This window comes from Vicugna pacos, chromosome 34 (assembly GCF_048564905.1).
Source record: "Vicugna pacos chromosome 34, VicPac4, whole genome shotgun sequence".
Classification (NCBI taxonomy): domain Eukaryota; kingdom Metazoa; phylum Chordata; class Mammalia; order Artiodactyla; family Camelidae; genus Vicugna; species Vicugna pacos.
In genome coordinates this window covers 8969931-9231167 of record NC_133020.1, presented here as the reverse complement: position 1 = coordinate 9231167, position 261237 = coordinate 8969931, and the positions used below count along the sequence as shown (strand labels likewise).

General features: G+C 38.8%; 8 protein-coding genes, 1 long non-coding RNA gene, 1 other non-coding gene and 1 pseudogene across 13 annotated transcripts in view; 5 read left to right on the top strand and 6 right to left on the bottom strand.

The window, feature by feature from the left end:
* The first annotated feature begins 13340 nt into the window (after nucleotides 1-13340).
* LOC102527889 (small nuclear ribonucleoprotein-associated protein B' pseudogene) lies at nucleotides 13341-13915 on the top strand (annotated as a pseudogene).
* Nucleotides 13916-17821: 3906 nt separating this feature from the next.
* On the top strand, nucleotides 17822-22789 carry IAPP (islet amyloid polypeptide). Its single transcript, XM_031670621.2, is given in 3 exon segments — nucleotides 17822-17864; nucleotides 17867-17897; nucleotides 22445-22789. Coding segments are annotated over 3 exon segments (360 nt in total). The 3' UTR covers nucleotides 22731-22789.
* Nucleotides 22790-44370: 21581 nt separating this feature from the next.
* Nucleotides 44371-64854, top strand: PYROXD1 (pyridine nucleotide-disulphide oxidoreductase domain 1). Of its 2 annotated transcripts, XM_072954739.1 has the most exons (12): nucleotides 44371-44554; nucleotides 47323-47403; nucleotides 49824-49943; nucleotides 52392-52520; nucleotides 54461-54534; nucleotides 57526-57686; nucleotides 58463-58563; nucleotides 59536-59671; nucleotides 60578-60690; nucleotides 61478-61600; nucleotides 63529-63666; nucleotides 64450-64854. In XM_072954739.1, the coding sequence occupies exons 1-12, from the start codon at nucleotides 44471-44473 to the stop codon at nucleotides 64696-64698; spliced, it is 1509 nt and encodes a 502-aa protein (XP_072810840.1). In that variant the 5' UTR covers nucleotides 44371-44470; the 3' UTR covers nucleotides 64699-64854. The 2 variants fall into 2 exon arrangements, with proteins under 2 accessions (XP_072810840.1, XP_072810841.1); XM_072954740.1 differs by lacking the exon at nucleotides 61478-61600.
* On the bottom strand, nucleotides 64855-89689 carry RECQL (RecQ like helicase). Of its 2 annotated transcripts, none has more exons than XM_006199921.4 (15): nucleotides 89590-89689; nucleotides 87133-87180; nucleotides 82640-82837; nucleotides 81461-81640; nucleotides 79067-79173; nucleotides 75262-75460; nucleotides 72042-72208; nucleotides 71210-71291; nucleotides 70024-70172; nucleotides 69819-69936; nucleotides 69177-69315; nucleotides 68218-68309; nucleotides 66773-66992; nucleotides 66321-66450; nucleotides 64855-65736 (listed from the first exon to the last, which is right to left on the bottom strand). In XM_006199921.4, the coding sequence occupies exons 2-15, from the start codon at nucleotides 87146-87148 to the stop codon at nucleotides 65584-65586; spliced, it is 1950 nt and encodes a 649-aa protein (XP_006199983.1). In that variant the 5' UTR covers nucleotides 87149-87180; nucleotides 89590-89689; the 3' UTR covers nucleotides 64855-65583. The 2 variants fall into 2 exon arrangements, 1 of the variants encoding a protein (XP_006199983.1); XR_004186373.2 differs by having other exon boundaries at nucleotides 65545-65736; nucleotides 66321-66502.
* A 128-nt stretch (nucleotides 89690-89817) lies between these two features.
* On the top strand, nucleotides 89818-99083 carry GOLT1B (golgi transport 1B). The gene is made up of 5 exons (XM_031670617.2): nucleotides 89818-89973; nucleotides 93866-93957; nucleotides 95369-95547; nucleotides 96583-96664; nucleotides 98557-99083. Exons 1-5 carry the CDS (start codon nucleotides 89949-89951, stop codon nucleotides 98593-98595), a joined length of 417 nt encoding a protein of 138 aa, XP_031526477.1. The 5' UTR covers nucleotides 89818-89948; the 3' UTR covers nucleotides 98596-99083.
* Nucleotides 90581-108045, bottom strand: LOC140691345 (uncharacterized). 2 transcript variants are annotated; one of them, XR_012066967.1, is made up of 3 exons: nucleotides 107960-108045; nucleotides 107505-107601; nucleotides 90581-90915 (listed from the first exon to the last, which is right to left on the bottom strand). It is a non-coding gene; the product is annotated as an uncharacterized lncRNA (long non-coding RNA). The 2 variants fall into 2 exon arrangements; XR_012066966.1 differs by lacking the exon at nucleotides 90581-90915 and adding an exon at nucleotides 105375-105431.
* Nucleotides 107670-114375, top strand: SPX (spexin hormone). Its single transcript, XM_072954741.1, has 3 exons — nucleotides 107670-108030; nucleotides 109304-109387; nucleotides 113155-114375. Exons 1-3 carry the CDS (start codon nucleotides 107799-107801, stop codon nucleotides 113208-113210), a joined length of 372 nt encoding a protein of 123 aa, XP_072810842.1. The 5' UTR covers nucleotides 107670-107798; the 3' UTR covers nucleotides 113211-114375.
* Nucleotides 114376-115493: 1118 nt separating this feature from the next.
* GYS2 (glycogen synthase 2) lies at nucleotides 115494-155001 on the bottom strand. Its single transcript, XM_006199922.4, has 16 exons — nucleotides 154682-155001; nucleotides 146592-146773; nucleotides 146121-146312; nucleotides 143085-143267; nucleotides 139527-139671; nucleotides 137234-137351; nucleotides 136933-137053; nucleotides 134417-134523; nucleotides 133695-133754; nucleotides 132701-132779; nucleotides 131813-131926; nucleotides 124357-124483; nucleotides 121145-121240; nucleotides 119845-120008; nucleotides 118506-118586; nucleotides 115494-116450 (listed from the first exon to the last, which is right to left on the bottom strand). Exons 1-16 carry the CDS (start codon nucleotides 154797-154799, stop codon nucleotides 116229-116231), a joined length of 2109 nt encoding a protein of 702 aa, XP_006199984.1. The 5' UTR covers nucleotides 154800-155001; the 3' UTR covers nucleotides 115494-116228.
* A 15332-nt stretch (nucleotides 155002-170333) lies between these two features.
* On the bottom strand, nucleotides 170334-188041 carry LDHB (lactate dehydrogenase B). Its single transcript, XM_006199923.3, has 8 exons — nucleotides 187905-188041; nucleotides 184893-185027; nucleotides 178569-178686; nucleotides 177179-177352; nucleotides 175081-175254; nucleotides 173772-173889; nucleotides 171991-172114; nucleotides 170334-170708 (listed from the first exon to the last, which is right to left on the bottom strand). Exons 2-8 carry the CDS (start codon nucleotides 185019-185021, stop codon nucleotides 170541-170543), a joined length of 1005 nt encoding a protein of 334 aa, XP_006199985.1. The 5' UTR covers nucleotides 185022-185027; nucleotides 187905-188041; the 3' UTR covers nucleotides 170334-170540.
* A 55627-nt stretch (nucleotides 188042-243668) lies between these two features.
* On the bottom strand, nucleotides 243669-243740 carry TRNAD-AUC (transfer RNA aspartic acid (anticodon AUC)). The gene has a single exon. It is a non-coding gene; the product is annotated as a tRNA-Asp (tRNA).
* Nucleotides 243741-256502: 12762 nt separating this feature from the next.
* The window catches only part of KCNJ8 (potassium inwardly rectifying channel subfamily J member 8), a 6965-nt gene continuing 2230 nt past the window's right edge, over nucleotides 256503-261237 (bottom strand). The window contains exon 3 of the mRNA XM_006199924.4: nucleotides 256503-257565. Within this exon, the coding sequence (XP_006199986.1) occupies nucleotides 256665-257565 (901 nt within the window). The 3' untranslated portion in view covers nucleotides 256503-256664. The remainder of the gene's footprint in view (nucleotides 257566-261237) is intronic.

The following is a 261237-nucleotide window of genomic DNA, read 5'->3' as shown; positions in this document are numbered from 1 at the left end:
GGCTCTGTTGTTCGGCTGTGGGGCAGACACAGACTGAACTGAGTGGAGCCAGGCTGGTTATGAGGCTTCTATGATGCTTCAGTTCTGTCCCACGCATTTTCATTTAGGGACACAGGTTACCTGATGCATAGCCTTCTCATATCAGATCACAGGAGGGCTAGTGAAGTGAGGAGAACCGTGCAATTGCAATGAATGCTCCTTGATGCCTTGTGCTGGAACTTATGCAACATCTTTCTGATGCATTCCCCTGATCAAAGCATGCCATTTGGTCATGCCAGTGTCAGCGGGGCAGAGACGGATATTCGCCCACAATCAGAGGTTCTGGAAAGTCATCAGAGCCATAATCATTTCTGTATTCACCCTTTGTTTCAGCTCCGCATAGTTGCTAGTTACTTTTTCAAACTCACTGCTACTTGTATCTCCCCAAATGATGTTCCAGCTCACTAGAATATGTAACTGCTTTCTCTGCTAATCCCCTTGTTTTTCAAGGCCAAACCCCAAAAGGACCACTCTTTGCAGTCTTCCCATCCCAACTCCACCTGCCTTTATATAATGTGTTGTTTTTCATTGTATTATAAATATATGGATGTCTGTAACAAATTATAATCTTTCTGAAGGAAGATAGGATATTTTACTCATCATCCTCCCCTACAACAGAGCTTCTCAGACTGCAGGGCTCTTATTTAGTGAGGTGTGGTGAAATATTAACAGTTTAGCTGAAGGATGGCCAGTCTGGAGTGGCCTGAGTCAGTGGGCTGCTCATCTCCAGGTGTTTACCTTGATATGAAACACAAGTATCTTTTCTATGTGTGCACAGAAAGAGCTCTAAAACACCTAGAAAAGTGTTGTTCTGTTAATAGTAATAAATAAATAAATAAGCTGTAAAATCTTTTTCTATTAATTAATTAATTATTTAATAAATAAATAAATATCAAACCATTTAAAACCATTCATTGCTAAGCAAATAAATAAATAAATATCAAACCATTTAAAATCGTTCATTGCTAAGCAAATAAACAAAAGTTCAAAATATTCCTACAGGTCACTGTGAATCACACATTTTTCTTGGAGTTCGGGATGCAGAAATCAAATAAGCTGTCACAGAATTTCTTAGTTATGACATTAATACTCAGAAAAATATGATTGTGGAAATCACACAAGAGCTACATGCTTGAATAACACATAAAAAGACACTCTTAGCTAACTATCTTCTCTCTTGAATAAAGTCCAACCAATATGAACACGTCAGATGATAATAAACAGAAGTTTGCCTCAGAAAAATTCTTCAGCACATTTCTTCTGGTCAGAAGAAAATTATATTTCCTTGGGGCTAGTGAACACATGCCAAGTTGAGTTATGATACAAACTAGTTTCTATGTGTCCACTTTTATCTCCCTCTGAATCTTGGGTGATCTGATTCTGCCTCTGACAAAGCTAGAAATCAGAAGGTAGGGTGAAAGCTAAGGAAGGGGCTATGGCTTATCTCTTCGATTTGGTGGTAGGCAGCTGTCTCTGCGTCTTACTTTGCCTTCATGACATTCATCACAGTGCAGATGAGGTAGATAAAGATATCAGGCACATCCCTTAGTTTACAGATCTGCCACCCGGAGTGGGGAGAGGAAGTCATTAAAAAGCTTCATAAGCCATCTTGTTTATTTCATCTTTCTCTTCTCCCTCCTAAGTAGTCCTTGGATCCATTTTGTTTTGTTTTTTTTTCCCCATCTCTTTGCCACTACCCTAGTTCAATTTGCCACCTGGTCTCATGTGGTTTCATTGTTAGCACTTTTATTTAATAAGGCAAAATAATTCTTTTTCCTTTATTTGATTGCATATGTCTCTCTATCCTTCTAGGTCTCAGATTTGTTCAATAAACATATATTATGTACTTAATACATACAGAACTGTCTTCCAGGTGCTTGGAGGATAGGTAGCTTTAGAAGATGTGGTTTCCATCTATATGAGACCTATCACAAGATAAGGTACCTACAGCAGAAACTATCATTCAACGTTATGTTATGCCAATGCCCAGGTTAAGGAATAAGGGTGTAGGTTGGGAGCCAGACCATCTTGATTCCAATTTTGATGCATAAATTTTTCACGGTGTGGCCTTGAAAAAAAATTATCAGACCTCAGATTCCTTTTCAATAAAATCTACTCGATAGGAAGACTTACCTCTGAGCTTTCTTGTGAGAATCATTAGAGTTAATATGTGCAGAGATCTTAACATCATGCCTGGGGCATAGAAAGTGCTCAGAAAATGTTAGTTACTACTATTCAGGGAGAAAAAGATCAATTTCAACTTTGAGAATCAGAAAAGCTTTCATAAATTAGGTGGCTCTCAAGTAGAACTTGAAAGGTAGAGGTTAGACAGATAAAGTGAGGGAAGAAGGCATTCCAGGCAGATGAGTAAGAGAGCAAAGGTCTAGCATGACAGAAGCTCCTTTAAGAAGCTCTGCATTTCCACCACGGACACACAGCAGAGAGGAGCCAAGATTTAAGGCGGGCAATTGGTAATGCCTAGGACCAAATGTCTGATGGTCGCTCCTGCTCTGGTCCTTGTCTACTCTCCTCTCCTGCTGTTTCCACCCTGATGTTTCCCCCCTGTGTGTGAACAGACAGGGACAGATTAGATAATTACATCATTTTCCAGGCGGGGCAACTGAAACCAAAATCATTAAGAGATTAGTTCAAGGTAACATCTTAGGTATTTGGAGGAGCTGATCTGATTCCCAAAGCAGCCCTTTCCTTCAGTCTCTACCCAATTCTGTCCTCCTAAACCCCCAACACACACACACACACAGACACACTCCTCCCTTCTTTTTCATCTGTTTAAAACTAGACAAATATGCACTCTAATGCAAACACCTAGAGATCATGACCCCAGTTTTCTCTTTATTAACCCAAATGAGTGGTTGGTTTCAAGCCAGACAGAAGAAATAAAGGGCCCTGTAGCCTGCTGTTAGGGGCATTTTTTTTTTTTTGAGTAGGCAGGACCGCAAAGAATTCCTTCCTGTAACCCAGTTGTAGCTAATGCTATTGTGCGTAAAGGATAAAATGGAGCTGATAAAAGTCTGGTCTGCACCCCAAAATGATGTGAATAAGTCAGGCACAAAAACCATTGTTCAACACTAGAGAGAGCTGAGTTTAAAAAATTAATTTCTTCTGAAATATTCAACCTAGCGCTCTGCGTCTTAAGTTAGTAGATATTTGCCCATTTAGCCTTTACTTGGGACAGCATAGAATTGACATCAGTATCCCAAGTAGGCAAAGTATTATTTTAAGTTAGCCATGCAATTTTGTCAGCATCTCCCTTATGATATTATCGTTTAGAATAGATGACATGTGTTAAAATATGAACCAAAACGCTTTTGAGTTTATCTGATCATCTGAGTTGCTTACAGATTAGCTGTGTCACACAAAGGGCTTTGACTGATACAACTTAAAGAAAGAAATGTGATGTAGGTTGGCTACAGCGCAGATTTCATTTTTCTCAAGTTTTTCATAAAAGGTCGTTCATTATGATTCATCAACCCCAGGCTGATGGCAGTAGATAGCGTTTTACTTTCATTACTCACCAGGCCATAATTCTGAGTTTGTGGATATGTGCCTCTTTTCAAATTCAGCATACAGTGACCGAAAAGGTTTTGGGTTAGCAGCAAAACAGCTAATAGATGTAGTTTACTAATGTGCTTTTTGTTTAAAATATCATTGGCCTTACCAATAGAGAGAGAATTAATTAAACGTCTCTTGGTAGTCCATTAACTCTTTCCTTTCAACTGGGACAGAATAAATGGTTGCCTATCTGGTGGGATTTTAAGTTAACTAATTCCAAAATGTCACTCTCAAAAGGTTAAAATTTCCTACGCTCCTTCATAATGAAGTACTGAAAAATTCCTGTTAAAAATTTACTTGCATAGGTCGAAGAGGCCCAGTAATATATGCAAATTGGCTAATACATCAGCTACAATTAGACGGCCTTATGCATAGTGAACTACTTGGTCAATAGATACAGTTGATAAGCTTTTAAGCTGCACCACGTGCCTCCACTCAGGCTCACACACCCATGACACTGAGAAGCCCAAACGCACGTGAGCACCCGCGTGTCCTGCACCTGTCATCTTGGAAGTCAAATTGTCTGTCATTTATTGTTCTCCCTCCTGAATCCAGATGAGAGATGACAGGCTAAATCAAAGACTAACTTCCATGAAAACATAATTTTCAGCCCCTTTTTCTCTTCTCCTTTCCCTCTAACTCTTAAGATATTTTCCGCGGGGCCTAATTTTGCTACTCTCCAATGTAACATCAGCTAACCTAATTCATCATTCTGATTAGGGGCAATTAGCCTTTTATCCTTCCCAGCAAAAAAATGCGTATGTTTGTAAAATACAGGATAAAGTTTTCACTTTGGTTATCTCATGCAAGGGAGAAATTTTGATGACAGACATTTCTATCGGCAGGGACACAGGACAGAAGAGGACAACATTTTGCAATACCTTTCAAATCATATCCATCACATAGCCACTTACTCTGTCTACACATAAACCAATTCTTTCACACAAGGCACGAGTGTTGATAGAAAAAAAAAAAGCAAAGGAATCAGATAGGTCAAACTTTTTTTTCTTTTGCCTGCTGGATAAATCTGATGAACCTAATAAAAGTACTACTGAGCAGTGAAAGCTGGAACTTCTGAAACTGAATTTATGTATCTTCAAAAATCAGATCAGTGTCGCTTATTGGGCAACTATTTGCATCTTGCATTAGTGTTAGGGGTTAAACAGTTCTATGTGCCGCCTTCCAAAACTTCTAGAATGAGAGAGCTGCAATATTTTAGCATCATAGGAAGCCCGAGAGAGGACAGAATCAAAGGACAGCGCCCTTCCCTTATCTACCGTACCATAAACTCACCATATACTCCACACTTGACCTCAAGGAAGTATAAATTATAGCAATTCACTTGACTCACTTTCCACAGTAGTTTATGCCCTGCTTCTACTCTTTTCTAGTTGCTATGAAACTAATCTAGTTAATAAATTCAAACTGATACATTACCACCTGTTAATTTTGAATTTAATATGCTCCTCCCAGGCAGATACACATTTTTAATAGGGGCCTTTTGTTAAAGATTTTTAATTAAAAGGACTAGCTCACATGTTAGGAATTTTAGCACAAAAGAAGCCAAAGAGGCAAATACATTTGGTTTGGAAAATCTTTTAAGACCCTTCACATTATACAGTAACTTATCTGAATGAGTGTAGCAGAAAATTACATGCATAAGAGAAAGACAAGAGGAAATGAATGCGTTAATCAAAGTCCTACTTTAAAATTAACAACACATTTGACTCGGGTTATATATAAACAAGGTTTTCTTTTTAAAGGAAAGGAAACAGTTTGAGCTTTTAGATTTAGAGTGAGTCTTCCTGTTAACTGAATTCAGATGTTAGTAAACCTACTCCTTATTTCTTTAATAGTAACGGGACTATTTGTTTCTCCTTTTTCTTAGTTAAATCAGTGTTGAGAATAAAGATTCTTTCTTCAAAATCCCTGGCTCATACGTGCAAAACAATTTTCCTATCCCATATTTATATAAATACAAAATAATGACTCCGTAGGAGACAGTGAGTAAATGCTATTTCTCATGAAGACAAAAACATAGAAACCATAAAAACACATTCAGAGAAGCAGGTTAATTTTTAATCTTCAGTTATTTGAAGCAGTTTTGATTTTGATCTGTTTTTGTTTTGGGTTTGGTTTGGTTAAGTATAATTGTAGAATTTTCTAGGACCATGACTTCTCATAGTCCAAATGCAGCTCATTCTTCACCTAAATCTCAAAAAAAATCGAAGCTAAATATACATGAAAGTAGCATTTTCATGTGGAATCTACCTCCTCCTTGCAGCAGGAAAATTAGGTTATGATTCTGTGGACCAACTGGTGTAACTGATGTAAACATAGCAGCCTAGAGATGAGAAAAATTCAGCCTATTCTAAAGTTCTGGAACCAGAAAAATAGTAACAGATTTACTTGCAAGCAAGACTGCAACATCTTTTTTTTTTTCCCTTTGGGCACAGACAATAAATAATTCTGTTCATTCATTTTAAGTAAATAGCCAATCCTGAAAAATTCAGGATCATTATCAATTTGTGAGGATGGATTCACAATATCATGTTAAAAATTAAAATTGATTTTAAGTTAGCTTTTGGTATATCATCATAGAAACTGAGTAAGCAAGACTGAACGCAAAATATAAAACTAAAATGTATTTTTCCATTCCAAGTCATGAAAGACAATCACAAATTATGCTTTCTTAAGCAAATGGACTGACAATAGAATTAAACTTGAAATCAGTTACAATGTCAACTTTTCAAACATCAAACTTGCTAAATTTAATAAAAACTTTTTATAAGGTGTATTTTTTTAATTGTACATTAAATACATCTTAGGAAATGCTCAATTGGTTGAAAGCTGGGTCTTAGACTTATTTGGTCTTTTAATGGCTATTTTCTAATAAATTTTCTAATAAATATTAATATAAATATATTAATAAAGAACAAGTTCTAGTGACATAGTATTATAAACATAATAAAGATGAATAAATTCATTGAAAATGTTCATATTTGTGAAAGATATATTCATGAAGAATATAATTAGGAAGAATGTATTTATGAAGAATATATTTATATGAAGTATGCTTTTCAATAGGTTCATGAATATATTCAAGAAGAAAATATTAATATTTACTTAATACAGTCAATAAATTACATTTATAAGAAACCATATACAGAACTATTTCATATGCCCATGCAGATTAATCTTTAAAACATTGTTTCTGGTAAGCTAGTAAATTTAGAAAAAGACTATCTTGATCTCTGAAGAATCCACCTGCTTCCATGACATGGTGGTGAAAGCATAGTATGTACTGAAGAGAAATCGAACAGATAACGTTTCTTCTGAGCACAGAATGTAGAGCTAGGGTGAATTATTGTGTTAATTTATATTGGTAATATATACAGTCAAATCAAACCGTAACTGCCAACTATAGGACTTTGTATTGAAAAGATACATCCCAAAAAGAAAATATATGTGAAATACATATAACTATCTTTTATCCCACCTTCAGCAAAAACTACTGGTACAGCCATCTTCCCAGCAGCGTTAAACACCTAGTTATTTAAGCTGCAGTTTGGTGCAGCCACTGTGGAAAACAGTTTGGAGATTCCTCAAAAGACTAGGCACAGACTTACCGTATGACCCAGGAATCCCGCTCCTGGGCATATATCCAGAAGGAACCCTACTTCAGCATGACACCTGCACCCCAATGTTCATAGCAGCACTATTTACAATAGCCAAGACATGGAAACAGCCTAAATGTCCATCAATAGGTGACTGGATAAAGAAGATGTGGTATATTTATACAATGGAATACTACTCAGCCATAAAAACCAACAACATAATGCCATTTGCAACAACATGGGTGCTCCTGGAGAATATCATTCTAAGTGAAGTAAGCCAGAAAGAGAAAGAAAAATACCATATAAGATCGCTCATATGTGGAATCTAAACAAACAAGCAAATAAACAAACAAAGCATAAATACAAAACAGAAATAGACTCATAGACATAGAATATAAACTTGTGGTTGCCAAGGGACAGGGGGTGGGAAGAGATAGACTGGGATTTCAAAGTTGTAGAATAGATAAACAAGATTATACTGTATAGCACAGGGAAATATATACAAGATCTTATGGTATCTCACAGAGAAAAAAATGTGACAATGAATATATACATGTTCGTGTATAACTGAAAAATTGTGCTCTACACTGGAATTTGACACAACATTGTAAAAAGATTACAAATCAATAAAAAAGTTAAAAAAAAACCTAGTTATTTAAAAAACAAAAACAAAAAACTAGTTTTGGATTCTAAAGCAATTTCCTTTAGACTGAAATTCGGCCTGTTGTGTGACCCAGGCTCCAACATCATCAGATACTATATATTCTGAACTTGCAAAGGCATAGCCAAGGCCATCTGCTCTACTCCACGGTGAAAGAAACACCCAATGCACTTCATTTGGAAACAAGATGAGCTAACAAGCCATACATGTGCCATTAATAATGGTAGGGTCATTGTATTTTATGGTAATTGCCAACCTAAATCCACCTACTTAAGATAAAACACTTCTTCCTTCACTCCTTGTGCGAAGCTCTTGCCAACAGGACTAATCCCAAGTTCAGACCACAGAGAAAACAGCCCCTATTTGTAGACTGTCTGTTAAGATTGTATCTTTTTGAAAGATCAAGAGTGTTTTAAAACACAGAGGCACTGACATTCTTTTGGTGACTTGAATTGGAAAGAAACTGAGTATTGAAAGTGGAACAACTTTGAAGAAAACCTGCTTAAAACGTCATTGTGGGTGGTCACTGAACTTCCTGCGGTAATTTCTATGATGTATGTAAGTCAAGTCATTATGCTGTACACTTAAACTTACACAGTGCTGTATGTCAATTATAGCTCAATAAAGCTAGAAGAAAAAAAATCAGTATTAGGAGGCTATTCATCAAAATGTTGTTTTATTAGGGGGAGGGTATAGCTCAGTGGAAGAGCACATGCTTAGCATGTACGAAATTCTGGGTTCAATCCCCATTACCTCCATTTACAAAAAAGAAGTTGTTTTCTTATCTCTGGGAGGTGAGATTAGGTTGGTTTATACCTCAACATTTTTCTTATCTATATTTTCTATGTTTCTTTAATGAGCATTTACTGGGTGATTTAAAATTTTTCCTCATAAAATTGCTACTGTATCTGGAGAGCTTTTGATGCTCCAGGCACTGTATAAAAAGCTTTATCTGTAATATCATTTAATTAGCACATAAACATACAAGATAGTGGTTGTTATCCAGTATCATAAATGAGGCAACAGAGATTTAGAGATATTAATTTGCTTAAAGCCGCACAACCTGGATTCCTGCCCAAATCTGTTAGCCACCAGAGCCCTGGCTCTTAATCATCACATTACAATAACAAGGTGCCTACAAGTGCCCAAACCATTCTACTGAGAGATACCGAGTAACCAGAAGTTAGCGATTAGTAGCCCTCACTTGGAAGCCAGTAGATAAGACAGGTAGACAACATGTGGCAAACTGTTCGTTAACATGAGACGTGCAAGCTTGGGAGTCACCAAGTTCAGGGTGTGCTGAGAACAAAAAGCAAGTTGTCTTGTTTCGTTATCACAGTTTCTCAAAATGGGGTCTCTAGTCCACCTATAACATATTCCTGGGCCCACCTCAGACCCGCCAGAGAAATCTCTCGCCCACCTCAGATGAGTTCAAAGTATCTCCACGAGCATCCCACATTCGGTGTCTTGCACTTTTTAAAACACCTTCCAATGCTTATAAGCATTAGTAGAAAAAATGTTAAAAGCTTGGGAAAGGCCACTGATCAAGGACATACATGAAGTGTATCAACGCCAGGCTTTGTTATGCCCCCAAATAACTGAGATCAGACAAACACCACGTAAGGCTACCCGTACCCCACGGGCCTTTGGGTCTTGGTTTGTACTGACTTGAAATTGGTCTTAGGAAGTTTTCTCCTGGGTTTGGAAGAAGGCTTGACAGTTTGTGACTTCAACAAAATCTTGGGACAAAATCTGAAGGACGGATTGAGAGCAATTTAAGATACCTCCAGATGCCCATATTGTTCTGAAAAATTGCAGGCCTCCACTGCACCACACTTCTAACCTATATTTTGAAAGGTCTTGCTGGGGTGTTTGTCTTGGTTTGGTTTGGTCTTTGTTTAGCAGTCCACATTATTTTATTTTCTTTCTTTGTGGTTGTGTTTTGTTTTTATTGTGGTAAGAACACTTAACATGAGATCTACCTTCTTAAATGTCTAAGGGGACAATACAGTATTGTATAAGCATAATGCCCTACCTCAGTTCTCCAGAACTTATTTATCTTGTGTAACTGAAACTTTATACCTGTTGAACAGTACCTCTCCAGTTTCCCCTGCTCCCAGCCCCAGGAAACCACCATTCTGCTCTGTTTCCAGGAGTTTAACTATTTTAGGTACCTCGCATAATGGGAATCTCACAGTATTTGTCCTTCTGTGCGTGGCTGATTTCACGGACTGTGGTGCCCTCCGGCTTCATCAATGTCATGGCACGTGGAGCCACCAGACAAAGGCTCCTTAGGGCTTTAGTGACTCAGATCTCTTAGTATTTTGTCCAATTGCTACCATGCACCCCTCCTGGTCTTTCTTCCCTTTGCATTTAGGAAGGTTTGCTGTTTTATTTAAGGATAGCCTTTCAAAGGAAGGCTTGCTATTTTATTTCAAAGATTGACAGCTTAGAATTGTACTTCACTAAGCACTTTGGTCCAGACCTACAGCCCCCAAACTGCATTTATTTCTGGAAATGCAAAAAAGGGGCAAAGTTAGGAGAGGTGCATGGTAGCAATTTGATAAAATTCTAAGCCCTGAGGGCTCCAATTCTAGAGTGTCAGGGAATCTCAACTAATCTTACTCTGTTTTCCCAGTAATTGGATCATTATTCTATTTCTCCCCCTTCATCTGATTTCACATCTGATTTCAATAGGGTCACCTGATTTAGAAAATCTCTAAACTAAACATTTTGAGTCTTCTTACGAAGGGTACTATTCTAGTGGTGTGTGAGTGTGTCCAAAAACATCAGTCATTGTCAACGAGTCAGTCCATCATGGCTGTCCACATGTAAACACTCCTTTTTGCCTGTCATCTGTTGTTTACAGATAAAACTTTGTTGTTGTGGGTCTCTGAAACTCAACGTGTGTCTTCCGAATACAGAGGTGTTGGCTCTTCCATCCTCAGCCAAAAGTATCATGCAACAAATACCTTCAATCCAGGGCTGCTGAAACACATTAAAAGAAGAATCCTCTTTCTCTGTTCCTCTACGTTTGGGTGGTTCATAGGTTGTGTGACTGTTTCTGTGGGAGTGGAGATGGGAGGAGTATGGGTGGATGTAGGCAAAAATACCTCAGTGAGATTGGCAGTTTCATCAACCAATCAGCTTACACTTACAGTGAAACCACTAATCTTCAAAGGAATTTTCGGCATAAAGTATTAAACTTTTTTTTTAACGGTGAATATAAAATAGCTAGATTTCAACCTTAATTATATGTTAGTTCTCTGAGCAGTGCTACAATTTAGTCACAGGGTATCACTCTTAATTTATTATAGGAGCTACTTAAATAATCAAATCCAAATCAGAGTTCTTTGGTCTATTCACATTATCATTTAAAACTCACCTCTCAAATTACATCCAACCACAACATTCACAACCACAACAGAAAATGACTATTTGGAACCAGTTATTTTTGTTTGTTTTTAGAGCGGGGGAGGTAATTAGGTTTGTTTATTTATTTATTTACTGATTTACTCAATGGAGGTACTGGGGACTGAACCCAGGACCTTGTGCATGTTAAGCACGCACTCCACCACCGAGTTATACCCTCCCCACTGGAACCAGTTAATGTTATCACATATCTACTTAGCTTGGAAGTTACTGAGCATTAGATTGAATTAACGTAAAACTCGAGTGCAAACAACATAAAGTAATGCTATTTATGAAGGGTTCTTAAGTATAAAACAAAACAAAAAATTTAAATCAGGTTTCCAAGAGCTAATAATCTTCTGAACCAAGATGGACAGTAACATTGTACAAAGGGGACAAAGGTTTGTCCTAAGGCTTCTCCAACAGGGAAGACTTCGCAGCCTCTTTCTACACTTTCTGCCTGTGTTGTTTAACCCACTTTGTGGTACTTTTCTCCAGCAGGTTGGCAATATCATTGCTGTTTTCTATTTAGTTGCCCAAATTCCCAACTAGACTACACTTGAGGGTTTAGTACCCAATGGATGCTCCAAATATTACTGAATGAATAGTTCAAGCATTAAAGGAGAGTAAATTAAACTCTCCTTACAGTCTCTTCTAACTCAGAGGTTGCTGTTCACAGTAAGACATACTGGAGAGCTGTAGGACACTGAGACTCCCCTCCTGAAGACTTTGTGCACAAACTTGCCTGCTCTCAGTCCCAGCAGAGACAGCAGATCGAAAACTGCCTGGGGCTCCGGCCATCCTGCCAGAGCTGCCTCAGGGTGCACCCTAGCCCACACCACACTCCTGCTCCAGCTTCTCTTGCTCCGGCACTCTTCCCCACTGAGGCACGGACCGCCATTGCAGATGCGTGTGCATGCACTGGGGAAGAAGAGCCAACGCAGAGCCAGCCCTCCCTGCAGCCAGGGCAGAGACCTGGAGCCAGCCCAAAAGTGTGGCTCAAATCCCCTGGGCCCTGACCCCGCCTCTGATCAAGGCAGAGACTCAGAACCAGCTAAGAAACACAGCTCCAGCCCTCCAGGGTCCCAGCCCCATCCTCACTGGGGCGGCGACCACCCCTGAAATTGGGAGAAGCCCTGGCTCACACCTGGCTCCAGCTCTAGCCCTTCCAGCCCCACCCCTGCTTCCCACCAAGGGGTGGCTGCCAGCACAGCCCAGAAGTCACAGCCCATGTTTTCTTCAGTTCCAGCTCTCCCACCAAAGCCACTGGGCACAGGCAGACTGCCCTGGGACTCACCCACACAAGGACACACCTTCAAGTCTGGGATAGGCAACTGTTGCACGTAATTTCACAGAGACAGAGAAAGTTAAAATGAGAAGACAGATGAATATCTTTCAAATAAAAGAACAAGAAAAAAGCCTGAACAAAATAAGATCCCTAATGAAATGGAGATAAATAATTTACCAGATAAAGAGTTCAAAGCGATAGTAATAAAAACACTAACTGAACTTGGCAAAAGAATAGAGGAACACAATGAAGATGTCAACAAAGAACTAGAAAATATAGAAAAGAACCAGGCAGAGCTGAAGTTACAATTACTGAAGTGAAAACTACGCTGGAAGAAATTAACAGCAGATTAGGTGATACAAAAGAATGCATAAGTGACCTGGAAGATAGAAGAGTGGAAATCACCAACAGAGCAGCAAAAAGAAAAGGCAACCTAGAGTGTCAACCCTACATGAGTTGACTGCAGCAGCAGCAAATGCCTGTGGTGGATATCAAGGGGGAACTGACACAGGCATTCTTAGCCGAGACACCAAGAGGTGGTTAAAGCAATATTGGAGCAGTCACATGGTTCATTCCAAGCGAAGAAAACCAGGCTCCATCATAAGCTTCTGACTCAACTTGTGTTATTTGTAGGAGAACCCTCGTCATACCTGTAACTGTAGCCTTTTCTTTGTCTTATGGATCCTGGAACTTCCCTGTGGACCTTGGATTTAGGGGAAGAGCAGCTGTGACTGTGGGAAAGAGCAGTAGGATGCTGTAGCACGCTGACTACAGAATGAGATGTACCTTGCAAGTTGGCCAGATCTTCACTGGCATCTTTAAAGCTTCTGACCAGCCTTTGAGCTCGAACTCCTGTGACTGTGATGAGTTCAGGCAGATCAAGCCAAAGAATGTAAAGCAGACAGAGCATGAAGAAAAACGGGTTTTGGGTCTGGTGTTGCTGCCTGGGGAGAACTTGGTTTCCATGATGGTGGAGGGATCACCCCCGGTACCGCTTGCTGGAGCTCTGCCCTGGGGTTGGCAGAGCAGCTGGCAAAGGCATACCAGCTGGTGTGCCGATCCCCCAAACTCCTGCTGGGTTAGCAGGCTCTGTCTGAGCATTGGGAGGCCATCCCAACAGGCAATGACTCCACAGGGAAGAGGCACTGTCATAGCTGCTCCACTTGCTGCTACTGCCGGCACTGCTGGAGCCCCAGCTCGGCATACAGCTGGACAGGGGCCTCCGTCCACACCTGCTGGCCGTGAATCTCACCTCCAGGCACTACAATTCCTCCCCCTGGTATGAGACCACCCAGGGACTGGCCAATTGGGTTTCCCCCTGCTTGAGCTTTTTAAATTGTGAACACACGCACACACACACACACACACACACACAAATTTGGTCAAAGTAGAAATTATCTTTGAAGACATTTAAAAATCCTTTTACTCTTTAAAAATCGTATAAGAAGCTCATTAATTCATATGATGCTCATTTTCGTCCTCAATTTCTTCTCATTTTCCCCCCTGCACCTAATCCTTTCCAAATCACGTTATGATCCTGAATATGATTAGAAGTCATTTACTCTCTGACTCCTCTGTCCTCACCCCAGTCTGAGGCTTCATCATCTCTCATCTGGAATACTGCCTAGTCTCCTAGCAGGTGTCTGGTTGTCTCTCCTCAACGCTCTGATCCACTCCATGCACAGAAGTGAGACTGATGTTGAAACAAGAGGTGCAAAACAAAACACGTTACTCCCCTGCTTGGACCCTTTTGATCGCTTTGGACTGCCCTCCTTAACTCAGCCTCTGAGCCCTGCACCTGTGGGCTCCTGCTTCCGTCTTCAGCATCATCTTTCCACCACTTTCTCCTTCCCTCACTAGCATTTGCCAGTGCTGCTTCTCTGATCTTAAACATGTCCCCAGCACTCTTTCCTTGGTTACCGCTCATGTTTTACGATTCAACCTCAGTGCTGCCATTTTTTGGTTTCTCTAACCACCATATTAACTCTCTCCACAGACTTACCAATTGTAATTACATATTTACTTACTCATTTGCTTGTCTTTGTTCCCCCAAAGGCTCTAAGCTGCACAAGACCAGGAACTTGGCTTTGTTCCCTCCTGTATTTCTAGTACCGACAACATTCCCTGTTCCAGAGTAGGTCCTTAATCAATACTTACTGAATCGATGAATAAACAAAATGTACAACAGGACAGTTTTTCTCAAAAGTAGGCATATGACCACTGAGGAGATCTGTTTTTAAACACGCCTGCTGATTCAGTAGATCTGGGATGGGTCATGAGATTTGGCATTTCTGATAAGCCCCTGGGTGATATCAGAGCCGCAAGCCGCCGACATCTCACTCACTCTTTTGACTAGCATGGCTAGAGGGAGAACAGAGATGGCGGACAGCAAAGTTTGTCCTGAATGAAGGAGCTTATGATCTGGTAATGGAATTGCCCCATAAAGATCACCACAGCCACATCCCGTTCATTGGTATAGGAAACATGTAAGACCTAAAATTAGTTGAGATTGCAATAGCTGTTGACCTTACCAAACATTATACAAGACCAACAAAAAGCCATGTGTAGCTATAACAAAATCATTCACAGCGTTATAATAAAATACAAAATTGACAGAAAGCAATTGGTAAGTCAGTCTATGGGCAGAGACTCTTATTTTTTAAATTTTTTAAGGTCACCAGTCACCTGCTCCCTTACTGCTAATCCAAGGTCATTTCTTAGTCCTCATTTTACTTGACTTACCAGGCGTTGATCACTTCGTCTTTTTTTTTTTTTTGCCTCATTTTAAAATTTATTTTTCTTTATTTAATTCTTACTGAAGTATAGTTGATTTCAGAGAGACTCTTTTAAACAAAGAGTAAATACATATCATGGGACAAACAGATGAGTGTTGGAATTTCATTTTGCCCCTGAGTAGCTGTGTAACCTTAAGCAAGTGACTTATCTTCCCTCAACCTCAGTTTCATCATTCATCAATTGGGGCAAATGATAACCACCTTAGAGGTGTGCAGATGGAGTGAGGTTTCATATATCAATTAAATATATGTGCCCGATACAAGGTAGTCCTTGAAAAATGTCAGGTTCTCCTGTTCCTTTCTTAGGCAGAACATTTTTCTTATAATCTTAATTTCTCAGGGGTGAGAGTCCATTTTTGAATGTATGTTCGACACCTTTAACATGTCAGAGGGGAAAAAAAAGGAAAATAATTATGTAGGTTAAAAGCAGACATTTTGGTCTAAATGAACACTCATCTGTGAATCAGAAAAAGCTCTGGTCCAAGATTCAACACAAACTAACTGTGTGATATTGGACACAATGTTGAACATCTCTGGGCTTCTGTATTACTTCTAAATCTTTGTATGCACTTTGTTGAGTACATTTAGTTATCTTCTTACAGGAAATCATTATTCTTCTAAATGGTTTGAGTTTATATTTCCTTTTGGAATATCAGTAATTTTCACAGAAATACTAAAATTTCAGAATCGTTGATAATTAGAACAAGGATTGGAAAGCAATTTCTTTCCTCCTAAAGTCTCTACTAAACACCTCCAAACTATGTAACTCAGCTTTAAAGAAATGCATGGAATCAGGGAACTCAACTTTTTTACTTAAAGAAGTGTCATCTTTTTTTTAGATTATACAGACATGCACATGTTCACTGTCTTAGTTGCTATATATGATATCAAGGTCCCATAACTTAGAATATTAACTTACACAGGTCTTAAAAATACAAGAGAAAGGAACAATTTGGGGAAAATAAAAAATAAATTCAATCTGTTCCTTCAAAATAATTGTGATGTGTCTATGTAACAATGGAAAAAGTCAGTGAAAAACTGCTCGACTATGGTTGTAAGGTTATGGGTCTCTATTTAAATGCTGACAAGTGAATTTTTATTTTCTGTGTCCTTTTGTTTAAATTAAAGTATGGTTGATTTACTATGTTGTGTTAGTTTCAGATGTACAGCAAAGCGATTCATATATATATATATACATATGAATATATATATATATATTCTTGTTCAGTCTTTTAAATTATAGGCTATTACAAGATACTGAAGATAGTTCCCTGTGCTGTAGAGTAGGTCCTGGTTGTTATTTATTTTATATATAGTAGTGTGTATCTGTTAATCCCAAACTCCTAATTTATCCCTCCCCATCCCTTTCACCTTTGGACCTAGAAATGATCAAACCAAGTAAAATAAGTCAGAGAGAAAAAGGCAAATATCATATGATATCACTTACATGTGAAATCTTAAAAAATGACACAAATGAACTTACTTGCCATAGAGAAATAGACTCTTCTGTGTCCTTTTTTTTACACCTTGCCCTTATATCTCAATCTACTTCTGAATGTTCATGGAATTAAGCCCCAGGGGTTATTGGAATTTAGGCAGACTCCTCACTGTCCCTGACTTCACTCTGCATATAAGCACATTTGTTTTGTTCTTGATCACTTCTTTTTAATCAATTCCTCAGTAGAAACTTCTGTTGAATCCTTGTAAATCCACTCTGGTATTTTGCAGATGGCAAATTCAAACTTCTGCTGTATGTGACCCACCATTAATTCTACCAAGATGCTCTGTCTCTGCCATGTTAATATTTTTGATGTGTTCATGTAATAATGACCCATCTGCTTCTGATGTCTCTGAGGCATTTTCTAGCTATAGGGATAGAGATTAATGACAGAGTCTCTCTGAGCTGCCTGATGTCAGAGCTGGGAAAGGTGTGAAGGGTATATAAGAGGTGGATGAGTGGTTAGCAAGACCAGAGTAAATACCCCAAAGGAGGCAAGCTTAGGATTTTTCATGAAGCTTCCTTGCTTTTAAAGGCATTTTCTGATATTGCTGACGCTAAGACATTAGAAGGTAAGGAATTTTCTGTTCCTGGGAAAATACTATTTACTCAGCACTAGAACAAATTTGAGATGAAATATATGGCTTATTTCATAGTGATAAAGCCTTTCAAAGAAAGGCTAAAAGGATCATGTGCTATAATATTAGTTTTCCAGATTGTTTCAAGAAGGAAATGGGGTAAGTGAAAATTTTGAAAATGTTTGAAAATTGTTTGAACAGTATTAAGGGATTATATTAATAAAATTGTGGTCCTTGGATATTACGTTTTTAAAAAAATTTTCTTAAAAGTAGGCTCTAGTTTAATGTTCCATGTATCAGAGCTATAGTAAATCGCTTGATTTCAGGGCTGAATTATTCATTTCAGAAAATTTGAGAAGCAATGGACATCATGAAGCTGCCAGTAGTTCTCATTGTTCTCTCTGTTGATTAAACCACTTGGAAGCTACCATTGAAAGGTTAGTAACTAAAATTCTGTTTGTTTTTTTTTTCCCCCGCAAGTATGAGAAAATTAGAATTAAATACTGCTATATAATTAATAGCCCTTTTGCCACTAGATTTTGACTAAGAATATGAAGCCGTTCAACTGTTCCTTAAATTCCATGCTTTTCAAAGAATATCTGTCTAGTCAATCTCTCTGACGAAACTTCCAACCGACAGGAATGGGTAGTTTCAGTTTTGTCAAGAAATATGCTGCTGGAACCCAGAGGGACAAAGCCAGAGCCTGAAGCATCAAAACCCAAAAGGTAATCATTTCAACTATACCATTTCAACTACTATACCTGGTTCTCAGACAAAATGGAGAAACTTAATTAAAGCATATATTTTATATGAGGTGGAATTTTACTGTATGTTTACCCAGATTTTTTTCTCAGATGGCTCTGGCAACATCCAAAACATTTACACTTTCTTCTGGAAATTGAAATACATAGAAGTAATCAGGCTGCAAATTAAAGTTGCTAAGAAATTAAATTGAAAAGATCTAGTTAAAAAGCCATGCATTCTTTGTGCATTGTCAATCATTCTGTTAATGAAACAAAATTATAATTAAAAAATGATTCTCCATGAGGGTACTTCTGAGCTGCTCAAAATGTAAAATATTATCTCTTAAAAATGTTTTCAGTGGGTAGCATTAGCATCAAGATTAAAAAAAAAAGCTTATTTTGAAAGGTGTCATTTCATTCGAACGGTAATTTTAAAGCAGTCTGAATGTCAGGTGAAAATGTTAACGGTAATTACAACTTTCAAGTGAAAAGCCTTTAAAACTGTAATTCTCCATTTACTTAAAGATTCTCTAGTTCGAATTCATGCATACATCATAAATAATACAATAAGGATTTGTTTGTGCCTAAATCGGTTTTGACTCCATGTAGCTTTGTAGAACTGAATTTATACTCTCTTAAAAACCAAGGAGAGTAAGTTTATGAAAAGACTTTGCTTTAAGTCATAGTAGAACTCCTTTCATAGAATTATCAGCATCTTATCTATTTGTCCTTCTGGGTGCTTTTTGTTGAGATGGTGTTCTTTGGTGATATGTAAAAATATGTAGAATGCCTGAACATACTAAACAACAGGAATCATCAGAAGATTTTCCTTTTCATTTCAGGGCTTATCCAGTTTATGGGACATTCTTCTCAGAACCGACTGTAATTTTCAGTTGGTTTTCTCCTGGATAAAAATATCTTTAAAACTGACATGAAGTCTCTGCTAAACTAGCAGAACAATTGAATGACGACAGGAAAATTAGCGATATTACTTAGTATTTCCTTCTATATCTTGATCTTTTCTTTCACTAGATACATTCATTTGCTTAATATCTTTACCCAATATGTTTTTAAGGACATTAGTTTATTACGAAGTGAAACTCACTCATAAATAGAATACTACATAACATTATTTATTACCAAATTATATTTTCATGCTAGTATCACAGTCTCTTACTTTGTATTATTAGAAATACTTATAAAACATTCATCAGTTTTTTTTTCAGGGAATTGAATTTCCTGAAAACAGTATGTTTGGTCATCTTTTTAAGAGGGAGGAAGAATTTAATAATCTGAGCTCTTCAACCATGTAATATTCTATAAATCTCATAAGAAGCTGAGAAAGCCTATGTGGAAAATGTCTTACATTTTAAACACCTCAAAAAAAAAGGCTGATATAGATTTATTATTCAACGTCAGTTTTTTTTTTTTTTTAACAGAATTCAATCATCTCATTTGGGATCTTTTTCAAGTTTTATACATGTATGAGCTGGGATTAAAATATAACAAACTGACTTTAAAAGCCATACCAAAGAATAGTTTTGTGACGTAATACTCATGACTGAGGCAAAAGGAACCCACACTTACCCACCAACTTTTAAACTCTCAACAGTAACCATCCGCCTGACAGATAATCAAAGGGCAACCAAAAGTCTAATGACACGGGTTTCAAGCTAGAGTCACTGGGAATTTCCTGTAGGAACTCACACACCTCCACAGATAAATAGTAAGCACTGGGATGAGGGATCCATTTTAAAACTGTTTTAAAAACCCTTGATGGGGGTAAGGCATAGCTCAAGTGGTAGAGCGCATGCTTAGCATGCACAGCATGCACGAGGTCCCCAGTACCTCCTCTAAAAATAAACAGCTCTAATTATTGCTCTCCCCCTGGAAAAAAATTAAAAAAAAAAAACCCTTGAAACAGAGATTTTTTTAGAGAGACAATTTAAGAGTTATAGTTTGGCCTATATCGTCACTATCCAAACTCTCTCAAAGCCAAGACTTTCCGTGTGTGAGCGCTCACACACAAGCGCGCACATAAGCGCATGCGTGTAAGGGGTCAGTAGCTTTAAACTGGTGTTACGTTACGAGCTGGCAGGGCAGCTGGCAGGCCGTGTCTGCCTGGTAGGCAGCGAGTAAAGACATCTGAAAGTAGAGCTGTGCTGCCTTTTATTAACCCTTCCAGCCCTCTTCTTCCATCTTCATGATAGACTGGGGTAGAACCCTGACTGCCGTATTTCCACGAAAAGGCCCGTTTTGGGAAAAGTTTCACAATTACGAAACCAGCAAACATAAAAGCGCGTAGTCTTTGCTTCAAGTAGAATGATGGCCCTCCTAGCTAACTTCAATAAGGTAACATTTTGGTTAGAATAATTTTAAATCCTACGATAGAGCTTGAGACCGATTATCAAACATTTATCAATTATCAATTATCAGACATTTAGCCCACAGAGTATTTCACAGTCTGCTCCAGGCATTTGTCAAATATGTCCTGGAACAGAAATCCCTTTGAACCTTCTCAAATTGACCCATTATTTCCTTCATTGTTTTATTTATTTTTTTTAATTTTTTATTGATTTATAATCATTTTACAATGTTGTGTCAAATTCCAGTGTTCAGCACAATTTTTCAGTCATTCATGGACATATACACACTCATTGTCTCCTTCATTGTTTTAAATTTATTAGTTTGAAGTATTTTGGTCAAATTCCAATTCCTGCTGTCTTACAGGGAAAGTTTATAATCTTTTAGAATTTAGTGTTCAGTGTATGAATTATTGGTACAGTCCTTAAAAGCACTCCTTGGACGTGCACAAGGGTCATGCTTACTACACATGCAAAAAGAAATAACTTAACAGGTAATATGAATAAGAATGATATATAGGCCAGGTAATAAGGCCTTAAAGTGGGTTTCCTTTTCCTGAATAATTAGTTTTGTCAGCATACACTCACACGCAACAGATAAATCAGTTCACTTAATGCTAAAATAATTTTCTGTATTGGGGAGAAAATGTGAGAGTAAAAACCGTAAAGTTTCACATGAAATTTTAAAATATTTGCCCTTAGGCTATCTCTCTACAAAGATACAGGTACTGAAGTACTCCCCACACAAAATTAACACACTGAAATAAAATCCATTCCATTTGGCCTCAAATTTTATATACCCACTGGTTTCTGGGCATTGAGGTTTTAACCTCATACCTGTATCTCTTTCCTACTTTACACTTAACCTAAGTTTAATCAACATTTTGGTTTCTGTGGAGCGGAAAGCTAAAACGTTTTCCCAGCATTTCTAACAATCAAAACAGAGCAACGTTAGAGTTCTGTGTCTATTTCCAGTACTCCTGTGAGAGCACGTTGAAACAAAAGGTGGTACCAAAATATGGAGCTGATGTAAGTAAATTCTGTAATTACGTTAAAATTCAAATGAATGATTTAATCCTGGTTATCAATTCTGACTTATCCATAATATTATTATGTGATTGTTCCAGGTGGCTGAAGGAATATGGTGAATGTCAATACCACTGACGTAATAAGCCTTTCGGTTTTAACATTTAACGTAATCCTGTCATTGAAATTATTGAAAGCCTAGGAACATAGTAGGTGACAGGGACATGGTAACCATGTGTTTGTGCTAAGAGTCCTAGAGCTCTCGTGCTGCAGTAGTCAGAGTGCCTGAACAGGTGATGAATTTTATTCCCTTGAGACTTTATAATATCTGACATTTCTCTTAACACTCCGGATTCAGTGATCTCAGGGAACTTAGCAAGAATAAGTTAACACTGCTTAATTCTTGTTGGAAGGATGTAGGAAATGAACATATATAGATATATATATGTATTTTTTTAATTCCACACACTCCAGGTTACATATATATTTTACATTCTAAATCCTTTTTATTGGGAAATAGATTAATCAGTATTTAGAGGAATATAAGACAAAGACACTTTAATTATTATCTGGACTACATTCTGAATTTCCATAAAAAAGAGAGGGGGAATCATACTGGGAAATTCAACACTGATTGTAATAGAAGGTTTCTGTATGATTTCCAAGCTACATCTTCAAGTTGTCCAAAAATCCGTCAACCATCCAGATATTTGCAAATCAAAACACTGATTTACTGATGATGTGAAGTTGTTTCCTTTCGTTTTCATCAATGTGAGATATTTGGTGTCACGTAGATGTATCCAATCCTGAGTCTTAGGCCTCTAACTTTTCATATTTGTTCCATGTTACCAGCCATCAGATGGAAAAACTGACATGCAACACTGCCACTTGTACGACTCAACGCCTGGCAAACTTTTTAGTTCATTCCAGTGACAAGCTTGACGCCATTTTCTCACCTACCAATGTAGGATCCAATACACGTGGCAAGAGGAATACACTTGAGATTTTAAAGAGAGAACCACTGAATTACTTACCCCAAATGCACCTCTACAGTTCTTCTTGTTTTATGCATAAATACTCTAGTGATTTCCTGTATAATTTAACAGTATCTTTTTTCATTTCTAGAGTGAATCTATGAATCTGCGTGTTCCATATTTGTTGCCAGTACATATAAATTGTCATGCTAAGAAATGTTTTAAAGTTAATACTAATTAAGATCATATAATAAAATGGCAATGTCCTTAAAAATGAAGTGTTCTTGCTGTAGATTTTTATTTTAAAAACACTTTAAGAAGTCATTTCTTTCGCCTGTAACTTTATGACCTGAGTCTGAGAACAAAGGAGCAAACGGTTGTTGGCAACTTGGTAAACTATAAACATCTAATAAATTTATGTTGCTGAAGATTAGGAAACCAGCAATTGTAAGTACTCTTGTTAAGTAATCCCTTTTGCAATGGGTTTTTGAAATGAGATAAAATGCTCTTTAAAAAAACAAAGCCTGCTTCTGATTCAATCAAATTTTTTAAAAAAATTCTAGGTTTTTTGTTGTACTTGCTGGTAGTAAGAGTTTACTTAAAAATATTTAAAAAGCAATTTGTGTCCCTGAGGGTTTCATTGTGTTATCATCAAAGAGCGTTTATTGACTGTATGTGCCCTTTATTCTGTTTAAGATGCTTCAGCAAATCTTCTTATGCACAGTACTGCAAAAGCAATTTGTATTCCTATTAATTTTGTCTTCATATAAAAGACCATAGACTTCTGGAAATTATGTACTGTTGGCAACTTATTTTCATTGTTCAATTGATTGGACATTTCTGGGAGAGGTTCCCGTGTCTGATGCCCCCCCCCTTTTTTTAAGAAAATGCAGTATTGACAGGAAATGAAAAGTTTCACTTTAAGTCAGATTCTTACACGGTATCTGCTTTTCCCTGACTGTTTTTACCTTTGGAAGTAGCATTAACTCATATAAACTGCTATCATGCTGTATTATGCATTTTAAAAGGTGACAATGACAGTGTAGAAATGTGTATGAATTTTAAAAAAAGCTACAGTATGGACCAGAGATTTGAATTTTGATGTAGCATTATTAATCTGAAGTCTTTCTCATGTCTTAGAAAAGATCAAAAATCTGCATTTCTCCTGGAATGAAGGTTGAAAATCCTCTTTCTCAGCGGAGGGAACCACATTTTGCTGCTGGTCATCCTGCAGCTGAAGATGGGAGATTTGCATTTGGTCCACAGCAAGGCCCCTCGGGGGGACAAGGGGACAGCTGATGAGCGTGTATGTTCATTTGTGCTATACGGTAGGGAGGCTGAGCAGCCTCGAGTCACAGAAACTTGGGTGACTACAATCAAGTTACTCTGAACCTCTGTCTCCTCATGTGTGACATGGAAAGGATAACTCAGAGAGGGGCAGGGAGGATGAAATGAGGTCATGCCAGTGATGAAAATAACCAGGATTTCGGCTCCAGAACTGCCCTGCAATTAATACTGGTTCCTTTATTTCCCCTTAGAAGCTTCCTCTTTCTCCCTACAAAGTGTTTCCCACAAGGGTTACCCTGCCACAGCAGCATGGCACTGGACCACGCTTTGTAATGAGGGTTGGGGGGGGCGTTACCTGCCCCCTGCAGAGCTCAGGAAGGTGCTTGCGGGAGCATTTAATGTTTTTTTAATGACAGAGACTCCACTCTACATCTCAACTTCCCTATCGGTTTATCTATCCCAGCTTGTACTTGGGAGAATTTAATTGGTACCCATTAATTGCTAAGCCCTGTTGCCTTCCCACTTAGAGCTTAGTTTATGGTGGGCTCACTGTGTGCCAGGTGCTATTTTAAACTCACTCTCATGTATTATTTGACTTAATCTTCATAAAACTCTGTGAAATAAATACTATTATTTCCAATTATAAAATAAGTTGTGGGGATGTAACGAACAGCATGGTGACTATAGTTAATAATAATGTATTGTATACTTGAAAGTTGATAAGAGAGTAGTTTTAAAAGTTCTCATCACAAGAAAATAATCTGCAACCATGTATGGTGATGGATATTAACTAAATTATTGTGGCCATCTTTTCTTAATATATACGTGCATCAAATCATTATGCTGTACACTTGAAACCAATTTAATGTTACATGCCAATTATAGCTCAATAGAAAAGACTATTATTAGCCCTGCCTTACAGATGAAGACACTGAGGCTGTTTGACCTTGGGCAAATCACTTCACCTTCTGCCTCAGTTGGTACCAAGTACAAACCAAGTGCCATGGTGGAGCCAAATCATTAACCCAAATAGTCATCATTCCGTATGTTTGCTTAGCACCTATTATATGCCAGACACTCTTTAAAATGCTTGAGATGCTTCAGGAAACCAGGCTAGGAGTGAAATATGCAAAGTACGTGGCACATCTTGGGTTTCAGTCACAGATAGCTGTTATAGCCATGATGAATGTACACCAGCAGAAGAATGATATGGTATTACAGTGGGTCCTTTTGTTACTGATTAACAAACCAGAAGGATTTAAAAAGAGGGGCAGGAGAGATAAAAGTAGGTAACAAAAGTGGGCACAAAACAACGTGGGGAAAGGTTTGAAGAAACAAAAGAGGAATAGAATAATGACAATAATCTACCCAAATCCTAAATAGGATTTGTATCACTAGATACCTTTCCTGCTCCAATAACCAATGATGCAAAGCCCCTTATCCTGCACAATTACATCTAGAATTACAAAAATTTGACAGACCCATACAAGATGCAGGCTCTGAAAATCCACCCCTCTTTCTTCCCTGTGGGAACATTCCTTTTGTTATTTAGAACAACAGTTAGGATCAGTGAGAAGTGGTAGGCAAATCCTAAAAGGGAATAACGGACAATATAGAAATGGTACATCTGGTAGAGTTTACCTGGGTTGTAAGTAGATTAGAAGAGCGAGAGCAAATTCTAAAATTTCTGAAAGGATAGAATTTAAGTCGCTGGAGATGTTACCACATATATAACAAACCATGTATTTAAGAAAGCCAGTATTTTAAAAATTGAAATCATGGGCAAGTATTATAAAAAAGAAAATTAATTTTATCAAAAAATTGTAGACTTAAATAAAAATATCTTCTTAAGCAACAAGGATTTCCTGTTTATTACAGGGAACTATATTTGATATCCTGTAGTCAACTGTAATGAAAAAGTAATCTGAAATATTTATATATATGTATAACTGAATCACTTTGCTGTGCACTTGAAACTAACACAATATTGTAAATGAACTATACATCCATTAAAGAAACTATCATGACTGTTTTAATTAAAATTTGGAGATTTTTGGATACAAAAATCTCTTCTTCATCTTCATAGCCTATGTTTATCCTATAAGCATGTGAATGGTGGCCTATGCAACTGAAATGATGAAATAATTAGTGGGAGCTTACGTGGAGGCTGGGAGGCTGCGGTCCTGGTCACAGCTATAACTGTGATAAAACTGTATTCTAGTTTGTGATAATTCACTTCCTTTATTGAATATGTGCCTTGACTTTCGAAATATGAATTATCTGAACAAGCAACAGGTCTTAAGCAGAACCTCTGTGCCAAATTAACCTTCCCCTCCAAACTTTGTATAATTTGAAATTCATTCTTTTGCATTTTGAAAACCTTTTAGTTTGAGACCCTCATTAAAAGACAAATACAGGGAAATCCTTTTCACTATCAGCGAACACCCTCGTTGAAGTTACTTAACAGCTAGCTGAGAACAAAGGCCTAAAAGAATGTGCTAAGCACTGGGAGACAGGAAAAAAAAAAATGGTGAGGGAAAAGGGTGAGGTGTAAGGAAAAGTAAAAGGAAAAGGGGAGGAGGTGGGGGGGATGGAAAGGCATAATGGAATCCCAGCTACCTTACAATTTCTGTGTCCGGGCTTTGGGGCCTACCTACATTTGCAACCATTTTCCTGCAAATGAACAGGATTTAAAGCATCAATTCTACTCTGGTTATAAAGATTCTAAATGTTCACTTGGGTCGACAAAGTAGTGTAAGCTAGCAGGGAAAAGAACAAGACAGTGGAAACCATGTGTTTCTCTGAAAGTTCGCCAGGCTGCCCCAGACAGTATTGGATCCTTGGGAACCCTCTTGCTCCAGAACCCCTCCTGCAGAAATGCCACTGGAAAAATAAAAGAGGCAATGAAACAGAACCAAACCCTTTGAGCGCCAGGAAATTCAAACTCAATTTCTGGAGCTTTATTTGAATTTAAGTTTGTGATCAGTATCTGTACCAGGAAAGATGGTTTAAATGTCTTCAAATGTCACAATGCTAAAGCAAAGTTAAGCATTTAAAAAATTCCCCATTGTGATGTTGAAGAGCAAAAAAATCAATAGGACAGTGAAAGCAACTAGAGTAAGACCCCAGGGTACAGTAGGAAGGGCTGGGTTTTTGGAATTAGGCTGACTGATCTTTGTTAGGATTCTGGCTCTTTTTAAACTTTGTATACATTTCTTAACTTCTTTTAGTCTAAATTCATATATATATATAATCTCTTCTTGGCAGAGATATGAGGATAGATAGAATGCATGAAAAGCACTCAGTATGTAATCATACTGTCTTTACCACATTTAGCAAATATTAACTGTGGTTATTATTAACCAAATTCTAGGATATGGCACTGACCAAAGCCTGAGGTGTTAAAAAAAATTATACAACTTTCACTCCTTTCCCGTTCAGCCCTACCCTGATTCTAAGACTTCTGAGGAAAAAATAAGAAAAAAGTAAACCCAGGTCAAGGTGTGTAGGAGAGTCTGGTAGCTACAGCTGGTAAAATCTGCAAGTGGAGGATTCGTCTTCTAGAGCGTGTTCGAATGTAGAAAAGACCTTTGTGCATTTCATCGTTGTAAACAGCATAACACAACAACCTAGCAAACGTTTAAATGTAGCTATCTTAAGATATGGTGTGCTTAGGCTCTTTAATAACTTTTAAATCTCACACATCTCTAGTACATGCTGTTCTTTCGGCATTTTTGAGTTTAGGAGCGAAATCACCTAAAATGGATAAGGCACGGCTTTACCACCAAAGATGAGCTTGGTCAGGGTGACCAGGTAAACGGTTTTTCCCTCTATAACACAGGAAGGCATTTGGGTATACTGTTTGCCTGTCCATAAAATAGGTCTAGTCAGTAGACTTACATTTTACTATATGATTTTATCTAAAATTTTGCCCCAGGAAAACTTAGGTATTACCGCCACCTGCACACATTTCTTTCTAGTCCTTTCTAGGAATGTATGTTTAAAATTTAATTTAACCTTAGAAACACCCCCATATGTGACCATAATTTCCAGATACAGTGAGACATTAACAAGCAAAGATCCAATTTAGCAAAAGATCAGTGTCCCAACTGGGAAACAGAAACTTCAAATATAGCATACCCTCTGCCTTCTTCCTTGCATACATAAACAATTTGTTCTCCTGTGTAAATATACCAAAAGATAGAACAGAAAATTCAAAAATATGCTCACTACTCAAGTGTGTATTTCTGACATTTCTGAATTTATTTCCTCTGAATGAGTATTGAAATTCATACTGGTAGTTTGATGAGTTTGACTAGCCTCGTTTAGTGTGGTTTTAACACCAAGATTTAAGGCATAAAGAAAAGGAGCTCATGAACCACAAATGACATAAGAGGCACTAGTGCATGAAGGAAAAAAAATCACACCTGCACAGAGATTTTAAAAAAAAGGAACTGGAGAGGAAAAGAAACCAGGACTTCTTCAAAATGAGGTGTCTCCTGTGGGCTATTCTCAGTCCTATATTATAGGCTGTTTGTTCATTTTAGAATGCAAATAAAATTTCTATCTTTTCACTGAATCACTATATTATATTCTCATAAAAGTAGATGAAATCAACTTTGATAACTATGTAAGTTTAAAAAGCTAAAGCTCTCTAATCTGTTCTTAGAAATGACGATCAGATCATATATGTAAACAAAAAAGTGCAATATATTGTAAGTATATATTTACATGAAATATAATGTATATGCACAGTCATACTGTAATAATTCTACCTAATAAACCTGAAAAGGAAAAAAGAAAAGAAAAGAAAAATAAGTAGATGAAATCAGATTGTCACTATCAAAAAATTTCTAATTTGTAAGACAAAAATATTGATGAACCAAGCCAAGGTAGAATCCAGTCTGCACTGCCCCCTCTTTTCCTGCATCACCATTTACATCATATATTTGGATGCACCACCCAAGCTTTTGCTGCCGCATCTGAATTAATTCTAACGTTGAAACCCAAATAACCTAAATATCTCTGAAGCTTCAGAAATTGCCAGGGGACCATCTAGGTAAACCTCATTAGGCTTCCTAGTCTTGACTCAATAGGAGATACCTAAGTCTTCTCTTGCTGGATCCTAAAAAGATTAGACTAACACGTGGCATACAATTAAAAATGAGATAATTGATATAAAGTGCCAGTCTGAGGGCCTGACCTAGTGTAAGTTTCAACAGTTGGTAGCTGCCAATTCCTGCTGCCTCTGTTGCTAGACAAAGTCACTGAGAAGTTGTCAAGCCTGAGTTTCAGCTTGTCCCCATCCTGCCTTGAAGTAGCTGCATTAAGTGACTCCTAAGACATTTTCTACTTTCTGCCCTCATTTCAAATCTGGGGCATGTAATCCTATTGATTTTGTGTCTAATAAGAAAGAAATGGCTAGTTTGAAGATTTAAAATTTCTGAAATTTTTATCATCATTTTAAAAATTTCTGAAATTTTACACATTTCTGGAATTATTATCATCATTATTGTAAATAATAAATTCCACTTAAAGAATCTCCCTTTAGAGAGTGGCCCACATTTGACTCCCATGCTTTGACGGTCCTCACTGTCCATGGAATTGATGACATGCCTCTAAAGCTGAATCTCTTAGGTTAAATGGCAAAATGTGATGTATCTGTAGAAAACATTTAAGTAGAAAAACAACCAACAGTAGACAGAAGTGATACGAAGATGAAAGGTAAAAGATAATCCTGGGATCTTTCTGAGAAAGCCATTGCTCCCTGAAAGGGAAGTGTTATTGAAAAAAGCCTGTAAAATTAAAATAATCCACTCTTGTGCTCCCAAGCAATATTTACATTAGAAACAGGTTGTAAGTTCCTTGCACAAATGGCATTTATGATTTCTGTGGTAATAGCAGAAAACAGCCTCAGTCTCTGCCCCTCCAGTGCCCATCAGATCCATTTCAGGGCCAGTTCCTTTCCTGACGCTAAGCAGAATCTCAGACAGGTCATTCTACTTTCTGCTGCCTTTCAAAAGAAAAAAAATTTAAAGCCCTCTGGTCATGTTTCGTCCCACAGAAAGGCTCAGTTCTGGAGTACTCTGCCTAGTTCACTTTGAACTTCATTTAAACTAAAGCTTCTTTCCTCTCACACTAACATGTCCAAACCCTAAGGTTGGGAAAAGGGGTCCAGGTTGTTTCTGTTTTCTGTCGCCAGCTTCTCCCGGCCTCTCCCCACCCCCCCACACCCACCTCTTTCCCTCGCAGTGGAACAGCCTGCTTCTGTCTCCTCCAGGGTTGAAACTTGTAGGACAGGAGTTAATGAGCCGGGAAATGTCTTGCCTCTTTTGGCTGAGAGGTATTTAAAACTGATTCTCTTCCATGGCCACGTTCCAGGGTCTTGGGAGATCCCACCTTTCATTCACCATCCCTCACCTGTAGTGTCCTTGGCAGGATAAATGCACCTCCTCTTTCAAATTTAGAGGCACCACATACATTTTTAGCCTCTTTCTACTGAGGTCGCATCATCTCTCCATAAAATTCAATCAGTTCAGATCTAAGACAGCCCCAAACCAGCTCTGGTGGACCCACCATTGACTAGGACCGCTCTTTTTTAAAGGTAACTCTCTCTCCTTTCCACCTCCTGGCATGCGGATACACCCACAGACTTTTGACTTGTAAGTTTCTTAAGCACACCTCTCCCCTGTGTCCTCCAAACTGTAGAGGACAAATATAAAGCACTGTGAGCAGACTTCTTAAAGTCTTGCTCACTAGGCTTGAGGTCAGGAGAAAGACTGCCCCACCCTGCCCTAAAACTGAAAAAGGTGGTAGGCACCTGCTACAGGAGATGCTAAAAACTTCTGTAACACTAGCGGGGTTAAAACAACACATCGTAAGCAAAAGCAAAAAACAAACAAACAAACAAACAAGCAAAACGGGCAAACAGGTCACTGATACAAAACGGAGTCCACTAGAGGATCCAGTAAAAATGAAAATGTAATATATGGTAAATATTTGAATAATAGTTCACCAGGAAAAATAGAGCTTATTTAATAAATGATATTAACATTATAATTAAATCTCCACCTGGGAAGGAAACTAGCTCTGCCTAATATCATGTTTTATAGAAAAAGAGCAATGGTTTAAAGAGTTTAATGTAAAATATGTCTATATATTTGAAAAATGTTAGGGTCAGGAAAAACTTCTTCAAAAAGACAAACAAACAAACAAAACCAACAAGAAACTGTACTAAAAAAATTTGCAGAGTTGATGTCATCATAAATCACACAAAGGCAAAAAAAAAAAAATACCATAAATAGATTTTAAAAAAAAGGAGAGTGAAAGATGGAAAAAATGTTTGAAATATATATGAGGCAGGGGTTTATATCTCTATATAGCCCTGTAAAAAAAAAAAAGAGTTCCTACAAATTGATAAGAGAAAAACAAACATGAGTATGTACTAGGGTCTGCAAAAGAAGAAATGCAAATAGACAAAAAAGTTTACAAAAGCTTTTTACGAAAGAGGCTAAGTCTCACTAGTAGCCAAGGAAATGGAATTCAAAACAGCACAATACCCTCATTTTTGTTCATATAGCAAATTAATAGGAATTGAAAGATTCATAGCATTCAATGGAATGGGGTAGAGAACTAGTAGGGTTGTGAACTGCAGTACACATCGTTTCTGTATTTTCACTTTTGGAAATCTATTCTAAAGAAATAGACATACTTCTTTCTACAAAAACAATAGACTATGAGTGATCGTGATATATGTGCTGACCTAGAGGAATATCCACAGGGCACAGTTAAATGAATACAACAAGTCAAGTCGTGCCTATGATGATGACCCCATTCATGTGAATCAAAGTAAGGGGAGCACATGCATCCATATGGGTGTAACTGTACATGTTCTCTATATTTTTTACATGAGCACAGAAAGACGCAGAAACGATATGCGTCAAGTTGACTTTGTCTTTGTGTTATTTGGCTTTAAAAAAAATAACTTTCTTATTTTTGAATTTTGAAAGAAAACTCCAATGAAGTGTGTGTGTATATAGACAGCTAACCCTCTAGGATTTGGGGGGGAGGGAGAGAAGGATGTGGAGAACATGGGGCTTGATGAGAACCAGAAGGATGGACTTGGAGGAACTGGATAAACCAGGAGGGGCTTTTCAGGCCAGGGACGAAGCAGGAGGAAAAAATTATCTGGATCATTTAGACTCACTTCAAATATTCCAAACCACTGGTAACTACATTTGTGGGGAAAAAAATCAAAGTATATAACCATATATTTGTCAGTGAACAAGCAATAGTATTACAATTACATGATCCTGTAGCTAATAGAATTGTTATCCTTATCAGGAAATTATAGACAAGGAAATTACAAAACCCAAGGAGTCTTCTTTCTCAGAGTATTAAATCTACCTAAATTTTTTTCCAGACAGAAGTGACTGAATTGCAACCCACAGCGACCCGAATAAATGAACTCCTGTTACCTTAGCATTCGCCATCAACTTCATTCATTGCTGCTTCTACAAGGTAAGATCATCAGATTTTTTAAAAAACCAGTATGAATAAAGCTCTGCACACGTGTGAGCTGGACCTTCTTGCTCCTCAGAGAATCTAAGTTGTAAATAAAGGGACCTTTGTTTACATAAGTTTTAATCCTGTGATAAAGTTTCTTGGGCTCTGAGGGTTGCATAAAACAGGTTACAGAAAAGATCAGTCACTTAGAACCAGAGGCTCCTCCTTACTGCTTTGTTTTGTTTCCTCTTAACAGTTAACCCTTATGTGGCCACGGCTCTGAGTCTAACATTGTGTTCAGTGACTACAGAAAAACTCAGTTAATGAACTAATGTGACAACTTGCTGATCCTCAGTTTTCTCAGTTTTTCCTTTTGTGCTTTAACAAGTCTTTTGCAAATCAAAGACTCACTGATATACTCATTCAGTAAGCGAAGATGCCTATATACTGAGCTTGAGTTCAGTTTCCTGTGTGGCTGCATAACATGAGAAGAGATGATACTAATACAGTAAAACTGAGGCGTGGGAGGTTGGCCATGTCCCAGGTCTGGGACGAGCCCCGTGGACGTACCCATCAAGTGAGTGTCCTTGGCTTTGCTTAGGAAAGAATTCAAGAGCGAGCCACAGGAGAGTAAAGGTAGATTTATTCAGAAGATACATATTCCATAGACAGAGTGCAGGCCATCTCGGAAGGAAAGAGAAAAGGCCACGAGGTGCGGGGTTAGTTTTTATGGACTAGGTAATTTCATATGCTAACAAGTGGGAGGAGCATTCCAAGTACTTTGGGGAAGGGACTGGGATTCCCAGGAATTGGGCCATCACCCACTTTCTGACCTTTTATGGTCAGCCTCAGAACCTTCATGGTACCTGTGAGAGTACCATTTCGCATGCTATTGTATTTCAATGAGGTCTTGAAACTGAGGGTCTACTAGGAGTTGAATCTTCTGCCATCTTGGTGCTAAATGCTGTGTCATTCTTTTAATGGCTGTGCCCTGCCTCCTTCCCTCCCATCTCAATACCAAAATAGAAGTTAACTTGGAAGCACAGAGTTGCTGGAGACAGGAACATTCATTTCTATAGGGTGCCACCAACAGTTTCAAACAGTAGACTGGTGTGAGAAAACCAACGTTTACCAGTTATTCTATCCGTGACTTGCTAGCTGGATTAGACGAGTGAAATATTAGGCACTGTGAGGTGGTCATATCCAGGTGGAATTTGGGATGAAGAGCAAAGCATAGTCTGGATTGATCCATTAAAGAGGGAAATGTAATATGAATGCTTCGGAATGCTTAAAAGCACCAGCCGGACCCAGCTCTGGCACTGATGAGTTGTGATCTTGGATGCAACTGACCGTTAGCTTCAGTTTTTCCATCTATGCCATGGGATAATTACAGCACCTACCCCAAAGAATTGCTGTGATGAGAGTTATTTCATTCAACAAACATTTGTTGAGTGCCTATGCTATGCCAAATACTATTCTAGATTCTGAGGATATAATAATAAACAAAGTAGTTTAGATTTCTACTTCACTGACTTTGTTAGTTCTGATTAAAGGAAGGAAGAAAATAAACAAGTTATTCTCAGTGAAGTAAGCCAGAAAGAGGAAGAAAAATACCATATGATATCACTTATACGTGGAATCTTGAAAAAAAAAAGACAAAAAACTTACTTACAAAACAGAAATGGACTTAAAGACCTAGAAAACAAACTTATGGTTACGGGATAGTGGTGGGGAATGGGGTGGGAAGGGATAAATTGGGAGTTTGAGATTCGCAGATACTAATATATATAGAATAGATAAACAACAGATTTATACTGTATAGCACAGGGAACCATATTCAATATCTTTTAGTAAGTTATGGTGAAAAAGAATATGAAAAGAAATATATGTATGTTCCTCTGTGACTGAAGCACTGTGCTGTACACCAGAAATTGACACAACATTGTAAACTGACTATACTTCCATAAAAATTTATTTTAAAAAAAGAAACTCTTTTCCCTTCACTCAGCCTATTTAATAAATAAATTTCAAAAGGTGTAAAGTGTGTGTGTGTGTTTGTGTGTGTACTTAATGATCAAATAAATTAGAACATTTTTTTCTACCCAAATAATATTTAGTAATTCTCAGATATAACTTGTCCTGCTCCTCAGCCTCTGGGGGTGAGATTTCGGTCTTTGCTTTCAACTGTTTAAATAATTTGAGGAAGGTGGGACAGAAAAGAATGTCTGCCCTCCTGCAGCTCTGTGGACAAAATCTGGGAACTGCTTCAAAAGTAGGGGGTGGAGGGTTTCCGGGTCGGGGGCAGGGCAGGGGTGGGACGTGTTCTGATCTCACCTATCACTTCCTGCAGGGTGGAAATGGAAATTTCAACTTTCATTTCTCTTAAGAAGCCCCAAGAGGCAGGGTTGTTTTCTGTTCTCTGGTAATAATGAGAGTCAATGTTTGTTGATTGTTCCTTATGCTACGGGTCATTCTCAGAAGTGTATTAAGTCCTTTGATCTTCTCAACAAATTCACCAGGACACGGGGCACAGGCAGGTCTCAATGCCCTCAGATCGCCCAGCTGGTGAACAGAAGGGGAGGAGTTTAAACCCTAGCAGCTCAACTTCATAACAGTGCCCTGCACTGCCTCTCCACAGTTGAAATTAAGTTAGCAAATAGGTGGGAAAGAGCATTCAAATAACTCTGTGGAGAATTGCAGGTTCTTTTCCCTCTTTATGTTGCAATAGGTGTGTGTTATCTCTTGGAATGTTCAACGCCTTGGAGAACCATACTTCTGAAAATATATGATAGTTTAAATATCTTAACTTCGTTTAAGAGAAAACGTAATGACATTGCCAACATCCCAAAACACCCCTACCCCTGCCTGAGCCACCACCCACCCCCATTCCCAGCCCACCTCCCACCCCAACTTCTCCATCTTCCGGCAGGATCATTCAAAGTTTCATGAAACCATGTAACAAGGTAATTTCTGGAAGCTGGAAGAGCTGAGAAGAGAAATAAACAGGGGTGGGATAGAGAGTGCCGGGGGCTGGGGGAGGCGGTCTGTGTTTGGGGAGATTGTCTGGGAAGGCCCCTGAAGGGCTAATACTTGAGTTTAAATTCAGAGGACCAGACAGCAACTGTGTGAAGACAGAGCCGTCCAGGCCCACGAGAAGGGCAATACAGAAGCCCTAGGCTGGAAGACAACAAGCCTGGGGTACTTGAAGGCTGACGAGGAGTTTGGTGTCCAGGCTGAGCTACAAGCACTGCAGAGCGAAGTGGGCCGGGTGGGGCTGGGGCGCTGAGGGCCTGCGGGCCGAGGCGTTGGGATTGTACTCTGTCGGAAATGGGAAACCACTGGGGCAGTGACATGACTGGATCAAAGGTGTGTTTTTAAAAAATCAATCTGACTGCTGCGTAGAGAAATGGCTGGGCACAGGGAGCAAGAGGAGAGCCGGGAAGCTATTGCCACCGTGGGTAAGGGTGGGGGCCCTGGAGGGACCTGCACATGTTCGGGATGTTTGGGAGATGACCTGAAGGACACACTGAGGGAGGCGTTCTAGGAGCCTTTCCAAGAAAGGAAATGTTTAGAAAATTCTATGGCCAGTCCCTCACAAGGACTCCCAGTAGCTAAGCCATGAGATTATTTCCTCTAGGATCTTAGCTAGTCTGATAAATTTTTAAACGGAGTAATTATCCCCTAACTTAGATGCTCCTGCTCAACATATACAAAAATAATTTATTGTACAACAAATGGACTTAATAACCATAGGGAGAGGGGTTTTAAAACACTAATCATTACCCCTTGGTTATAAACAACACACTCTTCTTTTGCTTATCTCTATCAGCCACCTTTTTGTATTCAAAAGCAGTGTCTCTTCTTTGAAAAAATATCTCCCCAAGGTCATTATCCCTCCATCAGCCACAGGGAAACACAGAGTCCTCTGTGCTGTTGCCGTCACCCTGGCTCTGCTCCCAATATTTAATGTGATTTCTTAACTTCCTGTATGATCTTTCCGCATGACATGTTGTACCCAAAGACCTGTGCGCGGTCTCCTCTGCACTGGGCTGGGGAGTCCACCAGAGACCCTAACTTGTTCACTAAGCAAGTTGCCAGTTCCCTTCTCTGCAGATGAAAGGCCAGTGTTGTCTGTATCATCTTGAAGACACTGGTCCTGTAAGTTGCCAAATGAAATCTCTAAGCAGGCACAGGAGGCAGGAAAGCAGGCAATGAAGATGTTTGGCTACCTTTTCATTGTGGGCTTTGTTTTTCTTTTTTATAGACAAGATAGAGCTCTGTCATTGCAAAAAGTGAGCTTGTTACCCACTCTGAAAAATAGGGTGGAAAAAAAAAAAAACACATCCAAAGATTTTCAAAGATCCCCAAAGTTCTCCTACAACCGTTTCTGCATGACTGGCAGAATAAAGCTTACTTTTATTGTCAAACAGCTTCACACTGATAAACACACAGGTGGTGGCAGTGTAGCTCAGCCCAAGAAAGGCAATGATCAGTCTCAGCCCCTAAAGAAAACTGAGAAGGCTCCTTTAAACTCTATAAAGTAGAGCTTACTTTCTTTCAAATCCTCATTTCAAATTCGCAACTCTGGAGAGAGTGTTATTTGATAATAATTGTAGTGCAAAGATTTCTGTAGTGTGGATCATAGAGCTCTGTTTCTTCTCACATTGGAAGATGGGGCAGCTGGTGGGAGATAACTCATTAGACCCTAAGCTCTGGCCTAAAGACCATCTTACCACGCAGGCGAGCATGCTGTGTTGATGATCGCCAACCGTAAGATAAAGAGGCTAATCAATGGATGCATAGGATAGAACAAAGGTTGGCCTCTTTTACACTGTTCGTGGGAATTGGTGTAGCCACTGTGGAAAACAGTATGGAGGTGTCCCAAAAAACTAAAAATAGAACTACCACATGACCCAGCAATTCCACTCCTGGGTAAAAATCCAAAAAAAAAAAAGAAAAAAAAGAAAAAAAAAAAGAAAAAGCCCTAATTCAAAAAGATACATGCACCTCAGTGTTCATAGCAGTATTATTTACAATTGCCAAGCTATGGAAGCAACCTAAGTGTCCATCAATAGATGAATGGAATACCCAGCCATCAAAAAGGATACAATTGTGACATTTGCAACAGCATGGATGGACTTGGAGGGCTTTAGGCTACGTGAAATTATGGACATGTGGTTTAGTCCCACTTTGAGGGTATCATAAATACCCCCAAACTAGATAAATAAGGGGGATTGTATAGCTCAGTGGCAGAGTGCATGCTTAGCATGCTTGAGGTCCTAGGTTCAATCCCTAGTACCTCCATTAAAAATTATAATAATAAATAGATAAATAAATGAACCTAAATACCACCCCCTCCCAGACAAACAAGAAAAAAAAGAGATAATTTTTAATTTTCACTGTGGCTTTTTTAACCCATGACTTATTTAGTAACTTTTAAAAATCTTCCAAATATGTGAGGAATTTTGTATTTATGTTTTTGTTAACTTCTAACTTAATTATTAACTTAAGATTGTGTTTTTGATGTTAACTTTTAATATAATTGATTTATTTGCTAACTTAAGATTGCTTGACTTCTAATTTAAGATTGTTGTCTTATAGCTTTGAAATTTACTACTTCATGGCTAGGTTTTTAATCCATTGTTTTCAAGATTTCACATTTTCTTCAGAAAAACATACCTTCTCTAATTGTTAGATGCAGAATTCTATGTATGTCTATTGCATTAAGTTTGTTAAAAATATGGTTCAGAAAATTTCAGTCTTTCTAACCTTCTGAGTATTTAACCTATCAGCAATCAAAAGAATGTACTGATATTTCAATTCTGATCAAGTTAATTTGTATTTCTGGACCCACAAAATGGAGACCGCCCCAGCGGCCCAGGCCATATCGTAAAACTAAACGTCAGTCAGCCTGCACTTACGGGAAATGCTTGTTGAGGAAACCTGACATACACCAATCATAATCCTCTAACTCAGCTTTCACTAGCTTATCTTACTCTAGTAAAGAGAACCTGCTAGCCTTCGGAAATCTCCGACCTACTAGCTAATCAAGCCCTGTTTCTGCATTGCTGCTTCTAACGTTTTATAAAACTCTTTTTTTTTTGCCCCAACTCCCTTGGGAACCACAAAAAACTGAATAACTCACCAAATTGGCCAAAGTCCTCATCTTAAACACTATCTTCAGCTAAAGACAAAAGAGAACATTGGGAGTCAGTAGTGGTTTGGGACTTCAAAGAGGAGGAAGTCAATTCACATGAGATGGAAAAGCAAATATCTGGCAAACAAAAGTCTGCTGGGTCCTACAGAGACAATGGGACAGAGAATGACTCTCATATCTAGGCCCTGCTGGTCTCTCCCACTATACACAGCCCGTATTTTTTATTTTTAACATCTCTCTGATGATAGCTTTGTTCCAGGAACAGGTTCTTTATCTAAATTTTTGGGGCAGCTAAGGGGGAAGTAGAGAGAAAGACTTCTGAGTCTTCTGTTCCTTAAAAATAATCAACCTAAAATAATCCTCACGCCAAAGAGACACATTTTGCAGAGCCAAATTTGCTGCCGTACGTAGGAAATTCTAAGAAGGAAGACCAGACCTCATTTTCTATCTGCCACCGTTAAATTAGAGTGAGAAATAGTGTATCCCTGGATATAGAATCCAACACACAGAAAAGAACAAATGATAAATGCTGGAGGGAGTGTGGAGAAAAGGGAACCCTCCTACACTGTTGGAGGGAATGTAGTTTGGTGCAGCCACTATGGAGATTCCTTAAAAAATTAAAAACAGACTTACCTTATGATCCAGCAATCCCACTTCTGGGCATATATCTAGAGGAAACTTCAATTCAAAAAGATACAACCACTTCAATGTTCATAGCAGTACTATATACAATAGTCAAGACAGGGAAACAACCTAAATGTCCATTGACAGATGATCTGATAAAGAAGTTGTGGTATATATATATATAATGGAATACTACTCAGTCATAAAAAAGAATAAAATAATGCCATTTGTAGCAACATGAACTAAGTGAAGTAAGTTAGAAAGAGAAAGAAAAATACCATATGATATTACTTATATGTGGAATCTAAAAGAATGAGACAAATGAACTTATTTACAAAAAAGAAACAGACTCACAGACATAGAAAACAAAATTATGGTTACCAGGGGGGTTACCACTGGTGGCAGGATAAATTGGGAGTTCTGGATTTGCAGGTACTAACTACTATACATTAAACAGTTAACCAACAAGGTTCTACTGTGTAGCACAGGGAACAATATTTAATATCTTGTAAAAAAAATAAAAATATAATAAAATGAAGTAAGAGATGTACATTTAGATTTTGCAAATACATGTCAGTAGGACCATTCCAATGTCATTTGAAAATCTTTAAATTGTTACATTTTCACACATAAACTCATTCAACAAATATTTACTGAGCACCTGCTGTGTGTCAGACATTGGTCAGAGCACTTGAGAGATATCAGTGAAGAAAACAAACAAAACTTTCTGTCCCACCAGTGCTTTTCTTTAGAAATGTCCCTCCTCCAGCCATTTGTCTTCCTGATCCAGCTGAGTGGTTGCCCCCATCCTTGTTCCACGAGACCTTCATTGCCATCACAGAAATTTCATTCACTTAAGTTGGAGTCCTTGTTTCCTAAGTCTAATGACTTATTCTTTTCCTGTCTTAGTCTGTCATTTGTGATGAGTATGCCCAGTGTGAAATGAAAAGTTGAGGCCTCTGGTTCAAATTCCAGAAGGATCAGCAGACCATTAAACCAAGTAGGGGGCCCCCCTGAGCACGAGGCCCTGTGTGACTACACAGATCACACACACGTGAAGCTGGCTCTGCTCTCAGGCTTAGGGAATTGCGATGAAAAAGAAGTGTCTTCTTGACGCTTCTGCTACCCGGGGAACAGGTAATAAAAACCTGACCTGAAGAATTATTTTGGAGGAAGGGTTAGTTAATTGCACCGGTGAAGGAAGATCTTTACTCCCCTTGCACTTTGCCCACCTTCCAATTTTAATGCAGCTCAAGACATCAGACACTAGGTAGGAGAAGCCCTGGGACAAGAAAGCAAAAAGAAACCAACCTTGACTGTAGTTTGCTGAAACTTTAATTGGATGAGAGTCTGGAGTTTTGATGATAACCTGCACTGGACTTTTTATCACCCAAAAATGACCAGAAAAGCTCTGAGGCCAAACAAAGAGTTAATTTAGAGGATGAGAAAAATATGTCCATGGGAAAATTGGTGAGAAAGAAGACTTTTCCTTTATTCATTCTCTACAAAGTCCAGCTTGTTCAATAAAACAAAGACAAGAGATTCTGGGAGGAAGATGAATCCAGTTGCGATTCATGCTGTGTTTGTGGAGACTGGGGTAATCTTGAGAAGATATCCAGGAAGATTTAGAAATTTCAGGTTTGAAGATTCAGAGTAATGACATGAGAGACGGACATTTGAGAGTTAAAAGCATTGTAAGCTCATTGAAGTAAAGACTGTCAATTACATCTTCTGATCAGAGATAGAGACGGTTCACCTCCCTCAGGTGGACTCCTTAACCAGTGATTGTACTGGGAGGCACTCACTGTTAGTTTAAGTATATTATCCTCATCTATACCTCAAAACAACTCACAAAGTAGATCTTATACCCGCTTTGCCAACAAGGAAACAAAAGCTCAGATGGGACAGTGACTCACTGAAAGATCACATCACTGAGGAAATACTAGAACCATATTTGATCCCAGGTCATCTGACTCAGAAGTCATTAATTATTAGCTACTCCAAGAAACTTCATTGTTCTTTCCCAACGTTCAACCAGTCAGCTCAATAAATTAATCTAAATCCTCTTATTTTAGACATTTCTGGAATCGGCTTGGTGAAGAATAGGTGGCTAAGTTTTCACCTAATAGTTTAAAAGTTAGAGGTGACCTTCAAGAAAAGTGAAGGAAGGAAGCAGAAGTAATAAGATAAAGAGTTTTATTTCCTTCAGTGTGTCCAAAGAAATCCTGAACTCCCCAACTAATTTTTTTTTCCCTTTCCTTTTACCATCTCCTGTATTTCCCATGCTCACTTTGGCCACAAAACCTTTGGTCCTTGAGATATTTCCTACTTGGGTTGCCAGATCGTGCTTTTCAACCTATCCAAATGCTTCTGAGCCTTTGAGGATCAGGATAAATTCTACGTCTTCTATGAAGCTGTCCTTGTCTGCTCCAGACCCCACTATTCTTTCCTATCTCTAAGCACATACCATAATTTCTAGCGACACACTGGTCTTTCTTTTACTCCTCCAAAATAGCCACCAAGTGGGTGTGCCCTTCACTCCTAAGCTTACCGACCACAGTTAGAAGGGAGCTGATGTTGTATTTTCTCCAGTCTTCTTCTACCCCTTGGCATTAAAGCCTCCCTCTTGTGGAGCCAGCTGATGCTCTCTGAAGTCTCTTTGAAGTCTCTCTAGAGCCATAAAACCCCCATTGCAGGGCTCTCTGTGTGGCTGGAGCCGAATGATACCTTTAACCTCCACTCCCCCACTTCAGGACCCTCCATATGCCTGCATTTCTTCAAGATGAACAGCATCTTCCCTTGATATGCGTTTACCCTAGCAGAACTGACCGCCCCCAGGAAATGGCTAATCTCACAATGCCCTATCAGGACAGGCATGGCTACAGAAACTGCCCTCATCAGAGTCCTAAATCCTATTACTCGGAGTAGCCCCTGACAAGCCTCACCTCACTTACACCCAAACAGGTACCCCTACACGAATTAATCATGCAGCCCCTACTCTTTGTGTTCACAGCCCCTGCCCCCCAATAAAAGACCCGGCACGTTCACCCTCAGTGCCCACACAGCACCCCTCATCTGTGTGGCCTGCTGTTGCCTAGAGCAGTGTACCTATTAAACTTTTCATTTCTTAAACTTTCCTTTGTCTTTGGTAAATTATTTTACCGCCCATGACAAAGGCCTGCCATGTCCCCAACACCTCATTTCTAGACTAGTTCCTCTGCAGTCACCTCGTCTCTTAACCTTTACCAGTTGCTGCCCTCCCTGAGGAATTCATGATTCCAACCTGACTGCATCTTACTTTTAACCCATTCTTGCTCAGAATGCATTTTATTTAAATCAGTTAACACTAAGGTGGCATATATCGCTAACTCTTTTTTAGTGCTCTTCCCCAAAGTTTCCTTAATGCTTAGCAATCTCTAGAAGTTACATGTTCAGACCAGTGAAGGAGGTAGCTAGATCTTTTCACCGTCTTTCACAGGCCAGTCTTCAAAAGGAGAAGGAAAAGAGAGAATGCAGGGTCAGCATTCCTTCTCATTTGAGAGAGGAGTCTCCCCCTGTTTGCCTCCTTCCCCAGGCCCACCCATCCTCCCATCCAAATCTGGTCTCTTTCCGTTTCATCTAGGAGCTTGATTCTAGTTTGTCCTTCTCTTTGCCTTCCATGGAGGGGAAATAGCTGTTATAATATACCAGACGATCTTGACCCTGGACAATAAATCTAATAAGTCTTTAGGGGACTTCAGGGCAGTCTCATGCTGCACCCATTTACTAATTCAATCAGTGTTTTTACATTGGACTCTCTCTGCAAACGGAAGATTGGAGACACAAAGAGAGACAAATAATAATCCCTGATATTAAGGAGTTTATTGTCAGTGGGTAGGCTGTAGGGGGGATTAAGATGGTTAACAGGTAATTAAAATAAAGTGCTATGAGTCTAAATTCAGAGGATGACAAAGTGCTATTGGAACACAGAGAGGACACCTAGCTCAGTCTTGTGGACATTAGATAAAGCTTCTTAGGGTAAGTGATAACTGGTTGAGCCAAAGGTCAGTGAGGATTGGTGAGGGGAAATTAATTGGGGAAGAGCATTACAGAAAGAGTCATGTGCAAATGCTCAGAAAAGAAAGAACATGCCATATCCTGGGAGGTGCAAGCGTGAGATTATGTGGAAATAAAGGAGAGAAGTAAACAAGACTAGATCTGTACTGGCTTAAAGCACAATTTCCTTCTCCTAGAAATGCTTTGGTTGTCTACCTTAGTAATAGGAGTTAGAATCACGGTAGAATCACTAGAATCATTGAATAGTATTGCCTACTATTTATCTCATTAAAGCAAAGCATAATAATTATTAGGGATATCAGTAAGTATCTGTAATTAGATATGTTAGGTTTTCCTGTTTATATAGACTGGTTATTTCCATAGTGTAAAGAATGAAAGAGGGATTAGTAATTGTCAGTTTTGGAGTGAGCCATTTAGAGAAATAGTACCTTGATGTTCTAATACAACGTCCCGGGGAAAGTATTATATGAGACAGCAAAGGTAGTAATGAATAGTAAAAAAAAAAAAAAAAAAGTGGATCGTGAATAATGTGATAATGTGAATATGAAAATTAGATTGGGACTATTTAAATCAGCCTTCACACATGCTGCTATTTACTAGAAACTTGGGCGGAGGAACGTTCATTTATTTTGACAAAAACGGCTAGCAATTCTATTTACCACGGGAAATTATCGCTGAGGTCAAAATTATAAATGCGAATGACAACTTTTTAGAGAACAGTTCAGTTGTATTGCTTTGGCTTGATTCATACACCCACGGAGAATGTGCTTCCAAAATATAAAATCTGGGATCGCTAGCTGAAGGGTTGGGAAGGGTGATGTTCCTTCTTCCAAGAGCGGAGCCTCCTTCTTCCAAGAGCGGAGCCTCCTTCTAACCTCCCGCAGGAAGGAAGAGTGAGAATTTCAGGGCAGTTCATTTATTCTAAGATGACTACCTCGTGAGAACACTGGTCTGTCTTTAGACAGTCTGCTGGCGACCCACCTACTTTACTTTGGTTTGAGTTTCCGTCTTATCTTTATCAAACCTACGTGGGAAAACTACACTCAGCTGCGGCGATCACAACGCAAAGCCGTGAAGCCGACAAGCCGCCTCCGCGCTGGGGAAAGGCAGGCCGTCCGCCACGCGGAGGGACTAAGTGTGGGCGCGCGGGCACCCGTAGCTCGGGTTCTCCGGGGCGGGCGCCGGAAGTGGCCGCTCGGCGCCGCGCTCCCTCCGGCTGTGCGGACTTTCCCCGCTTCTCCGCCGTCGTCAGCAAACTGCCGGGCGCCCCAGAGCATGGAGGCGGAGCACCCGCCTCCGGCGGCGGGGCAGCTCGTGGTGGTCGGCGGTGGCATCGCGGGCGTCACCTGTGCGGAGCAGGTAAGGCGGGCGCGCTGGCGGCTCCCCCTCTCCTGGACCCCGGAGGCCGGGGCGCCCCAGGCTCCCTGACGCCCCCTTTCCTAGTCTTTCCTCCAGGTCGCTGTTCAGCCGCTTCCTTTCCCCTTCCGCACTTCTTCTGGTTCCCAGATATTAGAGGCCGTGTCGTGGCTTTCAGATGATGCCCTTAATTCCTCTCAAGCTTCGCCTCAGGCACAGGGAGGAGGGATGGAGAGCAAACTCTTGACGGGGATGGGGGACCCAAACAGTTGGAGGAGGGACCCAGAGCCAGGCTCTAGTCCTAGTAGTGCCAGAGCAGATGGGGCTTATAACTAGGAACTACTTGGTCAGACAATTCCTCGAAAATCCAGTCCCCTTTCTTAATTAGCTGATTGAATTCCTCTTTCACATAGGTGCTAAGTCCTTAGTGCTTGGTAAATAAATGATAGAGAAACTCTTACGTAAGTTTTCTATGCTTTGGACTCCCAACATAGAAGAGATGTCATTTCAAAAGGGACGTACATGTGAAATTGAATAACTATGCTGTACACGAGAAACTAACACAACATTGTAAATCGACTATACTTCAGTTAAGAAATAAAAAAAATTTTTTAATTAAAAAAAGATGTCATCTCTACTAATGTTTTGTGAAACAGCCAGCAAGGGATTAAATGCAGCGAGGGAATGCTTTTCTGATTATAGTGAATAATCAGACCACATGTATACATTTACATATATTCCAAAAAGGACTAGAATATTTTGTTAATAAAAGTAAACATAAGCAATCACTGATGTAAGAAATTCAAGAAGTTTTTTTCCCCCTTAACGTTTAGTCTTTGGATGTGTATTCTTCACTTATTCACCAAGTAAACATCTATAATCCAGGCACTGTACTGAGGGCTGATCGGACAAATACAGAGCATGGTACCTCCTTTTTAGGGACTCAAGGCCCAAGGGAAGAGATATGTAAATAAATCATTTCATCTGTGTGTTCGCTGTCTTAGGGGTGCCTGTAGAGTTGGTAAGGAGCCACTTAGGGAAGGAGTAACCTTTCTCAAAGGAGGTGTATTTTTGACTTCGTATAGGCATACTTCATTTTATTGCACTTTGATTTATTGTACTTAGCAGATAATGCGTTGTTTACAGATCGAAGGTTTGCGGAAACCGTGTGTTTTTGACACCATTTTTCCAATGGCATTTGCTCATTTTGTGTCTCTGGGTCATATTTTGGTAATTCTCACAGTATTTCAAGCTTTTTAATTATTACTCTATTTGTTATGGTGATCTATGATCTTTTAATGTTACTATTGCAAAAAGATCATAACTCGCTGAAGGCTCAGATGATGGTTAGTAATTTTTGAAAGTTTTAATTAAAGTATGTACTTTTTTTTAATAGAAATAATGCTATCACACACTTAATATTGACAACAGCATAGTGTAAACATAACTATTATATGCCCTGGGAACTTTTGGGAAGCCAAAAGTTTCATGTCATGCTCTTTATTGCAGTATTCACTTGCAGTGGTCTGGAACTGAACCCTCAATGTCTCTGAGGTATTTCTGTATAGAAGAGTGTGTAAAAGTTTACTAGGTAAACAGGAAAAGACAGACATGCCAACAGCAGGCAACAGTATAATCTTAGGTGGACAACCATGGCACCATCCAGAGGTAGCAAAGCTTAAAGCAGGTGGTGCTGGGGGAGGAGTGACCAGAGGTGAAGCCGGGAAGGCTGGCAGAGACCTGCTGGTAAAGGATCTTATAAGTCATGCTGCGAATTTAACGAGAACTTAGAAATAGTCAAACAGTTTTGAGCAGTGGAATAATACGATCAAAGGAAAATTTTTGGAAGATGATTAATTAGGATGGTTTTGGGGCCTGGGTAGCTGATTAATATGAGACTGGAAGGCCAACTTAAAGGTGATTTTAGTAGTATGAAGGATATTGAGGGCCTGGTCTAGCAGTGGAAACAGAAAGTGGGGAAATAACTACAGAACATACAAAGGAAGGAAAGACAGAAAGAGTGAAAATATTGTGAAATATTATAGAAAGTTTAAATAAGGTGGCACTAAAAAGATTTCGATGGGTTTAAAGGAGGTAGAGGTGGATTGAACATGCTCAGTTTTAATGGTATAGTGGAGATAGAAATTGGTGGGGTTAAGGAACTGGAGCGTGAGTTAAGAAAATGCTTTCAAGAAATTTAAAGTGAGCAAGAGAGAGGTTGAAGCTAGAGGCAAATGGTGAAACACTAGCAAGTTAAACCTCTAAATTTTGATAAGGCTAGTTTTAAAATGGCTTTGTCTTCTCCGAAAGTATACTGATTGGGCATTTGAAAGAGGCGGAAGTGCCAAAGCACTTGGGAAGGTGCTAAGGTTTTAAATGCTAATTATTAAAGGTTTGCTGTAATTTCATTCTACAAATGAAATTATTTTATAATAAATAGAAGTTTGTTTAACTGTTAATTAGGAAGATAGTTTCTTCTCATCCTCTGCATGATCATTGTTAAGAGTTTAGTGTAAATGTATTTTTCATTTTAATCAGTATCTATATTTAATCAATATTTAATCAAGTTAAACATTACCCACCACTACTCCATAAACATGACCATAACCCAGGATAATGGAGACCTTTAGATGAAGAACAGTGAGTTTTTACAGTAAGGCATATTAATAACATCATTAAAATTGCATTATCACTGTCTCCCCCCCCACCATGCCATAGTGCTAATACTTAAAGTTATTTATCATATTTTTCCTACTTTTTAAAAAAATAAGTTGGCGATTCACTTTCCATCAGAAGATATTCTCCTGATAACAGCTTCTCCTGTTATTAAAGCGGTCACAAATTTCAAGCAGGTAAGAACCTTTGTATAACTTTCTTAATATTAATTTTTAAAAACTGCAATAACTTGCATAACAGTGTAATTGTAGGACTTAATTGTTGAAGATGACAAATTTTTTTTGATACTCATTTAAAATCATAACTCAAAGTTTAGAATTATTCAGATTGAATACCAAAAGCACCCAGAATGATATTGAATTTCTAGTTTCCTCTTTTCTGCCACTTTTTCTTCCACTCAGAATTACTTTTCAGAAAATTTAAAATAAGATTCTTTTGAGGAAAGATGTTATACAAATCTAAACATGAATGCAAATATACATGTAAGTGTGTGTGTATTTATTGTGAGTGTGTGTGTTTACAAACCAGAAGAAAAATGCTTCTGAGCCAAGTTTACACTTGCTGATAATTAATGTTTCAGTTGTGTAATAAGCATCTCAAAACACTTTGTAGTTCTGTGAATTTATTTTACACATTTTAACATTGTAACAGGACTCTAAGGTCATTTTGGCTATAGTATAGAAAAGTGGTCTTCCAAACATTTTTGATCCTGTGCCTCACCTGTTAAAAAAAGTTTTGAGTTCGTATCTAAATATTATATTTATAAATTATATGCATGTACTAAAATTATGTTACAATGCTTTTGCAAAAAATAAGTGACTAAAAAGGCAAAAACGTTGATCTTTTCTTCCCACAGTTCAATGAAGACTACTTAAATCATCTTTGATTTAATATAAGTTTTCCCTTATAATACCCTGGTAATAGAATATCTTTTTTTCTTTTGGCATTTTTGTCTAAGATTTATTGTTTATTCATACAAAGTTTAAAGCGTTGATACTAAGGAAAAACCACCTTCTCTCTACCCATCTCCCACAGGCATACCTTTCCAGTCTTAAAGTATGTTTTATGAAAGTTCTTTATATATTGTCTCCCAGGGAAGAGATCAGTATAAGTTAAGCTACCTCATTCTCATGTATAAACCCCTGAGATTTAGATAACTCCCTAAGACCAAAGGTAATTCACTGCTGTATGTTACTCTTTGTTATAACCTGCATAGAGATAACATAAGATATCTTAGTACTACGTGCAGCCAAAAGAATTATGGGATTGGGAGAACCAGAGAACAAATTATGACTATTAACCTCTAAATACGTCCAATTACAGACTAAAAATATACACGAAAGAGAGATGTTTCTCTGGGCCCTCTAACTGTCTTTCCAAAAGACTTAATTTGGTGTAATGATACAAGAAATGTAAGACTCGAGTTTAGTTTTTGCCAGTCTTTTAAAAGTTTTGTACAGCAGAAGAAGAAACCTTGGGTTCTCGGCCAGTTATTTACTGGCCATGTACCCTTGGCAAGTTTCTGTATCTGAATTGTACCATTAGGATAATACCTTCCTTGCTTACTTAACAAGGTTGTGAGCTGAAGATGTACCAATTATATGTTGACAGTGCATTGAAATAACAAATATTATGCAAATGTCAGTTATTCTTAGTGTTTAGAAGTCAGAAATTGCATTCTCTTTATCATTTATTGAGCATCTCGATTATTTATCAGCCAGTGTGCTGGGCACCCAGGACATAGAGATTAAAAGTATAGAACATACACCAAAAAGTCACTAGTGGTTATCGCTGGGGTAGATGGAATGTGAGATTTAAAGAGTGGTAAAGAAGGACTTTATCATATAATTCTATATTATGTACTGTTATTGTTTATTTGTTTAGTGTTAAAAAAGAGCACATATTCATGACTTGTATAATTTTTAAAGGAAAAAGGGGATTAATAAAAGTATGGAGTACTTATGCTATACTTCTGAATGTTTTAAATATATTAATGTATTTAATCCTTAACCCTGTGAAGTAGATACTTATATTATCCCCACTTTACAGATGAGGTAATTGAGTCACAGTGAGGTTAGGTAAATTTCCAAGGTGCATATAGTCAGGTTTTGAATCCAGGCACTTTGGCTGTAAAGCCCTCATGGTCAATTTCTCAGAATGATTGTTTTCTATTGGGGCAACAGATAAGCAAGAAATAGTTACCATACAGTGTAAAGGGAAGGACAATTGAGGTCATATTCCAATACATGCATATTATTTTTATACATATAACACAATGTGAAGGAGTGCCAGAGCCTGCCTTTGAGAATCAAGGATGTTGCATTGAAACTGAGACTTAAAGAATAACAAGGTTTTACCGTGTTTGTAAGAGATCAAGTACGGGTAGTCACATGCCAAGGTGCATGAAAGTGTATGACTGTGAAATGTGCGCCAGCAGGGACCCGTCCACTGCCGGAGTGTAATCCAGTCAGTTCAGATCTAAGACAGCCCCAAACCAACTCCGGTGGACCCACCATTGACTGGTATTTTCATTATTTAAAATTCTTGAAAGGAAAAAAGTTTGAGTACACATTTTAATCTCTTTGATCTAATACAGGTTTCTAAAGTATTGGAAGAATTTGATGTTGAAGAACAACCAAGCACCTTGTTAGAAAATCGCTTTCCCAACATTAAGGTTATAGAATCTGGAGTGAAGCAATTGAAGAGCGAAGAACACGTAAGAGGATTTTTTTCTTGATGACCTTTGCCATTTGTTAAATCTTGGTGAGGTTTTGCCTGCCTTCTTTTGACCCCACCTGTCCAACCACCACCCAGGTCCCTAGCATGTAAATTGTAGTGACTTTAATTTCCATTATTTTTAGAAAAATTTACACCTTTTGTGAGTTTTTTTGGGCTTATGTGATTGGTTTAGTTTGGCATTTTAGGTTTTACATTTCAGGTTCACATTCACATTTATATAGGGTTCACTGTGTTCTGGGCCTTGCGTTAATATCGGGAGACACTAGCAGTAATAGAAGGAGCCTGCTCCTGGGGACTCTCATTGTCATGGGAGTGTAGACATGCATACATTTAATGTATGCACATGGGAAAAATAACAGTTCTTGAGATATTATCAAAATTCTGATATTAGATATTTAGGAAGACTTCACAGATTGAGTAATGTATGAGCTATGTTTTAAATAATGGGTGAATTAAGAGTTCTCCAGATGGAAAAGGGCATTCCAGGAAGAGGAGATTGCATGTTCAAAAGACCCAAAGAAAGGAAGGGGGGCATGTGGAATAGTGAGGTTGTTGAAGAAATTGGGATGTGGATAAGTAAAGGAGATTGGTGGATGAGGCCAGAGAAATAAGGAAGTAAGATTGTGAAGAACTTTTTATGTCTTGCTAAGAAATTGAGTTAATTTATAATCAATGGAGAAGCAGTGAAGAGATTTTAAGTGGAAGCCAGGATGATAAAATAGATATTCTTTTAGGAAGGTGTTTCTGACAGCAATGTCAAGGATGAGCTGGGGTAGAGCGAGGGGCTGGTGGCCAACAACCAAATTAGAAGGTGGGGATAGCAGTCCCAAATGGTGTAAGGCCCAAACTGGGACAGTCTCAGGAAAGGGGGTTGTCAGATGATTACCAGCATCTTCAGGTGAGCTGTAGGCAAGTTGGGAGATCGAGTTTGTAGTTGTTTCTCTAAAGCAGCTGTAATTTGTGAGTTCTCCCTCAGGGAGAAAACATACCTGTCACATTTGAAACAAATAATTAGACAGGAGGAAAAAAGTAAGAAAAAGTTCTAAGTTTATGAGAAAAATATTACAAAAAATATTATTAATCTGAATCCCCAAACCAGAGTAAGTTCCTAATACTTGTAGTGGTAGTTCTCACTCCTTAAAGCACCCATGTCAGTTAAGCTGCAGACTGAAGTCGGCTCAAAAGTGTCAGGATGCATCATGAGGGAACTTACATATCAGGGCATTTAAGTGAATCAGAGTGCCCCCCGTCGCCATTTGAACAGTATCCTCCATGAGATACACATCTGGATACGTGTCTGCATCCTCTTGTCCCTCTTTCATGTTCTTTAGTAAGTTAAAAATGATGTGTTTTACCTTCATGCCTACTTTCAAAAAAGTAACAGTAACCAGTGAAGAGTTTCTGTGTTTTTATAGTAGCTAAATACAGGTTATTTTTAAAATTTGGTCAGTGTCTATAATTAACTCTTTGTTAGTTAAAATTCTCACCAGATTATCTAAAGGAAGACTAACATAAAATTTCTGTATGATTATACTGTGTTGGATTATCAGTTTTATGTGTTTATCATGCAGAGATAAAATGGGTATCAAATGTCTCATTGGGTGTGGAAGTACTATTTGCCAACTTTTATAAATCAAAACACATGACACAGACTTGAACCCCCTAAACCATTCCAGCAAAGTCTAGCATCTGTCAAAGCAGCGTATGTTTATGTATATCTGCTTTCTAAATGCTACTACTTATATGTAGCTATTCATTCAAGGTTAAGAAAAAGAAACACTTGATCTCTAACATGTACTTTTAGATTCATCTAAATTAAAGAGCATGTAGTTTGCTGGTAAAGTAATTGTTATTTCTATTTAAGAATATAGATACTGTTTTTTAGCACCAAGTTTTTTAGATTAAGCAGGCACATTGTGACCTTTTCTACCACACACTACTCCCCTGTGCCTATCATAGATATTATGGTATGATAACGATTAGATTCACTAGATCTTCTTAGAGTAACATCCATTGAGATCAGAAATGGTCATCAAATCAATGTTCATCAGAATACTCAATTAAAAAATTTCTGTGTGTTTAGTTTTTAATCTGAGGTCAGCATGCTTTTCCAAAACATCATGAGATTCCTTAAGTTTTATACAAAATTTTGTTGGAATGTACTTTTTTTTTCCATGGGAGAAAAAAAGTAAAAAATCTGGTTTTCATCAGATTTTTTAAATGGTTCATGGCCCTAATATGATTAAGAATCACTTGATTGGATTGGAGAATGCATTCTCGTGCTGAAGCTTTATCGTAAGTATTGGCTGCCACCAAGAGGCAGCCTTAATGTATTTTTTGCTTTTGTCTTATTGAATATTTAAAGTGAAATTGTACCCGCGTGTAATGTTATGGCTCTCCCCTTCATCGCTCTATGGTTTTACAGTGCGTTTTAACTGAAGATGGCAATCAGCATTTGTATAAGAAACTCTGTCTGTGTGCTGGAGCTAAACCGAAGTTGATATGTGAAGGAAATCCTTATGTATTAGGAATCCGCGATACAGACAGTGCTCAGGTAACATCTGACATTGGGTTGTGGGGGAAAAAAATGAAGATTTCTTAGACTTTATGTTTCAATCAAAGTATTCCATTGAAAATGTTAATTCCTAAACTGTAGGAGCAGAAGGAAGGTTTTTTGCTTCATGAGCCATAAACCAAAAAGTAGTTATCATGTTTTATTACTGCCAATTTGAGTTGAGTTTTAGCTGATACTTTATCTTATTTCTTAATTCATGTTCTTTGCATTATGTGATCTCCCAGATATGATAACTATGCAAAAGGTGACAACTTACATTGTATACACATTCATTACTCTACTCTGACTGAGAATATGTGATTTGCCACCTAAGTAATGTAATGGTCTTTTTCTTAAAAGGTAAAGCATGTCCCAAACTCACTCCTCAGCAAAGAAATTAATATTGCAGAAGTCTTTCTGATACAGAATCATGACTGAATCCTAGAACTGAAGAAGACACTTGGTTTATTGTTCTGCTCAAGAACAGTGGTAAACTGTCCCAAGAAGGTGAAACTATCTGCAGAACCTTAGACAGCTTTCCGTGGTCATTCACTTTAGGGGTTATTAACCCTTACTGCTCAGAAACTCTTGGTTTCCAGACACAGTGCTCTTGCCTCAGGTCATTGTTGTTGCTCTGTCCCATGACATGATAATTTTACATTTATATAATGAGGTTTTATGGTCTTGATAATATTTTCTTTGAGCTCGTTCTTAATTAGATAGGAATTCAGAGAATACTAGAAGGACTGGTTATCTTCCTGTAAACATTTTCGGTTCATATTATCAAAGACTGAGTTTATAGTTATGTTCCAAAGAGGTCCCCTACATACATACACTCGTTGAGTCCTCCTGATGATCCTGTGTGACAGTCATTACTCACACTCTGCAGAGAGGAAGTGGAGATGGAGGGATGAAGTCAGTTACCTGTACTAAAGTGGTTACTAAGTGTACCAGAGGTATAAACTCATGACATTCACCTCCATGGCCAGTGCTCTTTACACATCTTTCTTAAATTACCTACTGCCTTCAATGAAAAACAGACTAAAATTAACTTCAGATTTTTTTCTTATAGAATTTTAAAGAAGCCAATGTTTAGTGGTTATTTATTAAATATTACAATAAGTTTTGGGGTCAATTTAATAGAAATGGGGACCTACCCGTAGGAGGAGGAATTTAGCTCTTCATAAATTATCCTGAAGCAGTGAGCCTAGTCTCTACTTTGGAAAGTACCCTAAGAATGACTACTGGTCATTTTTTTCCTCCAGGCTCATTGTGATCTTTTCTGGTGGGTTACGGGTAGAAGCATCAATTAGCTGTCTTATAATGGGAATAACACTTTTTCAATAAATTGTAGGCATTATTGTGTGCCTGCTACTCCTAACGGCTGTATCTATATGATCTCACTTACTGCTTATGGAAACCTTGAGATGTAGTCACTTCTTATTTCCATTTATGGTCGGAGAACCTGAGGTGCAGAGAGGTCGGGCAGCTTGCCCAGGGCCACCCGGTTAGAGGCTGCCTGCCAGAGCCGGCCCGAGCTGCTGTGTGACAGCTGCTCATTCCCTCCCGCTCCCAGTGCCGACTCACTGCAGGGCAAGTGGCCACTGAGGGACTAGAAGAAAAGCAAGAATCCTGTGTCCGAGGTGTAGATCAGTGTTGTGTTGGTAAATGGATTTGGTCAAATAGTTGGGGACGTGGTAAAATAAAGACAGTGCCTTTTGCTGCAATTCTAAATATAATGGAAAAGGCAAGGAAAATCAGGAGAGTTGCTATAAAGGCAGTTTGGGGTAAAACATAGAGGGGAACATTTATTATATTCTAACTGGGAGGGTGTGTGCTGGCGGAGTGGGAAAGTGAAGTTTATTAGTTTATTATTATTAGTGAAGCCTCTTGCCTCAGGTATTGCCTACTGTTACAAAACACTCTTCTTTTTGATACAGGAGTTTCAGAAGCAGCTTACTAAAGCTAAGAGAATAATGATCATAGGGAATGGTGGCATCGCACTTGAATTAGTGTAAGTATATATTTTTAAATATTATTTAAGACTTTCTCTGTGATTCGTGTGATTATTGACAGACTAGAAAATAATCTTGTTATCCGAAAAATCAAAGATAAATATAGTTGTTTGTCACACATTTTCAAGAAAAAAAATCTTTATTTTTTTAGCTTTCATGGAATTCATAGTTGTGAAAGTGTCCTTTTAAGACACAGGAGTTTAGGGGATGCTGTAAGTCTCAAAGGGCCCAGCACTGGTGACTGGCTGGACTTGACCCATTCGTATAAAGCATGTACTACATAGAAAATGAATTTGAATGTGTACACCTGTTGAGATTTCTAGTCATAGTCCCCACTACTTTTTATTGCTTATACCCGCTGTGCTTCACTCATTCACATTGCCTGTCTGGCCCATGAAACCAAAAATGTTTGTGAGTTCTGTTTCAGAATGTGTAGTACTCCCGGCTCCTGGTTTTTGGAAGTTTGGGGAATGTGAGCACCTTAATAGGCAATATTATCATCTTAAAATGATATTTCAAGTCTGAAAAATACCGAGGAGTGTCCTGCTGTGGAAGGCAGGGCATTGATTCGCTTTCTTTGTGATTTTAGCTTTCAGCAGATGGCTGGTACGGAAGAGTCTGGACATTATTCAGTCGTTGGGTCTGTCTACAAAGAGGACAAATTTATATCAAAATAAGGAATCTGCCAAAGCCCTGTCTTTGCTCACTTACATTCATTCCAACCCTAAGGCTAGGTTTTTGCTGCCCCCTGCCTGTTTGGAGGACAGTGAGCCCCAGTGGAAGCCTGTAAGAGTTTTTAAATTGCCTGAGTACTAGGAGTGGCAGTCACTATTGTAGCGATGAAGGTTGTGGCCTTGTATGGAGAAATGCGGAGAAAAAACTGGAGAGTCAGCACCAGCTGGACCAAGAGGAGGGAGGCATAGATTTATTGTAAGAGGGGCTTTAAATCTTTTCATGCGCATGACAGATTTTCTCCATCAGGTATCACCAAAATGTTGTTGTTGTTGTTGTTTACATTGAAAAGCTTTCTCACATTCAAAAATGTTCAGTCTCACAACATTTAATCTCATTCCTCACTTTCTTTATGTTGGAGATTGAAGGCCATATACTTGGATAGAGCTCATGATTTTACATTCACTAAACCGTTGGGTAGTTTCAGAAAGGCCCCCTAAAGGGCTCTTCTCTCGGTTTAGGTGCCCTGAATGCTTACACCTTTGTCTTCTCTTGATGAAAAATGACATATCCCAACCCTTCCTGCTTGTTAATAATCTCCGTGTCCCACTGAAGCTAATACTGCTTTTCTTCAGTATACTTTTATTTTAGCTAGTATCTTTCTTCCAACTGTAGGTTAATCCTTTCTCTTTCAAACAGATACAGTTTTTCATAATTTCACAAAATATAATACTTCACTGTTGTCTGATTTTTAAGAGTGGTTTGAAAAATGCAAGCAATATTTCCCCTATGTGTGATAATACCTTCATGCTTATGCATCTGTCTGGGGACATAGTTCTTAGGGTAAGAGGATTAGAGGGTGTCCTGTGAGGCACGGCACATCCAGGAGTTATTTGTGGTGGTTACGGATAATAACTGTGGCCTGCTTGAGTCAAATGTCAGTATTTTAGGCTATACTGATACGTGTTATGTTGCTTTATTACTTTAAAATGTATAAAAAAATGGTAATTAGAGCAATTTATAATTTATGAAAGTTTAAGCATTTCGTGGTAACTATGTGCCTGATTGTAAATTGAATATAAAGTGTATTACCAAGCATGTGTGTAGTCTGCTTTCTGCTCATCAGCAGTGCTGTATGACCTGAGCAGCTTAAGGCAGAATGTTCTCCAGATAATCTGAACTTTAGTAACTATAAATATTCTTGGCTGGAATTGGAGAGGAAGAAAAATGAAGGCCCATTGATAAGGCAGGGGCTCCTGTAATACACCAAGAGCATGAACATCAGGTGACCTGGAGTCAGATGTACTGAACGTTCTCTCCATCATCTCATTGATTAGCCTTGAAGTCACAGAACCTGTTACATCAGTCTGAGAAGTAAAGAGGGCAGTATTTTTTTTTACCATAAATAATTGTTAAAAATTAATAACATTAACACACAATAATTTCAAATAAAATTCTAGGGTAATTAGGATGGCCATACATCCTGTTTGTCCAGGATTGTCCCAGTTCATTTGTACCAAAACAAGTATCAATAGCAGATAAATTATAGTGGATTTCAGGGACTTTGTGGAATGAGTATTTAGAAAACCACATTCTCAGTGTCCAAACCTAGAGCTGAAACTGCAGGTACCCAGCAGCTGTGGCTCCTCATGAGCGGTCATGGAAGGGGTGTCTGTGTACCGTGGCCATGCTTTCTTCCTTTAAGAGCCTTCATTTTTCTGCAAACTGGATCTTTCTTTGGCCAGGTGGCTTTTCTGAGATGATGGGAATTCAGTGCAGGGTATTTGTTCCTTTATAACAAAGTTAAGATTTTAGTTTGAAACTCTCATTCTCTTATTTTTCTACCTTTCTATAATGTGCTTTGACTACATAAAATATTTGTTACCGAAGAAGTCAGCTGTTGTTAATATTGTAGCTCTGTATCACCTATCTGTCCATCACTGATCACATTGTAACCGGGTAAACAAGGCACTGCTCACTCCTGGGAACCCTTGGGAACATTCATGTAACTGTGTTGTAGAGATTGAACACTTTGAAGTCATGATATTTCACTGTGATGAAATTTTACTTGATATTCAGTTACATATTTTTGTCACTTTTATTTCTTTCAGTAAACTAAATTTCTTGTATTATTTAATCTACTTTAACTCTTATTTTCCTGAAGCAGTGTTACATTCCTCTTTATAATCATTGTTTTCTCAGTTTGCTTTAAAATACCTTCTTTACTTTCACCCTAAGAGATAATTGTTATTTGTAGATACAAAGATTTCCACTTAGGCTTTTGAAATTGCTCTAAGTAGCTTTAATATTTCTTCTAGGTATGAAATCGAAGGCTGTGAAGTCATTTGGGTCATTAAAGATAAAGCTATTGGGAATACTTTCTTCGATGCAGGAGCAGCTGAATTCTTGACTTCAAAACTCATTGCTGAAAAATCAGAGGCTAAAATTGCACAAAAAAGAACCAGATATACAACTGAAGGTAAATATAGCATCTAGCTATATTCATTCACAGATGAAACTTAATTTTTTTAACCATATAAAAAAAGGCTGTAAGAAAATTTAGCAAAGTATTTTATTTGGGAGATAGGAATATTTATTTCTATATCCTTATGTGACTTCTTAAGATTTTCTATATATGTGTGTGTGTGTGTGTGTATGTGTATGTATATATGTTTATATATATGATATACTTTTTATGAAAAATGTGTATAACTAAAACTGGAAGTTTAAAGTGAATTAAATAAACCAGCCCATCTACATCTCCACAGACATAAGCTACAATTGGACAATACCTAAGGTAATTTTATAAAAACTGCAGTGAGTTTAAAAACAAATACAGCTTTTTAGTTTTGAAGACCTTTTTTATTTATTTAAACTTTTGGCTTGTAAAATTCAACAAGAATTTTGTAAGTTTTGGGGGTCCTAAAAATTGACAAAATTTTCAAAATTTGATGCCTAATTTTCTCACCCTTCATATTTACCAGTGTATATGATATCCATAAAACACTTTAAATATGTTTATACACAACACTCAGTTGAAAGTTTCACTAAATACAGCAGTGAATTTACCCATTTCATAGCTCTATATCACAGAATATTAAGATAATGAATAAACTGATGAATACAGATAAGTTAATCCTATAGTATGAAAGTGTGTGAATTATTCCATTGCCTAAAAATTTCTGAGCACAAGCATAATTCTCTGCCTGGCAGTTTTTATATCAGTTGAATTTTGAATTGAGTTTCTCTCTTCAGGAAGGAAAAAGGAGGCACAAACCAAAGGCAGTGCCGGTAACATAGGCAGTGCCTTGGGGCCTGATTGGCATGAAGGCTTGAATCTCAAAGGAACGAAGGAGGTATGTTTTCTTATACTGATTGAACATGTCTAAATGCAATTTTAGATTCTCTAACCGTTTGTTAAAGACTGGTTATAAATATATAGTTAAAGAATAAGTTAAAATCTGTGGTGCTGGAAAGGACTTCAGTGCCCGTTGGCCCAGGTGAACTCTGCAGAGCTACAGAGAGCTCCAGACACAGACATAGTGAATACACCTGTCCTGTTTTAAATTAAACTTTTCTCAGTGGTCACTTCAGACACATTATAACATTTTAAAGATTATTAGGTAAGAGTCTAAATAAAATACACATTTAATATTCTGATTGCATAAGCAGATGACATGCTTTTACTCATTTTATTAGTTTTTTTTTATAGTTGTTAAAAGGTGATATTTAAATATTGTAAGAAACATATATTCAGTCCTTACTACTATGTGTCATTTCTTTTCAGCCCTCAGTAGGCTGGAGGGGGGCTGGCTTCACAGCATATCTAATTTCTGTGATGGAAATTACACAAAATCACTTTTTCCTGCACCTTCAGATCCTAAGACTAATAGTATTTTTACCCTGAGAATTTCAGTTTAGTACAATAAACATTTATTGAGAATCTCCTACCTCACTGGCACTTTACTAGGATGCTGGAATATACCAGTCTAGGATATGTCAACTTAATTTTTAAGTCTATAACAGTCATAATTAAAATATATATATATATGTGTGTGTGTAATTATCATACTAAAAACATGCCCGTGTTGCCACCTGCCAATTCAGCTACTAGATCTCGTTAAGCAAGGAATGAGTTTCTGCTCACTCCTTTCACACACACAGATTGAGACGCATTTTTTGGCTATTCAATGTGTTTTCATTTATACTATAAGAATTATCTTTCTGATAATGTTTCTACAAGCATGTTATAAATTTTTTCATCATCATCAGTAACCCAGGTCATTCTTTCTGGAACTGTTATGATGATCAGTATGTCTTTATTTTAGTTTTCTCATAAGATTCACATTGAAACTATGTGTGAAGTGAAGAAAATCTACCTTCAGGAAGAATTTAGAATTTCTAAGAAAAAGTCCTTGACTTTTCCAAGAGACCATCATAATCAGTCAGTCACAGCTGACAAAGGTAAGTGAGGAAATAAAAAAAATAACCTCTTATTTGAAAGGAAGACAACTTAAACTTGCTTTATTATATTAAAAACAACTTCATATTTCCACATAAAACTTAAACATGAAAAAGTAAAAATAAGACTATAATAATGTAAGTCATTTTGCTTTCACTACTTTCTCTTCACATTTTCTAATAAATTAAGTTGTATAGAGCTTAACATTTTGCAATAGGGCTCATTGTTTTGACTGTCATAACCCTGTGAGTAAATCAGAATATCTTGCAGATCAAAACAACACAAAAACTTTAAAAACCCGAGGCTCTCAGACAAAGTGACATGTCCAAAACCAAACAGGTTGAAAAATCTATGAATTTGAACTAAGACACAGATCTCCTAAAATTCCTATTCTACGCTTTTGTGAGAACTAAGGTCATTTGAAGAAATATACTCAACCAAACCTAGTGTGTGAAGTATCCCACTGCTCTGAATTCTTTGAATTTTTTCATAGGAAAAGGGGGAAAGGAGGTGTTAGAGTTTGAATATGAATAATAAGGGGAAAGACTGAAAAGTGAGTAACCAGTTGGACTAAACTGTCAGTGAAGTATAATCTATTAATAAAGATTTTTAAAGAAATAATTTATAAGTTAATTATCAATTTAAATGTATTTTGTTAGCATTTCTGTGTTTAAATTTGAAGAAATGTTTAGAATGCCTGTTACACTTTTGCAGTTATACCCAAAACAGGGAAATTGCATTGATTGCGTCAAAATGTTTTTAGCAAATGTACTAAAATTATTAAGGAGTGTTGTTTTAAAGTTATCTCCTGCCTTCTTTCTTTGTTCTAGTCATTGTATTCACATAGCTGCTATAGACGGTTGGTGGTAGTTATAGTTGAGAATAAAGTCTTTATTTATTTTTTAAAGAGATATGGCCTGTATATGTGGAGCTGACCAATGGAAAGATATATGGCTGCGATTTCATTGTCAGTGCTACGGGAGTTACACCGAACACAGGACCTTTTCTCTGTGGCAACAATGTAAGGGGAAAGTTTTTGTCCCACTCTCAGTATTTTTCAACTATTCATTATTTATGAAGACCTCTAATTCTCAAGAATGAATAATTATTTATTATTTTAATATAGAACTATAACTTAAAGATGGTTGAAACAATTTAGTTTACATTCATGTCTTGATTTGCAATATTATTATTTTTTTACTGCTTAAGTCCTTAAGCAATTAACATGCCAGCATAAGTGTCATTATTAAGGGGACATAATGCACAATTTATCTAAGTGTTGGTAAGAGACTGATATATCCTTTGAATCCTTAAAAGTTTCCCTTAGAGAAACCATCGTGTATTTTTTACTTTTTAGCATTTGAAGTTTACAGAAACTGAGGAATATTCTTGTAACTATGAGTGGGGTAGTCATATGGTTTTTGGGTATTTTTTTTGTTTTTTGGGGTTTTTTTTTCCAGGGTGGGAGTAATTAGGTTATCTATTTATTTTAATGGAGGTACTAGGGATTGAACCCAGAAACTTGTGCATGCTAATAAGCACGCACTTTGCCACTAAGCTGTACCCTCCTCCCCATCAATGGGTATTTTTGATGTTGAAGTTCTAAGGATTTTGTGGGTTTGTCTTAGTAGGAATTTGATTCCTTGGAAATTCAGCTTAGTTGTCTAAATCTTGCAGCTGTTTTTTCACTTTCCTCACTAAAGATCAGCATGCCGACATGGAGAAATTGGACTTGTTCTTTTACTTTAGAATGAAAAATTCATGTTTCATTTCTCTTATCCCATAAGCTTATGAGGAACACTGTTTAGTTTGATGTAGGAGAAGACGGGGGCCTGAAAGTGAATGATCACATGCACACGTCCCTTCCTGACATCTACGCCGCAGGTGACATCTGCACGGCATCCTGGGAGCCCAGCCCCGTCTGGCAGCAGGTGAGCCAGCACACATGATCACAGGTTTCCATCAGAGATTCCATCTGAAAATAAAGGAGTCACTACCAGCAAATCCAGCTTTCTGGTTTTCCACCTTTTCTAGTTTAAGTAGGAAACTATCAGTTTTTTTGTCACTCAAACAAAACACTAGAATTTTTCCATTTTGGTTGTTATATAGTGATGGAACAGACTGGAAAATCTTTTACTTTAAAAAGAATTATGAGTGGGGGTATAGCTCAGTGGTAGAGTGCGTGCTTAGCACGCACAGTGTCCTGGGTTCAGTCCCCAGTATCTCCAATTAGAAAATAAATAAATAAATAAACCTAATTACCTTTCCCCCCAAAATACAAAGAAAAAATAAAAAATAAATAATTATGACTGTTACTTTTCCAGGCTCAGATACTTATCAGCAGTGTCCAGTCAGGCAGCCACTAGCCACGTGTCTGTCTACTAAGCACTTGAAATGTGGCTAATGTGACTGAGGAACTGAATTTTAATTTTTCTTTAAATAGTTATGTGTCTAGTAGCTAGATTTGGGGGGAAGGTAATTTATTTATTTTTGGAGGAGGTAGTGGGAATTGAACCCAGGACCTTGTGCATGCTAAGCATGTGCTCTACCACTTGAGCTGTACCTTCACCCCTTCTAGTGGCTAGATTTTGAACAACACAGCTTCAGATTAAAAAATAGCCAACAGATTATAAACAATACAAATAAAGGGTTCTGTTCCTGATGATTCTGTTGTCTGTCTGTCCCTGTGGGAATTACTGCTGAAAACATGTTCCCATGGCAACCAGCCTTTCTCAACCTAACAACCCTTCCACCTGGGTCTAGACCAGCCCCTGCCCTCACAGTGCTGCCTGCCTCCTAACGGTGGAGCTGAAGACGAGAGGCCACTACTCAGCGGCCAGAGGTGGGGCTGTCTCAGGAGGAGTGGAGGCAGAGGGACGCGTCACCGGTAAAGGAGCCAGGCGGCACTTGGTGAAAGCCCAGCTCTGCAGTTGGGGGCGCTGGCCATTCAGCCTGCCTGTGGTGTGGGGGGCGGTGGGAGAGCCAGGTACATTTTAACAGGCAGCTTTATTGCTGTGCGTGTACTTTACATCCATCAGAGACAGCTCAGTAATGAGAGTGCTTTCAGCCGTATTTCAAAGATGCTTCAAACCAGCTTGTTCTGTTTTCTCTGCAGTGACATCCTATGTTGTTCTTATGGCCTATCTGTCCCAAACTCAGTTAGGAATTGGAGTTTGTGAGTTTTTTTTCCTTTTTCATTTTTAAAATATTTTAACACTTTAAGGGTTGAATCTAGGAGATGTATAAATAATATCCTTCATGTACCTCATACTCTGATATGGGAAAGAAATGTCCGAAAATAAACAGGTGTTTCTTATTTTGAGGGACTCTAATAAACCCCATCTCTTAATTTGCAGAAGCAGCTATGTACTAGTTAATTTGTTGCCCATTGTCCAAGACACAAACTTAAGGGATTTGGAGGCTGGACTCCATTAGGTGACAGTGCGGCAGTGTCACACCGCAGACCATTTGCGCTCATCACCACAGCCTGCCTGTTCCGCCATCAGACCCATCTTGTTTAGAGAGGAGACTGAATTAGAACAAAAAAGACCATCACTTCTACCGGAATGCTTGAAGCTCATATCCATGATTATGGTACTGTTTTTTGCACACAAGAAAGCATCAATTACACACACATGAGGTTTGAGACTTGTCAAATACCAGAATCAGTTGGTTAGTGTGGACTGGTGATTGCTTTTGTGGCAAAGACAATCCAATCAGTTATCTAACTAGCTAGACCTGACCATTCTCAAGGGCTGTCAAGACACTGAATCGCTTGAAGGAGTTTTACTAGGTTACAGTGATAGGTTTTTCAAGTAACGATACTGAAAATTACGCCGCCTAACATTTTTTATTTCAGATGAGGCTGTGGACCCAGGCCAGACAGATGGGCTGGTACGCGGCGAAGTGCATGGCGGCAGCCAGTGTGGGAGAGTCTGTTGACATGGATTTCAGCTTTGAGCTTTTTGCTCATGTAACAAAATTTTTTAACTTTAAGGTAAGACGGATACGAAACTAGTGCCTTTTTTCTGCTTGTGAGTCTTGAAACTAATTATGGTCATCTAATTTTTTCATGTGAACAAAAACTTACATGGTTTTAGTCACTTTACAAAAAATGACAAATTTCCTCATTTCTTGCAAATCGGTACCCAGTATTACTGCTGGTCTTAATTTCTAATCATCTGATAAGCATTACCTACCTTCTCACTATATGATTTTACAGTTAAGGGGGAAAAATTTCTTGCAGATTCAGTTCCTGTTGGTGCATTTCTGAGTTCTATTTGAGATTCACTTCTCCTTTGTGAAGGGAACTAACAGCCATCATACTTCAGAATGAGCATGGACTTTCCATACATATTTCTTACTTGATCTTCTCTACATTGCTCTGAGGCAGGCTTTTTCTTCCTAATTTACTGATGATAAGAAACACACATACAAACATATACATAAGGTTCAGGGAGATTAAACACTTTGCCCATGAAAGCTGTAAGCCAGTTCCTTGTTAAATCTTTAAATCCTGACTCCATGCTAGTGTGGTCCACATCCTACATATTTCTATATTTACTAGATATTTTTAATACCCATAGAGATTGTGGGGTTGTGTCATCTGTAGATTAAATGCATTACCATACCAACATTTTCTTTGGGACCCTCCCAATGGCACTTTCAGCTGTGAAATTTTGTGAGTAGATCTGCCATTCTAGCAAAACACAAAGTAACTGCGTATTACGTTTCTTTTTTTGTACTCACTAAAACAACTTTTTCATGTTTCTCTATATAGGTTGTATTGCTGGGAAAATACAATGCCCAGGGCTTAGGTTCAGACCATGAATTAATACTGAGGTGCACCAAAGGACAGGAGTATGTCAAAGCCGTCCTGCAGAATGGGCGAATGATGGGAGCCGTCTTAATTGGTGAAACTGATTTAGAAGAAACATTTGAAAACTTAATTTTAAACCAGATGAACCTTTCAGCATATGGAGAAGATCTGCTAGATCCAAATATTGATATAGAAGATTATTTTGACTAAAAAGGGAATTTGAAGAGCCACGTCAAGTTCTAAATAAGACAGAAAGTCTCACATGGCAACAGAGTAAATGATTGCACTATTAATGATGACCATCTGAAGTTAAAAATACAGAAATATGATTTAAAAATAAATAAAATTCTAAGAATGAAGTCAAAATCAGTTCAGATAATTTATTTACAGATACTTTTTTTTCCTAATACAAAAATGACCCCTTATTATGTAAACATTCTTTAAGTATTCTGTGTTTTAAATTTGGACACATTCATTTACTATTTATCTTTGGAGCAAACTGAACTAGGCAGTATCTACTTAGTCCACAGTGTGATCTGATTAGTATACCAGAGCTAGTCTTTGTGTCAAACGAGGGCTGTGTTTTCAAGAAGCTTACAGCTTTATCTTCCTAAAATGGAGCTGTAGCAGTATCTTACTTGCTAATATTATTTCTATTGACACTTGACTCCTTTTCTACTTGGATTCAACAGCTGTTACTATAACCTGAAACTACTCACTTTCTGTGATAAGCCTATTCAGTATAGTAACGGTATTCAAAAGACAGTTATGTCAAAAGAAAAACTACAACTAGTTAAAGCAAGGCATAAAGAGCTTAAGATGGTTATATGAACTTAAGCTCTTAAGTATTTAACACTTAAAGGGTTTTACATTAAAAAATGTTTTCTTTGTTTCATACTGTAAATTTATACAATTCATGATCTCAAAATTTCCTAACATCTCAAATTCTCAAGTCTTCAATACTTTAGAGATAAATTCTGAAAATATAGCTCCATAGGTATAAAATGTTAATGAAATTGCCTTAAACTTGTGATTAACTACAAAAATACTGGTGCTTGCATGCATAAACTATTTTCTTGGAAAGTTCAGAAACATTCATGCATCATCAATTTTTCTTTTCTTAGCCCCTGTCTTCTTACAGTCAGGTTGCTGAAACACATTTGTAGACTTCTTTTGGAAGTTACTCGGACCTTTTTCTTCCATCTTTTTATCAGCTCCTTCAGAATGACAGCTTTCAGGTGATTCAATCTACAAAACAATAACAAACACTGGTAAGAATTCAGCGATTCCATTTTCTCTGGAGATTAATAACCTCATAGTCCTTCTTATAGCAGCTCTTTAATTAAGTGTCCAGTGGTCTGGTTTTTCATCTTCAGATATGAGTGCTGTCTTGGAATAGAAGGGGCTGTGCGGTCAAGACCGTAAAGAACACCTGACGTGTCCTTAGATGCGTTGCTTTTGCAGCTTCAGAGTATTTAGTTTCTAACAGGGGTTTTCAGCCTCTGCCTCACAGCCAGACTTCTCAACTGGTGTAGACCACAGCCAGTGTCGTGAGGGCGGGGATGGCACAAAATCAGACATTAAAACAGTCTTCACATTCCAGAAGGTTGGAAACCCCGAGGTCTCGATTAAAAAGCTGGTCTAAATTCTTCCACTTTATACCTACAGAAGACAAAAGGTGTGTTTTCTCTCTTCCCTACCCAGGTTCCAAGAAGAAAACTGACTTCTCTCTTCTTATGTCCCACTGGGCCCAGGAGAGTACTAGTTACAGAAACATCCCATAGGCTTGAAGGTATTTTCTAAATATGTGAAAACTGGAAATGAATAGTTACCCCAAAACAGTTCTGCGTGGCCTTCTTCACTTGCATGGTAATAACATGCGCCTCGTTGTTCAGAAGATTAGCTTTAGGTCCTATTTTCAAATATGAAATGGTAGCATAAGCTGTAAAGCTGTAGTCTTCTCTGCAGAAGATAAAGGCCAACAAACAGGTTTTGAGTAGTTGTAGACAACAAACTGAAATTTGTAAAAAAATAACCATCAGTGCAATAATTTTAAATAGCATTCATGTGAAATAGTAAAGCTTGTACTATTAAAGTGCAATTTGTAGAAAGTATCTTAGTTTTGTGCTTTTTTGACATACAGTGATCAATTTGGCTTGAGTTTTAGGTAAACTTTGTATAGTGTTTAAAAGTTCACACACAACAACCACAAAACCACTTGTTCTGTTGCAATTTTAAAAATGAGAATCAGACATCAAAGGACAAGAAACAGGTCAGCACGTACCTGAGATACTGCTGTATGAGGACGTGCGCGATGATCTTTTCCAGGTCTTCACGAGGCAGTGCGGGAGGGACAACGCCGGCTGCTCTCAATTTTGCTGCCCCCTTCCCCATCCAAGCATCGATCAGTTTCAGCGGTGTGAGCTTTTCATTTAGCTCCTCCGCCTGCTTCAGGATCTTGATGAGATCTCTGCAATATGCTGTTATGTTCTTCCTTTCAAATGCTATAATCAAAGAGAGATGGTTACCAGCAATTGGGATTTTGAAATTAGGGCAAGGATATCGTGTCCTAGGTGGTTAGGCTGGTTTAAAGTGAGCTGCCCACCAATGTGAGCCACCCTGAACTCTGATTTGTTACTGTGTTCTCAACTAAGACTAGGTGATTGCTCAACTCTGTCACTAGACTGTTAAGAGTCTCTAAGACACTATGGGACTTAAGTGATGGAAGGAAAATAGCATGGTTATCAGAAGGCCTTTGGGTATGCCCCAGGGACCAGAGACGGTCAGCCAGACACGACTATGACAAATACTGAGAGATGTTTAGACAGGAGAGTCAGTCTAGTCTTTGTATTTACCTGTTTGTGCTCATTAAGCAGTATTTTGAAAACCAGTGTGGCTTCCTAGAGACAGTGATACAGAGACAAGAATGTCCTGGACAGATACTCTCAGTTCCTGATACTAGCACTCCAATTTACATAACAGATTCTCATTACCTTGGTCACTATAACACAGCCTAAAAAAACACAAATAATGTTCCTGCAAAGTTAAAATTGTAGTGACCTTCCCCCACCGAGGCCTCACAACTCAGGAATGGGTTAGTACAGCTCTTCAAATACAACACACACACAAGATGAAAAAAATGAAAACACAGCACCAACACACTGCTAAATCAGTGTCTTAAGAGTAATTAGCCATTATACGGGTCAAAAATAATTCTATTTTTGGGGGGAAGGTATAGCTCAAGCGGTCGTGTGCGTGCCTAGCAAGCACGAGGTGCTGGGTTCAATCCCCGGTACCTCCTCTGAAAATTAAATAAATAAATAAACCTGATTACCCCCCCCACAAAAGAAACAAAATAAATAAAAAATTAAAAATAATAATAATTCTATTTTGCACTAAATTTCTCTTCCCAGTCAGTGACTATAAAATATCAGGGATTATCACGAGAGGTTAGAAATAAATTTTTAAGAAATCAAAGAAAAAGTTTAAACCCTTCTGAATAGAAATGCTATTTAATGTGTCCTCAGCATAGCAATATAAAATACATGCATACACATAATAGCTTTTCTTTTTATTTGCCTTTGTTTCAAAATTTTGTGTTGTTACTTTTAAATCTGGGAAACTCTATTCACGCCCTGCTTACCTAAATCCACTGTGGGGTCTAGCACTGCCCTCATGGAGCCCTGGCTATCCACGAGCCTATAAAGATTTACAGAACTATGAACTCACAAATGTCTTTACAGCAGTTATCACACATTTTGTTACACGCTTCTGGGTTCCACACTTCATCAAAATGTTGAGCTATCAAAACACGGCGACATCTGCAGACATGTTAGAGATACAAATTATTAAATGAGCTAACAGAGTCTTAATCCTTACTTCAAAATACAGAGTTATATGTTGCATTAGTTTCCTCCTGCTGCCATAACATTACCACAAACTTGGTGGCTTAAAACAACACGGATTTAGTACCTTAGGCTTCTAGAGGTTAGCAGTCTGGCAGGGGTCTCCCTGGATTTCTTCTGGAGGCTCGAGGAGGGAATGTTTCCTTGCCCTTTCCAAATTCTAGAGACTGCCTGCACTCCCTGGCTCAGGGCCCCTTCCTTCCATCTTCACAGCCAACAGCCCTGGACTGAGTCCTCACGTCACTCTGACCTTTTCTGCCCCCTTCCGCATTTAAGGACCCTCGTGATCACAGTGGGGCCTCCCACACAACCAGGATTTATCTCCCTGTTTTAAGGCCAACTGGTTGCAACCTTAATTCTACTTGTAACCTCAATTCCCTTCTGCCATAGAAGGTAACATACGCACAGGTTCCAGGAATTTGGATGTAGAATGTGGACATCTTTGGGTGATGCTGCCCACCACATATGTACTTGCTTTTAAGCTGCCCGACATTCATTCTGAGATTTGGTTTCTCACGACGACAGAAAGACCTCGTTTTATTGCGCTTCACTTTACTGTGCTTCGCAAAGACAGTATTTTTTACAAATTGAAGGTCTGGTTCAAGCATCTCCTGCAGGTTCATATACTGGTTCCCACCCTTCAGACATCTGCTTTTACTGGTTTGCTCTTGATGTTTCACCAATGTATTTATTCACTTTGGTAAGGACTCAAAGTCACGTCATATGCTTTCATATTGTGCCTGTCTTTAATTGACAAAAGTGATGAAAAGATGTGTGGCTTACTTGCTTATGTTTTGGCAGTAGGACACCATCTCATAAAGCTTCTGTTGTCCCACGTTTTCCATCACCACCATTGAACTTATCCTGAATATATCTCCAAAACCATAGTACAAAATACAGTCTGCTTTCATGTCATCTCGACCTGCAGGGGGAGAAATCTTGAGGTTACATAATCACTTTAGAAATTCAAACATGCAAAAATAATCTACGTAAAATTAGCTGGCAATACTTAATAGTCTAAATAGATCATATCTCGAAATTTCAGAGATGTGAAAGTTAATTTGTAGCAATCTCCCTCAAATTTTTGAAAAAATTAGCTAAAGAGATCTATTAAATCAGCTTTATTCGTTAAAAAAATGTGTCCAAAGTAATCTAGTCATTTAAGTTGTAGACTTGAAACTACTAAAACCTCAGGAGGCAAAGACGGATATCAAATTATCTTAGCAAACATAAGAAATAATTTTGACATTCCAACAGGACATACGTAAAATTTCCCCATAGGCAAATAAATATAAAACTTTGAAAAAGACTTCATTGTTATAAAAATACCAGCCATTAAAGATTAAAAATACAATATTATTAAACATCGTTTACAGTGTTTTTAAAGCTTTAAAAAAATTACTTCTGGATATGAGCTGTACATACCTGCACGTCCACTCTCCTGGTAATAATTTTCCATAGATTTACTCATTGAATGATGAATGACGAACCTCACATCTGGCTTATCAATTCCCATTCCAAATGCAACCGTTGCCACTACCACCTACAGTATTTTAACATTGTATACGTTAATTAAGTTAAAATGTATGTAAAGGTGAATTAGGCTTCTGTTGAAGGTATATTACCTCACCTGAATTTCATTGGCTGACCATCTCCTATGAACGTTGGTCTTATCCTCTGGTTCCATGTTGGCATGGTACGCACCGGCATGAATCCCCAGTTTCTGTAAACTGACTGTAACCTGCTCAGAGTCTTTCTGAGAAAAGCAATAAATGATTCCTGTAGTAAGATATGTCCAACTGTTAGTACATGTCTGGAAGATAATTTTTAACTCATACATGTAAGATATTGATAATTACAAAATGCATGGGGGTAAAAAAGACATGAAAAATCCCAAGGCCCTGAACACACCCTGACTTCTCAGTATGATTCAAGATTTGATCACCAACTTGCTCTACAGCAGACATGAGCCCTGAGCCACCGGTTTGGGGTTCCCACCATCTCTCTTCTTTCTCCAACTTTATCTCCCACTACATAGTATTTCTCAAACTGATGCCCCACGGCTCCACAAGATGTTAACAAATGTGCTGTGAAAAAGAGTTTCACATGCAAATGAGTTTGGGAAACACTGCACTGGACAAAATTAAACAAGTGTCTCTATTTGCTGGGCTGGTCAGAACTTTGAAGGAGCTGATACACCCTGTGACTCTCCAGGAGGAATCAACGGTTTCAGCCTTTCTCAAACTTATTGGACCCTGGACCTCCTTTTACCCAGGGCACCCATTAAGATCTCCTGCAAATCTATAGAACAGTTTGGAAATGCTTCTTTTACACCAACTCTTTGCTTCGGGAACACTTGTCTATGCATTCATCCTGGAACACATGTATACACACTCTCTATTCCATCTATACTTGAACTCATTCAAATAAGTACTACTTATTTCTTTAATGTGTCCTTTCCTATAACAAACTATATTTTATACCCCTTTATGGCTTAACCTCCTTATACACAGTGGATACTTACTAAATATGTGCTGTTGTTAATTAACATTACATCATTACTTCCACTCTTTAATTAAGTGTAAATAAGCAAAAATAAATCAGTTTTATTGCACTTACAACCTATGCCATTAGCAAATGCCACACCCAATTCTTAAGATCACCAAGCAAATTAATTTTATCATGACGTTTTCAAGCATCTTCTGCCATGCATTAATATTTTTTGGTGCTAATCATTTTTCAGTGTATTAGTGTACTATTAGTTACTTTTTGGAAATTCTCTGTCAGTCTTCAAATGTGGTTTGTTTTCATATTACCTGATTGTCCCTTGTATCTTCCATTAATGAGCTTTACAATATCCTCAGTAAAATCTTCAGTGTTTGAGGGCTTCTGCCGAACCTAAAAAAAAAAAAAAAAAGGCTAAATTATTAAAAAGTAAATTAATGAGTACCAACCATGCGGTCATTTACTTACAACTTTCAAGACACCATTCTTTCTTGAGCATAGTGTTTTTTCCTATTACTCTTTCACTCACTCCCCTCATCTGACCGTGTCACCTCTCAGACTCTTCGTGATCCTTATTTTTGAATTTACCAGAAATGAGAAGGCACAGGAGCAGTGAATAACTTGTATAGATGGCAACTTTTTAAAATCTTCTGTTGCTTTTATAAAAACCTAAACCATGGCATAAATCACTATTCAACAAAAACTCCAAAAAATATGAAAAAGATTAGAAAGAAAAAAAAGCTGTGAGGTTATTTAACCTTCCAGTTTATATATCAAATATAATCTAAACAGAGGGTATTAGCAAATCTTTAATGGCATATTAATTTTGCATTATTTCACAATCAGTTTCTATGGAGATGTCCGTAGGGTCCTTGGTATCAATCTATGCATTCTCCCCATCCTTGCACAGGAAAGAAGGTATGCAAATTTAACGATGTCTTCTTCTTAACCTAGCAAAGGATTATGCAGCACAAGAGACACATAAAGAAAGCATTAATAATTAATACATCTGCTTATGATCACCTGATTTTTTAAACTTTTAAATATAATTAACAGTGACTCACATAAAATACACATAACGGAAGGTGAACTTTCTGCTGAAATCCTTCACCACAGTAATAAACTGGCATGAAAGTTACATACCTCGTAATAGAGATTGGGCCGATTAAAAGAAGCTGTAAAAGTAAAACACTTTTCAACACACAGTATCTTCTGAGCATCCTTCAGAACGTGACTTGTCGCAGTTGCGGTCAGCCCAATTAGCGATGCGTTAGGGAACTGCCGCTTCAAGATACCAAGTGCCTTATAATCTGGAAAAACAAAATACAAGATTGCCCTCTTCCTATCCTTGAAGGAGCAAATCACATCTTTTAACACTTCGCAGCCTGTCGAGATGACTGCGATTTTGTTTCCACCGCCATCTACATCTCACCTGCAGTTGCTGCCTGGCCTTTGCGATAGGCGGGCTTTACTTTTCTGTTCTAGTTTTAGTTTTATGGGGGGGGGTTAATTAGGTTTCTTTCTGTGTTTTTAAATTAATTTTTTTACTTTTTTAGTGGAAGTACTGGGGACTGAACCCAGGACCATGTGCTAAGCATGCACTCTACCACTGACCTATATCCTCCCCACTTTACTTGTAACTGGTTCTTCAGAAATACTATTCTTGGCCACCAGGGGAACTCCTTGTTGATGAGAGGGAATGCCAAAACATCTCCAGGAAGCCATGCACTGGTCTACACCCGCTGAACAGTGGATTCAAGAGGCAGTGGGAGTAGCCATAGTGTTTGAATCTATTTCAAGCGACGAGATAAAAAGGCCATCAGCCGGCACCCTCCCACCACGGGTGTCACCCAAGAGTGACAAACTCAGACCACAAAAGCGTGGTGAGGGCATTGCTTTTCAGATAACCCACTTCAGGGAAACCATTGTGGGCTCACATTTACCATACACATCTAAATTGCTAGGTAAGCTGTCCTTGAGTACACCCTTCAGTGCTTAAACTGTTTGGAGAAAAGAGAAAAAGAAATGTAGTAGAAACTGCTAGTGCTGAAGGAGAGGGCTACTATGAAAATATGGAGGAGAAAGTAACTGCCTGGAAGTTGTGAAAGTTTCAAGGAGAAAACATCTGAACAGCTGGGTCCTAAAGGACTGAGAAGTTTGGCAGGAGGGAAAGAAGAAGAAAACATCCAGCAGAGGAAAAAGCACACACACAGGGGCAAATACACTGGCAGGAAATCGCTCGGCGGGTTCAGGTACCAGCGAGCATTCTAGAGGGGCTAACTCACAGGGCACCGTGCTGGACGGATCTAGGGTCAACTCCAGGAAGCGGGGAGCTACACTCCCTGTATGGTTTCGAGTTAAGAGCTGGCCCCTAAGGGGGAACTCGGGCAAGGCATGAGGCACGAGGGAAGCAGCTGCCATTCTCTCTGAAGGTCTTTCTGAGCAGCTGGGATGAAGGATGGAGGCCCAGACAGTTCTAGCCTGTCCCAGCTCTGTCCCACTCCTCCAGCCCTTCTTCCCAACTGTAGCCCTCGCCGACCACCTCGATACCTGGCAGCAGACCCCCAGTGGTGAGAGCTACTCAGAAGAAACAGCTAACCAGAGACCTCGCCCAAGCTCCCCTTGCAGGGCGCTCTTGGGCAGTGGCCACGCCAGGTGAAGATTTCCCTCCAAGCACTGGCTGGTCCTCCTGCAGCCGCGCTTCAGAGCTAGTCAGGGGCTTGTGGGTAAATTCCTAGAAACCTAAAACCTATCAAAACTGAGTCATGAAGAAAAGGAAAATCTGAACAGACAGACTACTGGTAAGGAGACTAAATCAGTAATCAAAAACCTCTCAACAAACAAAAGTCCAGGCCCAGATAGCTTCACTGGTAAAATTAAAAAAGCAAGTTGTGTTTCTATAAACCAATAACAACTATCAGAGAAGTTAAGAAAACGATCCCATTTACAATTGCATCAAAAAGAGTAACATACCTAGGGATAAATTTTCCCTAGAAGGTGAAATGCCCATACACTGAAAATTGCAGGACACTGATGAGTGAAAGCGAAGAACACACAAATGGAAAGTATTCTGTGCTCGTGAACTGGAAAAATGAATACTGCTCAAATGTCCACACTACCTGGAGCGACCTACAGATTCAGCGCAATCCCTCCCAGAATTCCAATGGCATTTTTCATTGAAATAGAAAAAAAAACCCTAAAATTTATATGGGCCACAAAGACCCCAAATAGCCAAAGCAATCCTGACAAAGAACAAAGCTGGAGGTGTCATGCTGATTTCAAACTATATTACCAAGCTATAGGAATAAGGATAAAAGAGCATACAAGCAAAAGCTATGGCTAAAGTAACAGAATCGAATAGAGAGCCAAGAAATAAACCTACCCATATGCGGTCAATTAATTTACTACAAAGGAGCCAAGAATGTACAATGAGGAAACAATAGTTTCTTCAATAAATGGTGTTAGAAACATTGGACAGCCACAGACAAAAGAACAAAACTGTACCCTTACCTACACCATCCACAAAAGTCAACTCAAAATGAATTAAAGACATGAACATGAGATCTGGAACCATAAAACTAGAGGAAAATATAGGATATGGGCTAAGATCTCTGACATCAGCCTTGGCAATGATTTTTTTGAATCTGAGACTGAAAAGAAGAGCAATAAAAGCAAAAAAAAAAAAGTGAGGTTACCTCAAGCTTTAAAGCTTCTGTGCAGCAAAGAAAACCATTAACATAATGAAAGGCAACCTATGGAATGAGGGAAAATATTTGCAAATCACGTATCTGATAAGAGGCTAATTACTACACAAACTATATAAGAACTCATATGACTCAACAACAAAAAAACAAACAATTTGATTAATTTTAAGATTTTTTTTGCATGGAACAAGTCTGAGTAATCTGTTTCAGGCTATGACTGTAGGATTGTGTTGGAAGAGCAAAGAATAAGGTTACTAAAATCCACCATAAACTGTAGTTGGGTGTCGATCCTGAAGACACCCTGAATGATGAGTAAAGACAACTTGGAAGGAGAAACAAATTCCTCACCAGATGTGAAGGAGAGTCTGGAGGTCAGTACATCTTTACAGCTAAAGATGGGAAGGTACAATACTTGCTAAAAAACACTCATTTCAAGATGTAAAGGCAATTAGACTAATAAACACCACCATGGAGGGGGAGAGGTAAAGAGAGTAAAGACGCTGCTTCTCAGGCTGTCCTTATATTAATGCAAGAAAAAATGAGCAATAATTACCTGAGAGGATAATTTTAATGGGAGCAGGGATTTCCATCATGTAAAGCAGAGTAAGAAAATAGTCTCTCTCTGGCATCAAGGACTTTTCTAGATACAACATGCCTACCTGGTCTGAAATCATGTCCCCATTGACTACAGCAATGAACTTCGTCTACAGCAATTCGGGAGAATCTCCTCGCTTCATAGGCTTTTTCTAGTCTTGACATGAACATCTTGCTTTTTGCAATTTTCTCTGGAGTCACATAAATTAGCTTCAGCTTGGAGCTTTTATTTACCATTTCAGCATGAACCCATTTCACGTGCTCCTGTTGAAAGGGAAAACAGACACAACGCGAGTAGAGCGAAGCCAGCAGACTGCTTTGCTAAGCGGTAAGTGGGGACGTTCATTACTCAGAAGCAACAGGCCTGGGGTGGTTTTAGCGGTGGACGTTTAGCTCATGGACGTTTAGCTCATTAAAACCAAAAGGACGTTCCAGAACTAAACTTCATGGCAGCTCTGTAAGTAGCATTTTAGTTACTTACATCCAAACTGCTGATAAAAGATTAATCTCATTTGACAAAAGAGAGAAGAAAAAAAAGAATGTGAAGGCACTCCAATAAGCACTTATTCCATGAAGACATAATTCTAAGTTTTTCATAATAAATGCAATAGGTATGGCTATAAAGATGGGTTTCATTAATTTTAACATTATATTTACAATCATTTCATGTATTTGTAAAGAAAACTTATTATTGATAAGCTACTAAAATGATGTTATCAAATCTATTCATAATCTCTAGGTTTTATACAGGATCTTACTGATTAAATTAATATTTTAAAATATGAAATACATATATATTATATATATAATAAAAGTAGATCTTAAGAGGTGACAACTATTAGGTTCCTGGTGCTCTGCTATCATCTTCTATAATATTTAGCACATCAGATGTTGTATTTTTCCTTCTAACCTAATTAGGACCAAAAGAAGTGGTGAATATGACAGAAAATCAAAACTGCTTTCATGGTACCAGCAAAATAGTCTGTTAACTCCTCAGGACATTCCTAGTTTTGTTAAGAGATGGCCAAAGTGTATTAAATATTTCAACTAGACCTAAATGTCCCAGAAACCTTAGGGGTGGAAGTGGGGCAAATATAAGGCTATTTCCTCAGAAATTGGCAGGAGCAAACAAAAATATTAGGACCTCTGGCTGAATAAGTGGAGAAGCAAGGGGGAAAAAAGTTGTATTCACATCCTATGAACGATCAGTGAAAGCAATCAGGAAACCCTTTCTCTTTTTGTGTCTGCAACTTTTCAAACGGTAGTGATATCCTACTAACTTGCAACTATCTGCAACTTTCTAACTACAGTTGACCTTGGAATAACTCGGGTTTGAACGGCATGGGTCCACTGACCTGCAGTTTTTTTTCAGTAGTTAATACTACACCACCACATGGTCTTCAGTTGGTTGAATCCGCGAATGTGGAGGGTTGACTATAAGTTATATGAGGATTTCTGACTGTGTGGCGGGTCGGGAGCCCTAACCTTCTTGTTCAAGGCTCAACTGTCCTTTCTAGCATTATTACTCTCTTTTTTAGTTTTAAAGAAGTAAAATATGAGAAGGCAATGTTCTCCACAGACTCACTTTGCTGAAAGAGAAAGCAGTTATCACGACACAAGAGTTTAAATAAAACAAAAATATATGGGGAAAACTAAAGGAACCAGGGCTTCTTAAAGATACAGGTGATGCCAGGTCTGGGAGGAAATACACAAAATGAGTATAGAGTAGCTTATAAAAGAAAGCAAGTAATCAAGAGCAATGAGGTGAAGGAAAAAGATTCAGAAACCAACTTAGACTCTCACTATCCAAAGGTGGGACTATTTCAGCATAAAAAATAACTATGGATGAGACATCAAATATGTTAAAAATCTGTAAGTTTATAACGACACTTGAAAAAAAAAAGGACCTGTTAACCACCTTTGGGGAATGCTAGAAAACCAGCTCTTACTGAAAACTGGTAAAGAAGAGGAAAGAACTTTCAATCTGCGAAGAGTTAATAAGGAAAAAGTTCTTTACAGAAAAATCTAGTTAATATAAATAAGAGGGGTGAGAATTAGAAATCAGCATTTTGTACTCCGCTAATTAAATACTGGCTCCAAGACAGGCAATAGTCATCAGTTGCTAAAACCATTAGGTGAAACCCTGACTGAGAACTCGATCATTACAGAGCGGGCAGACACCACCTCAACCCTGATCGAGCTAACGTCACAAAAAATAACCAGGTGTTATATACGTCCTGAGCGATACCAGGGAAAGTACGCTCTTGCAAAAAATAAAAAATAAAAATAAAAAAGCCCAAATGCAGCCAAGCTTTCAGATCTAACTAAAAGTTACAAGGTAAACAGTATCAGAAAGCACACAATCAGGAAAAGACAGAATGTTGGAAACTACAGGACAAAATAACTAGTTTCTTCAACAAACAATTTGCATGTGATACAAACAATAAGGGGAACCTGCGGCTATATCAACCAAACCCAACATAATGCATGAATCTTATCTGAACCATGATTGTTTTCAAAAAACATAACATTTGATGAGACAGAAATCTGAATAATTTTATTTGATCGTTTTAAAGAATTAATATTAAATTTTTTAGATGTGATGATGGCATTGTAGTTACCTATTTTAAAACGTTAGAGATACGTACTGAATAAGTTACAACTGAAACGATATGATGTCTGGGATTTATCTCAAATAAACAAACCAAGGAGGGGTGCGGAGGGAAACTGAGGATTATAGATGGAAAAAGATTGGCTGTACGTCAATAACTGTCAAAGGTACTTAATGGGTACATGGCAGTTTTTGAACTACTCTCTCTACTTTCATATATTTCTAAAAGTTTCAATAATATGTTTTTTAAAAAAGAAAACCTGGGAAATGCTTTATTCTACAGATGAAGGTAAGAGAGTCCGTTCCCAAGAAATTCCACAGGGGTTGGGTATCTTGTTACTAATTCATTTTTTGTATTTAATTATATTGCATAATCAGAAATTCTTGCTTACTACTTTAGAATCAATACTATAAAACAGGTCAGCAAATGTTTCCTCTAAAAGTGCCAGACAGTAAACATTAGCTTTTGTGGTCCACATGGTCTAATTGCAACTACTCAGCTCTGCCAATACAGTGTGAGAACAGTCGTAGACAACACGTAAGAGAACCAGCACGGTTCTGCTCCAATAAACCTTAATTTATATACACTGAAATTTGAATTCCATATAGTTTTCACACTTCACAAAATATTATTCTTCTTTTGATTTTGTTTAACCATTTAATTTCATTCTTTTACATGTAGCTGTCCAGTTTTCCCAGCATCCCTTACTGAAGAGACTGTCTTTTCCACATTGTATATTCTTGCCTCCTTTGTTGTAGATGAACTGACCACAGTGCATGGGTTTATTTCTGGACTTTCTATCCTGTTCCATTGAGCTATGTGTCTGTTTTTGTGCCAGTACCATACTGTCCTGATTACTGTAGCTTGGTAGTATAGTCTGAAGTCAGGGGGCATGATTCCACCTGTAGATCCATTCTTCTTTCTCAAGATTGTTTTGGGTCTTTTGTGTTTCCATACAAATTTAAAAAAGTTTTGTTCCAGTTCTGTTAAAAATGTCATTGGGAATTTGATAGAGATTGCACTGAATCTGTATATTGCCTTGGGTAGCATGGCCATGTCTAACCATTTAAAAATATAAAAACTAATCTTAGCTCACAGACGATACAAAATAGGCAATGGGCTAGAACTGGCCTATGAGCAGTAATTTTAGACTCTAACATAAACAGTTATCAGTTTTTAATGATCAACTCTATTGTAGATAAGGCTCTTACTTCAGTGAAGAGTTAAATAAAATAAAATAAAAGCCACAGAAGCATACCTTAGAACTAGAAGCATTTAACATGGTAGCTGAAATTCCTAATTGTTTCAAAACCATTAACTGGTCTTCCATAAGGGAGATCAATGGGCAAATCACGAGTGTAAAACCTAAAAGAAAAAGAAATTGACTTTAAATTTTACACCACCACCGGAATGAGTTACAACCACGTACCTTCTTTACTATAACTTGGAGCCCCACCACCAATTCAGACTGATTTTCAATGCAGTCTTAGCAATATACCACCTATTTCTTATCCTCATTAATAAAGGAGGTAGGTATGAATAAATGATCATTAGCCAAATAAGATATAAGAATAAACAGAAATCTCTCACCTTATCCAGCCCTGTAAAAATAAAGATAAAAATCATTTTGAAGTTTGAATTTACTATTTTTTTTACCAGTTTTAGTAATCTCAGTAAAATGATGTAAATCAAGTCAAATACCACCCAGTAACATTAGGAAAAAGTTATTTCAAAGCTTTCCAAAGAAACCATAACAACCTATATAACCCAGAATGAGAGTTAACATGATTATTTTTAACATGCACTTACTGCATCAGATTAATTTATTCTGAGCAGAAATCAGTGAACAGCTTATTGCCTGACTCAAGTTCTGAGAACACCATGCTCTATGGACTCTCCTGCACTTTGCTACTCCTTCTCAGCCTTCTCCACAAGGCCCTCCCTCTCTGTTTATCCCTAAACTCTTGGTATTCTGGTTTTTGTTCTGGGCCCTCTTCCTTCTCATGCTGCTCTGGATGATATAACTCACTTCAATGGCCACCTCCTCACTAAGAACATCCAACTCAGCTACCTCGGATCTCTCAGATCCAAGCTTTATACAAACATCCTACTCAAAGGACAATTCTACCTGGGTATCTTGCAGCCATCATAAATTCAACATGCCCCAACTTATCACCTTCCTCCTCTCTCTATTCTCAAAAAAGTTCTTTCCCCAACGTACCCTATTCACTGACCTGTGTCACCATCTGTCTCAGCCTCAAATCTGGGCCCGATTCTAGACTCTCTCTTCTTCCAGCTCTCTATCCAATGACTACCTCCTCAATATTCTGGAATTCCTAGAATTGTCTAGAATTATACTTCTAAATCACAAAGCTAATTTTAAGCCTCTTACCTGTTTAAAACCCTACAATGGCTTCCCACTAATGTAAGAAGTTTTAAAAATATCTTTAAAGGAGGGAAGGTATAGCTAAGAGGTAGAGCACATGCTTAGCATGCATGAGGTCCTGGGTTTGATCCCCAGTATCTCTATTAAATAAATAACTAAATAGACTGAAATTACCTCCCCCTTCCAAAAAAATAAAAGAAAAGAAACAAAAAGTCTTTAGACTCTTTCTGCACATCTTGCCCCTCACTGCCCGCCACGCTAAAATTCTTCCAGGCTGTTGACTGCACCACATCACGCACATTCTGTTACTTTCGGGCTCTCACAAATACTGCTCCCCTGCATGAATGAATATTCTTCTCCACCCCACCCACAAATCCTTTTCTTGCCTACTTACCCTTTAGCTTTTAGCTCAAATGCCAATTCCTCAGGACAGCCTCCCCTCACAGCCCCGAGACCAGACAGATCTTTGCACTGACTTAATTCTCTACTAAAACATTGATCACAAAACTTGTATTACAATTGCTTGACATAATCTGTATTCTCTAGACCAGGGGTCAACAAATTGAGGTTTAGTTGCTTGTTTTTGTAAATAAAGTTTCACTGGAACACTGCCACATCCATTCCTTTAACCTACTGTCTCTGGCCGCTCTCATGCTACAATGGCAGCTCTGTAGTTGGTAAGAGACTTCATGAGCCAGAGAGCCTGTAACGTTACTGACCAGCTCTTCAGGGAGGAGTTTGCTGATCCCGGCTCTGTATCCTTGGAAGTGCCCACAACAGCAGCATCAGAGAGCCCGTGAGAAGCGCAAGCTCTCGGTCTCACACTAATTCTGCAGCTGCATGTTGACTGGATCACTGGGTGAGCCTTAGATACACTGAAGGCTGAGAAAGCACCACTTTACATGTGAGCTCTGTGAAAACGAGGCCCACGCCCATCTGCTGATTACAGTGTCCCAAGCCCTAACACCACAGCAGACACTCCACAAAGTCCCGGGACGAGGCTCCTGGCCTACAGATTCCTTTTCTAGTGCTTTTTCTCCTACAACATGTCTTTTAATTATGCTTCAGGAACCAGATGTAAGAATGAACTACGCTCAGAGTCTTTAACATTCCCTCTTTATATGAACCCTTGAAATGTCTCTTCGTGGAGAGCTAAATCAGCCAGAAATGCACAAATGTACGGTTAGAAATTTTTTTAAAGACTTAAACATATATTAAGAGAAATAATGTTTCTTCAACTTAAAATGAATGCTCATTAAAACACACCATCTGAACATAACGCTGGTAACTGGTAGCACAGACTTTTCCCGCCTCCTGTCGGCATCACAAGAAATACCTCCTTTCCAGACATGGTTGCGTTAATCGTTTCGAGCTGAAGTGGCCTGAACTTCTGCAGTTTAAAGACATTTTGCAGAACATCTTTAACTTTACCAGACCACGGAAAATCTAGGGAGAGAAAAACAAGCGAAACAGATTAGAACTATTTAGGATTCTAAATGAGACACAAGGGTGAATGGCTGTTTTTGTAACAGAGAAGAATCAGATTAACATTGGTAAGACTTCTAATACTATGGGCAATTCAACTTTTATAATAATAATTTTGAGGTCAGCTGAACTCACTAGGCTAAGCAAAATCAAATTTAATGATCTATCATAAGAAAAAGTACATCAGAAGAAAATGAAAATATTTGCTAGCTGAGAAATCACCTACACAGAGGAGAAAGGTGCTTGGTCAGGTACTTGAAAAACAGTCTGAATGTCGATCAGGGAATTCCTGGTGTCCCAGAAAACTCAAATGTCACAAACAAAGTTAACGATTATCTGGAATTTTGCGTGTCAATATCTTGTTTAAAAGTGAATCACTGGAGAAGCGGGGTGGGGATAGCTCAGTGGCAGAGCATGTGGTTAGTATGCACGAGGTCCTGTGTTCAATCCGCAGTACCCCCATAAAAAAAAAAATCTCTGTGGATAAAAGTGAATCACTAGCAAATAAAGCTCATAATGCACTGCAATTCTGCCAAGAGCTCTAGTATTTCATGGTTAATGATACACAGGATGCTTGGCAAGATCTTGAATCAAGAAAGGTTTGTTCACAAGGGCAGGAGAATGAACAAGACTTTGATGAGGAGTTTGAATTTCTTTCGTTTAATTTTTTTCTAGTTAAAACTTAGAAAATTGAGTCAAATAAAAATCTTGTTAATCTGATTGATGTTGCTAGAACCATATTTGGGCCAAAGAATAAAGTCTGAATAATAAAAGCTTCATTTAAAAAGAACATGGGTAAAAACCAGTCTGCCTCCAAGTTGCCCCACCACATAAGGAGCAGCTAGTTTCACCACTAAGCCGCCTGTAAAGTACTGACCCAAGCACAGTGATTTAACTCCAGTTTAAAGAAAGGAGATGAACAAAGATCACAAGGGGGGAAAGAAAAAAAATAGAGCAAACCTTCTTTATTCCAAGAAGCAGGTGAAGAATCACACGCACTGCTTTCCCCGGAGTCAGAATTCTCTAAACACTGGTTTATTCTCTTTGTTAGGACGTTTTTTTTCTGAATCAACTCCTGTTGCCTTTCTAGAAGTTCTTGAATTTGAATGTCTACTGCATGTAGCTCATTGGTTATAGCATCCAATTCCTCACTTAGAGCTAAGGAGAAGGAAAAAAGATACAATGACTAGACAGAGTTAATTACAAGTTTAGGCTACCCTACTATTGATTTTTTGATAGTCCTCACCATCGAAAATTATAGAAAACTTACCGTAGTATATAGCAGAGTGGTTAAGAGCATGTGTTTTAGAGCCACAAAGACCTGAGTTAAATCTTCCTCTTACCTGCAGAGTGACCTCAGGCTAAGAGTGTTCCCATCTGCAAAATGGGGATATTACCTGGCTTTCCTAGCATTGCTATGAAAAATTAAGTGAGATAACATATTGAAAGTTCTTAACACGGTACCTGGTACACAGTTTAGCAGTTAATAAATAATAATTATTCTTCTTTATTATGCTATAGGGCAGTGGTCCAATCCAATCATCTCCTAAATCATTTCAGTAAAATGACCAGAATTTGAAGCAAAAGGAAGTTATTTAAAAGTAATCCCCTAACTACTTGGCTATTATTTCATAAAAACATTTCAGATTTGGGTTCGTATGGTGGCGTAGTAAGGAGTCTGTGATTATAAACAAGATGGTATCATAGTAAAAAGAGAAATCAAGTGTGCTGCTGGCACTGGCATTACAACGCCAGCACACTAATTGATAAAGAAGCCTTAACGTATGATTCTAATCAATTTGAGTATTAAAATCAAAATGAGATTTCTTTTGACACCACTTTAGTGGCAGCTGGAAAAATTTTAAAGATGTTCTTGGTGCTTTTTAACAGTGTCCAGTTCTAATGTCTTTTCATGAGATGAAATCTTACAGTTGCAATTTAAAATAGGATGCTGTGGTGGCTTTGAATTAGGGATTAGTCTCTGCATGGTCATGGGACCTGGTGAAGCAGTCCCCTGCTGGTCCTGAAGTCAGAAGTGCCCACCACCTCTCAATGCTTCAAGACCCAGGAAGCCCTAGAGGATGAGGTACAAAACTGCGACCCACGAGAAGACATGAAACACACCAAAAGAGTTGCATTTGCCAATATCTATCACCAGAAACTAGAGGACATACATGGGAACAGGTCGTAAGGCTACTAAATCAAGGTGGACAGAATACAATATTGAATGAAGCCAAATTCACTGGTGTGGATTCAATAAAAAAATCCCAATTTAACATGCTAAATATAGTGGCCAGGAGTGGCTCTAATAATTTACTTAGCTGGTCCAAAGACGAATATCAAAAAGTTGGGATGGGACGATACAAGTATAGATTCCAATGGAGTCAAAAGGCTAGAACCTCCTGGATATACTCTAGAGGAGGGGGTCGTGAGGCTTAGGGAGATGGAAGTGCACGTGGATTGATCATCCGACCTCTGACTGACCCCCAGGAAGATCTGGGGGACCCTCCCTTCACCAAGGCTGTGATGAATGCATTTATGGGGTATCCTCAGCATCCCTGACGAGCTCTAGAGTGGCTGTTCTCCGTAAGCCAGGAACAACAGTAGAAGTACCGCCTTTGAACTAGACTACTTGAATCAACGAGAATGACGGATTCCAAGGTATGGGGACTAAATGCTGGCAGTTCAATTCATGGCCAAAGGAGAGGCAGAAGAGGTTACGTAACAGAGCAGAAGCAGTAATCAGAATAGCCTGATCCACAGAGATCTTTGGTACTGGCCAGTTGATCCTGGTGTCTGAAATGGAAACAGATTACTAGATTTGTACAGGCAGAATACAAAGGCCTGATTCTGGTAAACACAGGTCTGATTTGAATCACCACCACAGAATCAGAGATCTTCAACCAGGTCCCAGAAGGCAGCCAATTCATAGACCCAGAGTCCCTTGAATAAAGTGTAGGCTGGGGCCCTTTGAAAAAGAACTCTTCTACACAGCTAAAATTGTATGCAGTAAATCTTTCCTGCATGAGAGAAACTTACCAAGGTAAACCGTGTATTGGGAAAAGAGAAAATAACTTCTCAGAAATCACTAGACATCAACTGTGAACTGGTAATTCCCGGAGGACTGAAACACCATGGTGAGGCACCAATCAGAGTATGCACTGGACTTAGGCAAGGCAGGTGATCAGCGCAGTTGTGCTCAGGCCCGTCACACAGTGGGCGAGGAGGTCCTCTAACCGCTCTGCGGTTACTTCCTCAGTTCCAGATACATGAGGGCAAATACATTCAGTAACTGATCAAGTTTGCACATTGGTCTCCTGGCGCCTAAGTAAGGACTGTTACGGTTGGAAAGACCAAGTGGAAGCAGTGTAACTGTGCTTCCCTGCCAAAACAGTGAAGAGTGCTGTTCCTCCCATAGCCAGGATTCAAGGGCCTGGGAAACAGGGGTGAAAATGGGAGTGGCTTCTCTTACTATTACCCTCTAGTGATCCACCAGTGAAATCTCTGCTTCCCATCCCTGAAACTTTGGACTCTGCTGGTCTAGAGGTCTCAGTTGGCAAGGAAGAACTGCTTCTACCAGGGAAGAAGCAACCATTTCATCAACTGGAAGTTGACTACCACTTGGCCACTTTGGGTTCTTCATGCCAGTGAATCAAAAGCCAAGAAGGGGGTTACTGGAGTGGCTGGGGTGGGTGAGCCTGACTATTAAAGGGAATGAATTGCTATGACACCAAAGAGGTAAGAAGGAATACATATAGAATATAAGGGATCCTTTAGGGTCCCTTTTGGTATTCCCATGTCCTCTGATTAAAGTTAATGGAACAAAGTTATAAGTTATAAAGCAACAAATTGTACAACCTAGAAGAAATGGACAAGTTTCTAGAAATATACAGTCCACCAAAACTGAATCAAGAAGAAACAGATAATCTGAACAGACCAATCACTAGAAGTGAAATAGAATCAGTAATTTAAAAAAAAAACAAAACACAAAACCCAAAAAACCTCCCTGCAAGCAAAAGCCCAGGACTGGATGGCTTCATTGGGGAATTCTACCAAACATACACAGAACTTACACTGATCCTTCTCAAACTCCTTCAAAAGACTAAAGAAGAGGGAACACTCCCAAACTCATTCTAGGAAAGACCATCACCCTGATACTGAAATCAGACAAAGACACTACCAAAAAAGAAAATTACAGGCCAATATCTTTGATGAACATAGATGCAAAAATTCTCAACAAAATGTTAGCAAACCAAATCCAACAACACATAAAAAAGATCATACAGTATGATCAAGTTGGATTCATCCCCAGGACACAAGGATGATTCCACATATGCAAATCAATCAACGTGATACACCACAATACCAAAGGATAAAAATCACATGATCATCTAACCCATGTTTATTTGACAATGGCTATATTCTGTATCTACATTATGTCCTTAAAAATCACATTTTAAAACTCACAAAATAATATGTATGAAATATAATAAATTTTGTTGAAAAATAATACATCTGAATGTTACACTATTAATCTGAGTAATGAAATTACATGTGATTTATATTCTCTACTTGATAATTGCTTAGGTTCCTAAAATTCTATCAAAAAGCATATCAGTCAGCATTGCTGCTGGGAATGTAAGATGGTACAGCCACTATGGAAAACAGCAGGGAGGTTCCTCAGAAAATTAAACATGGAAACATCATGTGATCCAGCAATTCCACCTGTTGGTATACATTCCCAAAAACTGAACGCAGAGGCTCAGGTAAATATTTGTACACCAATGTTCATAGCTATGTTATTATTCACAAAAGCCAAAAAGTGAAATAACCCAAATGTGCACCGACAGACAAATGGATAAACTGAAGGCGGTATATACACGCAATGGAACATTACTCAGCCTTAAAAAGATACTCATTACAAAATGGATGAATCTCAAAGACAAGCTTAAGGGAAATAAACCAGACACAAAAGGACAAATATTGCATGATTCCACTCATTTGAGGCACAGAGAATGATCAAATTCACAGAGACAGAAAGCAGAATAGTGTTACCAGGGGTTGCAGGAATCGGGGAATAGGAGTTATTGTTTGATGGATACAGAGTTTCAGTTTGGAGTGATGAAAAAGTTCCAGAGATGGGTAACAGTGATGCATGCACGACAATGCAAAATGCACGTAATGTCACAGAATTCTATGCTTAAAAGTAGTTAAAATGGTAAATTCTGTTGAATATTTTAGCACAAAAAATCTGAAAAAACATCCTTTCCAGAAACAGAATTTTTAAAGCAAATATTTTTAAAATTTGCTTTTATTAAGATTTTTTTAAGGAGCAGTTCAAGGTTCACAGCAGAACTGATGGGAAGGTAAAGAGAAAAACAAAATTATTTTCAAAGAACATGCAATTAGAAACAGAACAGAATGAACTACAAAATGTAATCATTTCCACTAACCTGAAATGGATGCCATTCTAAAACTGAATTGGAGAGCCAAATTCCTTTCTAAAAATGAAAGAAAAGTCATAGCAACAATTAAAAAAAAACAAACAGTACCGTTGATAATGCGCAATGATAATCTGTTGTTACTAAGCATGGAAAATATTAGAAAGTAAATTATAAATGCATTGACCTTTCAGTAAGGACTACAAGGTTTTTTCCACTCCTAATTTTTATGGAAAATTCTCTAGATTTCAGAGAAGTGTCCAAAGTCACATAAACGTATAATAACAAGTACAAAGTCAAGAACACTTAATAAACATTCACCAGATACAAAGTTATATTGCAAAAAGCTTTGAGGTTTAACAGTTTTAGCATTGAATTACTGTGTGATCTTAGCAAAGTTAAACAACCTGTTCCACTAAGCCCCTTTCCCTATCTGCTAAATTGGGTTGGTAGTAGCTATCTTACAAATAACAGGTTGGATAGATTCAAATATCCCAGATGAAGCAAAACCCATCAACACAATACTCAGATCTGGGGGGGGGGGGATGGTATAGCTCAGGGATAAGAGTACGTTATGAGCATACAAAAGGTTCTGGGTTCAATCCCCAGTACCTCCATTAAAAAATAAATAAATCTAATTACCTCCCCTCAAAACAAGCCAAAAATCTTTAATTAAAAAAAAACAGAAAAATAAAATTAAAAAAATAATCAAATTAATCATTTAACATTTTACTGAGAATTAAAGAGTTACAATTTAGGCACAATCCTAACAAAGGAATCAGTATCATTGGAGGGGTGAGATTTCAGAAGGAGAGAACGTGAAAGGTGGGGGGAAAACCCGGTTTGTATTAAGGAGTTCGAAATATTTCTGCATGACTCAAACTTAAGAGTACACATGAACAAGCGGAAGGAGATGAGGCTCAAGAGTAGGAACTTTATTTAGATTGTCCACACTCTCCAAGAACACTTCCCCAACTCTGGCATGAACAAGTCACATTTTCTAAAACTAACTTAAAATGTTCTCCAAAGGTAGCTTCAACATCACCCTACCCTATCCTTACTCAGACTGCTGACCTTATGCCCTTCCTCACGTAGAATCTGGAAGCCACCAATAGGCTGGAAAAATAGGTAGGGTCGTCTTTGCCTTGCTAGAAGTTTGGAATAGACACACCACTAGAAGATATTAAGCAGGGGAGTAAACAAAGGACTTGTAATTCTTTATTTATATGAATAGGCCTTCACCATTTGGTGGAAAAATAATTCTCCAGGAGGGCAGGGATTGAGTCTCTTCACCCTTGTTCCCACCCAGCCTAGCAAAGTGCCCTGCATTCAGCGCAGGCTCAGGTGTGCCCCAGATTGAGAACAGAGGCTCCCTCTATCATATGAAAGAATGTAATCTACAACCATTTCCTCCCGCCCCGACTATTTCAAACAACTCCTTTGATTATACCGTTAAAAAAAAAAACTGCTCATGAACTCCTTCCCCAAATGATGTGATTTAATAGCAAAAGCTATCTGAACATAAAATGTGTTCAAAAATTAATAAGCTATATTTAGCAGGTCTGTCAGAAGTATACCTAGGCACAGTTAAAATCAAAAACAAACGAAGACCAGCCTTGAAAAGTCCGTTGGCAGACAAAACCAGCACAGTCATACAAACAAAGCTTAATTTAGCTTGTCTTGAAAGATTAACTTGACCTGGGGCATTTCTTTTTTATGTCTCTGGAAATCAAAACTTAAACTGTTTCCCAAGGTTGATATGCGATAACCACTAACCAATTTCCTATCGTTTAAGAAAATCCTAATATTATAACCAATCCGGGTGAAGAATAAACAGTCACTGCCCCCTTACTAAATAAGCTGCTTTATGACAATATAGCCCTTAGCCTCATTCCATGTTTTGATGTTCTGATTTGAGTGCTCTCGACTGGCGAGCTGTCTTTTTAAAAATCTCCCTCCCCCTCTCTCCCTCTCCCTCCCTCTCTCTCTCTCCCTCCCCCCCCCTCTCTCTCTCCCTCCCTCTCTCCCTCTCCCTCCCTCCCTCTCTCCCTCTCCCTCCCTCCCTCTTTTACACACACACACACACACACACACACACACACACAGTCCCCAAAGGCGTTCCCCAATACACAGTGGTTGCAAATAAACAGTTTTGGTGACCAAGCCTCCTGCATGGAAAAGACTAGCGATAAAAAGAGACCGGTCGGCAGTGGAACGTGCCCCTGAAGGCCCGAGTTCCATTACAGCTGGGCAGGGATGGAGAGTTCCATGAGAGGGGCGGGGGCCCCCGTTTCTCCCTTGCCAATGACTTGGTGGAAGGAAGTGACCCTGCCTCCCCATCAGGCAGTAAAAGAAATTACCAGGCCTTTCAAAGTGGTAAAAGGAGTTCCCCCGAACCTCTCCCCAAAGGGTTAAGGAACGCCCTCCCCGCCCCGGTCTCCGACCCCCAGATTCAGGTCCGCTACGCACCGCTGTCAGCCGCGCTCGGGTAAAAACTTCCCGCCACCGGGCTTTCCTTTCTCTCCAGCCGGGAGCATCCACCCTTCCGGGTCGGTCAGTTCAACCAATTGCAAGTAAGATCCTTCTCTTATTGGCTGAAGGGTGTGGCCACTATTTGCGTCACTGAACAAGATTACAGATTATTGGTTGACGTTGGGAGCACGTTACACCAATGGGAAGAGGCCTTGAAGTGGGGTGGGGGTGGCTGCGTGTTTCCGGAAGACGTGGCGGCTCTCGCCTGGGCTGCTTCCCGGCTTCATTTCGCCCGACTTCGCCTCACACCCTGGGAGCCCCGAGGTGTTGTCGCCGCCGCCCTCACCCCTGCAGCCATGATCTCCTTAACGGACACCCAGAGTAAGCACCTGCCCCAGGATCCTCGCCTCGAGCCCCGCACACCCCTTGCTCGGGCTGGGTCTCGCCCGCCCCTCCGCCCGCCGGGGTCAATGAATGAAGCTCCCCGTTAGGAGCGGCGGCCTGGAGACCCAGCTAAGGCTGCGGGCGCCTGGAGGCCGCCTTGAGGAGCCGGGGGCTGGACTTGCAGGGGCGAGTCTGGCCCGGGATAGGAGTCGGTGGAGTCTGGGGAGGCGCCCGAGCTGGGGAGGGGGAGCTTTTCTTCTTCTCGCGCCGGGGTCGCGCCGCTCTCACTCCCAGGGCGATGGGCGCTTTGTTCCTGCGAGCGGCTGAGAAAGTTTGCTGCGCGTGCCCGCGGCCCGTCTTGGGGACAGTTCTGCACATGACACACTCGGGGTCCTCAGCAAGTTACTGCTGGTTGTTTGGGAGGCTGCGTGTTAAATGTCACCTGTGGTAGGCTCTTTTTGAAAATGTGCTTACGCTTAAATATTTTGAATATTTGCCTTTTTGCCACCACTGGAAGCAGCCTTTTAAAAATCCCTTGCAACAACTTCACTTTTCTACCGGCTAATGTCTCCACAGTAGTAAAAAAAAAAAAAGCCACTTTGTGTTCAGTGAAACGATCTATTTCCTTAATACTGTATATTGTACTTGTGGCACATTTTATTATTTTAGCATCTTTTTCTGCCTGCCAGAGTTCTCCAGGCTTGTCTCTGAGATTAGCATTGCTGTTTTCTTTCCTTCAGTGTAACATTTCCACTTTTCTTCCCCTTTTTGTCAGTCTTAATAATTTTGTAATTACATATCTGCCAGCCCGGCTCTTCCTGTCTTCTGATGGTCGTGGTAGTCTTTTTATTTCTCTTTGTTTGATCTGCCACGCCTTTTTTCCTCCTTAGTCTGTATAACTTACTTGAATTTTCAAGATTTTTAGAAGTAAACAGTCTGCTGAAATAAAAAATAGAACTTCCGTTAAAAATGCCCTGCTTTAAAGTGGAGTCTTAAGGTTTGGCTAACTTGTCATAGCTAACTTGAACTTCAGGGGAGCTTCTGATAATCTCCTGCACACACTGGCCACCCTAGTCAGGTTGGACAGTCTGTACCTTGGGTGCCCATTTTGGTCTACCTGTTCTGATCAGAGAAAATATAAGTATAGTCCTTTTTTGTTTGGGGGTTTTGGGGGATTCGTGTTTTGTTTTGTCAGTGTACTGTTATAATAAAACTAGCAATTGTATAAAATTGCATAAAAGCATCTTGTTTCCGTTTACCACGTGCTTTCGTATAAATCATTATCCTTAATTCATCTAAGAGCCCTGTAAGGCAAAGAAGACTTACGTCTCTTTTATAAATTAAAGGAGACTCAAAAGAAATTCGGTGTATAATCATGAGGCAAGTGACAGAAACAAGAATTGATCCTAGGTCTACTGGCTCAAAAATCTTTGTTTTGTTTTTTTCCCACTGTACCCCATTAGCATCTATATATGAACTTTATTTGAAATCTATCTTAGAATGATGAAATTCTCCCATAGCAAAAAAAAAAAAGCAGTTTCAACAGTAAATATATATCCTATAGAATTGTGCATTGATTTTTTTTGAGAGATTTTGTAGGATATTCAGAGCCTGTTTACTTTATGGTGCACAGTGCTCTGTTCCCAGAATTTAAAGTCCAAAGAATTTAGCAGAATTGTAAAAATTGATAGAATTTATGTCTAATACTACTAATTACTCAAGGAAGTACTAAATCACTATATAGTTTTCCTATCTTAACTGTTAATACTCCTATCTGAGCTTGCAGTTATTACATTGATAAAAATATGAATTATTTATCCTGTGCATAGATTTTCTCTTCTATCGAAGTCTTATAGGGTGAAGTGCATGATGTACATCCTTCCGAAAACCAAAACAAGGGGTTGGGTTGGCATATGGGCAGAATAGGAAGCGTTCTCCTCACTTCATTAAACTGATGAAGAGGGTGATTATACTCTTTGCTGTTCGTTTGCCAGATGTTTTAGATAGGACAGTGGATGGGAACACAAAATGATTAGTGAACCAAAAGCTCTTTGGATTTCAAATTGTGTTCGTGTGTGTGTTTAATCGTAGGGATTGGCCATCATTCACGTGATTTGCCAAGATTAGTCTGGGATCCTGATTCTGGGAAAGGGTGACCAAGTACTGATCAGAATAAATAGCAATTCCTGATTGTTTTAAGGGGTTCTATACTTGCACTCCCTGCCCCAGCCCCCCACCCCCCAAAAAACCCAAAATCTTCATTGGTAGGTTGGAGCCAAGTATCTCCTATGCTGCCTTGAGCTCTTTACTTCATTATGTCACATTACCTGAAGTTCTACCATGATATTCAATTGAGTTCTTTATTATGATGTTTTTTCTTTTTTAAAGGGCATTGTAAGAAAGACAAATGCTGCCTTAAAATATCTTAAATAAGATACCAAAAAATGCTAACAGTGACTGTCATTGGACTCAGCGTATCTTTTAAGCATGAAAAATATGAGCCTCCAATTTTCATAGCAGTTTGTGGAATACACTTAGCAGTATATTTATGGACAGGCACCTGAATTCTTTTAGACTAACTTTCAGAGTAAAGGATAGCTGGAACAGAAGGCAGTAGTTAACTGTAAATTGAGAAGGTGAAGGCTGTTGAAAAAGGCATATGATAGAAATTTTCAACTCATCAGAACATTTTACATGCCTTAAATTTTGAAGTAGCTGTGACCTAGATTTTAGCTTTCTGGAGCCGAGGCAAAAAAGTTAAGTAACAGATCAAAAATCACTATTGTGTATTTAAAATTATGTTTCCAAAAATATGGTGGCTTCTGCTCTGATTCATTATGTTATGCAGATAGTGTTGACGGGTAAAATAAGGGTTGGTGACTATTTCCTGAAAACTAAAATGATCAAGGACATAATTTGGTGGATTGTGCTTTGTAACATTAACAGAGCAGTACAACTGTAACCTTAGAGAGTTAAGACTCTTCAGACTTAAAGGTAAGTCTAGAGTGTAAAGGCAGTAAAATTATTAGTTTTATCTAAAGGGCAACCATAGGCTTAAAAAGCTTATACTTTGTCCATCACTCTGTATTCAGTACCTAGAACAGTTGTTGGCGTCTAGGAGTTGGTCAACAATTCTTTGTTTTTGAATGAAAGAGTGAAAACCCAGAATATTAATATTAGGTAAAACCATTTGAAATGTTGGAGAGGTGATTTTAGGAATATAACACTAAATATGTGAATGGATTCATAGTTGAGACAAGTTTGTAGAAGATAAATCATAAGCTATCAGGATGTTAAAAGTGATGCCTAACTTGAAAGTTCACTTTTACGGAGACAGCTGCTTGATTTTCAAAATCTTTCCTGTTGCCATTGTGAGAAGCAGGGGGTAACTGAGTGAGGTCTGTTGTGACCTCTTATAGCATTTCTAGTAGGTTAAGGAAGGAATTTGTTTTAAGAGAGGAAAGAAGGAGCTGCAGGTATTGTGCATATAAATGCTAGTTGTGGACCGCGAAAGGAGAAAAGGAGACGAAACGTAAACCCGCATATGTATGTCTGATGCCAGAAGGGTTCTTGGGAGGGAAAAAACATAACCAAAGGTTTAGAATCCTGATTCATCTTTCTCTATTGTGAGTATATTTATGAGAAATGCTATCTCTCATATAAGTATTAGAGATTTCCATTCATATTTTAAATTGGGGGGGTAATTTGCTGATGTTAATATAATTTGTTATAGGTCTTAATAAATGTCATTATAAACTTAACCTGCAGTGCTGGGGTCCTGTTTCTTCATATGGGTCAAAAGGAAAACTGAAAATTTTTTCTTAGTTAACAGTGATCTTAACGTAACTTTGATGTTTCTCTACCCTTAACCATGTAACTTGCATTGCAGAGATCGGAATGGGGTTAACGGGGTTTGGAGTGTTTTTCCTGTTCTTTGGAATGATTCTCTTTTTTGACAAAGCACTACTGGCTATCGGAAATGTGAGTTTTTCAATATATTTTTGAAAATTCATAAGGAAATTTTAACTACAAATGAATTATTGCCTGCTATTAAGTTTGGGGGAAATAATTCACTGTTGCTCGTGTGAAGATTCCTGTTACACTCTCTTGTTTCCATCAGGGATGAAACCTGTCACCTTTCTGTTTAAGTAAAAGGTAAACGCTTAATGAGGTTTTCTAATTTCATAACTGCTCTGTTAAGGGTTTGATATGTGATGTATGGTAGATTAAATTAAGACTGCCTCTAAATAGGAGCTCAAAATAGATGACTTGAGAGCCCCATGTCTTGGTAAATTTGTTAACATGTTTTGACTTCATACCTCTGAGATTTAACATTTGCTTCAATAGCATAAAATAAACAGATTTTTAAAAACCACTTAACCCTTTAAAAAATAGATATCACTGTTAATATTTGACTTGCTAAGAAAAGTGTGTATATTGTTTATTTGGAATGTTTACTCCGTTGTCCATGTGTGACGGTTGTGCAAGAGTTCTAGAAATAAATAATAACCCTTCTCAGAGGCCAGTAGAGTCATTGAATAATGATTAAATATTTTTGAAGTGTACATTAACATCGGGCTTTTAATTGGACATTGGAAAATATAAAGAATAACCAAAGTGTTCAAAACTGAGGTTTTGATAAACAGTAATATAAACAGTATTGGTATCTCAGAATATGAAGCTTAACCATGAGTCTTAATAAATATTTGTGAAATATGTTTCACTAAAGAATTGTAATGAAGAAAGGCAAACATTTGGGAATAAAACCTGGGGAAACGCAAGCTTTTAGTAGATCACCAGTTTTTGTCCATTGTCTGAAAACATGCAAACTATATAAGTACACCTGAGAACGCATGGCTGTATTTCATTTCTGCTGCTACCAGATTTCTGGAGTTAATAAAACTAGGCTCTTCTTGCTGGCTTTGCATGGTTTCTTCTACCACCAACTTGGCCATGTCAGTATGTCTCCCCTCCCATCCCTAGGAACTCCCGTAGCCCCCACGATGCTTTCAGAATGAAGAGTACCTTCAGGTGACACATTTTTGGGCAGCTCTTTTGCCTTGCTGCTCACTCATCTGCTTGACTAAGTCATCTCCCTCTAGCCAAAGCTGGGGAAACCACTGCAGATGCGGGTGCCCACTGGTAACACCTGATCTTTCTTTGTTTCTCTTCGTCATGTCATCAAGCTAGAAGGGGGCTGACAGGAGTGGGTTACAACTGCAGCGGCAGCACGGTTCCACCTCTTGGTGTACATTGTAGTTTTCTCCAGCCAGTTCCCCACATTAAAAGCCACTCATCCTACTTTTTATTATATTTAGCTTTGACCTTACTTTTCAGATTTATGCAGTGCATTTCACTGCTTCTTCTATGTCGCATTTCCTTTCTCTTCTAGGTCTTATTCGTGGCTGGCTTGGCTTTTGTAATTGGTTTAGAACGAACATTCAGATTCTTCTTCCAAAAACATAAAATGAAAGCGACAGGGTTCTTCCTGGGCGGTGTATTTGTAGTCCTCATTGGTTGGCCTTTGATAGGCATGATCTTCGAAATTTATGGATTCTTTCTCTTGTTCAGGTAAGGCAACCATTTTATTTTATTTTTTTCTCTTTCAGGAAACCATTAAGTCCAATACTTATTACAGAAACCCAGATGTGTTTGTTAAATGTAGATTGCTTATGTAAAGATATAAATTATCTTGTATTTTCTTTTTTAAAATTTTTTATTGAAGTATAATTGGTTTACAGTGTTTCCAGTATATAGGAATGTGATTCACTTACACACATACATACATATCCTTTTTCAGATTCTTCTCCATTAGAGGTTATTATAGATATTGAATATAGTTCCCTGTGCTATACAGTAGGTCCTTGTGTTTATCTGCTTTATATATAGTAGTTTGTATCTGCTAATCCCAAATTCCTAATTTATCGCCCCCCCCATAATGTATTTTCAATGCAATAAAATACATTTTGTTGGCATTTTAAGGCACTCTCTTTATGTTTGCCATTTTAATCAACTACACAGCGATAGATAACACAGCTCGATCCAGCACTTTAATACTTAAAACTTGATATGCATACTCACTGCCACTTGCTGGCACTTCCTTTAGTGCATATAGATGTTAGAAAATTTTGGAGCAAATACATCATGGGAGGTTTTGATCAGTCAATATTTTACAAATGCCACTTCCCAAGTAAATAATAGTACACAATGTGAGAGAATCCTTGTAAGTAAAGTTGGTTTGATTATTTATTCAAAAAATGTGTATCATTTGTCTTCCGTCTGCCAAGCCCCATATTGCCCTCAGGAGACACCAAAATGAATTAAGTGCCAAATCCGCTTTTGAGAATCTCTCATTGCTGTGTGGGAAATAGACTGTAAAGACAACAGTGGGCTGTAGTAGTAGTGCCATTCTGGATGTATGTGCAGAATGTTACAGAGGCATAATTAAGGAAGGGATCAAATCCAGGGAGAGCTAAGAAATGTTAACTGAATTTTGATCTCTGGAACATTCAGAATTTTAACAGGACTCTTTCTTTTTACGTGATTAACGGACGATTCTGGTCATAAAGAATGTGTTCATTCTGAGAACTTCTTTCCCTCTCCCAGGGGCTTCTTTCCTGTGGTCATTGGCTTTATTAGAAGAGTACCAGTCCTCGGATCCCTGCTGAATTTACCTGGAATTAGATCAGTAAGTAATCATGTATTTAGCGATATATTTTTTAAACCATCAAAATAAATGCTCTGTGATGCTCTTTACTTTTAGAAAGCTAAGGGATTGAGACATGATTAATTGGTAAGTTTTTTATTATGATATAAATGGTTACATCACATAGATTATGGTTACCATGAATACCGGAGAAAATAATCATTGCTAAACCTGTAAAACCTGAAATTTTGTTCCACCTTATCCATTTTTTATACTGTTCTCTAGTTCTTAATGTAACTTGAATTGATATCCTGTGCTGCCTCTCTGAGTGTTCAAAGGCACTTTTCAATTCATTTTTGTATGGTTTCTAATTTTAGAAGCAGTAATATAAAAGGACACCATTATTTTTTACAACTGTTTTCTTTCTTAGACTGTCTTACTAAATGGGGTGCATTAGGACCATTAAATAAAGCAGTGTGATACTGGGAGTCAGATGATAGAATTCTGTTCCCAGCTCTGTCCACAGTTTAAACAGTCTTGTCAGATCTGTTTCTCCAGTGCAGGCCGTCAACTTCTTAAAGTCGTTTACAGATGTATGTGTAGATGTTTCTAAAGAGATGGAATTCTCAAAGAGCTAAAGGATGGTTTACCCACTAAAGAATAGGTACCACTATAAGCTTAATTTCATTTGCATCCTCAAATCAGTTTTAGAGTCAGAACCTTACAGCCCAGATAACCTACGTATTTAAAGTTACTTTTGAAGAGAGACTGCTGTGCTTTCTCACCACCTAAATTTACCATAAAATTCTAATGAGTCCATGAGTATTTTGAGAGCAGCTTTTCTTTTCAGGGTGCTGATTGCCTATTTGTGATAAAACAACATGTGGGAAGGCTGGGCTTACAGGGGTGTATCCAGATTTCATTTGCATTAGTCTCCAAACTCATACAATAGTCAGTATTTATACTTAGCATGTCTTTTGAATGTACTGAAACTTACAGTTAAAGAGCTATAATCATGAATCATGTCCTTAATTTAAGGATTTTTCAGTATTTGCATAAATGGACATCCAGTACTATAAATTAAGTATCCTATTATTACTACTTCATTGTAATGAATACTTATGTAAAAATGTGAATAATGAAAAATGTGAAAGAAAAGGTTAAATGATTACTGGATTTTGATAGTATGATAGCCACTTGGGTTATGTAACTTTTACTCTCTCCACTAATTAAACTTTGTTTCAACATTTGTTTGCATCACCATCTGGAATGCTGGAGAAAAGTCCAGTTGCTTTATATTTGGGGTGGAGTAACCAAAGTAAATAACCACTTACATCAATGTGTGTTAAAACTTACGTTCCGTAATTCTCAGTTTATGCTTGCATCGTTAAGTTTGTTTTGAATGTCACTGCCACTTTCAGTCTGAAGTCCAGAATACACATTTAAAATATTGTTAGTCAATAGCTGTTGTTAATTACTGAACTTAATGGAGTTAAATCTGTTCAAAGAGTACATAGGCCCAGGCGAGATCCACAGTAATGGTCAGTCGAAATTCCTTATTGGGTTCATTAATGCATGAGTGGCCGACATTTCCAGCTTTTTGTTTATTTTTTGTTGTTGTTGAGCTATCAGTGTTAACTTCATTTTATCCAATCCAGTTTTTTAATTCATTGTGTTGCATTTCTCATGCTGCACCCTTAAAGTCATATGTATAACATGCCATGCAAAAACTTTTAGAAAAAAAACTTTTTTAATACACATTTATGTGTCAGAAGACAGTGGTGAGCAGTACTGGATCAGTCATTGTCAGTCATACCTTAGATTTCCACAAATCTTATAAAGCTGGGTTTTTTAATCAACATTTAAAGCGGTACTGTAATGTTCTGTACTGTTCTAGGCTTTCTTTTAATTACCCGTTTTTCTTCTCTGTACAGTTTGTAGATAAAGTTGGAGAAAGCAACAATATGGTATAACAACAAGTGAATTGAAGACTCATTTAAAATATTGTATTATTTATAAAATCCTTTGAAGAATATTCAGCACAAAATTAAATTACGTGAAATAGCCTGTAATGTCCTTTACAGAAGTTTAAAATGTGCAGCCTACAGAGTACCAACAGCAGTTAACAAAGAAGCGGGAAACAGGCTTCTAATCCAGTGATGCAAGAACGCAGCAAGCAAACTGAAGGGGATGAAACCTACGTTACAGCGCACACTGAAACTCTTGAAGGCCACTTTTCTTGTTTTCCCGCAATGTGCGAAACACAGCCATCCTTAGAGAACTGTAGCGTCTGTTTCTTTTCTTTTTCTTTCGAAGATGCAAGAGCACCCAGAGGCATTGGCTTTTTAGAAATGTCCATGGCAGTGGCGGAAATATTTCCAGCTGGACTGTGTCTCTGAAAGTGATGCATGAGTTAGATTGGATTATGTCATTTTACTGTATTAAAACCAGGAAAGCCCAGTGTCGATGTATGAATCACTTTTTTTTTTTTTGTAAACATATGGTTAAAAAACTTCTGTGGTTCTTCTCAATCTTAATATTGTAAAGCCAGGTGGAAATCTGAACTCAATATTCTTTGTTGGAATATGCAAAGGTCATTCTTTACTAGCTTGTAGTTTCTCAGTTACAGCTGACGAAGCACTTTTGTGTTCAGCAACGCGCTCTGAAAATCCTCATACCCCCTGGGGACCTGACCTGAGTCTGTCTCTGTCATTAACAAAAAGCATCCTTGCTCATGAAGGAATCTGTTACATAGCTTGTCTCATCGAATCATCTTTTATTTAAGATACTAAGTGATGAAAACCAAATGGATTTTTCCATGTCATGATACAGGTTTTCTTTTAGTTTTTGAATCTTAGCAGTGGTTTATATTTTGCTTTTCATAAATTAAAATAACTACTGGCAATGTTTAAGTTGTGTTAAAAGGTTTTGCTTACACTTGTTTTTTTAAAGGCTATTCACATAAGCCGACTTCTCCCCAAATTTTCAGCTTTTTCATAACATAAAAATCAATATGCATAACATTTGCTTTTCACGTGGGGTTCATGGAGAGAATATCTGAGTTCACACGCTAAACTTATTTTACTGTAATTAAACTGGCTATAGTGTTCTGCACAACATGACACTACAAAAATGACATGTGGTTTATTCACCTGTTGCTGCTTGACAGGCAGCAGTAGGAAACAGTGGTTGCTTCTTCAGTGGTAGTTTTCCAGGGTGGCGCCCTTTGGGTAGATATAGGAACACATCTCAACAGCCATAGTCCTTTGTTTTACCACTAACGATTGTACTATTTGCTTTTTTAAAACAGTTGCAAAGCTTTTTAATGCATAAAGTCATAATCGAAATTTGTGATTTTTATTTACGAACGTGTCTACGAAATATTTTATAGCCTATGTTATTTTTTGTTAAGTCTCTTGGTGCACAGAGAAGTCCCAACCTTGCTCAGCTAAAGAAAGAAAGACTTGGTATGTAGTCTGGTGGCTCAGTCTTGTGGATTACTGTCTTTCTGGTACCGGCGTTTGACTTAGGATGTAATCTGTGAAAGTAGATTGATTACTGACAAAATGAGTCTCCTACCTCAATAGTTCATGGAACGTTAAGAATCCTAGTGTTGTGTCTGATGTTCTTCAAAAAAGTAATATCCTCACTTGGAGAGTGTCAAATATATACATATTTTGGGGATTGACTTATACAGGTTGCCCTGTAGGACCCTATTACACAGATTTTTGACTGACCCATATTATTTCCAGTGGCTAGATACTTCTGCCTTTTTAGAGCGAGAAAGGTATCTGTTATTGTAGGAACATCTGTATTATTCAACTCCTTTGTAGACATGAATTTCTATCAAAATGTTCTTTGCACTGTAACAGAGATCTCTTTTTCAACGATCTTATTTCAGAAAGCATTATCAGACTGTAAAGGATGTGATCATCTCCCAGTCGTTAGTAAGATCGAGTGGCTTGGAGCAATTGGCAGTCTTAAGTGAATCCACAGTTTTCTCAAATGTGAGTTTGGGACTGCTTGGCAGCGTTGTGTGTTTCTTATTCAGAACCATTGATGAGGCTCTATTTTTAAACATACTCATCTTCTGACAAAAAGCAATGTACATCACATCGTTCCTTCCTTTCCAGAATTAGTCTTCTGTCTTCGTGACAAAAAAATACACACTTTGATTATTGCTATAAAGTTGGAAGAAAAAGGTCTAATGCAACTTAGCCTTAAGTGTTTCTGGCATTGTTCCAATGTATTTTCTGTAACAGAAACATATTTGGAATGCTTTTCTTTTCCCCTTATAAATTGTAATTCCTGGGATACTGCTGCTTTAAAAGGTCTCACAGATTATATGATCTAACAATTGACTATTGTAAATACACTTGTCTTACCTCTCAATAAAAGGGTACTTTTCTATTAACTGGTGGTCGTCTGAGATTTGGAGACTGTAACGAAATTCCATAGACTGACTGGCTTAAACAACAGATGTTTATTTCTCACAGTTCTGGGTGCCAGGAAGTCCAAAATGAAGGTGCTGGCACATTGTAAACCTAAAACTGGCCAGCCCTTTGGGGAAATTATTTCTTCCACTTGCTTGTGAGACAACTCACCTATGGGGCTAACTGGCCCTGGCAGAGAATAAAGCCAAAGTAGGAATTGCACCCAAAGACCCCATTCATCCTGTACCAGAATCCTCTATTCTGTCATCAAAGAGGTCATTTGGATATTTTAGTATCTTAATAGCTATGTTGTCCAGGTAATCTCATCCAAGATAGGAACTGTTTGAGAAAAATAAATATGGTATCACTTACATGTGGAATCTGAAAGAATGATACAAATGAACTTAACAAAACAGAAATAGACTCACAGCCATTGGAAACAAACCTATGGTTACCAGAGTGGAAAAGGGACTGTTTTTTTTAATTGTTAAATTGAAACATTCATGGTTTAATACAACAAAACAACAACAACATTTAATCAAGTGAAAAGTAATGAACAATAAACACTCAAAACAGTATTTCCATTGGAAACATATTAAGGTGAATATGGGGTTTCATTACCATCTTACTGCGATTTTCTTACATATTACAAGCCTACATACCCCATTTCTGTAATTATGCAGATGTGAATGGAATTTTGATTAAATGAAAAAGGCTGTTTACTGTAGAGAAGGAACAAATTAGGAATAGATAATAATAAATAAGTCAGGAGTTTGGGATTAACAGATATACACTACTATATATAAAACAGATAAACAACAAGGACCTACTCTATAGCACAGGGAAATATATTCAATATATTATAATAGCAATGGAAAAGAATCTGAAAAAGAATAGATATATATACATACGTGTAACTGAATCACTTTGCTGTACACCTGAAACTAACAACATTGTAAATCAACCATACTTCAATTTAAAAAAATGAAAATAAAAAAAGCTTAAAATTTTTTTTAAAAAAGAGAGGAGTTGTTTTCTGTGTGAACACAATATTACCGATCTTGTAAGAACGCGGTTTAAATTGTGACATTCAGTATTGTTTAAGTAGGGCCTGGGCACTCTGCAGTCAGCTAGAAGCATTCAGATAACATCAGTGATGCAGGCAAAATGGTCCCCATTGACAATGCCTTTTAAAAAGGTTTAGAATCCGATTTGTCCAACGTCCACTGCCTGTTCATAATGTCAGAATAATAAAATTTAGTAGTTTGTTATGCAGCAACTGTTTTTTGTTTTTTATTTTTAATCAACTAAGTTACTCTTCTTAGCTCATCTCCAGGTTTAGACCGAAAATAAAAATCTTAAAATTTTGTGACTTAACAAAAACATTTTATTGGGAGTCAATGCCCTTTTCGAACAAACACATTCTGGCGTGTTACTTTTGATAAGACTACAATATTGATAATACGTCAAAGCCATTCTCTTCACTTGTGCGTATTAGGCTGAAAATGGCAGCTTTGACGTAAAACACCTGCTTGTGAATTCATTAGCTAAACCATTATAGACAAATCACATTATTTTTTCCTTCAGATTGTAAATTTAAACCTCAGTTTTATTGGCAATTCATTTTCCTGTCCCTCTTTCTAAAACTTTTATGTATTTTTGGTATGGAGAGGGGAAAAAGCATTTTAGTTGTTAGGGTAATCTAGTAACTGGTTTCACTTAAGAGTTCATTTAAAATAAAAAAAACACACATGATCTTTTATTGCTCTCTTTTAGAAGTTGCTATAGTCCTTTGAAATTGAATTCTAAAATCCTAAAACATAATATTTAAAGGAATATTAAGATTTTCTCTATATATGGTGGTAACATTTCAGTCTTTAGTTTTTATCATTTCCTTCTCGGTGTAAAACAGTGGCAAACACTACATTAATGGTTCTGGCTCCTTCCTGCTTCAGTTTTTCTTTAAAAGGTGTAAATATTCCTCAAGTTTCTACCTACAAACTACTTTCTATATTTCATTCTCATTTACTAACCAGATCTGAATTTTCTTGTCTGTACATGATCGTCAAGTCCAAATATCCGGCGCCCAAACCCCAGTCTCTCTTAGACAAGTATTTGCAGGTAGATAGGACCACCCCTCAAAACTCACTTCCAAACCAAATTCTTCTGTTTTCTCTCCATACTCCCTGACATTTCTATTGCTAGCCATCCTCCCAGTCACGCAGACTCTATGCTTTGCTTTTACCACGTTTTATATCCTCTAAGCTTCACTACTCAAAATGTCCAAGGATCAGTGGAAGAGCATCCAGCAGCATCACCTGGGAGTTTATTACAGATGCAGAAGCTCAGGCTCCACCCCAGTTACACTGAATCAGAATGTGCATTTTTAACAAGATTCCCAGGTGATTCAAAAGCACATTAAGACCTGCGGAGCGCTGCTCTAACATTCAGTAGAGAGAACATCTCTCTTATCCATGGTACCTTAGCATACAGTGGCTACTTGGGTCCTTGTTCAGTATCTCCCTGTGTATATACCTATTTCAACTGAATATTCACATAGTTAGGTCCTATTCCTCTTGCCTTCTACAAGTTCCCTTTTGCAGTTCTCTTCCACAGCATCAGTTTCTCCTTCTCTACTGACCGTCCCCATCAGCTTACATGTTCTGCAAATGGTTTCTTAGCTGTCATCAAGAGAAACCAACAAACTTGGCTGGTTTAAGCAAAAGAGGACTTTATTTAAAGGACACTGCTTGTGGTCTCACCATCCCCCTAACACTGGATGTTAGAATCTGTCACTAGCATTGTAGTATTGCCCCCCACAAACTGAAACTTACTACACCCACTGCTGTGCCAGAAAATGTTTATCCTGATCCCCACTTCCTTCCATCATAGCTCCAGGAAGCGTGTACATCTGATCGGTGAAGCCTAAGTCATGTGCCCACACTCGACCTAATAGGGAGGCTGGGAAAGAGCATCTGGCATTTTCAGCTTCTACAACAGAAGAAAGACTGCCTCCCACCAAGAATCATAATTTATCATTTAGGGAATTTTAGAAATTCCCTAAAAATAAAAGAATTCAGATGTCACTGAAATGTTGAAAAGAGTAATACATCTCTGCCACACTCATATATCTGATCTTTTTTTTTTTAAGTTTATTTTTCCTTTCCCCTTTTTAGTGAAATTTTTTAAAAAAGGTTGTCCACACTTGCCTTTATTTCCTCATATCCTATTCAACCCATTCCAATCTAGCTGCAGTCCTCAAAAACCATCATATTCCCAAATCAGACGCACATTTCTTAGCTCTCATCAATTTGACCTTTCAATGTCATTGGATGATCTCCTGGCTCCCATGGCCTCATGGTCCCCTAGAATTTCTCCCTTTTTTCCCTTCTTTCACCTCCACTTCCCTTGCTGGTGTTCCTTCTGTCTCATTCTCTGTTCATGCTCTATCTTTTTCCTCTCTTTAACTCTATTATCTTCCTAAGTGTTCTTTCAATCTCCAATTTTTCCCCCCACTTTACAATTCTCAGAATTCTCAAAATTCTTAAAACCAATCATTCCTGCCCTTAGAAGAAATCTATAGGTGACCCCATTGCTGAGCTCTACAGAGTGTTGCATCTTTAAATGTCTTCTTTGCACTTCTACTTGGTTGTGTAATATATATTTTAATTTTAATACATTCAAAGACAACTCTTAATTTCCTTTTCTTACTTGGTTCCTTATGAAGTCTCTCCAATTTCAAAAAATGGTTTCATCATGCACCTGCTATTTAAACCAAAAGTCTAAGAATCATCCTTGATTTATTTTTCTCAAATTCTTGTATCTCATTTATCCACAGGTTCATATTTTCTACATCCAACACATATTCCCAGTTCATTACAGCTCTCCATTCTCTGCAAGCACTCCCCTAGTCAAAGCCATCATCATCTTTTGCTTATAACCAAGTTCCCATATGAACTGGCCCATTTTTTCCCTCTCCAACCTCAGTTCACAGCACTGTCGCCTGTCACCCACACAGCTTTGACTCCACTGGTCTTCTTTCTGTTCCTCCAGCAAGCCAAAGAGTCAAGCTCTTTGCCATCCCAAGATTTTGCTGTTTTTTTCCTCTGCCTGGAATGCATGCAATATTCATTCCCATCCCACTTTATCCCAAGTCTAACTCTACCTTATCCTACCAGACCCCCTGGATTTTTACCTCCCCTAAAACAGCCTACCACATACCTTATCACATCATTTTGCTTATGTTTCCTTTATAAAGCAAGTAAAAATTCTGTACTTACCTTATTTACCAGTTTGAAGTATTTCTCTCCCAACTAGAAGACAGGCATGATCAAAGCAGAAATCTGTCTTTTTAATACATGGCTGTGTCCTATGAACTAAAAGGAAGAATGTCTGATACACAGTAACCATTCAATAAATATTGTTAAATAACTGAGCAGATAATTAAGTGAATGACTGATGTCAAATTCCACTGTGATTCCCTAATCTTTTCATTTCTACCCAAATGATGCTTCTTTAGTCATCAGTGTTGGTTAATAGTGATAGTTCAATAGCTAGTTACCTAAGACAAGTTTTCTTACTTTGTCCATTTACTTTCGACTCTGCCTGGAGTTATTAACAATTTGCTTTAATAATGATGATGATGATGGTGATGATGGTGATGATGGTGATGCCTTGGGAAGCTAGTAGGAAAAGCAAAGGTTATGATGCAGACATATGCAGAATATCTCCTGGATGATGTGGTCCGTAAACAGTGTCCACTCATCAATCATTCCTTTGCTTCCTGCAGCTGAATCTCCCAGGAGGCATCATCAGATCCTTTCAATCTTGAAGACTGACATGAAGTCCCTGTGGACTCTAACTCAACGGAAGATCAGGAGGGGTCCCTGACCCTGAGATTTAAAAGCCCCACCCTCGGAACAAGATTAGAAAACTCACAGGTAAAGTAATACTTGTTGCAGATTCTGGAAAGGAGCAGAACATGAAGGTAAGTAAAGGTTTTATTTACTTGAGATTTTTTAAAGCTATTTTATGAAAAGCTGAATTGATTTCTACCTCTTTTATGTTTAGTAAGTGTTTTTAGAGGCTCAAGGATGCTTAAACATTATGCTTTTAATATATCAGAATCACTTGATTTTACTAAGAAAAAGATTCACTTATTCACCCAATTCCTCATTTGAGTTAAATAATGAAAATAATGTATATCTAAATGATTTTTTTTAAAGAAAAAGAGCTCTGTGGATTAACTAGAAGATAAACTGGGGAACTCTCTTCTCCCCTACACACTGAGTGCTAAAACAGAACATAGCAAAAAGGAAGGGGCTTGTAATTGTCCAGGCCTTGAGGAAGGAATTGGAAGCTCCCATAGGCACAAAAATAAATGACTTTCTGCCATTTTTTTCCTGTAGGGATTCAGAAATCTGGTGGTAACAACCTTGGCTCTTTCCCTGGTGTTTTCTTTCATGGGAAATTCCAGCAGTGCTCCGCAGGTATTTGCAAATGCAATCAAATGCAAAGACGGGGCCGTGGATGTGCTGTGTACCCACTGTTTTCCTTCCTTCCTTCCCTTCCTTCCTTCCTTCCTTCCCTTCCTTCCTTCCTTCCTTCCTTCCTTCCTTCCTTCCTTCCTTTCTTCCTTTTCTTTCTCTCTTTCTTTCTTTCTTTCTTTCTTTCTCTCTCTTTCTTTCTCTCTTTCTTTCTTCCTTCCTTCCTTCTTTTCTTCCTTCCTTCCTTCTTTTCTTTCTTTCTCTTTCTTTTCTTTCTTTCTTTCTTTCTTCCTTCCTTCCTTCCTTCCTTCCTTTTCTTTCTTTCTTTCTTTCTCTCTCTCTTTCTTTCTTTCTCTCTTTCTTTCTCTCTCTCTCTTTCTTTCTTCCTTCCTTCCTTCTTTTCTTCCTTCCTTCCTTCTTTTCTTTCTCTTTCTTTCTTTCTTTCTTTCTCTCTCTCTTTCTTTCTTCCTTCCTTCCTTCTTTTCTTCCTTCCTTCCTTCTTTTCTTTTTCTTTCTTTCTTTCTTTCTTTCTTTCTTTCTTTCTTTCTTTCTTTCTCTTTCTTTCTCTCTCTCTTTCTTTCTTCCTTCCTTCCTTCTTTTCTTCCTTCCTTCCTTTCTTTCTTTCTTTCTTTCTTCCTTCCTTCCTTCCTTCCTTTCTTTCTTTCTCTTTCTTTCTTTCTTTCTCTTCCTTCCTTCCTTCTTTCCTTTCTTCCTTCCTCCCTACCTCCCTTTCCTCCCTCCCTTCCTTCCTTCCCTCCCTCTTTCCTTCCTTCTGTCCTCTTTCCTTCTTTCTTCCCCTTTCTTCCTTCCCTGCCCTTTTTTTCTTCCCTTTCTCCCCCTCTCCCCCCTTTTTTCCCCCAGTAGAAGTCTGGGCAGCAACGTGTTACTAACTGCTTCGCTCTTCTCCCCTCGTTGTAGAGATTCTTTGAGAGAAGGAACTGGACCCCTCAAGCTATGCTGTACCTGAAGGGCGCACGTACGTTGCAAATACTTGGCAGTTCCGACAGCAGTTAAAGGGCGCTCCTTGGGGATGCGTGAACCCGTGGGACAGACAGGAAAGCTGTGGGGAGAGACTTTAATCGCGTCTGCTCCTGGTCGCAGTTAATCAAGGGACAAAGACAGCGGAGGATGGGGGCGGAAGCGGGGTGGCGCGGGCAGGGTGGAGCGGGAGACTCGGATTACTAGAAATCCTCCGCTCTAAAGCGGAGGGTTGGAGGCACTTGCGCAAAGGAAGACACTGGGGTCCCTGGGGACACAATGGCGGGACTGGGAACAGAGACCTCCGCCCCCAAAGCGCACTGGGCCGCCCGGAGGCGCGGGGCGCCTCTTCCCCTATCCGAACCCCGGCCGCCCCGCCGGCTCCCGGCCCGGGGACCCCCGATCGGCCGGGCCGGGTGGGCGCTGAGCCCGTGTCTCGCCTTGGCAGAGGGGCGCCGCTTCATCTCCGACCAGAGCCGGAGGAAGGACCTCTCCGACCGGCCGCCGCCCGGTGAGTGCCCGCGCGGGAGCCTGGGGGCGCGGCCCGGCGACGGGGAGGGGGGCTCGCGGGCCGCCCCGGGGGGAGCCCGCCCCGCCTGCCCGGCTGGCGCCGGTGGGGCTCGGGGGCGGGGGCCGGGGCGGGGCCGGGGCGGCGGCTCCCCGAGCTCAGCTCGCTCGCCGATGCTCAGCCGGGGGCGCAGGGGTCCCCGGGGAGCTCTCCGCGGACGGGCGCGGCCGGGGCTCCGCTCCCGGGTCGGGAGGGGCGAGAGCTGTGGCGCCGCCCCTAGAAATGTCTCCTCTTCAAGGCAGGGTCTTTGCAAGGTTTCTCTTAAACACTGCTGTTTTTGTCGGTGTTACTATCGTCATCATCATCACCAAAATAGTGACTTGCCTAAAAACTTCAAGCGCCCCTTTCATATTACTGAAAAAAAAGCTATCAAAAGGTTCAAAACCAGAGATAGTTAAGGGGGGGAGGGGGCTTAAGAATGGAGCCAAGAACTGTTCTTTTTCATGATAAACCTTTCCACGCCATTGGCTTAAATAAAAAAAAATACCATTCATTTTGATAAACATTAGAGATCAAAATGCTAAAAAGACAAAGTCCACTCATGTTGAAAAACGCCACACACTATTTTGGGCACATAGTAGGTGCTTATCGAATTTTTGTTTACCTTCTCCAAGCCTGCAGCGGAATTAACCTCATTTACAGTATGAGGGTAAAGTTTGTTTTGCCACTTCAGTTGCTCCCCAGTTAAAAGTCACGGTTTGTGTTGAATCAGGACATTTTATTTTCTGTCCACTTAGATTTGAAATAGTTTTGAATATGTTGCAGATACTCCTTCAGTCAAATAATTGCCTTACATGTGGCCGGATGTAGACTAGCATCTGAAACTGCCTGGGAAGGAACAAGAGAGGAAATAGTCCAGGCTCCAGGCAGGACCCCATTTAAACCTTTCCTCCCAGACACCCCAGTGTAAGCTCTGAGGGGGAAGTTTTTCATGGGCTCTTTATCTTAATCCTCCTTGCTTTCAAGAAATTCTCTACGGTATGTAGTTTAAATTCTCTTCCATTCCCTGCAGTACACAACATAACCAATTGTAAGCAGTGTCCAAGGGGAGCGTGCAATGTTTCAATTCATAAATCCTTCTGTGTAAGGAGCCCTTCGTGAAGGGATGGAAAAGCTATTTCACAGAGGTTTCTCCAGGACTGTAGATACTGGAACAGGATTCATCAAGATGAATATTTAAATGTTAACAGAATCATGTATATTTTTGTTTCTCCAGAAAGACGAAGCCCAAATCCCCAGCTACTGACTTTTCCAGAGGCAGGAGCTGTGCTGTGGGCTTTCTTGCAGAAACCGCAAGAAGGTACGAGTATAGTGACCTCTTTCAGCTGCAGGACAGAGGAGCTCTGAGTGCTCTGGGGATTCTGCGCTGAGCACAACAAAGTTGCTTTTATTTTTTTCAGATTTTTAGGAATAATTACGAGTTGCTCCCCCCGCCCCAGAAATTCAAAGATGTTTATTATTTAAAGGGCAGGATATTTCTCATTAAAGTGAATCCTGCCTGAGAACATCAAAATATTTCCTTGATGAGGCTGGGGGATTTCATATTAATTCCACAGTCCAGAGCCCACTGTAGCCTTGATTTCTCTTAGAACTCTAGAACTGAAAACACTCCATGTCCACCTTTGTTATTTCATAGAGGACAAAAGAGGTTTAAATAATCACAAATCCTACTACTCACTACTAAAGTTTGAACCACGTGAAATTGCTGAGAAGCAACCATGTTTTACTCGGGGGTGAACAGTCAGTGGAGCAGCAGAACGTGCTAGAGCCATGACTACAACTCTCACATCCTGTGACTTCAGCTACTATTCTCACTACCTCTAGATGATAATTACTGAGGGTTTACTAGAATGCAGTGGGTCAGGCACTGTTCTAAGCACTTGATATGAATTAAGACATTTATTGATCCCTATTAAATAGATTACCTCCCAGAGTCATCCACCGGGATGAGCACCGTTACCATCCATAGTTTACATATGAGGAAATAGAGGCACAGAAAGATGGAGTCGCTTGCCCACTATCACATAGCAGGTACATACTAGCCAAGGATGGAGAATGGGAGGTAACTTATTCTCTATATGAGAATCAGTAAGATGGTCTGTGGATTTTTACACAAGAGAGGACAGGATGAAGGATGATGAATCCAGTCATGGCATATGGAGTAACAACAAAAGCAGTGACAATAGCTACACCTTGGGACCATCTACTGTGTGTCAGATAGTCACGCTGATCATTATCACTCAGAGAACAGCCTTCCTGAAGTGTATATGCTTTCCTGTGGTCACACCGATAGTCAGAAGGGATATGGGGAATTTAACTCAAGGCTGGGGGAATCTGTAGCTCTTTCAGTCACTCCATGCCACTTCTCAGACAGATTGTGTTGAAGAGGAAAGGCTGGAGAGGGAAGTCAGTGAGAGATGAAGGAAGTGACTCAGGAGGGAAGTGATGAGATCCAGGTAGTCAGGAGGAATGGAGGCTCAACCCTGAGGTACGCTGGGAGGAAGAAGAGATGGCATGGGGTAACTATTTGCTAAAAGTATAAAACAGAATCCAGAGTCAAGCACATTTAAAATTTTTTTAGTGTTATTTTTTAATGGAGGTACTGGGGACTGAACCCAGGACCTCGCGCATACTAAGCATGCACTTGACCACTGAACTATGTCCTCCCCCACCCCAAAGTACATTTTTAAATTATTGTGGGTGAGAGTTTAAAATCATGATACACACACACACACACACACACACAACAACAACAACAACTGTCAAGAAAACTGTCAAAAAATAAAATGGTGACACAAATAAAGAATGAAAATTTCTATGGATATCACAAAGGTTCAGTTGGAGGTGCCAGAGACATTCCAGTGGATAAAGGTGTATAGGTCACTGGTTCTCTGCTCTCCATATGCGGACTGGTTCCATCAGCGTTAACTGGAAAACTTGCTGAAAATACACATTTCTTGGTCTTTGGCCCAGAGATTCTGATTCCATACTGCTTGAGTGAGGCCCCAGAAGTTAGATCCTGAAGAAGTTCCCTCACATGACTCTGATGATGTCAGGTTTGGGAACAACGGGAAATTCAGAGCTGGTTAATAAAGGCTGAAAGGGAAAATGGAAATCTCTCCCAGGCCTCGGATGCAGTGAGAGAAGGGCAGGTGATAAAGGATTTGCTTTGGAGAGTAACCAGAGATCAAGGGAAAGGGGGAAATCATATCAGTAAAGGGACCTTAAAAGGGGCAAGCAGAAACATAGAGGAGAACTGGAATTGTGGAGTATCCCAGAAGTCAATAGTGGGAAGTTTCATAAAGGAGTGACTAGAAGCATCAAAGATAGCAGAATGCTATGTAAGAGTACAAAATCCAAGGAGAAGGAAGATTGTCTTGGGTTGGTGAAGAGTCATTGAATCATGATCACTAAATCATGATCCGCAAGTCTGTCCCTCAGCCCCTGCCCAGTGGTATGATTTGCTGCTGCCATGCTCATTCTGAAACCTTGTTTAGAAGGAATTTGGGAAAAGAAAATCAACTGCAGAGTTAAGAGAAAGTGGATGTTAGCTGGCATGGCTTTCAGATCCTTTGCTAGGAAAAGGTGAGAAATAGTTGAATCATGGGTAGAAGATGCTGCAGCCAAGGTGATCTTTTCTAAACTCAACGCTGGCACTCTTGCCGATTTTTGAAGTCACTAGGGAAACAGCGCTGGTGGAGATGGGTTGATGGTGGGATCTTAGATTTGATTGCTGGGAATATGTGCAGAGATAGAAATGGATGGGAGCTGGAATGGAAAAGGGAGAGCTAATTTTAAAGAAAAACAGGATCTTTATTAGAAATTTTACAGAAAGATGTGACTATAGGTCCCCACTTCCAGTCATTTTTGGAAAATACATGTAAATTTTAAATTATTGACGTTTCCAAAGTGGCCTGTCTCTGATGATGAAATGAGGAAACAAAATTTTATTAGCCTAAATTGATGGAAAAGATTTGGATTCCCATATGATATAATAATCACTAGTCACCTTCAGCATTTTTATTCTGATGTTATTTGGACTTATTTTATGGAATGTTAGTTTAGTGGAGGAGATACAGGGATGATTCCTTACTTGTTGAGGTTTTTTTCCTCCTCCTCTTTATTTTTTTAATGTTATTTATTTATTTATTTATTTATTTAATGGAGGTACTGGGGATTGAACCCAGGACCTACCACTGAGCTATTCCCACCACCTCCCCCATCTTCCCTTTAAATAGAGCAGCCGATTATCTGCCGAGTTTCAAAATGTGCTAGCGATTCAGGTTATAATGTAACTCACACAGTCAAATTATACTGTAACTAACGGGGGGAAAGCGGTTTTCTCTGGAGATGACTTCGGAGAAAATTGGGAGCAGCATTTTGCTTCCGGTGACTTCCTCTCCCTTTCCCATCATTGGTTTCAGCCCTTTGACCCATTTGGTCCCAGGAAACTGCTGTCATCTCACTCTGCTACTCCCCACCTCAGAAGTGGGGTGTACTGGGAGGAAGAACAGATGGCACGGGATAACTATTTGCTGAGGGACTACCCCTCCTGCTGTAAAATTGTGCAGCCCCGTCTGGTCCAGTCAACAAGTTTCACTTCTTTTTTGTCTTACATCTGCCCCAGACTTCTAGCTCAGCTAGTAAGAGAATATGTGCAAATGTCATCTTTCCCAATTACAATGCATTTTAACAGGAAATATAGAAACAGTACCTTGATGCAAGTGAATGGTTCTACTGGTGGGTATTTTAGACATGAGGCATATTTAGAGCAAGGTATGTGACCTTTTCAGATTGCTACCCAAACACACCATGTTATAGTTTCACTGTGGAAATTCAGATGTCAGATGTATTCCATGATGTATTCCAACCTGACGGGGGAAATTTTGAAGCAAAAATCACTCAAAATCCTTTTTTTTTTTTTTTTGCATTTTCAGTAGCAGAGTGCACGAGTTGGCATAATTTAGGGGGCTAAATGTTTATTTCCTGAGGTTCCCGTCACCTTATCTTTTCTTCTTGTAAAACATAAGATCAGGGTTTATTTTATGCAATTTTTTTTTCTTACAGCTGGAGAAGAAAACTTTGATCAAACCAGATTCCTAGAAGACAGTCTGCTAAAGTGATGAAAATATACCAGATTACATTCAATTATAGTTGTATTCTCGGTGGAAACATGAACCGTGGGAATAAAGCCCTGGGACTCTTTTGACTTCATTTGTGATCTTAGGAACACACCCGGCCAGTATTAGTCTTCCAGAAGCTAAAGTGATGTCTAGTTCTTAGTGAGAACATTGTCACCCTCTTCCATTGCGTCAGGTCCTGGTTAGATCACTTTGTGTCTTACTCACAAATATTTCAGCTCATCTGTAATTATAAGATTGAAGGCTCTTTAGAGGAGGGTTCTTTCTGTTACAACAAATACCCATCTTGAACTAATAATTCTTAGTTGTTGGTGTTTTCATTGTTACCCATTTGCATTGTCTTGTCACTTGGCAGCGAATCCCCACTGCTTTTGCCTCTTTTTTTTACCTCCAGGGATGTGATTGCTGAGAAAGGGGACCATTGGTGAGGCTAGAGCCAGTGGAAGGTTCTGTAGCCAGGAGCCCCCCACTTTGTGCTCTCTGTGGAGCTCCCAGAATTCAGTTTAGAAATGTGGATCTAAACGTTACTGGGAAATAAGCAGATAGAGACACATTCTACTCTTGGGTGCATTGTACAAAAGAAACAAATCAGTTTTTCAGAGGTAACCCATTTTCCATGGCTAAAGAGGCTCAAAGACTGTTTATTATAATTGACTAGAATGCTAAGCTTTCTTTCACATAAAAGCATTACATAAAGTCACCCTGAATAACGTAAGTGTGTGGTAATATGCCTAAGTTATTCAAATTTATTCATTTAAAAAAAAGTCAACTAGGTTTCAGTACTATCTGAAAAATAAAATACATATACACACATACCTACAGCAAGCATCATAGTATATTTATTTGGAATTACAGTATGACCATCATGTTAATTACTTTTGACCTAATGAGTTGAAAGTTGTTATCGATAAATGTCATAAGTGGAAAGTATTGTTAATTCTTATTGTCATCAGTATATAGCTATTAGTCAGTAGCTAAAGAATATCGTTATGTGAATGTTTCTGTAACTTGGAATTACAATTTTACTGTGTTAATTAAGTAATCAAAACCCTACTTATAAGATGTCTGTATTTCTTTTCACCATTGAATAATTATATCCAATAATATATTGCATAATAACTATACTCAAGTTAATGTAACATTGATCTCTGCCAAAAAATAATGTGCTAGCATTAAAAAAAAATCTATGTGGCATTATAATAGGTGCCTGTCATTCATTATGATTTGATTTTAAAGTGGATTTTCTAGCCAGTGTGTATGTCCAGTGTATTGAGAATTATTTACTCATCTAACACAGACTTGTATTATAGGCTATTTAAATATATTGTGTCTATTCCCAGCATACGTGTCCTGTACATTGGTACTTTCAGTAACAGTGGATCAACCAATTAAGCAATCAAGAGTATTCCTTGAATACACACATTGTGCCACTTCACTAGGGGTATATTTTCACGGTTATTACCAGAGTGAAACTCATTTTATCATGAGATCTTACTGGCAGTTCAGCAAATGAGTATTTGTATCATAATACAGATCTATTTCATCTTTTTTCTGACCTCCTCTGCACAACTTTCCAAACTACTCTGCAGATGCTGGGTTAATTGATATCCATAGGGCATTTTTCAGGAATTCGGCTCGAGGCAATTTATGTTCCTTCTTCCTAAACCTCTAAAATGGAGGCCGGTTGCAAACTCATGAGTTGTCCTTCCTGATTTGTTATTTGTATCCACCATTCTTCTACTTTTCCCTGACAATGGGGTGACAGGAGGGCTGGGGTAGTTTTCTGCCAGTCTTGAACCATCTGACACACCCTCATTGTTCCTCTTTCCTTGTTGCTATCAGCAGTCCCTCACTGAGAAGACCAAGATGGTCTTAGACCCTCTACAAACCTAGGCCAATTGATATGCCAACCAAGATATTCACCGTGAACTAAATGTGTCAATCCTCAGTTGTGGAAAAAACAATCCGAGCGTGAATGTGGGTTAGTTTGGGTTTTTGTTTTTGCTAATTTAGGTTTAATTACATTTAAAACACAAATATGTTTAACTACACTCATTCAACCATGTCTCTAAGCACATTATGAATGTGTTAGAGACACTGTCCTTATAATTAAGTAGACTCTATGTTGTCTTTTTGCTAATTTTTTAATGGTTTTTATTGATTTTAGATGTTACCCTTTGTAAGGCACTATCCTGTAGGTGCTTTGTACATGTTAGCTTATTGAAATTTCTAAAAGAATTTTAAATGAGACATTACCAACGAGAGTTAAAGCCTTAAATATTGATATATTTATTCATTAGGATTTAAAAGTTGGAAGATTGACCCAGTTTTCAGAAAGCCTTTTCACTTAAACAACAGAAAGATTGTACAGGTGGTATAGTACAGATGGTGACATCTTCCCATCATTAGTCTGAGAAGTGACCTTGTACATATGAATTAATATGCATCAAAATCTGAATTTAAGGGAGCTATCGTCTTACGGAATATGACTGTCTGCCAAGCTAGATATAAACTCGTGATTCTGACTCATGTGAAAAATAAAACTAATCACTAAAGATCAACTTATACATAGGCAGTGTACATTGATGGTGAAGATCGGGCTCCTTTCGCGGGGAAATGGCAGACTTGTTCAGCAGGCATAGCAGCTGTAGAAACACTAAGCAAAGGATTGTGGTGATGCTAATTTAAAAATAAACATTAGGAAATGAAAATTCTTCTTGCTTAGAATAACCATTTAAGGAAATACTTACAGACTTCCTCCTTTAATTAACACCCTTCCTCGTGCTTAAATTTACTGGGGGAAAAGGAGTTGGGGAAAAATAATTTGTATTTTATTATAAATTACAAAATGGCCATTCACCTCGTCTCCTCCACTCTTTAGGCAGAGAATAGATCCCATTGTAATACTTAGAAGAAGAGAGTGAAATGGGTGGCACTTTCAATTCTTTAATCCTTCTTGCTGTGTTCTCATTAAACGAATCTGTTCAACAAGAGTGGAATTCAGTTCTTGTATTCGCCGTGCAGCTTCTTCTTTCCGTGAGGAACACGACCCAGAGTAAACGGGGACTTGATATTTAACCGATCCCTTTCTGCCTCCTCTTCCTCATCATATCTGTCATCCTCATTCTCATCCTCCCCATCACTGCTCTGAGGACTGGAGACTTGGGACCCCGAAGGAGAAGGTGGGACCGAGGAAGGCCTGGGGTATTTAAACCCTTCTGTCTGCCAAAGACAAAAATAAGACACAAAACATTATAACAACGTCTTGACTTTTCAACAGCGTGAACACATTGCATGTGCATTTAATAAACAACATAGTTGGATTTTTTTCATGGTCCGTTCAAGACAGATTCATGGAATAAAATAGCCTTCTTTTATTGAATACTGAAAACGTGCCAGGCGTTATATATAGATAATTGTATTTAATCTCCAATCAATTTGTTCTTCCCATTTACAGAAGAAAATTGAGAGTGCAAGGGGCCAAATGACCTGCCCAAGTTCACACAGCACGTAAGTGGTAAAGCAAAGATGCGTTCCAGGGCTGTGATCACCCCAGAGGCTTTCATATCAACTGCCATGATGCACTGCTGATATTATCCATCTCTATGTCACCCTTCAGATTTGCTCTAATTACCGAATGTGGGCATCTTGGATACTCCATGGACAGCCACCACTAGAAAGAATCCTGGAAGCCAGGCTACTGTTGACCTTGAAATTCCAACAGGTCCTCTTAGTTAGCAAGCAAATGTCACTAGCTTTTAGTCACATTGCCCATCTACCTAAGATTCACCGAGATAATGCATTTGACAAACACATACTAAGTATCACCTATGGGTCAGGCATCATGATGTCACTGAGGAAACAAAGATGAAAAACATGGTCCCTGCTTTCTAGATGTGCATATGCTCCATTGATCCGGAAGACAAAGGCATAAAGTGGTTACAGCACTTGCCATTCTGTACTTCAACTATTTTTAGACATTATTCTGTTATTACATGGACCATCATTTCAAGGTTCAGCTGTTTTACCTGAAAGCAACACAAAAAAGAATTCTGAATCCTGCGCTTAGGACCTGGCTCAGAGTAGGAGCTCAGTACTTAGCTGAATTTGCTAAATAAATGCACGAATAAAGCTGAATTATCATCAAAGGCAGGGACCGCCTCTAAATAAACCAAGAGGTTCATTCTGTTAGAAACATGGATGTGGGACTTGGAATTTGTATACTGAGGGATTCACAAAACACTTTCATTGTCTGGTTGAACAGATTTCACTTTGGGTTAACATTCTAGATCTGTTCCCCAGACATCTGATAGAGGCAGAATATAGGGTATTAGGCAAAATTGTTTATGGTAGAAGTGACTCCTGATTGGAAAATTACATCTGAGTTTGGAGGATCTATAAACACTTCATGAAGATCTGTAGCTTTTGGAAATCCTTGAATTTGATGGCTCTTGCTAATTGCACATGTTCCTTGCGGAGAGCCTAGAAGCTTGTCCGTGAAGATTTACATGAGATGTTGGCTCCTGTGGGGCGCAGAACCACTAAGCTAAAATGGATCTCGTACTCAGTGGTATGGGTTTCATCTTTTGCACCTAGGTTTTCATCAGGTGGGTAGCGGATAGAGACGTTCAGTTCTTGCACTGCTGTGTAGACTGCTGCCAGGACTAACTGCATCGAAGAGAAGTGCCTGCTACTCCCCTACTTCAAGCTGTGTTTTCTCTCTTATATCCTCTTAAGTGAATGTTGTAAGTAGCCTACATTGTAAGTAGCCTATATAAATACCTAAGTGAACTTCAGAGGAAGATTCCCTGGTGGGCGTTGCTGAATAGAACACAGTCATCTGGTCCAGTTCCTCCTGTGGTGCTTGAATTGTCTCTTGCTCTTGCCAAATCATCACCCTCTATTTAAGCCTTTCCGTGGAGAGCAGATTCACTTCAGATTAAAACGGGCCACTTTATTTTTCAACAGCTCTCAAAAGAATGGATGTCTAAGAGAGGTTTCCGGCACTAAGGCAGGGAGAGCTTTGAATGAAAGAGCTTCTCCGATGGCTTGCATTAGCTGACCACTCCCTCTAGGCATAAGTTACCTCTGAACTGAGCACTTTGCGTTGGTGTGCTTTGTCGGTTTCTCCATTTACTTTGCTGCAGCACGATGAACACGCACAACCGTTTGTGAACTCGGCCACTCCCAAACCAAAGGCATTGTTAGGACTTCCCCATACGTTAAAAAAAAAAAAAACAGCTTTGAAAACAATAAACAATACTTCAAACTATTTACCGTGGGTGGTGATGTGGGTTCCATGTGGAATTTATCTGGAAAAGCTCTGCTTAATGTCAGGTGCCTGGCATGCTGGTAATACTATGACAGAAAACCAATCCACGGGTTAAAAAACACTCGATATATCTCGGTAACCAAGTTAGTATATAAAATCTTATTCTCCCAGTTACAAAAATACGTATTTTTCAAAGTGGCAGATTCTCTTCATTCTAAATTTAAGAATCAGAAAACATGTGGCCACTTATAGTTTTGTTTTTCAGTAAATAGGTAAAGAAATAGTACCAAAAATTGGAGGGGAAAAGCTTAGTGAACGCTGAGCTGAGTGTTAAGGTGACTGAAAACACTGGTTTCATTCGACAGAGAAGCAGTGCAGCCTGGAGAAAAGATGAGGCCTGAATAATTACACAGACTGGGTTTAAATCTTGCCTCAGACCTTAGGTAAGAAACATGACTTGTGACCCTGCTTTCATGATGAAATGAAGACAGTGAAATTAATCTCCCTGAGTGGTATGGGCATCGCTACGGGCGTTAGTGTGTGTAGACACTCAGCTGATGTCTGCATCTGTCACCCAGAGCTGAGCAGTATCTAAGCAGATGCATTATGTGAAGGCAAAGTCAATTTAGCTTTTATTAAATCATCCAGAGCCGAGCTACACGAACATCTGAGTATTTGCAAACCTACTGCATGATTGAAGGGAGGTATTCCCTGTATGTCTTTTTTCCCTCCACCTTAAAAAAAAAAAAACCCTTTTCATTAATTTATTTATCATTCCATTTATTTTTGCTTTTAGGGGAGGGAAGGTAATTAGGTTCATTTATTTGATTTTACTGGAGGTGCTGGGGATCGAACCCAGGACCTTGCACATGCTGAGCACACACTCTACCACTGAGCTATACCCTGCCCCCAACCCCTGTACCTGTCATTTTGAGAAACAAACTATTCCCACTCCCCACTGTAGTCGAGGAATATGGTCAATTATCTCTTAGAGTGAAATAAAATAGAGACTTTCCTCTTGATGTTTTCCTCCTCTTCTTGAAACAATACCTGTAACGCATCCAGTTAAGTACTGACCATAGAATAATGAGTCAGATCATGGTGAGATCCTGAAGGACTGGCTGCTATGGGCTCAAACTAATTATGAAGAATTGGCGTTTGGACTTTGCAAACTCATATCAAGTTAAAAAGTATTCATATTCATATTGAGTCCATGAAAACATCCCTGAGATCTTAACAATTCTGATACAGAAGTGACTTGACAGATTACGACTTAAGTCAATTCTTTGACAGTCCGGCGGGGTTTTTACAGGGGTCCTCTGTGTGGATCACGAACTTGCTTACTCTGCCTAAGTATCTCCAATCCAGAAGATCCGAGAGCCTCTCGGTTCGATTCCTCTGAATAATCCTCTGGCGGCGTGACTGTTTGCAAAATCCATAGAGAAACTTGGTCAGCTGATTGCAAGAATCATCCAGGGAGCGGAACCTCCTGTCAACAATGTAAATACCTGAGGGGCACAAAAGCCAGAGCAAGGTCAAGGCCAAACTAACCAGAGAGCATTGCTTCTCCCGATCCTGAGGGTCCATCCTAAACCACGTGCTTTTCCACTCCCTGAATCCCTTGTTGCCTCGGATTTATCTTTTCCCTTCCAAGGCTGTATTTCTGCTGTGACTTTCTTCTAATAGTTCACAACGGTCACCAACACACAGCCAACAAAGTGATTCTTGCCAAAGGAGATCTGGCAGCTTAGAGCTATCCCGGATCAGTGATGCTCCCGGGGGCTGCTCACTAACTAGCATCTCCCAGGTGAGACCTGGGTGTCAGTGGGTTATAGGTGCCACAGTGTTCCCACTATGCAGCCACAGCTGAGGACCATGGCCATCATCCAAGGAAAGATGACAGTGCAACACAACTCTAAAAGACCAGAGAATTTGCAGATATTAACTGCTATATATAAAATAGATAAACAACAAGGTCCTACTGTTTAGCACAGGGAACTATATTTAAAAGCTTGTAATAACCTATACTGAAAAAGTATATGAAAAAAAAATGTATAACCGAATCACTATGCTATACACCAGAAACTAACACAACATTGTAAATCAACTATACTTCAATTAAAAAAGAAAAAAGAGAAAAAGACTGAGGAATTGACAATGTGTAGTCAGAGGATCCAGCCCATTCTAACTTTTCTTGCAACCAGTCAACACGGACTTATAAATGTGATATGCAAATTCTTCTGCCATCTTAAACAATTTATGTGAATTTTGCTAACTTGGCACAGAACATATGAAATAATTATGCTGACCAATACAGGTACTCTAAAGCCATGGTTATTGTAATATTACTTCTAGGTAGTGGAGCGCCAAACCAATATAGAAAAAGAAAAAGGTAAAAGGGCAAGGTTTGTCCAGATTTAGCACTCTTTTTGTAGTTTGTCTTTTGGGCAACATATTTAATATTAAATATCATTTTTATCTTTTCTCTGGACCATATGATGAGATCTACTTTTAATTAAATGGGAAGTATAAACGTTAGTTTAATCATCGGGATAGTTTCAGAGTTTGCTCTGTAAAGACCCGTGCTACGTTTGGTTAGAGATCTCACTTCTTCCGGGGCAGGGTTAATGACGAAAAACCTCACCATATGCAGCAGGATCAGCCACGTGCTCCTGCATGAAACAGCCAAAGCCAGAGAGGTTGGTGGTCACGCTGGGGATACCCATCACGGTGCATTCAGCTGCCGGGGGAAACAGACAAAGGCGTGGCTTCAGACCAGCTCCCACTTCCTCTTAGGCAGAGGAGAAAAGGCCCAGCCCACCCAGTAGTAGCAACGTTTAGTCTGTGCCAGCACAGTACTAAGGTGCTCTTTACACGCATGGGCTAATTTCATCTTCTCAGAACCCCGCACAACAAGGCTATCCTTGTCCCCATCCTATGGATGAAGACACTGAGGCACAGAGTGGTAAATAGCTTGCCCGGCTTCATAAAGCCGGGGACGTGGTAGACCTGGGATTTGAAGCCAGCACCCAGCTGCAGAGCTCTTGCTGGGAATGGCTGCTCGACCATGCCTCTCCCATCCTAGCTGGCTTTCATTTTGCTTTGTTCTAAGCTTGGGTCTCTAAGTGTTTGGCAAGTTTATAGACAGGACCAGGTCCCACCTTGTATACATCTCCCTTGTCACAAATCCCTTCCACTTTCTTAGGTGCAGTGAACCCATGGTTTCTTTCAGTCCTCTGTCACCTTTTGGTTAAAACTTTTTTTTTTTTCAGAAAATAGCAGATAAGTCTTAAGAAATGTTACCACGCTTAAGAATGTTTGGATTTGAAACCACTCCCAGGAATGTTTGAATTTGTAATTCATATTTGATTATGGAATTACTCTTGGTTGGCTAGTGAGGACGGGTGAAAAAAATGGAGATTTCCTCATTACCCATGGACTCCTGTTCTGCAAATATTTCCTCTTGGTTTAGCTCTAGAGAACAGTGGTTTCTGAATTTGGGGAAGGTGGTAGAGGAGAGGAAGGTGGGATGGGGATTACTGACCCATTTGAGAATCTGATGAAAGCTCTGGGACTCTTCCCCAGAAAAATCTTGCCTACAATTCTATGGAACGTCACAGATACTAAATTTTTTTTTAATTTAATTATTTTTGTTGTTGTGGAGGAGGTAATTAGGTTTATTTACTTATTTATTTTAATAGAGGTACTGGGGATTGAACCCAGGACCTTATGCATGCTAAACATGCACTCTACCACTGAGCTATACCCTCCCCCACAGATCCTTATTTTTATTACTCAGTAACACACATATAATCAAGTGCCAGGGACCCATGTTCATTGACTAAGTTTAACGCAGTAAGTGCTTATCTTCATTGGGTTTCCTCAAAACACAAAACACAGATTCTAATAAATATTTCTGGAGTGAGAGTTAGTACCACATTAAACAATTATCCTAAAAAATTAGAGTTATCTAATATGCTAATGCCAAACTCACACCACCAGAAGTTTAGCTATTTCTGGAACTACAGGTTAGGTAAGGAGTGGCCAACTTCCTTTGGTTAATTTGAAACAGAGAATGACTCATTCACTACAGAATACATATTTCTCACACCCCTTTTTCAATCTATTTATCTTTTATAACACCTTCTCTGGTCTTTATCAGAACACACTAGATATATTTCCTCTATCATTTTGAGTTAACTTTGTGCTATAAAATGATATTCTGGTAGAAAGTCCACTGAAAGATCTATAACATTCTCTTCACTCAATACACATCACTTCCCACATCCCCTGGGTCAGTCGTGCTTTGGTTTTGTGCTTCTCTGTCTGTGATGCTTCCAACAGTGAATTATGTTACTTAATAGAAATAAGAGGAATTAAGATTTAATAACAAAGTTTTAAGTTCATCAAGTGAATTTTAAAAATGTGTCTCAAAAAATAGACACTCTGTGATAAACAATTTAAGGTCATTATGTGGGCATTTCATAGGTAAGAAGACATTGCCTTCACAGAAGTGGAGCTGGTGACTAGAACAATTTTTAGAACCACAAGAGAGGTAGCTGGAGGAGATAGAGCAACAACTTTTCTAAGTCATGTTTCAAGAAGGGATAATTCTTTATCACTTTTTCCCCTCAAAATTCTGATGTTTCTACAGCTGCTGGCAAATTATTTTTGGTGGAACCTGTAGCAACAGCACAGAACCTCATGGCAAAAGGTGCAGCGCCTTCACGTCACTCCTATTATAAAAGTTATAGCATCCTATTTATACAGAATTTTAAAGTCTATACTTAAATTCTGGGGTCAGAATGCAAAGATTAGAAAAATCTGCTTCTTTATAATTCAGCTTACGACCTCTCTGACCCTGATGGCTGCTGTCCATTACTTGGGCAACGATGTCTTTGAGATGCAGTAGGCAAAATATATTCATTATAAATAAAAATTGCTTCCTGAGCCTTTCTAAAAAACAATTATAAGTGGAATTCTATCTACAGTAGGAGAAAAATCTCTGATCACCAACAAGATGGAAAAAACCCAGCATTGTCTTTTTTGCATTGGCGTGTATTTAAAGTACTGATTTCCTTTTAATGAGGCATTTCAGAACAGATACAAGTTGATTGCTCTTAATGCTACTGGCAACCATGCTAGTTGGCACCAGAAAAGAAAAGCAGATAGTGGGTCTGAGAATCCACCATCTGTTAAAAAAAAACGTTAGGGGAAGGCCGCAGATGGAGGGTCAGAATGGAACTACGTCATTGGGCATGCAACTGGCATTTTATCTTTAACGTACCTCTTTTTCAAGAGACTTGGGTGTGAAGATGACTTTTCACTGTACATCTTCTTATACTATTTCTGTCTTTAACCATGTGAATGGGTTATCTAATTAAGAATTAAATGTATCTATTAACCTAAAAAAAAGAATTCTTCTGAAATAGAATAGACCTGTTTTAGAAAACAATTCTGTGGGACCATTGTTTCTCATATTAACTCTCTTTACAGTTCGTGTCTCCTTCGTAGTAATGAATGGGACTGGTGGAGTTCACTAAAAATATGTAATCTTTATAAAACATTCTTTTTCTTTGGAATGCAGCAATAATTCAGATATCCACAAAAATAAGCCAACCACAACCTCGTATACTTACCCAAAAGATGATTTATTATGTCCTTATTCTTAGGTGAGGAACTACAAAGCATAAAATTGATCCCTGAGAGAGATCCAACCAAAATCACTTTCAAAACAAACCACAAAACCAAAACCCTGGTAAAAATTACATATCAACTTTGAATATTACATACATATGCATAGAATAATATACTAATACAATTTAGAACATTTCACAGTCTATACATGTCACATACCTGGAGTATAACCCCAGGGTTCATAGTATGATGGAAATACCCCAAGATGACAACCGCGGACAAACTCTTCATAATCCATGGGTAACAAGGGGCTGGTGGAGGATAGGAACTCTGGATGCAAAATCACCTACAAAAGAAAAATTCGAATGAGAAAAGAAAAAAGAAATTAAAGCAAGAAGTCTTATAGTTTTGTTATTTCAATACTATAGAATCCTTCTGTTCTAGATTCAGAGGGGAAAAAAAGAGAGCGAGAAATAAGAAAAAAGATGAAGAAAAAGGTCTGGGTGTTTTTTTCTTCTCTCTCCGTTCTGTGTTAATATCTACTCTGTGGACTAACTTTCCCTCATGTTCCAAGGCCTAGACTGGAGGATAGAGAGTTAGTGTGTCCATTTTTGTTCTCATGTTAAACTCCTCCAACTCAGCCCTGATGGACAATAAAGATTTTTTTTTTTCAGTTCTCTAACTGTTGGCCCCTGTCTTATTTCTCAGTTTATTCCCACCTTGAGCAGGAGGAGGGGGAGCTACGCTAACAAGCCCCAAGCACGACTTAGCCAAGTGAAATGGAGCAGCGGGTCAATTTCAAGTTACCAGAGTGATGTCACTGAACTGGAGACGGGAAAAGCAGTGGTAGTCCGTACAGGGTATTTCCACCACGCGAGTACAACGCTCACAAACTACCTCAAGAGCCTGGGTAATAGGAAAACGTCGTAAACAAGATGTGATGAATTTTAAGCATTACCTTTCTTTTTAGCATAATCGATTTACTTTTTTAAAGTTTATGTAATTTAATTTTACACAATGGCTGGGTTTAAAACTGGACCACAGCGTTGCTGAAAATTTAGCAATTGGCTCTTGTGCACTGGTGTGAGCCTGCTCTTGGGGTGCAATGCCTGTAATTTTCTGCAAAGGCAGAAACCAGAGAGAGCGTGGCTGTACTGGGAAAGTTGTGAATAGAATAGCTATTTGACGGATCACCTAGATGAATGAGTTCTATTCCTCCTATTTATTAAATTTATGAATTATACATTATAATATAATTATAATATAAAAATCATATTATTATCCTAGTACTTTAAAATCGGATTTAAAAATTTATTAGAATTTATTTTGAATAACTACTTAGCTATAGGGGGAGGCTAACAGATAACCTGTTTGGTTTGGGTTGGTGAGGACTTTAATAAAATGGAGAAAGAGGAGGATTATATACACATGTTTATATATAAATTATATATTTTAACATATACTAAATGTTAATTTTATATAATTATGTATAAATACATGTACGTATGTGTGTATATATATATATATATATATATATATAATTTGAAATAACCCCAAATTTAGAGAAAATTTGCAAGTCCAATGTGAAGAGAATAATTTTTCCAGAACCATTTGTGTATAAATGGCAGACTGCATGCCCATCATCCACAAATACTGAACATGTATTTCCCACAAACAAGAACATTCTCTTACATAACCACAATAGAACCATCAAAATCAGGAAATTAACACTGATACATCACTACTATCTAATCCTTAAATCCCATTCAAGCTTCTCCAGTGGTTCAAACACTGTTCTTTAAACCAAAAGATCCAGTTCACAGTCACACGTGGCATTTAGTTGTCACTTCTCACTAGTTTCCTTCAATCTGGAAGAGTTGACCGTGCTGGCAACTTGAACTTGGACTTCCCAGCCTCCAGAACTCTGAGAAATAAGTCTGCTGTTCATAAGGCACCCAGTCTGTGGTATTTGGCTACAGCAGCCTGAACAGACTAAGACAATCGTCCCCGACGTGACTAGTCCCTCCGTCCCTCTGCCTCCCTCCTCTCTGGCTCTGACCCCTGTCCTGAGTGTCACTCCCTGCTGTATGGACCCTCCTCACCCTGCGTGGGCTCCAACTCCTTTCTCTGGACTCCCTGAGCATGACCCCCTCCCAGTGTAGACATCTACCTTGTACTCCCCCAGCTAACAGCTTCAGAGCTGAATTATTTGGGAAGGGGAAAGAGAAAAAGAAGAAGGAGAATAAAAAGAAGCTTTAAAAAAAAAAACAAGACAAAAACAAGCACACAACCCTTGTTATATTCTGTTCATGGAATAAGTGTTTATTCTTCCAAAGAGATTACATCAAAGAAAAACCCTAATTTTAGATATACCACAATAATAACAACAGTTATATAATACTTCATATACTTTAAATCACGTTCACATGTTGCCTCATTTAATCTTAGCAACATTGTGTGATGCGGAGGGTGGTCATTCTCATTATCTTAATTTTAGAAACTAAGACTTTACAAGCATTCATTCCATCTCAGTAGACCCATAAAGAGAAGATACGTTAAACCTAAGAAATAAAATGGTAATACATCCCCAACCAGTATCTGTAAATGATGGTTTAGTCAATCACAGGAATCACAAACTGGCAAAGTAAAAAAATGGATAAAATACTTTCCTCCACAAAACATAACTTTAGTTCCAATCACGTGCAAAGTACTGCGAAAAAAGACCAAAGATACAGACACAGACAGACTGAGTCTGGGCAACCACCGGGTCAGAAGTCCATTGCACTCTGTCGGCAAACACCAGCAGAAGGGAATTTAATAGGCATTGTGCCTACTTTGGCTTTTCCAAGCTTAGGAAAATCTGTACTCTCCAAAGCCCATTTTGGAACATGAAAACCTCACGGCTCATTCGTTTTGTTTCCAGCCAAAAAGGATGACGGCATGACTAAAATAAGAAAACAGCTGCTCTGGGCCCTCAAACAGCCAATGGCCAAAGCCCAGGGCAGAGGAAAGGATGTCAGAGGTCAGTCCAAGGTTACGGGGAGGATTAAACGAGATCCTGCACACAAAAGCCCCCAGCAGAGCACCTGGCTCACAGCAGACCCTGGATCAGCCGGGACAAAAAAAATAAACAAAAACTTGCCAGGACCGTATTTATCCTGGGAAGGAAGTAAGGTCCCAGGGAGTTAGGTGACTTTCACGGAGGGGGAGCACAGGGTCCAGACTTGAAATCTGCAGTCTCGGCTACGGAGGCAAGACCACTGATCAGTTCAAATTCAAAACAGTCTGCAATGCTTCCCACACCAAATGGTCGCATTCATATAAACACCTTGTCAGTCCAGTCGGAGAGTCAAGAACCATATATAGCCGTCTCTAAATATGCAGGCGATCAAAGCGATATTAGCACTGAATGAGTGTAAAGCTTTTAAAGGATGATATTAATAAAATTAAATACCTTGTTCTGAACTGACCAAAATTGATCTCAGTGCTCTGAGTGTACGTTGTTAAAGAGGGGCTATTCTTTAATTTCTTTTGTGTGTGTTCGCTTTATGATAATAATCAATGAATAGCTCAAAAAGTTCAGGAGTTTAACTGCACAAACACAACTTGTATGAGACCAGCTTCCTTCTCCGTTCACTCTGCCGAAGTCATGGATGTATTTTATCTCTCTGTGCCTTTTCATCCACTTCCTCTGCCTGATGAGCCCACCCTTTTGTTATTTGCTTGATAAACTTCTGCTCATCGATCAACAGATCATCTGTTTTATAAAACATGTTATTAGATCCTGCAGGCAAAGATCAATCTTCTGCCTTCTACTCTCACGAAGCTCTGTTCACACATCTAAAAAAATATTGAGCAGCTATGATGTACCAGGCACTGGACTGGGTACTAATAAAAGGTAACATTTATTATGTGCCAGGGACCATGCTAAATCGGTAGCTATTATTATTCAGTCCTCACAACAATTCTCTGAGTCGGTCTATATTATCACCATTTTGCAGGTGAGAAGACTGAGGTACAGGTAGATGAAGTAAACTTACAAATTGAGTAAGTGGCAGAGATTTAAAGTATGAGGACAGTCTTGAAGGATTTGGCATACAGCCTTCTTTAGAGATGGGACAGCCCCTGAATCTGCTGCTCAGATTTCCTTCACGAGATCCTGGCCCGGGATCTTGATTGACAGCCCCAAGTGCATCCCCTGCACACCTCCCACAGCGGCTGCTCCCAGCCTGTAGGACCGGTGGACACGGGCATATGTATCCATGCTAACCCATTTCTCCCCATCGGGTGATTCTTTTCATGGGCAACTTTTGTTTGGGGGGAATCCCCACCCCTACACATGGAAATCCCTATTAAAACTGTTGCATTGAATTGTTCATAAAGGCACCCATCTGCCTGCCAGCCTGAAACTCCTGGTCGCGGGAAGTACACATGAAGGTAAAACACAAAGAAAAGGTCGTTTGATAAAGGAAAATGTCTGTAGGAACAGTAATATACTTAAAATAAGTCAACAGGTAACCGAAGTACACACATTCCCAAATGGGGATCTTTTGTATTAAAGAAAGGAAGCCTCTTTTTTTTTTTGTATAATAATTTTGAATTTGTTTTAGCTGTAGACTGAGTATACTGTTGAAAACTACCTTTGTTTGTTTCCGTGGGCCCATCAGCACGCACGTGTGTGTGTGCGTGTGTGTGTGCGTGTGTGTGTGTGTTTCCTTCCATTCACTGGCAAGCCATGCCGAGGGGTCTCGGGCCACTGCTTTTCCCATTTATACTGTTCTATATGTGTATATTTTTTAGTGTATTTGCTGATTTTTTGTTAGTTCTAGTGTTTTGTTAATTACAATCGACTTTTCTTTCTAAAAAAAGGCTGAGGATCTTTTAGCACTGGGCTACACCCTGTAGGTCTCCCTACCTCACCCCTCCTTCTCTCATCCTCTCATCCCACCTTCAGCCTCGTTCCTTCTTCTGGCTGCACCTCCCTGCCTGCTTTGCTTTCAACCTCTTGATTCTTCATTTTCTGCCAACAAGTGTTTTCCTGTCTACTCCTGTCTTGCTGTCCGCTTCTCAGGGGACAAAAACTGAGAAATCAGACGTGATCGCTGCCTCAAAGAACCCCAGGGGAAGTGGACACGTGAATTAAAATATAGAAAATTCAGTGTGATCATTGCTATAATCTCAGTAGATAGGGAGTGTAATGAGAACACAGATAAAGCAACAGCCCTTCTCTCTGGCGTAGATGAATGGACATTAAGGAACAGTGTAAAGAAGACATGACTTTTAGGCTGGATCCCGAAAGAGTTGTTAGAATAACTGAGATAAGTTTATTTCAGAAGAAGAGAATAAGATCAGCAAATAAAAAGATAAATGAAAATGTTTAATACATTTAGGAAATGTTACTTGTCCATTCCTGGGAAATCGCTTCACTGTTACTACACTTTAAAAAAAAATCAATCTGTATTTATTGTACACAAGTGCCAGACATGAACAGATCATCACATTCACAGATTTAGATGTGGGTGTGATGTGAAAGGTTCTGAGAAAAACAGAAATCTACAGGGAAATATGAGGTTTTCTTGCTCCCACTATTTTCTCTCCAGAGGACAAAAAACTTGAGAAGGACCAGTCTGGGGTAAATGACACGAGAATGAAACTAAGTAAGTGTTGACACACTCTGTGGATCCAGTCCTGCTGAAAAAACTTAAAAGGATGGGGCATCCTTGGCAGGGACCGTCCTGCATTTCCAGGGGGAAATGTGTAGCCTGACTACTATAGGTGCACGAGGTGAAATTTTGGAAATCCAGAAACACAAATGAGAAATAAAAACCACCCATAATTCTGTGGCTCGGGGCAACATACACACATATGTGTGTGTAGAATATTTTTGCAATGAAAGGGTTAACACGATACAAAACATTTTATAAACAGCTTGCATCATTTAATGCTGTATTATGAATTCTTCCTACTACCATGACATTTTCTCCTGCCTTGATTTCTGAGATCTTTTCCTCTGTCTTTCTTTCAATCTCCTCTGAACTCTTGAAGTTTCTTTGGGTCGACAGTCTTCTTCATTCATTCAGCCTGGTCTCCCAGCCCGGCAGAGTCATCATTACCTGGTCTCCACTCCTGCCCACATGCCGACAGCTCCCTTCACAACTGTTCGGTTAAACCCCAGACCTATGTTTTCTAAGTACCTCTTAAGCATCTCAACTTGAATATCTCACATGTAACTCAAACTCAGTCTATCAAAACCTGAACTCAGTTCATAACATGACCCCTCAAACCAACTTCTTTTAAAGCCTTTCCTTAAATTTTAGAAAATATTGGTTACATACTGAAGCCTGACCTTCTCCCTGTTCCTCACTGTCAGTGCCCACTGGTCACTAAGTATGGTCTTTTCTGCAGGCAACCAACTCTTCCATTGTTCCATCCTCTCTAGCTTTGCCGACAAGGCCTTTGTAAGGGATCCTCAGTGCTTCTTACCGCATCCCTGTACTGTGCATCTCTTACTGCATCCCTGTACTGTTGCAGTAGGTCCTTAATTTGTCTCCATGACATCCACTCACACCTACATCAATGAGTGAGTGCAGGGTGAGAAATAAATTTCAGGAGAGACTAATTTTTCCCCCAGAAATTTTGCAGAGAGGAGTAGAAAAGAAACATTTAAAAACATCAAGAGGAGACAAGATTAAGGCAAAGTTGTTTATTTTTTAATGTGGAAAAATTTAAGAAATATCTGTAGAGAGCAAGGGAAGGAGCTAGTAATCCTAGAAAATAAAAGAGGGTTATTTCCTAAGAATGTGGGAGGGAATAAGATCCCAGAAAAACCCTTAGAATCTGAAGGAAAAGAAGTAAGCATAGGTCAGAATTTATATTTGAGGCCAGGATGATGGGCCTTCAAAGGAGTTTATAACTCAGGATTCTCAGGTCATCTGCTAAAGGTGAAAGGAGGAAGGGACAGTGGGAACTTGCCCTTGAAAAGGTTGGTTAAAGTGTGTGATCTTGAACGCAACTTGATCTTGAATGCTGATGAGTGGAATTGAGTAGGGATAAGCAATTATCTGTGCACACGTTCGCCATTGACCCTCATGCCTACCACCACGCCTAGGACATAACAGATCCTCAGACAACATCACAGAGTCGCAGTGGCAGAAAGCAGGTCTTATTTATACACCTAACACTGTGCCTCGTCATCATAGAAACTCAAGAGTCAAAGGAATGAATTGGTCTATAGAAAATTACAGAAAAAAAACATCATTAGCCACATTTTCTGAAACTGGAAGCTTCTCATACCATGCCCTTAAGTTGAACTTTATCAGGAAGAAACAAAGACAATTCAAGTTAATATCAGAGATTCATTAATTAAAGCAACTCTTAGAATACATGTGTTTCATTAAAAATTAGGCAATTTCCCTTATGCTCACTGACTGTATTGTGCAATGAAAATGAATGCTAAATTACCACTCAAAGTCCTAAATATGCTTCAGTTTTTAAGAATGATACCAAAATAGTTATTATTCTTTAGTTACCAGGCAGGAAGCAGAATTAATTTTCTCTAGAAATATCATTAAAAAAATTCTGATAGATGTTAAAACAAGTAAGGATACTTCTAATAAATCCTCAAAAATATATTCTACATGATCCTGATGTGCCCCCACGGACCAATTAGTTCTACCTTGACTCTGTCTGTGCGGCCGTTGAAAAGCCCGATCCGTCTAATGGTGCTGAGGATGGGATCGGTGGAGTCATCAATCATGTTGTGAGTGGTCACTGGGGGCAAGGACTGCCGCTGAAGGAACAGAGAGAAGAAAATGTCAGTCGTGGAGAGAATCAATAAGTGTGACTAATTTCAACAATAGGTCATCGGGCACACGTCATCCAACGTTTATGCCTTCCAGTCAGAGACGACCCTAACGATGATGACAAATTGTATGAGTGTTCCAGAGGAGCATAATGGTTGGAGAACTTCCTTCGCAGATCGTGAACACACAATATTTTTGTTTTTCACCTGCAGCCACTCTAGGAAAGGCCTAGAATTCTCGATGGCTTCTGGAACTTGTTTGGCATAAAAGTCCTGAAATCTTGACTGGCGATGAGCCACTCTCCTGGTTCCCACTAGGGGGCTGTCCTCCGGTGCCTCACTGCTATTGACAAGCTTTCTGTATGTAACTAACACACTTCTCTTTTATAATAATTCCACTTGGCTGAGATACATTCACCTTTTCTCTATAGTGGCTGAATTCTATGCTTTTTGAAAACTTTAGGAGGTTTTTGTTGTCATTGCAATATACATAGTTTTTCAACTGGACATACTGGTTCCGAATGCATTTTTCAAGTAGATACAAAGACAAGTTCCGTGAGATGTTTTAAAGGAGCCCTGAAAACCACTCATGAAAGAGAACATGCAAAGATATCATTTAGGTAAATACTTAAGAATGACTTTCCTAATTCTCAAATTTCAAAATTCCCCAAAGGAGCCTGTTCCAATCAATTTTTAAAGATACTGATTGAAATAGACTTGAATAAACATGGGTAGTGCATTGGGCACTTTTTTTTTTATTACCTGAGTTGAAAAGATGGCTCTTTTCATAACTGTTAGATCATCTCGATCCAAAATGGTGTTCATGTCAGGAATTTCTCCTCTGTGGGGAAAACAATTTTAATAATAAAAATAAAAAGAGCTAGCACCAATGGAGTGCCTCCTGTGCGTTGGACTTTGTTCCAAGCACTTTAAAAATAAATGCAGAGCAAACATAGTTTCCTAATGAAGCTCACAGACACATTCCTACAGTGTGCAAAAGTCTGATAAAAGAACACCTTTGATAGCAGGAAAAAAATGAAATTAATTTTTAAAGCATTAATGTTGGTGAGCAGGAGAACACTCTCACAATATTTTGCCAACTCCTGAATACAGTGTTCTCAAGTCTCTGTAACCTGTCCATCTGTGAGTTGATATTTGTACTGGTAGAAAGAAATGGTGCACACCTGCTGCCATGCACCAGGAGACAGCACACCTTTTTCTTCATACTGAAACAAAATCCATATATTTTGTATACTTATTATTATTTTGTAATGCATTTTAATTTGGCTTTATTATTTAGATTTCATTTTATTTATACATTTGTATATTTCATTTATTTATTTTTATTTAAATAATGTACATTATTTATTAAGCAAATATATGTTTGTTAACATAATATATTAATTTAAAATACATGTTAATATAATTAATATAAGTATATATTTACTATATATTAAGTCAATATATATTTTGACTTAAAACCTTATGAAATCTCCCTCAGCTTCAGAATCTCCTTTAAGGAGATTTCCACTGAATTAGAACCCATCTGCCTTTAAAAATATGTTCTCATTTGTGTAACTTGTCTTGCATATTTATCCAATGAAGAATAAAACAAAACCTGCTCATATGATGTAATGCATCTTCAAAGGGTAGTCATTCCTTTATATTTGGAACAAAATAAACATGGTGTCTAAATTATTAAGTGTAAATAGTGAAGTCCTGCATGTTTGCAGTGTTTAGTGGTCCAAGCACCCACCTTAACAATGCATCGTACAGTTTCTTTCCAAACTTTTCCTTCACAGAATGCGCAGTGTCCCTGTGTGAATAGAAAGATTTACAACTTAAGAAATGTCACAATTTTAGTCATTTGCCACGACAGTGCCGTTGTTCCGTCAGTGCATTCTTTGAAATTACAGGTCTCTTCTGTATAGCCTCTTCTATTATTTTCCTATTTGCCAATTTAGCCTGAGTTAAAACCGCCAGAGCTGAGGCAGCAGAATCCCCTGACTAGGGCAGAAAGCGTACCATTTTTTTTGCTTGATGATAATCTGGGAAGGGTGGGGGAAGGGAGAGGGAGTGTATGGAGGTACAGATGTAACATTGGGAACGCACTGACAATTGTTGAATCTGGGCTGTTGGCATGCAGGGGGTCATTACATGAATCTCTTTACTTTGACATATGTTTTTAAATCTCTGCAATTGAAAAAAATTTTTTTAATTCAACCCATCTTTAAAGATTTCTACAGAGGCCTTATCCTACTGGGGTAGCTCACTTCAAAGTTCTTATACTCACACAGTTTCACAGGCATGACATGATCTAATATAGCAGCCCAACGAAAAGAGAACCTAGAAGCATTTGTGCTATTATAATCTTAAAGGAAAAGAAAAACAGTTCAAGGAACCAGATCGGAAATCATGCACTTGCAAAAAATCCCTTTCCACCTATTGCTTGAGAACATTTACAAGACGTGAGGTTACCAGAGCTGTTTTCGCACTGCCTGGCCTTTCAGGGTTTCCACATTGAAATTATTTGTCTTGGCAGGCATGATGAAAAACACCACCACGGTGACGTCACTTTTATGCATCTGATGGGGGATTAGAAAACACAACAGAGTCAACTATCAAAGATAAGATAAGCCATGTGACAGATGAACCTTACACTGTGAAAAACAGGGCATTAAAGTATCTTTAGATTAAAAAGAACATTTAAGTTATGATCCACAAAGAAATTACAGCCCCTGTCCTGAGGCTTTTTCAGAAATTCTAATTTAAATATGGCTTTCAATCAAGATTTGCCAATAAGCAATTAGAAAATCCACACATAAGATATTGTCACGGCATCGACTACCTAAAATGGAGAACAATTGCTATTTGATATCACTGTGCTTTTCTGTGGTTAAAACAAGTTAAAATGTAAGTTATGATTCCATGGATAAAACCAGCTCTTTCAAATTTCAGATTGGAAAGTTAACGAACCTTTCATTTGGCTTTATTCTGTTTTTTTTTTTAACAGTGAATTCATGTGGATGTGCACACATAGATTATTTAGTTTTCTATTAAGTGTCTTGATTCTCGTGACGTTGCATTTTGGTTTCTTTAGCCCTGAAGTAAAGGAACAAGCATGAACTTCTGCTGTGGCAGCCGCTGTGCTGGGTGATCTAAATGCATAACTTAACCCGAGCCTGGCAATAACCGCGCACGCCACCGTCCGTCTCCTCATTCATCTCTAAAGGGAGGTGCAAGAGGTTCAGTGTCTTGTCTGAGCTCCTATGACAGGTTATTGGCAAAGAAGGGATTCAAACTATTTGTTGTTGTTTTTTCTTTGACTCTGCAATCTGTTTTCTTTTCCTCTTTTAACAAATACCGTTGACCTGGAATTTCTCAGAAGGAAATGACAGGCCAAACAGCTGTGGGAATGAAATCATAAACTTACTTAAAACTGTGAACAGATGAATGCTCTTGCCTTCGGAAAATGACTATCCCCCAAGTGCGGGGCACTTTACCATCTAATCCGTGGTCTCTGCTCTCTAGGGCCTGATATTCTGTTCAAAACATCGATGGGAGCCTCAGAGTAGGAAATTCTCCCCACGAGTAGCCAATGTGCTATTAAAGAATAACTATGCTATATGGAAAGAGAATGCTTTCTTTCAATTTCTCCAAGGATTGTAATAATTTTTGAGGTCTAGAATAAGAGAAACTGGGTTTTCTTTTTCACACTTAAAAATAAAGTGACTATTTAATAAATGTATGCATAAATTGATTAATAATGTCCCTAAACATCATACATGTTTGATCTGGCAGTGAATTCATCTGTAAGCTTGTTGAGTAGATACAGACCAGGAAATACTCTGAAATATATTATTCCAGCTTATTCTTGAATTATCTTTCTGGTCTTCAGTCCTCTTTTGTAGGCTTGGGTTTTTATTAATGTGGTTTTAAGAAATCTTTTAGCATACTTGGTACAATGTCTGCTCTAGGGCAAGGATAAACTACATTCAAGAAGTAAAAATTTAACTGGAGAGCAGGACAGGGCTCAGCAAAGTTTAGACTGTCTCAAGATCTCAATAAAACTGGACTTCTACCCTGGTCTTCTGCATTTTCCTGTTACTTATTCTATATTTAGATGTGGTGCGATTGGAATGTAAGCCAATAATTTTCATCCAGAGCTATGACATGCTACTTCTATTGGCCTAGGTTTTATTGCTGGGTTAGTTGGGAACCTATTTTAAGTCTTACCCTCCTGAACAAAAATTGAGTTCACATTGTTGAGAGTGGAAAATTCCTTTCCCTCCTTTGTGCTTCTGTGTGGTGGGACCTCTCCTAGTTTCACAGTGCAAGACTTTCAATCTCAAGGAAGGGACACTGCTAGTGAGCTGGGGGAGGCAGAGAATTTGTGTGCGTCTGCCCTGTTCTCCAGGGAGCAGCTGTTGGCTGTCAGCTGTATTGCACATGTTCTTCTGAAAGCTTTGCTCCAGTTGTGGGAGGATGGCAGTGGCCAGAGCTGCCTGCGACTGGATGTCTAACACCAAAAAGTTTAATACCAACGGCCAGTCTTAGGAAGCCTATTGGTGCCATATACCTGAGCGACATGGTCCATTGTAGTCTTTATTGGTTTTTAAAAAGGTGAGATTTTGTTCTCCATTTGGTGTTTTTTTTTTGTAAATATTTATCTTTTAATTGTTTACAAACTCTTGGGACGAGGGTGGGAAAAGGGATCTCATATGGTGGTCTTAAAACATTACACATATAATGTGATAAGCTTGCGGCTCTTTAAAAACTACCTAACAACTTAGACAAATGTAAAAGTGAACAATGAGGCAGTCTTAATATGTAAATGGAAAGACTGAAGCCATTTGGAGAATAAGACTGTCATTTTAAGTCTTCAAAATCATATACTCTTTTGAAAATGAGTTAAGAAGCCAGAAAATTCTTTACTTCCAGCAGAAGAAGGTTCTCCTATAAAAGCACTGCGTGGCGTTCTAGAGTGGTCTTACCCTCAGCAGGAAATTGAGCCTGGATAAGGATTCTAGGAAGATGTCAGCTCCTTTGTTTGAAAACTCATACCTTCCAGCAATGAAGAGGAACAACGTTTTTTCAAGATCAAAGTCCAGGTGACTAAAACAAAACAAAACAGGTTCAAACAAACTAAAGTAACAGCAACAAAATGTACACAGGAATTTCAAGTACGAAGGCAGCTGGGAAAGATAAACATTTACTCTAACCACCCTGTTTTTCCTCTGTATCCCAGATCCTTAAAAATCACATGCCAATTTTTTTTAATAAAGAAAAACATACCCATAAAAATGACCTCGAACAAAATCTTGGATCCTGGCCTTGTACATGGCATGTAGATTTTGAAATTCATGTACTGCTGAAAATTTCTTAACATTCAAGCCATTTGGAGTAATTACATCTGGAAAAGCAGAATAAAATCACAAAAAATCTTTTCTGAGAGAGGGTAGCATTGTTTAAGAAAACATGGTTTTTAAAATCTGTAAAGTTTGGTGTCTCTTAACATTTCTAGATCCTGACTATCATAGAGTCAAAAATTCATAAAACTTTACAAGAAATTGCTGAAGTAGGAGATCAAGAGAACCTGACAGAAATAACATTGAGTGACTGGTACTATGAAACCATCTAATGAATAGCAAAAATAATCATTTTAAGAGTTTTTCATTTACTGATTGCTTACTGTGCACCAGGCATTGCTCTAAATGCCTTGCAAAGTAATTCATTCATCTTTGCAACAACCAGCGGAGCAGGGCGCTTATCTGCATTTGCAGAGGCAGAGACTGAGGCACAGAATTGCTATGGAACCTGTTCCAGACACACACGTGTCCGTGGGAGTAGAAGCCACGGGGTCTGCCTTCACCTACTGCGTCCTTAACTGTGCTGTGCGCTAAACCACCTCTTGTCATCTTCTTCTGACCGAGCGTGTGGGAAGTGTCCTGTCCATATGGAAAACTGGAAAGGTAGCCCTTTATTTCTAATACATAACTGATTCTTTCTGCCTAGAAGATTTTGTTGCTTGAGCCAGAAGACATTTTTGGTTTTCCAGAATGTTCATTTGTGACAGGAAAGATAAGAGACTACTCAGAGTTCTTGATGGGAGCCACCTACTGAGTTGAACATTTGGGTTATTGCATTTAGTAGCAGTAAAAATAAAGGTGATAGAAAAATTTAGCACATGGCAGTGGAGATTTTTGCAGTGGAGGTTTGAGCTAGAATGACAAGTATGCCATCATTTTGAAGGATATTTCACAGTTACTAGGCCACTCCCTTGCCGTGTTTCCAAAGAATCACCCCAGGCTTCTTGGTCATTTCTTTGAGGGGGGCAGAAAGAACTGCTGTTTTTTAAAAAATTTTTTTACTAAGTAATTGGCTCTACTCATTTACAGATCTTGCCATGGTTGGGTCAATTTTAGGTTGCCAAGATTTCCCGTCAAAGTCCTCATGTGAATAATTCCTGCATGAACTGTACAGTGTGATCAGGATAGCAGACAATTCCCTCTTACAATGCATTTCTCTTTCTGTAACAATTAATTAATTAATTAATTCTTTGAATTGAGGTATAGTCGATTTATAATGTGTTAATTTCCGGTGTACAGCATAGTGATTCAGTTATACATATATATATATATGTATTCCTTTCCCTATTCTTTTTCATCATAAACTATTATAAGGTATTGAATATAGTTCCCTGTGCTGTACAGTAGGACCTTGTTGTTTATCTATTTTATATATAGTAGTTAGTATGCTTCAGTATCTTATGTCAAAGATTTAGCTGGGCCTTAGGAATTAGTTTAAACCATGGTCTAAATCACTGTGGAGAGTCTAGAATTCTCTCTCTCCATCGGTTTCCGCTTCTTATTATACTTCATTGTAGTTTAACTTCCTTTGTATCCTGTGCTACATAATAGAAAAATGGAAGCTGCCAGCAGCTTCAAAGCTTGACATTTCTGTTATACAAGACTGCATTCAAAGACTCATGTGTTTAAGACTCCTTATGAGAGCATTCTGATTGGTCCAGCTTATGTCAGGTGTCTGCCTCTGGACCAATCAGCTGTGGTCAGGTGACAGGGTCACGTTTTATGAACGTGCCTCTTGGCCCTGCAGCCTCTGGATGGGTCTGGATATAGTTCCCAGAAAAACTTGCAAGAAAATCTTGGGAGAAGTAAACCAACAGGTTTCTACTAAACAGGACCAATGAATCCATGTTATAAGATGTAGTACTGGGGTAGTCTCACACAGATTTCTGATATTTTCTGGACTTCCGTTTTCTTAAAATAGAAAAGTCAACTCAGCTTGCTGGGTTTGAACTGGTTTAGAACTAAGGGATTTTAAGCATCGTCTGTTTATTCAACAAACACAGATTGTATGCTACTATGTTCCAGATATAGCTTAGTGTTCAAAAAAGCTACTGAAAGTGAGAATTTAAATATGTGAGAATTTAAAGATTTGGGTGGTCATAGTGAATGCAAATTTTCCTCCTATTATTATTTTGTCCATTTTCATTTAAAACACAATTTTCATATTCTAACATCATTTGAGCTGAAAGATCGGTGACCAACTCAGGGATGATAATTACCGGGCTTTCTCTTCAGCATGTGCTCTGCCTCGATCGCTGTTATTTCGGAAACTGTGGTGAACACATGAGCACAGTGGACAGAAGCCCGCTCCATGCAGTACCGGTGGTAAATCTGCCTCTCCCCAGCCTCTTTGTCTATGTTAAACTGTTGAAACAAAACAGAACAGTTTAGGATTAGCGGATACACACCACTATACATGAAATAGATAAATAACAAAGCTCTACTGGATAGCGCAGGGATCTGCATTCAATATCTTATAATAACCTATAATTAAAAAGAATATAAAAAAGAATATACATATGCATAACTGAATCACTGTGCTGTACACCAGGAACTAACACAACATTGTAAATCAACTTTACTTCAATAAAAAATAAAATAAACCAAAAAAAAAAACCCCACACATATACATTTGCTTACACTGATCTACCTACACAAAACAAAATCACATATTTTTTATATTGTTTTTCTCAAGGCTATGTGACATTTTATGGCCATAAAAAGAGTAATGATAATGTTTTACTAAACCAACTACTAAAATGCATAGCTACTTATGCTTTAAGAAAATGTTGTTTACTTCGTTTCTGCTTAAACAGCCATTTAACGCCCTTAGTAAATGCTATTTCCACTTTGCTATAATCATAGAGCATTCTTCATCTTTTTGTACTTTAATTATACTTTTACTTATTTTATAAATATTGAGCTAATTCCTTTCCCCAAGGTCTTTATCATATTTTTTCCATATGCAGTGAAAAAAGCTGACATTAAATTTGACACTGAAAGTAAGGATAATTATTATTATCATCGTCCATTCACTGAAAAGACCTGACAAAGAGAAAAGACAAATGCTTTCCCATGCTAATGTAACTTCCACCACCGTGTAATTTCAAGGAGTGTACAGTGACTTTAATTAGACGGTGTGTTAGATTGTGGAATCACCCATTATTCTGGGTATCCTAACTTTAACCAAAAGCCAGATCCCCAACAATTACTTACATAGTTGGCAACCTTTGTGGGCTTTGGCCATTTTGCTTAGTTATTGAATGTTATGTCTCATACAGCTGCATGTGAAACTACAGTGTCTAAGAGAAAAAAACTCTGTAAAGTTGCTGGCATCATATTAGCAGGTGCTTTTTGGAGTAAAGATTATTAGAAGTTTGACACTGTGTATCAGACACTCTTCTAGGCAAGATATTGTATTTAATCCTCATAAGCCACTGAGACATGTACTTTGTCTTCATGTTATGGAGGGGGAAATTGAAAGTTTTAGAGGTTAAAAAACTAGCCCAAGGTCACATATCTATTAAATATTTCAGAAGGCCCCTAAATTGATCCCAAATCAGTCTGACTCCACATTTGGGATCCTATTTGCTTTAATATAAATTAGATTCCAGCCCTATCAACAAGTCAGTCCCAATGGTGACTGCACCACACAGAGGAATACGCCAAAAAAGACTCATTAGATGATTCTAACGATTACAACGGGGTCATTCCTAGGGCATTCCTTCTTGACTGTAATATTTGCAACCATCTCTCTTAAATTATTTGAATCAAGTCTCCATATGGCATCCTTAGATCAGCAGATGTTTTCTTAAATCTCTATATAGCTGCTCTCATTCATTCAACTGAATCTCTCATTCAGCCTACATTTGTTTAGTAATTTACATATTTCTGTTGTTTCCAAAGAGCTTATGAATTAGTGGGAAAGCAAGTAGAAATTAGGCAGAAATGAGTAAGAGTCTGAGTAAGGTATAGGATCTGAGAGGGTCTGATTCATCTTGGCTAAGGATAAGGAAAAGTGTCTCATATAGATCTTCATATTGTCAGCATCACCTCATACGTTGAACTTTAAAATTTTTTTGACGCATATAATTTGGTGTTTTTTGTGCTTTACCCAAATTCTAAACCTACTGTGAGCATTGGGACATCTGCTGTAGAAAATGATTACAGGGGCTTTTCCTATGAAAAATGATTATGAGTTTAACTCCAAATCTAGCTCGTAACCACTTATTATCTACTAGTCCCTCCGCTGAGCGGGATGTTTTACTAGAAAGATGGGCTGGGGTCTGACGAAACATGCATATTTTAACCAGTGAGGGGCTTTGAGCTGCGGGGATATGGAATCATTTGAAGGTTGTGTGATGTAAATTCTGACCTTTGATTGAAAGGATAAAGCTGTAATATATAACTACATACTACATGATAATACATTTGTTCCTTGACAACTAATAAAATCTGATGTGTATTATTAGCTGTTTTATTAATTGTTACTGTCCAAGGCTCTTAAGTGTTCTGAAGTGAAATATTTGATATGCCTCTGTAATATTTTCTCTTTCACAAAAATCCAAGTCTGCCCTTCTCCAAGAAACACGGTGGCTGAGCTTAATACAGATCACTGGTTTGCCCTTGTTAGTCTACCATTAGGAAATTTGGCTGATCTCTTAACTCTCTGAAGTCTTTGGTGTCTTTATTTTAAATATACATCCTATGTTTACAATTTGACCTTTAGGTTAGGCTGACCTTTTTATGGGCAAGCTCTCATTAGGACCGCAATGCAAACGTGAAAGTTTGTCCACAAGAACTTTCCAGCACTCCAAGTGTCTTTGAGATAGAGGATTAACTTTCCCCTCTCCCTATTTGAGTAATGTTACCTGTGTATTACAAACATACACACATTTACAAAAGCACACATTCTGTTTCATAGACTCCTAGAACAATTTTTAAATTGGGGGAGTCTTTAGAAATCAACTTTCCAACTTTCTTTTTTTCCTGAGAGTGAAACAGAGCCCTCAGATGCTAAACTGATTTATTTGGCAATGGAGACAACAAATTAGCAAAACTCCTGACTTTACGATACTCAAATGCTTTGTCAATATTATTGACATGATGATATAAAAGACATACTTTTATTAATCTGATTTAATTGATGGAAAATAGAAGAAAGAAGCCAAAACTGAGTGACTTTAGGTCATAGAATAGGGCAGTCTTCCAAGGTAAGCAAACCCAACTGTTTGGTCACCAAGGACCCACATCCCTGGTTTTGATAACTTGTCTTACTGGACGTCCACAGAAACTCCATTGTGCATTGCAGGGTTACAGGAGAAATCTGACCTGTCTGTTCACTTGGGGGATGGAGGAAGTTAGGTTCATAGTACAAGTTGATGCCTAGAATTCCCATCATGCACCTGCCACCCAGAGCTGTGGGCAGATCCGGGGCCCTCACAGCATTTCCCGAGCTTCGGGGTGGACGGCAGCCCAGCCTCACGCCCACAGGGTCTGACTCCCACCACGCCCTTTTGGATCTTGGGTCTCTGGCCCCAAAGTGGACAGACATCCGGCCTCTCAGCGCTACACGCCACTGCACTCTGAGCAAAGTTAAACTCTATGAGCAATCTGTCCCCGCAGGGGAGGCTTTGTATGAATACTAATTAGCTGAAAGGGCATTCCTGCCATGTGTCTGGCGGTGAAAGGTGAAGATCAATACTTCTCATCCTGCGGCTTTAAAGATTGGGAAGAAAGGTGGTGCAGGGTGGAGGGGAGCTGGAAGGACTAATTACCTTATCAAGATGGTTGTAGAAATCAGTGTTTGCTGCACAGAGATACCTCCCAAGCAGCGTGGCGTGCGTGGTGAAGACTGTGGCGATTGGAAGCTTCCGAGCTCGAGAAAGGATCAGTCCGGTTCCGGCCTGCCATTCATGGAACTGGGCAATGACGTGTTTCCCATCTGCGTGATCTGTCACCTACGCCAGGGAAGAAGGTTTACAAAAGTTGCTGATGAAGATTGACCTCGCTCATGGCCCGCCCATAGGCAAGTTATCGTGCCTGTAAATTTTAGCCCAATTTTAAAGGCTCTAAATATAAAGCATTCAGATTTAACAAGTTTAGGGGCTTTGTTGGATTAGCAGCATGTTCATAAAGCCAATATATTTTGATGGCATTATCCTCCTTTTCAGTAATGGATCAGTTTTTTTTTTTTTTAATCCACAGAGGGGCCTCATAGGAAAAATGCACAATGGGCACCCAATAAATATTCATTGCATGGATGAATGAATAATAGCAATTATATTTTTGAAGACTCACTGAGCAGCTGAATCAGTTGGGACCATCCACTTACAATCTTCTTTTAAAACAAAAAATAAATGACTTCATGTTTTTAAGACAGTCTTATTTGGATTTTCCATTCCTTGAAGTCAAAAACATTTTAATTGATATATTATTATTTTAAGACTATGGCACTGGGGAGAAAGATTAATAATTTGCTTAGAATCAAGTAGAAATTTAGTAACACATTGAGGACCTACCCAGGTCTAATTCTGGGTCTGATTCTAACACTAGGCAGAGAACCAGTTTCTTAACCTTAGAGTTACTTTGTTTCACTAAAAATATAGCTACTGTTATGATCCAGCAATCCCACTCCTGGGCATATATCTGGAAAAGACAAAACTCTAATTCAAAAAGATAAATGCACCCTAATGTTCACAGCAGCACTATTTGCAATGGCCAAGACAGAAGCAACCTAAATGTCCATCAACAGATGAATGGGAAAAGAAGATGAGGTATATATATCTATACACATACATACAATGGAATATTACTCAGCCATAAAAAAGAATGAAAAATGCCATTTGCAATAATGTGAATGGACCCAGATATTATCATACTGAGTGAAGTAAATCAGACAAAGACAAATATCATATGATATCACTTATATGTAGAATCTAAGTACAATACAAATTAACTTATTTATAAAACAGAGACTCGCTTACATAGAAACCAGATTTATAGTTACCAAAGGGGAAAAGGGTGGGGAGGGGTAAATTAGGAGTTTGGGATTAGGGGGGAAAAACTACTATATATAAAATAGATAAACAACAAGGATTTACTGTATAGCACAGGGAACTATGTTCAAGATCTTGTAATAACCTATAATGGAAAATAACCTATATATATAAAGATAGATATAGATATATCTAAATATATATATATAACTGAATCACTTTGCAGTACGCCTGAAACTAACACAATATTGTAAATCAATTATACTTCAATAAAAAAGTTACTTTGTTTCACCCCAACAAAAAATTACTATTTACATCCCACTCCCCTTATGGCTGTTTCCTGAACAGGGGTGTGGCACCAATAATGAAAACACCTGTGTTCAAGAAGACTGCTCAGAAAATTGGGAAGTCTGGAGAATTAACTTACTTCTCGTACTTAGTGTACATCACCATCATCTGAAAGGCTTGGTCAGCACTAATGTCTGAGACTCACCCCAGATAATCTAATCAAGTAGTTCTGGGCAGGGGGTAAGAATGTGCATTTCATACAAGCCTGCAGGCGAAATCGTCTTTGAGAACAACTGACTTGGGCTAAGATCTTGGTACTTTAAAGTACCTGCTGTTCAAAAAGTTCCTCACAGCTATTACCCATTGGGCAGATCGGGGGGTGCAAAGAGGTGACAGCAGAAACCAAGCTTGCCCGGCAGCCTTGGATTCTTTTCAGTGTCTTTCCCCTTTGAAGCAAAGAAAATCTGTTTCTGGAACTGCTTTATTTTAGAGAAAACTGGGGCTCTCACTTTTGTGTTTCTCTCCCCTTTAATTTACTTTAACAAAGGATGACAGCAGATTCTTGCATGCATGCGTGCAGCCCTGGGGGCAGTGGCTCAGGAAGGCAGTGTGCAGAGGAAGAGTTGGTTTCTGCAGCTGATGCTAAACAAGACTGCGCGTCTGTCACTGGGCCAAATCCTGTCAGCACCCTCAGTGTTCTCCTATTCTGTCGCCAAGACAAAGCAAGAGGGCTGCCCCTCCACTGCCCCCTTCAAGGCAGCCCTTCAAGGCTGTTGGACCGACTTCATCAGAAAGAAGTCAAATTGGTCATGAGGACACACCCCCAACACGGTGATTCTGTGATGTGTCCTTGGACCACACCCCCACATCGCTAGGGACCCTCTTCCTTCGTTATCTGATTTGTGAGTCAGGCATAATCATCGTGGAGATGCAAGGAATGGGAAGAAATCCTACTGCTGTGCTCTCAGGACTTAGTGCGGGCTTGGCTCATTTAACAAGGACTGATTTCCAGTGCACTCGTTTTTTTTACATCTACGGGATATTTCACTGCGATGGACTCCTTAGCAACCGCTGAGATCACTTCAGCCTTTAGCAAATGACGAAAAGATCTAAAAGCCACTGTAGTTGCACAAGCGCTCATGCATGAACGAAACCAAATATTTCAAGCTATTTTCTCCTCCCATGATTCTAGAATTCATGTACATAGTGCATGATGTATATTATTTTTTTCTTGCATATACACTGACTATTGTCAATGTAGCAAGCAATATAACTGGGTGTTCTGTCCACATTGCTCTATTTAAAACTGGCATGAAGTAAATATTAATATGCATCATTATTACCCTGTTCCAAAGGCTGGTATTTAGTTAGAGGAAGGCTGAATATGTCCTCAGATTCCTTTGAAATGTTTTAGGACAGTTAGTGGCATCATCTCAAAATTCGCTTAATCTAAAGATTGCGGGATCATCGCTGGGCACGGAGAACGTGTGCTTCTCCTCCATTGTACAACTATCCAGTAAACTGTACCTCTTTTAAGAACCAGGCAGTTAATGATCCAAATATCAGCATATCGTTGGCTTCCTGGTCGTGATAAGGGATGCCGACGTTGCAGGCTTCCCAGAGGTCGCCCTTCCACTTGTCCAGGTTCCAAGCCGAATAGCCTATGTCAAAGAGCACCACGTAAGGACTCCCTTCTATCAGCCATCTCCCAAAGTGCACCTGCACGTAAAGAACACACAGCCGTGGAGTAGGGCTCAGGCGTCTGAAATGGGTCTTATGGGTTAAAATCAACATGTCAGCAGAGTTGCCTTCCATCTGCAGTCTCTAGGGGAGAATCTGTTTTCTAGCCTGAGGTCACCAGGATTCATTTAAAATCAGGTTCACCATCTTTCTCATAAACCAACTCCTTTTCCCTAAGTAGATGAGTTCATGGAAACTGTGTTTTCCCACAACAGTTGCTAAGACTTGCTGATTGGAGAGGCAGACAGTACCCTTTACCTGGCAGCCGTGTTTATTCATCGTGCTCACGGCTCTCCCAATGGCATCATTCACAGGTTCGCACTGTTCCACCTGAGTCTTCATATTATGCTCAAAATATGGACCAATCAGAAAATAATTGTCTCCCCATTCATCTGCAGTTGTTTTGGCCTTTGTCTGAATCACAGTATAGATGCCACCAACTGTTAAAAAGAAAAGGTCCCATAATCATTCAGGTTAGTAATTCATTTTAAGTGATGAGGGGATAGAAATGAGTCCATTTTTTTTGTCTATGTTATTACGTAAGCCAACATTGTCATTATTTTTTATCAAAGTACAGTTGTGTACAATATTGTGTTAGCCCTCATTTTTAAGTTAGCATTTGAGATTGATCAAGCATAAGGGTTTAATTTAACTTTCTAAAAGAAAGTTTTTAAGGGATACCATCAAAGAGTTACTATTCAGTTCAATTTAGCGCACATTTCAAAGCCCTCCTGGGTGCTTGTTGGAGAGCAGAGGGTTGGTAGCAGCAGAGAAGTACAAACATTTCAAGGAAATCCAAAGAGACAATTGAAATAAAGTGGCACTTGGCTTAAAGCTCTATCCGCATAGACGTGTCAAAGTGGGGACAAACAGCTATTGTCATGAAGCATACAGTCAGTGGCCATAATCACCTTTCATCCCTTCTGCAGTGGTCCAAGGGGATGGCATATAACCAAGTAAGGGCCACTGCTCAAATTATGGTCAGGTCTCCTAGAATAAAATGCCACTTATTTTCTAGGTACCAAGCAAGTATCTTTTCACAAGGGGAAGAAGCAGGCAGATTTTGAGGGGATGCTTGGCCCAAACCTCATGTCATAACCCCAATGACATAAATATGAGTCTTCATATGGTATTCCATTTTACCTCTCTGGCATTGCTGCCATCACTATTAAAAAAGCACAAAGCCCCAAAATAGGTATACTTCTGAAAAATACGCATACTGTTATACTCAGCGTGTCTACATCTAGAAAACTGTTCTGGAGGAAAAATAAGAAGATACATGTGTAACGATATTTATTAAAGAATTATAATGGGGGAGGGTATATACAGCTCAGTGGTAGAGCGTGTGCGCGTGCTTAGCATGCATGCATTCCTGGGTTCAGCTCCCAGTACCTCCGTTAAAAATAAATAAATAAATAAAAATAAACCTAATTATCCCCCTAAAAGAAAATGTAAATAAATAAAAATTAAAAAAAAAAGAATTATAATGATGAAAAATTGTAATCAACTTAAATTGAACTAGTTAACTCAGTTAACCTGCCTAAGGCTCAATTAGCTTTCCTGTTCAGGTCCTCCTACTGCAATTTCATGTGCTCAAGGTCCATTTCAGGCTCCCTCTGTCCTCCTCACTTGTATACGCCAACTACTTTCCCTCGATTTTCACTCTGTCTATTTACCATCTTTTGCCCCAAATACTTCCTCTCTCGGTGTGCTAATTATAGGTGAGGGTGATGGCATAGAAATGTGGTCATTCCCATTTTCAAATTTGGAGTATAAACCCAAGGTTCACCAATGCCTAGTTTTTCATGAATTACTGTTTTACCACAGTGTGGGTCATTGAATTTGGACTTCCCCTTTACTTTCAAACACGTACTTTGTATTTTATTGATCTCTGCTTTTCCTGAAACAACATGAGAGCTAGCTTTAGTGTGAGGGCAAAGTATCAGGGTTTTCATAAGAAAGAAAGGTTGAGCTATCATAGCGAATAAGTCAATGAGGAAGCCGAAACCCAAGTTTGCATCCAAGAACACTGCTAGTATTGTTAAAAGTAGGATTCCAATGCAGTATGGAATGTGGACACCAGCCAAAAAAAGGAGTTATATATTATAATATATAAATATAAACATATATATGGGGAGAATCTTCACTATTTTTAAATGGTTAAAAGTCAGAGAATTTAGACGTCTAGGATTTCAATATGCATCGCTACTAATCTGACCCCCCGTCCCAGGACAGAGCTGCTGAAGCAGGGAGAGTCATTCCATGTTAGACATCATTCTCTGAGGCAGAAGTTCTGTTAGAGAGTAAATGCTACTGGTTACCATTGTCACCAAACGTTCATGTGCCTAGCCACCTGCTGGGTCTGTGCTTCAAGTCAAAGCAGCCGCAGGCCGGGGCAGTGGGAGATGAAAAACAGGCATGCCCCGCCCTGATTACATCCACAGTGGCAGCTCCGAATGCTTTAGACCAGAAGGGCTTAGTCATGGCAATCTTGATGAAGAGGAAGTGGGGAGACCAGTGCTCGTCTTCAAGCTATGTTTGCACCAAGCATCGTTCTTTCAGAGATTGTGTGTTTTGTGTGGTGGGGCGTGGGATGCCTTTGACACGGCCACTGCACATCCACACCAGGCAAAGACACCCTAAGCTCTAATTACAACATTGCCCATGGTTGCAGGAACCCTGATCCGTGTCCTCCCCTCCCCACTCCGCCCCTTTCTGCTTTTGCATTAAACGAGAGAATCATGGCGTCACTCAAAGTGAAAGCCAGCATAAAAGTGGACACTCTGACTTCCCTACTTTATGAACCAATTTTATGAAGAAATAATAATAATAATAATAATAATAATAATAATAATAATAATAATAATAATAATAAGCTAACGCCTACAGAGTGTTTATTATATGCTAGGCACTGTTCTAAGTGATTTACAATCGGTGTTTCTTTTAGTTTTCACAACACCGTTAAGGTAGGTGCTATTATTACCTTCATTTTTAGGTGGGGGAAGCTGAGACACAGTGAGGCTCTGAGAAGGATCCAGCATTACACAGGTCATGATGGAGTCGGGGTTCCAATCCAGGCAGTCTGACTCCAGAGCCCATAAGCTTTCGATAGCAAGATTGTAAGTATAGTTGTCCCCTGGTATCCACAGTAGATTGGTTTCTGGACACTACACCCCAGTGACCACTGTGGATACCGAAATTCAAGGATGCTCAAGTCCCTTATATAAAATGATGTAGTGTTTGCATACAACCTGCTCACAGCCACCTAGGCACTTTAAATCATCTCTAGGTTACTTACAATATCTAACACATAAATCTAATTACCTTCTCCCACAAACAAAAACCAACCCCCCCCCCCTCAAAAGCCCATCTAATACAATGTAAACGCTGTGTACATAGTTGCTGGTACATGGCGAATTCAAGTTTTGCTTTTTGGAACTTTCTGGATTTTTTTCTTTGACTATTTTTGCCCCAAAGTTGGTTGAATCCACAGATGCAGAACCATGGGTACAGAGGGTTGGCTGTAACTCTACGGAGCAAAATACTGATGAATGTCTGAAAGTGGTGGTGGGAGAGGCAGAGGGGGAAAATGAGCAGTATCACAAAGAGACAAGAGCTTTAGGTCTTAGGGAGGGTGGAATCCTTTCTATTCTGCTCTAGAGAAAGGCCATTTGGAAAACAATACTTAGGGGAAATAGCTTTTAAAAAAAATCTTGCATTTCTGGGTTAATGAAAAGGAACCCAGGGATTTAGGGAGCTTGAGGGCAGTGGTTCTCACATTAGTCATAGAGGCCTTTGGAAATCTGATGAAATCATTCAGTCTTTTTCTCTGAAATAGTACATGCAGATACGAGAGCACAATTTTCAAATACAATTTTAGAGGGTTTACAAACTCCTCAAAGTTCAATATTTTAACATTTTTTGCGGGGGGATATTTAGGTTTATTTATTTATTGTTTTTTAATGGAGACACTGGGGATTGAACGCAGGACCTCATGCATGCTAAGCATGTGCTCTACCACTGAGTTATACCCTCCCCCCTTCCTTGAAGTTCACTTTTAATCAAGGTCCCCACCTTTTGAGCTTCTGCCCTAGAATCCAGTGGCAGACTTACAGTCATAATCAGTCCCTACCACATCACTTTGACTGTAGTTTTCTGTTTTTCCATGTGTCTTTTGTACCATGTGACCCAGAACTGTGGTGTCGAGTTTGAGGAGGGAGTTGGTGAAAGTATTATGTCCAGCGGTAGGGTGGTGTAGACAAAGAAGGTCACTCCCATGTCAGTAAACAAAGGATGTTGCAGCCACTGCAATCCCCCATTTGTGTACCCCAAGGGGATTCAGGATGGAGAAAAACAAGATATTGGCCATAGATAGTTAAGGTGCACATCAAAGGAATGATTTCAATGAACCCAGATACTTTTTTCCAGTGGGGAGAGGGGACGGGGGGAGACAATACAGGACTAGAGAGAAAAAGGCTTATTATGGGATGATTTGAAATCATATGTGTGAAACTTGACAAGTGTAAAACACTATAGAAGTTAAAGAATATTTCTTTCAATTAAAAAATGTTTAGGAACCACTTCCGAATACCTAGTGTTTTCCACTATCTAGAACGTCAGTGGCTTCCCATCATTCATGGACGGAAAAATGTAACTCCTTAAGGCTATGAACTCATCATAAACTTCACAGTCCAGCCCTTGCTGGTCTCTCCCATCTTCTCTCTTGCGCCCCTCCTTTTCTGTCTCTGAGCATCCCTCAGATCTTTGAGCAGAGTATACTTTCTCACCTCTGCATCTTGGCATGTACGGTTCCCTCCCAAAGAAGGATGCCGTCTCCTCCGTCATCTCTATCCAACAACTATTCATCCTTCAGGCATCACCTCAAATGTCTCTTTGCTAAAGGTTTTTTCCAAGCCTCCAACTAGATAGAAGCCTCCCCCTGCCCCCACCAGTGGACAGGCAGACCTCAGAGACATTAGAGGTTCAGTTCCAGACCACCCCCATAAAGCAAATACTGCAATGAAGCAAATCTCGCGGTCTTTGGTTTCCCAGTGCATATAAGAGTTATGTTTACACTACTCTGCAGTCTACCAAGCATGCAATAGCATTTTGTATATAAAAAAAAAGTGCAGACCATAATTTAAAAATCCATTATTGTTAAAAAAAAATGCTACCCATCACTCGAGCCTTCAGCAAATTGTAGTCTTTTCGATATAGTAACATCAAAGATCGCTGGTCACAGATCACCAAGACAATACAATAATAAGGAAAAAGTTTGAAATGTTGTGAGCATCATTAAAATGTGACACAGAGACATGAAATGCATAAATGCTGTTAGGAAAAATGGCGCTGATAGACTTGCTTGACCCAGAGTTGCCACAAACCTTCAATTTGTTAAAAAAAAAAAAAGTCATATCTGTGAAGCCCAATAAAACAGAGTCTACCCGTGTGGTCCCAGAGCGCCTTGTTCTCTTATTCTTATACTCACTACATTTGACTATATTTGCATGGTCGTCTATCCTTCTGCAAGTTCATAAATTCTGGAAGATTGGGAATCAATGCTGTACTGTTAAATTCTATGCCCTTCGTTTCCCAGGGTCTGATACCCAATAGACACTTGATGAATCTTTATTGAATAGTAAATGGGTGAATGAATAAGAGCAATAAATTTCAAGGTTAATGTGAACAAGTGGAAAAGGTGATTCCAAATTCTAAGCATTAACATCCAATAATTTAACCATGACTCTCTCAATGGTTATATTTTACACATTTCCATTGTTTGTTGGAAAAATTCTGGCAGTGAGGAACTTTTTCCCCCTCTGTAAGAAATCTTTTGCTTTCTTAGGTATGAATACATTCTCTTGTTTGCCACAAAACATTGTAAGATGGCTGGAGTGTATTACATTCATTTCATCATGAAGAAACTGATGTTCAGACAATTTAAAGGGTTTTTTTCTGAGTCTCAGAAATCCCTGAACTTTTTGACTGCAAGTGCTGTGTCCTTTTACCTACAGGACATTTACTTAGACACTGCACGTTTTAATTTTTAATTCTTGCATAGTAATGAAAGAGAGAAGTGCACTCAGAAGCGACCTAAATGCTAGTCCTAACCTGTTCATTTGCTTGATCATTTACTTCTTCTCATCTACGAAGTGATGGAGTTGAATTCATGATCTCTAAGATGCCTCTTACCACTGCTTTGAACAACAGGGAAGCAAAAGTTCAAAGTAAATTTTTAAAAGAAACTATAGTGTCAATGTATTGTCAGGGATGAACACCATAATGGTCCATTTATATAAAAATTTCTTTAAAATCAGACTGTAAATAAATATTAAAGCTATGTTGGAGATGATATCAACTTGGGGAAGTCACTTTTGTGGGTCCCCTTTTGATAAGAAAATCCCCTTCCTCTTGCATGGGAAATGAAAGAAAGTATGTAGCAAAGGCAGCAGGAGGTTGAAAAAGAAATGTATTCGTGCTTTCATGCCAAAAAAAAAAAAGCAAAAAATAAAACAAAACAAAACTGACAAAAAGCCAACCAAACAAAAACAACGTTGAACATTTTCGATGCACCAGGCATGGTTCTAGGCTCTGAGGTCAGCATGCACGTCATCAGGTTGTAAACTCGAGGGCTTAACAGTTAAGTTTCACCAGTGTGTGTCCAGCACTGGAAGACAATGCCCCATTCACTTTGCTAATGAAGAGAAAAGAAGGAGGAGAAGGACTCTGCTCAGGTGCTGGAACCCACACAGAGGTTTTCTGAACTGATTCCTGGTGCAAAATAGTCCCCCAGGTTTTTCCATCAATAATCTGTGTCCTTGAGTCCCTGCCTACTCTGTCTGGGATTTCTGTGTAGTAGAGATGGCCCTGTTCCCAGGAGTTTGGAGCACATTTTAAAACCTTGTGATTGGAAAAAGAACAATAGGAACAGCTATTTGTAAAATACTTCACTTTTCCATATTAAGGTTTCTGTCCTTTTTGCTTCCTCCTCACGAAATTGCGAAGAGGAATTCTGCGCTTTGTTCTTTTACATTCATTCTGTGCATTTCTAACAGGAAGAATTGATATTTAATTTTGATTGGATGATATTAGGAATTTTATGAATGCATACACATGAGAACTTTGAACACTGAGCATAAGGTAAAAATTAGAACAGATGCTAAACAGAATTTCTCTAATTTTGAGGGCTTTTGCTGGCTCTGATTAGCCCAAAGGAAAAAGAAACGTATCACATTCATGTTTATTTCAGATCCTTTAAATTACTGCAGTGAACATGCAAAAAAAAAAAAAAATGAAAAATAACCATGTAATAGATCATACCACATATTATCATTTCAGATCCTTCAAATTCCACAGGTATCACTGTGTTTTCCCCGTCAATCATTCGGGCCTGCTTCTTCATGACCTGGAAGCACTCAGCCTTCAAAATCATGACTTTTTCTTACTCATATTCCCTCAATATTAGTGTCACTAGTCTCAACACTTTTAAACTAGACAATATTAATCCATAAATAATTGGTTTTTAATAATTTTACAGACACTTTTATTATAAAAATCATTTAGGTCACAGTCCTTTGCCTTGCCTTTTCCAATTCAGCACAAATGAGATTATACCTTTTTAGGAAATTATTTTGTCAATTTGATTTCCTTTTTTTTTTTTGTAATTATTATGTATATATAGTATTGAAGAAAAACTACATGCATTATTCTTAATAGGAGTTCAATACCATGCCTTCTGAGTTGCTTCTAAGTTAAAACTTTAATTCCATGTTCATCTTGAATTATCAGAAATGCCATTGAAAAATTCAAATAATTATAAGGGTTTCTAACTGGGCCTGATCAGGTACAATTCTTCCTAAGATAAAGTACAATGGGGAGGGTATAGCTCAGTGGTAGAGTGTGTCCTTAGCATGCATGAGGTCCTGGGTTCAATTCCCAGTGCCTCCATTAAAAAAAGAAACAACCAAGATAAACCTGATTACCTAAGATAATGTACAAAATTGTGCTTTTTCGCTAAGAAAAATCATTAAACCAAAGAAGTAAATATTAACTCTATATTACTGTTTTGTCATAACATGGATTTCAAACTTTAATTCAAATGCCCATTCCCTGTCAATGATGAGTATATTTAATTTTCTTGCCCTTCAACACATGCCCAAGTCTAAGCTTTCATTGCCTGTTGAAACAGACAAGGTTAAGCGTAACCTGAATTTATATTCCAGTTTAAACAGTTTCCTCTCTCTGTGGCCATTCATTCTCACTAGAGAACGTTCTGTGAAATCCTAATCTACATGCTGTCTGCATTCTTCGGAGATCTAGCAAATAGCCCCTTCAGGGCCAGTACAAACCTTTATTGGTCACTTCCCAAGCGACTTCAAAGAGCAGTAAATCCTCCACAGGAAGTTGAGCTTCCCACCGAGGCAGCCCCCCCAGGGACGTCACAGACAGAGATCGACCTCGGAGCATTCTTCCTTTGGTTCTCTCACAGTTTTGAATCCCTCTTGCAATTAAACTACAATCCCAGGAGCCGTGCGCTTTAGAGACACGGAGGTTCAGAGCTGGCAGACCACCCGCTTTGGTAGCTTCTCATAGGAATCAACCAGCAGAAAAGAAAGCTCACGTGCTCCCCAGAGAAGTCCCAGTTAAAGGGGGACTTCTCAGCTCCTTTGACAGTCTTTCTGGGAAGGTCCAGTGAGGACAATGTCTCCAATCAGTATTGATCAACCCAGACAGCCCAGAGCAATCACAAGTAAAACCCTCCCATCTGGGGCTTAGGTAAGCACCCTGAGGGTGATGGGACCCTCCTGGGTGGATCTGGATGTGAGCCCAGACCTTTAACCCTTGTCCTTTTGAGCAAACTCCTAGACTCACACAGTGACCAGTGCTTATTTCATCACCTTTAAAGTGATCCAAGAGTAGCAGTTCCCCTTATAAAATTTGCAGACCATTCTAAGTTACAGGTAGAATTGACTGGAACATGATTCTAAGCTTTAAATCCCTTTAGATTTCCTTGGAATCATTTTTCCTTTTGAATCGCATTTCTAGGTCATTAAAATTTTTTTCCGGTTATTTTATTGTACATTTACAAATCGAATTTTGATGATAGGCATAGATCTTGGTTCCTGTTTTCTCAATTACTTTTCTTAAAAATTTCCCTCTGAAGAAGTATAAGTACCAGCATGTCTCTGGGTGTAACATACAAAGACTATAATTTTGACTGGTCAGTGATGATCAGGCTGTGATATTAGATTTAATGAGGTATTAGAAATTAATTTTAGTCATAGTTGTACATTTACCTCAAATATTATCAAATTGATGAAGAATAATTCAATGGATGTAAAAATGTTCAAATATGGGAAGAAAATTGCAAAAGATACTGGGTTCTGAAATATGACCAGGATCAATTTGTCAATAAATGCTACATATTTATTCTTCCGTGTGTGGGTATGCATCAAACTACATACGTGCTAATTTAGATACAGTCACAGATACAATCTATATTGTTCCTAAACAGAATAAAGACATTCACAAGCATGCTTAGTTTTGAAATATTTTTACTTTACAGATTTAGCCTACAATCAGTATTTTTACATTATTATTCCGTATAGCAGCAGAATTGAAATTCACACAAAATATCTTTTACTTGAGAATTGTAAGCAGAATTCTCCCCAGAATGATTTGTTAGTGCCATTACTATTTTTATTTTTCTATTTATTATTACTATTTGTTTTTTGTTAGTACTATAACCTAAAAAAGGTTAGAATCTTTTATTAGGTCTTTAGCCATTTTCTGTATGGTGGGCCTTATCTACTTAAGCATATTTTAATGACTCAAGGTAGAGAAAATTGTATTTCAATATCTGGTATTAATAAATCAATATGAATCAAGTAAAATATGTCTTCCATGATTCAGTGGCATATTTGATTCTTATCTTTGTCTATAGAAGTAAATTTAAGCATATAGATTATTATCCGTTCATTTGAGTTGTGGGGAAAAAAGTAATATGGCTAATCAAAAGATTCAAGTACTCAGACAGTAAAAATCAGAGAATAATCGAAATGACTTTCTGCTTCACAGAATGATTTGCTTGTGTTGACATAACCCCGGTGAGTCCTGCAAATAGAAATGCCAATAAAACCAAACAGAAGAACATGTTGACAAGAAGTGAGAACGGGGCGGCAGGGCTATGACAGAGCTTGAAGTTGGCATTGTCCAGTCTCCGCAACCCTGAGACTGGTCCTTCCAGGGCTGAACAAGCCCCAGGACAGCTGATCCACGTTATCCAAGTCCCACTGTAAGGCTTTATTCACTGACTTGTGTGCCAGACGCCACGTGATTGGTTGTCAGTTAATCCCTGGGCGGGGGGGGGGGGGTGGTCAGGGCAAGTCCGATCTCCCACTTACCAGCTATGGAACCTCCCACCAATTTCTTAACTAAGCTTTTGCTTTCTTCCTAAAATGGGGGTGAGATCATTTATGCAAGGGACTTAGTATTATGCCTGGCACTATGCAGACCACTTTAGTAACTTTCAGCCTTATTTATAAGGCCTACGGTGGTCAATCAAAGCTTCCCCTAATAGCAGAGGTTACTGTTGGAGAGAAGAGGAGTAAAAAGGAAGCAAGTTTATTCAGAGAGATGCACATTCATAAACAGCACACCATCCGCTCAGGAGGGAGAGCGCCCTGCCGTGTGGGCGTGGTTAGTTTTCATGGGCTGGGTCATTTCGCGTTACTATGGCGTGCCCTTGATTTCTTTCTTGCGCAAGACAAGAACCTGCTCTCTGGTAACCCCTCCTTTTTCCCATTGAAATTTCGATAGAATCCATAGGACCACCTTTTTTTTTTTTTTTTAAATATCAGTTAAAAAAATCAGAATCTGGAGCCAACGTTGCGAAGTTGAGAGCAAACTCTGCCCAGAGTGGAAACCAAGGCCTGATGATACCATAGGTTGGTCAGATTGCTGGAGAGATAACACAGTCAAATCGTTCTTTAAAAAAGGGCTTTGGAGTCAGGCTAGTCTCAGTTAGAGCTGAACTATTTACTGGCTTGTGACATGGGGGTGGTAATAAATATATCATAAGCTTGTTGCGGGCATTAGTTAAGAGAATGTATGCTCGTCCATGGTACAGTGTCTTCCAAATCCTGCTTTGGCTCGGAGCTCAGAGACTGCAATCTGGATGCATGAAGCTGAGCATGGCAGGCCAGCCCAAGCTGCGAATCTGCCTGTGTCCTGGTCTCAACTCAGGAAATCATTGGTTTCCTGTCACCTAGACTCCCTTTTCTCTGAGTTCTGCTTAGATTAGGGACACTAGTGTGGAGGTTTAGTTTCCTGACATTTTCCACCAAGTTCAGGATACAAAATGTGGCCAAATCTTTTTACACAAGAATTTTATATCAAACACATATAGATATCTTATAAAATACATATCTATAACAAATATGATGAGCATAACAAGGCAAATTACATATTACATATGTGATAATGTTAAACTAATTTTCTTCCAAAACAGTGTCATGAAGATAGCTGATGTAGTTATATTTGTTATTTCTTTTGTTTAATATAATGAAAGACACTCAGGTATCAGTATGGCCATTGTACTAAAGTGATCTCTGCCAGGTGGAGTACCTGCTGGTAACAACCCCTTTCCCTTCTAGTCAACGCTTAGTGTAGTTATCTGCACCAGAGAATCAGTCCTACCCAGCCCTGATGAGACCAGCAACGCACAGGACCCAATTAACTCCTGATACCATCAATGTTCATCAGATGTTCCCCTGAGAATACATATTTTTGGATCTACCTGTTTCTACCAATCTAGTAAGTCTCCACTTTTGTTTGCAGAAGGCATAAAAGCCTGTTTTTATTAAACACAAATCCTTGGATGCGATAGTGTCAGATCAAAAGGAAAAGACATTACTCAGCCCTGTTAGAAACACAATTCTGTAGGAAAATCAGATTTTAAAACTTGATGTTAGATATATTCATACTGAAATTAAAAAAAAATCGTATCTTTCAAAATGTGAAAATGAATATATGTATGTATATCTATGATTGAAACATTATGCTGTACACCAGAAATGGACACATTATAAACTGACTATACTTCAGTAAAAAAGAATGCAAAAAAAAAACTCTTATCTTTCACAAGATCAGTACCAGGCTATTTCTCAATCACTGCACTTGGAAGAGAAGAAGTATTACTTTATGTGGTTGGCAATTCCACACGCACTTTATCTAGAAAACAAGTTATTCCTATAACACTGAAATGGTTCCCAAGGAATACTGTGGGATCAATCTCTTGATATGTTTATAAAACTTTTTAGTGTTGATTTAGATTGGAAGCCTGAGAAGAGGAGAGAGATATTAGAAAATGCCAAGAGATTTTTTTTCTAAGTCCATGTGAGCTAGCAGACACATGGCAACTATGTTCTGTTATTTGCTTTATGAGGTCTTTCTAACACAGAGCTAGAAGGTAAGTATGTGTGGGAGGAAAATATATATTCCAGTACGTTGATATCTTAGTGATTGAGAGCATGGGTTTGACTCTTGGGGTTGCCTTTTTTTTAGATGTGTGATTGCAGTCAACTATTCTAAATAAAGTCCGTGTTTCACCAAACATGTATATAGCTGCCTAGTGGAAACCGCACATGAATAGGGGAGGGAAATAGCTCAGTGGTAGGGCACATGGTTAGCATATAGGAAGTCCTGGGTTCAATCCCCAGTACCTGCATTAAAAAAAAAAAAACCCCACATATACTGCAGTAAGCCAGAAAGAGAAAGGAAAATACCATATGATGTCACTCATATGTGGGCTCTAAAAAAATAAAAGGAAGAAAGAAAAAAGAGGACACTAATAAATTCATCTACAAAACAGAAACAGACTCAGACATAGTAAATAATCTTATGGTTACCGGGGAAAAGGGGGTGGGAAGGGATAAATTTGGGAGTTTGAGATCTGCAAATGTTAACCACTATATACAAAAATAGATTTAAAAAAGCAGATTTCTTCTATATAGCACAGGGAACTATATTCAATAACTTGTAATATCCTTTAATGAAAAAGAATATGAAAACAAATATATGTATATATATATGCAAAAAACCCACATATGAATAAATATATCAGGGATAATAAATAAGTGAATGATAAAGATAATGCTTCTTGCTCTATGATCCAAAGGACATGTTAACATTATTATAACAAAAAACTTTTTCTTTCTTTTATTTTTAGAGACAATACCTAGAAACTTTAGCTTGGCTTGCAAAAACAAAAGTTTATTTCATGAATAAAAACAAACTTTAAGAATGCTTCCTTTTTAAACTATATTCGATATCTGGTAGTAACTTATGGTGAAAAAGAATATGAAAACAAAGAAATGTATGTTCCTATATGACTGAAGTATTGTGCTGTATGCCAGAAATTGACACAACATTCTAAACTGATTATACTTTAATAAAAATATATTTGTAAAAAGACTGCTTTCTTTTTAGATCGTGTACTAAATTGGCTTTCTCATTCATCCTGGGAATATGGCCACCTGGCTGAGACACAACCCCCCATCTTTTGGAGATCGGGTGTAGACAGTGAACTAATTTTTCACCAAAGGAATGTGAGCAGGATTGATTTATGCTGCTGACCCCAGAAAATCCCGTGCTTCATGAAAAATGTTATTCTTGAAAATGTATCATATAACATCCTAATAGCTAAATAGTAGTTCTTTTGTAAGGGGCAGCATATTCCTGAGGGTGAACTAACCAGAGAAGATTAACTGCAATATAAGCAGATACCACTCAGGTAAGTTCAGGAAATGAATAATCACTAATCCACAGAAAGTAGATAAACAACAAGTTTATAGTGTATAGCACAAGAAGCCATACTCAATATCTTGTAGTAACATGATGAAAAAGAGTATGAAAAGGAATATATGTAAAAAAAAGATGTAAGCATGCAGTGTCTTCTAAAATAACCATGGAAGAATTAAAGTTAAAAGCAATTTATTATCTCTTTGGCAATTAGCCTAGAAGTTCTTAGCTTCATGGGAGAGGTGGGCAAATACATGGGGACACTAGGTTAGAGGTTTGCAATTAAAAGCTGGTGTTGGGTCCTTCAGTCCGAGACCAAATTGACTTCTATACTGAAGTTCAAAGATGCTGAAAGATACTGCTTGTTCAGAAGGCATTCATTGTCTCAACTTTGCTCCTCATTAAAATTAAGCCTTGATAAGGAATAAAGCATACAGCTTTCACAAGCTTACTTGTGGAAAAATAGGAAAAGACCTTGAAAGTTGTTTTCAAAGCTTTTTTGGTCTCAAACCATATAAATCTTAATTGGGGATTGTCATGGGTTTTGTCATATGAATTGTCAGATATCCAAATACTTCCATAAGGCAAAAAAACAAAAAAAACAAAAAAACAAACCTATGCTTGAAACTGGGTGAGTTCTACAAACAACAAAGCATGGCTTTTTAAGTTTGTGTAAACTGTTGGTTCATCCGTGGCAATGATCACACAGGAGATCTGGAGACCTGCTGGGGCATATGTACCAGTCCGTGAACATACATATGGAATGAATAATTTTATCTTAATTGTGTAGAATTTTAGACATTCACCTCTACCAAAAGCAATCATTTCAAGTGAAAATGTTTTCTCCTTCAGGAAGGAGCAGAGCAGTTTGTAGAAAAACAGGAAGAGAAAGTAATTATCTGTTCTAAGCATCTGTTTCTTTCTCTTTTGGGTTTTTTTTTTTTTTGAGGGCTTCAGAGGATTGTTATGACTAGACTTTTACTCTTGTTAATGATGGTAATGCTTTACCAAAATGATAGTTTTGAAAAACATCGTCGTGGAGAATTGACCTCCTTCAACCTACCTGACACAGGGAACTACATTCAATACCTTGAAATGGCCTATAATGAAAAAGAAAATATATATATATACACACATCATATATAGATCATATATCATATATATATATGAGTCACTGTGCTGTACACCAGAAATTAACACAACATTGTAAATCGATTATACTTAAATTTTAAAAAATGGGGGAAACAAACCTGCCTGAGAAGTCAGGAGAAAGAGAGATTGAGTCTCCTCCGGTGCAAAGAATTCCTTCTCAAGACTCAACATATTATACAGAAATTGGACCTGTTAAAATAACATTGCGTGGGCAATACTGCTCACCCGGTGTCCTGACTCTGGGGAGCAGAAGCTTGAGTGCAATTCAGGCAGCGTTCACCTAGCTGAGGGATATAAGACGTATCATTCTTTGGAGGATTTCATTATTTAGGATTTCATAAGGACAACAGGGTAAGGTAAGCATGACTGAGTTCACGTGATGCCGTGAGTGATACGAACAATTTTTAAACATTTAACTTGAGCATAATCTGTGCAGCGAAACACAAGTGAAAGTTCCAATATTAACTTCTAGTTTCTCCTTTACAAGGAGCTGCTGAAAACCCTTAGCTACATGTGGATGAGAGAAAAGCCTTTCTTCTCATCTTTTCTGGATCTTCTTTTTAAGATGTCCAGGTTTGATGGAAACTTTTCCTAATGTTTCCTGATACTCCCTACAGGAAATCACTCTCTCACATCAGGGTCCTTATTAATACTTTCAGTTTTTTCTTTCAGCATCTGGAAATGTTCGTAGTTTCTGTTGAGCTCTAATTCTTATCAATTTTTTCTCTTAACTATGTCTCAAAGGCGTCTATTTTTCTCCTCTGCCTTTGCCACCACCGTGGTCCAAGCTGCCCTCAGCTGTAACTTGTTAACTACCTTGATCTTATTACTCGTCCTAACTAGTCTCCCCATATTTATTTCCCTCGCTCTCCTTCCTGCCACAGATACACACAGTCCATTTTCCACGCAGCAGTTAGAGTGACCATTTAAATGGGAAACTATGACCATATTGCTCTGGTACTTTAAATGTCTCCTCTAACTCCATCGCACCTGGATAAATCCACCACCAGCAAAACAACTAGCCTGCCCTCCCACCTCTCACTCTACCAAACCAAAACCAAAAACATCAGTTCATTCAGGTTGTGCTTGGAGTTCAAGTAATTTTATATTAGGAAGAATAGATATCTTTATGATAAATATCTTCCCACCCAGGAATATAAAATATCTTTGTATTCAGGTCCTTTCATTAGTAAATTATGTAACGTATGAAATTACTTTACTAAAATTTATAATTAGTAGTTTCATCATTTCTTCATATGAGATTTTATTTTTATTTTACTTTCTTATTTATTCATAGGTATTTTAAATCCTTTATCATTAGTGTGATATAGGAAATAAAATTTTCCATTTCAAGTTTAAATTTCTTCTAGTATAAAGGAAAGTGGTTGCTGTTGACAGTTACTTTGTTTCTGGCGTCTTGTTATATTGTCTTATTAGCACTGATACATTCTTAACGGTGTTTCTTGGATTTTTCTAGGTAGGCAATCATCTAAAAATAGTCATTCTTTCCTAATATTTATAACACGCTTTATGTTTTATTTGAGTGCAAGAGCTAAAATATACCAAACATTGCCAAATAATTATGTGTCTCTAAGTGACTTTACTGAGACTACTTTAAGTATTAATAGTTCAATATAATGTTTGCTCTTGACCTCTGAAATGATAGCTTTACCATGTTTAGTAATTTTTCTTATCTTTTCTCTTATTTTTACTTTATATTGATTTTATTTATTTACTTTTAATGTATTAATTTCAGATGTGGAGTTTTATTTAAAATAATTTCTTGGAAGGTCTTAACACTTCCACACTAATCTTTAGGTGGATAGAAACCGTGTCTGTCACAGTCACTTTGGTATCTCTGCACCTAGCAATTTGCCTGACATGCTATATACACACTCCAGAAATATTTACTGAAAGGATGCATGAATAAGTGTGTCCCGGTAGCTTCCTAAGGAGGGTGCTGCTAGCTCCTTATTGCCCAAGGAACAACTTCTCTGTCATTTTCATATTAGTGCTCTGTGATTTCTGTGGCAACCCACTTGTGATTTTGCTCTTTGGGGTTCAGCATTTTTGTGGCAAAAAGGATGTTCTTTCATTTTTAATCACCTTTTGAAGGGAGAGTAATTTCCTCTTTGGGGTCTGACCTAAAAAAAAGAAAGAAAGAAATTCCAATGGGCAAAGGTACAATCGTTTCTTGTAGGTTGTCACCAGTTCAGAGCTTGACAATTTCACGCTCCTACAGGACTCCTCCTAAACCAACTGCAGCCACATTTGAATACAGTGAATGACAATTCTGTTTGTCCTCTGCAGCTCCTTCTTCTGCACCTACATTCTCCATATCCAGGCTGAGAGCATCACACATTTCTAGAGAACTGGTGCCGGTTACTGTGCTAGGTGTTTTATGTCTAATAAGGATTTAGTTTCTCACAACAACCCTGGGTGGAAAGGAACAATATTTTGCCCATTTTACAGATGTGGAAAATGAGGCTGAGGTTAATGGATGGGTTCAATGTCACACAACTAATGAGTGTCAGAGCCGTGATTTACATCAGGAGTCTGGTGCCAACCATTGAGTCCTCACCCCTGCCTGTTGCTTATCCATGCAGCCTTGTAAATATCTCAGACTTCTCCAGCTTCTCCAGTCTCCCCCTAGTCTAAGTTACATTCGTCTCTTGTGATGGTTTCCAGGATCCACTCTTGCCGTTTGACAACTCAAGTGGTTTTTAAAAAACGCAAAAGGAATCAAGTCGCACTTGAACTCGAAACATACAATTGCCTTCACCTTCTTAGGCTAAAGATTCAGATCCTGAACCTGGCTTACAAGATCTTGCAGAATACAGTGACTGTGTACTTCTGCATTTTCTTCTGTTTTTAACTCTCTCTTTTTTTTTTTTTTTCTCGGAGCCCCAACCCCGCTGACTTTCTTTCAGTTTCTTAAGTAGGCCATGGTGCTTTCTGCCTCAAAGCCTTTGCACAGACTGTGCTCTCTGCCTAGAATGCTTCTCAGACCTTCCACCTGCGGATCAAATGTAACTGTCCCAGAGGGAAGCTCTGTGTGGTTTCCCGAAATAGGGCATGCTTTCCTCGTAAGGCCCATTACAGTTTGTAACTCTATACACCTAGTTGTGTCACGATTTGATTGGTGTCTTTTCCCACTAGGCTTCGGGTCTGCAGCTTTCCGCCTTTGCTCCAGTGCCTCTCATTTTGCCTGGTACCCAGTTCACACTCAGTCAAAATTAATAGCTAGGCATACATCTGTTCCTGAAAGCATAGGGAAATTTCATCATATTTAGGCACTATTGATTTATTTTGGGGGGAGGGTAGGGAGATTTAATTAATTAATTAGTCAATTAATTAGCTAATATTTTTTTTTTAACGGAGGTACTGGGGATTGAATCCAGGATCTTGTGCATGCTAAGCACGGCGCTCTCCCACTGGAGCTATACCCTCCCCCTACTTAGACATTTTTTAAAAACAAAATCAGGAACATTTCAGTCATCAAGCATGAGCAAAATGTTGAAATGTCACAGTTTAAAACAAGAAGGAAAAGATAGGTTTGGAATGGATTAAGGGGAGGAGAAAAGGAAGGAAGAAATGGACAATGCGGAGACATATCTCAGGCTTTCTAAGCTGCCGCGTGCTTGCAAGATAGTTGGAAGTACTTTGTGAAGTACCAGGAACTCTGCCTCTTTCCCAGGGAAAATCCTTCCTTTAGGAATGATGTGTTTTTTTTCTTGAGTCTGGCGTCTCTATGCATACCAGTGGTCAACTCTCAGGGGAAGGAATTGAGGAAGAGGAGGGAAGAGACCATTTTTCTTTTATTTTTTTAAATTTTTTTCCTTTTTATTTAGTTATTTATTTTTTTTAACATTTTTTATTGATTTATAATCATTTTACAATGTTGTGTCAAATTCCAGTGTTCAGCACAATTTTTCAGTCATTCATGAACATATACACACTCATGGTCACATTTTTTTTCTCTGTGAGTTATCATAACATTTTGTGTATGTTTCTCTGTGCTATACAGTATAATCTTGTCATTTTTCTTTTATAAAATACATTGAAATCAATAAATATATTTAGTGTTTCTTGAGTACATTGTTAAAAAATCCCTTAGCCCTGAAAGACCGTGATTATTCAGACAGTCTAAATATTGCCAGCACTCTCTGTGGATTTGGAGATGCCATGCGTCTTGTTGCGTTCTTCTAACTTTCTCTAGTGGGTATCTCTGTGGAATACACGCCCACACCTGCCCAGCCGCATGTCTAACACGCAAGCCGGGACTCCAGTGCTCCAGCGCCATCAGGCTGCATTTGAAAGCCCCCACACAGCATTGTGAAGTGCTTCTCTTCCTGGACAATTATTGTCCCTCTGCCAGGAATGGTTTGCTGGTCACTCCTTCGATGCCCCGGACCAGCTCCTCTTTTACCCTCTAGGTGTCACCTGGATCAAGATTTTCTTAAACTCTGTCCTCCTAAATTACCATAGATATTCCTCCTTAACGCTTCTTTAATGCCCTGGGCATATCTCTGGCTATGTTCGTTATAATGTGCTTTAAAACGTTCGTTATAATGTGTTTGCATCTGCCTCTTCTCTGTAAGACTGTGAAAGGTGGAACAGTGTTATTTTCATCTTTGAATCTCAGCTCCCTAGCACAACGCCTGGAACATGACAGTCAACAGAAGTCTGAAGGTTTTGCTTGTTGCTGCTCTAAGTATACATTTTTTAAAGACAATAGTTCACCTGGTTTACAATGACTTGTGTGAAGGCAGCATATAATTCTGAAGCAGGATTAAAAAGAAAAACCAAGAATGAGGATAAAGGCCAGTTTTAGTGACAGAACCAACTCCCAGACTTTTAAGCAGTCAGGGAGGGAGCTGCCAATTTTGATTTTGTGTTGCTCTTTACCCAAATGACTTTTTTCTTTCCTTTTTGGAGGAAAGGGGAAAAAAGCAGCAATACTGTGTTTGTAAGTTATACTCTGTATCTGGCCCTCCTGTGTATGTTAACCACTTAAATGTTATCATCCTGCTTCAGTTTTATAAGGATTATGAGGCATTCAATTCAAGTATACAATTATTTTCTCATTAAAATCCACTGTGTGTTGTTTTATATATATGTATGTGTGTGTATATATATACACATAATATGTATATAACATATATAATATAATAAATAATATAATGTATATTATATATACACACATATATAATGTATATATATGTGTATATATATATATATATAAATAAAGAACAGATATAAAGGATATTCAGGAATAAAGTTAAAACTGGATTCCACCATAGGTAAAATTCCTTGTAGTATAAATTAGCCTTGAAAATGTCCACATAAAACAAGACATTATTTCTCTTATTCCATTCTTGATGCTCACAAAGTAAAGGGTAAAATCAATTTCTGTTTTTAAAAATTATTTTTATTTGGGTTTATTTTTGGGGGAGGGGTAATTAGTTTCATTTATTTGTTCATGTATTATTATTATTATTTTTATTGGAAGTACTGGAGATTGAACCCAGGACCTTATGCATGCTAAGCATGCACTCTACCACTGAGCTATACCCTCCCCCTAAAATCAATTTCTTAAGAGATTTTGTTTTTACAAAGGGTTTAGGATATCCAAATACATTTTTATTATTAAAATTCAAATGACCTTACTATTTAGTGCGTGAGTTAAGGCATGGAGAAAAGTGTTTAAAGGCATTTAATTTAAAAATGAGATGTAAACACATTGAGTTTACTAGGTGTTCAAAATTAACATACAGAAAAAATCATGCCTTCTCATGTATCGATATGAAACTTATATAAATATATTTATGTATAAAATAGATCTTTTACCCCAAACATGTGTGCTGTTAATTTACAAGCGAACCAACATTCATTAAAAGGATTGTGCTGGCACACTTCTCCTGTCCCCCATCCCCACCCCCCACGTTATTATTAGGGGTAGAAATAAAATGTAATCTTTAAATTTTAAGTTAGCTCATGACGTTTCCCTGTAAAGCCCTTGGCAAATATATGTGTGTTATTTTCGCCCACTGTTAAAAATATCCTGCTCATAGTTCTGAAATTACATAGTTGCTTAGAAAGGACCACTTAGGTCTTGGACATGAATTGAAGGCGACAGCTGCCAGGCATCAGGTGGGAGCCATAATTCCCAGGTGGCCATTGACTTCCTCATTGCTAAGAGGACGTGCCTGGCAACCTTGAGTGTTTTGCAATGCGGGTGGCGGGGAGCCAAATACCGTGTCAGTAGAACAAACATGAACTAACCTGGGAAGTGAGTTGTCATCACCTTCTGATTGATTTTTTTCCCCTTGAGAGAAAAACTGCCCGTATATTTATTTATCCCTTCCAAACCACAGATTTTTTTTTAAAATATATTTCTTAGAAAGCTCTTTTCACCCCAAACTAGATTTATCTCAGAATAATCTCATCACATGGATTAGAAGTTAAAAGAGCCAGGGCGTTGGAGGTGTAACATTTGAAAGTAAGTGTAGGACTGTGTACACTAGACTAAACATGAATGTTGTGTGACTACAGATATATTTGTTTTGGTTCTCTGATCCCTAGTAGTAACATTTCTTGGTTATTTCAAATTAAATTAAATCTGTCTTCCAGGCATGTAAGAATTCATTTTTCCTCCACATCACTTAGTTAAATCTATTGGTTGAACATTGTAAAGTTTGTTCTCTATTATCTGAGCACAGATAAAATAATACAGAATACTTAGAGAATGGTGGTTCTCCAACCATTAGCTTCTTTGGGTTTCAAGCTAATAATCCAGAAATAAGAAAACACGGGTCTCAGTGCTAGACTCTGAGACACAGTGTCTATTCAGAAACAGCCTGTTTTGTGGGGTTGAATAGAGATACAGAATTTATGTCTTATCACAATGCTTATAAAAAGTTATGCAATGGAAATATCTTATATACTGCAACATTGAATAGAATTTCAAAATTTCCCCAAAGACAATTATTAAATCTTGAAGAAGCTTGGTTAACTCTGACTTCTATAAACAATAGCAAACACCTCTTACAATCAGATGGCCTGACCGGCACAGGTTGCTTCATTTTATGATCCAGGCAAGAACATTAAAAGAAAAAAAAAATCAGCATTAGAGCCTTCAGAACGTTTCTAGAGGACACTTCATAAAAGATTAAGTTGTTTTTGCTATTTTCCCACAGTGTAGGAGGCTGGAAAAAAAATGAAACCAGAAGACAAAATTAATTGACCAGAAATTCTGAAGAGTTTAATGTCCTTGCTATTATTTTTTACATTGAAAGCAATTTTAATATTTTTTAATTAAAAAACATTAACCAGCAATACATTCCCCTGCTTTAACAGCCATAAAGTCTAAAAATTGTACACTAGAAGGCTCCTTTTCATATGCCCAGGTCTTCCCACATTCCCCCTTTCCCAACCATCACCCATTAACTCTCAAGGTATATAGGTTTTTTTTTTTAATAACCTTACAGTGTGTTAATGTACATATGATCAAATATCAACTATGTTCTTTTTCTCCCTCTGTTTTTCTGCAGGCAATTCTTTTCACCTATCAGTCCACCTTTCTGTATTGATGTGTATAGAGCATGCACTCTATTACACAATGGAAAAGTATTCCATTGAGTGAAAAGATACAATTCAACAGTCTTCGGCTGGTAGATATTTCAATTGTTTACCATCTTTTGCTATTACAAACTATGCTGCCCTACTAACTAAACTAACGCGTACGCCACGTCGTTGTTCTAGTGCTAGCATGCAGGTTTAAGTTTCCAAAACGGAATTTCTGAATCAAAGGTAGACACTTTTACAACTTGAAAGACATTGCTTAATTGCCCTCCATGAGGGTTATTCACATTCCTTCCAGCAATATTCCTGTTCCATTTCCCCACAGGCATGTCATCAGGGAGTGTTAGCAAACATTTGGATTTTTCCAGGTAGGCAAAAAATGTTCTATCAGTTGACTTTTAACCTGCACGTCTTACAAATGAAGCTGGAACTTTTTTTCACATATTTCAGTCATTTAATTTCTTTTTTGGGAACTGTACATTCATATCCCTTTGATTCTTTTTTTTTTTATGGCATTTAAAAATCAGTTTCTAATAAGTCCTCGTATGTTAGGGAGATAAACCCTTTGCCTGTAATTGGAATTGATGTTTTCCCTCAGTTTGCTGTTATCTTTCAACTTTGTTTTTCCAGGCAGGCAGTTCTTTTTCTCTATGGTTGAATGGAACTAGGCTTTAATGCCTCTAGATTTGGCGACTTAGTTAGAAAGGCCCTCCCAATTTCAAGGTAGTAAAGGAATGTACCATATCTTCTTTTAGAGGTTGCGTTTTTTCGGTTTTTTTTTTCCTTTCTGCATGTATTTGATCCATTTAGAAATTGCCGTTTTAAGGTATAAGGCATGCATGTAACATTATTTTCCAGTCATGCTGTTGAGTTATTCATAATCTTTTCCACTGACTAAATCTTATTTTCTATCATTCTTTAAAAAATTTTGTTTTACTGAAGCATGGTCAGTTACAATATGTCAGTTTCAGGTGTACAGCATAAGGTTCCAGCCATGTGTGTGTGTATATATATATATATGTAATATAATATATATATATATACACACACACATGTTCATATTTTCTAAATCATCTCTTGTAAAGTGTCTCTCAGTCCACAAAGATTACTTTTCAGAACTGTTCTGGTACTTGGGATTTTACCACTGTACTGCCATGATGAAAGTCAGGAGACAAAGGCCATATCTTCAGGGAAATTGCTCTGTCTTCCTCTCAGTTTCGCTGTGAAACCAAACCTGCTCTAAAAAAAAATTAAATCCTTTAAGAAAAAGCGGTAACCATAGGCTCAGCAACAAAACCATCGCACATGTTGTGACAAAGAATTGTTGTACTGCTCAGTGGAAGGAGAGAAGATGGAACATAGATGATAGAAATTAGGTAAATTTCTGACACAGGGAAAGAACTATTTGAAAAACTGACGGAGATCTTTCAGAAACCATGAAACAAAGAATTCCAGAGACAGAAGCACACTACGATAGTTAATTTTATTTGTTCAAGGACTCATATTGCAAGCATTAAACCAAGCACAGGCTTTGATTCTGTGAACCCAGATTCACAGATTTAGGAAGATAAAAGCAAACTGTGCCCCACGTACATAGATGAAAACTAAAGGCTCGTGGCTAATCACACTGTAGTTTTTAAGTTTCTACAGCCTAGAACTAGAAGCCAGTAGTCACAGGTCCTTTAGGTCCTTCTGGATGTCCCACAGGGTGTCTGCACTTTTCTTGAGTTGGGCGACCTCCTCGTCCTTCAGCTTCTGGTTGATAACACTGGTCAGTCCCCGAGCATTCAGGATACATGGAAGGCTCAGGAAGACCTCATTCTCAATGCCATACATCCCCTGCCGGACCAAGAAAAGACTCAGATTAAGGAATGAAACCGCAACTAAGAATGATCACAGGTCCTAGGTTAGAACAGAAGGAAATGCTGGAAATTTGGCAAGTGTAAACTCATTCTTTAGTTTTTTTAAATCACGGACAGGCCTGTATTTCCCTAACATTTACATGCTGAGTTAGACTTTATACACAGCATTTACAAATATACATGATGATAAAACTAGAAATTTATAAGAAAGTAATGAATACTTCATCGAACTTATTGACACCTCTCTGCTTTGATAATACGTCTTCAAATTAAATTGCATTCAGTTGTGGTTCTTACTGGGCCTCGTTTCATGAAATCTTCAGTTTCTTAAAATTCTTCAGTTAAGGAGAGAATTTCAGGGGATAGCCGACCTACAAGGTGCAGGCTAGCAGCTGGAAGCCACTCAAAGGTAAGATTCTTGCAGCATCCAAGAATTGTTGGGAAAATAGTACAGTTTCCAAAAGACTACAAGTTTTTCTTAAGTAAATCACTCACAGGATCAATTTAACTGTTTAATTAATTAAATTGTTTAAGTATGAGAATCAAATTACTTTAATATATTTTTCAAAACTTAACTTCCAAAATTTTTGTACATACACCAAAGTAGAGAGAAAACAAATTCCTCTATGTGCAATAAGACTCAGCAATTATCCAATTTTTGCCATACTTGCTTTTAATTTTTTCTTCTATAATATGTTAAGAAAAAAAATCTGACCATGTTTTATCCTCAAATACTTCTTTATCTCTTTTGTGTGTTTCTTTTAATCTACTGCATTTTCCCTTCTTTTTCACCCCTGCCATTGACTTGAGGAAAATGAGTGAGTTATTTTAGACAATGCTTTAATACAATTTTAGTTTTATTTAAAAATGATTTCTACTTAACTGTTCCATAGCTTTTGAATTAAACTATATTTGCTAAGGTATCACGTGCATTACATAAATCAAAATCCATCTATTATTTAATACACCAAATTGAAATGAAACTATAGAATTTATTCAGGTGATCACCTGAGGATGTGTTGACTCAAGAGTTAACATTCAGTTTGCCACATCATACGAGGGAGAAATGTAAAAATATATTCAATGTCTCAGCCTCTGTAAATTCCTTGCCCTTGTTGCCCTGAACTTTTGTTGGAAAGGAGAAGCTTCCATAAAACTTTGACATGAAGAAACAAGTGTGGACTGAGACTTTATCTGGTCCTTCTTAATCTTCCTAAAAAGTACTATGTTAGATATCATATATTTTCCTAATAGTTTACCTTCACCATCGTTGACACTGGGTGAATCCTGGAGAGATTTTTCAACATGGATTCAATGAGATCAGCCACACTTAGTCCAATAGCCCAGTTGGTGTATCCCTTCAGCTTGATGACTTCATAGGCACTAAGAAATAATAATTTTAAAAAATTCATAAAAGAAATCATTGAAACCAGAATCAATAATCATCAAAATCAGACTCTGGGTTTGACTCCTGCTCTGTCACTTAACTGTATAATCTTGAGTAAATAATTTAACCTACCTGTCTCGGTGTCTGCTTTTGTAAAATAAAGATAACAATGGTACCTACTTTCTAAGTTGGTTAAATGAGTTAAAATCATGTAAAACGTTTAAAATTTAAATACTACATGGTAGGTGCTATGGAAATGCTTTGAAAAATTTAAATAGTTTACTGTATAAGTGAGTATTTATAAAGGCCCAGTGGTAAAAATGTACATTTTCCAACCTATCTTATTCATAAACATGAATATTTCCAAAGATATTAATGAAATCAGGACATAAAGAAAGTAAAAGGACCATCACATTTAAAGGCAAAACATACCTTCATTTAAGGTCTCTTGGCGGTCACTAACTATTGTCACCTAAAATACTATGACCAACTAACTTCAGAGCAAAGAGATGACAACCTCGCCTGGCAATATTCTAAGCACAAACTGAGCACTTTGAAACCCACAAAGGCACTTGTACTTGAGAAGCAGGTGGCAGGAGTAACTCGGTATTGGAAAAATTGGGATTTGATGCAATCTATGACTGACTAGAAGACCTGGGGCAAGTTTCATTACCTGGGGGAGCCCTAGTTTTCTCATTTATAAAATAAAGGGTTTATGTTAATGAAATTCTAAAATACTTTCAACTTTTTAAAGAGTTTTTCCCTCCATTTACAGGTCAAATTCTTGGAAAACAAAAAAAGAGCTTGAAAAAGTCATTAAAATTGAGCAAAATGATTCCATATTTGAGAACTCAGTAAGAACTCTCTGCAAGGTTAACATTCGTTGAATGCTCATCAGTGATAAGTATGTGTGCTTTAATCCAACTTTTGTAATAATTTTTAATACCTTATGATTTTACAGATGAGAAAACTTGAGATTCCACTCAAAGGTTAAATGGCTTCCCAAGAATATATGTACAGTTAGACGGGGAGAGGGTATGGCTCAGTGGCACAGTGCATGTGTAGCACGCACAGGGAATGGGGTTCAATCCTCAGGGACTCCATTAAAAAGAAATAAACCTGCCCCCCCCACCCCCAAACAATATATATACAGTTAGTTAATACCAGTGCCGTAACTTGAATCTAAACCTGCATTCTTTATTCTACTCCAAAATGACACTTTATTTTATAATAAACATGAAGCTCATAGAGAGGATAGTTATTAACAAAAAAGTTTTAAAAAAAGAGGGAAAGAAGGTATCTTTGGTTGGGTGTGGAAAGGTAAATAGAGCACGGCTTAAACACTTTCAGCAATCAATCGGTAAGTATTTTGGGCAATTCTGGATTTGATTTCTAAACAAGTCAGCCTTATTTGTCAAGAGGAGGCATTTTGAAAGCCTTTCTCAGTTGTTAATCCCACGTTTTGCTTCTGTTGCTTCTGCAGAAGTTCTCCAGAAAAATGTCTGCTTCCTCTAGGGGGACTAGCCTAGTAGAAGCTCCTCTTGCCTCTTTCAGCTGTTAAGAATTTATCTGAGCAGGAAGCCATGGAGTGTTCTTAATGCTGTCTAAGGAAGATGAAATTAATTGTCTTAAGTCAGGCCCCCTTCCACTGACCTCTCTACCACCAACTTATGCACTTCCTTCCAGTTTTCACTGTCATTGTCCGTTCCCATCTCTGGATTCAGTTCCTGGAGAGAAACACCTGCCACATTCACCCCACTCCACACAGCCACTGTAGAGGGGGAAAAAAAGAGAAAGAAGAAGATGAACATTCTATCTAGCTCTGACACAATTTTTAAAAAATCTTCTGTTAGTTCAGACTTCACCCCCGATCTAAGTTATCCACTTTAACTGCTCCAACAACTGACATAATATTTTTCCCCCAAAAGGCTGACATCTGCCTTCAGACAGCCACACATCTACACATCTGACCTCTTAACTTTCAACCATTTTCGTGAAAATAGAATTGCTGTGTTATACTTACAGACACGGAGGAATTCGTGCCTTTCTCTATGTTTGTGAAATCGTAAGGGATTCTAGTTCGGGACTATCCTCAACTTTTGGGTTTGAGGAATTCTTAACTTTCCGCCTGCTTATTTTTCAAATATAAGCCCCCCCCTCTTTTTTTCCCTAAAGTGAAGTAAAAAAAGAATTCTTGGATAAAACCTGAAGATAATCTAAGTCTAATTACCTCTTCTCATGCCCCAAGTTCAGTCTGTTTCTCAAAAGAAACTCCATGTAACAACAGTGAATTTCTCTGGTCTTAACCAGATCAAATATTTCCTTCCAAGCATGCTCCCAAAGGTGTTGTCCAACCTTGACTAAATCTTTTGGAGGCTTTGATGCACACAAACAGGCACATAAAGGACAGTAAAGCAATGGAATATGCTCTCACAGAGGCCTGGAGAAAGTGTCATAAAACATAAATGCAGGGGAAAGAGTGCCAGAAAGGGCTACAAAAAATAGGCATTTGAACCAGATCCTGAAAAATAAGTATGTGTGCCGCAGGGACCTTTGAAGAACACTGTAGATTCAGGGAATATGAGCAGAGACCTGGGGGAGTTGGGGTGTCAAGGCTGGAGACAGCAATGAAGAGCAAAGCTGCCCTTGGCCAAACAAGACAGCTTTTCATCCATAATTTTGCAAATTCAGGGTAATTGTTGAGAAGACTAGGGCATTTTCATGGTCTTTGATTAAGCCCATGAGATCCATGTAATGATGAGAATGGTTTAATTCTCTTTCATTTCATGGACACAGTAAGTATTTACTTAGTATCAAAGTATCCTGCCACAATTACTTCTCTGTAATGTGAAGTATGTGAGAACATATAAAAATAAAATGTAAAAAGCAAACAAAAAACTCAGAAGGTCAAGAACAATATCATAAGGACACAGTAAATATCTTTTTTTTTTTTTTTTTTTACCGCTTGAGTCGCCATGTTCTCCCAAAATCCATCCGTGGCAGCTGCTGGGATGAATGCCAAGTTTTTCCGCCATTAGGTAGCGGAATCTAGCAGAATCCAGATTACACCCACTTCCAATCACACGGTGCTTGGGTAATCCACTTAGTTTCCAGGTAACGTATGTGAGGATATCCACTAAAAAGTTTAAAAATAATGTATGTGTAAGTAAATCAAAACTGATTTCAACTGATAATGGCAATTAGTGGGTGCCCGGGTTTCCTCTCTCCCACTGCCCCACCCACTCAATGAGATGTGTCCAGAAAGAGGTAAATACTTGACTATTCATAGTTAGGGATAATGGGTTACAAAAGACAAGAAACAACACTTAAGCTTTATATTAAGAGATTGTACCCATTTTACAGATGCCACATTTTTAAACCGTTACTCTATTGTAGGACATTGATGTTGTTCTCAAATTTTAAGAACTGAATTATATATATTTGCTCCTTTAAATGTGATTATTATTAATACCATTACTAAATATCCACTAATCCATGGACAAAGAAAAAAAGATTGTAAAAATATGAAAAATGCAACACTGTGGTTTTTTATTTACAATGTCACTTGAAAGAGGAATACATAAGAACCTTGCAGATTAATTAATTTACTATATGTGGAAAGAGAAACAGTTGAATTAGGTCGTCACTTCAGTTTTTTTCTAATTCTAACACTTTATAACGACTGTCAACATAAACCAAAAGCTATTGGTTACAACATTATAAATTTACTATACCTCAAAAAAAAAAAAAAAAAAAGAAAAGCTGTTGGCTACTAAGGTACCGAGGCCTGCTACTCTGTTTCCCTGGGCCTAAGACACCAGTCAGTAAACAAATGTGATAATAAAAGGTATAAACGTTTTCTATCATTACTTAATGACCTGCTGGTCTAGAGAGGATCATAGCACTTCCAGGCTAAGCTGTAATAAAGGAGGAAGATGCGCACACAGGAAGGCTAGTCTCCACCTCCACCCTCAAATATAGACGCCAGCTGGGATGCTTTCAGGTCATTTTGGCCTGGATGTTATAAACTCTTCCTGGGCAACTCTGATCCAGTAGGAGTGACTCCCTGGAGAGTTAAGACTTTAAAGCTATACCTGGAAAGTTGTATAACCAGTTACTAATGTCTATCTTTGGCATGGGATGGGGCAACTTTTTACGTGCCTGTTGTTTGCCATTCCTGCTCTACGCCTAGCCGCCACTCTATGTTTAAGAGAAGTTTTAGAAGCAAGATTTAAGTATTTAGGAAACTCCAACCCAGGATTGCAGAGAACAGTACTAAAATAACCTCTGGTCATGCTGGCTCCCAACTCTCATTATCCCGAAAATTATCAGGCTCCTCCTGGCTCTCATCACAGTCTTTCTCTATGTGAAGAGTCAGAGGCAGCCAGTTTTACCATTTTATCATTGTGTCCACTATGCTCACCAATCAGTAGTAAGCTTGGTGGCAAATTATAGGCGAAAGTGTGAAATAGAGACTGAATTTTGACTGTTTAGGCTAAAAAAAATGCAATTCTTTCTAACCAGAAGTTTTAAGTCACAGTATTTGGTGTTAAGCACATTTTTATTCATCAGTACAGCCCATTTCTGTCTTTAAACCTGGACTAATTCATGGCTTTCTTAAACTCTTCCAATTCAATCCTATTCAATTTTGAAGAATTTGAGAGATAAGGAGACTAGAATGCATTTTCTGGAAAACAGAAGGTCAAATATGCTAAAATATTCCTTCCCAATTGAAACCATATTCAAATGTTTCATGATGCATGCCAGGATATCTTTATAGAAATTTTTCAAGCTTTTAGACGCCACACAGACCCAGATAAAAGCGAGCAGATGACATTGTTTTATATAAAACTCCTCTCACATTTTTAAACACTGGGCCTGGGACACTGCCATTTGTTTTGCACACATTACTCCTTCGTGGCCAACAACAGAAGACACGTGAATTCCTTCTGCCAGTGAACACCAAAACAGATTTTTAAGTTCAAAAAAGAAATACAGCAAAAAACTTAAATAGTGATTTTAAACAGAACCAATTCTTAAGGCACCATGATAATTAATACCTGGGTTAGAAACCACAATTATGATGCAATCAGGACTGTACTTGACGATCTGAGGAATAATGAACTTGAAGACATTAACGTTCCTCTGCACCAGATTGAGGCGACTCTCCCCCTCTTGCTGGCGAACTCCTGCAGTCACCACCACAATCTTGGAATTGGCGGTCACAGAGTAATCTTGAAGGAGAGGAGAAAAAGGCACTTTACACACAACCCTTCATCAAAACATGCCATATGATACGCTTTAGAAAGCTGAACATTCATAAGCTTCTAGAAGCTAGTGAGAATGACGTCTTCTGCGTTGTAAAGGGGTTGAACTGCAATGCTCGAGGGATGTGGAAACATTCCAACCAGGACGCTGGCTCAGAAAGTGAACCCAGGAAATATAGAAGGCCCTAAATTATGTTTCAGCTAGCAAAGTCAAATTGCTATTGGCTTTAGAGAACACTGGATTGTCGGTGACATAAAGTATAAACAGTGAGTCCAAAGTTCAACAGGCTGCCCTCCAACACAAAAGCAATTTCAGGGTAACTGCAGCCATGTTAATTCAGTTAATGTTAATTCAGTCTGTGAAGGGAAGGAAGCACTTGAGTGTTTGTTCTTGGCTAGAAATTAATTTCTAATACTCAATATTTTAAGGAAGCCTATTCACTTTCAACCGTACGTTTCTCTAGAGAATATTTTATTTTTTTCTTAAGGAAGTGTACCTTTCCCAAATTATATAGACATTGAGATTTCATGTGATCATCAAGACCCAACAGCTATGGATGATTGATATAATTAAACCCCGTTGTTATGTGACTTGACTGTTATTAATACTTTTATCAGTTTTCTCTCCCATAAAATGGAGGCAACAGGGTTACCTCTCGCAGGGTTGCTGTGAAGATGGGACATGCAGCATATTTCACACAGCACCCAGAATGCTAATATTCAACGAGTAACAGCTATTAGTAGTAGTATGGGGAGAAATTACTTCGGAGGCCCACATTTCTCTATCTTTAGGCACAGCCATGCTGTGGTGGGCAGCATCTCTTCCTAAATGTGCTAAATCCAGGACAGAGAATATGAATTTATTTAGCTTCTTCAAGGTACCCAGATTACTTTGTGCAAATTTTTTTTTTTCCAGATTGAAAACATCCCTATTCTCAGGTACGTGTAAACAAGATTCAGGATACAGTTTCCCAAAACGCTACGCATCACATGGATGGAAGGCACGTGGGGCAGGGTTTACAGAGAGGTACCGCTAGTCTTTGTCCTTGAGGATGACTTGGACCCAGAAGGAAAGAAGAAACTGCCAGCACTAGATTCACCAGGATGGAGAGACCAATTTTCTATCAAGGGGTGAGGACATTAACACATTACGTGACCACTTTGGGCACGAAATCACCACTACCTTTATCTGCCACAATTTTGGGTGTCTGAAGAAACAAGCTCCCATGCTGCAGATCCATCATTTCGCCTTTGAGTTTATCTTCCAAAACATCCACAAGAGCAAGCTCGTCAGCCAGAGACTGTGAACACAGAAACGGGTTAGTGCCCTAAGCCACTGGAGGACACCACGGCTCACAGAACCAGCCGGAGAGCCTTTAAAAGGCCAAGTACCAAATTCTAAAAACCGAGAATTGCTGTGGAGTTAGGTGCGCTCCTTAAGCAATTTCAAGATAAAATGTCTCAAGTAATGAATCAGTAATATTTAGGATACCAGTTTTTCAGAATTTCACCTTCTCATTCTCCACTAGCACAGTACAAACTGCTTGAAGAATATTGCAGACATGAATCCAACTTGGTTCAGCAGTGACCTCTGAGTGCACAAGTCTTCACATTAATGGTGGGGGTGTGAAGATGAGACTCAACAGACCCAGAAACAGTCTTGCACGTTGTGTTCACCCCAGAGGTCACCTCCAGTATGGAGGGGTTTTGAGAGGGCAGATTTAGTTTATACCATCAAGAGGCTGAGCTCACTTTAGAGTAGGATTTGAAGCCCTGGTTGAAACTAGGAATCCTCAAGTTGGCTCTGACCAACTCAAATGTCCTGATGGGGAGAGGAAAGAGTTCTGTGGACAGAGGGAGTCGGGGCCTAGTAAATTCTCTAGACACGATCCATCCAAACCTGCCCAGTCTCAGAGTTCTCTTTTTCTATTCCGATTGTCATACTGGACCATTCATCCAAAGTAAATCAACAATCACATACAATCACATACATTCTTCAGCAAGTCCTTGGTCTTTTCTTCTTGGAAAAATGATGGGGGAAGGTGTCTATTTAGTTGTATCTAAATAAGCTTTCAGCTTTTAAAGACAGTTATCTTGGGAGAATCTCATAATTTACAAATGCTTTAAAAAGTAGTTATCCTTCCCATCGAAACATCATCAGAACCCTTGCCTTTACTGGGTTTAGAGCAGTTAGCAAAATGACTAGTGTACTATGACCTATCACACTTAAAAATGCAAATATGTCTTCTAAGAACAGTGTGATCAGCTCTTCAGGTGAAGGGTGTGGATGGGAAGCGTTAAGTAACTGGGGATCAGGAAGCACTTGGAAGGATAAAATAGAATAATCCAGGGTGGAGCTGGAGGGTCAGGGAGGCGTTGAACAGCAGAGGGAAAGCAGAGAGGTGTGGAGGCCAATAAGAAAACCTGACCTAGTTTAGCTTGCCAACAACGGAGGTCCAGCTCCCGGTAGGAGCCAACGGACCAACACTGCCCCCTGTCTCTAGAATCCCCATGGGGAGCTGGCTTCAAGGAGTGTCTTCAATAGGCTGGTTTGTGAGGGTTTCCTTGAGACTCAAGCCTGCCTGTGACTGAATGTGTTCTCAGTTCCAAGCAACTGATTCACTTGCAGACTTCTGAAATGGCTCTTTTACGAGCTGAGGATTACTTGGTAAATACTTTCTCATTTCCATGTACAGTCAAATATTGGCATTAATGTTCACCCATTTTCACTTAACAGGTGTTTTAATGCTTTTACAATGGTTTTGCTGCTCTGCAGCCTCCAACAAGATGACACCCAAGCCTCATTTGTGTCTCGTACGTCCTAAATCCATACAAAAGAACTTATGAACTAACAGTGTGGTCAAGGTCCTGAGCACCAGGAACATCACTCTTATTTTGGGAACATCATGTGTGCGCTGTTGAAGTCAACAGGGCACAACAATTTGGGGCTTAAGTGGAAAAGGATGTCACCGGATCTCAGATCCTGTCTTTTGTTTCAGTGGGTAGAGAATTGGCTGAGAAGCACACACTCAGCTGGCAAGGAAGGAAGAGATCCAACACTTGCAGAAAGTAATTGCAGTGCTGAATTTAGCTGCATCTGCACGACTGAATATCCTCCCAGTGGGAGGCAGGCAAATAGAAGACAGATGACCAAGTACAGACACTTTGGCTTAAATAAATCTCCCCCTGTATTCACATATTGTATAACAGCCTATGAATTGACCATATGCATAATCCACTTAAGCTGTAAATATATTTTTAAATGTTTGATACACCAAGGCTTAGATTCAGAGCAAAAGCAGTAACTTATTAAGGAACAAGGTCAGTTGGAAGCCAAGGACATCACTATTGAAATCTTGTTCTACATACCACAAAGTAAATATCTCTTAATCTAAAATCCTATGTGGACCAGACACAGCCATAACCCATCTCTTGGTCCTCTCAGCTAGTAACTTCCTGCTGCCCATGCCTTAATATCTGAAGGTTGTATTTTTACATTCAGATGTTCAGTCTGCATGACATTTTGTGGGAGGAAAAGGTATAATTCTTTCCAAATAATTAGCTACATGGACAAGCACCATTTTATTCAAAATTTTTTTCTTCTCCTCTGAAATGCCACTTTTTATTAAATACTGTTTGGGCTTTTAGTTTGTTCCATGAACCTGTCTATTTTCATATAAACACCAAATTCTAATTAAGTCCCACTTTTAAGCCAAGTCCTGGACCGCAAACACTACTTTGCATTGTGTGTTATTACATCACTCCTTCTAAGAGACTTCTGATGCTGTGTTCATACCACAGGAATGTGGTTACAGTTAACTGAGTCATAAAGAGACACTCAAATTAAAACCAGTCGGATCAAGCCTAATGGTTGAATGACTGCATGGAAGCTCTGTATGTCAGATCCCTGACAACATGCCGGGATCTCGGCGGCTGAAACACAGAGCTTGTCGTTGGTAGAGGGGCGCAGAAGCCACGAAGAAAGGAAAAGCTTTGATCAAAACTGGACCAAGTGTGTGTGCAGTTTCGTAGTAATAGCACGGATGTTCATTTATTTAATGCATATTTACTATTGAATGTGCCAGGCAATATTCTACTGCTAAGGACCACAGTAATGAACAAATCTGGCAAAGTGCCTGCTCTCATGGAATGTACCAGGGAGGGAATAGGAACTAAGCAGAGATGATTCTGAGGATGGAAGTGCTATAAACAGCATAAGGCAGGGTGATGTTAAAGCTACTGAGAGGATGGATGGACCTAGAGACGATCACACTAAATGAAGTAAGTCAGAGAAAAGACAAATATATGATGTCACGTATATTTGGAATCCAAAAAAACGACAAACTTATTGACAAAACAAAGACTCACAGACAGAAAACAAATTTATGGTTACCAAAAGGAAAGGCAGTGGGCGGGGGTGGGGGGATAAATTAGGAGTTTAGGATTAGCAGATACAAACTACTACGTATAAAATAGATAAACAATAAGGTCCTACTGTATAGCACTGGGAACTACATTCAATATCTTATAAAAACCTATAATGAAAAAGAATACGAAATAGAATACATATATATATAACTGAATTACTGGGCTGTACACCAGAAACTAACACATTGTAAATCAACCATACTTTAATAAAAAATAAATTAAAAAAAAAAATTTAAGTTACTGGAAGGGCATTACCCTGTACTGGATAGTCAGGGAAGGCCCTCCCACAGAAGTGTGATACAAATGATAGGAGAGAGTTGACTCTGATGGTCCAGGGCAGACAATTCCAGGAGAAGGGAAATCAAGCACTAAAAAGATTTAAGTAGCAATGGGCTCGGTGTTTTGAAGAAAAAGGGCAGAAGGGGTGAAGTCAGAGGCAGTACCACCACCTTGCACTGGAAGGCGCCCCCGGAATTGTGCACCTGCCTTGCTCTGAGAGTCAGGCAGGGAGTCACCCTGCCAGACCACATTTTATGTATGCTTGTCATCAACGGGCGCTGTGACACCATCGGAAAGTTTTAAGTAGGGGAGCTACTATTTTTATAAACGCTCACTAGGTTGGCAGTGAGGATGGGGAGAGTGGGCAAAGAAGCAGGAAACACCCGAGTCTTTGTAATGGTGGGACAGTGGGCTGGGAGCCTCAGCTGCCTTCCCGGGCCCACTCATCTCTAACCTGGTGCCCTCGCTTCACTCACTTTCTGGGCCCAAGCAGTGTGACCCCTCTGAAAAGCACACTGGTGACGGGCTCAAAACACTGGATCTGGCTCCGCTGGTCTCTGAGCTCTTAATCCAGGTGCTTAATCTTTCTGAGTTTCTTTTTTCTTTCCAACAGTCCCCTAGAGATGTCACACCCCCTAGAACTTCTGGGTAACACACGGACATCTAAGTACCACTGTTATTAGCTCCCTTTCTGATTAAACCAGTGGGGTTTATAATCCTTATTGACTATTACTAGCAATTTTGACTTTAAGATTAAAGTCCCCATTAAGATTAAGATTTAAAACACTTTTAATTAGTAAAATGGTCTTTGGACAAGGCAGTCCAGCCCTCACAGCAGCTAAATTGGATGACTCCTACTGTGTTAGAAGCCGGGTCTGTTCCCTCGAGCACCTGAATTGGGCCAAAGTATTATATAACCGCAGACCAAGTTGCATTTAAATTATTTACCAAAGAGGAGAGATACTCCTTATAGTCATGATGGCTCAGAAATAGTTCCCTGAAAAGTCAAAATTTTGAGATTAGCAAGAGGAATGAAAAATCTCCGGCTAGTCCTTTATTAGCACGTTTAATATGTTGTTAATTGCCCCAGTACTAGCGTAGAATAAAGAGAAGCTGCAAGTCACCAGAAGAGTTCAGTGCCTTGGAAGAGTTCAGAGCTCTGTCACCACCAGCTGTGTGGCCACAGGCAGGCCCTTCATCCCTCTGAGCCTCGGCCACCTCCACTGAACACGGGACACAAACAGTTCCCCATCTTGAGCTTGTTGTTTGAAATGAAGCATTTTAGTTAAAACACGGTCCATAATAAATACTTAAAAAGAAATGTAAGCTTGACTACTTTTCACTTCTCCTGCTATGACCAGTGAGCACTAAATTGAGACGACAAATTCCCTGTGATTTGGGAAACCACACCCACAATCACGGGCACCTAGTCAATTCCAGCGAGTTTTAAAAAAAAATGCAAAGGAACAGAACTTTCATTGGTGCGCACTAGAGACTTTGGTTGATTTCCTGATGACTTTTTCACAGGCAAGATTCAGAATTTGTCCCTTTAGAACGTAAGCTTTGTAAAGAGAGGGATGTTTGGCTAGGTGTCACTCAAGCAGCCTTCCCATACAATACAAAGGGACAGCTCACTCCACTGGGCTAAGGCAGTGGCGTTTGGTGGGAAGGGGCTCCCCCACCACCAAAAACATTTAAGACAGCCTTCAGAAAGAACCAGGATGAGTTCAGTGAGGGAACGCCAGAATATAGGAGGCAAATTAAAAGTCTACGGAGGTTTATGGGGAAAATACAGTCACGAGGAGAGGAAGGGGCTAGTAGTGTGGTATCAGTGTTAAATCTCCTGATGTTGATCGTTTGCACTGATTATGTGAGAATATGTCCTATTCTGAGGACATGTACTCTGACAGATAGACTGAAGGGTATGCTTGCATTTATTCTCAAATCATTCAGAAAAAAGTCCGCACACACACACAAATACATTAAGAATTGGTAAATCTGAGTGAAGTAATTATGAAAGTTCTACCTTATTTGTTAACTATTCTTGCAAATTTTCTGTAAATTTTGAAATTACTTCAAAATGAAACTATTGGGTAGAAGTTTAAGGGAAATAATAGGACATTTCCACGACCTTAAAAAGCCACTGTGCAGACTATGTGTTAATTATAAAGGGCAAAGGGATCTTTGCAGGGGAGAAAGCTTGCAGTTAGCACTTCACCCAGAGGATTCTTGGGCACTGCCAAAAACAAGTCAAGCTAGACATTACACGCCTCCTGATGTGGGGCGGCGTGAAGGACACACCATCACCTGATCATAAACTCAGCCCCAAATCTCACCTGATCCTTATCACAAGGAAACATCAGACCAACATAAACTGAGGGATGCTTTCAAAAACTGACGGGGACTCTACAAAAATATAAACATGAGACAAGGAAAGGTTGAGTAAGGTCCAGATTAAAGAGCAGAGATGACAAGTATGTAAAATACATGATCTTGGACGAGGAGTGACAACAGCTATAAAAGGCATGCTTTTGACAATTGGAGAACTTTTAATCTGGGTACCGTATATGAGGTAATAGCATTGTATCATCATCAAATTCCCTGAGTGTCGTAATTCAACTGTGTCAGCAAGAATGTCATTCTCTCAGGAGATACAGGCTCACGTATCAAAGAGTATCATGATGTCTACAACTTATTTCAAATTATTCAGGAAAAAAAAAGAAACCTTTAAAGATACAATAAAACCCTCAAGTGCCACAGGCCGAAACTGTCTATTGGGCATGGCGTTCCTGAAAGGTACCTTTCCCAGAATGCTGATGGCACACGCCATGCCAACTTGTCCAACACCCACTACAGTGATCTTATTGTTGGGGACCGTCGCCTCTTCTTCTGCAACTGGTGCAATCAGTTTTTCCTTAAGAGTTGCCATTGTGCACTGAAAGAAAAGAAAATATTATACATGCATCCACAGTGAACCATAAATGGAAACAATCCTTATGTTACTTTTGCATTAAGCTACTATATATGAAATAGATAAACTAGGTCCTACTGTATAGCATGGGGAACTATATTATCTTTTAATAACCTATAATGAAAAACATGAAAAAGAATATGTATCACTGAATCACTATGCTGTACACCAGAAACACAACATTGTAAATCAAATTCAAAATTTAAAAGATTTAAGAAAATAAAATAAAATGAACCCAATGATATTCTAGAACACAGAATATATGTTAAAGAACCATGTGATTCATTCAAAGTATTTAATCAAAACAAAAAACCTCTATGAAGCCCATTAGAATTTGGTTTGTTCAGCTTCTGAGTTTTTGGTAGTATTTAACAAAGTTGCAACAATTTTGTGGTTACTCATTTACTGGCTAAAAATCATGAATATTTATATTTAAGTTGTCTGATTTGTTTCTACACTCTCTATAAAGTATTTAAGGGTAACAAGATAGGGCTCAGTATTAACCCATATGTAAGCTTGGTCTCAAAGAATGGCCAGTTATAATATAATTTTTATTACCTACGGTTATTATCACTCTTAGAAGATAAGGACCCTTTATCACTATCACTTATTACCACTCTTAGAAGATAAGGTTCTTCTATTTTCTTCTAATTAAGTCTCACTTAAAATTTGTCACAGTGTACTGAGCATACAATGTGTGCTTAAATACAGTGTCAAATGTTTATGCAAAATCTGAAAAAAAAATATATATATTACTCTGAGTTCCTTTTAGTGCACCTTGGAAGCTTATTGGAATGTGGGCAGATACTTAATACATTTGGGGGGGGTGGGGGGGCACCTTAGGAGAATATCAGCCTTTGAGTCAGTTTCTTTCTAGTCATTAAAGAAAAAAATATTAAGAAATTGTAATGTTAGAAAATATTTATACAGTAACATCAAATTTATCTATGCCATCAGATAATTAGGTGAGTTTTCTGGATAACTAAAACAAATGGTAAAATTTACTGTATTACCTTACCTTCTTAAACAAAGAGAGGGTACAGATCACGAACAAGCCCTACCTTCAGAATCAAGCTTCATTTATAATTACATCCTGATATAATGTCTATTGTTTGTGCCTGCCTTTTACTTTTAATGCTAGACCGTCAGAAGACACTGTCTCTCTTTCCAATTGTACCCCTGCCTCCCAGTCTGGTTTTTTGTTTCTTTCATGCAATGAACTAAGTAACAAAACCTAGTGTAGTAACTGTATATGTTAAGTAAGAGTTAGGCTCTGAGCTGGAATAAAGTACTTGAATTCGGAGACAACTGCTTAACAACTATTTTGTTCTATAGTTAGACAACCTTAACAGGTCACACACGTCCTACACCTTGAGCAGAATCAGAAGAAAGAATCCTGCTTCTCTTGTTGAAGAAAGACACAAATGCAGTGTTTCTTCACCATGTTATTTTCGTTGGTTGGTGTAAGATCCTTTAGGTATACAGAGGAGCCAGGAAAGCAGTGGAAAACCCAAATCCAGAAAGACTGTTACAGAAACAGATTAGTTGTTCAGATAGATCTTTCAAACTATCCGGGGAATTTCAGAAATGACGATGTAGAGGCTTGAGCCAGTACAGATTTCCTTTCAGACCTTTCTGGAGAAAAAAATGATTAAAAATATAAATTTTTCCTTAATAGGGGTTCTTTGATAGGAGTTGTAAGAAATTAGTCAAAGTGATGTAAAAAAATTCCTTTTTCCTTAATAGGGGTTCTCTGATAGGAGCTGCAAGAAATTAGAAGAAAATGTTTTATGTTATACATAGGCCTGTCCCAAGATCAAAGTGGTGGCTTGTAAGGAAAAGGAATGATAAATGGGGTAAAAAACAACCTCCTATTCTTGGTCCTTTACATCCCTATCACCCTGCCCCTTTCGTAGATCTAAATCATCAGAAACGAACCCGTGCCTTACGTTCAGGAACAAAGATCCACTTTGCAGACCATCTCTCAATGCGAACCTTTTCAAGAGCCCAGTCTCGCCGTCCAATTCCTCCACTAAAAAGTGCGGCTCTCGGCCGCCCCCTGCCGCCGCGCCGCGCTGCGCTGCGCTGCAGCCGGCACTGCCCGCCACCCACGGGCCACCTCTTCCTCTCCGCGCCCGCCGCGCAGAGCGCAGGTCACAAGGGGAAGCGGCAAGCACACAGCTCCTCGGAGAAGGTCTCTAGAGGGGAAGGTCTAGGCCTTCCTCACTCTCGACTCCAGGGAATGGCAAATAAACAAAGCACCCGAAGCATCAAGAAAAGAGGCCAGCGATGAACCGGCCCATCGTTCTGGGAAGAGGCTGGCGTGCAGGGCCAAGCCCTCAAGTCATGCTTGACCCTCATCCCGGCAGAAGTCGGGGCCTTCCTCCATTCCCGTGGTTGCAGACGCCGATACCCAGGCTCACGATCCGCCAGGCTTGCCGGGTCACCTGGCTCCTCCTCCCCCACCCCCGGCTCCACCAGCACGTGTCCGGGGCACCGGGGGTGATGTGGCCGCCATGAGCCCATCAAGGACACGGAGGGCCTGGGATTTAGCTGCAAATGCGACAAGTCTGTTCCCCGGTCAAGCAAGGCTGGCGGTGACCCCCGGCGCGCGGCGGACAAAGCCCGGGGAGGGATCGCAGCCCCTCTGCTCCGCCCCGCTCCGCAGCCGAGGGCACGGCCCGCCGCCCCCACCCGAGTCCGGATGCTCAGGGCCACAGGCCCGGGAGCGCAGATGTCCTTCCTGGTCCTTCTCCCCGTCTTGCTACACAAGGGTTTCCCTGAACCTCCCACCTGGGTTTGCCTGAGAGCCAGGATTGAGGGTCGCGAGCTGAAACCTACCAGGGGAGAGAAAGTTCCCAAGACGGCTGTAAGGGTGGCCCGGAGAAGACAATGTCAGCAGCGTGCGTCTCCTCCGGCGCAGGATCCGCAAAGAGGCAGGAGGAGGCGGGGCCCACCCCTCGGCCGCCTCTCAGCTTTCTTCATTGTGATTGGAAACCCGAGCACCGCCCCCCGCTCCCCTCCGCTCGCTCAATCCCCTTCAAGGACAAGGGCTCGAGGGTGCCCACCCCCCGCCTCGGGCCCGCTGAGGAGGTCACCTTACGGCCGCTAAGGCGGCCTGGCTCGCAGCCGGTCCCCCCACCCCCCAAGTTTACAGGCTCCTCCACATAGAGGCTGCGTTATGTCTAAAACCTGACCAGCTTCGACTCTTCCGGAATCTCCCGCGCTGGTTCAGATAAATTTAGTTCAGACAGAAATAAATGTCTATTTTTGCGTTCCGGGTCGCTCTGTGAGGACCACTGTGTTGAGCTCCGTGAGATGCGGGTGATGCGTTCCCCTGCGTAGTACTGCTGCTCCTGGATGTTTTTAAAAATAAAACTGAATTTTCATTTCTCCTCCTCTACCATGCAAGTTCGTTTGATGCAGCAGGGACTGGTGGGTTTTTCCTACCTGGATTCAGCAAATATGCAAATAATTACTACTTGCCTGTGAAACTAGTGAAGCCTAGTGCCAGCCTTCTGAAGTTCCTGTAAGATGCCGTTTCTCTGTTAGTCCCTGAGCGGCTCCGGAGCTGCATGTCGCCATTTATCTCTGGGTCGCCAACACCCAGCCCAGGGCCTGGTGCCTCAATACAGTGTGAATGAATGAAGGACAAATGAATGATTAAGCAGGTGAAGTTATCCTAAAGATTTGGTGCTCGTGTGTGAGTGTGACTGTGTGTGTGTGTTTTAAAATGCTATGAGGTATAGCAATCTCACAAACTCCTTGTATTTTAAAGGGAGTTCTTTTGTTTGTTTGTTTTTTCCTAGTGTGATTTAGTTATTTGGTCATTTTTGGTAAATGACTATTAATCCTATGCCTTAATTTCATCTCAGGGCCAAGCATGGGATGTACAAAGATGAATATAAACTGTGTCCATTGAGATGCTCCCATGTCCAGAAGACAGACAAGTAGGCAACCTCTTTCAATGACAATACAATGTAATAAGTGGTTAAAAAAAAAACTTGGCTAAATAAAATACAATAAAGAAATTCAAAGAGAAAAGCTGCTAAGAAAGGGTGTGTCTAGAGGAATTGATAAACCTCAACCTCCAGAATTAGTCCAGTTGGTGGGAGCTTTGGATGCCCCTGAAAGCACAGTCTAGTTACAAACAGAAACATAATGATCGGAGAGAGGAAGAGCTTGGTGAATAACCTCTAAACTGTGATCCTGTTCCTCTTGAGTCGAAGTTTGAAGCAAGACAATCTAGTAAGAGATCTAGACAGCACCCTAGACCCCTCTCATCTGCTTTCCAATAGAGTCAGTCTACATCCTCTATAAACTTCTTAATATCTCCCCAATTTCCCCACTTCCTGCCATCTCTGTGTGTTTTGGGGAGGAAGGAGGAACAGGAAAAAAAAAAAAAGAAGTTCCATTTCTTTCCTCTACAGTCATGTCCATCCCCTCTGCAACCAGTTACTAATCTGATCGATCAAACTGAGTTCTCCACCTGCAGCTCTGAGTGCCAGCAGAGCTCGCACTACCTGCCTCAAAGATTTTTTTAATTGCATAACCAGGCAAGTTTTTTTTTAAGCTTAAAGTGTGAAAGACAATTTTATATACAGTGATTCGTACAATATACTCCACTGATGGAGTTCACAACAGTTGGTACCTGGGCATATTGAATACCTTAACTCAAGGGGTTTGAGGAAACAGCAGGAGCAGGAAGCTTACTCTGACCTCCCCCTACCCCCCACTTTTTTGCTGGGAGCAGAAATAAATCCTTCCTGTGAAAGGTACCCTCCCTTTACCAGGAAGAAGGGAAATGGGATCAAGACATTTGTATAAACAAATTGTTAAATGAGTCTTTATTGTCCTTGCTACTTCTTCACCATTTACTACCCTTTGCCCAAACCCTTCTGTCTTGTCACACTCTTCATGAATTTATTGTTTCTTTGTCTACACCCTTGTAGACAAACTCCTTCCTCTGGTCACTTCTTTGGGGCTGCATTCTTTTGTGAAGGTTCCCACGCACACGTAAAAGTTTAATCAAATATGTATGCCTTTCTCTTGTTTAGCTGTCTTTGTCAGTTTACTTTTCAGACCCAACCAGGGACCCGTAAGAGGGTGGAGGAAAATTTTTTCCTCACCCATCATAGTCCATCCTTTAAGAAGTCATTCTTCGTTGGTGAACATGCATCAGAGGGTGACACACCCCAGTTCCACACGGGCAGAAGCTCCTGTGCTCAGGAACCTTCCAAACCTCCCCGCCATGGACCACTTCATCTGGATGCCCTTATGTATTCTATATAATATCCTTTATAATAAATGGGCAAACGTGTAGGTGTTTCCTCTGAGTTCTGTGAGCTGCTCTAGCAAATTAACCCAGCCCGAGGAAAGGGGCAGAGAAACCTCTGATCTACAGCCAGTGAGCTGGAAGCACAGGCAACAACCTGGACTGGTGGATGGGTATCTGAAGTGGGGTGATCTCATGGGACTGAGCCCTTAACCCGTGGGATCTGATGCTACCTCCAGGGAGATCGTATCAGAATTGTGTTGAATTTGTGGCACACCCAGTCACTGTCTGCTGAAAATGGGAGAATTGCTTGGTGGCGTGGAAAAAGCATTGGGGGCAGTGAATGCTAAACCAGTTCATTTAGAGATACAGCTTAAAAATTGCCAGAAATCTGGTCGCAAAACTGAATGTGAAAGTAAAACAAAATCATTAAAAGAGAAGATTATTTCTTTGTTCAAAGACTTGTAAATTTTTTTTTTACATTTTTTTTCCAGGGGAGGCGATTTGGTTTGTTTGTTTGTCTGTCTGTTTGTTAGTGGAGGTGCTGGGGATTGAACCTAGGACCTCGGGCATGCTAAGCATGCATTCTACCCCTGAGCTATACCCTCCCCCTCTAAAAGAGATTATTTCTTTCAAAAGAATATTTCTTGAGACATCCGTAACAGGCATGGACAAGATGCCTGCTGATGGAAACATATATTCTAGTGAAGGATCAGAGATAATAAACAAGTGAATAAAACTGATAGGATAAAACATGTAAACCTGGTAATATGCAACCACTTTGGCTAGGCTTTTGCTGCCTGCAGACCTTTGTGAATAATTTATATGTGATGGTAAAGCCTCCCACAGAAGGTAGAGTGCTTTGCTCCAAAGCAAAACACCCCAAACTGCTACTTTGTTTTGTTTTTTTGACATCTTGAGCTTTAAAAAAAAAAAAAGATCTCCTGTGTCAGACTATCCAACTATTTAAAAGCCAAACTAATAGAATTTGAGAATGGAATAGGAGCTTTGACATAATCTAATCCAAATGAATGCACACAGTTTTGAGTGACTGGCCTCCAGTTACTCCGTGAGTTAAGAACAGAACCAGAAATAGCTTTGGTCTTGCCGCTATCTGTGCGCCTGCCTGTGGGAATTCTTTTAATTCTCTTCTTCTGATTTGTTCGTCTGTGGTTATGAAACATGATTAATTTTATTAGAACTGTAAATTCCTTGAGGGTATTTTATTCATCTTTTATTCACCTCTAAGTAACATAGTATCTGACAAGATACTTGTGTCTCTCCCAGTTTGATACTTATTAAACTTGGACACAATAGGAGCAAATAAACTCTCTGAGTTAGGATTTAAGAGGCAGCCCTTGATTCAGACTCTTTTACACCATATTGTCTTTTTCTCGTTTTCCTTTATTTCCCAATTCTTAGATATGTTTCGGACAGCTGAAGTTCCTTGAAGCTGCGATTCTGGTAGGCAAGTTGTTACTCAAGTTGAAACTGTAATAGCAACATTTACTTGTAAATGAAGAACTGATGCTGGTGAGTATCTCTGACTACATGAAACAAATCCGGCCAGGGAGAGAAACCGGTGTCAGTGGGCAAAGAAGAGAATTGAAGATGTAATTGTTCAGCCATCATCAGATGGTTGTACTTGGAGTGCTTTTTCTGTGTACATATTGTTTATTCCTTTTTAAAGGGAGGTAATGAACTATATATATCAAATAGATAAACAGCAGGGAACTTAATCACTTTCTTGTAATAACATATAATGGAAAAGAATCTGAAAAGAAATAACACATAGGTGTATGTATATGTATAACTGAATTGCTTTGCTATACACCTGAAACAGATATTGTAAATCAACTACAGTTCAATAAAACATAAAAATTTTAAAAAATGTAAAATAAAATAAAATTAGAGTTTAAAAAAAAATGAAGGGAGGTAATGATATTCTGAACTATACTAATAGTTTTGAAATGACCTATTTTGACGCCTAGCTGGGTAAGGACTAGTTTGTTCTAAGCAGCATTGAGCCTCTTAGAGCACCTAAAAAATAGATGTTTAGAAGTCATGTTGGTACCAAATTCCTGAGCTCAAACCAAAGAGTACGTGTGCAGTTTTACTTCTCTTGTCCTCGGAGGTTGATTTCTCTGGGTGTCTGAAAAACATCAGTGCACAAGTCTAACCACATCCCACTCAAGGAAAAATGCCTTTGTGCTGGGAGAGATGATTAAGTCTTTGAAAGGCATCTCAGGTGAGATATGCCTTGGTAAGGGTTTACTTTCCTCATGGTGATATTGAGAGGGAAATACACCAGGTGAAATATACACCAGATTAGAGTTCACAATTTTTGCCTGAAGAGGAACATTCAGGCCAGGCAGCTCCAGCAGAGCCAGTCAGAAAGTAGCACTTTTTCCCTGCTTACAAAGTGGTGTCCTCGAATTTGCCTGGGCACTGCTTCTGGGAAGAGAAGTGCTCATCCATCATGCCCGCGGGGCATTGCCAAGGTCTTCCTCGTGTGAAGTCCCCCACCGACATTTCCCATTCCTGGAATCACGGCCTCTTATTCTTCCTGGTGCCAAAGTTCTTCTATAACTTTGAATACTTCTTTTCTTATTTTAGAGACCTTGAAGAAAATGAGTAATTTTTCTCTGTTCTGATCCTACATATTTCAACATATATATATATATATATACACATATATATTATTTTTAGCAAATAAAAGATAAAGAATCAAATGGAATGAAAATGCTTGTAATAAAATACACGGCCCCCTACCCCTTTCCTCTCCAGCCCGATCTGGATGCAATCACTTCTTCCTAACCTCTTTTTGAATTGTAGTCCCAAAGCCCAGCTGCATTTTCTCTTCTTTCCTTGTACTCATTTAGAAAATGAGTGAGTATGTAGTGCTTTAAATCATATCTGTTTGTAAGGTGGAAAGTATTATCACTGTGATTTTAACTGGAAAACACTGGGGTCCACATGACTCAAGTTTTCTTAGAGTTCTGTGGCAATACACATCAAGGAATTTGTTTTATATCATTAAGCAACTTTCATTTATTGTAAAAAAGTACCATGTGCCAGGCATATGATACATCAGAAGCATGTAATACGTACAATTACACGAATTAACAGCATGGAATACTTATTTTACTTGGAGTAACGTGTAATCCTCATTTCAATCCTGTAAGGCACACTTATTAGCCTCATTTTACAGATGGGGAAACTGAGGCACAGAAGGTGACTGTTCTGCCCAAGATCATAAAACTAGTAAGCAAATTGTTTTAAAATTTGAAGATCATTCTTTTCTTATTTAAGTATAGTTGAGGTACAATATTATATGTTATAGGTGTACGATACAGTGATTAACAATTTTTAAAATTATAGTTTACAGTTATTATGAAATTATTACAAAAATATGTTTATAATATTTTATATCCTTGTAGTTTATTTTATACACAATAGTTTGTATCTCTTAATCCCCTCCTTCCTTATTGCTCCTCCCCCTTCCTTCTTCCCACTGGTAACCACTAGTCTGTTCTCTATGTCTGTGAATCTGTTTCTTTTTTGTTATGTTCACTAGTTTGTTGTATTTTTTAGATTCCACAAATAAGTGATAGCATACAGTGTTTGTCTGCCTCTGATTTATTTCATTAGGCATAATACACTCTAAGTCTATCCATGTTGTTGCAAACTTGAGGCAAACTTGAGGATCTTCTTAAAACACAGATTTATACATATTTGTTTTCCTTTTAAAAATACTACTTTAAATACGACAAGAAGCCTGTGAGGTTACAAATATTCAGTCATTCAGAAATACCATGTTTTTGTTCAACTATTTCCATGTTTTGGGACATTATGCTTTTTGCTGTAAGTAGCACTGTGTAAGTATCCTTGTACATATCATCAACTATAGTTTTAGTCCCTTCCTTTGGGAACACAGAAAGTGAAATTACTGGGCCAAAACACATGAGCAAATTGTTTTCCAGAAAGGTTGTGCTCTTCTGTGCTCCCCCAGCCGTGTTTGTCTTACTTAATGTTTTATTTCTGCCAATTTGTCAGAAGAAAATGGACTTCTGTTCTAAATGTATGTAATTTTGATTATTGGTAAAGATATATATCTTTCGAATATTTAGGGAACACTTGCTTTTTCCCTCGTTCTTTTTTTTAACTTTCCGTATCTGCTCATCTACTAGAGTGGACGCTTGCTTTGTGTTTTCTACTTAGCAATTCTTCACTTTGTGAAACCGGCCAGGAGCTCGCTGTCCTCTTCTCATCCCTTCCTCCCCTTGGACGCATCAGAGCTTCTCCAGAGAAGAGCCTGTTCGAAACTGAAAGCAACCCAGAGAAGTGAGAATTGGGGGACGGCAGGCAAGGGAGAAGCCAGGTGATGGCATCCAAGCCCTTCCCTGGGCTCTTACAGCTAAGCGCATCACTGACCGAGTAAAGGGTGCTCACTGACACATTCTTTTGTCCGTTTGTAAATCACACTGTCCTTATTTGCTTCAACACCAAAATATTAAAAATATAGGTGATTTTGAAATTTTTATTTATTTTTAAAATTTTGTTTTCTATTGAAGTGTAGTTGATTTACAATATTAATTTCAGGCGTACAGCAAAGCGACTCAGTTATACATACACATGTATTTTTTTCCATTACATGTTATTATAAGCAACTGAACATAGTTCCCTGAGCTATACAGTAGATCCTTGTTGTTTGTCTATTTTATACATAGTAATGTGTGTCTCTTAATCCCAAGCTCCTAATTTATCCCTCTCTGGCCCTTTCCCCTATAGTAACCATAGTTTGTTTTCTATGTCTGTGAGTCTATCTTTGGTTTGTAAACAAGATTTTTATCATTTGTTTTTAGATGTTTTAGATGAGATATATATATATATATCACATCATCTTTATCCAGTCATCTGCCATGGACATTTAGGTTGTTTCCATGTCTTGGCTATTGTAAATAGTGCTGTGAACATCGGACTGCATGTGTCTTTTCAAATTATACTTTCCTCCAGATACATGCCCAGGAGTGGGATTTCTGGATCATAGGGTAACTAACTAAAAATAGATTTAGTTTTTTAACGAACCTCTGTACTGTCCTCCATAGCGGCTGCACCAACTTATATTCCCAACAACAGTGTAAGAGGGTTTTTATTTTTCCACACTTTTTTTCTTCAGTGCTTTCTTTTCTTTTCTCTTTTTCTTTTCTTTCTTTTTTTGGGGGGGGGAGGTAATCAGATTTACTTGTTTGTTTGTTTGTTTATTATGTTCTTTAATGGAGACATTGAGGATTGAACCCAGGACCTCATGTGTGCTAAGAACATACTCTATCACTGAGTTATACCCTTCCCCTCCAAAGTATAGGTGATTTTTAAAAACTTCTTATTTTGAAATAACTTTAGACTCACAAAAATTTACAAAAATTATTTGGAAAGTTCCCATGGACCCATCACTCAGCTTTCTTCAATAATAACACCTCATTTAAACTTTGTGTATCATTAAAACCAAGAAATTGAGGTTAGTACACTACTACAAACTATGAATCTCATTCAGGTTTCACCAGTTTTTATATGCATCGAGTGTTTTTTCAAAGATGCATTTCTTTATATTGAACAATTTGTGCAATGTCCACAGACAATTTCTTTAACTAGAAAATAAACATTATAGATATTTTAAAATATATCAAGCACTACCAAGGTTTTTAGTCAGTGTCTCTGGACTCAAGGAATTTCTTTCGCTTTTACAGTAGAAATGTTGCAAAGAACGTACGCCTCAGGCATTTTGGCTGTGGACTGTGTATTTAAGTTAGTTATCATGTCCTGCTGATTATTTAACACAAGTTAAAATGCAACTTTCTGCAGTGTTCTTGTGCACCAGAAAGGAATTTATTGCTCCCACCCATCCATCACCAGTGGCTGAAATCGGTTAGCTTAATGGGTTTCTGAAAGCAATTTCCCTGCAGCTGTGTTTACCCTTCACTCCAAATGCTCAGTGGCACTTCCTAAGCAAAATTATGATAAGAAATACTTTGTTCATTTGCATTTAAATATTAAAAAGCACTTTTTTTCTTAGTGTCTCATTTTGTTTTCTTTGATCTTAGCCAGTAGGAAAGAAAGAAAAAAATCAACAGCAAACAAAATCAGACTGAAAAAATAACTACAGAAAAGCAGATGCACCAAAAGCAACCCCTAAAATCCAGAATCTTGATGTTGCTCATTAAATGAAAAAAATGCGTGCTATTTTGGAGTAAGACATAAGGGAACTAGTATTTATTGAGACCTGCTGCATGTTAGATGGGATCCTGGGTGCTTTGGATGGTCCAAGATTTGGCAGCATGGTCAACAGTGTACTATTTGCTTTGAGACAATTAATTGTCTAATAGTATTTAATGAAGAAGGGTGACAATCTAAGAAGGCAACAGAATCATAGTAAAGTCAGAGGCAGAAGAAAACGTCAACCAATTTCTGGCTAATTGATACCATACTGTCAGGTCATCTCATTTTAACCCTCTTAATGTTATTTATTCTATACATAGTCATGATTTTGGAAAGAACTGAAAATAAATAAAAATGAACAAAGTAGAGAGCAAAAATCCTCAGTTTCCCCATCTCCCAATTCTTCTCCTTAGAAATAATCACTGTTAACAATTTATTGTGCCTCCTCTGTCTCCACATCTTAAAATTAAATAATAGTTAAAATTTTAGTTAGTATACAATAAGATTTTAATAAATCCTATTCCTTTTCAGAAGTGAATTATTTATTTGTCACAACTGTTTCAGTTTTGGCAAATTTTATTTTCTAGTTTCAAATATTGAAACTCTTAGATCACCAGATAGGAATAACTTACCATGATCGATTTTTTTTCTCTTCCTGTTTTAGAATTTAATAAAAATTGTTCAAATTCACTGAGTGATTACTGTGTGATTACTTTACCCATGTTAACGTATATAAACGTGTTTAGTCCTCATGAGAACCATTTAATCCAGGTGCTATGACTCTCCTTATTTGAAAGTTGGGGAATATGGGGTGCAGGGAGGTCAAATCAATTGACCACAAAGGTACTAGGCAGTGATGGTAAGAATCAAGCCCAGGAGCCATGAAACCATCTCTGTTTGTCAGCTTGATACCGTCCCACAAGTCAGCTCTTTGTTCTCTCAATACCTTGGTTTGTATAGCTTTATAGCTACTTTTTCAAGTTCGCTGAAATTTTCTTCCATACTCTTTAATCTGCTTTTAAGTCTATCCAGTAGATTTTAAATTTTAGAAACAATTTTTTCATCTTTGGGAGTTCCATTTGGTTCTTTTCAGAGTATCAGTTGCTCTCTTGTTTATAATCATATTTTCTTTTACATCTTTGAGTGTGTGCATGTGTGTGTCTGTGTAAAGTTCAAACTTTTGTCATTTCTGTTTTCCGTTTGTACTGAGTGATGTTTTCCCCTACTTCTCCCCATATATGGCATTTTTTGTTTTGTTTTTTGGATGCTGGACATTGTAATTGTGAAGGCTACCATGTTGAAGTGTCTAGATTTTGCTTCTTTCTACAAAGGGTGCTGACATCTCTTTGATGGGCATTTAACTTACTTGTGGATCAGCTGAATCCTACTGAGGCTTGTTTTAAGCTCTGTTAGAGCAGTTCTAGAATAGTTCTACTCTGAGGCTGGTTTGCAAGTATTAACAAGGCGTTAGATTTCCAGCGTATGTACAGAGAGACCCTGGGTCTTCAGTAAGATTTCTACACAATGATCAGAATGTGAATGTCACCAAATCTCATTAAGGTTCTGGGAATCATCCAGTTACATTTCCTTGGCAATCGTTCTCTGCCAACTTCATATCTTCTGCATGTCCCGCATATTCCAGCTGCCTTGTCTTTCCAGAACACCAGTCTCTGTCTCTTCAACTCAGGGAGACATCACTGTTCTGCTCCGACTCCGTCTACCAACATTGTGGTCCAAAAAGTGCTTCCAGGAAGAAAGTCAGGTCAACTGTAAGGCTTGGCTCCTTTTCCTTTCTTTTCTTTTTTTCAGGGATCATGGGCTTGTCAAACCTGTTCTCCAACATCTGAAAACTGTTGTTTCTCCTAATTTATTTAGTTTCTAGTTGTTTACATTTGGAAGTCCAGACAGTATCATTCATTCTACTGCGGCTTCCAGATCTTTCATAAACAAGCATTGAGGAAAATGCTTAATTTTTTACATTATCAGAATAAAATAGGTGCTTTAAACAGTTAAGGTCCAGTCTGACACTCCTGGCCTCGTATATTTAGAAGCATTTTGGAAGATATTGAATTTTCCTTTAAAACTGTACCTCAATTTGGAATTATAGTAGTGGATTTAAAAAGATATTCCAAATGACTTACTTGAAACCAATATTCTTCAAACATCTCATACAGAAAAATTCCATTTCAGTGGGTAAGGGGTGGAGTTCGAGTATTTAGTAAATATTCAAGGGACTTCCAAAACACGCATTTTGTGGAAAGCTGTTCTAAACCTCTAAAGAGTCTCAACACTTACCTCTGACTCCCTAATCTCATCTCCTTTACTCCACTCCTGAAAGAAGGCATAAACAGTTCAATGCCAAATGTTTTGATCGGGGTGACAGGCAGAATACAGGTGGCGGTGAGGGTGGTGATCCCAGGTAAACATTCTCAGTTAGACTTTCAGGGTTTGGATCCAGGCTTTCCCATTGTTAGCTGTGAGCCAAGTAAGCGGGCAATGTAATCTCTCTGAACCTTTCTCATCTGTAGAATGGGCACAAGAGTGGCATTGGCTTGTTGGTGAAGCTCAAAATAGAGAACATATGTGCAAGATTGGCCTAAAACTGCAACCAAGAGAGAATTAACCCCTAATCTAAAATTCCTGAAATCTTTTCTTAACATAAACAAAAGGGAAGTGTCTCTGTTACTGGTTCCTGGGCACCTTGTACACATATCCGTGTGGCCACAGCATTGCTGCCCTGTGCCCGTGGAAGGGCTTCCTGGAAGGTGTGACACCCTAGAGTGACTCACCCACACGCAGGCTCTGCTCATTCATCTGCGAACACAACGCCTAGGTGCCCACCTTTCTTCTTGTATTTTCGGCACTAAAACAATGCAAGGCATGTTGCAGAAAATCAGTGATTTTTTTTTTAACTTTTAAGTGGTTGAATGAATGAAGATTATGTGAAGACGTGGAAGGCTCAGCCCCTCTTGCCGTTCCAGCTGCAGCTTTTTTCCCCTCCTCCTCCTTTGTCTTCATCTTTGTCTTTGTCTTTTTCTTTGATGTATTTTAGCCAACTTCCCCTATCGTGTTCCTGGCCTCTCTTTCGAGGCACAAGTTTTGAGCAGGTTGGGCAATGAATGTTTACAGGGCTTTCAAAGTGCTCCTAAGCTCAAGTGGATGATTGACGTGTATCAGGGCAACCTGAGACCGATGCCTCTCCTCTGAACGTTCCACCAGCGTGAGGAGGAAAGGTTATCTTAGGGCACTCTCTTAGAGTTATGACTGCACCGAGGTATGAACTTCTAAGAGGACAGAACAAGATTCTGTATTGCTCATTGTTGCATTCCCACATTCCTGGTGCACAGTGACTAGTCAATAAACATTTGATGGATAATAGTTGTTTGCATCCCTCCCTGTGCTATTAAAAATGCAAAAAAATTCAAAAAGAGATGGGAAATGTTTGCTATAAAAATTCACTTTTGAAGCCCTGACCACTCAGGAACTCATCAGGAGTTGCCTCATTCTCTTTCAGAGTATGTTTTGCTGGACTGGAGACAGAAGAGAGGATAGTTTATTCACGGGCGCAGGCTCCTTTTGAGCAAGCCTGTTCAAGGACAGTGGCATTGTTGCAAGTTCTTCTGAAAACAGGTTCAAACGGGTCTGAACTTAAAGCCACCGGGATTTCAGCACAGAGTGTCTGTGTCATACTTGGATGTGCATGTACTTGCTCATTCAGAACCATTTCTAAGTTCCAGGCACTGCTCTAAGACCTGAGGACATGGAGTTAAATCACTCACAGTTCCTGCACTCCAATTTCTTAGAGCCCAGAGGCCCTGTGAGATGCCGTGCTCACGAGCAAGGATCCTCGCAGCGTCTGGCTGGGGCAATCAGTGAAGGCTTCCTGGACCACAGAGCTCTGTAGAGTTCTCTTTGGTAGAATCTTCCTTATCTCCTTACTTGCCTGTATTTATGACGTGTCCTTTACGATCAATTTATTTTTCTTTCCTCTTCCAAAACACTCCAAGAATAAATGATCATTGCATTGATTATATTTATTTTTGAAATGCATTTTCCTTTATATAGAAAGTAGAGCGTAATGATTAAGAATGGGGCCCCTGGAGTAGGAAAAAAGCACATTTTGAACCTCAGTTTTGCCATTTACTGGCTGGGTGATCTCAAGAAAATGCTGTCTTTCCTCTAATATTTAGTTCCCTTGTCTGAAAACTAGGAAGAAGGGAGTATACACTTCACAGGGTTACTGTGAGTCTCACATAAATACATGGAGGTGAAGTTCAGCCAGGAGTTAGTTATGTTTATTCTAAGTGTATTTATGCTTTCACCTGTTACAAGTGTGCCAGATTATTTATGCCTCGTAAAACCAAATGTGAATTCATGGTGTTAGAAGTCAGGAGAGTGGTTAAGGAGAATTGTGAGTGTAAAAAGCATTGATGGAACTCCTGGTTCTGAGAATGTTCCATCTCTAGATCCAGATTTTGCTATGCGGGTGTGTTTCCTTTGTGAGAATTTGTCATCTGTATGCCTGTGATTTACACACTTTTCTGCATGTATATTATACTGCAGTAATACTTGGCACAAAAATAGCAAAGAAAGAAAAAGGAAGTTATGAATATTATGCACGTTTGATTCAAGGTGCCTTGCAAACACAAACTCCTCTCTTTGGAAAAAGCCCCAATTCTGAAAAGAATGTGTATTCTAGAAATATTTCATATGAGAAATGGAATTGGCCACAGATGATTCTTTGGAAATATAAAAATCTCAGAACATTAAATATACTGAATGAACGTTGACCTGAAAAACTGTAAGATAAACATATATGAAATATAAATTATTATGGGAAAATTTGTGTCATAAGTTCTGAGTGAAGATGCAAAAGTGGAACATAAAATTAGTCAAGAAACAATGCCTAGAGGATGTTTTTTGAAGAGAATTATTGATGCAAGATAGTGTCCTTTGAGGCAAAACACACAACCTAAGTGTTGTGAGTTGTGCTTTATCTGGGGACCTGCCTGAGGGCAATAGCCTGGCTGACAGCCTCTCAGATCACTCTAAGGAGCTGTTCCGAAGAGATAAGAGAGGAGCCAGGATGTATAGGAGTTTTGCTGGGAAAATAAACAAACAAACAACACTTAGTTGCATATCAAAAGATTACTACTTAAGCACAAAGTCCAGACATCTCAAGTTAATTATTTTAGTGCTTTTCTGTGTATGGGAAGATACAAAAGTCTGGGCTCATTGAAATTATTCCTTAGATACGCATCTTGACTATCGAGTCCAGCATTGCGTCCTGCTTTCTTCCATCCTGAATCCCCTCACGGTGCCCTGTCAGTGAGGAGGCTGCATGGGCTGAGGGCTTGATTGATAGTTTCAGTAAACATTCTTCATTTACTGAAATGATAAGTAATTTTGGGGGTGGGGGTGGGGGTGGGGGGTCCACAGTCTGTACATGGACTGAGAAAGAATGAAGCAAGGAATTAAAACAATTTTTTTTAAATTTATTTCCTTTTTTGTTTGTTTGTTTTGGAGGGAGGTAATTAGGTTGGTTTATTTATTTATTTATTTATTTATTTAAAAAATTAGATTTATTTGTTTATTCATTTATTTTTTAATGGTGGTACTGAGGATTGAACCTACAACCTCAGGGATGCTAAGCACGCACTCTACCACTGAGCTGTACCCTCTCCGCCAGCAATGTTTTAATAGGGAGAGTGCATGTAAAGTTTGGAAGTGGAAACGACAGAGATGTCCGCAGCAACGCAAACGGTTTGTTAGACTGGATTGAGGGACGGGGGCTGCAAAGTGGCGAGGAATGGCGAACGTGGAGCGGTTTGTCAAAGGCCTTCACCGGGACGGGGAGGGAAATGCGGCGGCCCCTCGTGTCGCCAGGCGGGGTCAGAGCATCTTCAGCAGTTCTTGGGCCACGGGAGCAGCTCCTGACCTTGTGCTTCACACGTGGCCTCGGCATTTGAGACGCGATATAGAGTAATAGCCATTTAAATACCACTCTGCAGCAGAGCCCACAGAATTCCAGAGGTGGGATTGATGCTTGGAGCAATTTCAAGGACCTTATGCATAATTCCCCAAATAAGATGAACCAAATTTACTGTAATTTGCTAAAGCCGAAATTCTCTACCAGCAAGTTGAAGGGTGAATCCCAATTATCTGGAAATGGTGAAGCTTTAGCTCCTGAACTTTTCCAATGACAAAAAAATAACTGGAAATGCAAACGTGGGCCAAAGTTGAAACGTGTTTGACACCCAGTCTCATTCGAGCAGTAACTGCAGTCAAGGCGTGGCTTTCAGGAATGTTCCTAAACACCGCCACCTAGTGGAGGTTTGCTACAAATGCTGTGTGAACTCCCAACATTTCCTGTATTTCAGTCTGACGTCACTCAACTCTTCCTCGTCATTCTCATCAAGTCAGTCAAGATGAGAAGCTAAGGAAACGGGAAAATGCAGCAGTGTTGCCGACAATTTGTATTTTTCTGTTAATTTATGTTTTCTTTATTGTTGCTCTTCATAAATTTAAAATGGGAAGAGTTGATAAGAGGATGAGCGATCATCTATTTAAGACCACACAGGATTGTAATGATGAAAGGACAGCTTGTCACAGCTTTTAGTTCTTGGGGATGGGTGATGGTTCGCCATAACAAAGTAGTTTCGTCTGTGGACAGAGTCAGGTAGATTGATTCTGAAAATCAATGTCATTAATCCATATATAATCGAAAAAGAAAATGAGTTAGCAAGTTCATTCACATGAGCCACCTTGAAGAAGATAATAAACGTGGTTATTTCATCAGCATAGGAGATGGTGTGGGTGTTAAAGATGATTTTTAAAAGATGTTGCAGTGTTTAGAAAGCACATTAGCTATGAGGAAGGTCTGGCTTGAATTCCTGGGGAGGACAAAAATGGAAAGGTATGGAGAAAATGGTGGTAAGAAGCCCAGAACTGTAAGCGGGGAGCCTAAATTAAGTGCAGTGTGAAATGACAATCTGCCCTTGGTGATGTCTTTTTCAGAATGAAAATATGTTTTAGCTTGAATTGCTTCTTTGATGGTTCAGGTTTGGTAGCATTATATTGCCATCGCCATTTGGTGGACAATTTGGGAGTACCTGGTTTTCTCAGCTGTCAAACGATATCATAACAACCAGCCCTTCATAGAAATGTTGGGAGAATGAATCAGATCGTGTAAAGAAAAGCCCTTTGTAAATGCTGAAGTCTTTAACGTGGCTTTAAAATCTTTAAAATAAACATGACCTAGGGTGGGACACCAAAAAATTATCACGTACAGATAAACTAGTATCATTGCTTTGCCACCAATTACTGTCTTATTTATATTCCTGGGAGAGTAGATTGTGCCAATGGCAAAACTTCATTTTTAATGGCTGAGTAGTATTCCATTGTATATATGTACCACATCTTCTTTATTCATTTGTCTGTTGATGGACAGTTAGGTTGCTTCCAATATCTTGGCAATTGTAAATAATGCTGCTATGAACATTGGGGTGCATGTATCTTTTCAAATTAGTGTTTTCATTTTCTTCCTATGTATATGACAGGCAGGGACCTGGTACTCAACCCATCCTCAGACACCAGGCCTGCTTGGTTCGGTGCTGCGTCCCTGTGTCTTGCACAGGCCTTGGCACACAGTGTATATTCAAAGAATGTGATCAGAGGATGGATGAAGTGAATGGTGAATGGGGTTAACAGCCTCCTGCCTCTTTAAAAGCATCATGATTGTGGCCATCGTTGACTTCTGAATCCTCAAGCCTCTTCACTCTAAGTTTTCTGACCTAATTCTAGTGGGGAAAATGATTTCCATGCTCATCACCTTTCTGGGCGAGCTCTCCCCTCGCCACACCAGGGACATCCTCCTTTCTCATCAGTCCAAGACCATCAGGGGAGCTATCCTTGGGTTTTGCAGCTCTCAGCTCTTGCCAAGGGATGTGTAGCTGCTGCAAAATTACATCACCACCTGCCTTCACCTACCTTCCCACTGTGACGAGCCCTTTGTCTTCTTCTGTTTATTTTCAGGCCGGATTTCTACCACTGGCCCTGCACGTGAAAGTAGAATTTGTCTTGTGTTGTTATGAAGAAATCCTCGGGGGCAAACACCACCCCACATCTGCAGCTGTTTTCTCTCTGCTCTTGTTTTCTTGTCATTTTGTACCTGATTTGAATGCTCTTCTTCGCCCTGAAGTATCTCAGATCTCCCCCTGCGTAGTTCCTCTTTCTGAAGCATCTCCCCCTTCAGACTATCTCAGATGAGTTTCCCTGCCGGAAAAGCCACTGTGGAAGACAGTGCCTCCAGAAGGCCTCTGAGCTGTGTTGATAACATTACACCCTTTTCTCATTTTCACGTCAAATTAAATGAGAAAGACCTGTTATTCCTCCACCATCCTGGAGCCGCCTGGCTCTGAAGGAGTCACATAGAATCTACAATTGCTGCAACCCTCAACCCAGGGGCTTGCTAGTGCTGGTGTCTGGGTCACTCAGAGGATGTGAATGTCAGTCAGGGTGGGGCCCAGGAGATTTTCTCAGTTGAAACCCACCCATGTGGTCAGTGGTAGATTTCCATTGGCCTCGGAGTGCAAGATGTCCTTAGAACAGAATGCCTGTAACGGGCTAATACTAGAATTAGTAGAAAAATGATAAGCAGGTATAAAATTATTGTTTCCTTTAGCTTCTGGTGTCTATGTTGAGTGTTTTTCATAATTCTGGGGAAATTCGCTGCCGTTCTCTCTTCAAATATTCCTTCTGCTCCATTCTCTCTGGACAGGCAGCTGGATGTATTTACGGGAAAGTGATAAGGTTGGAGTGGCTGATACAAAAGGAGTGAGGAGAGAGTGATGAGAGGAGACTGGTGAGGTGGGTGTGGACCAGGTTATGCAAGTACTTGTTGGTGAAAGGTAAGAATTCAGCTTTTGTTTTTACTTTCTGTTGTGGAAAATTTCAAATATATGCAAAGCTAGAGAGAATTGTTTAACTATCTCCCATATACTCGCTGGTTTTGAACAATTAACAATTCAAAGGCAAATTTTTTTCCTTTATGCCCCTACTTATCTCGTCTAAAACACCAAGATCATTTTACAGCAAGACCCAGACATCGTTTTATTCACAAATATTTCTGTATCATTGAAAGATAGGAACTTTTTTTTTTAACATAACCACAATACCTTTGTCACAACGATGATATTAACAATTATTCCTTAGTATCATCAAATACTCTGTCAATATTCAAATCTTCCCTATCGTCTCCATTTATTTCAAGTTCGTTTTTCTTTAAATCAGGTTCTGAATAAGACTCATACACTGCCATTGGCTAATCTGTCTCTCACGTCTTTTTTAGTCCACAGGACCTCTCTCCATCAATTTTTTTCCCCACCTGTAATTTATTTGCAGAAGAAACTGGATTCCGCCGGTTGCATCTTGGTGGTATCATTTTATATATTTCTTTAATTTCAGTAAAATGATAGTGAGGGTGTTGATGAAATCTGGGCTTATTTTTTTGGCAAGAATAGTTGATAGTGAATTTCTATCAAGAGGCACCTGTTACCTAGTCGATGCTCTTTGTGTGATTTTAGAAGTTGTTAATGATCATTGTCTAAATCTATGAACTCATTAGAGTTTGCAGAAGAGTGATATGTACTAGACTATCACCATTCTATGATCCCCTTGTTTTTATTAGCTGGAATATTTCTGTACAGAGAACTCTGGCCTCATTAACCATTAGTTACTCTGAAATATAATTTATAGAGAAAAAGCAAGATAAAGTTTGATTCTTTTCCTTGACTCACTAGTTTTCAAAATGACTGCGTTCCTTCCATTCTCCAAGGCTGGCCAGTTTGCTTGCCTGCTTGAATATGACTGCAACCACAGACTAGACATATTTATGTGGTTGCTTTTATTATGCTTATTTGTGCTCTCATAGCCGAGCTTTGGGGCGGTGCAGATCTTTTCAAGCTGAACCATGGAAATGATCCGGGCAGTGTTTCTTGTTTTTTGACCCAATGAGATGATTCAAGTTTATTTTGTGAATTTCTTGCTCTGGGTTTGGAATCCGCCATTTCTCCAAGAAACCCAGTTTCCTTTTAAGTGGAAAATTAAAAGAAATATATTTAGACACCACAATCTGGGCGCTTAGGGTCATTATTTCTAGGTCTTTTCAGGTATCAGAGTTAGGAAATCCTTCAAATCCTTTTTTGAAAGATAAAATTCATCATGGGTTCACACTGATATTTTCAATGACTAGTTAAGAAGACAGACTTTCATTTCATTTCATTAACTTCACCATTGTATTTGCTCTTTCCTGCGCTGAAATTCCTGCTTGTCAGTAACACAGACATCCTTATTCATCTGCTTTATCCTACACGACACAGTCAACAGTCTCAGAATGACAGCAGCAACACTACTATAAAAAACATAATTTACTGAAGTTTTTTCAGGGGTTTTTTTGTCCTTAGACTATATGCCATGAAGGATGTGCAGAGAGATGACTATGACTGAGAATTACTTGTGCATAACATAGAAATATTTTATGCATGTAAAAAATAGTCAGATGAAAGTAGTCACATGGTTTGCAACTCAAATTTATAAAACAAGCTATATTTAAAGAAGACTAACTTCTGTCCCTTCCCTTTCACTCTTTATTCCCTCTTAGCCTGTTGGTTAAGCATTTTAGAAATTTCTGTCATTTGTCCTATTGATACTTTAAGTATATATTAAATATATACTCTATAATTATAAGTAATATAATATAATATAATATAAAAATATGAATTATATACAGACACACACATCTATGCTGTCTTTTGATAAATAATAGCATGCTATACAAGTTTTTCTCTACTGAACTCAATAATGTACCCTGCATAATGCATAGAAATGAATTAGGATGTTTCTCACTCCTTCTTAAACTCTGCAGAGTACTCTGATGGGGACAGATAATAATATTTAACTAACTGGTCCCATTTTGATGGACATTTGAGTTGTTTTTAGTCTTGATATTATAAGCAATGCTGTAATGAATAAACTTGAGCAAATGTATTTTTGTTTTTGCTAGTGGATCTTTGGCATTGATTCCCAGAAGTAGGATGGCTGGATTAAAGGTTAAAAAGACTGTATTGTTTCCCCTAATCTTAATGGGTAGTCCCAGAAGTGTTGTAACCTTTGCTATGATCATGGCGGAAGTGGGGATTCTCAATGCATCAGGGGCCCTGGCAGTGGGGCAATGGTTTAAGAAATGACATCAACTTTGAATGTACATTAATGCACACACACACACACACACCCCAACACACATACCACACTGTATACATTTTCATAAAACTACCACCCTTGAAACAGTAATTTGAAAAAATTCTTGTTTCCTAGGTGAGTGATGATTGCTCTTCTCCAAAAAATAATACTTTCAATTATTTTCCCGGGAGTGTAAGAATTCTCTTCTGGTGATGGCTACTCTTCTTCCTTGACAAAACTAGAGAGCAGGAAGTACAAAGTTCAATCCGAATATGATTCCTGGGACTTATGTAGTTGAACAGTTTCTGTGCTGCTTTCCCTTTTATGTTTGTATCTTAGGAGAAAGTCCTAGAAAAAACCCAAAATTTAGAGGCACTGAGTAAATTACTATGACTTACTGGTGATGGACAGGGATGATGATAGTTTTTGGCTGGCCTCTGGGAGAAAACCAACAGACAGAGCTACCATTTTCACATTTAGAACTTTCTGTATGGTCACTGCTAGACTAGGAAATTCAGGAGTCTGGTGCCTTCTGCTTTTTCCAGTATCTAAAGATGCTCTATCCAGACCTCACAAGATTTGCAGCCCCTACAGAGACACTTGCCCTGCTATTCTCCACTGACCTTTCAGAGGCATCCAATATTGTATAAGAGCTCTTTTTATTTTGTGAAAGCACGGCTGTTATCACTGAAAACAGTTAATCACCCATCTGAGTGGAATATCCTGTGTACAGAAGGGGCAGAATTAATAAAAACCCACCTCCACTGTGTGACGGACATGTAACAGGCATAATGTTAGTTAAACTTTTTTCATGGATTGTCTCGTCTCCTTTTCAAAAAACTTGATCGGCATTTCAAAGTTACCAGACTGAGGGTCTGACCATCAAGCTCGTTTTTCAATCTCATACTTTAGAGATGCCGACAGAGGATGAGGTGTCCCCTTTGAAAGCCACACCCCTCAATAGCATTATTTATCAGCCTTTAGTTCTGGATTAAGAAACTCACAACACCTTGATGTACCTGGATATTGAGAAAAAAAAAAGATGTGATTTGGAACAGCTCAAATTCCAGCTGGCCTGGGTCAAATAAGTGACACAAAACATCTAGTCATCATTTTGGAATTAAACATTTTCTTAACGTTTTGTAAAACAAGGCATTTCCCAAACGAATGAGTTCTTTCTCTTTTAGAATGTATCGCCTGTAGTTTTGCATCTTTGCCACCAGATGGCAGTAATAACCCATTCATCCATTTCTTCTTCCCTCCCTCCTCCTCCATTATTATTGTTCTGCTTCATGTTATTCTATGGACGAATCGATAGCTCTAAGTTAAAAAGAGATGGCTAAAAATTCCCTCTGTATTTCCTATGACAAGTCAGCATGCTAGACTCCTAATTTCCTGGTGCAAAAAAAGTGGAAAAATGTGCATTGAGGCAAGTGCCGGAAATAAAGTGCTTTTATGCTGGTGTTGAAATGCCTTTAAGTAAGAGATGCCATTAGTAAACAACAAAAGATTATCCCAGCTTCTGTACGTAAAAGTGCACGTAAAACCATGAGTTGGCGTCGGGGCGGGGGATCTCTTTGGGTTTGTGCTGCAGGCTGCATATATGTGACTTTAAGAATCACCTGTCATCAGCAACCCGGGTCACATCCTAGGCTCGACTCCCTTAAGGATGAGGGAGTGAGGTTACCCAAGGGCTCACTGGGACCTGCCATGACCCAGGTCTCTATTCCACTTAATCATCACCTTGCCTGCTTAGTTTGCCTTCATGTGGCAAACTTTCTTTCTTTCTCAGATATCTCCTCCAAGAATAATTTTCTTGTCCAGCTATCCTGGATTTACAAGCCCATGTTTCAGCTTGGGAAGCCAATTTTTTTTTTAATTTCTTGAAAATATCTATGAAAACCTTCTAAAGATTGGAAAAAAAAAAACCTCACCCCTGTAATTGTGCTAAAACCAAGAGGCTACTTGGACACACTTCTTTAAACTTGGCGTGGTGAGGCTGTTTTTGAACCAAACATTCACACTCATAATTCAAGAGACATGGAAAAAGAGCTGGAAATGGATGGGGGTTTTTGTCTATTGTGTCTTTAGACAGTGATTCTTAGCTGGACAATTTTCAGTAGCTTGGTGTGATTAGTTGATCTGATTTTAGCTGCAGCGAGAATTTTTGAGTCTTCTTCTGCTACCGAGGGTGTGGCTGCAGACCAGGGAGCACAGGTTTTATCAGTGAGATACAATTGTCTTTGCAATTATAATCCAGAGGTCTGGGTTTGGTTGGTGCGCTTTGGTAAACCAGATCCACCGATGTGGACGTGTTTCCATCCTCAGATATAATAAAATGGGGGTAAAAATGCCTACGTGAGGATTCCCTGAGACACAGCCTAGGAGGTGCAGCCATGCAGGTGATGCTTAACAAAGGCCAGTTCCTTGTCTCTTTCTTAACCTCCCCCCAGGATAAAAGTCAGCAGATTCTAACTTAATTTGCAAAGGGGCAAAGCTCTAGCTTCCACATTGGCTGTTCTCAGACGTTCACTCTGTGAACACCCACTTCCATGTCTCCCTTTGGTTTGGAATTTTCCAAATGGCAGTCTACTGGGGAGAAGGGTTTTTAGTTCTTAGGCCTGTCACACCACTTTGGAACACGACCAGGTACCACAGGCTGCGCCCTCTCAGAACGGCACTGAATTTGTGACGCGGGCGGGGGGAGAAGTAGAAGCAGACAGGACGAAAGAAATTACATTTCTTGCCTTTGAACAAAAAAAAACGATGCTACCAATTGGAATACTTTAGTTGTTACCCAACCAAACTTGGGCTCGCCCATCCGCAGTAAGAGCCAACCTACTGACACTAGGTTGCAGGAAAGGAAATTGCATTGTTTACTGCAGGCACCAGACAAGGAGTGAGGGGCGGCGAGTGCTCAAAAAACCTGAACTCGTTGATGGGTTTCAGGCAAGCATTTTAAAAGGCCAAGTGAGAGTGGGGAGTTGTAGCGTGTGAGATTAGCTCCTGCATAATCCTTTGCCTGATGGTGAAGTCACAGGGGTTAACATTTTCAGTCCTCAGGCTCCAGGGGGTCTGAGGGGCTATGTGCTCATGGTCAGCAAGTCGTTAACTTCTCCCACTGGGCTCTAGTATCTGTAAAAGAAACTAGGACTGTGCATTAGATATCGTTATCTATGTACTTCAGGGAGGAACTAAAGATTCTGTGACAACCATATGGCTGATTTACCGTTTAAATTCTTAGCAGTTCTCCAGACCAAACTGCTACTTGGTCACTACATGTTCACATCCTTTCAGTCATTGATGCGTAGGCCAGGCTTTTGTGACAGGAGAGGGACAGGGAAGGCCTGGGAGACCACAGCTTTTCTGCAAACAAGAGGCAGGCAGAGGACGTGGCAGGGAGGGGTCTGCCCCAGGGGAGGCCCCATAGGATCCTGCTTGGTTACAGCTAGAATAGCTTAGTGACGATTCAATAAGGTAATTCACAGTTTAGTGCTTTGAAATGCTCTCTTCTGTTAAAGGGACAAAGAGATTTAAGGGCATGGTTTAATATAAAAGGTTTTCCACAAGCCTATGTCTTGGGGGGCCTCTAATAATCTATCTCCACTAAGGGTTTCAAACTCCATCACATATTTCTGGGAGCTGCGAATCTGGCTACTCAGCATTGACTGATCAATCTTTTATTTTTGAAAGCTTCAAATTTTATTTTTAAAATAGAGGATAATGTTCCCATGGAATCTTGGCATTTTGAAGGAACAACTTTGTGTTTAAAAATTTTGCTTAGGAACATTTGAGGTATCAGGAGCTCAAAAACCGCTTAGCATGTTGGCAAACCTGAGTGACCAAGTTGTATTTGTTCAATAGCAGCCTTCAGGTGCCTTATTTTAAAGTGTTGAGGACTCAGTAGCATCTGGACCTTTGAGCCTCTTCACCCATTACATACCCCCCACTGCCACATCAACCACCAATCTGTTTTCTGTTATCTGTGAGTTGGTTTTTGTGTTTGTTTGTTTGTTTGGTTTGGTGTTTTAGATTCAACATCATACAGGTGTTTGTCTTCCTCTGTCTGACTGATGTCACTTAGCATAATCCTGCACGTTCCCACCATGTTGTTGCAGATGGTGGGATCTCCACCTTTTACATGGCTGAATAATATTCCATTATATATATACACCACATTTTTTTTTTCTAACCCACTCACTTAATGATAGACACATCAGTTGTCTCCATGTCTTGGCTCTTGTGTATTATCTGCAGTGAATGTGGGGGTGCAGGTATCTTTTCAAGTTAGTACTTTTGTTTCCTTCAAATTTATACCCAAAAGTGGGATTGCTGGATCATATAGTCATTTATAATTTTAAATTTTTGAGGAACCTGCACACTGTTTTCCATGGTGGCTGTACCTGTTTACATTCCCACCAACAGTGCCCAAGCGTCTCCTTTTCTCCATACTGGCTGTTTCTTGTCTTTTTGACAACAGCCATTTAACAGGTGCAAGATGATTTATCACTGCTTTTTGCATTTCCCTGAAGTTTAGTTACTTTGAGCACATTTTCATATAACTTTTGGCCATCTGCACGTCTTCTTTGGGAAACCATTCAGACCGTCAGCCCATTTTTAATTATTTTTTTTGTTTGTTTTTTTAGTTTAGAGTTATATGTGTTCTTTACATAGTTTGGATATTAACCCCTTGCTCTAAACATTTATGTATAGGTTTTTACCTAAACATTAGTTTTTGATTTCCCTAGTGTAAATACCTAGGAGTGAGATTGCCTGGCCGTGTGTACAACTTTGTAAGAAATTGCTAAACTGTACTGTTTTGTGTTTCTAGCTGCAATGCATCCAAATTCCAGGTGCTTCATATCCTCCTCAGCTCTTGGTACGGTCATTTAATTTTTCAGTTAGCCAGTTTAATAGGTGTGAAGAACAGCTTTTAAAAGTTATATTTTCTGACAGTTGTTAGTGTATAAGAATATAATTTATTTTTAGAAACCTTTTAAAGTATAGCATATGATAAATACCAGATGTGTGTTTATCATGACAGCTGGATGAATTAAACACATCCTGGTAATCAGCAACCAGGTCAAGAAGCAACATTACAAGAACCCTAGAAGCCCCTTCTATGCTCCCTTCCATCACGGCACATCCTTCTCAGCCCTATGCTAACCTCTACTAGTGTGGATTAACATCACCTTTTTGTACATCATGTAAATGTGGTCATACGGTATGTGCTCTTGAGCCCTCTGGTGGTTTCTCTTGCCCTTTATAAAATGTTAGGCAGAAGGAAGTAATCCAGGAGAGTGAACGCATTATAATGAATCATAATTAGTAGTATATTATGTTAAAATATTTATTAGTAGTTATTAAGTGCCACGCTGTTTGCATATTGTATACATTCCTTACGATAATGATGGATATTGTGTAGCTGAAATATTAAGAGAGGAAGCGTACTATTTGGACTTTGTATTGTGAAGATTTTCTTTTTTATCTTAATTTCTTTCTTTGCAATTTTTGCAGTTATGAATGACATGACCGTGGTTTACGATTCGTAATTGATTTGCTTGATTGTATGCCTTTTACACACTTTTCCCAGTAAAAAATGTATTTTCCCTTTTCCTGAAGTCAAGCGGGGGAGGCATGTAACTCCTTCATCACCATCTGAAGTTTCCCTACTTCTCATTGTCACGACCTCCATGTGGCAGCCGCGAAATTGCTGCCCACATGGCGGTGGTGAAGAGATTAGGCAGCTCTTTAATTTCCATGTGGAACTTCCCCCTTGGGAAATACCACCATCACTGGTCCTGGTCAGTAGAACAGAAGCCCACATTTGCTGTCAGAGTAAGTTCACCACATGTTTTTGACTTAATCTGGACTGGACCTTATGAACTTGCCTTAGTAAGTACATCCAAGTTTACCAGCATACATAGATACCTAAAATCTTACTCATCTATTTTATTTTCTTTAGGTCATAACTTCAGCAGTCTTCTGCCTTCAGTAACTCCTATTTACACACACATGTACACACTCACACAACACTTAGAGGCATAGCTAAGTTACTGCTGGCACAATTTTTCTTCTTCATCTACTCTGTATTTATGATAGCCTTGGCCAACAAATATCAATTACATTTTAAGAAACCAATTCTCATATTTTCAAATCAATCTGCAAATGATGTCTTTCTATGGTGGAGGAAACTGCAGCATTCATTTCTACCCGTCTTGATGCAAAGAACAAATTATTGCTATACCAACATGCCCGTTAAATCCCAGCAATCAGACTACGTAATGTGAAAACCCGAGAAAATATTTCAAAGGTAGGAGGGGCCAGGGGTGTGTACATAGCTCTCTGGGGGGAAAAAAAAATCAACTTTAACCTTCAAATCATGTTTCTCTACCAGAAAAAGCATTTCTCGGAAGACATGACATTTTGCACTAATGGGTTCGTTACCAGCTGCTGGGCTGGCCAGGGGTGGCGTCTTTCCCCCTCTGGATCAGGATGCGTGTCGAAATTTGCTCTAGCAGAATTGCAGAGTGCTTCCACACACCCGGGGTCGGAGCCAGATGGCCTGGGTTTGAATCCCCGCTGCGTTGTCTGACCACTCGCCTTGCAGTCACTGTGTTTTTGCTTCTTCATTTATAAAATCGGGAAACTAACAGTGCTTATCTCATGAGGATGTTGGAAGGATTAGATGTGTTTATACATTTGAAGTGTTAGAAAAGTGCGTGGCTCAAGAAATATTGAGCGTTATTGTAGAATAAACAAATTAAAACATTAAATGACTATTTATAACATAGTTCATCTTCTAGATCTCATTTTCTGTCATTAGCCTGAAAACTTAACAGTGTTTTAGAACTAAAAAGACCTTTAGGAATTATCTATTCCAACTGACTTAGTCAAATCTGAAGAAAGTGAGGTTGAAGAAGGTCAAATGATTTGTGCCAATAGGGAGGCGCTAACAAAAGTCTTAGTCTTCTTGTTCGAGGGGAATTGACTAGCCTAATGGTAATGAAAGGAAAATGCAAATTTTGGGGGGAAGGTATAGCTCATGGGTAGAATGCCTGCTTAGCATGTATGAGGTCCTGGGTTCAATCCCCAGCGCCTCCATTGAAAAAAAACACTAATTATCTCTCACCTCCAAAAACAAAAATAAACAAACAAAAAAGGAAAATGCAAATTTCAACAGTCAAAAGCCTTGCAGGTAACCTTTTCTTTTTTTCTAACCTGTGTTCCACTACATAGAACTTTCCACTTTGTTCCTCATTTCCTGTTAGCATATTAACCAGGCATGATGTTAGTTGTTCATTTTGGTGGTTATGGATGCTTTGAAATATTTAGTTTCTTTGTATGAATTTTAAATTTGTATCGAATGCTGCCAGTGCCCAGAGGAGCAGACATCAGAGCCTGGCTAAGGGACTGCATGTCTTAGCTTGTATGAGATGCCATCCAAAGATTTCCTCAACTCCTTTTGCTTCTGTCAGAAAAATAAATGCTTGTCAAAGACATTTTAATCAGACGGGTCCGTGGAAGGACCAAATGGAGTGAAATATCTATTTCATTCCAATGTGATCAAATTAGACAAAATCGGCTGTTTTTTAGACTTCAAAACAGGAATTTCTTGTTTGTGCCCATTGAATCTGTGGTTAAAATACTCACAAAGAGAGCTTTAATGCTGTCCTACAAATCTCACTGACCCGGGAGAAGCAGTTATTCTCAAAAATGACCAAGAAAGAGAAAGAAAAGAAAAGAAATGATATGCTGCACTGTCCTCTAAGAAAGTCTTGATTGAGTGTGTGTGTGTGAGAGACAGAGAGAGAGAAGGACCATGTCCCCATTTTCTGGAAAAAATGAATTAAGTGCTAAAAATTCAATAAACTTTTATTACCAGTTTATTAGGTGTCAGACCCTTTTCTAGGCATTCAGGACACAGCAATGACTAAGATAACATGTCATAGCCAGGAAGTCTTGGGAGCAGGAGTCAGCTCAGCCCAGTAACTGCAGAGTGAGCTCTCTTAATCACTACCTCTTAAAATCTTCTGTGCAAAACTATCACCATTTTTTTTTTCCACTAGCAGCGAGGGAAGAAAATTGTGGCCTTGCTTCCACGTCAACATTCGGCATGAAAGTGACAAACGTTGATATCTTGAGGTTGCAACTTCAATTACACAAAACGCCTCGGTGAAACTTTCAAATAATTGTAAGGTGTGGCTTGTTCTAGTAAGTTCTTCCTTGGTCGTGCCTCAGTTTTCACACTTTCTGATAGGCAATTCACTGCACTTACTTTTCACTTTTATGATATTGGATATCTCTTTCCAGGTACTTATGTGGAAGGGGCTTACCTCTTCTTGGCCCCGGCTTGGTCCCAGTTCCTTCCTAAGAGCAAGGCATCGGAATGGGCGGCCATAGGTTCAACTCCCAGCTCTGCCACTGAGTTGTCTCATTTCTGACAAGCAACTTAGTTTCACTTACACCTCAAGTTTTTTCATCTGTAAAGTATGATAGCTCTCATAGAGATAGCAGTTGCTCAAATTATTATTCGGCTAAATAAAGTACTTTTTACCTCAAGCCTGACGTTAGATTGCATTCAATCAAAATCTGGTATTGTTGTTATAAAATGAAGAGGGCAGGCCAGGAACTTTCTTGCTCAAATGAGGTAGAATCTATGACCCCAGATGATGTTAGGCTTTTCTCGATGTTCTATAGAGTATTTCGCACTATTCAGACTTTTATGAATTCAACTGGACTCTTCTGTTTTTGAACATTCTGAATTAAACTACAGAAGCGCATCTTCCCAGCCTGCTTAGGACTGGTTGTGTTACTCTGCTTTCAAACACTGTCTTTATCCTGCAGTTTCTGAAAGTGAAAACCCTGTGAGATTAAGTATTTGATGCCATTTCCCTAAGATAATTACAGGACAGCTAGCGTTCTGGTCACCCACCGCTCACCAAGCACTCTTCCTGGTGCAATGCATCACTTTTTTTTATAAAAAGGTCCAGTGAGAACAAGTCATTTCTTTACCACACTCAAAACATTTATGGGAGAGGCTCCCATAAATCTCTCTAATGTGTAACAACGGGACAATAAAACCAGGGGTTTGGACCTCCCTTTGGCTCTCATCACTCCAGACCTCTGTGATTTAGAAAGTCCATATGTTAAAACCTCCAAGAGGCTGATTCAGAGACCTTTTTAATTTGGCGTTTGCTGGTGACCTCTTATTTATTTCTTTCCTCTTATTTTTTTTTTTCCAAGCTAACATTTTTCACAGGACTTCATATAATTTTTCCAGCTTTTCTGGTATAAACCATCTGTGGTCATTTTGCAGAGTTTCTTTAGGTCATGGGAAAGTTCTGTCTTTCCTACACAGCCCGTATACGAGTCTTGCTCACCATGGCCACTTTTTAGTAATGCTTCCATTTGTCCCTAAGGAATTTAGATGGAGTCACAATGTCAGATGTAGTTCCTCTATAACTGTGAAAAAATGTTGAATGCTTATTCATTTAAATAACTCATTTGTCAGTTTTTAACATGAGCGTTGCCACTTTCTCAGAGAAAGGCTATTCTAGAATCTCTGTTAGAAAATGGAAGTTTTCAAATGCGCTATTTGATATGTTAATAGTATATTTATATTAGTTTTCCAGATACCTTACAACTTAAAATGGCCATTGAAAGGGCAGAGAATGTGAAATGCAGTATATTGTCAGGCAGATGCTGTCTTGGATATGTGGCATCCAGTCCTGACCGTCTTTTCTTAAGTTTTTATCGCTTATATCTTCTCATTTGAAAAATTTTTAGCTCCCTTCAAGACACAGCCTTGACACCCTTCCTTGACTACTGTGATCCACAATGCCTCTGAATTTCAAAATACGAATGATTCCCTCTTTTGATGTTTGAACCTATTCTGTCATATATATATTTGAATTTTCTTTAGTGTGAGCTTGTGTGGAGTGAAACTATAAACTCCTTACAGACTGGGACTCTCACATAATTCAACTAAAGTCTAGACATATACCTGGTGGTTACAAATTTTTAAAGTAACGTATGTTACTTTAAATAATAATTTCCCCAAATAGCAATACGTACCCCTTTTGGGTATTCTGAGAAATACCAAGATAAGAAAGCAAATCTGAAATGATCAAAAATTTTAAGTAATATATTTATCTATTTTTTTCTGTGAAAATATGTGTGTTAACAAATTAGGATCATGTTATATATAATTTTGATACTTGTTTTTTCATAATCCATCATGAATATTCTGTTGTGAAATACTCAAATGCCCAGTCTTGCTAACCATTATTTTATTTAGCCGTTTACCTATTATTAAACATTTAAGTTGTTTTAGTTTTGATTTTATTTAAAAAAATGCTTTATCTGTATATTCTTCTTCCAGAAACTATTTACCAGTTTATAATTCCAGTAACCCATCACACTGCTCTTTGACTCCGTTTTTGCAACTCTGGGTATTGTCATTGGTTATACGTACATTATTTCAACAATTTTCTATGCAAAGATTTTCTTATTATTTTAAATTACATTCTTTGTTTATTTGGGAGATTACTGATTTCCTATGTGTGATAGACATTTAAACTCCTTCTTTTGTGACCTGCCTATTTGTGATTCTTTCCCAGTTTAATTTGGTGCATGACATGTTGTGGTCAGGTTCCTAACAACTCATTATATATTAGGGACATTATCTGAATCTGTATCTATGGAAAATTCTCGATAGTACTTGCAAATAATTGAATTTAATAATTTTTTCCTTATGAGCTTTTCCATAGAAAGCATTAAAATATTTATTTACATTTTCTCCTGACTTTGATTTTTCTGCTTTGGATTTTTAATATTTAACTTTATAATGCACTTAGAATTATTTGGGTTTTTTTCCCTCTCAAGTAATTGATCAATTTCCCAGAACCATTTACTGAATGCTCTTTTTTTTCCTACTGATCATATATTTTCTTATGGATGGCATTTTTTTAATGGTTATATATAGTTTTACTGATCACACATGCATGATACACCAGCTTCTTATACAGCTCTGTGTATTCTTGGACTGCCTGTTACATTCCACTGATCTGTTCATCTTTGTTCTGGCTCCATAGTTTTGATTGTTATTTCTTTATGGTAAATTTTAACACGGGGTAAGATAAAGTCTTCATCTTGCTATTTTGTTCTTTACAAAAATCCATCAGTTTTTTCCTGCCCATTTCAGCCTACAGAAGTTTAGAATTATTTGCCAAGTTAGAATTTTTGTTTGGAATTTTGTATAGAATTGCACTAAGTTACTTTTTAATAGCTTCAGTTATTTGAGACGTACCAACAAAATATTTATGGCATTCAATGTGTTCTTTCTTTCAAATCAGACCGACACCTCTGTGTTGGAAGATAGCTCACTGCCCTACTGCAGCCTTCTCCAAGGGTGTATGAAGGAGGCTGTTCAATTGGTGACTTACATCTACAAAGAACACAGTAAAAAGAGATTTTCCAAAGTAACCCTCACAGCCCCTGTTTTACCCATCTGCTACTTTTCCTTAGAACACTGATATGAATTTTTTCTCATCAATAAATCTCAAGCAAAAACAAAAGACAAAAACCAAAAAACAACTCAAGCAAATATTTGAATCCCGAGATTTTTTTTAACACATTGGTGATCCCTATTTAAGTCAACCTGTATTAAAATATTGAAGTAAATATCTTAAACAACTTTCATATTTGAATAAGATTTACAAATTTATGACTGGAAAATTGCCCCAGAATCTAGTTGTAACACTAATGTAAACAACAAAAAATAGTTTTCGCTCATCTAAACCTCCTATCTGTCTATTGTTTTTGGGTTCTGTTCAGGTTTTCCTTGTCTCAAATGCATGTGTCCTTGTTTCTGGTGGGAATTTTTACTAAGTGAGATGTGTCCTTCTCTTCCTTTGGGATTTGAACTATCCCAGAACCATCTTCTCTCTCTTTTTTTTTTTTCCCATAAATTCTGCTCTTTGGATGACAGTGTCCGTGTTTGGTTTCACGAACATCTGAATGAAATGTGTTTATTTTCCTTTAGAAATGTGTTTTATAAACTGAGTGAGTAGACTTTTGTTTTTAGAAAAGTGTAAGGTGATAATTCAAGGCCTAGATAGACAGAATTTTTATGTTCAGAGTCAGTGCAAGAAGAGTAGCCTTATTTGCCAAAACTCTCTGTGCGGAACAGCATTTTAAGATGAGAAAGCAATTCAATTATTTTGGATAGTTCTATGTATTTCTTTTATTCTATGTATGTATTTATTTGGCTTTTGAGCAGCAATTTCGAATCAAAGACAGCTGATTCTCAAGATGGGTAATTTTTCTTAATTCTTATTTTATGTTCTTAGCAGAATGATAATCTAGCAGCAAATAAAAAATATCTAACTGATGGTGGTTGCAGGTACTTGGGAGGTATCGAGTGCAGAAGCATTCTGTGTTTTTGGAACTCATAGTCTTTGAAAATTTCCTGTTTTCTATGACAATTAGGAAAATAAGAAAATTTTGATGTTAGTGAAAAATTAAGCTTGAGTAAATTATAGACGCTAATGCTCTAGTCTGAACACAATCTTTGGAAGCAATATGACCGTCAAACGGGCACCACAGAAACATGCAGTAAGATGGACGGTGAGAATCATATATTTTCCTTCTGTTTTCAATATAACAATCCGGACTTGCATGGCAGTGGGGTTCTGATGATGTTTGGAGCAATCTGCCATTGGAAATGTCTATATAAGGATCAGTGTGGCTTCCCAAGCATGATGTGTATTTGAGAGCCTGAGCCCATGTGCATCTTCTATGGTTTGTGAAACTGGAAATAATGACCATTTTCCTTATTTAGCAGGAAAGCCACTTTTCTCAGAAAAATGGATTACTACTGCAAGTATTTCATTATAAATTTACTTGATTTTAAAACGTTAAACGTAGATGAGGTTATTCTCCAATTTGGTTCATATTCAGTTTTTATTTTTTTAAGAAAATGCCATTCAAAGATGCCAAACAATCATAACATTGTGCCTCACCACAAAACATGCAAAGAATTGCTTTTATATTTTTATGAAAAAAATCTACCAATGACCACCACTAACTGGATTTTCCTTTTTTCAATGCTACATTTCCATGGTAGAAACTGCTGAGCTGTCTAACCAAACAAATTACCTCCTGAATGATGAGAATACTGCCGCTTGGTGCAGAGCAACCCCTGGCAGAATATCACAGAAAGAGAGGAAACAATTACAAAAAATAGACTTATGCAATGGTCAATGTTCATTTTAAAATGTGAATTGACCACCTAGTATTAAACAGAGAAATCTTTGCCATCAAGGAGTTTATGTTCTAGAGGGTGAGTTTGGGAAAGAAACAGGTGCTGTATAAGGCAGATGTCAATAAACTATGGTTCAGAGACCAAATCTGGTCCACCCACTATCTAGGTAAATATAGTTTCATTGGAATACAGCCTTGCCCAGTCCTCTGCATGTCGTCTGCAGCTGATTTTGCACTACGATGGGAGAGTTAAGAAGTTATGGCAGACATGAGAACTTTGACTCCCCAAGCCTAAAATATTTACAATCTGACCCTTACAGAAAAATGGGTTGACTTCTGGTGTAATAACGTGTCGGTGGCCATAACTGATTTTTCAAAAGGTGTATTTTCATATAGTGGGTCAGGGTGTGCTTTCTGAGGAGGTAACATCTGAGGAGACCTGAAGAAAGTAGGGCAGAAAGCTCTGCACATTTGAGGGAAGAATCCAGACAAAGAGAACAGGAAGTGAAGTGAGGTGACAGTGGGCTTGTCATCTCTGGGGACCAGCAAGGAGCCCAGGGGGGCTGGACTGCATGGAGCGAGGAGCAGAGTGGTGAGAGGAGCTGTCAGAGATCTCAGAGGGACTGGTAATGGAGAACCTTGTGCATCCACATGTTGACTTTGCTTTTACCCTGAGACTGAATGACCGGGAGGTACAGAGCTGAGGCGAAGCGTGATATGTCTTATATTTTAAGAGAAGACCTCCAGCTGCAGGTGGAGATTAGACTGGAGGGGGACAGTGGTGCGAGCAGTCAGCTCATACAGAAGGCTAACTGCAACAGTCCAGGCGAGCGATGATGGCGGCTTAGACCAGGGTGGTGGTGGTGGAGGAAGTAATAAGCAGTTGGAGTACATATGAAAAGAGTAGCCAATGGGGTTTCCTGATGGACTGGACGTAACATGTGGGAGAAAAACATAGCCAAGAAAGACTTGAAGCGACTGAATGACATAAAATGTAATTTACTGATTAGGGGACCCACAAGAGGAATAGCAGGTTATGCTGGATGGAATAAAGAATAATATATGTATGTATGTATTTGTATCTTTTGATAGCCTTTATTTTTTGGTTTAACAAATCAGGAATAGAGATCTACAAAAAAAAAAAAAGGAACAAAAAAATCTTTCTGTAGGTGAAAAGATTAGAAGCAATTCCCAGAGAAGCAGCTGACAGTGAACTCCTATCTAACTCCATGGTGTCCAGTCAGTTTCAAGATACTTGACCTACATCTCTGGCTCACCCTTCTTCTCTTTCCGTTTAGCCTAATGCATTCACTTCTGTCCTTTCCCCTTGTGAGTCCAGGCGCGGCAAGGTGAGCCTCATGAACACACAGCTACAGCTATAGGAGTTTGTTGTCAAGCACACAAATTTTGAGATGGCTGTTAGCATCCAGGTGATCGTGCTGTGTAGGCAGCGAGATGTCTGAGATGAATTTCAGGGAAGTAGCCTGGGCTAGAGACAGCAATTTGGGCATCATTTTGGCATAGAGATTAGAAACCATGGGACTGATTGAGGTGACCTGGGAATAAGTGTAGGAAGAGAAAACGACAGCGTAGAAATCCAAGGATTCTGAAATTCCATGTGTAGGATGGTGATGGGGAACTAATAATGAGACTGAGAAGGCATAACTGGAAAGGTAGGAAGGGGACCCAAAGGACGAGGGGTCCTGGAGGCAAAGTGGAGAAGTTGTTTGAAGACGGAAGGAGTGATGCCTCTTCTCAAACGCTGCTGAGGTCAAGTTGAGGACTGAGACTTGACCTTCAGATTTGGAAATGTGAAGGTCATTGGGGACCATGTAAAAGTTATTTCAGTATAGGAACAATAGCCCACCTACAGTGGGTTCAAGAGAAAAACAGGGTATTCAGGGAACTAATGTAACTGTGGAGCAAGTGGAGAGGATGAGAACAGGTAACTCTCATGAGAAGGTGTTCAGTGACGTCAGAGAAATGAGACAGTTGCTAGACGGAGATACGGGGTCAAGCGAGAATTTTTTTTTCTTTAAATAGGAAGTATTATAGTATATTTGTATGATAATGGAAATGATCTCCTTAAAAAGGTGAGCATTACCTGAATGAGGTCCTTACATAAGAGGCGGGGTAGCAGACGGTAAGTGGAAGAGGTGGTTTTACGTGAGAGCGTGGAAGGATCCTGCACAGCACGGGAGGGATGCTCAAGTCCAGGAGCACGGGTTATACGGGAGACCCGTCCGGCTGTCACCTCATAATCTGACTCACAGTTTGCTACAGAATAAGAATCTAGATCATCAGCTCAGAACGAGGACCTAGGAAAATGGATGAGTGAATGAATTAGGGAAATGAGTGGAATTCTATTGACTGCTAGTCTAAGGACCTCCTTGAGCTGGATGGTCCTATTTTATTTATTTACTTATTTACTTATTTATTTATATTGATGGTCCTCGTTTTAAAATGAGCCCCATCAGTGTGCTTCAGTGCTTTTTTTCTTTCTCTTGGCTCTCTTCTCTTCCTCTGGTGTGTGTGAAAACTAAATAGTGATATCTAGCCAGGCATGGAGTCACGCCAGAGGACGGCTATGGAGGGGAAGCAGGGCAAAAGAGTACGGGCCAGGGAATGATGGTTGTGATAAATTCTAGACTCTAAGCTGGATAAGGAGGAGGTGAGACCATGAGGCAGGCGAGGGACAGTGAAGAGGGGGTGGAATAACTGGAGATCCAAAGACAGGTCCAAAAATACTGAGTAATTGTTAGAGTCGGGGACAAAAGTCAGTGATCTTGAAAGGTAGAACGTGGTGGTTGGAGAGAGGTGCACTTGAAATTGAGCTTGGGGAATGATGCAGTTGTAGATAAAACCTATGGAGGGCGTGATTGTGCCAGAGGCGATCTAGGGGGCATTAAGGACAATCACAATTCAAGGAAGGAGGAAAGAATTTTAATGGACAAGATATTTGGAAGGGTTGTCTACCTGAATATGGAAACCACCAAAAATTATGGCAGTAACTGTTTTGGAGTGATCATTGCTAATATCTTCAAGGAAATGATGGGAGGGTCCTGGAGGTCCACAGATGACCAGAATAAAGAAGGGTAGTGGGTAATATAGCTCAATGGCATGAGCTGGGAGTTTTGGAGATTCAGCCCCCAAGAGAAGACTAAAACATTCGTAGAATAAGGTCCCCCAAATTTACTGCACATTAGAATCACCTGGGAGTTTTGACATACCAGGATCCCCCAATCCCAGACCATGCTAATTAAATCAGAACATCTGGAAATAGGAACCCAACACGAGTAAGTGTGTCTTTCCAGATTCCTAGGTGATTTCAGTGTCAGCAAAGTTTGGCAACTATGACAATAGGGTCGACCCTATATTCTATCATTTGGTGAGAAATAAAGTAGGACAAATTGATCTTGGCTGAAAGGCAGATTTATTCTGAAAATATCTCTACGTAACTGGGGAGCAGGAAGTGAAAACAGCATTGAGAACAATAACAAAAACAGCTGTTGCAAATCAGCCGGCGATGGGGAGGTTATGACGAGAAGAAAGTTGACGATTTGAGAATTCAAGGGAGTGCTTTAGTTTAGATGATTAGTTTTAATATCCATGTGCCAGGGACTTAACTTCATCCTCAGGCTCCTCATTTGTAAAATGGAATCAAAATATATACCTTTCAGCTGTTGACAGACTATGCCTGTCTCTCTGGCAGAGTTCCCTTAAGAAGTATAAATTCCTCCATTGAAAACATTTTTGTATTTTCTCCATAAATGCTTCCTCATAGAATTTTTTAAGTATACTTTCTAATATGTGTGTCATAATTTATGTTATATTTAGTTTGCAATATATATGTGTCTATCTTTCTGTCTATCTATCTAACTATCAAATAAGATCAAAAGACAACAAGCAGTATGCTGCTGGTATGTGCAAAACTTTGCCAGGGGCTGAAGTCAGGTTCATTATTCATCTCTCAAAGTCATTGTCTGATAACATATGACTGTATCAAGCTCTCTATCTTCTCTTCCTTGTGAGAGGATAGTAAATAATATTTCTGGAGAAGGGAGGGAGGAAAGAGGTCACCCCTTGTCTTCCAGAATCACTTTGGAGAGGCTGCACTGCTCAGTGGTTAAAATCACAGTCTAGAGTGAGTCATCTGTGGGGATCAGTTTACTGTGTCGCTTTTTTTTGGTATATATATATATATATATATATATATATATATATATATTTAAATTGAAGTATAGTCAGTTTATAATGTTGTGTCAGTTTCTGGTGTACAGCACAATGCTTCAGTCACATAGGAACATACATACATTGGTTCTCATGTTCTTCTTCACTATAGGTAACTACGAGATACTGGATGTAGTTCCCTGTGCTATATAACTTATATGTGGAATCTAAAAAAAAAAAAGACGAATGAACTTATTTACAAAGCAGAAACAGACTCACAGACATAGAAAACAAACTTATGGTTACCAGCGGGGAAAGGGGGTGAGAAGAGATACGGGGTATTGCTTTTTACCTGACATCTTTAAATCTCCTCTGAAGGCTGTTGAGATAATGCAGGTGCCAACTGCATAATTAGCAACTGGCCCATAATGAGGGTTAGTATGTGTTTAATAAACGATCACTATTCATATCCATCATTTACAGCCACTTCAGTCTGGGTCATTTACTGGTTCACACGTCAGTATTACTATTAGAAAAATTTAAAGTAATGTGTGAAAAAATATACAAATTCCTCATACTAGGAAAAATTGGTTGTTTCATTTTTTTGGTCAATTTTCTCTACACTTTGTTTACTCAGAACATAAAGATTACAAGGACAGGTATTTAATTTTCTCCGATTAAGAGCCTGGCAGGAAGGTGAAAAAAACTGACAAGATGGATCGTTCCTCAAGGGCTGAGTTATTGAAGACATGAACACCACTAGGATAGAGACCTAGCTGGGGAAATGGTTTTTTTTTTTTCTTCCTTTTTCATGAGCCAATGACCTATTGTCCCTGCTTACGATTTGCTGAATGTGATCTTTGCTCAAGAGGAGTCACAGAGAGCCAGCTTTGCAGGGTTCCAAGAGCCGCCTTCCAGCGGTGGTGAGCCAATGGCAACATTCTGCAATACTCGCAGGAAATCCACTGCTTTCTGGGTGAAACGGGCCCTCCCCGCCTAGCTTTCATAGCATACTGTTATTTCACACGCAGCTATTAAACTGTCTACATGAGAAACAGACCTTCACTCCAGAGGCCTCCTTGGTCCCTTTCCCTTTGATTTTTCTGCCTATTGTAAACATGCATAAATTCAGTCTGAAATTTTCAAGTCTTGTGAAAGACCCAGAAAATTTCAGGTCAGTTAACAAAACCCTGTTAAGCAGCCTCTTGGCACAATTCTCTAACACTTGACAGGTTTCTCTGGGCTGTAAATTAAACAGGCTCTCACAGGAGTTTAAACAGGTTACTGTGGGGCGGAGGCGGGTGGGGTTGGTCTTTGACAAAATGAGCCAGAGAAGGGATAGGTTAATCTGGGGAAAAGTATAATTCAATGCCTTTCAATTTCTTCTTAAATTACCAAAACCTTGTATTTCACACAATTACTTGATATATACCAACATTAGCATATTCTTGGTAGGTTCCTGTATTCCATCATCAGAAAGTGATAATGCTTGACTGTGAAGGTCTTTTTAAAAATAAATTTAATTTTATTTATTATTGTATTTTTTTTTGGCCAGGGGGAGGTGATTAGGTTTTACTATTTATTTTTAGAAGTGGTAATGGGAATTAAACCCAGGACCTAGTGCATACTAAGCATGTACTCTGCCACTTGAGCTTTATCTTCCCACCCTGATGGTAAAGGTCTTGTTCTGTTGACCCTATTGATGACAAAGTGAGAAGGTCTCTTTTCCCTCTACATCTAACCGAGAGTTGGCAGAAGCTTCCAACATAACTTTGAAAAGCAGATTCGGGGACATGGTCTCCACTTTAGTCAGAGTGGATAAATCTTTCTAAAAATGTCACGCAGAAAGAAGACATTTAAGTTAAACTGTTGACTCTTTTTCTAGGCGCCTGGGCAGTTGTGTTCATTCTGCATAAAGACAGTATGAAGCCAGGCATGCTGGAGGTTGAGATTTGGAGGAGAGATTGTTTCAAAATTCTATGACACGATTAAATGAGGTGTGGCAATAACAGTGAATGAAGCAGAAGTTATAGGCAGGAAGAATTTAGAAAATTTATTGAGCAGCATAGTTGAATTTTTCTTAATTAGAAAATACTGCCTTAGGGCTCCAGATCATCTGGGGTTCTGTCCAGCTCATCTGTAGCTCCGAAGATTGAGTTTTGAAAAAAGATATATTCCCTTTTTTCCCTAAATGATATCAGGATAAAAACGTACAGATTTAGAAAGAGCTCTAGAAATAATTTATTTTAACTCTTCTGTTTTATGAGCAAGAGTCACAAGGTGCAGAGGAATGAATGAATGACAAGCTCACTGCAGTAATGGAGTCATACAAGTGAGGGCCTCTGATTCCCATGGTATCTCCTTCTCCATTGCTCTTGGATGCAAAGACAAGAATGTGGGTCATCTACAATCCTGGACTGTGGCACTACATTTACCAAAGGATATTAAAACAAAAAATCAAACAGGTAAAAATATTTAATACCAACCCTACCCTACTATAATACATATTGGGGCTCCACCCCATCTGATAGGCTTTCCAAATGTTTAAATTTTTGAAATATAGATTTCAAAGTACATTTTGTAAAGTTCCGTAAGTGATTTTGTTGCTGAAAAGGAAGGTTTAAAATGTAAATATCCTACAAATCAAAAAGCAAAAGTAATAAGTCAAAGATATTACACCCACAGGAAAAATTGTATTATGCACGTAAGAACCAAATGGAAGAGGTTTTACATATATTTTTGTACATTCTCTGAAATCCTTTGCTCGCGTGAAGGATTATTATTTTGCAGGAATCCTGGCTCGAGAGAGCATTTTACAGACAGACTCAGCTTGGCTCAGGGCCCCTCTGCACTGCGTTTACAGGAGACTAGAGAAGGCATAAGTTTCATGACTCCCCCAGTGTAAAATATTAAACTGATGAAATATCTAAAATAGCAGATTTATGCAGAAACAACATGTATTGAGAACAACCCTGATGCTGGTGAATATTTAAAGATGTGTAAGGTTTTCCAACAGTTTTATATTTGACAGTTATAGGAGGCAGTGTTCCAACAGTAAACAGACGGCATATTCAGAGCAGGATAATCTGAGGAATGGTTTAATGATGGGTCTATTTACAGGGATGCGGGCAGAGTGTAGAGGAACCACAAAGGCCAGTGCAGTCAACTTGGCGAGGGTCGGGAGAGCTCTTCCCACTCTTTATCCCAAAGGAAGGAGAGAAAGAAGAAGTTATTAGAATGGGGAAGAAGAGCACGGAGAAAGCCACCTTGGAAGGAACAATGACCTTGGGTCCAGGGACAGAACCAATTCGAGGTGGCTGCACAGAGGAGGCAGCAGAGGATGTCACTTTACTCTCTCCCTCCATTTCCTATCTCCATCGGCCAAACCCATCAAGGAGTCAGAGTGCAAGAGAGCGGAGGAGGTGGAGAGGGCACCCAAGGAGCAAAGGGCAGGTATCCAGCACAGGAGTCCAGCAGGAGAAGCCTTGGAAAGGTTTAGTGTCTATTGATAACATCGTTAATTCATTCATTAAACATTTACTGAGTATTCACTATGAGTCAGGCACCATTACAGGTCATTGGAAACAGAAAGATGAATAACACCAAGTCCCAGAAATAAAGGAGCTCACAGGCAAGATGGAGAGAATCATAAATCAACACAAGAGCAAAAATTCCATATACGTGGAAGGTTAAAATTCCAAACAAATGACAAAACTTCTGGAGAAGGATTTCTGCAACTGCTTTTAAAAAGGATGTGTTCCTCCGAAGATTCTCTAAAGATAACAGGAAATGCACTTCCAGGATGAACCTTGGATCTGATGGGTGAGGAGGGAGAAAAAACAATATCAGGATGTTACATCAAGACTGGACAGCCAGGGGTTGATAAGAATTGATACAAGCGTCCAACTGAAGAAGTGCTGAAGCAGTGTGGATATTTTCCTAAGTCTAGGAGGGTCTGCATGTTGATGTGTACAGGGAGGCGGTGCACTTACGCAGGGGTGTCAGGATGGAGGAAGGACGGGAGAAGGGAAGTATTACACCAAATGTAGATTCTGTGTCAAAGGTCATCAAGGAGCCTTCTTTAGGGAAATTCCATGCGTCATTCAGAAGCCAGTGGGCACTTCCCTGTCCCTTCTGTTTTGTGCAATTTCTCTTTTCCCCTCATGTCAACCTCTCTACAGAACTCAGCCCCCGCCCCTACCTGTATGCACAAATTCGGTCGCATCAATTTCTCAAGAAAGCCATTCATGACAAACTTGTCATATCTTTTATAGATTTTGCAAAAAGTTTTGTAAGGGGATAATTGTGAAAACGTGAGCCTCAGCGATCGGCCATCATGCTTATTAACTTCCTCTCCCTTCCTCCTTTCTTTTTCTCTCTTTCTCCTTGCAGATTCTTTCCTGGCACTTCAATGATTTCCTTCTATAACTATTAATCTTGTAAAAAAAAATAGGAGTGAGTCTCCAACTTTAGCCTTATCACAATCACCTAGAGGGCTTATTGAAACACAGATTTCTGGGGTCTGAGATTTTTCATTTCTAATATGCTCCCAGATAATGCTGAGGCTGCTGGTCTGGGGACCGCACCCTGCATATCATGGCTTTAACTTACAATGCAACACATCTCTGAAGCCCATTTTCACTTTCAGGTGATTTGATTTCTCTGTTGATGTCGCAGGGCAGGTACAGATGGGTGACTTCTGAAAGACAGCTCCAGTCACTTTTGGAAAGAACGTCTCTTTCACTGGACTGGATTGTCCTCTGCCCTGACCATCGTAAAACCATTGCATCTGGTCATGGTCCTTCTTTGAGCTGAACCAAGTAAATTCAGATAAAACCAAATCATAACGTCTTTCTTGGTTTTGTTAGTTACGCAAGAATCAAGGGAAGATAGAGGCTGGAAATCATCATATGATTTTTAGTATTAGTCTGACACTTGATGGCACTGAATAATATTTCGTAGACCTCTGATGAGTACTTTTATTGTTAAAAAAAAAAAAACCCTCAGCCTGAAAGCAAGTTTTGAAGAGGGAAAATCTACCAAAAATCTCTCAATGTACAAGTTCCCCTTTGATGTGTTGTAGTTCATTTAACAAGTATTCTCTCAGTCCCTAGTATATGCAGAACACCTCCCTGTCCTGGAAGAAATATAAAATTTAGGGAAAGGAAACGGACAGAGGCACAGAAAACAAAAGAGTGCGAATCAGTAAGAGGTAGAAAGGAAAAACATTGCATCTATGTGGAGTAAGGAAATAGCTGACCTCAAAGTACATAGCTGAACCTTGATTCCATAGTTTGTGCAACATTTAACTCTTTGGTTGGTGGTATGTGTCTGGGATAGAAGAGTCGGCCACAGGGAGAAGCACTGACCCAGGGATATGATGGACTCCAATGGCCCGTGTCAACGACCAGTGTCTGCATACAAGTAACAGAGTGCCCAGCCAACAACAGAGCAATGAGGAAGAACTTCTTCTTTCCTTCTCCTTGTCTGGGATGAGGAGTCTGATGTGGGTTCAATTGTCCAGTTGCATTGCTAAGATCTCCATGGGTTTTTGGGTTTTGTTTTGTTTTAGATTTTCCCTTATCATTTTGAGATGGCAACTGCATGCTCTACCAGCCTCTTGTCCACATTTGGGGCAGGAAGAGAGGAGGAGGGAAGATTCTGGTAAAGCTCATCCTTTGTTTCCTTCTGGGAAAGGTTGGAGACACACAACCTTTCCCAGAACTGCCTAGCAGAATTTAATTTACATATTTCTGGTCATGTGTCATGTGTCCAGCTGGAGCTGCAAGGACAGATGAAAAAGTATTTCGCTAGGTGCACTCCCACCCCAAACAAAATCAGCCTTCCATTACCAAGGGGAAAAAGAGACAACTAACAAGGTCTGGGCGCCACTATGGAAAACAATATGGAGGTTCCTTAAAAAACTAAAAATAGACCTACCATATGGTCCAGAAATCCCACTCCTGGGCATATATCCACAGGAAACTCTTACTCCAAAAGATACATGCACCCCAATATCCATAGCAGCACTATTTACAATAGCCAAGACAGGAAAGCAACTTAAATGTCCATCAAGAGATGACTGGATAAAGAAGATGTGAAACTATATACAATGAAATATTACTCAGCCATAAAAAGGAGTGAAATAATGCCATTTGCAGCAACATGGATGGACCTAGAGATTATCATATTAAGTGAAGTAAGTCAGACAGAGAAAGACAAATATCACATGGTATCATTTATATATGGACTCTAAAAAAATGATACAAATGAAGTTATTTACAAACCAGGAATAGACTCACAGACATAGAAAACAGACCATGGTTACCAAATGGGAAAGGAGTGGGGGGGTGGTGATAAACCAGGAGTTTGGGATTAACATATACACATTACTATAAGATAGATAAACAACAAGGTCCTGCTGTATAGCACAGGGAACTATATTCAATTTCTTGTGATAACCTATAATAGAAAAGAATCTGAAAAAGAATATATATATATATGCATATATATAATGGAATCACTTTGCTGTACACCTGAAACTAGCACAACATTATAAATCAATGCTATTTCAATTAAACAAACAAACAATGTCTGCCCCAGGGAGGCATCTTGGGGAAGTTGTTTATCGCTGTCAGGAGGATTCTGCCTTCTCCCCTGCCTGATCCTGCTCTCCTATCAGGATTTACGCTTAGGGATATGGCGAATAGAGTTAAAATCTCAAGCTCTAGCATCCTCCAGCTCTATGATTTAATCCTGGGGCAGGCACCAGTAAGCTGTGTGACCTTGAACAAGTGACTTACCTCCCCTGAGCTTACATTTTCATAACTGTAATATAGGGATAGTATTATTACCTTCTTCCCCAGGGTACTGGTGATTTTAAATGAAGCACTATATGTGGCACCCTTCCCAGTGAGTGCTCAGTAAATTAGAGACTTAAGAGTTTGAGCTGCTGAGACCTGACCCGGGGAAGCACAAGAAGGCGGGTCTCCAGGACAGCTGCAGGGAAGGATTGTGGTGGGATGCAGGAATAAATCCGAGCTTAAGACATAGCTTGGTACAGTTTCTCAAATTATTATAGTTGTATATATAAGCAAATTCTTTCCAGTCTACTTTTAGCCTGGCACTGTTCACACTGCTAACTTTTACAGCCTTGAGTGTTTATGTGAGCTGATGAAAATGAGCTGTAACTCAGGAAATGTAAGTAGAAGAGATTTAGTGCACGATTGTAACGCGCATGCTGTTAGCTGTTGGATTCTCCTCTGAGTTGCATTCTCTTCCTTGTGAAATACAGAAGGCACGTTTTACCCTAGTTCTGACACTGGGTCCTTTGATGGGTGGGACCAGGTAAGTAGCACCTGAGCTTATGTTATGTTAAGCTTGTGAGAGTAACAAGACCTTATTCTAACCGTGTGCGTATCCACGGTACACTCTCTGGACATACACATGGGCCTTCTCGGTGCCTGCACTTACATAGGTAAATAAGATTTCACGTTAATTGGTTTCTACAAGTCACTTTTAAAGCCTTAACCTCAATCCTTAGTTCTCATTTCTGCCCTCTGCTATTGCAGGGATCTCCTCTCACCCTCAGGGGCAGATCCACTAGGAAGCTAATGAAATGTAAGTTTCTGTGATCCTCGTGTACATAGATCGCATCAAAAATCACAGTACTTAATTTTTGGGGGCGGGGTGTAGGTATGTAGGTTAATTAATTAATTAATTTTAATGGAGGTGCTGGGGATTGAACCCATGACCTGGTGCACGTTAAGCACGTGCTCTACCACGGACCTATATCATCTCCCACTATAAACTCACTCCATACATTAAGTATTAACAAAAGAAATGTTGCATAATTTGTTTTAAAATTTTTCTTAGGTTTGCTTATTGATTTATTTTTAATGGAGGAGCTGGGGATTGAACCCAGGACCTGGGGCATGCTAGACACATGCTCTACCGCTGAGCTATATCCTCCCCACTATAGTGCTTAATTTGTGTTAAATATATATGACCTGAAAGGGGCTCTCAAGTTGTATAAACTTCAAGATTCACAAAATCTCTTCCACTCTTGCTCAGCGTTTAGACCCTTCTGATTAATTGGCTCCTAAATTAAAGAGTTGCTACTCGTGGTGTTCCCCCTAAGTCTCATGCTTTATTTCTCCAAAAACATAAACAAAACAAATACTCTCCTTTCTGTGGGGTTTCCTTATAGATAATTCTCAAATATATCAGCTGTTAGCTCTATTTTTTATTACATTTTTTAGCATGATAAACTTGGACAATGTAAAAACTGGATCATTGTTTAAATAAATATGGTATTAAATAATAATAATACTCTTATTGAGCATAACTAAGGTCTTCTGTTTTTTTGGTGCATTAACCTCATTTTACAGGTGAGGAAACAAAGGTCCACAGATATTCTACATTAGTCAAAACTCAAATACCACCTAATTTCTACAACAGGGTGAAGACAGAAAATCTGAATTGTACCATAGTTTAGGTCTCTAGTCCCCAAGCTGATTATCAAGTCACTTTTGGAAAGGGGACAACAGGAGAAATACTCAGTGTTCTTGGTTTTCTGATGTCTTGAGCCAGGGTCACATTTATATCCATATGATTGCAATGAAAAATTTACCTTGAGAGGGAAAAGAAACAGGAAAAATGAATCTTACTAGCGTACTCTTATTCATCAAATAAGATCAGTGATCACGAAGGCAAGAAAGAAAGGAAAGTAGAAATTAATAAATGCACACACAAGAAGAAGTCAAGGACTTAAATCATAATTTGCTTTTCACAACATCATGCAATAAAATGTTTTATAAATTCTGCTGCTGAAAATATGCATCCCCATGTTTGCTAAATGTCAAAAATCTGCTTCTAAAATTCAGTCAGGTAGCTAATTATGGGATTGGCTTAATAACATGCATTGACAATCTTTATGATGATTATTTCTGATACCTCTTAATTTTTTATTGCCAGGAAAGTAAATTAACACCAAAATTCACACTGTTTTTTTTTTTTAAGCTGTTGTGATTTATGATTTGGTTGTTTGTGTGTCTGGCTTAAATTGTGAGTCCGATGGCTGGGATCCTGTTCTTTGGATGCCTTGCTAATGCTAAGCATACCGTTGGCTCTCAGCAAATAATAAATTATTTCACTCATAACCTCTAACATTCTTGTCTAGACAATCTTCACTGTGGTGCTGTTATTGTTTCCATATTTTCATCAATAATAGCAGAATGAGTTTTGAGGTTAATATGCAGATTTAAAAAAAATTACATCTTTCAAAATAACCAAGTGTGAGCCATTCTGGGAGCCATATTTATAACAAAGAACATTTTAGAAATACTTTCATTGGTTTGAAGGGTTTCAAGAGTCAATTTCATAACAACCACATTTTAACAAAGAATGTCTTTACGGTATAGTAATCTGGGGATAGTCAATTGGTACCTCTCTGTATTGATTCTTTTTGACGATTGATGCCTGGGCTACCCCTCAAATAATGGAGTTGCTGGCTGTTTAAACAACAATTCCATTTCATTGAAGGTCACGCCAATCCATTTTATGCCATCTTTGGCATTCAGAATTCTTGATTCTTATTTTCAAAGGTAGGAAGCTCTGCTGCTGTTAACTTCTTTATTCTTCCTATATGTTGAAGTATATTTAAGAACTATGAGATATAAAGATATCATTCATTAAGGTTCATCACAGCTATTATTTTTACCTGTGACTATCAAACATGACATGACAATGTTCAGAGGAACACGACTACACATGCCCTGTAAAGTATGTGGCCAACCACTTAAAGATGATCCAACACAGCAGAGAACAGGTCATTAGAATTCGGCTGGTGCCCTCTGTTATCTTCTGGGTCCCTGCCTCTGTTTCTTGCCATTTTTCCTTGTCTTTTTTAAATTGATGATGTAGTTTTCAAAACAGGAATAGATTAAAACAGTTTGATACTGATAATTTTGTGAAATGGATCCTGATTCATTCAAGTCTTGAGAAAACCTAGATAAAGTTCATTGGTAGCTCCCATTACTTTCAGTTCAATTAAGATTCTGCCTGAATCCCCAATATATGCAATGCATAAAATGACATCACTTTACTCAAAGAGGCCCCTTGGACCCTGAAAAGGTGTTTGGGTGTCCACAGGTTTCTTTTGTAAACTACTGGCCCATTGGTTGAAGACTTTACTCTTTCACTATCTAGCCTCTATCTACCTAAATATTTCATTTTCTGCTTCTCCTTTGTATTTTTCATGCTTCAGCAACATTGAATATTGTAACTTTTAGGACCCACTGTGTGTTTTCATGTTGTAATTCACTTGCATAAGCTAGTCTTATAGACTAGAATGCTGTCCCCCGTTTTCTTTTGATCCTTTCCTTGCTCTCAACTTTTTGGCAGACCTCTCTGAAGCCTCTTTGCATTTCCCAAGAATAATTAGAAATAGCTCTATCTATGGTTCCAGAATATCTTATGCAAACATCGTGCTTCTTAATTGTTGAACAGTTCTGGAATTGTGGATTCATGGATGCTTACCTCTAGAGTAGGACCTCCTTCAAGTTAACTCAGTAACTTTTCATCTTTTTACCTCTGGTCCTTGTCTCTCTGTGGTTGATCACCAAATACATATTTAGTAAACAAATTAATTCAAAATGTATTTGACTCCAATTAAAGCTTATTCATTTCCCCTAGTTATAGTTGTGTACTTTCTAGGTTATTGTACTTCATTTTTGAAAATTTGGCCCTGACTGAAAACACTATCATGAAATCTGACGTGAGAAGGAAAGTATATCCAACTGTATTGAATGGAAGCAGCTATGACACTGAAACTATGGGTAGACTATGTCCTATTGGTTAAAGAATTTCTTATTAAAGTACATATATTTATAATTTTGGAAGTAATCATGCCATTAAAAAAAATAAAATGTTTGTGAGGCTCACTTGGCTCTGGGAGCCAGTTCCTTTAATTCACTTAGTAAATTATCCTCCTATTTTAACATGAAAGTCTGATTTGAACTTCAACAGAGGGCAAAAAAAGATAAACAGCCAAGATAGGTCATGTGAGGATAGTAAACTTGGCCGAATGAGCTGTCTTCTTCTGGAGTTTGATCAATATCTGTAGGTGAAAATAACTCTTATTAGGTCATTAAAATGTTTATGAGCTGGTTTCAAGTTTTCTGCTTTCCAAACTTCCTGGCATTATAAATGTTCAGTAATTATCTAACAGTGGTTTTTAAAAATCAGATATGGATTTTTAAAAAAGACTTATTTGGGCATCATATAAATCCTGGAATTTTTATGGTCTTTATCTTCACGTGCTTATAAGAAAATATTGATTCCATACCACAGTCGTTTAAGGACTATTGAATTTTAGTTGTTGGTTTAGTTTGCTGGTTTTCTTCCACATTCCTTCCTTGGTGCCAGAAAAACCCCACTTGGCTTTAGTAATTCCACATCATTCCAGCAACTTCTTATGATTGGTAAATATTACAGTCAAAATTATAAAGGCTAAGAGGAAGAATAATTAACAAATCATACGGTTTTTTTAACCTAACATTTTCAAGACTGTTGTATAAAATAAAGACTTTTACAGGCTTTTTAGATCTTGAAAATAAAAGAATTTATTAGGAATTGTCATTGAAGTAAAATGGCTGAGATAACAGTTAATTTCTCTATGGTGTCCAAACATGTCACCACATTTGATCTTACAACAATCCGTGAAATGATATTACAGTCCTTCAGATAATGTTTCAAACAGTATGTTTACATGTCACAAATTTGTCCTTAGAAAGTTGGTTAATTACTTCTCTGGATAAATACATAAGGGATTCTAGAATCTGTGGTTTTATCAGTTTTCCAAATGTTATCAGCCATTATCTCTTCAAATATTGCTTTTGACCATTTTCTTTTTTTTCCTCTGTCTCTGGACCTCCAAACACAAGTATTGTTACTTGTTAAACTCTCACTATCCTCTATGTCTTTCAGTTTCTCTTTTAGGTTTTCCACCCATTTGTCTCTTCATGCTTCATTATGGATTTTTATCTCTTTCAGTTCAGTAATTATCTCTACACTCTTTCTCACTTAACTGCTCTACTCCTTGAGTTCTAGTCTGTTACATACATGTATATGTGTATATGAATTTCCAATTCACTGCTACTATTTTTAACCTCATCATTTCCTTGAACCTAATGAGTATTGTTGTTTTAAAGTGCTGCTCTGTTAACGCCAATATCTGGAGTTTTGTGGGTCTATTTCTACTGTCTGTTGTTTCCACTGGTTTATTCATTTTCTCATCACCTGCATAGAATTTGCAAATTCCTCCAGGAGAAAAGTGGCACTAAATTCCAGCTCACCTTCTTAAGCTGCTGTCTTTCTATGGATTTTGTTTCATCATTCTTTACTACCTTACTAGCTGTCTAATGCTTTCAAGCAGAATTAAAAAAAAAAAACCACTTTGCCAAATTTTCTAGCATGCTCAGCAAGAGGGTCGTTCTGGATGGTCTACTTAGTGATTACCAGAAACAAAAAACTTTAGTTATTCTTCTGTATATGTGTTTGTCTGGTTTATTTTATAAAACAATCTGGGAAAATGTATTTTAAAATATAGTTAGTCTTAGGTGCATAATAGGCTTATTTCAAAAAAGATGTGTATGACTTGTTTATTTGACGTTGAAATGCATTTTTCTAGAAAAATCTATATGCAAATTAGGTTCTCAGGTTTATTTATTAAAAAATAACCTATTTTCCTCATGTCTTGGGTTTGGTTCCCTAGAAGCAGAGCCACATTCTGGGATTCTTCTGCAGATTGTTTATTGAGGAAGTGCTCTCAGAAGAAGAACCTGTGGAAAACTGAGGGAAGTGGGGTAGAATAAAGGAGAAAGCTAAGCAAAGATGGGCTAAAGCTAAAGTCTGGCTTCACCTTGCCCTTGGAGAACTCTAGAGTTAAATATGTGCCACAGTATTGTCCCAAATTTAGTTAAGGGGGGGTGGCCTCTTGCACCCCTGAATTACTCAATAATTGGCCACATGCTACCCCTAAGGACGGAGGTTATTCATTTCTGGGCACTTCCCTATGAGGCAGCTCCTGTCTGGCAATTCTGGGAGAAAGGCTTAATGGTGAGCTCTTAGCAGACTTCTCACAGTAGATGGGGGATTGGTGCCCCTTGCAGGGGTCTGGGCAGGGCATCCACAGCAACCGTCAACATCCTGTAAGTTAGTTGAAGTGTAAGGGAGTATTTTCAGTGCTATGAAATTTAATTTCATATTTCAACGCTATGGAAAATAAGTTAATTTTATGTCTTTGTCTTTTATTATGGTAAAAAACACTTGACATAAAATTTATTATCTTAACCATCTTTAAGTATACAGTTCAGTATAATTATGTATATTGACATTTTTGTGAAACAGATCCCCAGAACTTTTTTTAATCTTGCAAAACTGGAAGTTTATAACCATTGAACAACAACTTTTTTCCCTCTCCCCTCAATGTTGGTATACTTTCTGTTTCTATGAATTTGACGAATCATACAGTGTTTGTCTTTTTGTAATTGGTTTGTTTCACTTAGCATGTTCTGTGTTTATCGTGTTTTAGCATGTGACAGGATTTACTTCCTTTTTAAGACTGAATAATATTACATTGTATGTCTATACCATGTTTTCTCTATCCATCCGTCGATGGACGTTTGTATTACTTCTACCTCTTGGCTATTGTCAATAGCACTGCTATAAAAATGGGTGTGCAAATCTCTCTTTAGTTGTTCCTTTTTATTTTTGTTGCATTAGTTGTAACGTCCTTCTTCTTGACTTTAATTATTTAGTCTTTTCTCTATTTTTCTTGGTTAACCTAGCTGAGGGCTTGTCAGTTTTGTAAACAGAAAACATTCGATTAGCTTCACTGATTTTTTTTCTATGTTTTTCTATTTTCTATTTCATTTATCTCTGCTCTAATCTTTATTATTTCCTTTCATTTTCTAGTTTCGAGTTTAGTATGTTCTCCTCTCCTTTCTCTTGTTTCTTGAAGTATAAAATTAGGTTCTGATTTTAGATCTTTCTTGTTTTTTAATGTGTCTATTTATAGCTATAGACTTTCTTTTTAGCACTGCTTTTCCTGCATATCATGTTTCAGTATATTTTGTTTTCATTTTTATTTGTCTCAAGGTATTGCTCATTTCCCTTGTGGCTTCTTTTTTGACCTATTTGTTGTTCAAGGGTGAGTTGTTTAATTTCCACATATTTGTGGGTTTAGCTGTTTTCCTCCTGCTATTGGGTTTCATTCCATTGTGACCAGAAAAAAATACCTTGTATCATTTCAATCTTGAATTTGTTGAGAATTGTTTTGTGGCCTTACATGTCTATCCTGGAGAGTATCCCATGTGCACTTGAGAAGAATGTATATTCTGCTGCTGTTGGAGGCAGTCTTCTGTGTATATATCTGTTAGGTTCTATTGATCTATATTCGAGCCCTCTATTTTCTTATTGATCTGCTGTGTAGTTGCCCTACTCATTATTGAAAGTGAGTCATTTATGTCTCCTGAAATTCTTGTGTTGTTTGTCTTTTTCCTTTGTTAATTTTGTAACAGTTTGCTTTCTATATTTAGGAGCTCTGAGGTTTGGGGCATAAATATTTATAATTGTTATAGCTTCTTGATGGGTTGAATATTGGTTATTATATAATGTCCTTCTTTGTCTCTTGTAACAGTTTTACATGAAGTCTATTTTGTCTGATGTTAGTATAGTCACCCTTTTTTCTTCTTGTCTTCTATTTGTATGCAATATCTTCTTCCATCGTTTTACTTCTAGCCTATGTGTATCCTTAGATCCAAAGTCTCTTGTAGACACTGTGTAATTGGATCCTGTGTTTTATTCATTGGCCAATCTGTGCCTTCTGATTTATATTTACCTTTAAATATATTACACTACAAATATTCAAATATATTTATTTTATATTTAAGGTCATTTATATTTATAGTAATTACTGACAAGGAAGAACTTATGGGGGATTTCTTCCCTGTTGTACTGCACTAGTATTATGCCACACTGGGGGAGGGACATGATCGGATGCTGCAAAACTCACAACATTTCCTACCCATTTTCCTGGAATCCCTTCTTGGCTCTCCATTGGCCTGGGTGATGTAGCCTTTCAGCTGTGCCTGGAGCTTCTTAGTCTCCCACCTTGCTTATGTCACTGTGTAGGATTGCATTTGTAAAGTGAATGACTACCCCAAACTAATTTGTTTCACAAATTCCTGTTGTTATAAGTTGATTTTTAAAAAATTGAATACACTACCATGGGAATGTCATTGCTTCCTGCTCTTTGTCTCTCTCTGGAGAACCTAAACCTGTATTAATGTTAGTGTCTTAGCATAGGGCCTTCCCAGCACATTTATCTACTCTCTTTACATACTGTAAACCTCATGTCATGTTGCCAGCCAATGTCTTCTGTGTGAACCTATACTCTTCATTTTTGGGAGAACGTCTCTTGCATTAAAGTTACAACTGCAAAATATGTTTTTAAACAACAGCTTGAATGCAAACATTTTTATCAAGCTATTTGCAAGCATTGTGACATTTGATATAAAGACAGTCTGTCTTCTGCTGTTACTTTATAAATAGATACAATTGTGGCTTAAGTAATAGATTCCTGGTTAGGTTCTTGCTAAAACTCATTTGGTATCTCAGCTACCAGCTGGCAAATCATAGGGTGTTAAGTGGTTTGCCCAGACCCTGAAAGAGTGTGGGTAGCTCACTGAAGAAGCTACTTTTATACCACACTGATTTTTATTAATGCCTCGACGTTGATAAACACTGAGTGCTATGAATATAGAACATAAAGTAGGACAACCTTTGCTTTTGAAAATCTTTCCTGCCAAGAACGCTACATGACCACGGTGCTGGGAGGGGGCGCGATCTGCCCACCTGCCTCCCCCCAAAGTGCAGCATCTGACTGCGGCATCGGGAGGGGGAGTGACCTGCCTGCCCGCCCACCGGGTAAGCGCTCAGCTCCTGGTCCAGTGTTAGGAGAGGGCGCGCTCTGCTAGCTGACAGCCACTGGGAGCAGCACAGATGAGGGCGCCAACAGAGGGCCTCTGGAAACAGCAAGCTGAGTTTGAGAAACAGGGCAAACTCACAAAGACCTCTTGATAAAATTATTAAGAGCACACTGTCTCCAGGAAAACTAGATAACTGATACTCCTTAAGTCACAGTGCCAGAGAGATATGAGCAATATGAAGAAGCAGAGGAACCACTCCCAATTAAAAGATCAATCTATGCATAATAGGGGTTCCAGAAGGAGAAGAAAGAACAAAGGGGATTGAAAAGGTATTTGAAGAAATCATGACTGAAAACTTCCCAAACCTAAAGAAAGAATCAGATATCCAAGTACAGGAGGCTCAGAGGGTCCCAAACAGGAAGAATCCAAACAGACCCACACCAAGACATATCATAATCAAGATGGCCAGAGTCAAGGATAAAGAAATGAAGGATAAAGGATAAAGGCAGCAAGACAAAAACAAAGAGTGAGTTACAAGGGAACCCCCATAAGGCTCTCAGCTGATTTCTCTACACAAACACGACAGGCCAGAAGGGAGTGGCAATATATATTCAAAGTCCTGAATGAAAAAAAAGATGCAGCCTAGGATACTCTATCCAGCAAGGCTATCCTTTAGAATAGAAGGAGAGATAAAGAACTTCACAGACAAGCAAAAACTAAGAGTTTAGCAACACTAAACCGATGCTAAAAGAAATATTGACAGATCTACTCTAAATAGAAAAGAAGCAGGACGCTACAAAAATGAGAAACTCATAACTGGAAAGGAGATAACTGCCATGAATTACAAAAAGAAGAAACACAAATTGTAAAAGAAGACATCTAAATCATTAAGAGTGGGAGAGGGAAGCAAGGAAAGCCACTGTGGAAAACAGTATGGAGATTCCTCAAAAGACTAGGAATAGACTTACCATATGACCCAGGAATCCCGCTCCTGGGCATGTATCTAGAAGTAATTCTACTTCAAAATGACACCTGCATCCCAATGTTCATAGCAGCATTATTTACAATAGCCAAGACATGGAAGCAGCCTAGCTGTCCATCAACAGATGACTGAATAAAGAAGATGTGGTATATTTATACAATGGAATACTATTCAGCCACAAAAACTGACAACATAATGCCATTTGCAGCAACATGGTTGTTCCTGGAGAATGTCATTGTAAGTGAAGTAAGCCAGAAAGAGAAAGAAAAATACCATATGAGATTGCTTATATGAGGAATCTAAAAAACCAACCAACCAACAAACAAAGAAAACATAAATACAAAATGGAAAAAGACTCATAGACATAGAATACAAACTTGTGGTTGCCAAGTGGGTGGGGGGTGGGAAAAGAGAGACTGGGATTTTAAAATCCAGAATAGATAAACAAGATTATACTGCATAGCACAGGGAAACATATACAAGATCTTGTGGTAGCTCATAGTGAAAAAAAAATGTGACAATGAATATATACATGTTCATGTATGACTGAAAAATTGTGCTCTACACTGGAATTTGACACAGCATTGTAAAATAACTATTACTCAATAAAAAAAATGTAAAAGAAGAAAAAAGAAAATCTTTCCTGCCAAGAAAACACCACCTTCCTTTCAGCCCATCCTCATGTATTTGGAGAGGAGCTACACTTTTTGTTTGCGTAAACAACTTCATTTTTCTTTTTGATCATGAAAAAATGGGACATACACTTATTTTTTCCACCTGATTATTATTCCAGCCAAGATGTCTTGAGTAAATTTTCCAAGAGAATGGAACACTAGAGATTTTTTTTTTTCCTATATAGATCTGGGGTGTTTGTTTAGAAATTGTGTCTGGGGTGTCTGGAGAGTGATTAGAAAGGTTAGTCCATGCATCTTGGCACAGAGCTTTATGGAGTTGCCTCTCACTCTCCATCCTCCTTTTCTTTTCTGCCCTGGGACTGACACCCACAGAAGCAGCGGGCTGGCCTGGCCTTCCTGATGGATTCTGTCTCGCACAGATTGCTGTTCTCCAGCCCAGGCTGCCTCACCTGACACCCACGTTGAGTCACCTTGAAATTTTCACTACGAAGCTTGTTCTCATCCTGTTTCCAGACAAGCTGTCCAGTCTTAATGTATCTTTGGTAAGCAGCCTGGTCAAAATGATTGTTGCATGACCTCAGATGGAGGACAAGACTATATTTGCAGAGACTAGTGGAAGTCTGGCTCCAGAAGGGAAGTGACTGTTTACGGTATGTAAACTCCTTGACCTGGTTGGTGTGTCCTAAGTGAGATAGGGACTGAGTCTAATTTTTCACTGTTTTCTTTATTCTTCCCTAACAGCCTTTTAAAAAATTTTACTAAGTGACTATTTTATATCCTTTTTTTGAGTTTTTTGGGGGAAGGAAGTAGTTAGATTTATTTATTTATTACTGGAGGTACTGGGGATTGAATTCAGGACCTCATGCATGATAGGCACACACTCTACCACTGAGCTATACCTCCCCCTTTCCATTTTTCTTTTCTCATCTTGTCTTTCCCATCCCTTCACCCACTCTCTAGACACAAGAATTTCTGGGGATGTTGAGATCATGGCTTATGTCCATGTTGTTATCACAGTCCTCTTCAGCCTTTCAAGGAGGTGAAGCCAGATGCTCCATAGTTGTCCTTATGGTGTTTCTCTTCCAGCTGCAAAGCTTCTTTTCTGCCGTTTTCTTCCTCAGCTGGGTGTCTAAGAAAAGTCAAAAAATTAACTGACGCAGAGAATTGTGTTAGTGACTGAGACAGCATAAAGTGTTATCACCCGAGGGGTATTCACAACTTCAGTGTGCGTGCAAGAGAGATCTGATTCCTAACCAAAGGCAAGCATTGGAACGCCTGCTTAGCTGTTAGCATTTTGAAGAAAGGGATGAAGAAAAGAAAGGCGGAGTGACAACATTTACATATGATCCCTACATTTACATATGATCACTCCACATTTATATACGATACCCACATTTACATATGATCACTGCAGACTTGCTTTCTGCCCATTCCAGATGCCTGCCTTGTTTGTAGTAGGTGTACCCATCACACTGCTTTGCACCCATTCAGGGTTCATAGACCCACCTGCCTCCTTTCACTTTATGGGGGTTGTTACCTGTGTCACCTTGGGGACACTGAAAGTAACAGGAATGCAGTAGTGCAGGTGGCACTGAGCAGTTCTCAGTAATGCTTTCAGAGTGGTAGTAGGGGCAGAAGGTAGGAAGGGTTACAACTTCTCAGTCTTCCTACTTTTATTTTTAAAAATGAAAAAAAAACTTTGTTAATGAAGTGAATCACATCACGCTAGTAGAATACTGTCTGTAACTTTCATCTTTCCAGACACGTCCTCGAATAAGATTCCACAGTGTAAGAAGCTTCCCTTGGGCCTGAGATGAAAATAAGGTCATTTTCCCAGGGGAGTAACCCATCGAGCAAACATTTAAAATAAACAAACTGCCTGGCTCTGCCTTGAAATGAGCAGTGGTTATCGAGATTTACTGCAACTGACTTTGGACCTCATCCAAATGTCGAATTAATACAGACTTCTTATTAAGTAAAATGGAAGTCTCCCTTTTGGCAGATGCAATAGAAAAATCTCTTTTTTCCCCAGATTCTGGAAGACCCAATTGCCCTCTCACCCCCAACATGGGTCACTAAGCATTGTAACAGAAGCAGCAAGTACTTTTCGTAAGCATTGCGATTTCAATGTCCATAAAGTGGCACGAATCATTTATAGGATGCAAAATTAGGACAATGTAATTGTGATAAACATGGTGTGATTTTAATGTTTCTGGCCTTTCCCCCCTCAGACAACTCTGTTGTCCAGTGGAAGCACATTGGGAGCCAGGCAAGTGGGTTCAACCTTTTCTTAAACAACTTTACCTTTAGGATGGTTCTCTACAAAATGGAGACAGTTGCCTTGCACAACCTCAGTTTCCTTTTAATCTTAACATTCTAGGAATCTATAATTCTTTGTTCTTTTATGGAAGGTGAGAAACCACTCAGCATATCGTTAATAAAATCGTTTTCATGAAGTGAACCCATGATCACATCCTTTGTTTCAGAATAAATCCATACTCCCCACCAGGACACTCAAGCCTTTGTAATATGACCCCAATCTACTTTCCGAATTCATCCATCTCCCTTTTCTCGTTTATTTCTTCAGTAAAAACTTCATCTTATCCCTTTCTGCTGTTCTCTAACAAGCCCCTTTCTTGTCCACTTTGCTCACAGTTACCAGAATAAACTGTCTCCATATATACATAGAGTTTATATATATAATATTATAAATATATTATAAATATTATAAATATATAATATTATATATATATGTAAATTAGATGGTGGCCAGCCCTGCCTAAGTCCTTTCAATGCCTCCCCACTGTTTCTAGAGTGAAAGTGGAGGCCTTTTGTGCTCTGACTCTCCAAACACTTTCCATCCCAGACACGTGACCTTTGTCTTATTCCTCCCAACAAACCCTGTCTCAGGCTTCTGGATGCTTCATTGCCTTTCCTCTGGCAACTTCCTGTCTTGCAGATCTCAGTTGAAATGCACCTTTTCAGAGAGGCTTTCCTACATCACCCCACCTAAAGAATTGCCCATGTCCTTACCCAGTCAATCACATCCCCTTGTTTATTTCCTTCATCATTTTTTTATCCCTAGCTGAAATTATCTTGTTGCTGAAAAATTATTTTTTTGTTATCTTTTTGTTGCTTGTTCTCCTTCACAACATTACAAATGAAGCCAGGAACCTTATCTATCTTGCTCAAAGCTGTGTTCCCAGAATTTAACGCTGTGATACCTTGCTTAGTCAATATATGTTGAATGAATGAATGAATTAATGTCACTCATTTGCGTGGTTTATACTCGTCATCTCTGCCCGTTGAAATATTGCCATCACTTAAGCCCGTATCGAAGTCTTCTTGCTCTTTTGTTTTGGTATCTGAATATGATTCCCACCCTCAAATTTTTACATAATCTTTTGTTTGCACACCTCTTGTGGCCCTGCCAGGTTCCTCCTTGTTCTAAACCTCCCATCCTCTCTTCATTAGGCTACAATTTTCTCTAGCAGTGAGGTTTTGTTATGTTCCTCTTTATAACTAATTACTGTGCCAAAACAATTATAATTACATACATATAGTTACATGCATAACCAATATATTGAAAGGCAAGAAATATTGCAAGAAATACTGCTAAAGTTTCACAAATGATTCATAATTCTGTTGGTTCTAGGGCTTAAAGGATGTCTATGTCTCTGGAGCTAATTATTGATTGAAGAATTTATTTATAATGATCAGTGGTACCAATTAATAGTTGTAAAAGGCAGATAGTATAAATCACATCATTTTAAGGAAAAATCAACTATAAAGATTTTTTCCCCTTTTTGTTTTTAGAGTAAAATAAATAGTCCATGGATATGGGTATCTAATCGGTCTAAAGAAACTCTAATGTGAAGTTGACTTGAATTTTAAAAGTAGAAGTGAATAGGATTTGACTACGCTACCAAATATTAACAAAATATCAAAACTATATTGAAGTATAATTTGTTGGAATCGCAGTAGTCCCTGTTTCAAGTAGTGTCTCTCTTACTTCGATACAGTTCATTTTATTTCTGCCACCTTCCACTCTTTGTTTTAGTTTCTGTCTTCTTGACTTTAACTGGATGCAGTTACCCCTTGTGGTCTCTTGGTGGCTTGGACATTCTACACCCTGTTTGTACTCTAATCTCCTTACTGCTATCTTACAGTTTTAGCAAACATATACAAATTTTTCTTTTCTGTAAGCATTTCTAATTACCACTAAGGATGAGCATTTTCGTGGCTGTGGCAATAATTTTTGGAGCACCCTGAGGACATTAAGAGGTTGTTGTTGGTTTTGTTCTGGGTGTGACAAATTTTTTTTTAAAGCTTCCATATCTTTTAGATATGTAGTCAGATATTCACAGATAAAAGTATGTGATGCTGGGAGTTCTTTAAAACAGAGAGGGACACAGGGAAGCACAGGGAGGGAAAAGAGGAAAACGGATTGGTTGTAAGCTGGTCATTATTGAGGTGGGTGATAAATACATTGAGTTGATTATATTATTTTCTCCACTTCTGCATACGTTTGAAATTTCCTCTGATAAAAGATTGGAAAGAGTCCTATTTTCACCCAATGAATTGTATTCAGTTGGCATTAAAGGTGGTATGCAAAAGGAAATCAGGGGCAGAATCATTTTATTTTGAATAAATATACAGAAAATCTTTTATTCAAAAGCCAGAAATTGTATTTAAAGTTGATAAATGCCTCGTGTTTACTGAATACTTGTTCTTTGTTATATTTACCACAGTTGCCATTCCGGCGTTCCAGACTAAGCTCTCTGTACGTGTTCCTCTGTAGGTGGCCTCCGCGGTGAGGCACATTCCCATGGCAACTGCATGTCCTGGGCAGCCTAGTTCCGTGCTCCAAACCAGTTCGCTCTTTCTCCCAAATCCAGGATAACACCATTCAAGTACAAAGACCAAAGGCATGTCAGAAACCCTTTCTGCCTAACGGTAGTTCCACCTAAAATGGAGATACTGTAAGTTGAATTATGTTCCTAGGTGACTTAAAAAAAAAGATTTAATGTCAATGTCAAATTTAGACCCTTTCGAGAATGCCACGGTTGAGATCTGTCAAGAAGCGTGTCAACATATGTAATCTTTAAACATAAATTGACTCAATGTTAGAAACTTTCAAAGGGCATTGAATAAAGCTTTAATTCAAATGCTACCCTCAGCTGGGATCCTCTTCTTTTTCTCCCTATCACTTGCGGTGGCCCAAGTGCCCTGCAGGCCCAGAGCTGCCCTGGCCTCACTGGCGACCTCAGGTACTAGTAGGGCTCCCGGTGCCCACAGTGCCAGTCACTGTCCTTAGAGCAGCACGCGTCTCCGCAGCCCAGCGCTGTCCCTGTTTCACCGTCTGCTCCTGCTTCTGTTCCCAGACCCTCCCACCTCAGGACTCCGGGTATTTTCTGGCCTTTGCTGTCCGGCCACTAGTATCTCTTCTGAGTGAATCTGGGTCTATGCCTCAGCTCTGACTGGCTTTCCCAGCCACTGCATTCCACCTTCTTTATATTTTCCAGAGATTCCTCAGGGTTTCTTTCCCACTGATGAGAAGCTTCCTTATTTTGGGGACTGCAGTAGACTAATTCTGATTTAAAATGTTTGTGTTTTGTTAGTTCAGTGACAAGGGGATGAGCTAAAGGTGTAGCTTGTCATTTTGAGTTAAAAATCCTACTCACATTCACTCCATTTTCTAATAGTTCTCTGATTCTAAGCCATTTAACCTCTGCAGGTGCCTCTGTCACTTATAATACAAAGAAGGAAACTGATATAAGAGGAGAGGGCTTGGATGCCCTCACTGTCTCCTTTCTTGCCTTCTAAGATGTTTATGTCTGTGAAGTCAGACACACAACCCGGGGAGAAGGGGGACTGTAGGAACTGCTGACCGCGCAGCCGTTATCAATGTCTTCGTCTTCCCCTGGGGTCACAAGGATTCTTCTAGGAGCCTTGTACACAATCTACAGCAACCCCACTCTGCCCCCTCTTTTCATTTGTCCCTTATTGCCTTCTCTGCTAAAGATTTCTTTTCATTTTCTGCCCTTTGGTTGACACCACTCTGGAAGCAATCCAAGCTATGCCTGCTGCTGCAAAAGTAACAGTAATTACAATGATGAAGGTTAAGATTCATTGAGGATGTACTAAGTTTCAGGCACTGTGCTGAGCACAAGTTCTGTCTAAATCCTCAGAATAACCCTATGGGAAATATATTAGATAAAAATAAGTAATTACTATCATTATGTACAAGTACATATATATATATATATAACATACAGAATATATATGCAATTGTATATATACTATATATTGTATATATTACATATATATTATATATAATATATAACACGCATAATACATGTCATGTATTATATTGTTATAATGTATTATATATGTTAAATATATGTTATATATGCTCATATGCATTTTGTATTATTTATGTATAATATGTGTGCTATATACATAATATATGTATTACAATATATATTACATATCATAGTATAGCAATAATATAATTGGGCTTAATCTTTCAGGCTATAGGCACCTTGCCATGATTTGGTTTACAATTTGTATTCCCAGAGTTTTAACACAGTGTCTGGTACAGAGTAGTTACTAAAGAAATAATCATTAAATGAATGATTATAGTTATGCTCCAGCATGAGCTCTAAATCTCAAAACTGTGATACTAATATTAATAAGTGCACTTTAAATGGTATTAATTTTATAAGGTCTCTTAACAGTCATTCAATCCAGAAAAATTCAATGCATTTACCACACAGTTTAAAAAGTAGATTTCCATCCCTGTTGATCAGTTTTAATTCATTTTTCAGTGGTTCATTTTTTACCTTTCATTCTTTCCCTTTAACATATTTCGTTTGCTTAAATTCTTTTAAATTTTATTAAAGAAAATTGTGCACATAAAAATGTGCTCAAGTTATCATGTACAGGTCCATGGATTTCCCCAAGGTGACTGCACCTGAGTAACAGAATATTAAAGGAACCCAGAAGCCTCCTCATGCTGCCTTTCAGGTGTTGCCCTTTGCCCTTCAAGGGTAAACGATGTCTTGACTTGTAAACACAACACAGTTGTGCTGCCTGTTTTTAAATATTTTGATCTCTCAAGTGTATCTGAGAGATCTACCAGTGTGAGTAGCTGTAAATGAGTCATTCTCATGGTTCTATAGTAGTCCCTTTTATAACTCTGTTTCGATGCACATGTCCATCTTACTGGAGGTGAACATTTGGGCTGTTTACAGTTTGGAGCTATAATACAGCGCTACTATAGCCATTCTCATACCAGCCTTTTGAGTATACACCCAACATGAACTTGCTGAGTCACGTCTGCCATGTTTAGTGTTGGAAGGACCCTCTCACAGTTTTTCCAAGTGGCTGCGGCAGCGTACTCTTTCACTAATAGTATATTTGAGTTCCTCATCCTCTCCAATACTTTTCCCTTTTTCAGATTAGCCATTCTGGTGGCATGAAATGGTATCGCACTGCGATTTTACTTTGCATTTTTTGATTAGGAGTGAAACTGAGCAACTATTGCGACGCATGTTGGTGTTTTGGATTCTTTCCCTCGTAACTGCTCTCTCGTGCTGTTTGCCAGTTATTTCTGTTTGTCTGTCTGTGTTTTTCTTACGAATTTATAAGAGTTCTTTACAAATTATACATATGAGTCTTTTGTAGGGTACGAGAACGGCGAACATCTTCTGCCTCTCTGCGGGCTACCATTCTATTTGATCTAATTTACCACTGTGCTAGTTAGGGTAAGGCTCAGCTGTACCATAGTAACAAAATATACAAATAGTTTGAAAAAATCAAAAACCACTAAAATATAAAGAAGTATTTCTTTCTTCCTTACATAATTGTCTAGAGGTAGACAGTCCAGGCTGGTGTGGCTCTATCCCACAAAGCCAGTTAGTGTTATCCACATTTTTTCATTTTTCTTTCATTTTTCATTTTTTTTCATTTTCTTGATTTACAGTGTTATATCAGTTTCACATATACAGCTAAGTAATTCAATATTTTTATAGATTATTCCCTATTAAAAGTTATTACAAGATAATGGCTGTAATTCCCTGTGCTATGCAATGTATCCTTGTTGCTTATCTATTTTATACACAGTAGTTTGTATTTCTTAATCCCATGCTCTTAACTTGCCCCTCCCCCTCCCCACTGGTTACCACTGGTTACCACTGGTTTGTTTTCTATATTGTGAGCCTGTTTCTTTTTTGCATATACTTAATTTGTATTTTGTTAGGTCCACATATAAGTGATATCATACAGTATTTGTCTTTCTCTGTCTCATTTATTTCACTAAGCCCAATATTCATCCACTTTGCTCATTCTTTCATTCTTTTTTATGACTGAGTAATATTCCATTTGTACATAAATATATATGTATATATGTGTTGTATATGTTTGTATGTATATATATGTTTATATTTATATACACAATGGAATATTCTTCACATCATCATCTTGGTCAAAGTTGGTCTCCACCATATATCTGTTTGGTCCACAGGTAGGGAAAGAGGATAGAGAAACATAAGCTCAGGGTTTTTAAAATCAAGAATGAGAAGTAGTCCTTTTGACTCCTGCTCTCAGGCCATTGGCCCCAAATTAGGCACATGGCCACAGCTAATGGCAGTAGAGGTGGGGAATGCGGCAGCTCTGTTGCTATTGAAGTAGAGAAGAATGGATTTGGGAGAGGGAATTGTCAGGCTGTTTCACCATCTATTTTAGGCAAACACTGTGCTAAGTAACCTGGAGAAAAGACTTACAATCTGAGGAGAGATGTATATGATATGAAAACATTACAGAACACCAGTTATTATGAAATAGCCAATCAACAGAGGTACACAGTGTGGGGATAAAGAAGTAATCCAGATGGAGGATTTGAGAAGGCGTTGTAAAAGCAGTAGTTTCGGTAGACAGAGAAAGCACAGATTTTCAACCCCAGAGATGTGCCGACTTGTCTGGGAGACTGAGGAGTGAAGCGCTCAGTGAACGTGAAGCATCATGTTGTACATTGTAGGGTTTTACACGTGACACTGTTTGAACAGGTCAGGAAGCAAGACTGTAAATGTTGGAATCAAACTGCAAAGTGCTTTGACTGTCATGCTTAAAGAGTGTAGACTTTTTTCCAACAGTCAATGACAGGTAATTGAAGACTTTTGAAAAATCTGTTAACATGTATGGCTTCAGTGAAAGGTGTATTTTAACTTCAGTTTTACAGATAACTCTTTTATCCTCCATGTTTTCAACATTTATGCAATACAAACTGAAGTTAATCCAACAGTAGGTGGAAACCCAGCCTTCATATTTTTATGTTTTCTCAAGTGATTAATGTAAACACTGTGCAAAGTAAGAGTTGCATTTAAATGACCCCAGAGAGTATTAGAGTTGGGGGAGGGGTGTCATACAGTACAGTTTCTGAGAACTGGGACAACTATTGAAAATGAGTCTGAATGAAGATGTAAATAATCTAAAATGAAATTTGGCTCCGATGAGGTATTTTGGTCTGAAGTGAAAGGCTGGTTAAGATTTTCATGAACTTAAACTTGGATCTGTGCGGTAAATTATCAAGGGGGTGTAATTAGAGTAACTTCCTTCCTCCGTCTGTAGGGAATTCCCATCACCATTGATGGGAATTGTGCATAAAGATCATGGGAAGAGCGTGGCCCTTGGGTTTCCTCTTAAACAGCCTGTAGGATTTGTTATGGTTATTTTAATGCACGGGTCCTTGGAGACACTCATTTCAGTTCTGTCGCTACCTCTGACATGGTAAAAATGACAAAAGTTGGGAGGGGGAACCCCAAGAGATCTAGACATCTTTTCATTCTTTCTTCTTTATAATTATGTTTTTATCCAAGAGGAAATTTCTTGCCCCATAAATGTCAAATCTTTAAACAGCAATAAGAAAAATCAACCAATGGAAGGGAAAAACATGCTGCTTCATGTTTACTAAGTGGCTAACCACTTCTCTGGGAGTTAGACTTTCTTTGGGAACTGGGGGCCATTTATTTAAGTCACTGCTGGTTCTGAGACCTTTATGTGTCAGGACACTGGGCCAAATATTTAGAAATGTCTGTGGCTGGGGGGGACAGGATTTTTACTCAGAGAAAGTCTTCAGCCAAGTGGCAAGTGATGAGGAATTGTGGAATAAACCTGTGGCACTGGGGTAAAGTAAAGCAGGGGAAAATGATGGTTTTAAGGATGAGTAGTGTTCTGTCTGCTCAGCCAGCTGGCCCCAGAGCTACTGGGGAATAGCTCTGGATCTGCTGGTGTCACGTCTGTCTAGTAACCAAGGGTTGGTCTCAATTTCGATTATGAAGTGGAACTGTCTCTTCTGCAATTCTGGACCCTGAGCCCCTTTTCCCCTCCTGATTCTTTCCATCTCAGACTACTTTCGGGCAGCATCAGCACCTAGCCTGCTTATACCGTCCCACTCCGCCTAAAAGAAAAGAAACACACCTAGTTGTTTTCGCCAGATGGCAGATGTTCAATATTTGTCACTGGATGAACAAATAAATGACAGATAGGTGACAGCGGAAACCTCCTCTGTATGTAAAATGTTTCCCTTTACACACTGTCATATTTTACACATTACACTATTTGATGACAGGCAGGTGGCAGGTGTTAAAGAATCTGGAAAAACAAAAGTGAGTGGGCAGGTATAAGTTCTCTACTGCAGAGTTTGTAAGAGATCAGATTCATGTGGCAAAGATCATTTTTCTCTGTCCTAGAGGACATATGTAATGTGTTGAATTCGTCATTTACTAAGAGTCTAGTCAATTTCCAGGCAGTCCTTCATTTCCAGCTTTTGTCCTTCGTGAATGAATGACACTATTTTAGCTTTTTATGCACATGAACTCAGTTACAACTTGTGAGGTAGGTACTATAATCATTCTGATTTTATGTATGGAGAAAATGAGTCACAACGAAGGTACTTACTTTTGTCCAGACCTCACAGATGCTAAGTGTTAAAACTGAATTGAAAGCAAGAGAGTCTTGCTACAGTCTATTTTCTTAACCACCATACTGCACTCTCTCGTGAGAGGGCGCTGGAGCAGAAACCCTAAATAATCACAGGAGGAGGCTTGCAGGGGGAAACGCTCCAGGTGGAAGCAAACTCATGATCTGAGAGTATATATGGTTCTGTTTCAAAGAACAGCAAGGCCAGCGTGGTAAAGTGGAAATGATCTGAGGGGAGAGGTAGTAAAAAGATGTAGTGTCTTGTGGGCCTTGGAAAGTGTTTTGATTTTCATTTTTCGAAAAATGGAAAGCCATAGGTGGGTGTTAAGCAGAGGCACAATGTAATATGATTTAAAAAAATATTGTGGCTGCTGTAGGCTGACTAGGATAGAAGTGAAGAATCTAAATATTTAATATAAAATTATATTTAAATTCAATACATAATTATATATACACACAGTCATCTTATAAGACTAAATAGTTTCAATAGTGCTTAGCCAGTTAAATATATTTTAGCAAAAATATGTTCTGAAATCACCGTAATGTTCTAAAACATTTGTAGATTTCTAGAAATGGATGTGACTTTTTTTTTTTTGATGTGGTTGTCACTAGCTAAAGGATGTCCTCATCTGAGTCATGACTTGATACAGGGGGCCCATCACCCTCTTCCACTGACTTCCCCATGAAATTGATGGCCATCAGGTCCGTGACACCAGCATTTGGTGCAGCTGGAAGGTGTCTGGGCGATCTGCTCCTGCTCCGCTGCTAGATTTGCCCTGGGTGCCAGGGCTCTCTGCATCACCTGGACTCAGAAATCCTCCATCTCAGCCCCACTATGTACCAACATTACCTGCCCCACAACCCGAGTCACCTTCACAGACACTGAGCTGCCACTGCAATGAGCAGCAGGCAAACATCATACATGTTCTTATCGCTGGTCTGTTTAGCTGCCCTGGGACGGGAGTAGGGGACCCACATCTGTGCCAGAACTGCTAGGAGGTCTGATACGCAGTTCTGTGATCTCTGGTGTGCTATGTCTTATTAAGACAGAAATGTTTCAGTGTTCTAACAGTTGGTACAGCTGCATCCATATATACTGGGTGATGGGTACCCAGACTGGACTGAAGGAGGCAGTAGAGAGCTAGGGAACTGGCCACACTCTGGATATATTTTGGAGGCAGACCTAACAGATTTTGCTGACAGAGAGCACATGAAGTATGAGAGAGAGGTGTCAAGTACAACTCCAGGTTTTGGCCTGAGTGACTGGGAGAAAGGCTGGGGGGAAGGGTCAAGTTTTGCCAGTGGGAATGTAGCATCTGGTTTTAGACACGGTGACTTTTAAATGTGTATTAGGTATCCAAGTGGAGCTTCAAGTACCTGTTTGATATACGAGTCTGGAGTTCTAAGGAGTGGTGGAAAATGTTAAGAAATGATGAACTCAGGAACCTGAGAAACAATCTCCATTCATCTGGTTAGAAGCATGAGTCTTCTGCTTAAAATAGGTTTTTTTTTTTAATATATTCATGATTCCTTGCCTATTTCAATGTTCATAAGTGAAGTAAAATAAATACAAACCTCCAAAATCTGTGTCAAAGGCTACACAAGAGCTCAGATTTCTGATGCTTAGCTATGGGAAATATAAGAATAAACCTATAGGTTATTTATTTTGTACCTCTTTGTTCTTATCCCTTCCCCGAAGAAGCAAGAGCTAAGGGTGATTCAATCAAGCATGGATTGAAAATCTCACTTTAGCAACTGAGATAATGCCAAATCTATATACGCCAGGCTTGAATTCAGACATTACCGAGAAGGAAGCAGAGTTTAGAATGGAGGTGGGTGATTCAAAGAAAAAAGGTTACAGGATTTCCATGATACATCAAGCTCAAACAGAAAAGCCGAGAGAACATTCTACAACTTGGAACAAAATGAAATCAAAGTGAAATTTAAAAAATGTAGTCCCTGGAACAACAGATCTCACAGAGAGGGACCCTCAGGGAGAGATCTCAGAGATGAATGTTATCTCTCTGTGTTATCTCTTTCACATGCCTCTAAAATATTTGTTTTTCCTTGCGCTTTAACTGGGGAAAATTTCGTGAAAATCAGAAAACTACAGTGAATACAAAGAAAACAGTTTAATACAACATTCAGTACAGTGGAGGCTCTTAAGAAGAAGGAAGAAGCCAAAGGAATAGCTGTCAGTTTGGGGAAATCCAGTCCTAAATGAGACAGGAATGTTCTTAGCTTTTCTCCAAAGCTCCTGGCCCGGTTGGTTCTGCCAACAGGTGGCCATGAGAAGGACAAAGAAACCTCTGGAAGTCATTGTGAAGAACCAAGTGAATGAACAGAATCCTTTTAGAAGTAGATTAGAACTGAGTAGTTTTTGCCTCAGACTTCTTACCTGGTACCGTAAGAAAGAGAGAGAAAGAGGAAGAGAAAGAACAAGAGAAAGGAAAAACACAAGTTTGGGTCCCACATTTTCTAGAGCAAACACCAGATTCAGAGAGATCTAAGCATTTCAAACAGCACTGATCCTTGGCCAGCTTTTGTATTCAAGGTCTACGACTATTAATGTAATTCTTGTGTTTCAAATTGAAAGAAAACGAGAGAGAATTTCCTTTACACAATTAAGCCTATGACTGCCAGTACTGCCTGGAGGAAGCAAGTGTGAGCCATGAACCCTCCACCTGGTGTGTGATGGTTTATTGACACAGAAAGTGCTGCTGCTGGAATATGACTATCATTTAGTGCATGGAGATAAAGAAGACCACACAAGTGTGGTCCAGCTTTGGAGCAGTCTGACGGTGCCCTGCCTAAGACTCTTCGACTTTCCTGGGGGTGGTCTTGCTGTCAGGATTCCGATGTGTTCTGAGTTCCCTCTGGAGTCATAAATTGCACCTTTGGCACCATGAGGGATGAGTTGTTCCGGCGGATGGAGTTGTTCCTCCTCATGGAATTGTTTCTTCTCATGGAGTTGCGCTTCCTCAGAGAATTCTGGTGGGACAGTTCACTCTTCTGGAGGGTCTGAATGAGGATGGAAGGCTTCTCGTCCAGCTCTCGGGCACTGCACCTGGGGGCGGCTACCTTAACGGTGTTGCCAAATTTGGAGTAATCCACAGAGTACACTCCTTCCTCCTCGGTTACAATGGACACGAAGCGATGGCCCCACTGGATCTCCTCGGCGATGTAGGAGGTTCTTGCTTGCGTGGTAATGCCAGTGGTTTCCACCACTCCTTCCAGGATGACGATCACCTCCAGGTCTTGGTTGGCCAGGTCGGTTGCTGAGATATCATACAAAGGACTGCGCTTGTCAATCACATGGCAGATGATCAAAGGGGCCACCAGAAAAATGTTATTACTCTCAATCGGGTTATCGACGGGAATGTCCAGCTGGTGAATAGGCACCACCTCCCCCTCGGGTGTGGTGGTTTTCTTGACCACCTGGATGCGCACCGAGGCACTGATGATCATGCTCTTCCTCAGGTCGCCCACGCGGAACATGAAACACAGTTTGCCATTCCGGACGGCAATCACAGCATGGCGGCTGAAAATCAGGGTTTCCGCTCTTCTGTGAGCCTGGGCTGTTTTCATGAAAATGCAGCCTAACATGACGGCGTTGATGATCAGACCCACAATGTTCTGGAGAATCAGGACTGTGATGGCCAGAGGGCATTCCTCTGTCATCATTCTCCCTCCAAATCCAATTGTCACTTGGACTTCAATGGAGAAGAGAAAAGCAGAGGTGAATGACCTGTAAGGAAGGGTCAGAAAACAATGCCATCAGATCAGACTTTGAGTCAAGAAATGACACATTACCCTGGATTTTTCATTCTCTTCCTCCCAAGGCTATTCAATGCTTTTGGAAAGACCAGCCAACTTAACTATCAGATGCCCCGTTCTACGCACTTGTTCATTCTCTCTCTCTGCATGCATCCACCTCTAGATTTCTGGGATACACTTCTACTAATACGTTCTAAATCATGTCATGAAGGACCTAGTTATGTGAAAGCATTAAAATAACACATAGATACATTTATATTTATGGCATATTTTACATTGTGAAATACTTCCACAAAGGCACAGTTAACTCTGGGTAACTTTCTTCCAGCTCAATGTTTATTACTTATTGCGTATCTGTGTTGAAGTGACTTGAGTCATATGGAACACACTGTGTAATGAGTGAACTTTTTATTATTTCCAACCATTAAAATCATATTCATTAGTGAACACTGATTGTGTACCTTCTATAGAGAAAGCTAAAGCGTGGTACAAAACACATCATTCAAAAATATTAGTATTTTTTTAACAAACAAGAATGGTATACCATTAGGGATGAAAAATGTATTCTTACTGATGGTCTCATTTCGCTCCGTAAACGATCTAGAGAATCCTGAAACTATGAAAGGAAGGATTTGAGGTAGGGATTGGTAAGGAACAGTGTCAAGATCACATAAGGAGAACCTGGATCCTCTCAGTTCTGGCCTGGTCTCCGCAAGAGGCACAGGGAAGGGGCAAACAAATGTCAGGGTTTACATGGGGAGCTTTTTCAAACTGTGTTCCTCTTCCTGATCTCAGTGTAAACATGGATTTGATAGACTCAGGGTAGACCTGGTCTGATTTGGATGACCTGATCATTCTGATTTAGCCCCCTGGTTGAGAAGCACCACACTGGATTATTCTTGTCATTAATTTAACCACTTGACTACATATCCCACCTTGCTGTGTCTTCTTAATAGAAACAGTCTTAGTCTTGTGTTTGCTCTCAACCCCAATTTCAAACTTCCCTAATTTTATTAGAAGATATGCCCTCTGTCAAAGTATAATCTGTCTATTAATGTCACACAGTGAGTGAGCAAAATGTTTAAACATCTGAATACTGAGTATACACACTGCACTTTGGTGGGACATCATAAGAGGGACGCAAGCACACATAGATGATTCTTTTTTTTCTATTTGGGCTCATAATCAGGGATCTTAAAAATGTTTTAATTAAATGATAGTTGATGTCACACATGATTTAAATGGAGCTTTTAAATGGAGTGTGAAAATTGCTTTTTTTTTAAAAACCCCTTCTGTTGCTAAACAGGATTCATGGGAAATCACAACAATTGCTTTTTATTCTAGTTACACACAGGACCTACCATATGATCCAAAAAACATGGCAAAGAATAAGAACAGACCCCAGAGAAAGGGCACAGACACAACACTGATTTCTAACAATGTCTGCACGCTTCAGGGAGCAGTGTAACGAGCATCTCCAGATGTACAGTTTTCATGACTTAAGAGACTATTCATGTGCCATATTTTGTATGTTGTTTATTTTATGAAAGAACTTACTTCTAACCATTATAGGGTGCCCAACCCAGCCTTTTATGAACACCTGACATGCTAAATAACCTCAAAAGTGTTTAGCTGCTCGCTTGTGCTGCTACAGAGGAAGTTAGGCTGAGTAATAAGAAGAAATATGTTGGTTTATTGTGTGACTCATGTTAGAAAGTCATCCACAGGAAAGGGAAAGTGAGAATGGTAAAATGTAAGTTGGACACACTGGAGAGCGTTCATTACAATAAGTTGTTTTCAGTTTTGATGATAAGGTGGGACATTGAGCTTACTAAAGGAAAGGAAATGCAAAGAATTAGACATATTATATAGTCATTTTTTAAATCCCCTTTGAAGAGAATAGAGATTTTTCTGTTTCAATTTTTTTTGGCAAAAAAAGTATTTATTATATATAGTTTGTTATGGTGAAACTGTGTGTACATTGCATGAAAGTATAAATAGTATCATCATGGGAAAATAAAACCAGTAAGATTTTTAACCTTAAAAGATGTCAAATAATAATTTTTTTTTGGTAAAAAGTGCAATTAAAATGCTAAAAATTGTTAGGCTGACAAAATCAACTTTGTCTCATTGTTTCTGTGATACCATTTTTTAAAAAAAATTTATTTATTTATTTGTCTTGGGGGGAAGGTCATTAGGTCTATTTATTTATTATTAGTTTGTTCTTTTTCATCAGAGGTCCTGGGGGTTGAATCCAGGACCTCATACATGCTAAGCATGTGCTCTACCACCTGAGCTACACCTTACCCCCATACCATTTCTCACAGCGAACTGGATGTTCACACCAGCAGGAATTAACCAGGAGAATGAACACACTTCAGAACACATCTTGTTGCAAAATAAGAGCGAGCAGTAAAACAGCTTTTAATAACCAGTGTACTCTAAAGTTCTTCTTAAAAAATCATTGAAAATGTATCACTTTTGATGATGTATCTTTAATAAATTGCTTAATGACTTTTTTTTTCCACAAGAAAAACCAACATACTTGTCTTGTGAATAAAATCTGTCATTTACCTTTCAAGGTTTATCATTTTTGTTTCTTTTATCTCTTTTGAAGAGTGTCTACTTCATGGGTATTAAAAATGTGCCTTGAGAGGAATATGGTTCCCCAATATCAGTGCCAATAAATTTCTTAAAGAGAAATAGTATAGATATATTTGACCTACATGTACCTGTTAAACACAATATTTTAATTGTTTCCTTTATATTTGGCATATTGATGATTACCTACATTTTCCCTATATTTTCTTTAAGGCAAAAATTTGTGACAAGCTGAAGACAAGAAAATAATGTCTAACTCAGTGGTAAAGGCAATGGGTCAGTTCAGTATCGTTCTCTCTCCTCAAAATCTGAGCTGAAATTGGTGGCATGTGATTTTTGCACACACATACTGCACCCCCGCCCCCTCCCTGCCCCCTACCCCGACACCTTGCCCCATATGCTGGCACTGCACCCACTCAGGGAATAGAAGGATGGACAAGTTTACAGTCTGGGTTCCCACTTCTTACAGTGGGAACTAATCTTGTAAGATTTGAAGGTCAGTAAAGGTCTTATTCTTCACAGTTTCCTGGCAGAATGGTGCTGGTTCAAGTTGCTTTGCTTTACGCACTATGTGAATTTGGAATATTATTCAGAAAGTGTCCTGGAAAACTTTCTAGTATTATTATTGATGTTTCGCTTCAGAGTGAATATTTTTGTAATTGACATGAATGATTTCTTTTGATCTTCCAACAAAACAAATTAAGAGAAAATTCACCTGAAGCAAATGTTCTTGGGCCATGTGAAAATAGAAGAGAATCACTGAAATAAAATTCATTTTACTTATCGTTGAAATATTTATGATCTAAGAGAAAAAAACCAAAATTAGAGCAATCTAAAAACTGTCTTCCTATCCTACTAAAACTTTTAAAGAAAACCACAACATGAAGTTGCTTCTGCATAATTTCTTCGATTAAAAATTTGGACCAATATCCATTAAAAATTATTTTTTTCTAGTTCTGAATCTTAGCATAACTTTTAATTTTAGAATTCAATGCAAGCAATCAGTTATTTAAGATAATCTCGACAAAGAAAGACTTATATT

Bases quoted from the DNA above. Each gene is read 5' to 3' on its own strand.
- PYROXD1 (XM_072954739.1), top strand. From the start codon at position 44,471: ATGGAGGCGGAGCACCCGCCTCCGGCGGCGGGGCAGCTCGTGGTGGTC. The intron at 44,555-47,322 runs GTAAGGCGGGCG...TAAAAAAATAAG, and splicing joins GCGTCACCTGTGCGGAGCAG to TTGGCGATTCACTTTCCATC. The intron at 60,691-61,477 runs GTAAGGGGAAAG...AACACTGTTTAG, and splicing joins CTTTTCTCTGTGGCAACAAT to TTTGATGTAGGAGAAGACGG.
- RECQL (XM_006199921.4), bottom strand. The intron at 70,173-71,209 runs GTAATATGAAAA...ATCTTACTACAG, and splicing joins AAGATACAAGGGACAATCAG to GAATCATTTATTGCTTTTCT. The intron at 68,310-69,176 runs GTAAGCCACACA...ACATGTCTGCAG, and splicing joins TACTGCCAAAACATAAGCAA to ATGTCGCCGTGTTTTGATAG.
- GOLT1B (XM_031670617.2), top strand. From the start codon at position 89,949: ATGATCTCCTTAACGGACACCCAGA. The intron at 95,548-96,582 runs GTAAGGCAACCA...TCCCTCTCCCAG, and splicing joins GGATTCTTTCTCTTGTTCAG to GGGCTTCTTTCCTGTGGTCA. The intron at 96,665-98,556 runs GTAAGTAATCAT...TTCTCTGTACAG, and splicing joins ATTTACCTGGAATTAGATCA to TTTGTAGATAAAGTTGGAGA.
- SPX (XM_072954741.1), top strand. From the start codon at position 107,799: ATGGCGGGACTGGGAACAGAGACCTCCGCCCCCAAAGCGCACTGGGCC. The intron at 108,031-109,303 runs GTGAGTGCCCGC...TTGTTTCTCCAG, and splicing joins CTCCGACCGGCCGCCGCCCG to AAAGACGAAGCCCAAATCCC. The intron at 109,388-113,154 runs GTACGAGTATAG...TTTTTCTTACAG, and splicing joins CTTGCAGAAACCGCAAGAAG to CTGGAGAAGAAAACTTTGAT.
- GYS2 (XM_006199922.4), bottom strand. From the start codon at position 154,799: ATGCTCCGAGGTCGATCTCTGTCTGTGACGTCCCTGGGGGGGCTGCCT. The intron at 146,774-154,681 runs GTTTGTACTGGC...TCTTTTTAACAG, and splicing joins TTGGGAAGTGACCAATAAAG to TTGGTGGCATCTATACTGTG. The intron at 137,054-137,233 runs GTATGTTTTTCT...GTTTTGTTTTAG, and splicing joins GTTCGAGGTCATTTTTATGG to TCACCTGGACTTTGATCTTG.
- LDHB (XM_006199923.3), bottom strand. From the start codon at position 185,021: ATGGCAACTCTTAAGGAAAAACTGATTGCACCAGTTGCAGAAGAAGAG. The intron at 178,687-184,892 runs GTACCTTTCAGG...CTGTGTTCACAG, and splicing joins CCATCAGCATTCTGGGAAAG to TCTCTGGCTGACGAGCTTGC. The intron at 173,890-175,080 runs GTAAAAAAAAAA...CCCCCTCTACAG, and splicing joins AGAACATGGCGACTCAAGCG to TGGCTGTGTGGAGTGGGGTG.